Source organism: Miniopterus schreibersii (assembly GCF_964146895.1).
Source record: "Miniopterus schreibersii genome assembly, chromosome: 1".
Taxonomy (NCBI): domain Eukaryota; kingdom Metazoa; phylum Chordata; class Mammalia; order Chiroptera; family Miniopteridae; genus Miniopterus; species Miniopterus schreibersii.
The window spans coordinates 200,097,056-200,337,515 of NC_138101.1; the positions used below are offsets into that span (position 1 = coordinate 200,097,056).

The window sequence follows — 240,460 nt, forward strand, 5'->3', positions numbered from 1 at the left end:
ACTGGGGACTTTGGGGGACAATGTCGGGTCAGTGCGGTTCGTCACTAGCTGATGGGGCGGCTGGGCCGCGGGCAGGTGGTGTGTGGGGAATCTCTGTACTTTCCCCTCAGCTTTGCTGTGAACCTAAAACTGCTCTGAAAAATAAAGTCGTCTTTTTAAAGAAGGGTGGTGGTGGTGGAACCTGTCATCTATAAACGGAAGAAAGGCGCCCGGAGAGGAGGCTCTTAGCCATCCCCAGCCCTTCGCCTCAAACATGCTCAGAACAGGGCGGGGGGCGGGGGACAGTGGCCGGATCCTCGCGGGCCTGCACAGGGCAAGGTGCCGAAAGGCTGTTGTGAGGCCAGTGCCGTGGAGCCTGGGCAGAGGGGCCTGTGGGCTGCGAGGGCAGCAGTCTCCCTAGACCTCAGTGTGCCCACTGGCGCCGCCCGGCCTGGCCGGCAGGGCGCCGGAAGCTCGGGAGCAGAGCGCTCAGGCAGGGTCCCGTGGGCGGGTGGGCGCGCCCCCCGGTGCCTTCCTCCCCCCTCCACTGTCCTTCCTGTCTCCGTCCGCACCCCCGCCAGGCTGCCCTGCAGGGCGAGCGTCCACCCCTGCTGGCCGAGCCTGGCGGCTGCCTCCTGCGGGCCTCTGCGGAGCCAGGAGCCTCTGGTGGGCCCGGCCGAGCCCGACGCTCGCGCCTCCCCCCCACGCAGTGGTGCTCGCGCTCGCTTCGCACGGAGAACCCACAGCAGCCTTGGGGGCAGGCTGGGCTGTGGTCATGCTGTCAAACCTCACAGCAGCCTTTTGAGTCATCGGCTTCTGCAGGGGGCACGTGGAGGGGTCCACCCCCAAATCTGCATCTCCCGCGACTGGCACGGCTCAGCCACAGCCCCACCACCCACCTGCGCCCAGCCCCAGGTGCCCGCGCTGGGGACCCCGCGCCCGGGAGCCAGCTGCTCCCACGGCTAATAAAAGGGAGCGAACGCAGAGCCGGGTGCCCTCTGGCCCCGCCGTGAGTCATCACGAGGTGTGATATTTCCAACGCATGAGCTCGATGTCCAAGGGCGCGGCCGGCCCTCCGCCCCAGACGGCTGGCGCCCCGGCGGCTGTATTTTGGTGACCAAACCGTTTTAGCCTGTGGACCATGTCACTTCCAAGTGCTCGCTCCACACTGGCCCACTCCTGTGGCCTGGCTCACGTCCACCTTCTCCCGCTCCCGTCCCTGCCTGCGAGCTGTCGACCCCTGGAGACCGGACCTCTGTGGACCCCCCTGAGCCGGGTGCCAGGCCCAGCAGCAGTCCCATTCCCGTCGCCCTGGGAGGCCGGACTCACGGTGCCCAGAGGACAGCAAGGGGGCCGCACCCCGAGAGGTCCCACAGCCGGTGCAAAGACCAGGACCCCGCTCCAGCTCGGTAGCCCCGGGCACGGCGGGGACTGCGGTGCTCTCAAGACCGTGGGGCTGTCGCTTGTTAGACTGGGCCTGCTTGCCAGCCCCGAGTGGGACAGGGCCCCGGGGTGGCCAGATCCCACCCTTCCTCATCGCCGCTGCAGCTCAGCTCCAGGATGTCGGTCCGCTGTTGCGTCACTGTGTGGCTCGTCCCGCGCGCGGGGGAGCCCCCTGCGCTGAGTTGCGGGCCTATTCCTGTCTCAACACCTGCCGGGGGCCAGGTGGAGTGGGCTGGGGGGCAAGGCCCCAGCTATTCTTAGCACCTTCAGCTCCAAGGCTGCTGCACACAGGCGTGCCAGCCTCGGCCCCAGAGCCCCCCCCCCACTGTGTCAGGACACGCACGGCCGTCGGCGTCCGGCGGGGCCCGGAGGACAGGCTGTGGAGTCCCCTCGGGCTCCGCGCCTCCTGTGGCAGAAACGGGCCCTGCCCTCCCGGCTCCCCGCGCTAGCTGGCCACCGGGCCCTGCCTCGGCCTGCGCCGGGCCACTCTGAGGGGCTGCCCTGGCGACAAGTCCTAACCCCGGAGTCAGCGCGATGGAAAGGGGGGCCCTGCGCGCGAGCCACGTGTCCCACGCCACCACCATTGCCACCAGCAGCGCCCCACGTGGTGCCCAGCTGCAAGAGACACGAGGAGCCTGTGTGGGGACAACAGCTCATGTCACCTGTTTTGCATTTGTTCCTTAATGCATTAGTGCCTGAGCATGTCACCATTTGTGGAGACAACCCAGCAGCATCTTGCAGGCGCGAATCCCAGGGGAGGGGAGCACCTGGGTGTGTGGCCGCCCGTCAGTGCCTGTCCCCAAAGCCTCAGGCGGGGCCTGCGAGGACAGGGTCCCCCCATCTCTGTGCTCAGTTTTCTGAATGTCCGGCCTGGCGGGAGCCGCCATCTCTGCGCTCCACTCACCTGCCTGCCCATGGATCTTCCTGGCTAACGGCTCTGTTTTCCCAGAGCAGGTGGGGCAGGGCCGTCCCCCTGTCCTTCATTCCACGACAGCCAGGCCCTGGCAGAACGTTCTGGGCTTTGCTTGAATTAGCCAGAAAACCGCAGGGAGCGAGGTTGGAGCTGTGTGAGTATTTGTGGCTGTGCAAGCCCAGGATCAACAAATAATAACCAGCAAATCAACAAAAATTACACCAACAACCCACAAGTAGTATCACACCGGGAATCGCGAGCAATAGGAGCACGATTCTGCATTTGGGCGCGTCTCAGCCCCTTCGTGTCCCGCCCCCCGAGTTTGCTGGGCGCCTCCCTGTGCAGGGCCTGTGCCTGGCCCCTGGGGCCCAGCCCCGGCTCTGCGGGGTCAGTCCTCAAACCTCCTGAGGACACTGTGCGGTCTGTTTTTTATTCCACTTTCCAGATGAAGTTGGAGCTCAGGGAGGTCGCGGCCCCATCCAAGCACCACGAAAGCAGAGGGTGAGAAAGAGGCTGGGTGTAGGCCCCGGCCGGTGTGGTTCAGTGGTTGGAGTTTCAGCCTGCCGACCAAAGGGTTGTGGGTTCAATTCCTGGGCCTGGTCGGGGCACTTGGAGGAGGCAACCGACTGATGTGTCCCTGTCACATTTTTGTTTTTCTCTCTCTCTCTCCCTCTTCCTCTCCCTGCTCTTTTCCACTCTCAAAAATTAATGGAAAAAATACCCCTGGGTGGGGATTAGCAAAAAAAAAAAAAAACAGCAGCTGGTGGGGGCAGTTCACCTGTTGCTGGCAGAGTGAGGGCTCCGGTCACCTCTGTGGGCACCGGGAGTACAGTCCTGGGTGGGGGGGCCTGGAAATCGTCCAGCCTGCACCTCAGGACAGCCGATCAGGCGGAGGGAGGCTGGGTGTTATCCACAGACTCAGCTCCAACTGGCTGAGGGCTGCCTCCGAGGGTGACGACACCCCACTCTCCCTGCCGGGTGCAGGCCGGGGGCCTTTCTGCTTCAGAGGAACCCGTGACCCCTGGGGCTGGGACGACTCCTCGGCTGGGGTGTGCCTGACACAGGGCCTGGCCTTGTCCATGGCTGTGCAGAAATTGGGGAGCAGGACAAGGACACCCAGAGAGCAGTTCAGGCCACATGGCCTTGGGAAAGGTGATGATGGTGATGAGAAGGTTTGTCCCTACAAAATGCCCCCCAGACTTAAGGTCAACAAAACCCTTCATTTTCAGCCGCAGCAAATGTGCTGCAGGAGCCCGGACGGGCTGCAAGGGGCCACCCTGAGACCAAGTGTCCAACCGTCGGAACGAGGAAGGGTCACAGAGCCGCGGGAAAGGGGCCCGACACCCCAGTGCACCTCTCGGGGCCTGGATGGAGGGAGAGTTGAGGCCGTGGGATCAGGGCTTGGGTGGGACTCTGAGCAAGTTCCAGGGTCGTCAGAGCCACGCCTGCAGCCGGGTCCGTCCAAGCGTCGGCGTTTTCTCTGATCTTAAGTTGTGTGTGTCCCAGACCTGGCTCTGCCCCTTCCCCACAGCCCTCCCTCAGGACCTCCTGGGCCCTCCCAGAGCCCACCCTGCCTACCCCCCTGGAGGTTCTGGCCCCCACACTCTAGAAAAACGGTTTTTCAAGGGCTCTGGACCCCCCATTGGCAGGTCCCTTCCTGCATCCAGAAGAGTGGTGGTAACACACTCACTAGTGAGACCTGCCCTTTCCTGAGCGCAGGCCTGAGATGTCCGCGTGGAGACCGACGCCTTCCTCCATGTCTGCCTTGTGGGGAGCGCAGCGGTGCACCCCGGGCCGCCCTGCAGGGACACTGGCTCTCGTCCCACCGTCTCAGAAGCCTCTGATGCAGCTGCTCTTCTAACAGTGCAGTTTGGGTCATGTCAGCACCCTGATGGGTCCCTCCGTCCCCCTCAGAAGATACTCCAGGTCCCCTCTGCAGCCTCAGGCCCTGCCTCCTTGGGCCTCCTCTGGGACTCCCCTCCTCACGGCTCACCTCGAAACGCCTCCCGGCCCTGGGCTTTCCTGTCCCATGTGTGTGTTTTAATCCTTACCTGAGGATATTTTTTTTCTATTTCTTTTTCAGACAGAGTGGAAGGGGGGGGAGAGGGAGAGGGGGAGAGAGAGAGAGAGACATTGATTCGTTGCCTCCTGCATGCGCCCCAACCAGGGCCAGGGATCAAGCCTGCAATCTGCCCCTGGCCGGACTCGAACTGGGGACCCTTCAGTCCACAGGCAGACGCTCTAACCACTGAGCGACCGGCTGGGGCCCGTGTGTGGTTTGTATTTGCTCGTGAGACAGTTTAGTTAGGCCTCCTGCCTGCTGTGCTGCAGGGGCCGCATATGCGGATTGCTGGTCTGGTCCCACCTGCTCCGGGCCTGTCCCCTGGAGGCCCTGGGAGGAAAATGATTGAAAAGCTGCTCTCCTCCTGGAGACTCGATTCTCTGCTGTTTCCTGTCACCTGCTTGTGCCTGGCCCTTCTCCCACAGCCCTCAGCTTCTCCTTCTGGGTCCCCGTCTCAGTGGGTGGCACCACCACCCACCCGGCCACCCAAACCCCAACCCTGGGCATCACCGGTTCACTGTCCTCTCTTCTCAGCTCCCAGCCCCCCAGCCCAGTCTGTTCTGCTTCCATCGCCCACCTGTACCCACCACACCGAGTGGATGTTGGCTGTGTCTCCGCTACAGTGAAGCCGCTTGACGGGAGGGGCCACGTCTCACTCCCCCCCACAGCCCTCTCTCCCCCCCACCCCCCGGTGGCTGGGGCAGCCCTGGCCCACAGCTGGCCCTCTGTTCATGGCTCAGCTCCACTCAGGCGTTTGGCCTGCTGTGGTTGCCCACGGGAGCCACTCTGTGTTCTGCAGCAGAGTGACACCAGTGCTGGTTTCTCAAGGGCTGAGTGTGGCTGTGGAGGTGCTGGGAGGTCAGGCCGGCAGCCCTTGATTTGCTAGAATGATTCCCGGCCCAGCACCACTGGGTCAGTGAGATTCACAAAAAGTCCAACACTGGGCCCACCTGGTGTCCTGGCTGGCACCCAGTAGGACATCAATGCATGCAGCCGAGCAGCACCCGGGCTGAGCACCTCCCCGTGCAGAGTGCACGAGGCTCTTGTAAGGAAATGAGAGAGAGAGATGTGGATGTGAGAGACACGTCGATTCGTTGCCTCCTGCACGCGCCCCGACCTGCATGTGGTGGACCCGGACCTCGGGTGAATGGGAGGGATACACACCGGGCCCAGAACGTCAGTGGACGGACACTGAATTGGTCCAGCTTGCCCAGCTCACCCTCCCTCTGCTTCCTGCCATGGCAGCCTCACCCCACAGGACACCTTCACTTTTTTCTTTTACCCTCATTGGGGAGTGAGGATATTTTTTCCATTGATTTTTAGAGAAAGGAAGGGGGGGAGAAACACCGAGAAACATCGATGCGAGAGACATGTCGATTGGCCGCCTCCCACACTCACCCCGACCGGGGGTGGGGATCAAACCTGCAACCCAGGTACGTGCCCCTGGCCAGGAATTGAACCAGCGATCCTCTGGCACGCAGGGTGATGCTCTCACCACTGAGCCACGCCGGCCAGGGCAGGGCACCTCCACTCTTGTCACGAGAGAGCAACGGCCATGAAGGGACCCACTCAGAGGGCCCAGTGCCCAGAGAGGCCAGCGGGACGTCCCGCAGACACAAGCTGGCCGAGCCCTGCTCCAAGTTCTGGCTTTTGGAGGTGATGAGCTCACTGTGGTCCGGCGCGGCTGAACTCCACGTCCTAAGTATAGATAAGATCGTGTTCTTGGAATACACATAAACCCTTATTTTGGGATTGGCCAATTGGTGTCAACATCTGATGCTGCGTTTCTTTTTTTTCCTGTGTGTCTTCAGGACAGTGGTATATTGGGAAGGTCCGTAACCTGGCCAGTGTCACCGAACAGCAGTGGCCTGAGAGGAGAAAACGGACTTTGAAGGCTCAGCACTTGTAGGCCGATTCCTCCGGTGACAGCACAGAAAGGAGGGGGTGGCCCCGAGAAGTCGCTCGAGGACACACAGAGCCAAGCGCGCCTTTCCGTTTATTTTGATAGGTGGAATTTCGTTTTAATTATTTAAGAGAAAACTTCATGAGATATTTTCAGAGAAATGAGAGCTTAATAAACCGAGCTCTCGCTCCAGCCCTCAGCTATTGAGTCCTTATAAACCCCGCCGGAAGCTTGGCGAGGAGGCTGGGTTTGGAGGGTCACGGACTTGGGGGTTAGTGAGCAGAAGGTGGTGGCTTGACCGTGGTCGTGCCTCATTTTCCCATCTGGGGCCTCAAGGTCAAGGGCCAGGGCTGCTCCCCGGGGTGAGGCTGTGGGAGGAGGCAATTCTGATCGTGACGACTGGTAACGGGGAGTCCGAGGCAGAGGTGGAACCAGCGGCCGGCATCAGTGAGGAGACCTGGAAACTGTCTTCCTCGAGCTTGCTGACCCTCGTCCTTGCTCAGGTTAATTCTGCTGGAAAACTGGGGAATTTCAGCCCCTCAGGGGAGAGGCTGAGTTTATTTTCATTACCCCAAAGTAAGCGATGCGTGTCCTGGCTGCACACGTCACCAGGGCCTTTTTTCCGCTCCCCTGATTCTCTCCTTCCTCCTCTGAGGTGCTCAGGCTCCTGGACACTGAGGGGAGCCCCGGGTCCGAGGACTCAGCAGGCCTCGGGCCGCGACGCTGCTTCGTGCTGGGAAGGAGCGCCCGGTGAGGGCCTTGTGGGTCCTTCTCTGCGGTTCCCTGTCCTCACCTCAGTGCCTCCCATCCCCGAGCTCCGCCGCCCCTGCACCCCCACATCGCTCTTGGGTCTCCCCAGGACGTTACAGGAGCCCCAAACTGCACAGGCCCAAGCGCATCGCGGTCCTTTCTCCCCAGGCCCACTCTCCTGGTGCCTCCCGCCCCGCCCGAGCCAGGGCCCTGGCAGCCCAGCCTCCGCTCTGCCTTCTCCCTCCCGCATGTCTAGTTGGTCACGAAAGCCTGCGGGTGACAGAGCCCAAGCCCGCCGCCCGTCAGTCCCAACCTCCCACCTGCAGCTCTGACCCCTGCTTGGACCCTCGGCACCTCTGTCCTGCGGTCGGTCGCAGCCGCTGCCCACTCTGCCCACGGCTGCCTCGGTCCTCACTCTGCCTGCGGTTCCCCCTAAACAGGAGCCCAGCGTCCTGTCACCCCTCCCCGCCCCCAGCAGCCCACGCCTGGGGCCCACGGAGAGGATTCAGACCTGCTCCCGCCACAGCTAGGGGTGGCCGCTGAGGGTCCCTGTTGCCCTCCCGGGTCCTGAGTGCGGGACACCCTGGTGTCTCTTTGCTCCTGCCCGTCTCGGGTTCGCTGCCTAAAGACTGCTCCGGTCCCCCTGCCCAGTCGTCTCCTACAGCAGCTTGACCGCTGCCTCCTTTGTGGAGCCTTAGGGACTCAGTGAATGAATGATCCAGGAGAGGGAGAAGTGGCCCTGTGTTCCACCGGCCATCGCCCAGGAATCCTGGCACATCTGAGATAAGGGGGACGCGGGAATCCTGTGGACCTGTCCCCTGACAGTGGAGAAACTGAGGGACCGGTGGAACCAGCCCCCCGCCTCCTGACTTCCAGGCCAGGCCAGTCTGCAAGACTGCAGGCCTTATCAGAGCCTTCACCGGCAGCTCCTCCCGGAGGGGCCGGGGGCGGGGCCGGGCTGTGGCCCTGGCTCCCACCTCCTGGGGGGACCTCTGAGCACGGCGTCGGCGGGTCCTGACCCCCTCTCCTGCTGAAGAAGGTTCCCCAAGGGCGCATTCGGAGGGGGGGGGCAGGTCCCGCCCCAGCCGGGCACCTTTCTTCTCGCGCAGGCCGCTCCCGGGGGAGAGGACACCGAGGGGCCGCGGGGACAGGCGTGTTCCCCGGGGAGGGCCCGGGCCGCGCTAGCGACCTGCTTGGAGCCGCGCCCGCCGTCCCCGCGCAGCCCTGAGCCCTCGCCCGCGGTCGCCGGACGCCGGCAGGCGCCAGCCGGGGCGCCCGAGCCACTGGCTCAAAGGGAAGAAAAGCAACGGTCTTCCCGAGACGGGCAGGGCCGGGCCGGACAGCTGTCCGTCAGCGGATGGCCGTCCCGTCGGCGAGTCCTGCACGGCTGCGGGGGGCTGACACGAGCCGGGGCGTCGCGGCCCCGCCGGCGCGGGAGTCCGCAGGCCTGCTCGGCCTCTCTCCACGTGACCCTCCGAGGAGCCTTCCCAGCATGCCTAGCCAGCCTCTCACACGTCATTGGCCAGGCGTGGTCACATGCCCGTGCTCAGCCAATCATGGGCTAGGAGAGCCATTGGCCTAGCCAACCAGAGCCTCTCCTTGAGGCTTATGGGGCGGGGCCTGGGCGAAGGCGCGAAGCTGGGTTCTCTCCGCGAGGGAGCTCGGGCGGCCGTGGGCCGCGGGACCCTCCGGCTGTCACCGGGTCCCCAGGCTGTCGCCAAGGCCGCTTCTAACTCGTGGCCAGACCCTCAGGGGTCGCCGTGCTCAGCCAGGGCCTGGGCCCATCTGAGGTCCCTGTGAGAGGAGAAGGCTACTTTCTAGAACTTTCTAGGAACTGGGAGGCGGTGTCTCCGCCCTGGACGTCCACCGAGTGCTGCCCAGGGCCGCCCCTTGCCGCTCGTGTCCATGTCCCTGTCCGTGTCCGAGGTGCTGGTCGAGCGAGGGCGGAGCGCGAGCGAGGCGGCGGGCGGGCCTGTCCACCCGTCACGCCTCCGAGGGGGCCTGCATGGCGGGCGGGCGCCGCCTCCAGGAAGGCCTCGGGGCCTCGGCCCTCACGCAGGGACCGAGACGGCGCTCTCACCAGGGGCGGCCCCCCAAGGACCTCCTTTAGCCCTCGCACCTGCTCTGGAGTCGCGGCGGGTCCGGAGGCCGAGGTGAGTGAGCCCCACAGCCGGGAAGGGGGGGCTGGGGTTCCCACCAGAGCTGGGGCGCCGCCTGCACCGCCCAGCGACAGCCCCTTTGAAAACTGAGCGTAACCCGCGTGCGCCCAGCTCCGCTGTCCCGAAGGCTACCGACCACCCGGTGGTGGGTACACTCGCGAAGTTGCACAACCGCCACCACAGCCACTTTTAGAAGCAGCTCATTACCCCAGAGAGAAACCGCACGCCCTTCGTGGTCACCGATTTCCCGCCCTCCAGCCCCAGCGACCACGGACCCGCGGCCTGCCCCGGGCCGGCCTGTTCTCAGCATTTTTCATAGCGGGGCCCAGCAGCCTGGTCCCTCGGTGGGCCGCTCCCCCGGGGGGCGCTCTCGGGGCTCCCCCGCGTCCTAGGGTCCGCCCTGGGCTCGCCTCCTGCCCAGGGGTGGTCGCTGCCCCGACGGACCTGGTCGTGTGTCTCCGTCCATCAGGGGGAAGGGGAGCTGGCTAGTTTCCACCCTGCAGCTGTTAGTGACCACGCGTGGCCGTGGTATGTGTCCGTGTGCTCAGGTGTTTTCCTTCCTCTGGGGTCGATTCCCAGGAGCAGAGTCTCCGGCCCAGGGTGCTCGGCACAAGGCGAAAACATACGCCTGTGTAAGGGGTGGGCGTGCGGGGCTCGTGTTCCCAGCCCCGGAGCAGGAGTGGGGAGGTTGTGGGCCCCGCGGTGCTGTGTGGTGACTGTAGGGCCCTGGCTGCAGGTCTGGTGGCTGTAGGGCCCTGGCCGCAGGTCAGCCGCTGGCGCTGGCATTGGCGGGCAGCCCTGAGAGGCACCTGCATGCCCACTTGCTCCCTGGGGAAGGAGCCCATGGTTTCTCTGACATTGTGCTGGGGAGAGAGGATGGTGCCCACACGCAGAGGGCCTGGAAGGCTTTGCCCCGGCTTCGGCTCCCTGACCAGGTCCTTTGCTCCTCACAGGCGGGAGGACGCTGGCCGCCGGCGGTAGTCGCTGATTCTTCATTTGACTCCATGGTATCCACTTAGACTGGAAAGTAGGCCTTAGCTAATTCTAATAAAATAGCCACGCAAAGCTCAGCCAGGAATTTAATTGTATTTACTAAATAGCTAATAAATATTTACGACGCGCCCAGTGCTCCATAAAATTGAAGACTTCACCTCTGCATGCTTTCTTGGCCGAGAGGCAGGGCTCGGGGAGGGAGGGACAGAGACAGGCTAGGAAGGAAAGGAGGACGGTCCCGCCTGTCTCCTCCTTGGAGCGTCACCGTGGGCCTTCATCTGGGTTTCCTGTAATGAAATCCGATCCCTCACCAGTACCTTTGATCTGAGCTTGATCATTTTATTCAGAAAGCAGGCTCTTACAAGGGTTCGTTTTAATTGTAATTCCAAACCAGATCTCATTGATTATGCATGGGAAGCTTACAAAATTTTCCACTGAGATGATTTTTTAACCAGTTGAAAACTTAGCGGTTTTGTAATTTTTGAATTGTAGATTTTCACCTCGCTGTCTTGGTCTCAGAGGTCCATTGCTGGGCTGGGTCTTTTTAAATCTGAAACCTGCCATAGGCTGAGTCCTCGAACAAAGATACGTACCCTGACATTTTAAAAAAATTTAATGGAAAATCACTAAATCCCTTCAAATGCTACACTGAAATGTAGTTACAGCTCTTTCCTCATGCCCAGCGAGAGTTTACTCATAGCAAAGTCTTAACGTTTAATATTGAAATCTTTATCCAAGAGACCCCAAAAGCACTGTGCAAGGGACAGCTTGGCATTTCCAAACCTGCTGACATAGCTCCTTGGCACTAATTTGAGGATGTGGCAACTGGAAAGATGACCCTGTGACCCTGACTTTTACCCCAACCCAAAGTTGGGGGCCTTAGAGGTCAGAGCCCCAACGGCAAAAAGTATGAACTTAGGAGTGGAGCACTGCTCTGGGAATTCCTCAGGGCTGGTTCCCTTTTGCCTCCAGGATCCTCAGGAGCCCCAGAGCTTCTAATGGAGCCAAAGTTCTCATTTATGGGTTGGGGAACTCTGGCTGTTCAGGGAATAGTCTTGGTGGATGGCTCTGCAGGTCTGTGAGGAGCATGCCAGAGGGGCAGAGGGCCAAGGGCCAGACCCATGAAAAAGTCCCTCTTTTTCTCTATTGATACAATTATAGAGGGTTAGCAGGCCTTTAGGGCCACTAGATTTCCATAGTGGACACTGTTGGTGCCTGTATGAGTTAGCTTTGCTGTGTAACAAACAAACCAGAAACTTAGTGACTTAAAATAACCATCATTTATTGGCCTGTGGTTCTGTGAGTTGGCAGTTTGGGCCGGGCTCATTGGCTGGTTCTGCTGGTCTCATGGGGCTCGCTCATGTGGCTCAGCGAGGGCTGGGTGAATTAGGACGGCCCAATACATGTTTCTGGCAGGTGAAGGCTCTTGGCTGAAATGCCTTGGCTCTCTTCCATGTGGCCCCTTTGGAGGGTAACTTGAGCTTGTTCCTGTGGTCTCAGGCACCAAGTACTGCAAGAGAGTGTCACCGCCAATGCAGGAGCCTCTGCAGCTTCCTGTTTGCCAATGTCCCATTGGCCAAAGCAAGTCACATGACCAAGTCCAGACTCAAGGAATAGGGAATAGACTCTTTTAAAAGAATTTTTATTAAAATGCAGTTGTCATATACTATTATATTGGTTTCAGGTGTACAACATAGTGATTAGACATAACTTATGAAGTGATCACCCCAATAAATCTAGTACCTCCCTGACACTGTACCTAGTTATCACAATATTATTGACTGTATTCCCTATGATGTACTTTCCATTCCCATGACTGATTTTATAACTGACAATTTATACTTCTTAATCCCTTCACCTTGTACACACAGTCCCCCAACCCTCCCACCCCTCTGGCAACCATCAGTCTGTTCTCTGCATCTGTAAGTCTGTTTTGTTTGTTCATTTATTTTGTTTTTTAGATTCCACATGAGCGAAATCCCCTAGACTGCCCTCAATGTAGGACAAAGGGCATGGGTGCAGGGGTGGAGGACTTGTGGTCATTCTGCATCTACACCAGCCCCCGCCCAGGCCACCTCTACAGGGCTGGTAGACCCATTCCCCAGCCGCTGTGAGTGTTGGCTGTGAACAGCTCCCAGCTGCCTTCTCCGGAGATTGGTCTCCGCTGATGGGAGCCATGCACCCCAGCCTATGTTCTTCCTCTCTGCTGGTCGCAGGTCAGGTGGTGGGGGCTCGGAGCCAATGGCTGACTGATTTGAGGGTACAAAAGGCTGGCCCCTTTATACAAGGTAAGGGCAACTCTGGTGTGATCTGTGCTCCGGAGCCCACTGGGCACCAGTCTGGGGCTAGACTTGACTTGAGCCCACACCCTTGCTCGGTTCTTTCCTCCCTCAGACTGCTTCCCTCCCACCCTCATAGGTTTTTATGGAAATTGTACCCTTAAAAGACCACATGCCTCCAAGTCCCTCTCAGGCTCTGCTTCTGAGAAACTCAACAGTGGAGATTGTATTTTCCCAGGGTGGCCCAATGACGCTTTCATGTGCCACATGCTTCTCTCCAGTGTGCCCTGGACACTCCTCCTATTGAGGGGTGGGGTCTGGGCCCCCTCCCCTTGAATCTGGGAAGGCTGGTGACTTAGTTGTAGAGAATGGCAAAAGTGACCCTCTGTGACATCCAGTGGAAGGCTACCAGAGGCAGTACAGCTCCTGCCGTGTTGATGGGACACCTGCTCTTGAAAGCCCCAGCCCGCCTGGGAGCCGAGGCTGCCATGCTGTGAGGAAGCCCAAACCTGCCATCTGGAGAGATGCCCGGCCAGCCCCATGCTGTTCCCATCTCACCATTGTCTGACTGCACCTTGGGGGGAGACCCTACCCAGCTAACCCTCTCCTGGATTCCCGATCCGCGGAAACCTTAAGCAATGAGAAGATGCTTGCTGCTGTCTAAGCCAGCCCCTCAGTTTGGTCTGATTTGTTGTGCAGTGATAGAGATTGTATACTGATTTTAGACAATGTCTGTCTCCCTGTTATCATGAGGAATACAGATGAGGAGGGGCTTCCTGAGTTCATGGGACACTGTCCAAACTGCTGGTCCTCAGTTGTCACTGTGCACAGGTTAATTCTGTGCATGTGTGTGTGTGCGCGCGTGTGTGTGTGCATGTGTGTGTGTGCGTGTCTGCCCACCCTATTAGTCTCATTTCTCTTTCTGCCCCTGGAGCCTCTCAACGTGCCTGGCTCACAGCTGTGTCAATGAAAGTGAAAGTTCCTACACATCAGGAGCTCATGCCATCAGCCAGACATATGATCCTGGTTGTCCAGCAAGTCCTTCTGCCCCTTAAACCCCCCCTTCTAGTGGAGAATCCAGAAGAGAAACTTCCAGGACTGGGGTGCCTCTGTGGTTCCCCACTGGTGAGGACAGTTGGGTTGGTCACAGGTCTTTCTTCTCCGTTGGAAACTCTGAAAACATGCCCATTTCCAAAGGAACCAAAATTCGTGTGGGCTCCCTCTGAGACTACTGTCTGCTGGAGTAGGTCCCCCTTCCTGGGAGTGGGACTGTGCAAGAAGAGCCAGAGTCCTCAAGGACCAGGAGGATGAGGAAGGGCCAGGAAGGAGCCAGTTCCTGGGTCAGAGCTCCGGGGTTAAGATGCAGCTCAGAGGTGCTGGCACCCATTCCCAGTCCACAGAGGCTGCCTACTCCTCAGCCTTGGCTGAACAGCTGGGCCTGGGGGACAAGCAGGAGTGAGAGAGTTACATACTTTGTCACCCAGGAGCTAAGGATGATGGTGGGGAAGAACGGTGGGGGGAGAATGGTTGTCAGAGGAAAGATGTGGGAGGAATGGTGAGTGGTAGAGAATGGCAGGCATGTGGGGAACGGGGGGATTGTTGGGAGAACGGGGTGGTGGGGGGTGGTGAGGGCATGACGGGGAGAGAATGGTTCCCAGGAAGGATGGGGGTTGCTGGGCAGCATGGTGAGGAGCAGTGTGGGTGGTGATAAGGGCTGGAGGATAGTGGGTAGCAAGGAATGGCTTAGGGAAAATACCAGCATTTTGAAAGGATCTTGACTTTGATGCATGTAGCTAAATGATGTTCCTGGGTTTTGCCTAACTAAAAAAGGTATTAGGAAGTGTGTGTATAGTCTGTCTTGTTTTTCTGGGCAAACGTCAGAGCTTCTATTGCATTATTAGGGTTTAAGGTCTTTTGATAACCCAGCGGCAGCTGGACCCTTGTCGGGGGGCAAAAGCCCCATAACACACAGTTCTGGAAATGACTTCAGTGAATGCGTGGCTGCCTGTCCTCAAAGTCTGTCCAGGGAGTCACAAAGCTTAGGCAGAGCGCAGTTGAAGAGGAAGGAGTGGGGGAGTCACCTTCAAGGGCCCACAGGAGGGGCAGGGGCAACCCCTACCCCCAGGCCAGAGCAGCTTTTGGGATTTACAGGCAGAACAGGCTCAGAGTAGAGCTGACTCCTCAGCTGTGGAGTGGACATTGTGGGTATGTGAACAAATGGAGGAATGAAAGAATGAATGAGTGACTTTTAAAGATCTATAAGTGGATGCTAATTTTGACTGATCCTGAGGCAAAATCAATCTTATTTATCCTTAAAAAATGGAGGGGAAAAATGGAATCAAGGCTCTAGATGAAATGGGGAACTTTTCCTTCATCCTTTCCTACATTTTGTTTTCTTTTGGGAAACGAGAGATGTCACATATACCTGAGTTGAAGCCGGAAGGAACATTGCAGTCTCATTCCCCAGTTCCCCAGGCAGCTTCAGACAGGCCCTGGCCTATTCAGACCGTTTCCCCAAAGGGCCCCCCCATGTCCTTTCTGAGGAGTGACCTGGAAGTGGCTGCTCAGAGGGGCCTTTGTTCTGCCTGGGGAGCAGTTTCTGCATTTGGAGTTACAGAATGAAGCACCCTGCCAGAAGAGCAAAATCCCCAAACCAAAGTTAGAGTGTCCGATTTTGGTTCCTTAACCATCTGTGGGGAAATTTTTTAATTTGCCTCACAGTCAAAAAGAAACAGCAAGAGAGGAAAGGCCATTTCCTGTGACAGAGCCATCGGGGGTGCCCCGTGCTTCAGGTGCCCAAGTGCCCGAGCGCCCACCCTGGCAAGGCCTTGCCTCCATGGGACCTCCCATGAGCCCTGCCCCACTGACTTAACCAGGCTCCTGCCTATTATTATTGCCCAGAATAGGGGAAGCTTGTCACCTCAGAGGTACAGTAACGTGCCCAAGACACGTGGGCCCTGGGCCACAGGATCAGCAGAGAGCCCAGGTGGATATCCACTCGGGTCCTCAGTCCCTTTAATCATGTCCTCAAGGCTCCTTCATCTCAGCTTTAGGAAGGAAGTACAATACAGCTGGTGTTTAGCAAATTTGTGTTAGACCAACAGAGGGTTATTTAGGTACCCTGCTAATCATTTACCTAAGGAATCCCTAAGACTGTCATGTCAGATATCAGCACATAGCATTGCTGGAGCCCCTGTGACATGAGCTCACTATTTGCATCCATGTTGAGGGAAGTTCAAACTTGGTTAGTTGTAGAAAATCACCTACATTGCAAATCGCTCAGAGAGATGACCTCTTAGAACAATGGATTAGTGGGGTGGGGGTGGGGACGGTAAGGACAACCCAAATTGGTGAATCTGCTCATTTCTTATCCCAGCTACCTAAGCCAGAGAACGAAGGAGGTCTGGCAATTACAGGCCCAGTCAGACCCCTTTCGGCCTCCAGTTTGGGAACTCCCATCCCAACTGCTGTCCCTGGGGAACTGCTTCATAGACCCAGCTCCTCAACAGAGGGGCTGGACTGAGACCTTCACACAGCTCACCCAGCACCAGCCTCAGCTTTCTCTAAAGGCCTTAATATGCCTGAGTTTGACTTTCTTAGTCATAGTTCATTTCACAGGCTTCAAGTGAGACGCAAGTACAGTGGGCCACCCCAAACGCAACCTGGGCAGAGCAAACGAAGGCAGAGCGGCTATCACAGCCACTCCCTGGATGCAAAGTTTGGAATCCACTTGTCTGAACAGTTAGTGTAACTCTTTGGCCATGTGTCCAGGTCCCTCCTGATGCAATACTGAATATGTTTTAGTGGGATACGTTGCCAGTACCTTTCAGCCCAATTTAGACCTCTGGGGTGATGGTCTTTGTGTGAGGAGGTGACACTTGAGGGCCTGATCATCATACTCAGGGAGAGGCCTGATGAGGCCCCTTCCCCAGCCTGAAGCCCCCTAACACCAATGCTGCTGCTTTCTGAGCCGCTGCACTTACGTGAGTACCTCAAATATCCATGTGCACTTCCCCAGAAATGCAGCAAACAGAACATGCCATGCTGCATAAGTTCCTGTGAGACATTTCTTTTCTTTGTCCAGAGATGGTGTCAGCCTGTTCCACGTTGCCATAGGGAACAGAGAGCTCTGCGTTTGAAATGCATCGAGGGGAGAGCTGCGATTGGTTCTCCTTGCTGCCCATCACTGCTGCTTCGCAGCCATAGCTGCAGAGGGCAGGATGCTGGCCCCAAAGTGGTTGCCCTGTTAGGAGCAAACTTCTCTGGCTGCCAGCCTCCAACCCCCCATAGCAGGGGGTCCCTAACTGCTCACAGTTGGGGAAGAAAGGGGGAGGAGGAAGGTGAGTGAGGGGCAGGTCTCACCAGCAGAGGGCTTGACCATGGTTTGTATCCGAATCTATTCATTCTGAATGTTGCTTAATAATTGCTTTGGTAGAGAATAGAAGTCGCAGAAACCATCTGTCAGGGCTTTGAAATGTCTACCTAGATGCTTATTTTACAAGAACCAAAAATAATTCAGCCTAGGGAATTTTTGGCAAAGTCTTAAATAGATCCCTTGTGATATAGTGTGAGGCTGTAGGTAGGAGTGGGCACCTGGCAGACAGTGTCCCAGGCAAGGGGACCTGGGAGGAGGTGGGCAAACACACAGAGGCCTCGGAGTATAAGGCCTGGGGTAAGGGATGTGGTTGGCCCAGAAACCTTTAAGGTCAGTGTCATACAACATCTCGACAGGCAGGAAGGGACACCCAAGGCTCTAGAGGGGACCCCCACCCTGAGGGAAGGGGGAGCCAGTCTGGTGACTCAGGTTCAACTCAGAGCCCAAGGGCCTGTGTGCGAGGGCTGGCCTGTCACCCTGACACGGCTGCTTTGTGAATGGCAGCCACCTCTGGTTCTCTGATTTGAATTCAAAGAGCTGTGCCCTTTCAGTGGCCCAAGTGGGGGTGCCACTGGGGCCTGGCAGAGTCTGGGTAGAAGCCCCCACTACTGTGGCTGGAGGAGGAGCACTTGTTGGGCTGAAGGAGTTCCATCAGCCTGCTCAGACTGTCCAGGATTCTGGAACATTGTGTGGGGAAGCTGCGGGAGGAGATGCGGGACTTCCTGCCTCTAGTCACATGACTCATTGGAGAAATCCAAGGAGGACTGGCTTATGCTGGTCACCCTCCAGGAACCTTTTCATTTCATTTTATTGAATTTATTGGGGTGATGTTGGTTAATAAAGTTATACAGGTTTCAGGTGCGCAATACTGTAACGCGTTATCAGTATGTTGTATTGTGTTTGGTCAAGGAATCTTTATAAAAAGTCTTGTTGAGAAGAGAAAAGTGAAAAGCCTGTTCTGTCTCCTCGGTGTTGACTCGTGAACTCACTGGAGATGCCTCGCTCCCGGGTTGGCCTGTAGCCTCGGGAGACAGGCCCTCCAGGCTGGGTGTCCCAGAGGACGCTGAGGGACCACTGATGGCCGAGGCCTCTGGAGAAATAGGGGCCCAGGGGGCCTGGGGTCAAGTAGGAGGGGGCGGCCAGGCCAGCTGAGAACTTTGGGAGCTTATGGCACACTGGCTGCCCTGCTCACACTTGACCAAGACCCAACTTCCTGGGTGCGGGAGGAGCCCAGGGGGAAGGAGAGGAAACTCCAGCAAGTCGGGCTCAGAGGACCCCCTCTGGTTAGAAACCAGCAGAGGCCTGATGGCTGGAGTCACCTCTGGCCCCACCCTCCTGCTCGTGTGCCCGGGCAGGTGTGTGTGTGCAGGAGTGTGCGCGTGCTGGCGAACGTGGGAACGTGTGTCTGAATGTGAGTGTGTGAGCGTGTCTAACCAAGGGTCAGATGGTGTGACTGAACACGTGTGTCTGAGTGTGTAAGAATGTTTGTTGGATACGGGTCTGTGAGCGTTTACGAGTGCATGTGTGTGTGTGTGTGAGTGTGACGCTGAGAATGCACGTTGAACGCTCGTGTCTGCCTGTGGGTGTCCGAGTCTGTGTGAGGGAGGGTGGGCGTGAGGGAGGGTGGGTGGCTGCCCCGGGGAAGCGGGTGACGCCATCGCTCCCCACCGCGAGGAGACCTGCACCTTTCGGGCCCCACGCGGCCTGCGTGGCTTTTTGACCCGGAAAGGGGGACGCCTGGCGCGCGGCGGGGGGCGGGGACGGCGAGGGGCGGGGCGCGGCGGGGGAGGGGCGCCGGGGGCGGCCTCCGCGGCGGCGCCGTTGCTAGGGCCGGGCGGCGGGCGCGGCGCGGGAGGGCCTTAGCAACCTGCCGCGGGGGCGCGCGGCGCGCGGGCGCGTGGGGCCGGCCGCGCCGACCGTGCTGCGGCTCCCACGCGCGCGGGCGCGGCGGGGGCGGGGCGGGCGCGCTCCGGGCGCGCGCCGGCCGGCGGGGATTTCCAGCGCGCGAGAGGAAGTGCCGGCGCGGGAGCGCGAGGGCGCGAGGGAGCGCGGGGCGGCGCGGCCGCCGCGTGCGCGAGCCGGGTTGCAGCCCAGCAGGGACTTTCCAGCCGGCGGCGGCGGCGGCCGCCGGCCCTTCCCCGCCCCCCGACATGGGGCTGCCCGGGGAGCAGGACGCTGCGGACCGCGGCGGAGGACGCGCCCGGCGCCCCTGAGCGGTGAGCGGCGGCGGACCGCGGGGTAAGGGGCGGCGGCGGGGGGCGGGCGGCGGCGGGCGGCCCGGCGGCTCCATCCCAGGGCTCCATCCCGCGCCCTCCGCGGCGGCGCGGGGCCGGAGCGGCGCAGGCCCGGCGCCCGGCGGCGAGTGCCCCGTGTGGCGCCGCCTCGCCGGGTCCCCGCCGGCCCGCTCGCCCCACGGACGCCTTAACTTCGGGAAACTTTGTGCCCGAGGCCGGGACCGGGGCCGCGAGGCCGTGGCGCCGCAGCTTTTCAGGAAACGGGGCGCCCGGGCCTCCCGCGAACGTGACCCCCCGCGGGCCGGCGAGGAACCAGCATCTGCCGCGCGGCGGGCGGAGGTGCCGGGCGCAGCCGGCGGAGCGGAGTCCACGGAGGCGGGCGTGCTTGCCGCGGGCCGGCTGCGTTTCTGTTTTTGAGCCATTATTTAAAAGTTTATACTGAGTCATTCCTCTGCAGAGCAGCCGCCGGCTGATTCACGGCCGGAGCCGCAGTGGCGGGCGGCGGGCGGCAGCGGCTCGGGCTCGGGGCAGAGCCGCGCACGTTGCGCCCCCGGTGCGGAAGGTCAGAGGGGCGCCCGGCCCGAGCCCCGGCCGGCGCTGCGTCCCCGCTGCGGGCGCCGGGCGCGGACGCGCTGCCACGTTTCCACTGTCACCCGAGTGGGGACCTCGTAATACCGAGACCTTTAGAGGGGTTCTTTGTGGAAAGCCCTGTACCTTTCATTGGAAAACAGCAGCAGCATGGAAATGAAACGTGTGGACGTGCCTTGAAATTTAAGAAGCCTTCAGATCGTGATGGTCCGTTGAAGGAGACAATTTTACTTCGCGTTTTTCGTCTGAACTGTGAATCAGTTTTCCCAGTGGCACAGGTGTGTGTGTGTGTGTGTGTGTGTGTGTGATTTATTTATTTTTGTGGAGTCATAAAGGCTGCGTTGAGTAGCGTCGTTGCCGCTTCTTAATTTACATTCACAGCATACAACTGAGGAGGAGCCATAATTTTTTTTCTCTAGCATTTGCTGCTGTGAACACACACTGGTGAAGCTTTGGGAAATGTTGTTTTCTGCCCCTTCGTAGGGCTGTAAAACCCTCCTCTAAAGGAACGACCTGGTGGGCCATCGGTGGGTGCCAAGGTCTCCCATCTTTCACGTCTTTGAAAATGGCCTGTGGGAAAAACACTGCATCCTGTGCAGGACAGTGGACAGCCAGATGTTCGTTCTTGCAAGGAGAAGAAATATCTGCCTTCCCACCACCTTGTGACAAGGCGCACGTTAGGAATTAGTCGGAAGACGAAAAATTCTTTGGCCAAAACAAAATAAGCCTGACCAGGGTGAAAACCGGGCAGTATCACGCAAAATTGGGAGCCCTCCTGTGGGTAGGTGCTGGTGACCGAGGCCCTGGCCTGGGGTCCAGTGTCACCGGCGCCCATCAGACCTTGCACAGAGGAGGTTTAAGACGTGCAGTGTCTCACCCAGACGCCATCTGTTCCAGCTGTCACAATGCAGGAGCCGGGAAGCGGAGGGAGCTGGCAGGGAGAATTCCAGACTTTATTTTTCTTTTTTTAAGACATTCATGGGAATTTTTCTGTGGGGGAAAGGAGACCCATCGTTTTCCTTGGACGCTGCCCATTCATTTTGCAGTTAATAAGATGGCCTCACTTAGTGAGAAGGGTGTAAAGACAGGAGCCAGGCAATAGCAGGGCCAGTGTTTCTGTTAAAAAATATTCCAACTCTTGCTCATGCCTTGAAGAAGGCCCTTCGTCTAACTGAAATGTCTCAGTTGCTTCTCGCCGTTTTCCCCCGTTTGGGATTTTGGTTCTGTAAACACCCCTGGCTCGAATCCCTTCAGTTTTTCACTGTGGGTACAGACAGGGACCTTTCTGGGGTGTTGTCAGGATAGATATGCTAATGAGCTGAAGAGTGAGGATGACTTACTCCCTTAAAGTCCGTTTTTAAATGATGTTAAAGCTGTACTTTGAGAAAGCTAAAACTGTCACTGCGGTGTTGCAAGCCGGGGCTGGCTCAAGCAAACAAAGGAAATTGCGTTAAATTTGCCCATCTCTGTGTTCCCATCTTATGGCGAGACTCTCCAAGCAGCCGGTGATCTAACCTATCGAGTATTACGCAATAGTTTCCTCGCAGTGGTCAGCTTAAGACCTACTAACTTAGCAGAGGAGACATCTTACAACCAAGGCCCTCAGCATCAATTCCGTGGAATCACGACTCCTTGGATGCTTCTTTACAAGTGTTCTTAGAGGAAGAAAGATTATTGGGGTGGGGGGGTAGGAGAGACGTAATGTTGACTTAAGACAGAAACTGGGGAGAGAGCTACAGAGTGGGAAGGAAAGAGGGAGTGAGGCAGGTGGATTGGGAAGGCGACCAGAGAGAGGCAGCCGAGGCCTAAATGTGGAGATGTTGCTTAGATTTGTGCTGAGCGGGGAGGAATGAAGCCTGTGAGAGAGGTCCAGGAGCCTGCATGCAGGAGGGCAGTAGAGAGGAGAAGGGATGGTGCAGCTTGCAGGTTAGCAAGATTTGGGCCCACGGGAGCTTATGGAAATAGAAGAAAGTGCAATTTTAAAACAGTTTAAGAAAACATGATGTGTGCTTGTGTGATATCTGTTATGTATAATTAACTAAAAAATGCAAAATGGCCTTTTTATTTTAGAGGTGGGGTTCTGCACAACCATTGTGGACATGGTGGGTGGTGGGGAACTGACCAGCCACGGAAGGAGGGGGTGAGGTTTTCATCAGTCGGCAGTAGAACCTTTTTTGGACAAAATTTTGTCTCCCTGTGCAGATACCTTGGGGTAAGACTGGCAGGTAGTGAGAAGTTATAAGTGCAGGTGACTCCTGGTTTCTGTCGACTCCAGAAATGAGGTTGAAATCTTGTACTGAATTCCATATTCCTTGAGATAAGTGGGTCATTAGCTGGGACTAGGGAGTCTTTTTCCCATTTAATTTAATGTTCAATTAATGTGCCTCGAGTTCCCATAATGTTCTAGTTACAGTTCCAGGATGAGCGAGAGATGGCACCTGCCTTTAAAGGCACAGTCTGCAGAAGTCTGGGGCATCTGGGCTCCTGTGCTCGGTGAGGGGGAGGAGCCAGAAACCAGAGGGGGTTTGACTGAGATGCACCTGGACTGAAGCTGGTGGCAGGAAGGGTGAGGAAAAGTGAAAATTCACCACCCTGCCCTCAGGGAGTTGGCCGTTCAGCAAGAGCGTAGACCCCAGGAAGAAGGTAGAGAGCCCTAGGACGTGGGTTACAGTGAATTCTTGGATTCTGCAGATGACAGGAGGTCTGGAGGAAGTTCAGAAAAAGGAAAGCTCTTGCTGGCTGGGGCTGATGGGGAGGCTCCCGGGAAGTGAGCGGTGAGCCCCAGTGTCAGGGAGGCAGGCCCAGTGGGGCTTTGAGAATGACAGTCCTTACCAGGTCCCCATCGTGTTTTTGTAAGATGGGATCTGACCACTGGCTGCCCAGCTGCTACCTGCCAGTGGTTGCAATGCTGGCGATGCCTCTGGTCAGTGGGTGTCCAGTTGTCACAGTCCCTGTGTGGTACTCTGGCTCTTACCCGGCCCTTTGTGGCCAGGAGCTCAAGTGAGTCAGGCAGTCTGCCCCTGTGATGGGCATAGTCTGGTTGGGGAACAGAGCAGCAGCCCCACCCTGGGTGGAGCACATTGCTGTCCCTACTGTTTCTCATTGTAGTGGTGAGGGAGGAGTGTAAATGTTAAGAAGGCCCTTCCCCAGGGACTCCCCCACACCTGCTGCTCTTTCATCTATGCTGAGATGACCCAAGTCTCTTTAGTTCTCAAGAAATAAAAAATTGGGGCCTATAATTGGGCCCTGAAAAAGTCAGGATTGACTTTTTTTAAGGGTTTGCTCCATGCTGATTTCGATGCCATATATTTTTTTTAAGTGGAGGTTATTCGGTAACTTCTCACAATGCCGTTCTACCGGGAAAATGCCACGTTTGCTGTTTTGATACCCTGATTTCGTTTCCAATTTAAACACTTGATTCCATGGCAGAACTCGGACGCATATGTATTGGAAACTTGGTTTCTGTAAGTGGAGAGAAAAGCAAAATTATTAACCAAGTGGCATAAAATCTCTAGGGCAATAGTAGCATCACAGTGGTAAATCTTAAGTGTCTCAGTGTCATGATGACTGATGACCTTGTTGAAGGTTTTCAGAGACTTTGTTCTCTGGAAGGTTAGGGCCCAGTAGGAGGCCTGCTTACTCTGGCCTGAAGGACCTGTTAGGCTTTGCTCCTACCCCCAGGGCCAGGCACGGGGTAGACCCTCTAGTGTTTGTGTATAGAATCTGCAGGTTTAGAGAGAGGAGGGATGGGACAGGTGCCACACCATAGTTTCATGTAGTTTGGCATATGCAGTTGGGTGAACCACGAGCCTTATAGCTGCCCCCCTTGACTGAACGCCCACCAGCCGCCCCCTTCTGATAGTGGTCAGCTCCCTGGTTAGTTATGTTAGGGGCTTGTGTGATGGGAGACTTCATTTGACATCATAACTTTCTTGGGTGCCTGTGTGTGTGAATCCTCCCCCGAGGGTATTTTTCCATTGGTTTTCAGAGAGAGTGGGAGGGAGGGAGAGAGAGAAACATCTGTGTGAGAGTCTCACATCATTTGGTTGCCTCTCACACACGGGCTCCAATCTGCAATCCAGGTGTGTGCCCTCAACCGGGAATTGAACCCGAGGCCCTTTGGTCCACGGGCCGACGCTCTAACCACTTAGCTACACCGGCCAGGGCTCTTGGGTGCTTTTAATGACTTCAAAAGGAAGAACAGGGAAACTAATTCTCTTCAGCCCTTCCTTGCCCAGCAATGCCCAGAAGTCACAGCTTTATTGTAGAATTAAATTCTGTCCTTTTTGGATTAATAACAGCCTGCTGTTTGAAATGTTATTATGGGGTAAATGAAGTGTTCTGGTTTCAGAGGGCTTCCTGTGTGAGAACGGGCTCGGCTGGATGTTCCCGCAGGATATTTCAGACCCTTTACATTTTAACATTTAATACGAGTTCTATGTTGTACTCAGGAATATGTCTGATTTTCCTAACATAAACATACTTTGTCCCCCCAATTTTTGAGTATAGTGGATTCTCCATAAGATGCATTGTGTTCATCCTTGGCTGCTCTAGGATCCCCAAGGGGCCGGCCCTCTTGCATCCTGCTGTGCGTCCCTGGGCTGTCCACCCCCAGCTTGAGCAGCGGGCATGATGGGAGGCACCAGCCGTGGCACCTGGACCGCAGTCCTGCCCTCTGTTCTCAGCAGCAGAAGCACTGGGGCCAGGGCTCTGGGCCTCTGAGTTGGCTTCCCCGCCTGTGAATGGGGCTGATAGCACCACGCACAGCACGCATGGCACACACAGCACACACGGCACACAGCACCTGCTTGTTACGAGTGAAATGGACAGTGAAGCACCGACTGACGTTCATTTCCATAGTCTGGAGGATTGAGGTGGTAGAGTTAGAATGTGGAGATCATGGAGTGTAAGCATAAGGTGTCAGATATTAGGGACCCTTGAGGATTTTTAGTTGAGTCCCCTCATTTTATATGGGAGGCAGCTGAGGCTCAGTGTTTGGGTATCTCTCCCAAGTCGGATAATAGCAGAACAGGGACTAGTCACCCAGAAGAGAGATTCCCCCCGTATTCTTCATTTTCCCAAGATCTGTCCCAGGGAAGCTGCTTGGCCTCTAATTCCAACTTGGGAGAGCTGAGAACTATTTAATCAACCCAGTTTTTGAGAACTTGCTCAGGAGGAGTGTGCTAGTTGCCGAAGCTAAAAAGTCGGGAAAGATGCTCTGTGACCTGTCTCTGAGGCGCTTCTGTACGAAGGTGTGCCAGAAGGGTCATGTGGTCATGGCACCAGTGGCAGGTGCCACGGCGGTGGAGCAGAGGTGCCGTGGGAGAGGCAGGTGCCCCGTAACCTGGACTGGAGCTTGAGAGGTGGTTTCTGGGAGGCGGAACATGAACAAGCTCGTGGTGGGGCTGGCGGGCTCACGGTGAGGCCCGGGGGTCTGCAGAGGTTCCCTGTGCTTGTCATTTGAAGAGAGGGAGCTGGCTGCTCTGGTGCCTCCTCTGTACAGCCTAACTTTGGAGGTAGGATGATCCCTTTTTATTTGTGACAAAAATGAAGAGCTGCAGGCCCGTGGGACACAGTTAACGCTGTCATCGCTGCTCAGTGGGCAGTGGAAGCTAAATCACAACCTCTTTTGGATTTTGTTCATCCTCTAGACCTTTAAGTGTTGCTTTCCGATTCTAGCCGTTTTAGCTTCTCTGCTATAGGGTGCTCTTTAAAGAAATTGTGTATTTTTCCAGCATGTGTTTTTCGTGCAGGCTTTGCTTTCCTCTAGAATCTGTTTTGCCTGCGTTGGGTTATTTTTCCAGCTGGTACTCCATCCCTTCTCTCCGTTCTGAGTTATTTTCCTGTGGCAGCAGCATTTCACTCAGTATCTTTTAAAATTCAGTTCAAACGTTCTTCAGATGTTGCTTGCATCTTGGGGAGTCACAGTCCCAAACCTTATTTACTGATGTGCTTTTTCCCTTTCTCTCTTCCAATTTACATTTAAGCTGGTGGTATGGTAGTAATGATAGTATTTAGTCATTGTGTCTGTACAGGGTTTTATAAACATTAGCTTGGTGGTGAGCAAGTCCCTGAGGCCTCGCCACTCTGTACAGAGCATACTGGTTACAGCCCAGCTCAGTCAGATGTCCACCAATTCATCTCGAATTTAATTGTAACTACACATGGCTTATGGGGACATAAGTTAAAAGCAAAGAAGCTTTCTCTACATTTAGCAAGGACATGATGTTGGCTGTTTTGGGAGAGGACTTGGCTGTTTTGGGAGGGCTGAGAATGATGGGACACAGCTGACACTGAGGCTGCAGGGTCAGGTTCCTGGAGTGACAGGGTGCATTTTGTTGTTCTTATACAAGTTGGCCCTTGTGGGTGGAGGCAGTGACATGGGATAGCAGGGGCCTCCTCTGTCTGGAGCCTGCCTGCCCTCCCCAGCGTGAGGGATCTTCCAGGGCATCTCGGATGGTGTTAAGGTGACAAGTGTCTTAAGGACAGGGTCACTTCGTTGTATTTTCACAGTTTGGCCCAAGATGTGCTTCTTTCTGAACCTCAGTGTTCTCAGCTACTAAAAGGTAATTGTGGGGATTCAAAGTGAGGACGTGAAAACCTAACGTATCACACATGGTAATTCCTCTCCCTCTGTCCTTTCCTGAGTGATTTCCCAAAGGGAAGACAAGCAGGATGAATGGCAGGCACGCTTAGGGGTGTGGCCTGGCCTGGAAGACTGTCCCGTAGGCAGGAGTAGAAGAGGCACATTATTGGACTGTAAAGAAGTGATTTGTTACAAAGAGTAAAATAGATCTAGACACTAACAGTCACTGGGTATTTGCACAAACAGGAATGTCTGTCCTTAGCCCCCATTTTTTTAGAAAAGCAGTTTTTGTATATGGTGGTTTGTGATAAATTTAAATTTATATTTTAGCACTTTACTTTCTTTCATTACTTAGCAGAACAGTATTCTTCTATTCATTCTGCTGCCTGTTCAGATGTCACTTCTTCTAGGAGGTCTTCCCTGAACACCCTCATTACAGTAGTCCCTGTTGTCTCCTACCTTGCTTTTTAAATTTGTAGCAGAAAATTTTTGTCCATCACCTTAACTCATGTACCAGGAGAGTGCCTGGCATATGGTAGGAACTTAAGCGTTTGTAGGAAGAAATCAATAAACTATAGTCTAACCACGTTTTCTTTTATTGAGGTACAATCCACATCACCTACCATTAATTGTTTTAAAGTGTGCAGTTCAGTGGTATTTAGTGCGTTCACAATATTGTGCAAGCACCAGTTCTTTCTAGTTTCAAAACTTTTTCATCACCCCATAAAAACCCCCTGCACTCATTACGTAATCATTCCCTATTCTCTCTTCTCTAATCTGCTTTCTGTCTCTGTGGATTTGCCTATTCTGGACATCTCGTATAAAAGGAGTCACCTGACATGACTAGCTTTTTGCCTAGCTTCTTTCACTTAGCACAGTGTTGTTGAGGTGCATCCAAGCTGTAGCCTGTATCAGTATTTTGTTGTTTTTAAATATATATATATATTGATTTCAGAGAGGAAGGGAAAGAGAGAGAAATAGAAACATCAGCGATGAGAGAGTCATCATTGATCGGCTGCCTCCTGCACGCTCCCAACTGGGGATCGAGCCCGCAACCCCAGCATGTGCCCTGACCAGGAATCGAACCTCGATCTCCTGGATCCTAGGTTGATACTCAACCACTGAGCCACGCCCGGCCGGGCAGTATTTTGTTCTTTTTTATGGCTGAGTAAGTTTTGTTTATCCATTCCTCCACTAATGGACGTTTGGATTGTTTTCACCTTTTGTCTGTGATGAATGATGTGTACACGTTTCTGTGGAGACGTGTTTTCATTTCCCTTGGGAATTCCTGGGTCATATGGTAATTCTGTGTTTAACTTACTCCACCAGCACATCTTTGCCAACATTTATCTTTGTCTTTCTGATTAAACCTATCCTAGTGGATGTAAGGTGATATCTCATTGTGGTTTTATATTTCCTTAATGACCAGTGATACTGAACATCTTTTATCTTTTCATTGTATACCTTTTGTGGAACAATGTCTGTTCAAGCAAGCCCTTTGCCCATGTTTTGATTGGCTTGTTTGTCATTTGGTTATTGAGTTGTAAGAGTTCCTTGTATATTTTGGATATTAAACCCTTATTGGATATATGATTTACAACTGTTTTCTCCCATTCTCTAGGTTGTGTGGTTTTTTTTTTACAATCCTAATAATGTCCTTTGATATTTAAAATTTTTTAATTTTGATGACGTCCAGTTTATTTTTTTTTCTTTTGTTGCTATTGCTTTTGGTATCAAATCTGAGGTCATGAAGACTTACTCATGTGTTATAGTTTTAGCTTTTACATTTAGGCCTTTGACCCCTTGAGTTAGTTTTTGTGTGTGGAGTGAGAACCACTTGGTTCTGTTTCATGCGCTTACCCAGCTGTCCCAGCACCATGTGTTGAAGAGACCGCTCCTTCCCCATTGGACGGCCCTGGCACCCGTGCTGGACATCATTGGCCATAGATGTTTGAATTTATTTCTGGACTCTCTATTTCATCAGTCTATAGTCCTGTCTTTATGCCAGTAGCGCACTGTGTTTTGATTACTATAGCTTTGTAAAGAGTTTTGAAGGAAGTTTGAGAAGCGTGAGTCTTCTAGTTTTTCCCCCCAACATGCTTTGGTCATTTGGGACCCCTTGAGCTCCACAGTAATTTGAGATTCAGTTTCTCCCTTTCTGCAAAAACAATTGGAATTTTGATAGGAATTGCATTGATTCTGCTTTGGGGAGTTGCCTTCTTAGCGATACTCAGTTTTCCAGTCCTTAACCACGAAATGCCTTTCCATGTATTCACATCTTTTGTTTCTTTCAGCAAGACTTTGTTGTTTCAGTGAACAAATCTTACCTCCTAGGTTAAATTTATTACTAGATATTGATTCTTTAGATGCTATCGTAAATAAAATTATTTCCTTAATTTTTTTGCCCCAGATTGTTCATTGCTTGTGTATAAAACCAATACTGATTTTTGTGTGATGATCTCGTACCCTGCAACTTTGCTGAATTTTCTTGTTACCTCTAGTAGTTTTTCATGGATTTTGTGGGATTTTCTGTATGTAGAATTGTGTCAAATGCAAATAGAGACAGTTTATCTCTTTCTCTCCTATTTGTATGCCCCGTGCTGCTTTTTCTTGCCGGATTGCTCTGGCTAGGACCTCTGCAGTACTGAATATCAGCAGTGAAAGCAGACAACCTTGACTCGTTTCTAATCTTAGGGGAAAGCTTCCAGACTTTCACCACTGATTATGAAGTTAGGTGTAGGTTTTTAAGAATAAGTGCCCTTTATCATGTTAAGGAAGTTTCCTTCAATTACTACTTTGCTGAGTGTTTTATTATGAAAGGTGTTGAATTTTGTCATATGCTTTCAGTGTGTATGTCAGTATGATTGTGTTTACCCCCCCCTTCTATTAATGTGATGTGTTACATTAATTGATTTTCAAATGTTGAACCACCCTTGCTTTCCTGGAGTAAATCTCACTTTGTTGTGGTATTTATTCCTTCTAAGGTGGTGTTGGATTTGGTTTGCTTTTATTTTGTTGAGAATTTTTACATCCATGTTCATAAGGGATATTGGTCCTTCGTTTTCTTGTGGTATCTTTGTCTGGCTTTGGTATTAGGGTACCAACCACGTTTTGACTGTACCTCATGTTTCTTTAGAATTTTGAATCCTGACCTCCCTTAACTCTGTGGTGTAGAGCAGATTCTAAGAGGATTTCAAAGCAGACAGAACTCCGGTGGTTGTCATACCGTTTACTCCCTACCCCACTTCGCAACGTAAGGCTGCTTCTAAAGTGGGAGAGTCCTGGCTGACACTACCACCATAACTGTGTCCACCAGGGGAGAATGGAGGAGGGGATTCTGTTCTTGATGCCAGGACAGGAGAGAGAGGCGCTTCGGTCATTTCCTGAAAGAACCACAGATTGTTCCAGGTAATGAGAGTTGTGTAACAAACCACCCTGAGCATCAGTGACCTCAAACAGTAATCTATTACTTGATCTCGTGGTTCTGTGGGTTGACCAGGCAGGGCTCAGCTGGGTGATTCTTCTGCTCTATGTGGCATTAACTGAGGTCACTCACTGGTGTTTATCTGGCCTCTGGTGGTCTGGTCTGGAGGGTCCAGGAGAGCTGCACTCACGTGCCTGAATGGTTGGAAGGCCAGGCTTGGTGGTTCCTCCCTTTCTGTGTAGTGTCAGAGCCCCTGTAGATGACCTGTCTGCTGGGATGGTTGGATTTCTTATGTGGTAGCTCGGGACTGTTGGAGTGATTGTTACAGGAGGGGAAGTGGAAGCTGACAAATCTCTGTGTTGTTACTCTTGCTGTTGGATGAAGACCCCACAGAGTGCTCCCAGATTTAGGAGAGGAGTGTTGAGGAATGTACCTGGCTCTGGTCTGCTGCCTGTATGGTGGTTAGAGTCCATAGTGCTCTCAGGAGTATGTGCTGTATACACTTGTTAAGACAGGCTGCTGTGGGCTAAAATGGAAATCCCAACTGTGGTGTGCGATCCACTTTCCATGAGAAAATGCATTCCGTGCCTGTACCAGGAATTTACGAATAAGCTTATGGAATACAACCGTTCATGAAACGATCATTGTCTGTACAAAAGCTATGTTTCATTCACCTATCAGCAGACGTCCTCGGTCATCTGTTTGTCAGGAGTGTCTCAGGTATGACTTTGGGCCCACACGTTTTCTTTCCCTATTAGTTTATTTTAAATGTTATTTGAAATCTCCACTTTTATTTTGAAGCGTGTGAAGTTTAAGCTTATATTTCTGTTCTTCACTGAAGCTTCTTTGAGAAAATATTAGTAAGGCTATATATCCTAAATTTCCTTTCCTTCTCTGTATTCTCGTAAGTCCTTAGGGACTTATTAGAATAAAGTCGGGGCTGTTTTGTGTAGAAGTGTGGGATAACTTGGCAGCATGTGCAGCGTGGTGCATTAGCTCTACCGCAGAAGCCTCATTTCTGTAAACGCGCCTTTTGTGCCTCTCTCAGCTGGTTGCTGCAGCACTATTTGAGCCCAAGCAAATGTGATGAGGTCACAGGGAGTGGGGGAGTGGATTTAAAAGAGGAAACAAGAAATCTGCATCTTTAGCTTTAGGGGAGCCACAAGGTGTGGGGATTGGTGTGGGTGGAGAGGGGAGCTGTGGCTGTGTGGTAAATGCGTCCTCTGTTTGCACCTGCCCGTGAGCCCTGTACAGTGCAGTGCCCACCACAGCGCCAGCTGCCCCATACCCGGTGTCCCAAGCATACCCTGCCTTTGTTCCCAAATACCCACCACTCCTGGGCAGCTAACTTTCTGTCCAGAAAGAGTCGCCCCTTTAAGTGGTTGATGTGTCAGAGTAACACACAAATGATGTGACAAATGTGTGGAATTTCAGGGGGTCCTGGGAGCTCCTGAGCCCCCTCCCGTCATGCCTGAGGCCAGAAACCTCTGGCCAGATGGTCTGAGGTCTCTTACAGCAGTAAAGTTATATGTATATGTATATATATGTATATGTATATATATTACACATATATTTGGCGTAGGGGAGGGGTGGCCGTGTCTCATTCTGTCTTTGTTAGGAATTCCAAGTTTGCTGGCCTTGGATATATCATCAGGGAGAAAGTAATCGCTTTCTGAAGGTCTCTGGGGGTGCTTCTTTTGATACTGCTCACCTTTCCCATCACTATTACCTTCAGGAGTCTCTATTCCAGAATGTGGTGACTGTGGCCTGGGGTGAGCGGCATTGAGGACGGGGCGAGGGCAGGAGGGCAACACGTTGCGCACAGTTGACGATGTTTGCCCATCTCCTCTTTGTGTTCTGGTTCATAGGAAAAGGGTATTTCCTTTTGTTAAGAAGAATTAAGATGGTTGCCCTTGCTTTTTAATTTTGTCTTGGGTTCTTGGGAACTGTATCAGATTTTACTTGCTTATGCTTACAGCAAAGTAAATAAGGTATAGTGTACCTGAAAGAAATTGTCTGCAAGCCGTCTTCACAGAGGCCCCAATTCTGCATACAACAGATAAGGGCTCTTCAAACTTTGACGTTCTCTTCCTCAAGTACAAGCCTACAAGGTAAAGTCTCTGAGTTACACCGAGCTGTGGAGAGCATGGAGAGTAATTGTTGGCAAGCGGGGCTGGAAAGGTGAGGGCTGGTGGCCTCGCGGTGGAAGGCCTGCAGTGGAGGGTGTGGGCCTGGAAAGGCCTTTCTCTCTTCATGTTCGATGAGGATAATACTATCACAGTTGTGAAAATAAAATAATGAGCTTTAAAATAATGAATTCATGAGAAAAATGAAAAATAGTATTTCAGGTTAAAGGAACTTGCATTTTTAGCCTAAAAGAAAGAAGATAAGGTATATCTGCTAAATATCTACCATTTCAGCATGTTTAAAAATATATATTTTTTTATTGATGTTTAGAGAGAGGAAGGGAGAGGGGGAGAGAGAGAAACATCCATGTGAGAGTGAAACATCGATCAGCTGCCTCCTGCACGCCCCTCCTGGGGATCCAACCCACAACCTGGGCATGTTCCCTGACCAGAAATCAAACCAGCAACCTTTTGGTGCATGGGACGATGCCCAACCAACTGAGCCACGCAAGCCAGGGTCAGCAGGTATTGATCTGCTGTGTGCCTGGCTAAGTTTAGGTGCTCGCTCTTCTCTATGTGTGTTGTATATAAAGAAAAACAACATTTAAATGAACACCGACTACATTCAGTTTAGCCCAGCCAACTTTTACAGAGCACTGTCTGGATGCCGGACATGCTGTTCACTCATGTATGTTTATGTGTGTTTATGTCACTAAGGGAGACGCTCTGTTCTCACCAAGTTCAGATGCTCATTTCAGTCTGGATGTTACACTTTATGAAGGAGGCACGTGTCAGCCCACTCAGGCTGTCATAACAAAATATCACAGACTGCATGACTTAAACAACAGGTTTATTTCTCACAGTTCTGGCGGCGGAAAGCCTAAGATTAAGGTGCCAGCCAACTCAGTTTCCCAGGCAGGGTTCTCTTCCTGGCTTGAAGGTGGTCACCTTCCCACTGTGTCTTCACCTCGCAGGAAGAGAGACAGGAAGCTCTATGCTCTCTTCTTATTAGGGCCCCCTAATCACCTCCCAAAGGCCCACCTCTAAATACCATCACATTGGGAGTTAGAATTTTAATGTGAATTTTGAGGGGGCACAGTTCAGTTCATAACATTCTACCCTGGACCCCCAAAATTCATGCCCTTCTCATAGGCAGAATACATTAATTCCATCCAAACAGCCCCAAAGTCTTAAATCTAGCACCGCCTCTGAAGCCTAAAGTCCCAAGTCTCATCTAAATGTCATTTAAGTCAGACAAGACTCAAGGTATGATTCATCTTGACACAGAATTCCTCCCCAGCTGTGAACTGTGAAGCAAGTAAGTTATATGCTTCCTGAGTACACTGGTGGGGCAGGTACAGGGCTAACATTCCCGTCTAGAGAGAGGAAGGGGTGATGGGTCCCATTCATGTCCACAGCTCAGCAAGGTGGATCCCGGCAGATCTCAAGGCTGGAGAGGAATCTTCCTGCACCCACGGGCATGGAGGTTGTGCCCTGAGGCTCTGGGCAGCTGCCGTGTGGCCTGCTGAAACTTAGGTGATGGCCACCCTTCTTTGAAACCGGGGGTCAGCCCGGTGATCTCTGCATGGCCTGAGAAGAAATAAGACAAAAATAAAAGGAGGCAAATTACAGGACACTTAAATACGTGAGCTAACCAGTGCTCCATCAGAACAGGACTCGTCGGTCTCCACCGGGAATTTCACCAGATGAGCCTCTGCAGAGCTGACATCGTGGAGGTGACTGGGCTGGAACATACCTGTTGTGTCAGAAATGACCTGAGACTGGGTGTGGAAGACGATAGCTACTTTGGAATTTTGGAAGCAGGATTAGAGTTGAGGGGGCAGATTGGCGTGTGGAAGACCAGGCCTGCACAGGGACCTTCTGGTGATGGGTATGTTCAGTGGACGCTGGCAGACTTCTCTTGGGGAGGGGAGAGCTTGCATGGTGCGGGAGCCGGCTGCGTGACCACTAACATCCCTTTCAGGCTTAGGATTCGTGAGTATAGTTTAAAGTTGCAATTTGAGTGCTGTGCGCAGCTTCCATCCAGTTCGTGGATTCACACCCATCGTGTCGCAACAGCCTGCGTATCAGGACCTCTTTCCCATGGTCACCCACTCGGTGTTTGTCCTGTCAGCGGGCAGCCGCAGTACTTGATTTCGTGTTTGTGGGCGGTTGTCCCATGGGACTTGGCCTTTTTTGTGGTATGTCTAGGATTTCATTGGTTTCGAGGGAGGGAAAAGACTTACGATCCACAGAGCCTGGAAGGCCGGAGCCACCAATCCCCAAGGAGTTTCGTTGCGTTCCCTGGTCATTGGAAGCCTCCCAGCGTCCTGCATGGGATGTAGGGGCTCCACGTAGAGTCCTTACCGGCCTGCAGGCTGCCTTCTCAGTATTTTGCTTTATTGGTGATTTACTTCGTTTCGTTTCTTTTTGTTAATGCTCACCCGAGGATGTTTTTTCCATTGATTTTCAGGGCATAGAAGGGGGTGGGGGAGAAGCGTCAGTGTGAGAGGGACATCAATGGGTTGCCTCCTGCACTCGCCCCAGCCGGCGCCAGGGATTGAGCCTGCAGCCCAGGTATGTGCCCTTCACTGGGAATTGAATCTGAGACCCTTCAGTGTGCAGGCTGCGCCCTAACCACAGAGCAGACTGGCCAGGGCCTGTTTCTTTCAAGGGCTCCATGTCAGATTCTGAATCCTGGCTGCACATTAGGATTAGGCTGTTCCAGTCAGAAGCCCAGCACTCAGAGGTATTGAGTATCTGCAATACAGAGTCCTCGAGGGGTGCTGCTGCCCAGCTGGCGTGGAGACCTGTAGTTTAGCAGAAGGAGCAACTTCTCTCCCAGCCCCACCTTTCCAGGTGCCTTCGCAGGGCGGATCCAGGCCTCCCTCACACCTGCAGTTCCCAGGGCTCGTCTCAGCAGGGCTTTCAGGGGAGGAACGTGCTCAAGGGGAGGAGCCCCATGCCAGCCATGGGCCTCTCTTCCTTCTTGGCTTGCGTGAACTGACCTTGCTGGGCCTCCTCGGGCTCCTGCACAGAAAATGGGGCACCCAGGGCCTCAGTCACAGCTCTGAAGCCCCAGCACCTCTGGTTTTGTCATAGATTTGGTGCCAAGACCTGACCTGAACTGAGGTGGTGCTATTTATAATCCATTTCATTTAGTGTGAAATTCCTGTTTCACTGCTGACTGTTCATCAGTATGTTTCTTACAGGTGCTACCGGAGACTTCACTGGGCGTGTTATGTAATGTGTAATATACACGATGTTTCCTTCCTAAAATCCAAAACATTCTGAGCTCTGGAAACACATCGGCTTTGGTTTGGGGTGAGGGGTTGTGGAGCTGTGGAGATTCAGCTCAGGTGGTTCTAGGGGTCGGTATGTCTGATACTCCTGGTGGCTCCCAGCACCCAGCCTGGCAGCTGGTGATGCCTCATGACTCCTCATTGTGTCACACTTTCCCCATGGGGTGTCTTTGTTATCCCAGCACCTTTGCATTTGGTGTGGCAGACTTTACACTTCAGACAATTCAGTGTGTTCTATAACTCAGAAGTCACTGCGTCTGCGACTGGGTATCCATCATCACTGCAGATGTCTGGGCTGAATGTCACTGGGGAGGGACTGTGTGCACTGCCTCGTCCCTGACGGTGGAGAGCTTAGAAATCAGCCCTCGAAAGAGAAAATGTGGGAAGTTTGTTTTTGAAGAACCTATTTAGTAACATTTCAAGCCAAGAGGAGAAGGTGTGTTAGGAGGCAGCTCAAGCTGCTGGCCTGGCCTCCTGCAGGCTTCACGGAGGAGGCAGGATGCTTGTTGGGTGTGGAGGACCTGTGCGCTCTGGTGTGATGGCGTCGAGGAACCGCAGTGCTCAGCCTCCTGTTTCCTTCTCCCCCGAGGGTGCAGGCCTGCAGAGGCCCCGGGCAGTGCCATGTGTGGGGTAGGGGTGAGCACCCTAAGGCCGGCTCTGGGCGATCTCCTGTCATTGCTAAGTGTCTGACAAGTCCTGTCTGTGCCCTAGAAATGTGCACGCATACCATTCTTCCTTGGAGGAGGTGGCCTGTAAAGTTGGCTAAAAAAAATTGGCTAAAAATCCAGAGAAATAGCATGTTTACTTACAAGCAGCTCCCCTTCCCTGTTTTACTGATGTTTCTCTGTGAAGACTTTGAATCCTGTCTTCTCTGGAGTGTTCTTTAGGGTTCTTTCGATCCATGACTGTTGGCTGGGAAACTAATTGGGCTGTTTTCGGTATGTGGTAGTGGGTGAGGATTATCATTGTGCCCCAGACTTTCCACTATGAGCCCCCCGCAGCAACAGAGGAGTGGATGAGGGACTGGGATGCTCTCAGACGGCCAGGGGCAGCCTGCTCTTGACACGGGTTCTGTGGTCTGTTTTACCTGGAATTCACGACTTTTGCATTTTGCTATGTAATATGTGTTCTAATGCTACAAACTCTTAAGAAACTCCTTGTGGGTCAGAACTGACCCTCAGGACAGTGTGGGTTATTTCCTGGCTCCCTTACATCCCACTGCACTGTAAGAGGCGTGGGCGAGGTTTCGATTATCCTCAGGCAGAGCGGAATCTGTATTGAGGTGGACATGTATTTAAGCCCTTCATTACTGGTCCTCAGTTTTCTTTCCTTCTGGCCCTTAAGGGAGTGTTTGCTCTCCGTGTATATTTGATGCCCTTTGGTATTGATAATTTCGGGAGATGGTGACTAGTTTTGATCTGATCACCAGCATCACCCGCCAGTCCCATTGGGGCACATGGAGGGCTGAGTCGCACTGGACACTCGCTCTGCATGTGACTGGGGACAGAGGGCTCAGACCTCAGAACTCTGGTAGACCGATGTGGGAATCTGATATGCAGACGTCTCAAGTGATTTAAAGCGTGAAGATTATTAACTTCACTTTAGAGAGCAATGCGCACAGAACCATCACAGGTAGGAGAGAATGCCCAAAGGAGACTGTCACTGCTCCTGGTGCATGGTCCCTGGGCCAGAAGCCCCCTGGAGTGGGCTCCCCGCTGGACCGCAGACAGCCCTCCTCTGGAGGCCGAGGGGCTGGTGGCTTCTCCTGGCTGCTGAGCAGGGAGGGCGAGGAGGAGGCAAGGCGCCACCTACCCGCACGCAACCACCATCGTGACTCCTTCAGCCGCACACGTGCAAGAATGGCTCTACTGCCATGTTCCATGTGTGTCCTGAGGGTCTTGGTCAGCAGTGCCTCTTACTCTGGATCCTTCCTATAGAAACGGAGAGGCCTGGGGACAAGTTCCCTCCCTGGGAGAAGCAGGCCTCCCAGAGTCTTGCGTTCAGACTCAGACCCTGTCCAGAGGAAGTGTCGGTGCCCTGCTGTCACGGCTCAGAGCCTTGCCAGGGTGGCATGTAGGTACCTGTGCTGCTTTCGGTTTCAGCGGGGGGTGTAATTTGGGCCAGTGGTTTTAAGTGAGCATTTCAAACTCAACAGTTTCACCCTAGTTTCCTTGGTTATAGTAACAATAAAAAAAGACCACTTGGTCTGGGATCATTGTCCTGGAGAGGGCGCAGTTTTGTCCCCCCAGGGGACATTTGGCAGTGTCTGGAAACTCCCTAGGGGTGGGGTGGGGTGGGGCATGCTGCTGGTGTCTAGTGGGTATAGGCCAAAGCTGTGTAAATACCCTGTGATGCCCAGGGCAGCCCCACAACAAAGAATTACCGGGCCCAGAATGTCAGCAGTGCTGAGGTTGGCAATCCTGGTGTCGGAGGTGTTCCGGGATGTTCTTTTCTTGATTTCCAGTTAATGTATGACTGTAAGGTTTAATATTTTTGTGAGGTGAGGTGCTTTCTACAAAATTCAGTCTTTAACTATTAAATGAGACCTTAAAGATCAAAAAATGTTTTCCAATATCATGAGGGTCTGCTACGTGTGTGTGTTAAGATGCACAGAGGGAGCCGAGAGATCAGGAGCCTGGGACAGAAGCCCAGATGTCCATCAGGCTGGTTGGATAAATCCTTCCTAAGAAACCATAATCTAAATGAAACTTTGGTTGGCAGAATGGGAATTTTTGAGTAGATACCATCAGAAATAAAATAATTTTCCAGCTGTGGTTCCCAAGTTCCCCAGGTTTAGTAACCCATAACTCTCTGAGCTTTGGCATTAGCCCTGCGTGTTTATTTAACTGTTGATTGAATCCTTGGTGTGTGCTGAGAACCAGTCTGAGTGCCAGGGACACAGCAGGAAAATGCAGGCAGTTCCCAGTGTTGGGAAGCCTGATTTGTGGGGACAGGCAGTGGAGTCCCTGTGTGGACTGCAGAAGAGTGGGATTGGTGGGGCTGGGGCTGGGGGACTGCACGTAGCTGGCCCAGGGGGAGCTCATGGACCAGGACCTGCGGGAGAAAGAGGCGTGTTGTCCATGAGCCCTGAGGGAGTGACCAGACACACTGAGACTACCTGGGCTTCTGTCCTAGGCTCCTGATTTCACTTAGATGCCACCTAACCTGCCTCAGTGGAACCTTTGTTTCCTCCCTGCCCCCATCAAGGTGCTTAAGCCAGAACACTGAGGAGCACCCCATGATCCCTCTCCTGCCCTCCCTCTTGGTCTGTGGCTATCAGTTTTGCCTCCTGATCCAGGCTTACCCACCTCCCTGGTCTGCCACCTGATCCTGGTCTCTTGCCCACCAGTGGCTTCACCCTGGGTCAGGCCAGGCCCTTCCATTGCACTCAGGAGATACGGCCTCCTGTGGGCCTCCTCCCAAACCCACCTGCCCAGAGGTGTGTCCCCTCTCCCCAGAACCCCGCCTACCCTGCCTGTGTCTTTGTCCCTCTGCCCCTGTGGGTCCCATCTCCTGCCCCTCCACCCTCCCGTTGCCCTGCTTCCCACAGCGCCCTTGGTTCCCCCACAGTGCTGTGCCCCCACGTCATTGTCGTTAGATGAGAAGCCTCTCACCTGGCTGCAGTGCTCTGGGAGGAGCATGAATCACGGGCACGGCCTCCTCCCTGCGGGGCTGGGGTTTTTGCATAGGGGATTTTTCTGTCAGTTATTTTTTTCCTCACCTTTTGGAGCCGAGGCAGTGGTGTGTGTGTGTGGGGGGGGGGGCAGGGGACAGACAGTGGCTGTACCTCTGGGAGTCCTCTGATCCCTGCAGATGGCTCCCATTCCACCGTATCCACAGAGCTCGATGACAGCCACGTACTGACTGTCCTAGTGAGGTTTTGAGTGAAGCCCACAGTTAGCAGGCCTCTCTGATGACATAAAGGAAACAGGAGACGGTTACTCCAGTGTGTGGGTTGGGGCTGGAGGGGTCGGGGCATTGGGCTTGCCTGCTTTTCCTGGTCCTTCAGCTAGGTCGAGGTACATGCTCGTGAGACACGAAAGAAGGCTCACTCCAGGTGTCCCTACCTGAGCTACCGGTAATGTACGTGTTTCATGGGTGAGCAGGGCATGGGAAGTGAGCATTGAGGGCCTGTGTCGCTTTGTCCCTTATTTGCCAGCTGCCGGTGGTGAATCTGAAGTTTCCAAATGGAAAATGAATGTAAAAGAAGGCTAGGTTGCCAGGTGGCCTCAGAGGAGGGAGTGTCTGAGGAGTTATTTAAGGTGACTTGTTGGTGACAGAGAAACTTCTGAATCCGTCCAGCAAGTGGATCCAGACATTTTATGAGAAGTAACAAGCTGGAGACGTGGAAGGTACATTTCCTAACGAGGGAAAACACACCCTTTAGCGGCCGATGGGTTTCTCAGAAAAACTGGAGTCCTGCTCTCAGGTTTGTTCTGAGCTTGTTGATGAGATTGAGTGTTTTACGCTTCCATGTCTCCTGGAAACGGAAGGTATACCATGTGAGGGTTGTTTTTAGGTTTTATAGTAAAACCTTTACAGCACAGAATTTTAAAGGCCTGTGTAGACGGGCGCAGGTCTTTGAAGGGAAACCTCAATTGCGCTTGGAAGTTCATCTAATGGAAATTAAACTGAGGGGTTCACCCCATCCAACTCCAGACAGTCTTCGTGGTCTGAGAAGCTCATTAGAAATCTGCTTTACCCAAATCAAGTTCTTTAGCTGCTTGTGATGGCAGATGCTTCAATAGGCCATTTAAAATTCAGCGCAGTCTCCTCACAAGTGGCCAATCCAAAAGACTCATGGACAGAGCACTCGGTGTGTATAGTATTATATAGTAGGTGGTGGGGGGATAGGAAAGGTCGTTCTTGCCTGTGAGGAACAGGCTGTGTGCGGAGGGCAGACATGCTGGTGTAAACTGTCCGACAAGCAGTAGATGTGCAGAATCAGCGTGGTGGTCACAATGTAGTGCAGTAGAGGCAGGAGTGGCGCAGGCCCATGCCCAGCCAGTGGTGTGAGCTCAGTTCTGGAGCGAGTCCTGACCATCAGAAGCCTTGATGTGTTTTGTTTTGGTTTTGGTTTTTCTTTTTATGGTGCAGCACATTCCTTTTTTCCCCTTGCATTTATTTTTTTATTAAAATTTTTTTTAGCCCAGCCAGCCATGGCTCAGCGGTTGAGCATCGACCTAGGATCCAGGAGGTTGGGGTTCGATTCCTGGTCAGGGCACATGCCCGGGTTGTGGGCTTGATCCCCAGTGGGGGGCGTGCAGGAGGCAGCTGATCAATGACTCTGTCATCATTGATGTTTCTCTCTCTTTCTCTCTTCCTCTCCCTTCCTTCTCTCTCTGAAATCAATAAAGATATATTTTTTAAAATTTTTTTTAAATTAAATTTATTGGGATGACATTGGTTAATTGGATCATGTAGATTTCAGGTATACATTTCTATGATCCATGATCTGTATGTTGCATTGTGTGCCCACCAGAAGCTCTTGAGCAGGAGACTATCAGTGCTATAATGAGAGTTAATTGTGAGAAATTGAAATAAGTACTCATTTTTTCTGAGGCGTGCTCTTTGGGAGGGATTGTGTTCCTTCACGGGCCGCTGACTGGTGTCTGGTGAGCAGGTGGGTCCAGAATCCCTGGTGTCAGGCCGGAGCTTGGCTGGTATGCTTTTCATGCTTGTTTACATTTTCTGACCAGTGCAGATGCCTGTAAAGTCCCAGCGATCCCCACTTGTGAAGTCCTGGCCGTCCCCACTTGTGAAGTCCCCGTGATGCTATACATTGAGGGATTTGAGAGAACCTCTAGAAAGGCAGAAAAATTCCTGCTGAAGTCAGTAATTGTATTTCAGCGGTTGAACGTCTGTGTGGAGGATTTCAGTCTGTGTGTGACGTCCACATCAGCTGCCCGGGTGTGGACGTATCTTTGAGAAAGGACATGGAGCAGGGGCCCCGGTGCTGGGAGACATTCCCAGTTCCCAGGGATGGGACAGCTCTGAGGGTGGAACCTCTAGTCTTTTCTCTCTAAAATGAGTAGAAAGCTGGGCAAAGGTGTCCTGGTTGTAAGTGTGTACACCCAGAAAATAACACAAATAGGACAGTAAAGAAAATACGTTTTCCCTTTATCCCCACTGTTCACAGTCAGGTGTGTCATCGTTGAGTCTGTTTTCAGTGTGGATGGACGTTTCTGAGGTTGGAGTCCTGCCCATGGAGCGGAGTACAGCCCGGTAGTCAGGGCAGGCGGGACCGCTGTTCCCAGGGTCCTCCCTGGGCCTCCTGCTGCTTGCTGTCTGTGTGGCTCCTCCTGAGGGTCACTCTCCCAAAGCCTCGCCAGCAGGGGTGTGGACTGAAGTCAGAACCTTGGTCTCAGAGCACTAAGGCAATGAGGCCTTCATTCAGACCTCTTGATGTGAGTCTCTGCTGCATCCAGAATTGCTTGGATGGACTAATATGAGGAGGATGCTACTTCAGCCAAATAGAATGAAGCCCTTCAGAGAGGCCTTGTTTGCACAGGGTCATCCCTGAGGCATCTTCACCAGTCCTGGGAGGTCAGGGCCCTGCCCCCACCCCCCTGGACTTGTCCATCCAGAGCCTCCCTCCCCACCTGGCCCAAGAGTTGCCTCAGTCTTGGGATGCAGCCACCACCCTCCATGTGGCTGTGTGACTCAGTCTCCCCTTCCCCAGGACACTGTGTCTGGGAGTTTGGTCCCTGGGTATTAGCAAGAAGCACATTGTCGTGTGGCCTTCACTCCAGGGTGTCGCTCACAGGATCGGCCTCTGCGTACACTCACCCTCTCACTGTGTGCCCCAGGAGCCACGCTGCCTTCATACCAGAGTCTAGTGTTCCAGAAAGAGGCACGTGGGCGCTCGTGTGTATGTGTGAATGCCTTGTTTGTTTAAAGAAAAAAGGTCACTGGGTTCATGGTAGAATATTTAGAAAATGCGAATATTTCCCATTGTGTCATCACTGTTAAAATGTTTTGGTATATGTCATTCATCTCTTTTGAGGGCATAATCTTATGCATTTTTATAAAATACAAACATATCTAAATAATTTTTAGTTTTAAAATTATTTTAAAATGAAACCGTTTTAAAATGAAAACAAAACAACAAATTTTTTATTCAAAAAAGGAATTCCCGTCCAGGGAAATTGTTTTAATAGGCAAATCAAAAGATAAAAAATATAAATATAATCCTGCCCTCTCAGATCACTAATGAGCCATATTTAGAGCATACAGATACTTTTTTAAATAAAAATAGAATTCTGTATAAAACCATTTTATAATTTGTTTTTCTATATAATAGCTTTATTGAGATGTATTTACATATACTGTTCACCATTTTAAAGTGTGCAATTAAGTCCTTTTTACCATGTTCAAGAATTTTACAGTGATTACCACTTCTCTTTTTCTTTTCAATATGACTTTATTGATTTCAGAGAGAGGAAGGGAGAGGGAGAGAGAGACAGAAACATCAATGATGAGAGAGTCATTGATCGGCTGCCGCCTGCATGCCCCCTGCTGGGGATTGAGCCCGCAACCTGGGCATGTGCCCTGACCAGGAATCGATCCGTGATCTCCTGGATCCTAGGTCGATGCTCCACCACTGAGCCTCGCCGGCCGGGGCCCTCTGTAATTTTAGAACATTTTATCACCCCTAAAAGAGACCTGGTACCGGTTGGCTGTCACTTCCCACTCCCCTCCTTCCCAGCCCTTGGCAACCATGAACCTGTTTTCTGTCCCTGTTGATTTGCCATTTCATACAAATGAAATCATACAGTATGTGGCCTTTTGCCACTGATTTTGTCTCTGTAGCCTGATATTTTCAGGGTTCATCCATGTTGTAGCATGTCTCAGTAATTCCTTTTTATATGCAAATAATAGTCCATTGTGTGGATATACCACCTTTTGTTTAACCGTTCATTAGTTGGTGGACATTGGGTTGTTTCCCTTTTTGGGTATTATAAATAATGCTGCTATGAACAGTCCTGTACAAGTTTCTGTGAAAACCTAAGTTTTTATATCTGTTTTATATATAGCTGGGTCATTGGCTACTCCGTTTAACACTATGAGGGACTGCCAGGCTTTTTCAGAGCAGCTAGGACATTTTACATTCCCATCAACAATGCGCGCAATTTCCATTTCCGGTTTCTCCACATCTTCACCGTTATTTGTTACTGTTCGTCCACTTTCCTTGAGACATCCTAGTGGGAAAATGTCTGCTCATATCCTTTGCCCATTTTAAAGTTGGGCAATTTTTCTTTTTGTTGCTGAGTTATAAGAGTGCTCTACATATTTTGGATATAATTTCTTTATCAGATACATAATTTATAAATCTTTTCTCCCATTCTGTGGGGTTCTTTTCACTTTCTTGGTGGTGTCCTCTGATGCACAAAAGTTTTTAACTTTGGTGAAATCAGTTTATTTTTTCTTTGGTTGCTTTTGCTTTTGATATCGTATCTAAGAAACCGTCACCTAACCTGAGAGCATGAAGATTTAAACCTGTTTTCTTCTAAAAATTATGTAGTTTTAGCTCTTACCTTTAGTCTGTGACCCATTTCGAGTTGAAATTTGTTTATGGTGTGAGATAGAGTCCAGTTTCAGTCTCAAGCCTGTGGATGTCCTGATGTCTCTTACTTGAGAAGACTACTCTTTTCCCCATTGAACTGTCTTGGTACCCTCGTCAAAAATTAATCGGCCACAAATGTAAGGGTTTATTTCTGAACTCTAAATTCTATTCTGTTCTATTATATGTCTATCCTCATGCCAGTACTCTCTTGATTACTTACTTGGCTTTGTAGTAAGTTTTGAAAACGGGACTTGTGAATCTTCCAAATTGGTTCTTTTTAAAGATTGTTTTATCTGTTCTGAGTCCCTTGAATTCTCGTGTGCGTTTTAGGGTCAGTTAGTCAATTTCTGCAAAATATAACTTTCTTTTTCAGTTACAGACTAAGAAAAAGGAAAATGTTGATGTATGATACCTTGCTGTCCGACACAGTAGCCATGTGGCTAGTGAGCAGGTGGAATGTGGCCAGTCCGCGCTGCAATGTGTGGTGTGAGTTTATGCCAGATTTCAAAGAGTTAGTGTGGAAAAAAAGAGCAGAAAATATCTCAGATAATTGTTCGTATTGATTACACATTGAATGATACAATTACATATTGGGTTAAAAGATGCATATTATAGCCCGGCTGGGTGTGGCTCAGCTGTTGAGCATCCACCTAGGATCCAGGTGATCGGGGTTCGATTCCTGGTCGGGGCACATGCCCAGGTTGTGGGCTTGATCCCCAGTCAGGGGCATGCAGGAGGCAACCGATCAATGACTCTCTCATCACTGATGTTTCTATTTCTCTCTCTCCCTCTCCTTTCCTCTCTCTGAAGTCAATAAAGATATATTTTTTTAAAGAAAATGCATATACATAAGTTTACCTATTTGTTTTTACCTTTTTATTGTGGTTACTAGAAGACTTAAAATTATTGATGTGATTTTCATATTTATGTTGGACAGTACTTTTAAAATATATATATATCTTTATTGATTTCAGAGAGAGGAAGGGAGAGGGGGAGAGAGAGAGAAACATCAATGATGAGAGAGAGTCATTGATCGGCTGCCTCCTGCACACCTCCTGCTGGGGATCAAGCCCACAACCTGGACATGTGTCCTGACTGGGAATTGAACCTTGATCTCCAGGATCCTAGGTCGATGCTCAACCCCTGAGCTATGCTGGCCGGATGACAAGTATTTTTTAATAGCGTGGCATTCTGTTATTTGGTTGGTATGTGAGGATTATATAATTGTGTCAAAGTTTCTTCTTATTTGCTGAAGTATAATTGACATACAGCATTATATTAGTTTCAGGTGTGCAGCATAGTGGTTAGATATGTGTATATATTGCAAAGTGATCACCAGAGTAAGTCTGGTTAACATCCATCGTCATGGTTACAGATTTTTTTCTTGCGATGAGAACTTTTAAGATCTGCTCTCTTAGCAACTTTCAAATGCACAATACAGAATTACTAACTATAGTCAGCATGCTGTGCATTACACCCCCAGGACTGACAGACTTTATACCTGGAAGTTTGTTTTGACTCCCTTCATCTATCTGTCCACTCCCTACCCTCCGCCTCTGGCAACCACCAGTCTGTTCTCTATTCTCTGTATCTGTGAGCTTGTCTCTTTGTTTTTGTTTTTTAGATTCCACTTATGAGTGAGATCATATGGTACTTGTCTCTCTCTGTCTGACTTACGTCACTTCGTGTAATGCCCTCAAGGCCCATCCGTGTTGTTGCAAATGGTAACATTTCATTCTTTTTCATGGCCAGGTCAGAGTTTCTGGATTCAGTTCTCTGCGTTGGACATTTAGGTTGTTTCCAGTTTTCTACACTTTACACAGTGTTGTGATGAGTGACCGTGCAGCCAGGTCCTCGGCACTGCTGTGGTCTGTCACTCCTGGGATGCTGCCAGGACACAGTTCACATGGAGGCCGTGGGAAACGTGCGTGCTGTACTTCTAGTTTGGGGCATGCAGACTCTGTGTTACAGTGTCGAGGATGTGGGTGAAGGTTTCACATTAATGCAAAATAATGTTTCTAAATAAGGCTGTAAAAAGAGTGAACAAATATTGACCAACCCCCTCCCCCATGAGTCAGGTTCTGTTCCAAGCATTAGCAACGCAGCGAATGATCCCAACCCCTAGCCCTCTCGAAGTTTACATTCTAAGGGGGAGGGGCTAGTCGAGAAACCAATAACAGTATTGGTTAGTGCTAAAGAGCAGTGTTAGGAAGGATGGGGAAGCAGGTTTCTGGGCCAGTGGGATGGGAGTGCTCCCCAGCGGAGTGGTCGGGGAAGGCCTTTTCAAGCAGTCGGCCTTTGAGTAGGGACTGAAAGCAAGGGAGGGAGCCGTGTGAAGATCTGGGGAGAAGGGTGTTTTTAGGAAGATGGGACAGGAAGCACAAAGACCTCAAAGTGGAAATATGCTTGCCGTGCTTTAGGAACTGCAGGGAGGCCAGCGTGGCTGGAGCTGGGTGAGAAGTGGATGGATTTGGGACACGTTTTGAAGATGGAGCAGACAGTCCTTGCTGATGGGTTGGGTGTGGGTGTGTGAGCAATGGGTGTGGTGCCATTTGCTGAGCCTGGGAACAAGAGGCCCGTCAGAGGGGCTGGGACACCCCGAGTTCTGTTGAGCTGGCAATTAGATGCCAGTCTGGAAATCACGGGGAGGTGGGGCTGGGTGCGTATTTGGAATTAGGAAAAGCCACATGGGCATCAGGCAAGTTGAGTGAGATGAGAATTGACCATTGGATTTGGGAACATGGAGGTCTTGGGGGGCCTGGGCAAGGGTGGTGGTGTAGGTGGTGGTGGGTGGTAGTAGAGTTTCCAGGAGAGAATGGGATGTGTGTATTGACAACTCCTTGAAAGTGTTTGCTCTCAAGTGGGCAGGATGATGGGGGTGGGAGAGCTGGGGACAGACTGCAGCTTCCCTGTGCACTGGTGGGAGTGGGCTGGAGAGAGGCTGAGAGGGGAGCAGAGGATGGGCTGGCTCAGGGGGCCAGGGGAGAAGGCAGGGTAGGTGGGCAGGCCTTCCGTGAGAAAACTGTCTGGTCGCTTGTTTCCAGAAGCTAAGAGTGACTCGGAGGGAAGGGTGTTATAGGCTGTGTTATGGAGTTAAATGTACAATTTACATGAATTTTTAATAGGAAACACACGATTTTACATAAATTGAGTTACTTTGAAGTGCTTACCCTCGGGGTTCTCTCCTGTGCCTTTGGGGGTGTTTGGTGGGAAAGTTTGAGAACCACTTCATTATTGTATTCTGTGGGTATGTTGCTAAATCTCACCCAAGTGAGCGTTTAACCTTAAAGAGTCGGAGACTCACTCATCAGTTTGTTATCCTTAATAGAGCTTTTGCAGCTGCTCCAAATATCCCTCCATTTGTGCATCTTAATAGCCGCCTGGCGAGCCTTCGTTCTGCACTGAGGAGGCCGCATGAGCCATGGGGCGTAGGGGCCAGACGGACAGAGTGCCCTTGGCTCCCACCCCTTTCCACCCTTTCTGGGGTGAGAAGGTGGAGGAAGGCGGGGCCGAGGTGCAGCAGCCTCCAGGACATACTTCACAGATACACTGCGCATCTTTTAATTCTGGGAGGTGGTGTGGGGGAGCCGACCCTTTGCAGCACTTAACAATCAACGATGATCGGGTTAGGGGCTTCTTTCTGTTTATTGCATGGCCTGCTTTCTTTCTTTCTCACAGTTCTATTATGATTAAGCCCCCTCCTCCGATTAGGTTCTTCAGCCTCCCGGTAGGAAGTGCTATGAGCAGTTAGATTTGCTGCACAAAGTTACTACGGAACAGGAGTGTGTGAGGGGTCAGGGCCCTGTCCTGCCTGTGCACAGGTGTGATGGCCAGAGCTACGGGAGCTGGATTTGTAACTGGCCATTTAGTTGCATGACCAGGTCACAGGGCTTCCCAATTCTCCACAGTCTCACGGACCAGCTTTATCGTGTGGGCCCTGCTCCTGCCTGCTGGGCCCCTGGCACTCCCCATTCCTGAGGGCTAGCTTCACTGACCCCCCACTGCACAGCGCCTCTCCAAGTATCTGCCCTCAACCCCGGGCACTGCCGTGTTTGCTCATTTATTGCCCCTTGGCCTTCTCCTCCTGCCAGAGGGTTCATGGAGGCAGGGACTGGAGTCTTGTTTCCAGCCTGGTATACCCAGCACCTGGTAAGGCTATGGTACACTTGTGCCCAGAAATTTTGTGGAACAAACAGCTGTGTAAATCTGGACTTTAACTCCAGATTGCGGTTGTCTCCCGGCCATTAAAGGGGCTCGTGGGTCACTCCTTCAGCCAGTGCCTGCCCTGGTGTCATTTGGCAACCTGCACAGCTCTTGGGGCCAGAGGTGTTTGGAGTTTCTGAGATTTTAGAGTGAAAGTACTGTAGTGTGTATATGGGCATTATGGAACAGGCTGGGCAGCACCTGGTGACCGGACACTAAGATGTTTGCAGCAGCCGGTGTGACTGTTGGCAACGGGTGGTGCAGCGACGGTGGATGGCCTCGCATGGGTCAGGGCCTGCCGCCCAGTGAGTTAGGGACGTGTGTTCAGAGCTTTGGGGATTTCAGAACTGCAGACACAGGGTCGTGGACCTGTTTCTGTCCATGTCTACCTGTCAGTCATTACACCCCTGCTAGAAGGAAAAGGGTGTCGGCAGCGAGTGAGTGCTGGCAGGTGCTGTCACCCTCCTGAGCACACTTCTGACTGTCTCAGGTGTGCCACACAGGGCCTGGTGTGCGGCACTGTCCTCCTGCACAGGAAGTGGCCGCCCTGGACCGTCCTGCGCTTCCTGTGGGTCTGCCTCGGGTCTGGGGCAGAGAGCAGCATGCAGTCTGGCATACCTGATCCTCGGGCAGGACTCCCGTCCGCAGTCACGCTCTGCCTGGGGCTGGGCCAAGAGCTTCAACGTTAGATGAACTTCATGTACATTTCCTGACTTTTAAAATATGAGTATAGTTTTATTTTAATGTTTTTAAAGATTCATTTCTGATGTAGGTAAATATCTTTTTTAAAAGTTCCTTGCTTGCGCTATCTGGTTTGGCTCAGTGGTTAGAGTGTCAGCCTGTGGAGTGAAGGGTCCTGGGTTCGATTCCGGCCAAGGGTGTGTACCTCGGTTGCAGGCTCGATCCATGGCCCTGGTTGGGTGCAGGAGACAACCAGTCGATGTGTCTTTCACATCCATGTTTCTCTCTCCCTTCTACCCTCTCTGTAAAGCAACGGAAGAGATACCCTTGGGTGAGGTTAAAAAAATAAAAATCTGTGAGGATTGAGGAGAAAAAAAAGTTCCCTGCTTTCTGAAGTAGTGCTTGCAGTTCAAAAACATGTTTAATTGCCAGGCCGCAGGAAGGCCTGCCCGTTTTTATTAGAAAACGAAGAGCCAGGGCTGAAACATGCTTACATCTGCATATCTGAACCTTTGAGGAGGACGTGGGCACAGTAGTTTGTTCCTGCAGCTGATGTATTATTTCCAAAGTTCCTCTGTGGACCTTAATAAATTAGTAGAATGTATGAACTCACATCTGAACATGTATAGTAAAGATGGTTCTTTCCATTTAGAATTATTTCTGTCCAAGGTACTTGACCTAAGAATTAATGATGTGACCCTGAATCAGAGGCACACGTTCTGTGTTTCAGATTGTACAAGAGATGTTACAGTTTCAAAGGCTCACAGTGGCCATTTGTGATACATTTAAGATACTTAAGAGTTTCTGTTGTTAAAAACTTTCTTCGAGAGACACTCTGGTGAGCAGTGGTGGCAGGACAAGGGGGTCACCCAGAGTTTCGTGGTAGATATTTGCAAATAGTTTATTTAACAGGGTTTAAAGGAGACCCCTTGTATTTTATAATTACCCATTTTGGGGAACCAGCCTACAATGTAACAAATATCTGGTGTCATTATCTTTGCTTCACATGTATTATGTTTGTGGAATTGGAAATGTTTGATTCCTTAGAGTGCATGTATAAACATGTCAGTTTCCAAGAGTGGCGTTTGCAGTGTTATAGTATATGATAGGAGGCTTTTCAAAAGGTCCAGAAACGTGTTATGTGTTTAGTTGCTTAAATATTTTCTTCTACTGGGATTTTTTGTTTTTTTAAAAAATGTTTTCTTTTTTTAATGTCTTTATTGATTTCAGAGAGAGGAAGGGAGAGGGAGAGAGAGATAAAAACATTAGTGAAGAGAGAGTCATTGATCGGCTGCCTCCTGCACGGCCCTGGACTGGGGATTGAGCCTGCAACCCGGCCATGTGTCCTGACCGGGAATCGAACCTTGATCGCCTGGATCCTAGGTCGATGCTCAACTGCTGAGCCACGCCCGGCCAGGCTGGGATTTTTTTAAAAAAACACTGGATATAACATGTAAAATGTTAAATGAATGCAACACTGTGAGGGTTTTTTTTTTTACCCTTTACCCAAGGGTATTTTTTCCATTGATTTTTAGAAAGTGTGAAAAGGAGGGAGGGGGAGGGAGAGAAAGAGAAACATGGATGTGAGAAAGACACATCGATTGGTTGCCTCCTTCACGTGCCCCATCCGGGAATGGAACCTGCAACCCAGGTATGTACCTTGACTGGGAATCAAACCTGCCACCCTTTGGTGTGTGGGCCAAATGCTCTAACCACTGAGCACACTGGCCAGGGCTGACAGAGGTTTTTGATGCCCAGTGAGGCACAATAGGAAGGCTCCATTAACATCTCAGATGGTATCACAAGTTTGGAAAAACCATTTCACCCTAGGGGTGTTGACAAAAACTGAAGCCATCTCTGCCCGGGTTTGACGTTGTTTAGCTATCTAGGGAGCAAGCGGTGAGTGCCAAACCAGTTTAAAATCACCTGCCTTGCCAGTATGCAGATTTCCTTTACTCAGTATTTAAACTACACAGCTTACCAGCTTGAGTAATTCGAAATACAGTAGCATAAAAAGAATTAGACCTGCTGAACCGAAAACGCATGCATATCTAAAGCAGTTTCTTTTCTTGATTTTGGTTAAGTTAACAGAAGTATCTTCACATCTGTAATTTCTGGTAACTTAATGAGAACACTCTGAACTTTTGGGTCACAATGAATTTCCCATTATGTAAAATATCTTACACGCTGGCTGACTCATTGTGAATGATGAGTAGACACGATTCTCTTCCTGCGGAAAATAGAAACACATTGTCGTAGTGACGACTCCAGCGCTTAGCTGGCCGCACTGCCGCCCATGAGCTGGTGAAGACTCCGAGGTGGACACACGGCAGTGGGAGCCTGCTGGCCGCTGCTGCCTCAGGTGCAGAGAATGGAGCCTTTCCGTCGGCCGTGAGCTCGTGCTGGTGCAGAGTCTCACTTTTGTATTTGAGTTTTATGTTCAGCTAGTGAATGTGTTTTCTTTGACTTACTGATTTCAAGTCTTGTAGGTATTTCTGGGTCTTAAAAGCCCCAGTGCTTTTATTTCATAGTAGGAAGAACCAAGTAAATGAATGCTTTTTGGTGGTGATGGTGGGCTTGATGGTTTTCCTAGTGGTGTTCTTTCATGTTTAAAAGCGCTACATTTGTATACGTGTGTAATTGATATTTTACATTACAGTTACAATCAATGTTTTTCTTGAAAATTTGTTACACTCTGAGATTCGGGGGAGAAGAGGTTACCCAAAACAGTTATGGGTTGTTTTGAACAGTGAGAAGCTTATTTAAAATTATGTGGAAGGGGCACCCCCCAAATAATGCAGTTGGGGGGCATAATTTCCCCTTTTTGTTTGTTTCTTTGAGATAGTAAGCTGCACTCATTAAGTGATGTTAACTCAGATGTTTGGTTTTTGGCTGGATTGTGTCAGCTTTTGAAGAAGTAACTATTGATCTAGTCACATACCATATAATTCATTGATTTTATGTGCCCAGTTCAGTGGTTTTCATATATTCACAGGGTTGTGCCTACTTTGGGCGCTTCGTGCAGATGGAATCACGTGCTCCGTGGTCTTTCATGTGTGGCGTCTTCACTCGGCGTCAGGTTGTCAAGGTTCCTTGGGGAGTAGCTGTGTCAGCTGCTGTTCCTCTTCATTCCCAGCCATACTCCATTGTGTGGATGTACCACATTCTGTGTATTTGTTGGTCCATTGATAGATATTTGGATTGTTTCTGCTTTTTGGCTGTTATGAATAGTGCTGCTAGGAACAGTCGTGTACAGGTTTTTGTGTGTACTTGTGTTTTCATTTCTTTTGGGTGTGTACCTAGGAGTTTGCATCTGCTTTTTTTTTTTTAAATTCTCACCCAAGGATATTTTTTTTATTGATTTTAAAGAGCGAGGAAGGAGGAGGGGGTGGGGGGAGAGAAAGAGAAAGACAGACAGACATTGATGTGAGAGAGAAACATCGATCGGTTGCCTCCCACACACACCCCGACTGGGGATCAGACTCATAACCTAGGTATGTGCCCTGATTGGGGATCAAACCCACAACCGTTTGGTGTAGTGACAATGCTCATCCACCTGAGCCACCCAGCTGGGGCTGCATCTGCTTTTGATGCTTCTTTGAGCTACTGTTTGGTTTAGGTTGATTTAGTTTGTGAAGAGGCTCTGCTACTTGTAACTGGGCTTCTCTGACCTTCAGTGGTGACTTAGTGACTCTTGTTCATGCTTGAAGCCCCTGGATCCCCTGCCCCCCCCACCTGCAGAATTTAATCTTTCTTTCCTGAGACCAGACCACATCTGATGGTCATCACAGGGTCTTATCAAGTAAGTATCCTGTTAGTGTTGGCACATAATCGAGTCTGTTCTGTGTCTAAGCCAAGTACATCTTGCCTGCATCTTATATTTCTATGTTCTCCCCTCTCCTTTTTGGTGACACCCATTGTTCTTTGGGCCCAGCACTGGGGGGCTGTGACTGAATGATTTTTCTTTTCCCTTCAGGCAGTACACCACTCACTCCTTTGGCTTTTTTTGTGGGAATTTTGGTAACTGGATTGCCTATTTTTGAAGTAATAAACATCTTTACATAGTAGTGATACTCTTGAGCATTTTGTTAAGTGTCCAAATGGAACCTACAGGGATGTTTCCATAATTTGTATCAAATTCATGTAAATGTACATTAACACTATTAGCTAATTGCCTGAGTTAGGTTATGAATTTCATTACTGCTGTTCAGTTGAGGAGCAGATTATGCCGTGGCCATTCCAGTTAATGGTGAGCACCTTGTAGGTCTCTTTCCATATATTTAAACCGAGTGAAGCTTGGAAAAATTATTGAGCGCTTTGTGGGTCTGGCTATATTTTGTAACAGGTGTGCCTTACATTTTGAGAAGCGTATACTTTTGGGAACCTTCACGCATCGCATCAGTTAAAAATCAAATGACCTCTGTAAGGTTATAGGATTGGTCTTACCCCTTCCCTGTAGACTGGAACCCCAGGTCAGAAAGGGCGAGCAGCCCTGCATCTCCCCTGCACTGGAGGTCACCAGTTCGATCCCCAGTCAGGACACATGCCCTGGTTTCAGGCTCGATCCCCAGTAGGGGACGTGCAGGAGGCAGCCGATCGATGATTCTCTCATCAATGCTTCTGTCTGTCTCTCCCTCTCCCTTCCCCTCTCTGACATCAATAAAACATACTTAAAAAGAAGAAAAGAAAACAAAGGGTGAGCAGCTGTTGGGAGACATCAGTGCCAGAGGGAGGCAGTGTGTGGAGGGCCCAGGGGAGCTGGCGGAGTCCTGAGCACCAGCCAGCCCACCAGCCAGCCGGCAGTGCGGCAGTGCTGGCCTGAGCCTCCTCCCCCCTCCCCTCCTTCTCCCCTCCCCCCCTCCTATCTCCTCCCCCTCCCCTCATCTCTAAACGTGGAGGTGATGGGAAGCCACTCCCCAGGCACTGAACCTGCTCACTGCCCTTGGTCTTCAGAGGCTGACCCGGCAGCGGTTTGAGTGGTCCTGGAGCGGGCTATTCTTGTTATCCCCTCCCTGACCTTCCACCACTGGCCCTAGAGTCCTCCACTCCCCGCTGGTTTCTCTCCACCAGTGTGCACTGCCTCCCACGTAGTTCTCATAGCTGGGGTGGGGGTCTCGGCCCCTGGCAGCTGTGGACTCCACCCCTCCAGCACTGCCTGTTCCAGGAGGCAGGAGAGTCTTGATGGAAGACCCCTGCTGGCTCCTCCAGACCCTCCTGGGAAAGCCCCCTCCACTGGAACCTAGGATCTGGCTCCCGGGCCTGAGGTCTCTGACCCATCAGTGGGAGGGTGGGTCACCAGGCTGGGCTGTCAGGCGAGACTGCCTCAGAGAACCACCTTGATCCCTGACTTGAAAGGCAGAGCTGTGGGGAGTGCCCAGGCCTAACCGTGCCTGAGGTGTTACAACTCTCTCTGAGGCTGCCGAACACTGTACTGAGTCGACAGAGCACAGAGATGGCAGAGAAACTCCATTCGCCGCCACTCTGTCCTGCCTCTAGTCACCCACCTGGTGCTGAGACTGTCCAGTCAGTCGGCATTCACCCGAGGTCTGAATACTCATTTATTCATGTCTCGTCTTTCGGAGAAATCAGGGTCAGAAAGCTACAGTGTTTCCCCAGATCTGGTCTATCCAGAAGTCAGGCCCCAGGGAAGCACCATCCTGCCTGCTGGGGTTCATGAACTTTAGTTGGGTGCCTAGAAAAGCGTGTGGCCACTGGTTAGTGTGTGGCCCTTGGAGCCGGGGCCTGGGCTGAATCCTGCTCTCCCACTTGGGCCTCGGTCTCCTCAGCTGTCAGGTGAGAGGATGCTGGTAGCTACCTCACAGGGGGATGGGCAGGTGGAGTAGTGTTGGCTGACCCGTGGGGGACCAGCTCCTACCGTGATGCGCCATCACTGCAGATGCTAAAGTGCGTGCCCTGCAGGAGGGGCTGTGGGGCTGGACGCTGGACGGTCACTTCCCGGTGGTGTTTAACTACTGGGGGTGACAGAGCCCAGAGGAAGGGCCTTTCAGCTGCAGTGGGCGAGATTCTTGACTCGCTGGAGAAGATATGGAGCCTGTGCTGGAGGGTTTGGTAGGGAGGGTTCATAGGGACAGCAGGATGTTCCCAGGGTACCTCCCGTCATCTCCTGGGACTAGCCCGCGGGGTGACCAGTGCACCTGCAGCTTGTTATTCACTCACTGTCCTTTACCCAGCATCTGCTCAGTGTCATGCTGAGCACCAAGCGTGGGGTCAAACACGCGGCTGAATGGAGGCTACTTGCTACTTAGCAACAGTCCCTACCAGGAGGTGGTCAGTGGAATCTCCGGAAGACAGCTGTCACCCACTGAGAGGTGTGTGGTAGTGTCTCCAGCCAGGTTCAGTCTGCCCCCTCTGTGCGGGCAATACGTGCCTGGGGCGAGCGTGCTTCTCAGCTACCAGGCCATCATGGTGGTAGTGGTGACTGCTCAGGCTTGGAGCAGAGCCCACACGGACCGGTGCCGAGGGACGTGGGCACTGTGTGGAGGGCATCCTCCCCCATCTCCCTTTTCCTGCTGAGTCTGTGCTCAGCCCGTTAGCTGTCCCATCCGCACAGAGCCTTTTCTGGACCTCCCCGGGCTCCAGTTCTGCCCCCCGGGGTGCCGGCCCTCCTCACACTTGGAATGATTTGCCCCCATTCGTCTTCCCCTGGAGTGCTCCCCCATCAGCACAGTGAGGTCTGCCTGGTACAGCACATGGTCCATTCTCACCAGGTGTGTTGAATGAATAGATGAACATTAAGGGTCACTTAGCGAGCAGGCTGCTTGTTTAAGTCCCTTTTCTGAATTTGGTTTGAGTCCCTCTTTCTGAATTGGTCAGTGGTTTAATAATTCTAGTGCTCCGACCACACAGTGGTTTTCACTGTGGCGTGAAGGTAGCTGAGTGTTCAGGTGATTGCTGCCCTCAGAGGAGCTGGGAGTGCTCCCCGATCTGCCGTGTCTGGAATGAAATTCACAGTCTCACAGTCTCTGTTCACTGGTCCTCGTAGGGACTTTGAATCTGGTGCTGAGCAGCAGGTGTGCAGATCCTCACAGGCAGCCCTTGAGCACTGAAGAAGACGTGTGTCCTCATGCACACTTCCTTGAGGTCAGTGCTTTTACCCAGGCCGCCCTCCAGTGAAACCACAAACCGGCAGGCCTCCCACAAACAGGCTGGAAATGTAGACACGCACACCCCTACCCCCACAGGTGTTTGCAGCATTTTTTAGAGGCTCATACAAATCTTTGTGCTTCAAAGGCAGCTTCCTGTGCCAAGGAGCCTCTCCTGCGCTCTTGCTTGCAAGGTTGGTGGCTTACAGAAAGACTGCAATGCAGCGGTTACTGAGTCCCTGTTAATATGGAAACAGCCAGAGGCGAGGTCTGCTGCGCCCCTCCCCAGTCGCTGACTGGGGCTGCGGGGTGAAGCAGGAGATAAGGAAGGCGATGCTCCCCTGGCCACAGCCTGCTGGCGGTGGGAAGGGACCGGTGTTGGCGGAGGCTGTGGCCGGCGCAGCGGGGCCTGCTGCAGCTCCCGCGAGTGGCCGGGCAGTGGCTTCCCGGGAGCGAGGAGCTGGAGATGCCTTTGCAGTCGGTGCAGGGAGAGCGTGTTCTCATCGCCGTGCACATGGTGGATAATGAGAAGGTAAGGGACCTTAAAATCATGCACGCTGTGTGCATAGTGTGTATTTTAAATGTTTATATTGAATATCCCTAGTAATTAAGAGCAAATAGATCTCTTCTGAACCTGAGAAATGAAACTTTGTTTCTCATGCAGGACAGTTTGAACCCTGGCACGGATATCTTATTTAGTGTCGGCAAATGCCCTCTAAATAAATGATCAAAGGTGCTCTGTAAAGAGACCTGCTTTTCCTTTGACTTGCTAAAAACATGGTCGCGTTCCAGAGATGCAGATGTGTGGGTAATATGTTTGTTTCTCTACCTGAAGCAATATGACACTTCCATGAATCTGTTTCACGAAACCTCAGCCATATGGTGGTGGGCGATGAAGTCTGATTCCCTTGGTTCTTATTTGCCTTCAGACGAGCGTTTTCGGGGGTGTGGAGCTCGGTGCTCATCCTGGGTGAGTCCGATTCTACCTCCAGCTGCTCCTCTGTGTTTGCCTACGAGGGAGACTGAGAGTCAGGGCTCAGATTTGTTCTGCTATGAATTGGTGGCTCCAAACTGTATTAAATGCATTATGAGTGGTAATTTATATGTCCCAATGCCAAGTAATATAACGCCAGGGTTACCATGGCAACTGCATGCATCCTGGAAAGCTTATGAATGGGTTCTGAGCCTTCTGGTGTTTTAAGTGAGAGGGTCCAGCTGCGAGTCTGCAGTGCTGATGAGTGTAAATAAATTCAGCTGCCTGTGCCCAGCGCGTCCTTTCTCTGTTTACCAGTTGTCCATTCAACTCAGTTCTTTCTCTGGTGACATTTGCCATGGTCTCCTGGGTCCTGGCAGCAGACTGGTTGAGAGATGGTGTTCAGCGTCAGGTTAGGGGTCTAGCCTGTGTGTACCTCTGTCTGTGGGGTATGGAGTGGGCTGGCGGTCCTCGCTGTCCCCGGGTGTAGCTGCGGCGTGTGCTGTGTGGTCTTGCAGAGCTTCCAGTGCCTGTGGACAGCTTCTCTCCAGTGACACCCTGCAGCTCTAGGAGCCTGACGTGCCTGCTTCTCCCGGGTATCCTGATGGTGGTTTGGAGAGAGAGACCCAAGTCGGAAAGAACCCTGTCCAGCCCTAGCCAGTGTTGCTCAGTGGTTAGAGCGTCAGCCCTGGCACCGAAGGATTGTGGGTTCAGTTCCCAATCAAGGGCACGTACCTGGGTTGTAGGTTTGATCCACGGCCCTGGTCAGGAGTCAGCCAATCGATGTGTCTCTCTCATATCGATGTTTTTTTTCTCTCTCTCCCCCCTCCCTCCCTTCTCTCTCTAAAAAGCAATGAAAAAAATATCCTTGGGTGCGGATTAACAATCAATCAATAAATAAGAAAGACCCCTGTCCAAATGCCAGCTTGTGAGAATAACAGAGGTTGACTTCTTCATTCCCAGGGGATTGTCTGCTGTTTGTTGGAAATATATGTGGCAGAGTTTCCTGTGTATTTAAACTAAATGGCTATCTTTTTAAAAAAATTTATCTTTATTGTTGGAAGTATTACAGATATCCCCCTTTTTCCCATTAATCCCCTCCCCCCCCCCACCTCCCCCGTCCACCAGACCTTGGGTTAAGCATATAAGTTCTTTGGTTAAAATCTCTCCCACCCCCTCCCCCACCCTGCCTTCCCTCTGAGATCCCTGAGTCTGTTCCATGCTTCTATGTCTCTGGATCCATTTTCTTCATCGGTTTATTTTGTTCATTAGTTTCCACATATGAGTGAGATCGTGTGATATTTGTCTTTCTCCTCCTGGCTTATTTCACTCAGCATAGTACTCTCCAGGTCCCTCCATGCTGTCTCAAAGGTTACAAGATCCTTCTTTACAGCTGCATAGTATCCATGGTGTGAATGTCCCACAGCTTTTTTATCCACTCACCTACTGATGGGAACTTGGGCTGTTTCTAGATCTTAGCCGTTGTAAACTGCGCTGTTATGAACATAGGGCTGCATAAGTTCTTTCTGATTGGTGTTTCAGGATTCTTAGGATATATTCCCAGAAGTGGGATCACTGGGTCAAATGGCAGCTCCATTTGTAATTTTTTGAGGAAACTACACATTGTTTTCCATAGCGGCGGCACCAGTCTGACTCCCACCAGCAGTGCTCCAGGAGTCCCGTTTCTCCACACCCTTGCCAGCACTTGTCGTTTGTTGATTTGTTGATGGAGCCATTCTGACAGGTGTGAGGTGATACCTCATTGTGGTTTTAATTTGCATCTCTGATTAGTGACTTCGGGCATTTTCTCATGTGTCTCTTGGCATCTGCATGTCCTCTTTGGAGAAGCGTCTGTTTAGGTCCTTTGCCCCCAAATCACTATCTTGACTGTGAGGGACTGAAGTATGTTTGTCAGTATTTTGTAGAAGGCCTCTAGACAGCCTGGCTGCCTGTGCACCGAGATCTGAGGAGCCCAGGGGATGGTGGTGGCTACTGAGGCAGTAGCTCCCAAGAGAGGGATGGCCAGGTCTCGGGAGGACATGTCACACGTGCGTAGAGCCCGTTCTCTTCATTAATAAACACCCATGATACAGTTTAAAGTTGAGACTCGAAAGGCGGATTGACTCTCAGGCTCACATCAGTGGGCACATCGCCATGACTCACCTACAGGCCTCAGTGAAGTGTCTTCATCTAATTCACTCCCTTGATCTTACATATGAGGAAACTGAGGCCCAAAGAAGTTATGCCACTGGGTTAAGTCCCAGAGCAGGTCAGAACCAGGTCTAGGCTCAGAACGGCTCCTGGCTCTGTTCTGAGGATCATGTTCCTGACAGAGAGGTTTGCTCCCAGCTGCTCGCTCCTGTTCCCTGTGGGCACAGGGGCCCTTTTGCATAACAGGAATAGAGCCCTCCTGTTGATAATTGTAAAATTCCCTCCATTTCTCCCTTCTCCCTTCTGTCATTTATTGAACCTCTGCTCGGTGTGCTGGAGACTCAAGCGAGTGGTGGCAAGAGCACCAGCCCAAGCGTCCTGGTAAATTCTGCCTGTCCACGATGTTTGCAGAGAAGCTGAGCACCCAGTGGTCACAGGTGGGCACGGCGATGTGTGTGCGGACCCGTTAAATCAGGGTCATGATACTGTATTTCCTGAGACAGAACAACAAAGTACTATTAGGTGCAGCGTACAGGTCACAGCCTGTTGAAGTAATAAGAGATTCTGCATGCAGGGCTTGAAATACAAATTGGGTTTTAGCCAGATGCCAGTTACCCCCGAATTTTAACTTACCAGTCTTCAGGAAGGTTGAGGTTTTACCGTAGGACTGACTTAGAGTAACACTGTATTTTCCTAAATGGCATCTGTGCTGCCTCCCATCCTGCGTGTTCTCACAGCGGCACCCTGACCAGGAGGCAGGGTCCCAGGGAGCCTGGGTCAGGTGTGGGACCCGCCACACACGGGTGAGGCAGCAGTGACGCTGTGTGACTTCCATGCGAAGTCTTCAAGAGGGTACAGCTTTGCCTGGTTTCTCTTTCTGGGAAGCGTGCTCTGGGGACCCTCTGCTGTGCTGAGAAGAAGCCTCTGAGCTCCTGCAGGCCCTTAGCAGGGAGTGTGTGGCCACAGGGTGATTCTACTCCACTTTCTGCACCTTCTAGCTGAGGCCCCAGATTCTGGAGCAGAGATGGGCTGTCGGCACCATCCTGTGGGTCACAACCCCCACAGTACCTGCAGACATGACAAATGGTGACTCTTACCACTCCACTTCGGGCAGTTTAGTATGGAGCTGGTTATGGGGATCCTTAGTGTTTCCATTCACTGATATTAGATAAGGCATTTTATTACATGCTAAAGATAAAAAGCATAAGAAATTAGGGGCTCTTTGGATAATTTGCCTCAGATATTTTAATAACAGCTTTTTAAAGATAATTTGTATACCCTAACCTGCACCCCGCCTTAGTATACAGTTCAGCAGTTCTTAGTGTATTCTCGGTGTGCATCCAGAATATTCCATCTCCCCAACATGATCACAGACCCTGACACTGACTGACTTCCCAACGAGTGGGCGTGGGAGATCGGGATTGCTGTGCATCGTGGGAAGCGTGGTGCCACGTTTCTGGGACCTGGGATGCACCTGGGCCAGGCTCATGAGAGTGTGAGTTCACATCGAAGAGTGGAGGTGGTAGTGGGCAGGTGGGGCTGGGTGTGGCCGCAGTGCCCCTGAGGCATCTGTGTGTGCAAGGGGTTCCTGCTGAGTCTTTGATGAGCAGTGAGTTCTAACTGGGTTTTCATGGAGGGGCAACACACAGGGTTTCAGGGAAGGAGACTGTACTGCAAACAGGGAGGGCACCTTTGGGTGCTTGGTGAGCTGCGGGCACATTCAGGGCATGGCGTGCTTGTGTATTCTCCCCTGCCGTACATACACATCTGCACGCTCCTGTCTGCCTTCCCTGGGGCATGCGCGGTTTCCTTTCCACACCCGCACATGGAGACGTTGACATCGTGTGCAGAAGCAAAAGGCACTGCCCAAAGAGGAAGGGGCTGTGAACAGCCCAGACCAGGGGCAGCACACTTTCTCTGTAAAGGGCCAGATAGTAAGTGTGTCAAGCTCTCCACTGTGGTAGCCAGTGTGTAAACCAGTGAGTGTGCCTGTGTCCCAGTAAAACTGGTTACAGAATGGCCGGCCTCCCTTGCCGGGCCCTGGCCTGGATGAGTCTGTGCCACCTGCGGTCTTTGGTCCTGCCTGTCTCCTGCCCAGGGTACGAGGCAGTGAGGGCATCCCCACAGCACTAGCCCGTGGCCACCGTCCTACCCCGAAGGCTGCACGAGGGCAGGAGCACATTCCTCATTGTTGGATCTTGGCATAGTAGTAACAGGAGCCCAGTAAGTGGCCAAGTAACTTTGGAGTCCTGGAAAAGTGATAGGGCCATTACAGTTGTGGGGGTCAGCAAAGGTGACGGAAGGAGTAAGGCCAGTGGGCAGGTCCAGGACCTTCTGGACCCCATTGCTCAGCAGGCAGGTGGTAAAACGGAACCCCGGACTGGCGAGGAAAGACAGGACTGCTGTCCTTAGATGCTCCCCTATGGCCCAGGACCTGTGTGCTGTTCCACTTAGGTGAGATAAATAAGTTAGCTTCCTCAGGAGAGGACTGCATCCAGAGAGGCTTGGAAGTAACCTTCCAGTTGGAGAAACATTTCTGCTTTCAAGTCTTGGAGACACTGGTTTTTCTGGATCTGAGGGATCAGGTGACCTAGAAGCCCTACCTGAGAGGCCTCTAAAGCAAGTGCCTCCGCACCTGGCCTTGCGTTCCCCGCCTGGGGAGTCCAGATGAGATAAACCCCAAGGAGAACCAACACATCCTTTGTGCACCATTCATGTCCAGGTGGTGGGGAACTCACCAGTTTATTACAACCTGCGATAAACTCAAACAAAATTCAACAGTATAGTCTCATTAAACTTCCTCTTTGGTTTAGATCAGCGATTCCCAATGGTACCCCCCAAGAATTGTTAAAACATGCAGCACCTGACTGTTTAGTCAGGGGCACTGGCCTCTCTTCCCTCAGATTGTCAAATACAGAATGACAGCAGCCAGAACAACAGCCGTCCAGTGTGGATGAGCCAAAATTAAACCTTTTTTTCTTTATCAGGTCGGCAGAAAATATATTTTTGGTGTGCTGCAGAATTTTAGTAATTAGTTTATGTGCCATAAATGAAAAAGGTTGAAAGTCGCTGGCTTAGAAGAGTAAAAATTACGTGAACGGAAGGGGAACAGTATCTCGAATTGTCAAAAAACGATGTTCAATTAAAAATGACAAGTTTTCACAGACGGGCCCTGCATCTGTTGTGGACTGTGTCCCATGGGCACACTCATTAAGTGCAAGCGCTATTTTGCAGGGTCTTCAGACCCAGATTGGAACACGCTCCCATTTCTGTGCTTCCTCAGCATCTCGTGCTCAGCCGTTGGCATCTCTGTCACGAGGTGACTCCTGTTTCCTGAGGCACCGCACCATGGCGTTGAAACCGTGTGTCCGAGTCCAGCAGGTGGATTGAAATGTCTTATGAGGAAAGGGTTCGGATGGGGCTTGTGTTTGCTGCACCTTGGGGAGGTGCTTCTGCAGTACCCTAGACTGTCAAAGACAGACTGTGAAATAGTAAAACCTCAAGAAACAGCCTTGCTCAGTCCCCCCCCCCCCCATTTCACCGAGACCCAGCCCTCGAGGTGAGAGCCCAGGCCGCGGCTCTTGTCCTGCGTGTCCGAGTGAGGCCTGGCCTGTGTCTCTCGCTGGCCCGGGGCGGTGGGGCGCCTGCTGGCCTTCCTCGGGGTGATCCTCTTCTGACCCCCGCCATGGGGCTCATTGCCCAGGGTGTAAGAGTCTTTCTCAGCTTAGTGCCTTAACTCAGAACCCACAGTTTCTAGAGCATTGTTTCCCTCTTTATACTGTTGGGAGTTTGAAGATGGGTAATGGTGCTGGGCGGTTGATCATTCCTCCTGTGAGGGGTGTGAGCGGCATGGTTCATTACAACCTGCAACTGCAAATCTTGTAAAACAAACTCTTCCTGTGTTCAGATTTGCTCCTCTAAAAATTCTGATTATAGTATTAACTTAGAACAAGGCATCTATTATGAGTTGCTGAAATACAGCTCTTGTATCACCTTTAATACAGGTTTTTTTGAAGTATAATTTATGCCTGGAAGTGAATTGCTACAGAGGTTTAGTTGCTTGGAAAATAAGTATGAGAAGAAAAGTGCCTTTTTAAAATATGTCTTTATTGATTTTAGAGAGAGAGAGGGAGGTGGGGAGAGAGAGAGAAACATCAGTGTGAGAGAGAAACACTGACTCCCACAGACACCCAGACCCCGGGTCGAGCCTGCAGCCCGGGTGTGTGCCTGCCTGGGAATCGAACCAATGACCTTCCAGTGCAGATGACGCTCAGCTAACCGAGCCAGCCCAGCCGGGGCTGTTGTGTGTCTTCTTGGGAGAAGTGTCTGCTCAGGTCCTCTGCCCATTTTTTAATTGGATTGTTTTTTTGTTGTTAAGTTGTACAAGTTCTTTATATATTTTGGATGTTAACTGCTTACTGGAGGTGTCATTTGCAAATGTCTTCTCCCATTCTGTTGTTGCCTTTGTTTTGTTGATGGTTTCTTTTGCTGTGCAGAAGCTTTTTAGTTTACTATAGTTCCATTCACTCATTTTTGCTTTTTCTTCCCTTGCCTTTGAGGTCAAGTTCATAAAACCTAAGACAAGGTCCACAAGTTTAGTACCTATGTTTTCTTCTATGTATTCTATTGTTTCACATCTTACATATTTAGGCCATTGATCTATTTTGAGTTAGCTTTTGCGTATGGTGACAAGGAGCAGGCTGGTTTCATCCTCTTGCATAACACTTGGTGTTTCTTACTGCATTTACCTATGTTTATAATTTTAAAATCTGAAGATTACAGAAATAGTTAATATCTACTGATTCTTCAGATTATGGCTTAGACATCCTCTCCTCAGGGTGGCCTTTGTAAACGGGCGTCCCTGGCAGGTTCTCCGTGTGCTGTCCTTCAGTAGTTTCCTGTCACATATGAGCACGCACTGCACACGCACACGCGTGCACGCACACACACACACAGTTACTGTGCTGTGGCCCCTTCCCCGTCCACAGCTGACGTCTAAGCCAGGACCCCTTCTTGCCCCTGTCTCCGTGCACCATGCCTGCCCAGCCTGGGCTCCCAATGACACCGAACAAGTAAATGAGCCCAGAGCCCGGAGCCGCCTCAGAGGCGGCCACCGGCTTCCCTCACAGAACTGCCTTGGAAGTTTTCAGGTGCTTCCTGACGCAACCAAGACATCCCTTTCCCATTACTCACTTGCTCTTTTCTCAAATTATTGACTATGTCTACTTCCTCCCCCTGGGAGGAGCAGGACACACTGAGAAGAGGTGACTCTTATGTTGCATGGGTCCTCCCTTCTTTGCTCTTCCCTCAAGTTCATTTTCATGTAAGTGAACAAATGTATTGTGAGGGGTGACACATTTAAATGGATCCTTCTAGTCCGGCTGGCATGGTTCAGCGATTGAGCGTCGACCTAGAATCCAGGCGATCGGGGTTCGATTCCCAGTCAGGGCACATGCCTGGGTTGCGGGCTCGATCCCCAGTCGGGGGCGTGCAGGAGGCAGCTGATCAGTGACTCTCATCATTGATGTTTCTCTCTCTCTCTCTCTCCCTCTCCTTTCCTCTCTCTGAAATCAATAAAGACTTTTTTTTTAATGTTAAAAAAATCAATGGATCCTTCTGATTCTGGTGCAGAGATATTTGAGGAGAATGAGGGGCTTAGAGACACTGATAAAACCCACCTGTTACTTTTGATATTTTAATTTATAGAAAATTCTCCATTTTCCTCATGACTGGTATGAGGTTGGGAGAAGGCTGTGTCATTTGAGAGTATTTATTGGGCACCTGTGAGAGTGGACAGAGGTGGACCCTGAGTGGACAAGCCTAGCTTGGTCTCAGATGCCTGGACCACCTGGGACGAGCTGGGTGCTGGGTGCGTGCTGTGGTGCTGAGCACTGCAGGGACCATGCTGTGCCCTGCCCCCCGGGCTCTCCTGCCTCCCTCAGTCTGTCCTCGAGTCATTGGCAGTGCTGCTCTAATCTACAACTAAAGATTCATTTTCATACTTTTCCAGTGGAAAATGTTACTGGTGTCGCCGTTTTATTTGTATAAGAAGCGTTGACAGTAGAATTTTATTTATTTTTTAAATCCTCACCTGAGGATATTTTTTCCATTGCTTTTCAGAGAAGAGTGGAAGGGAGAGAGAGAGAGAGAAACATCGATGTGAGAGACACATCGATTGGTTGCCTCCTGCACGAGCCCTGACCTGGGCCGGGGATGGAGCCTGCAACTGAGGTATGTGCCCTTGACCGGAATTGAACCCGGGACCCTTCCGTCCTCAGGCCAACGCTCTAACCACTGAGCCATACCAGCTAGGGCGACAGTAGAATATTTTATGTTAAAAATATTGATTAACTCGGGAGAACCCTAAGAGATTTGATGCTGCATAACAAACCTCTACTTAAGCTCACCAAGTAAACTGCAGTGAGTTGTAACTGAATTAAGCAAAACCAGCGTTGCCGAGTAGAGTTTATTGAAGGGCCAGCTAGGGGGACGTTGCAGGGTGGCCTGGACAGGTCTCACGCCGTGTACACATCTAACTAGACTAACATGATCAGTAGGACACCATGTGGGACCCTGTACTGGTGGTGAGGCAGGATAGTAAGAAGCTAGGAAAAGGCAAACGGAATGGGGAAACCGAGACAGAGCTGAACAAGCTGGCTGAGCAATTTACAGCCAGGTACAGAAGGTCACCAGGGTGGAAAGCCCAGGTGCCTAGCATCCAGCAAAACTGGTGCCGGACCTCATCCCCAGGGTGGCCTTTCCTCCCCCAGCATATCACTAGTCATGGGGTTTTTGGACCCCCTGACCTTCCTCCCTGCAGATGACATCTCGGCCTCAGTTGTATTTCAGCTCCAGGCCCAGAAAAGCAGCAAAACCAGACAAATGACCCCACAACTGAACTCAGGAGGAGCTACAATGACTAATGACCCCCTGCCCTGGTGCTGACCAATCAGTAGAGATCACGATGCTGGAAAAGCTGATGAATATTCTATTTAGATCCTTCCTTAAGCCCTTTACTAAACTCCCAGCCTTTAAAAACCCTCAGAACAAAGGACCCAGGGCTCTCCCTCCTGGGAGCATAACCCCGCCTTTCCCTCTCCCTTCTTCCCCCACAGGCAGGCATCTCCTAAACTCTAAGGGTCCCCACAAGACTTGCAACCGGGGGAGCAATGCACCGCGGCAGCTCATCCCAGGCTAACCTCCCGAACCTGTCTCCAAGGCCCCCTTTTCTCTGGCTCTCCAGGGAGCTGACAGCAGCCCCGCCCTGACTCACTTCTTTCCCATGACGTTTCTAGACCCAAAGCCGCCCCACCTGGGCTCTCCTGTTGCCTCTTCTGTCCCAAGCCCTTCCCTGTTTCCCTGTCCCCAGCTTTAATAAACGCACTCTCACAATCACCTGGACCTGTGTTGTGAAATCTTCCCTGCACAAAGTTAAGAACCCATACACTTCCGTCATCCCGAAGCTGACCTGCTCTGGACCAGGTCCTCTTCTTGGTGGCAGTGGGTCTAGCAGCTTTAAAAATGGGTCACATTTGACTAGGAAGTAGATTTATTCTGGAGGGTTCATGTAGCATGAAGAATATTAAGTTCAAAGAGATCCTAGAAATGTGCCCTAAATTTTCAACATGACTCTACCTAACTAGCAATATAGCTGACACTTTATAGTTTAGGACTGACAGATATGCCAAGGTAGTGGGTGTTTGGTCACAATTCAGGTGAATGAGACCCCAGAGAGACCTGTCCCAGTGCCAGAAACAAAACTAAACTCAGCATTGCGTTGTCGTCTAAAACACGGCTTCTTTCTCCCTCGAGTAGTTTTAACTGCCAGTAGCACGGGTGGTCATGGTACTCTTAGCCAGCTGCTCCCATTCAGGTCCATGTCGATGATGCTTTCCAAACACAAGCGAAGTAACTCCAGTCAATTTTCATATAAAGTAGCTAGAAACTAAGCAGTTCATTATTTAGATGCTGTGAGAAAATTCATTTCAACCTCACCAGCATCTCAGTGTCGCCTATGAGGTTAGAAGTGGTACTTGGTTCAGCTGAAGGTGCCCCCTCTGGGGCACCTGTGGTGAATGTCATGTTCATCCAAAGGGAGTAAACGGGGGCGTCGGTGATGAAACTCAAAACAACGAAAAAAGGTGCTTTGTTTTTAAAACGAATGCATCTGCTAGGCGTTGTCATTTCGGGAATTGTGGGGTATGTGTTTGGCCTCTTGATAAAGAATCAGGTGACTGCCGGGGATTTGGGTGTACAGGTGTGAGAGCCACCGAGCGTCCTGTGGCAGGTCTCCACGGAAGGAGTGCCAGCCTGGAGTCCCGATTTCCGTCCTGCTGACTCGCTTCAGGCAGGTTGTGGAACGTCATTGTCTTGGTTCCTCACAGTCCCGGGAAAGATGTGGACCATGGGGAGTGCAGATGGTAAATCTGGTCATACAGCGTAAATCTTTATTGGTTCTCCTGACCCGTAAGTCATGAGCGCGCCCTTGCTGACGTGGCCACTGCCTGGTGACAGACATAGTTGGTGAGAACTGCGGACTCGAGAGCGGACCACTCTGCTGCTTGCTCGCCTGTCGTGGTGAGAAGCTGCTGGATCTTTGTGTTCCCATCTCCTCATCGCTATCATGCAGCGGGAGGGAGAAAGGTGTGGTGTTTATAGGGTTGCGAGGAGCAAACCGCCACGGGAGTGTTATCACGACTACGGCTGGTATGTACCGAGTGCTTCCCGTGGTGTGGGCGCTTTCCACGTGCTGAGGATACAGCCTGAAGGAACACATTCCTGTCCTCAGAAGGCTCACAGCCATGTGGGACAGAGGAAGCAGCAAGGCCAGTCCAGGCTTGTTAAGTGTGACGATAGGTGACACAGGAGTGGGGGGGCACTTTCACTGGGAAGGGAAGGTTTGTGGGAAGATGCTTAAAGGAGTTTAGCTCCCCAGAAAGCAAGTGCCTGTCAAGTGTGCCGGCACCTTGTTGGGTGCTGGGGGAGATAAACCTGGCATGATCCCGGCCCTGCGGTTAGTGAGAGACCAAGTTTGGTGTAAATAGTTGATGTGAGAAATGAAGTCTTGAGGCTGGAGTGTTTGATGAACAGTGGAGGGAGTGGAGAGAAGGAGCACAGGGGAGAGGGGGCGGGAGCAGAGTTTGCAGGCTCCCCTCCTCACGAGGGAGCAGGGTCTTGGCCTGCTGAGCCAAGGCTGAGCCAAGGCGGGGGGGCACTCAGGCCCAAGCCAGGTCAGAACAGACGGGGGAGGGGAAGGGGTGCTTCACGACTTCGAATGGTGTCTGATTGTTAAATTAATTTGAGTTTCATGAATTCTAGACTATTCATAAAAATTATAACTTAACTTCATAGTCTTTGTTTCTTCACTAAACTTAACACCGTAAAATTTTTAATTAAGAAAAAGCCTTTTTTTGGTCATTACTTTGGAAAGCATGTTCCTGCACCTGTGGCTTAGGAAATGAAATGACCCACATAGCAGACACGTAGACATCAGCTTCTGCGTATGAGTTTCTTTATTTCCCGTAGAGGAGATAGGCCTTTGCTTGCCGGGTGCTTTCCTACCGCATTTATCAGAGAGGAGTGGAGGCTGGGAAAACTCAGGAAATGCGCTGGCTGACTTCAGAAGGATGGGAATCCCACAAGATCAGGAAAGGAAACTTGTTGATTTCCTTTTCATTGAACCATTATGTCCAGAGACTGGGCATGTCCGCTCATCAGTCAGTGAGTGGCCTTGGTGGCAGGTGCTGCGTGTCTGTTTTGGCATAACCTCATGATGTGACTGCCGCACCCGTTCCCACCATTACTGCACAGTGTGGTCTTACACAGCATCTTCGAGGCGTGCACTTACTGATTATAAGAACAGTTTTGTTCTCATAGTACTTTTCTACCGACAGAATGGGTGTGTGGGAACAGGTGCACGTAGACCTGTTAGTTGCAGATAGAATTAGAGCATAATGTTTCACGTCAAGGCCTTTTCTGTTTCTAAGATGTCTCTGAGAAAGAAAACATTTAGTTTGCTAGTTCTGATAAAAGGTAGTTACAGTCTATTAGTGTGACTCTGCCTACTAAGAAAGTTGTTCTGAAGTCTCCTGTCTCCCTGATGATGGAATCACAGGCACTGGATTCACTCTCCACCAGGACTAAGGGCAGGCGACTCAGGTGCAGGATTTAAGGGAGTCCCAGAAAGCTCAGTAATTAATAACATTCTAATGAACTACTTAAAAAAAAAAAAATCAAATGTGATACCAAAAAAAAAAATCCGTGATAAAAAAATCAGATTTTAAATACAGAATCAGTATTAATGATTTTTCCTTAGCTTCAGTATAGCTCCACTCAGCACTGTTACTGATAACTGTATTTCAAATTTTAACATTTTGTCATGGATTTTTTGCATTAATTTTGGTTTTATCTGTTACTGAGTTTTTTGGCACTCCTTTGAAATTTGTACCTGAGGTACCTCCCTCGTTCACCTCATTGTAGTTCCAAACCTGACTCCCACCTTAAACAACTTGAAAACCAGACGGAATATGTGAAACAATAGCTTTCAGACATTGGTCGTGGTTACCAGGCAGGTTAGGACTGTGTTGCCTGAAATACAGGAACAGATGAAATACACCCTATGATTTTATTCTGTTGAGCAGGGATCCACACACTTTCTCTCTCATGGGCCAGAGAGTGAGTATCTCAGGCCTTGCAGACCATGTGGTCCCTGTGACACTCAACTCTGCCTTTGTCTGTGGCTGCTTTCCTGCTGATTGTGCAGATGAATGGGTGTAGGTGTGTGCCAGTAAAACTTTATTTATAAAAAAAGGCAGCAGGTTGGATTTGACCCTCAGGCCATAGTTTGCCAATCCCAGCCTAGAGAAAGTTTCCACATTATGGGGGCCAGGGGGTGGGGTCGGGGGGAGGAGGGGCACTAAACAGAAACCACAGGCCTTACTGACGTGACAAAACAGAGATCAGAGTTTGGGGAGGACAAGGCAGCTAGAGTTTGAGGGTCAAAGTATAGGAGAGGAGGGAGCTACTTAGAGAATTAGACTTTGGCTGAGTACTGATCGGCACATGCACAAGAGGAAATAGCTCAAAGCCAGGAAAGGAACATTCAGAAAGGAGTAAATTGAACATTTGTGTCTGTCACTCAGGATGGTGTCAGGTCCTTTCACGGCTTTTTACGTTTTTGTTAAGGCTTAGAGCAGCTTTTTCACTTAGGGCATCCAGTAGATTCAGATAGTGGGATTGAATTACCCCTCAGATCAAAGGCTGCTGCAGACCTGCCCTGACTAATCCAAGTAACTTAATTGCAGTCCCAGAAAGAAAAGCTCCAAGTATATTTAAAAGGGTACAATAAATTCCAGCAATCAACAATGTAAAAAAATTTCAGTGTCTAGCATCTAATAAAAATTACCAGACATGCAAAGAAGCAAGAAAATATGATATAACCCAGGAGGAATGTCAGTCAGTAGAAAGACATTAAAATAACTTATAAATAAGTTGCACATATTCAAGAATGTAGAAGAAAACAAGCATAGTGAGTGAAATGAAAGGCATAAAAAAGACTGAAATAGAACTGCTAGAGATAAAAAATGTAATATCTGAAATGAGCAATGCAGTAGAGAGATTAACAGCAAATTAGCACCACAGAAGAAAAGATCAGTGAACTTCAAGACATAGCATAGCAATTGTCCGAATTACAGCACAAAGAATAAAGAAAAGTGAACAAGTGATAAAGCACTAGTGACTTTGAGTCAAAATGAACTGCTCTAAGATACGTGTAAGCCCCAGAAGAAGAGGGCATGGAAACAGTATTTGAAGAAATAATGGCTAAAATGTCCAAATTTAATGAATACTATAAACCATGAAGCTCAAAAGCCTCAAATAATCAAAGAAAAACATACCAAGGTACCACTTAATGCAACTGCTAAAAAACCAGTGGTAACAAGAAAAAAAATCTTGATAAGCAGCGAGAAGTCACATTACAGAGGAAAAGAGATACAAATGACAACGACTTCTGGTCAGAAGGTGTGACAGCCAGAAGATTACAGCATGACATTGCAATAAAGTTTAGAATTCTGTACCCAGTGAAATATTTTTCACAAATGAAAGTGAAATTAAAATTTCTAGGTTGATAAAAGCTGACAGAATTTATTGCCAGCAGACCTGCACTACAGGAAATTTTAAAGGGACTTGATGCAGAAGGAAAATGGTACTAGAGGGGAATTTTTCTCAGTAATTGATAGAAAAAGCAGACGGAAAAAACACACACCTGTAAGCACAGATGTTTTAAACAGGATCAGTACTCTTGGTCTGATGTACATATAAATAACATTCCATTCAGAAACTGGTCTCAAGCACACATAAGACGTTTGTAAAACTTGACCAGTACTGGGCCATAGTGCAAATCTCGTACATTTCAAAGCATTGTAACAATAATACCAGTGAGAATCTCTGACCTAGGTAGATTTGAGCTATAAATCAGAAACCAGCCCTGACTGGTGTGGCTGTTGGTTGGGTGTTGTCCCGTGCACCAAATTGTCCCGTTCGATTCCCAGTCAGGGCACATGCCTGGGTTGTGGGCTTAATCCCAGGTCAGAGTCATGTTTCACCCTCACATCAGTGTTTCTCTCTCTCTCCAAAACTCAATAAAAGACCTTTAAAAAAACAAACACTGGTAACAGATAATTATAAAATCCCTAAGAGTTTTAAAAAAAATAGCTTTTAAATATCATGGGTCTAAGAAGGTGATATAATGGAAGTCATAAAATAGTTGTAACTGGATGATAATGAAAATACTAAGTATCAAAAGTTGTAGAATGCAGCCAAAGTTGTACTTAGATGGAGATTTATAGCCTTAGAAAAGTAGAAAAGCTGAAAATTAGTAGGGTAAGCATCATTCTAATTAGAAAAAGAAAGCAGAGGCAGGAGGAAGATGTTCCACAGCAGGCCCAGACCATGGAGTAGCTGCGCAGCGAGCAGCTCCCCAAGAAGGACTATGTCAAGTTTCTGCACGACCATGGTTCAGGTTCGTTTGCTGCAGAACATAAATTATTAGGAAACATTAAAAATGTGGCTAAGATAGTTAACAAGGACCATTTGGTTACAAACTATAACCATCTTTTTAAAAGTAAGCGTTTCAAGGATCCTGCAAGTATAAGTGTCGGAGCAGGTGAAAAATGTGAAGCTTAATAAAGAGAAACCCAAAGAAACCAAATCTGAAGAGACTCTGAATGAGGGTCCACCAAAATATACAAAATCTGTTCTTAAAAAAGGGTATAAAACCAGCTTCCCCCAAAAGGGAGATGTGTGCTGCTGGTACACAGGGACACTACAGGACGGAACTGTTGATACCAGTATTCAGACGAGTTCAAAGAGGGGAAGCACCAGGCCTTTGGGTTTCAAGGTCGGAAGAGGCAAAGCCGTCAGACGCCGGGAGGAAGCGCTCGCCTGGGAGTACAGGGGAAGAGGTTGCTTGGAACCAGAATGGGCGTATGGAGAGAAAGGACGGCCTGATGCCAAAGTCCCACCAAATGCAAACTCACTTTGAAGTGGAATCAGTGGATATTGATTGAAATAGCAGTGCTTCCGATCTAAAGACATCAGCAATGGCCTTGAAGAAAGCTGCGCGACTAATTACAGCCGGTTACTGCTATAATGGAAGAGTCAGCTGGAAAACTGAAGGAACTGTGTTAGAACGCGCTTACTCTCTCCCCACATTTTAAGGAGTGTGATCCGTTATAAACCCCTGAAGTTTAAAATGTTTTACTGTAGCTGTTAAAGTCCTGGTTAAGGAGAACTTTTTACCTCATGTTGTAAACTAAAAGGCTGGATAAAAATTTACCCAATGCCAAAAATAAATAAAAATAAAAATTAGAAAAATAATAGGGGGAAGTGCAAAAGAAGGAAATAATAAGAATAAGAGCAGAATTAATGAAATGGAAAATTTACAGTAGAAAAAATGAAAGCCAAAGATCGGTTTCTTAAGTGGTCTAGTAAAATGGACAGACCTCTGGTGAGACTGGTAACAGAAAAGAGCATGCACGGTCGGTAGAGTGAAAGGGAGAAAGAGAAACCGCTGTGGATTTAGTGGGCTGTAAAAATACAAAACATTAAATAGAGTGTCATGCCAGTAAATTTGAAAAATTAGGTGAAACAAATTTCTTGAAAAATGTAGCTTATTAAAAGTAACTACAGAAGAAACAGAAAACCTTAACTAAGCCTATAACTATTTAAAAAATCGAAGCAGTAATTAAAAATTTTTGGACACAGATGGCTTCGTTGTTAAATCCCACCGATTTTACCCAGATACTTCCTCGGAATAAAACAGGGAACACGCGCTAATTCATTTCTGAGGCTATCACAACATTGTTACTAAAACCCAACAGGTAGTGTAATCAGAAGTGTTTCTCGCCCATGAGGACAAATAAGTTACAACCTTTGACTTGCTACTGTCAGGAACTGTAGTTCAAGCTTAGGTGATAAACTGTTGTTGTTTTAAAAATTTGTATTTATTGATTTGGGGGGTGGGGGGACACTGACTTGTTCCACCTGTCCACGCATTCATTGGTTGACCCTTGCATGTGCCCCGACTGGGGATCAAACCCTCAACCTTGGCATATTGGGAGGGTGCTCTAACCAACGGAGCTACCCAGCCAGGGCCGATTAACGGTTTTTTTACTTACGGAATTATTTGGAGTGACATTGGTTAGTAAACTTACGTTGGATTCAGGTGTACAGTCCTATATAACACGTCCCCTGTGCACTGTATTGTATGTTCGCCACCCAAAGTCAAGTCTCCTTCCATCACCACTTGTCTCCCCTTTACCCTATTCTACCCCCCACCCCCTTCTATGAGGTGGGTTTAACCTGGCATAATCCCTTCGACTTTTTCACCAAACCTCCAACCCCCCTCCTCTCTTAACAGCTGTCAGTCTGTTCTCTGTATCTATGAGTCTGTTTCTATTCTGTTTTAGTTTACTTTGTTCTTTAGATTCCACATGTAAGTGAAATCACGTGGTACTTGTCTTTCCCTGACTGCCCTTTTTCAGTTGGCGTGATAAACTCTTTTGACTCACAAAATGTGAGTGAAGAATATTGAGTGTGTGTGTTATTGTGTATTAACTTTATTGACCTATACAGTTTCTTGAGTGGATTAAAATTCGTGTTTTTGAAGGTGTGATTGTATCAATGAGGGCTCTTTCTGATGTAACTGAACCTTCACTGTTACAAGTAAAAAGGGGATTTGTTGATTCCCTAATTGAAGAATCTAAGGTGGGTCTGGCCGCAGGAGGCCAGTTTCTTCCCCAGGAGCCTCCATGCTGCAATATTCTCACAGAGGCTCCTCAGTCCTGGTTGCTGGATCTACGTGCTCATGTTCAGGTTCTCTGGGAGAGGAGGAAGGAAAGACTTTACTAATTTTGAGTTGGGTGTGTGTTCATGGAGATGAGCTAACTGTGGCCAGGGATCAGGATGCTCTTATTGGCCTGGGGGTTGGAGTCCATGTCTGCAGCTGGTGAACTGAGAGTGGGCGTTACAGCTGGCGAGAAACCGGGCTGCAGTGACCACTGGGAAAGTGAAAGAAGATTTGGTTGCAAAATTAGATCTCCGTTGCAGCAGTGGTCAGATGTAAAATTTCATGAATTCTTTATTCAAAATAATTATAGAATTCTACATAAGAAAGAATCCTTAGCCCAGCTGGCGAGATTCAGTGGTTGAGCATCGACCCATGAACCAGGAGGTCACGGTTCAATTCCAGGTCAGGGCACTTAACGAGGTTTCCGGCTCAATCCCCAGTAGGGGGCGTGCAGGAGGCAGCCCATCAATGACTCTCTCATCATTGTTTCTATCTCTTTCTTCCTCTCTCTTAAATCAACAAAAACATATTTTTTTTAAAAATTTGATCTTTAATGAAAGAAAGAATCCTTAGGCTACCACTACACAGTCATTCAGTTAGCAAGAATGAAAAAGCCTGACAAGCCTGTTGAAAAAGTAAAACACCAGAAACTCATCCCTTCTGCTGGGAGTGTGAATTGTTGCAGCTGCTTTGGGAAACAGTTTGGCTCTAAGCAGCGAAGCTGAGACTCACCCAGTAATCCAGCACTCACAGGTGCAGCTGTGCACGCCAGAGAACTGCAAGCTTCAGACACTGCACCAGGAGGGTCTTACGGTGCTTGTATTTCTCCACGGCAGGGGGCAGGGGAGTGGACAAGGGAATTACGGTTTATTTACACAGTGGAATATTACACAGCAGTGAAAATAAACGATAGGCACAGCAACAAGAGTGGAAGGGGAAAGCAAGACAAAGAAATGCAGACAGTGCAGTTTGTTCATATGTAATTCAGAAGCTGGCAAAAATAAACTGTCAGTTAGGGCTGCACACCTGGGTGATGGATCTGAAGAAAGGCAAGGAAATGATATCCATCAAGGTCAGGGCAGTTGTTACTTACGGGAGGAGAGAGTTCAGGGTCAAAGAGAAGTGCCCGTCCTTTTGGGGTTTCAGCTGTGCTCCATTACTTGGCCTGGGTGGCAGATGGACTAGTGTGTGTGTGATAACCTTATGGAAATGTACATATTTCCTATGCTTTTCTATGTTTCTGTAATACTTCATTACAAACGTGATTTTAAAATAAAAATAATCTGAAGATAGTCAGACTTGGTTATTTGCATCCAACTTAAAAAATGTGGAAAACCCAAAGCACATGTTTCTATAGAGTGGTTAACACATTTTCTTTTGTTTTTTAATTTATTGATTTTTAGAGAGAGAGGAAGGAGGGCGGGAAGAGAGAGAAACATCAATCTGTTGTTCCACTTATTTATGCATTTATTGGTTGAATCTTGTATGTGCCCTGACTGGGGATTGAGCCCACAACCTTGGTGTATCTAGATGACGCTCTAACCAACTGAGCTACCCAGCCAGGGCAAATTCAGCTTTTTTTTTTTTTTTTTAATCATATTTTTATTGATTTCAGAGAGGAAGGGAGAGGGAGAGAGAGAGAGAAATATCAATGATAAGAATCATTGATTGGATGCCTCCTGCATGGCCCCTACTAGAGTTCGAGCCCGAAACCTCGGCATGTGCCCTGACAGGCAATCGAACCATGATCTCCTGGTTCACAGGTCACCGCTCAACCACTGAGGCACGCCGGCTGGGCTAAAAACGTTTTATCTTAAACTTCTCACTGGGTCATTCTTTAGCAGTTTTACATTTTTGAAATTCTGTTTTTTACAGCTTTTACATTTTCCGTCTATGAGCTGACTGTTCTTCTTGCTTCCTAGGTCGGGGACTCCACAGCGTTATTTGAAGAAGGGTAAGGGTGACACAGCTTCACTCCTTCCTTTACCGGAGCCTCTTCCTCCTTGACCGAATCTTCCTACAGCACAGGACATACAGGTATGTCACCAGGAAGTTTTAATTGAATCAAATAGATCTTTATTTTGCTGTTACTTGTTCACTTTGCATAAAAATAATTAAATTCAAAAGCACCAAGACCTTGCTCATTTTTGGCTCGAGCAGTTTCATCTGTAACAGATGTATCTGAGTATCTTCTCTGTGCGTGGCAGGGTATTTTGGCCTGTCTCTCACCTCATTTTTATTTTTTAAAACCAGCATTAAACTTTGGGGATAATAGACCTTACTATTCTGTGTAGTTGCCCAGTAATGATTGATGAGTTTGAAACCAAGGACAGGGGCAGGCACCTCTGCCTCATTAGGCCCACCCTTCCCTAGAAGGACGCTGGTTGCAGTAGGGTGCCTGCCAGTGGCTGGGGACAGAAACCCTCCTTCGCTGAGCACTGCGTCTTTTCATGGCGTAAACTGCGCGCCCCAACCCTCTTCCTCTAGGAGTTTGAAAAGAAACAAAGTACCCTGTGTTCTAATCTCTAATTTGTGATTGAGTGGCATTTTATATTTGAAATTAAGAACTCTTTAATATGTTAAAACATTAAAATGAATATAAAATGGGTTTGAAATGTTTGCATCCAAAGTGATATTTCACGCATAGCTATTTTTGATAAATTCATAAATATCCAGAGAACTGCTATTTAAAATTTTATTCGTAATCACAGTGCCATTCAATTTTCCCCAATAGTCTCAATTTTTTTTAGTTTGTTTGAAGCAGGGTCCAAACAATTTCAGTTAGCTGATAGGTCGCCATCTCAATCAGTTGATTGCTCCTCCCTGCACTATTTCTCCTTGCAGTTTCTTTGTTGGAAAATCTAGGCTGATCATTCTGTATGTAGTCAGAGGTTTCTCTGTTTTGACTTTTGCCATTTCCATAGAACACGTCCTTCTGTCCCCTGGATTTCCTGTGAAATGGCAGGTCGGTCTAGAGGCCCCGTCCCATTCCAGGCCAGGTGTTGCACAAGGGTGCCCCAGAGGTGGTGGTACAGGCTGGCTGCTACACACCTGCAGGCACATCTGCTTGTGGCAGCAGGGCCAGTTGGGGCCTGGACTCAGAGTGATCAGGGCTGCAGCATGACATTATAAATGTAGACTCTGCCCTGATTAACTGAGATACTTCTGTAGAGAGAAATTCCCCTCATTAACTCCTTGGTTATCGTAAGGGACAGGCCCAATAGGGAAGGCATTCTTTCTCTTTATTGGCTCTCAGTGTAATGGGGTGGCTCCATAGCCATCGCACAAGTGGCCAGAGATTAGTTTATGCGTCTTTGTAAACATAAGACTGTAAACGTGTGATGTGTTCTAATTCATTGTGGTAATAATAATTTTTGTGCTTGCTAAAATGGTGCTGCTTCTGGCCAGCAGAGCCTCTCTGAGCTGACTCCTCCGTCCTTGAAGGCGACCCCTAGTCTCCCTCCCCTGCTTTCTGGGAAGATGTTTCAGATTCATTTTGTACATTTTTGCCCCAGACCTGGAATTGGCTGTTTCTCTAAGCAGCTCGGGTTTCCTTTTGTAGAAAATGATATGTTGAGACCACAGTCTGGGTGCCACGGTGCTCGTTGGCCGGGTGCTGGTTATTGTTTCTATGCCTTCCTGTTGGACAGCCAGGAAATACATTTAAGTAAAAATACATTATGAGTTCATATTGTTTTTATTTCAAATTTAGGATCATATGGCTTTCACTTCTTTGATTTCGTATGGATATCTCTTTTCTCTTGTGCTGAAAATCTTGGTTCTTAACATTAGCATCATTACTTATTTGGTTTTGTTTGTTTGTTAATTCTCACCTGAGGATATTTTTTCCATTGCTTTTCGGGGGGGGGGGGGAGATCAATGTGAGAGAGACGCATGGATTGGCTGCCTCCCGCATGCACATCAGCCCCGGCCAGGGGATCCAACCTGCAACCCAGGTAACCTGTGACCCTTTGGTGCGAGGGCAGATGCTCTGACTGTGGAGCCACACCCGCCTGAGCAAGGTACTCCATTTTTGCTTTCATGTAAAACAGATATCGGAACTTCCTCAAGAGAAGGAATTGACCGAGCTAATACATATAAAATGCCTAGCATAGTGCCTCGCACATAGTGAGTGCTAAGTAAACACTTTCTGTTATTCTTATTATTCATGTAACTTAAGCTGCCAAGTAGTGACCACTTCCACGCTGGCTGCGTGAACACAGGCACCTGTGCAGTATGACAGGCTGAGTGAGCATGTCTAGGCCCACAGGGCTGGAAGCCCACTGTGTGGATGAGGCCCGGGAAGGGGACGAGCTGGCCTTCGTGAGTGTGTGGAGGAGGGAGAGGCTCTGGAGCAGCACCTGAGCGGCTCCTGCCCTGAGACCACAGGTGGAAATTGGAGAGTCTGAAACAGATCGGTATATAGCCATGTCCTTTTTAATCTCATGCTTTATCCCAAACATTGATTTAAATATTGTAATCCACTCCTTCATATGGCTGGCGTTTGTGCTTCTTGCTCATATTTTCCAGTAAACTTGATGCTCCAGGAGCAGGAACCTTATTACCTGCAGCTCTGGCCCCAGCACGGCCTCAGGGCAGCAGCCACCTGGACCACCTGCCTGCTCTGTGTTGTTGTCAATGGACTGAACCCTCTGAGCCCTTCCTGTCCAGATGGCTGGACTTTGGCCCTGGGCCAACACAGGCCCAGCATCTTTGCATATAGTCCCGGTTGAATGAATGCTTTTAAAAAGTCCTAAATCATATGAACCAAGGGATATTGGCCATGCTGGGCCTCAGATAGCTATTGTTTCCTAAAGGATTTCCGCCTAAGTTTTACACTATGGTTTAATCAGTATACCACGGTTTTCCTAGCTGTGTGCCTGCATCAGTCTGTCTGTCTGCTCCTGTCTCTTTGTCTCTCCTGAGCAGGGCTTTTGACATGTGATTATGATCTGCCTGTTTGTCTGGATAAGAATCTGGTCTCCTCTTGTCTTATTGTCCCCATGGACAGTTAGCCATCTGCCCTCCCTGGGCAGAGCGTTTAGGTCGGGGTCAGGACGGGAGTCAGTGTGCCGGGATGCCTGCGTAAACGCGGATGGCCGGAGACTCATCCCAGGCACACCTGTCTGCTGCCGTTGTCCTCCTTCTCCCTTTGGGGCATCACTGGATGAGCCTTTTTACTCCCCTGCGGGGCTGGATGCTTTCCACATCCGTGTGTGTTTAGTGCTTTCTTGCTGGCAGGAGCCATTTTCTTTGTTTATCTGACGCTTCCCTTTTTTGGTTTTCCCCGGGCTTTCCCATCTTGGAACACCCTTTGTCAGCACAAGTGCTTTTGTTTCCAGTTTCTAATCTCCAAGTAAAATGTGGCTTAAGTGAAACCACAGAATCTGGGAACATACAAGTCATTAGAGGAGAGCGGAGGCCCCCAGTCCAGCTCTGTGCTTGTCATGAGTGCAGCTCTGCCTCCGCTGTGGGAGAGGGGCCTCCTGAGCAGCTGGCTGGAAACCAACGTTTCATGGAGCCATTCCTCAAATAGGGTTCTTTTCCCATTTCAGTGAAAATACCGCCTCAAAATATAATAAATTCATGCCTACACGTGTAGCAAACTGTACATAATGTAACAACAGTAATAATTCTGCTCAAAGGAAACTGCAGAATCAGAGTTTCAAGCACTGAGAATGCCAGATGCAGGGCAGGCAGGCCTGGTCCTCAGGGCCCAGGACACCAACTTCAGGGCGGCTGCTGCTCTCTGGTGGCTCTGGTCCTGGCTGCTCTTCAGCCCCTGTGCCCTGACTCGGTTCCCTGACTCAGTACCCTGACTTGGGTGCCCTGACTCGGATGCCTTGACTCAGTGCCCTGACTCGGTGCCCTAACTCAGGGTGCCCGGACTCGGATGCATTGACTCAGTGCCCTGACTTGGGTGCCCTGACTCAGTGCCCTGACTTGGGTGCCCTGACTTGGGTGCCTTGACTCAGGTGCCATTTTCGGTCATATGCTTCTCCTCCGTTGTTTCCTTGCACTCTTGTTGCTCAGTGTGTGTGCTGTTACTGCTCAGCAGGACCTTTTTCTTTGTGTGTGTGGGAGCAAACGCCCTCTTCCCAAGCCCGGTGCTAAGGTGAGAGTGAAAGGTGAGGCGTCACCGCAGCCCCGGTTCCACTGCTCACAGGGCCCACTGTCCTAACCAGAGGCACATGTGTCAGTCTCTGGGCCTCATAACCTCCAAGCTGCTTCCCCAGATCAGGCTGCTAAACACGAGCCTGTGAGTCCCTGAAAGTCGCTCCCCGCACTGCCTCTTTAGTGCATCTGACTGAGCTCGCGTAGTTTCTCTCCCAACACAGTCATTACAAATATTACAGAATTTCAGTAGCCTGCAGTTGTCACATCTAAACTTTAGGGGTAAGGTAAAATTTAACTATTTTTATGCCCATGTATAAGCAAGTGAAATAAGGTATTCATACTTAAATCAAGAAATCTAGTCCAAGGTTTCCACAGTCCTCCAATTTGGAAGGTTCCAGAGATGCAATTTCACTGATTCACTGCCACTGCCCACACACGGGCCACACGTGGGACTCCTGGCCCAGCTACCTACTGCTTGGCGTGAATGACCAGACTTAGCTGCAGATTAGAAATTACCATCGCAGATATTTTAGAAAAACTTAGCATTTTAATTTATGTTTATTTTAGAGAATTATAATAAGAACCAAGGAACTTCCGTTTTAATAGTGGTTTTTAGTATGAGGTTATGACCCGGTACTAGCTTTTGTAAGTGTACTCACAGTAGGTGCCATTGTTCCAGCCCAGGATCAAGGTGGACTTCAGGGGCGTCCATTATCACCCACACAGGCACTCACTGTGGTCCACGTCTGGTGTCACTTCTCTTTATTTCTTTGCATTTAATTTAAAACATTATTTCCTCATTGCCTTCTGATATCTTTACTCCCCTCCAATTTTTCCATTAAAATACATACAATGATGAAATTCTTTGGCTCTAAATATGGACAGAACTGTATTTATTATATAAGGTTCCAATGTGTCAAATGTTTGGGTTTTTAAAAAAATATATGTCTTTATTGATTTCAGAGAGAGGACGGGAAAGGGAGAGAGAGACAGACACATCAATGATGAGAGTCATTGATTGGCTGCCTCCTTCACACCCCCTACTGGGGATCGAGCCTGGAACCCAGGCATGTGTCCTGACCAGGAATCGAACCTTAATCTCCTGGATCATAGGTCGATGCTCAACCGCTGAGCCACGCCGGCCGGACCCAGGGTGCCAGATGTTTTAATGCTATTGTTACTGATATTACTTTCCTGCTAGGGTTGGTTGGGGAGGAGGGTTATCAGACTGTGTGATGGAGAGAGATTGGGGTGTCCAGGCTCCTTAGACTTTTTATTTTTTATTTAAAATGTTTTTTATATTTTTATTAAGAAAAAAATCATCATTTAAACCACTTAAACTGCACAATTCAGTGGTTTTTAGTATATTCACAACGTTACACAACCTTTCCAGAACGTTTTCATCATCCCCACCAAGAAGCCACACCCACCAAGAAGCCATGTGGTCATTCTCCCGTGGACCACCCGGCAACCAGTATGCACTTTCTGTTTCTGTGGATTTGCCTTTCTGGGCATTTTATATAAACAGAGTCATACAATAGGTGACCTTTTCTTTCTGACTTCTATCACGTGGCAATGTTCATTCATGATGTAGCATTAGTATTTCATTCCTTTTTATGGCTAAATAATAGTACATTGTATGTATATACCACATTTTGTTATCCAGTCGTTTCTGGATGGACATTTGGGCCGTTGATACTTTTTATTTATTGACTATTGTTAATGAACATTTGTTAGTGAATACTGCTGCTATGAATGTTCATGTACAAGTCTTTGTATAAACATGTGTTTTCAGTTCTCTTGGGTATATATGTAGGAGTGGAATTGTGGTAAATCTGTGCTTAACTTTTTGAGGACCTGCCAAACTGTTTCCACAGTGGCTGAACCAATTTACACTTCCCCCAGCAATGTTTTAGAGTAACTATTTCTTCACATCCTCACCAATGCTTGTTATTTTACCTTAAAAAAATTATAGCCATCCTGGTGGGTATGAAGTGGTAACTCACTGAGGTTTTGATTGGTATTTGCCTGGTGACTAATGATGTTGAACGTCTTTTCATTCGCTTGTCAGCGATTTCTGTATCTTCTTTGGAGAAATGTATACTCAGATCTTTTGCCCGTTACTTAATTGTGTTATTTGTCTTTTTGTTGTTGAGTTGTAAGAGTTTTTTATGTATTCTGAATACTAGACCCTTATCAATAGGTGATTTGGAGATATTTTTTCCCATTTGGTTGTTGTCTTTTCACATTCTTGATAATGTCCTTTTATGTACAAAAGTTTTCAAATTTGGTGAGGTTCAATTTATCTATTTATTTTGTTGATTGTGCTTTTGATGTCATATCTAAGAATCCTTTGCCATATTCAAGATCATGAATATTTACCCCTATGTTTTTTTCTGTGAGTTTTATGGTATTAGCTCTTTATAGTTTAGTTGTGGATCCATTTTGAGTTAGTTTGTTCATATGGAGTAAGGTAGGGGTCCAAGTTCATTCTTCTGCCTGTGGTTACCCAGATTTCCCAGAGACTATTTTTCCCCCACTAAATGATCTTGGCATCATTGTCAAAAATCATTTGGCCATAGATGTATGGGCTTATATCTGGACACTCACTTCTATTCCATTGGTCTATATGTCTGTCCTTATTGTCAGTATTATACTGTTCTGATTATTGTAGTAAGTTTCTGATGAGATATCAATTGTTAATTTCATTGAGGAAATTTTTGTATGTGAGGAGTTGCTTTTCTCTTTTGTTGCCTTCAAAGTTCTCTTTCATCAGTTCGATTAGAATGTGTACTAGTGTGGATCTCTTGGAGTTTATCCTAACTGGAATTTGTTGAGCGTCCTGGATATGCAGATTAATATTTTTTATAAAATATGGAAAGTTTTTGTCCATTATTTTTTCAAATGCTCTTTTCACCCCTTTCTGTCCTTCCTCTGCTTCCTGGGACTCCCATAACATATATGTTGGTATGATTGATGGTGCCCCACAGGTTTTTGAGGCCCTATTCATTTTTCTTTTTTCTTTCATTACTTAAACTGGATAAACTCAATTGACTTATCTTTAAATCTCAATTGACTTGTCTTCAAGTTCTCTAATTCCTTCTTCTGCCTGCTCAGTTCTGCTGTTGATTCCCTGTAGTGAGTTTTTCATTTCAGTTATTGTGCTTTTTAACTCCAGAATATGTGTTTGATTCCTTTTAAAATGTTATCTTTATTGATACCCTCTATTTTGTAAGACATTGTTCTGGTGTTTTTTTCTGGTTCTTTGGACATGGTTTTCTTGATCTTTTTGGAAATATGCAAACTAGCTGATTTAAAATCTTCGTAAGTCAAATGTCTAGGTTTTCTTCTGGACATTTTCTATTACTTGCATTTTTTCCCTGTGTATGAGCTATACTTCCTTGTTTCTTTCCATGCCTTATAATTGGAAATTGGACATTTTTAATATTATAATGTGGCCCATCTGGAAATGAAACTCTCCCGTTACGGTTGTTGTCTATGTGATGGCTTTTTTGAGCTAATTTTGTAAAGTTTATATTCTTTATCATGTGTGGTCATTGAGGGCTCTGTTCCATTAGTGTAGCGGTCAGCTAGTGATTATACAGAGATTTCCTTAAGTGCCTGGAACCAGAGCTATCTCCCAATCTTTTGGTTGACAACTCTGCCTAAGTATTCACTTCCTGCTTGTACAGAACCTGAAGGTCAGCCAGAGGTGAGAGCTTTGGGCTTTCTCAGGTCTTTCCTGAGCAAGCACACAGACTGGGGCATTTGCGTGGCTTTCCAGATTCCCAGGGATATGTTGGAGCTTTTCAAAGCCCTTATTTCCCAGCTCTTCCTCTCAGCCTATTTGTTAGTCATTGTTTGCCTCAGCTCTTACTGATTGCCCCAGGCAGCAGCAGCTGATGCTTTGGCCTGTACATGATTTCAGTACACCCTTCCCACCACCAGTGGCCATCTCAGCACTGGGAGAGTTCTAAGTGTGGTGAGGTAAACGCAAGTCCTTGAGCCAGTCTTCTAGGGAGCCACCAGCAAGCCAGCAAGATTCTGTGCAAATGAGGTCTTTCCCGCTCTCCACATTCCCCCGCCAAGCACCTGTGCGGGACTGTGGGCCGTTTCCTTCCAGGCTACTACCTCTTGGGAGACTGGGCCAGGGTAAGGTCAGGTGCCACTGAGCCCACTGTTCTTACCAAGATTAGATCATTTCTCTTGATTAACTGTTCCTCTGACTCCTGCAAACTTTGGGTTAGTTTTCAGAGTTCCAAAGAAGTTTCTGACAGGTTTTGTCAGTTTTTTTCTTGCTTTTATTGAAGGGTGGACTTTGGGAGTTCCTGATGTCACTCACTAGTCTGTTCGTAACATTGGGACCAATTTCGAGTTTTCCTAATTTACACACCCCACCTGGTTTCAGAATAGTTCAAGATGGCTCACAAAGGTAAATAATACAAAAATGCAGTAAATTATCATTGTTAATATTCTTTGTACGCCTGCTGGTTGGAGCACTCTCTGGTAAGAACCTTGCCCTCCCTTGTTGCTGTTGGAAACTGGGTCTTACAAATAGAAACTTTGTTTCCTTTGGTGAACTTGAGGTTTTTAACCTCCCTGTTACGTAGGTGGGAGGGAACCTGGAGCAGATTCGCCTCAGTGGTTTCTCCATGTGGTCTTCATACCACGTTACTGTCCAGTTTAGGAGCTCGCTGTTGACGCCTGAGATGATTGTGAGACATTCGCCTCCAGTGGTGATTTTCCTGATTCCAAAGCTCCCTGCCCTCAGCACACGATAGACTTACTTCCTATTGTCCCAATGGTTTTTGCAGGTGATTAGGCGATTCTTACACCTCAAATGGAACTGACTTCTCGGTTGACCGTTGGTGGCTGGGTAACCGTTGGTGGCTGGTGGATATTGGGATCGTCAGGAAACCCGAGAGCGTTCACCCGCCCACCAGTTCTGGCACTTGCTGAGGTGTCTCACTCCTGCTGTCCTTGGGACAACTGAGGTTACCCACACGGCCATCTCGCTGATACAGAAGGTCATGGGCCTGCCCACGGGACCAGCGCAGGGTTCATGTCATCTGTCTCTAGTAGGCTTTTGTTTAGGAAGAGAATTTCTCCTTGGCAGTTTGAGTCTATCAGACATAGCGGCTCCTTTGCTAGTTTTATTTGAGAAAAATATCCTCCTTTTGAAAATGATTCTGTGATAGAATTAGAATTGCTTTCTTTTTAAGCTGCATAAATTTATTAAAACTGAAGACATTTAACAATTCATTAGTGTCAGAAATACAGATTCTTAATATTAACTCTAGAGACGTGAGAAGTCCCAGGAATTCAGTTTCAAAGGCCTTAGAAATAATTCCTTGTAAAGGTGTTAGTGTAAATACGTTGTTAGACCAGTACTTGGAGCAGTTTTGATATCATGTCACCATTTCCCCTTGACCCATCGCCTTGGTAAATTAGTCAGCAATAGCACGAGAAATTGTGGGTAGAGGAGAGTCTCACATTTGTGTTTATCTAAATGTAGCAAGTAGCACCAGATTTCCCATGTAATGCAGTGCAGCTTCTTTTACAATCCTTGGAGCCATAGCCTTTAGATTCCTGTTTCCCAGTCTGAGAAGAGCCACTCGAGTGCCCATGTCCAGACACCTTTACGTGTTTGTCAGGAGTTCGAGCACTGGCCTATCATCAGGACTGCTTTTTGTCTGGTTCCATATGTGCCGGGCTGGCCCTTTCCCATCAACATCACCCATAGGCTAATCTGAATATTTTTTAAAAGGCCAAGATTCATGTAATTTTCCCCCCCATTGATTTCTAGAGAGAGTAGAAGAAAGGGAGGGTTAGAAAGAAAGAAACATTGATAAGAGAGACACATCAGTTGGTTGCCTCCTGAACGCTCCTTTGGGCCCAGGGATCGAACCTACAACCCAGGTACGTGCCCTTAACTGGGAATCAAACCCACGACCCTTCAGTGCACAGGCCGAAGCTCTAACCACGGAGCAACACCAGCAAGGGCTGAATTTGACTACATTAAAATTAGGAACCATTCATTAAAAGACATAAAGTCAGGGCATAAACTTTGGTGAAGACATATATATATAACTAATAAGGGATTAGTCAGAATATGTTAATAATCCCTACAATCAATATTGTAAAAGACAGTAACCCAATTAAAAGTGGCAGGAAGGTAGAGTCAGGCATTTCACAGAAGGAAAGACAAGTGGTCCATGAACATGTAAAAAGATGCTAAACCTATTTAATTATCAGAATAAGAAAAAAAGAGACTGTCCATCATACCTGTTGGTTGGTGAGGATGCTGCTTTGCTTTGGAGAGCGAGCAGTTTGGCCCTAGCTGGTTCATCAGCCATGCACACGCTCCCCGGCACTCCAATGTCGAGGCCAGGGCAGGGGTTGGCAGATACTTCCTGGGAAGGGCAAGATGGTCAATATTCTAGGCTCGCGGATCACATACAGCCTTGTCACGTAGTCATCGTTGTTTCCTTTGTTTGTTAGTTATACCCCTTAAACATCTAAAAGGTAGTCTTAGCTCAAGGGCCTAACAGAAATAGGCTGATGGCTAGATGTGACCCACAGGCTGTTTGCTAGACCCTGCGCCCCTGATCTTGAGAATATATTGTAGAGAAAAACTGCATGAGGGCCCCAAAACAGACATGCCAGGTGTTCATAGCAGACTGTTCATAGTAGCAAACACTGGAAACTGTGATTAGAAAATGGGTAAGTACCTCATGGAGTATTACACGTCAGGGAAAATGAACAAGGTGTCTGCTGCACACAAGCAGCATAGACAGGTGGTTATTTATGATACTGATGGCAGAGGACTACATATGGTATATACCATTTTTATAAGTTAAAAATGGGCAAAAGTATATTGTTTAAGAAAAATGTGATAGCAAGAGAATTATAAATGCAGAGTTTAGGCTGACATGTCCTGGAAAGGGGCAGGAGGGTGGCTGAGGAAGGATCGCACAGGGAGATGGTGACTGTTACGTGGGGGTGTGCTCTGGGTTCATTTTCTTGATTGTGCTCTTACCTTGCATGTATATTGCACATAGTCTTGTGCAATATACATTAGCATGTCAGCTAATACATTTTTTTGAAAGGGAGGCCTTAGAACTCCCCTGTTCTCCCTGAAGCAGTGTTCCTGTACGAGAGCTGTGTCCCATTGATTACCTGGGAGGGAAGGAGGAGGTGTCTGAGCAGCTGCTGTGTGGTGACCCCCAGCCTCGCCCTCACAGCTGTGATGAGACGCCCAGGAGTGGAGCCTTTGTTCTGAGCGGCAGCGAGGTCACCAACACAGAGGGCACACTGTTCCTTTCACTGTGTGGCCGTGGCCCTCTTGTCAGGAACCACGTGAACCCAGGTGTCAGGGTTTATCTCTGGACTCTGAGTTCTGTTCCTTGGTCTGTGTGTCTGTCCTCACGCCAGCAGCACCCTGTCCTGATTGAGTTGTAGTAAGTTTTGAAGTCAGGAGGTGCAAGTCCTCCAACTTCATTCTTTTTCAGGGTTGTTTTGTCCATTCTGGGTCCCTCTCATTTTCCATGGGAATTTTAGGTTCAGCTTACCAGTTTCTGCAAAAAAAGGAAGTAGGCTTTTAATAGAGGTTGAGATGAATCTGTGGATGGTTTGCGTAGTGTCCATCCTGGCTGTGTTCCTGTCTCCCGGTCCACGTGCACTGTCTTTCAGCCGTGGTTGGTAACTTCCGGTACACACCTCTGTCAGGCCTCCCTGAGCTGCCCTGTGCAGAACCCCCTGCTGACCGTAGCGCTGGACTCTCACGAGCCACGTCCTCTGGCCACCGGGGCTGCTGCTCATCTCGCCACTGAGAGCCTTTCTTCAGAATGCCCCTTCTCGGCAGCTGGGCAAGAAAAAGAAAGAAAAGGCACCCAGGTTGGAAAGGAAGAAGGAAAACAGTTCCAGTCTTCAGAGGACATTAAATAACATGGAGAAGAGTAAACTATCTAGGCTGTTATTGTAAGCAGACTGTTTTGTTAATTCCATTTCTGGACTGTTCATAGACTGTGTGTAGAAATACAGTTGATTTTTACATGTTGATCTCGTGTCCTGCACCTTTGCTGAGCAAGTCTGTCAGTTCAGCTAGCGATCGGCTCATTCCTTAGTATGCTCTACGCTGTGTCCTTGGAAATAGAAACCGTTTTCCTTCTTCCTTTCCAACCTGGGTGCCTTTTCTTTCTTTTTCTTGCCTAATTGCTGAGAAGGGGCATTCTGAAGAAAGGCTCTGAGCCGTGGAGATGAGGAAGCAGCCCGACCCCTGGTGGCCGGAGGACATGGCTCGTGTGAGTCCAGTGCCGCAGTTGGCAGGAGGTCTCTGCACAGGACGGCTCAGGGAGGCCTGGTGATGCTCTGGGGATTAGGGGCAGCGCCTGCTATTCACGTGGGAAGAAGATGCTGTGCCCGGGGCTCGGCCTCAGGGAAGGAGCTCAGATCCCCCTTTACCTCTCTCATCTTAGTGGTTTGTTGTCCTTTTGTCCCAGCGCAGGTACTGTGATGATATAAACGAACGTCTTATACCCCTCATGTGTCAGGCACATACAGGTTCAGTTTTAGAGTCTTCATTTTAAAGTATGTGATGCTCTTTATAAATATCACAAATTAACCAGTTTAAGGAGCACATTTCTGTGGTTTTTTGTAGATTTGCAGAGTTGTGCAACCATCCCACTGTCCAGTTGCAGAACACAGACATCACCCCAACAAGAAGCCCCGTGCCCATCAGCAGACACCCTCCACACACACACAGCCCCTGGCCACCAGGAACCTGCTTCCTGTCTCCACGGCCCCGCCTGTCTGGGCATCTCACGTGTAGACAACTTTCTTGTGGCTCTTTTCCTCACTGTGAACTGTAGGTAGAGGAGCCTACTGTTTTCTTGTTGCTGCTGCCCAACCCCTTAGGGTATCCTCCCCTCCTTCCTTGCAGGCTTAGCTCATGAATGGACCGTGAAGGGGAGAGGGTGCGGGGTGCAGGAACACTGGGAAGGGCTGTGAGAGGCTCCTTGGCCCTGGGCAGAGATGCCTTGTAGGTGCCCCACACTGCCAGCGAGTCCTGACACACCCGGCTGCGGGCTGTCCTCCCCTCAGGACAGGGCAGCAGGAGGTCCCATCTGGATGCCCAGGCGCCTTCTGCATCTGCTCTCTTACCTTAAGGAGCTTGTAAAACAAAGGCTCCCAAGCTGTGCTCTTTACTTACATACACAGAGCATGGCAGGTGGCAGGGAAATGGACACTTACTAGTCATTAGCTGGGTGAGTTAGTTGTCTTTCATACTTGAAACGAGAATTCACCCCTGAAGAAGCTAACATTGCTAATTAAGAACTTTCTACTGAATACACAGCCTGCTAAGCACCATGGGACAAATACCACACTGAAGGGGTGAGTAGCTTCGATCTAAGGGAGGGTTTCAAGGCCTGAAGCTGTCAGATCAGATCAGATCAGATCCAAAAGCTGAAGTTTTCTTTTCCTGAAGAGTCAGGCATCACAGAGATGGAGTTTGGTAGAGTGGCTCAGGCCTCACTTTCTCTTAGTTGATGTGTATGGAGTACCTCCCACTCATCAGGCACTATCCTAGGGCCCTGGGGTTTGTCAGTCAACTAGACAGATCAAAACCTGTGTGGTCAGGGAGCTTATGTTCTACCAGAGAGAGACAGAGACAATGAATGCTAAGCCTGTGGTCCTAGACGGTGGGGAGCGCCACAGAAAAGCCCAGGCAGGGCAGAGTGGATCCGGGAAGGGGGGTTCGCCAGGCTGGGCTCCTTGGGAAGGCAGGGGGGCATCCCAGGAGGGGCAGCACCTGGAGCATCTGCTGAGCAGGTGCCCAGCATGGAGAGGGCGGAGGGCAGGTAGGCTCCTGGTCCCCCCTTTCCTCTGATAGGCAGATGAGCACTGGTATCTTCATCTTAGCATCTTAGGGAATGGGTTTGTGGTCAACGTCTTGCTGGCCTTTGAGGTCATTTTGAAAACTTTTTTTTTTTCTTTCGCAAATAGACTTGACAGGAGGCTCCACACTTTGCATGGTAGTGTTTTATTTTACTAAAATTAACCCAGGTGCGGCTGGAACACAGCGTGTTTACCTGTCAGATGTTGTGCAGCTGGCCGGCTCCAGTTCCTTTACATCCCACGGCGTGAAGCGTTCGTTCTGTCAGCCTCAGAGAGGCAGCGTGAGGACTGAGGCTGGGCGAGAGTGGGCTTTGCCTGGCCCAGCCTGAGCACCCTTGCTTGGTAGACCTCAGGTTCCAGCAGAGCCCAAGTACACCGCCACACCCAGCACTGGCTTCCAGTGAGGAAGGCGGGGATGGGGCGGACCCCCGGGACCTGTCGAACTGGAAGAATGTATAAGCAGCAGCCGTAGATGGATGGAACAAGAACATGGTGTAGTTTCGAGAGTCCCTGTGAGTTTGGAAGCAACTTCCTCTGAAGGCTCACCAGATGGGCACCAGGCATCTCAGCTGGTGGGCCGCTCAGGCTGGTACCTTGTGTTGTGTCTGGGAACGACTTACTTTGGCTCATGGTGGCAACTTGCAGGTGGGAACCAGCCCTCTGCACAGTTGTCACCAGCTGTAGTAGGAGAGCCTGTTACATGGGCACAGGAGACCCATCCAGTCCTGTGTCCCCTCCGCCAGCTCTGTCCCAAATGCAAAAGTGCCTGTAAATCCATGATGGGCCCACCCAGCAGCTCTGTGGGCACAGTGCAGGGACCGTCATTGCAGGGTTGGTGAAGTGAGGGGGACCTGCAGGGGGGCCAGGCCTGTTGCGCCCAGGCTGGGGCACTGTGGGCAGGCGCACCCGCATGAGCTCGCACCGTGAACACAGTAGCAGCAGGAGTCTGTGGACGACAGCAGACAGTAAGTGCTATTGTCAGAATGAGAGACACCTGCTCCGACCACAGGCTTGACTGCAGTGCCATTCAGATGGCCTCGGGCAGCAAGGCTCACTAGGGAGTAAAACTGGTGGAGCATGGCTGCTGCTTCAGCTGAAACATCAATTGAGGCATAGAACTGGAAGCTACAGCCTGGCAAAGTGTTATTTGTAGTTTAAAGAACCTTAAAAATACAGTTGCCACCATCGGTGTTTGGAGTAGTGGCGTGAGCCATAGTGCTTGGGCAGAGCGGGAAGTAGGAGCACATGCTCCCTCCTGCTCCCACCGTGGGCCCAAAGTCTCGCTTACACTGAAGGGAGGCTTGTCAGGGCACTGGGCTGCTCCCGGGCCGCATTTGTCCCCTCCCGGGACATGGGAGAGCACTTCACTTATTTACTGTTGTTTTTCCAGCAGAATCTCTTTCTTACGATGGAGCCAAGTAAAAAGATGGACCCCTCCAGCTCGCTGCAGACCAACCCGCCACTCAAGCTGCACCCTGACCGCAGCACTGGGGCGCCGGTGCTCGTCCCGGAGCAAGGAGGGTACAAGGAGAGGTTCGTGAAGGCCGTGGAGGACAAGTACAAGTGCGAGAAGTGCCGCCTGGTGCTGTGCAACCCGAAGCAGACTGAATGTGGACACCGCTTCTGTGACAGCTGCATGGCTGCCGTGCTGAGGTGGGGCCCAGGCCTCACCGGGAGGGGGTGTCTCCTCTCAGTCCCCCGGGCCTCACCTCGAGGGGGCGTCTCTGTCCCAGGGCCTCACCATTAGGCAGCTCTCTCCCCTCGATGTTTCTCTCTCTCCCCCTTCCACTCTCTCTGAAATGCAGTGGGAAATATATCCTCAGGTGAGGATTGAAAGAAAAAAAAAAAAAGCTTAGGCTCCATGTTAATTTGGGTCATCTGAATGAATGAGCTTATATTTTACAACGCAGTCCTTTCCTCCCCCACAAGCCCTCGGCTCTCCTGCCCCCTCTGCCCTCAGGCCAGCACAGGGGCCCCTCTGCGCCACCACCTGAAGCCTCGCCTGCACTGGAAGCAGGGAACGCCCAGACTTAGTTTCCTTTTCACTCTCTGGGAGGTGGTTTCCAGGTGCAGGAAGCCCAGAAAAGGTAGCTTTGGCTCCTGTCCTGGGTTTAGGGCCAGGACACAGGAGCCCCGTTCCTTTAAGCTCCTGCCGTTGGGGTGTGTGCAGTAGCACTGCTGGCACTGCTCGGTGGGGACCAGCGCCTGGAGAAAACGCTGGCTGCTGGGACCTGGGACGCTTCCGCTGAGGAGCCCCCACACATGGCTGGTTTTGGTTTTGAAATAAAATTTCACTTTTCACTGCAAGGGGCTTTCCAGTGGGACTGACCTAGCTGTTCTGCTCAACTTCCTTGTGAAAAATCACCATCCAGCACAGTTTGCCCTCTTTTCCTGTGGCTGCACATTTCAACCAGACTGGCCCGCATCCCAAAGCTCTGGCGGCCGCCAGCTCCCCACGGCCCTGGAGCATCGAGCCAGAGGGTCTCGCTGGGTCCAGACGGGACTCCACTCTAACGTGTCTGTGTTCCCCCTCAGCTCCCCAAGCCCAAAATGTACTGCGTGTCAAGAGAGCATCGTCAAAGATAAGGTATTGTTGGGGTTTTTAGTAAATCATTCTGTCACATGTTTGAAGCCGGGCGGTTTGCCTGCGGTGCAGCATGGCTGAGTCGGGACTGGTTGTGTAGGTGCCTGGACACGCCAGGCAGGTCTGCCCTCAGCGAGGCACTTCACGCTCTGAGCCTCTGCTCACCCGTCGCAGGAGTGGCGGCCTCCTAAGCCTGAGAGGAGCGTGGAGGCGGTGAGAATGAGGAGCACCGACTGCCATCACAAACATTGGCTCACCTGTCTCTCTGCCCCCCAGGTAGCATCCTGAAGTCACCACATGTGAGATTACAGCCCCTTCCCTCCCCACGTGGCTGTGTGTGCCAGGGAAAGCTCATGGGTGTCATGGGGCCACCTGTGTACTGTCAGCACAGTAGGTCGCCCACCAGCTTCCCTCCAGGGGCCCTGATCCCCTCTCACAGCATCTATGTGGCCATCCACGGGCTGCCAAACCTGCCAGGCACACTTGTAGTTATAAATGACTCATTGAAGTACTTAAAATATCAATAAAAATCTGTGGTTCCGGTGTTTTGATTAATGAACCTAACAGGTTTTTAAATGCAGGTCATTCAATTATACAGTGAAATTCTCGCTCTGGGGCTCTTCTGTCTGGAGCACTTAGGTTGAGTTTGCTGTCAGGGCCGCCCATGGGGTGCAGTGGTCTGCGGGTCACCAAGATAGGTACCCAGCTGCAGGACAGGGGTGGCTAGGAAAACCTGCTCGACACAGTTAAGAGATGGAATTGGCCAAATGTCCACCTACATTTTTTTTAAATTTGTTTTTATTGATTTTTGGCGGGGGGGCGGGGGGGGGAGATAGAAACATCAATGATGAGAGTCACTGATTGGCTGCCTCCTTCACGCCCCCTGCTGGGGATCGAGCCCAAAACTCAGGCATGTGCCGTGAGCTGGAATTGAACCATGACCTTCTGGTTCATAGGTCAATGCTCAACCACTGAGCCACTTTATGTGTAAAGTTAAATTCAAATGACTTAAGAAACTTTGACACAGAAAGGAAGCTTATTTCTTACCCATTAAAAATACCTGTTTTGTTAACTCTCGTATGTTAAATTATGACGTTTTAAAAAGTCATGTTTATAAAGGATTAGATTTGATTCCAAATTAATTTATTTTTAACTCTTAACAGCTGTCAGTTCTACTTCTCTGCCCATGGAGGTGAGAACAGCACCCTGTGTTGTCATTGTTGTCACCTTACCCCCCCATGAGCTCATGGGAGTTTCTTAGAAATAAATGCCTGAGGGCTGAGTCGGGGAGATTGTATTGTTAGAAGGAGTGAGCTTACCTGTTTTCTAAAGGGGAAGTAAAATTAAACAAAGGAGGGCTTTCATTTGGAAGGGAAACATTTTCATTGGATCAAACTCAGTCTTTGCAATTTACATTTAAAAGAGTTGGGTTTTTTTTCAATAGCAGGCTAGTCCCACCTTTTTGCTGAAAAATGAGTTGTGAGTGACTTAATTTTTGGAGAAGGAACCAAAATAAATGTTTCACAAACCGTTTTTGAGATGTGGTTTCTTATAGTAGTTTCTCTAGCCAGTACTCTAGTAAGGCGAAGAGTTCTCAGAGGCCCTGCCCTGCCCCTTGACGGAGGTGTAGCCCGCGGCTGCCTTCACGGTGCTGGCTCCTACAGCATCCGCAGTCCAGACAAGCTGGTGCACCAGCCCTGAGGTTGTGTCAGAGTGAATCCAAAGTGTCTGGGGCTCCGTCACCACCTCTTCGTGTTCAGTGTGGCATGTTTCTTCAGCTTCCCTAGTAAACGACTGTAGTTGGAGCTGATTAAATTGTGGTACTTAAATGGTCTCTTACTAGGGGCAGACATTAGAAATTAAGACGGCCCTTCGTGCTTTCTGAGGCCCACTGAAGAGCCGCTTTCATGATTTTTTAAAAGTGGTTTTGCGTTGTTCAAAGTAGCAGCACGTGGAGATTAAGAAACACTAATCCTCTGAAATGACTGTCTCTCCGTCTCAGGTGTTTAAGGACAATTGCTGCAAGAGGGAGATCCTGGCTCTTCAGATCTACTGTAGGAACGAAAGTCGAGGGTGTGTGGAGCAGCTACCCCTGGGACAACTGCTGGTCAGTACCCAGGTGGCACGGTGGGTGTGCACATGGGACACGAGCGTCCCTGGTCAGTGGGATGTGTACCCGAGGGCCGTGTTTGCATTAAGCTCTCAAAACACAGCCAGACGGGAGAGCAGTCAAAGCCCTTGGGTATGAATGTTCTTTCTGTGACATCATTAGCAGAATTCTCAGCTGGGTTTAAACACCCTCCATTCAGAATGGAAGGAAATCTGTACTGAATTTTAATTTTGGGAGGCCCATTAAAATCTCTTTTCTTATTACCATGAAATTCCACATAACTTCTTGTGTGTGTGTGTGTTTTATTAGTATCATTTTATCCTCAAAGGATATTTGAATTAGAATAAAACAAAGTCTTGAGCAGATAACCATTTACTTACCCAGGAAGAGGAGCTGACTTAATTCTTCAGAGCACTGTAGTTTGAGTAACTACTGAACAGTGTGGGATTCAGTGCCTGTCACTCTTCTGTGTGAAAACTGGCCTGATGGCAGATGGAAACGTTTCTATAGGGTTTGATTGCACGGAGGCTGAACTCTCGTGTTTCTGGTGGAGTTTCCTGCAGATTAAGAGCTTTGAATTGTCTGTCTCCAGGTGCACTTGAAGAATGACTGCCAGTTCGAAGAACTTCCGTGTGTCCGTGCTGACTGCAAAGAAAGGGTCTTGAGAAAAGACCTGCGCGACCATGTCGAAAAAGCCTGTAAATACCGCGAGGCCACGTGCAGCCACTGCAAAAGCCAAGTCCCGATGATCACGTTACAGGTGCAGTATTGCGGCGTTTCACCTACCGTCTGCTTGGTCCAGATGTGCTCTGTCCACAGAATAGCTTTCAGATGACTATTCTGCAGGAATAAAGAGAAACGTGGGAGTAAACAGCCGTTTTCATCTGACTTCATTTCAGAGTTAAGCTTCGTTTTACCCACTTTCATTTACGTAATTACCATTTTCATTGCCTTGGCTGTCATTTGGGGGCGCCAAAAAAATGAAGACTGATTATTTAGAAGAGGTAAAATTTTTCACTTGTCCCAGGAAATGGCCTCAGAATCTTGCTTGTACGGCTCTGTGATAACCATCACGTCAGCAGGGTAGTTTATCCTGCAGCCTTGAAGTGCAGCTGTCTGTCTTACAGAGAGGTGAGAAGTCAGCGCTTTTTGGTACCTTGGTTATCTTGGCACTGCTCAGCCTCATGCATGTTGGAATCAGCTCCCTTACCTGTGAATTAAACAGGTGTTGGGGGCAGACGACAAACTTTAAAAACAGCCAGTGGTGTGGCGACCCTCAGAGTGGGTCCATTTGTTGAACAAAGATTTATTAAGTCCTGGCTGCGTGCCAGGCGCTGTCCTAGGATCTGAGGGTTTCGTGGTGAAGCCCACCTATGGGAAGAGAGCAGTGCCAGGAGAACACAGTGTGTGGTAGTGAGTGATGCTGTGGAGAGCAGTGAACTGCATCCGGGGAGCAGGGTGGACAGGGCTGGCCTCTGACACAGCAACACTGTGCAAAAGCCTCAGCAGAGGAAGCAGTGAGGGAGCCCCACTCCAAGCTGGAGCTAACTGGGCAGGTGGATTGTAGGAACCACAGGAGGCTGACCAGAGGGTAGCCGTGAACTGGGGGTGACATTTCCGAGTTCCCCATGTCCTGCACTGCTCTGGCAGGTGACAGGTGGACAGGGTGGGGGTGGGGAGGCACGGCATTGGCCTGGATAAGGAGAGCAGGGAGAGGGAGGGGTTCTGGGGTAGTTTCAAAGGTAGAGCCAATGGGATTAGCTGATGGCACAAATATTCCCGGGAAATGAGCTCAGAGTGATGCCCAGCATTTGTCACTAGATCAACTGGATCAGCTGGCGCGTCCCACAGAGGCCAGGCTTGTGGAGGGTAACAGGCTTGGGGGGAAGAGGGGATTGGTCCGGGCTACAGAGAGGTATTAGCAGATGGTCCTTGTAGCTATGGGACGGAACGAGTGGAGAGCCAGGGTCAGGGCAGAAGCCTGGGGTACCGGGGTGCTTGCAGACTGCTGAGGGGAGGTGGAGGAGGGGCTGTTGTCAGGATCAGGAGAGTGTGTCTGGGCCTCGCCTCGTGAGTTGGGTGAGAAGCAGGTGGGCAGATGCTGCTGGGAGGCCAAGCAGGGTGGGGCTGGGAATTGACTTCTGGACTCAGCAGGGTGATGACTGATGGGGTCACGGATGGGAGGGCACACGGAAGTGCAGCCAGGGGGGCAAAGGCCACAGCCGAATTCCTGGTGGACGTTCTGAAGCACTGACTGACCAGAATTCAGGAAGTTTTTGTTTTTCAGTATAAAATTGGGTGTACTCTATATAATCTCCATGTTTGCCGTACTTTACCTGTTTTATGCCTGTGCCTTTCTCCCATTGTGAAACCTGTTTCCTGTGTGATTCTGTAGATGTTTCCAGTTATTAAGAATTTGTAGAAACTGTGTCTTGCCCTTTGGAGAGTAGCAGTCATCTTTGTCATAGCTGAATAATTCCTTTGGTAATTAAACTCAAGTGAATGAGACCTGTACCTAATGAGCAACACTCCCGGCCTTACACACCTTGGTATGTTGCTGTCTGACTCCTACTTTGCTTCTTGAGAGAATCAATTACCTCTATTTGCAGAACAGAATCAGTAATTAATTTTCATTTGAGAAGGAATTGTGGAGTGTGTCAATTAAACACCATGTCAGGAACCGACTCTGAACTCCAGACGAGGCCGTGCAGAGGCCGGTTTTAGAATGACATAGCATACAGATTCACGAGACGTTCGAGTGCCTGATGGGCTCCAGATCCCAAGCTGGTTGCTCAGGACACACGGACTGCAGCCTGTCCCCCTCACGTCACTGTCACTGTGGCAGGAATCAGGCAGCAGGAGGAAGGTCTGGCTTTCTCAGCCTGATGGGGCCGCGAGGGCTTCAGTGCCCAGGTAGCATTTGATTTGATCCAGATCTTAAATTTGTCGACTGCAAAAAGGTGAGAGTCACAACAGGTGTAGAAGCACAAAATGGTCATCAGCAAGTTTAGGGCCTGGGTTGTGCACATAAAGGCTCCATGAAGTCTTATTGCACTCCTGTGACAGGCTGCCTTAGTGGTGCTGGCCCTGGAGGGTGTGAATGCCTGTGCCGCGAGCTGTCGGGGCCTGTCATTGCATGAGGAACACCTGTGCTCGGTCCCCTTCAGGCCCGGGGAGCTTGAAACTAGCAGGCCAGTTGCAAGCTCACCTCTTCACACACCTGCCCACCATGGTCCGGTATGATTCCCAGTCTTGTTCTTTCCACCCTAATGACGCTGCTTCCTCTTCCCAGGCCTTCACTGTTTATACAGAGGGCAGGGTCTGACTTCTGCATACTCAAGCCCAGCTCTTCCAACCTTCCTGAGGTTCCCATGTCTGTGTTAGGTCTGCATGTCAGTGCCAGTAGTATAGGTGGTAAAGCCCAACACTGTGGACCATGCACCTTATTGGGAATTGCTCTTGTGTTTAGACTGGTGTTGACGCTGTGTGCGCTGATCTGCAGGTCAACATAATCTTACGTTTAGTTCAGAAACGATTGGACATCGGTCCCTATAAGCAGCTGTGTTCACTTGCGAGAAGTCAGAATAACAAAGATTTCATTGTACGTAGAATGTACATCGTAATGGGAGGTACAGGCACTTTGGAAAACGATTAGGCAGAACATTCCTGTGCTGGCTAATTAGCATCTCCTCCGCTAGCTGGGCAGGAGACACTGTCACGCACTCACAGCCAGAGCAGCAGGAGCCTGGGAACAGCCCAAGTGTCCGTTCTGTGGAAGTGGACACGTCAGTTGTGGGAGCCCCAGTGGACCATGTGACACAGTGGGGACACTTGTGTGACCGCATTGTTATGCACCTGTGAACGGTGAGGACCTGCAACCCTGTGCAGCACACGATTAGCCCGAGACACCTAACGCCAAGCAGGTCATAGATGACTCCCAGGGTAGAATTCTGTTTTCATAAAATCCAAAAGTGATCAGAACAAAACAATATCTTGTCTGGCACAAACACATGTGTAATGAAACTGTTTTTAAGCAAAGGGACTAGAAACAGTTCAGGTCTGTGGTTTTGGTGGAGGGATGAGATGGGACAGGAGCACACGGGTCAGTGGAGGTCCTCGCCACGTGGTCCTGCTTACAGCTTACCATGCGTCACATCTGCTCTGTGCACATCAAGGATGCGTTTAATTTACAGACGGGCTGACCTCGATGTGCAGGGTTCTGGCACCTGTAGGTGAGCAGCTCTTTAAGGGTGTGCCGCTGTTACAAGGGACCACGTAGTTGGCTTTTAAAGCAACAGGAGTTTATTCTCCAGCAGCTCTGGAGACTGGAAATCCAAAGCCAAGCTGTGGTCAGGCCGTGCTTTCTCTGAAGACTCCTGAGAAGAGCATTCCTCACCCCCAGCCTTGGGTGGGTGGGGTGCCCCTGAGTGCTCGCTGGCTGGCAGCCACATCGCAGGTCTGCCTCACATTCTCATGGCCGTCCTCCCACCACGTCTTCTCCTTGTGTCAGGACCCTCCCTGATCCTGTGTGCCCTCATCTTAACCTTACATTTGCGTAGACCCTACTTCTAACTAAGGCCACGTCCAGAGGTTCTGGATGTACACAACTTGGGGGGAGGGGTCACTGTCCAACTCACTGAAATGGGCAAAAGCCAAGAAAAGGCAAGTCACAGGAAATATAAATGATTAATATCAAAAACATGCTTAACCACACACTGTGAAAGAATCTCAAATCACGTCGCTGCCAGTCTGGCTTGTCACTGCCAGAGACTGGGCAGGCTGATGGAATTGACAGGGCAGGAGCTTGCCCTCTCGGTAATGAGCATGTGGGGGTCACAGGAGGGCAGTTGGCAGTATCTGTCAAAATCCCATTTAACGTACCTTTACCTTCGATATCCAGCAAAACCTAGTTTAGAAATCTGTCATCAGGTACTTGTGCACAGGTCTGCAAAGATGCACAACAGAGATGTGATTGTTTGGCCCCTCTGGCCCCTGGCCTCCTCTCCCCCACCCCCTCTCCTGCCCTCCCCAGAACACTGCCCCCGCCCCTCACTTCTTCCTCGGAGCTCTCCTCCTGTCCCCCCTCACTCTCCCCAGAGTGAGAAGGTGGGATCAGGGCAGGTTCAGGGAAGAGATGGAGCATTTGCCCTGTGAGCTCTGCAGGCCCAAGACTGGTTCATCCCTCACGGCTCTGGCCCACTCCTCCCTTTTACAGATAAGGCAGAGGTAGAGTCGTTGGTTCCAGGTTTCTCACTGAAAGACTTGTCCCTGGGCACTCAGGATCCTGAGCAGAGGGAGGCAGGATGGAAATCCAGAGCCAGTACCTGCAGGAGGCCTGTGAGTCAGTCACCTTCCAGGGCCTCTGAGGACCTGGCCCATGAGCAGGGCAGCATGTGCCATAGGCCACCTCCATGCTGCAGACCTGCAGTGCACCCATGGAGACAAGGGTCCCAAAACCATGCCAAAGAAAGCAGAGTGTGGGGCTTGGCTCCAGGCCTCCTCAGAGGAGAGGAGTGCCCTCGCTCACATGGGCCACCCTTGGCCTTGGCCTCCATACCTGCCCAGACTGAGGCGCTTGGCCAGACTCCCCGTAAGTCAGCATAACAGCAGCCTGATGGTGGAGGCCCAGAGAGACCCTGAGCCCTGATGAGGAGGATAGGAAGGCCCCGGAGCCTGTCCTTCCACTGGACGTCCCGCCTGCATGCTTAGCCCTGTCGCCTGTCCACTGGGGCTCTTGCCCTCACTTCACTATGGAGCATGAGACAGGTGCCCGTGGCATTGAGTTGAACAGTCACCATCACTCTGGCCCCATCAATTGAGATCTGTGCCATCCAAGGAAGAGCAGGATTTATCCATATTTTCCACGCACCGAAGATAATCTCACTGAGATTTCAGGGCAGTAATTTAAACACCCAGGAGGTCTCACTGTTCCCGGTATTTGAGAAGCATCATTTCCAGACCCCACACTGAGAGGCCACACGAAACCGTCCTCTCTGACCAGCAGAGGCAGGGCGGGGCTGGTCTCAGCGCCCTCACTGTGTGTGGGCCCCGGGTGCCGCTGAGAAGACGCTGCTCCCACAACACTGTAACTCATCGGCGAGCTGGTCTTCTCTGATACCTCATTTTTCAGCACTCTTTCCGTGTAAGGGCTTATCCTGATGTCTTGTGCATGTCGAGACTCCAGAGCAGTGACCGTGAGCAGAGAGCTTCCTTCGGGGCCACGTCGGGATACTGCGGGATCTGAGCGTTTCAAAGTTGGTGACACTTTCTTCTCCTGCAGAAACACGAAGATACCGACTGCCCCTGTGTGGTGGTGTCCTGCCCCCACAAGTGCAGAGTCCAGACCCTCCTGCGGAGCGAGGTAAGAGTGTGGCCAGCCCAGCGCAGGGTTTGTGCCCACATCGGGGCTCACGAGCCATCGGCACACCTCTTCCCTTAACAGCTGGACCCTGAGGTTTTCGCAGATCACAGTGGTGGTGATGTGGATACTAGAAAACCCGGGGGAAACCTTGCTATTGTTGGGAGTCAGATTTTAGAAACAAGTAATTAAAAGCTACAGAGTAGCTTTTCAGAGCAGAATATTGTTAAGAATTGAGAAAATGGGATTATTTTACAATGCCAGCAAAGGAGACACTTTTAAAAAGAAGCTATTTTTAACTCTGTAAAACAGGAATTACTGTAAGATTATCCCAAGAAAATGAATTGATTCAGAGATGCTGCAGAGCCGTTTTGGCCGCACACACTATGTGGGCTGACGCTGGAAGCAAGCAGCTGTGTTTCAGGGGCCCGCTGGGGAGGCCCCTTCCCCAGGGCCCATGGCTCACGCCTCCCTCAGCCATACCTTCTGCAAGGCAGGTAGATTTTGCAGGAGCTTCACTTGATCAGTATATATCCAGATGGAAAAATTTCAAGAGTGCTTAATATTTCTGCATCTAATCTTGACCTGGAGCCCTTTTGGTTGCCGTTTGGGGCGCCATCTAGGGCTCCATGGGTGTCTGTGTCCTCTCAGCCTTTGCTGGGATTTTACCACTGGATACAGGGTAGGGAGGGTCACTTCATGTCCCCACTGAGCGACAGATGCGGGTGCAGGGAGGACCCCGAGAGCCGCTCCCACCTGAGGTGCATCCTTGCAGAGGTCGACTGCTGGGGGCAGGCACGGTCTCACATGGCAACTCGCCCCTGGGCCCTCCGTGGCTCTAGGGTAGCGGGAAGCTCTCGTTGATGGTTTCCACGACTAGAAAGCCCCTCCCTTAGAGTGAACATGCAAAGAGTCTGTGTTGTTAGAACAATTTCTAGGGTTTTATACAATTTGCTAAGTTTTTACTCCCCAGGGCTGTCTGAATTAGGGACAAAAGCTGCTCCATTTGGCCTCGAAGTTATTTTTATTTCAAAAAAATCTTTAAACCTGCGTTTATCTTGGGTTTCTGGTGAAAGGTGTTGTAGATTATTATTGCCTCTATTCCAGAGCGCCTGTAAATTCTATAAGGCTTTGAAAGTAATGATAATAAGGCCAATTTAGGGAAAAGCGTGACCCTGAATTCATAGTGGCCCCTGAAAATCACATGAAACTCGCTGTGTCCCTGATTTTAGCAGCCGTGCCGGCTGCTCGGGTCCCGGTGGTGGTGAGGGCAACAGGAAAGCACGTTTCACAGGTTCAAACCGCCGTCACCCCGCACATCCCTCGCGGTGTCTGTGCGGCCACCTGTGATGGCCCTCTAGGCACTCTGCTCCAGGCGCAAGCCTGAGCCTCCAGGCCGGGTTCACAGGAATACCAGGTGCGCTAGGTGGTTACGCTGGCAACCACGGCTGCCCTGGCTCGGAGGCCTCCCACACAGGTGGCCTTGGCTGTGGTCAGGCAGGTCCCTCTGGCCACCCCCTTGGCACTGGCTCTCCTCCGTAGCAGTTGCAGCAGGGAGAGAGCCGTCCTGTGGTCCACTCTCCTCCCTGCCCTAAGTGCTGACCTAGGGGGAAAGCCTGTGTGTCCTGTAGACCAAGGAGAAGTTGAACCAGCTGCCCACCAGTGACCCGGAGTGACCTAGAGTGACACACCGTGGGCCCCTGGGGTGCAGGAGCCCTGGCCCACGGGAAGACACACCCCATGCCCACTTGCCTAGTTTAGGGTCTGATTGTTCCTAGAATGGTCTGTCCCCAGAGTTTCCTCATGAGAATTTATTTCCTCGGTGAAAGGAGAGAAACTGTCCTTAAATTGCATCATCCCAGTGCCCAGCACTGTGTCCACAGCACAGGCATCTGGACCCCTATTCCCCTGAGGGGGCATCAGAAGTGCAAATGGATTGGATTCCATGAGTGTAAACTGCACAAATACACAAAAGTGGTTTCCTTGCAAGATGAGTCACCTCTCCCGGTCCTCCTAATTGTCTCCCACCAGTTAGAGGTGGCAGTTAGGATCCATGTGTTAGGATGACCTCAGGGTCTTTGGAGGTTATAGGAGTATACGGCTGCAGAGGGCAAGTCCTAGAAGAAGGAAACCTCTCCAGTCCCCTCGCGTGTTGAGCCCAGCCGCCGTCCTGTGAGCTTGCTGTGGAAGCATCTTTATTTTGTGTGCTGTATACGAGGTGTGTGGCCCAGTGCATCCCAAATGCTTCCTTTTTTGTGTTTCATGCAATTTTCGTTTGCAGTCTTTAAATGTGCATTTCAGTTCACGTTTTTTACTTTTTTAATTCTGGCACTGCGGACGGCATGTCACAATTGGAACAATCCTAAAGAAATGCAAGTTTAAGCAACGTTTCAGTGAGCGTATTTCTGTATATGTGTATACACGTGACAATACTGTGAATTTACTGCTGAGGAGTCGGGGGCCGATGGGGGCACACATCTGTGGCTGTGCACGCCGCTCATGACGGTGCAGCCCAGGTGCCTCCGTGCCTCTAACCTGTTTGAACATTTCCATGCGAACGTTCGTGCCACAACTCACGTCTCTTTCCTGTTGCAGTTGAGTGCGCACTTGTCCGAGTGTGTCAATGCCCCCAGCACCTGTAGTTTTAAGCGCTATGGCTGCATTTTTCAGGTCAGTATCCGACACCTGTCCTTCCAGTCGCTGAAATTCTGCCATGAGAGAAAGTTATTACATTCACATTTTAACCCAGTGCCAGCTCTGGACTCCGAGTCTGTGTCATGGAACTGAATCACCCCCTGCATGGGCGGAGGAGGTTCTCGCTCCCCATGCCGGTGGTGGTTTGAGACTTCAGGTACACAGACACCTGTGCTGTGAACAGCTGTGTCTGAAACCAGCTAGCGAGTGGGACGCACAGGCCTGACGGTGGGTGGGCTTTCTAGAGAGACTGTTGGAAAGGTCGGCTCTAACTGAATATGAGTAAGTACCCAGCCGGCGTGGTTTTAGCCGAATGCACATTAGTGCAGTCGTAAGGGTCACACACGTGTGTGTCCATACATGCATTTTGCACACAAGCCACACCTCCCCGGAGAATGACGTGCAGAGGACATCTCTGTTACTACCTCACCTGTGCTGTGAGAAAACTGTTCTGGCTTTCTGTTTATTTTTTTAACACATCTGCCATTGCTAGTGAATTCGAACTGAGCTTTTATTTAAATGTGTATCTTAATCTTAAAACTGTGAAAAGACTATATCTATTACTATTAAAGTATATTTTCATTGTTGTTAATTCTCACCCGAGGATATTTTGTTCATTGATTTTTTTTTAGAGAGAGTGAGAGGGGATGGGGGAAGAGAGAGAGAAAAACAGTGATGTGAGAGAGACACATTGATGGGTTGCCTCCTGCAAACACCCCAGCCAGGCCCAGGGATCAAACCTGCCACCCTTTGGTCTGTGGGCCAACGCTGTAACCACTGAGTCACATTTGCCAGGGCTAAAGTATTTTATATTTAATTTTACGTATCAGCAATACATCGTTATGAGGTCAGTACAGAGGTATTGTCTTAGAGAGTAAAAGCCTGAGGATGAGAAGGACTTCAGCTTCCCTTTGCCTCAGTCTCTGAAGGAGACGGAGCCCCACCACTGTTATGTCGTATGTAGTACCATTCCTTCTGTGTCTGAATATGCATATGTTGACATATGGCAATACTTATATCAACATATACATATGAATATTCTCTGTACAGAGTATACGTTTTGGAGATCATTAAAATGCTTCCTCTGGCTTCTTAATTTTCCAGTATCAAAACAAATTATATTTTCATACAATTATTTCCCTAAATATGTAAAGAACTATTTCCTGCATCTGTTACTGAGATGGTCTACATCTCATGTACTCTGTAGATTGTGTATGTTTGTATGTAACTTTCTAAGTATATTTAGAGCAGTGAGGAGCGGCACATTTCCTGATGCAGTGTACTTCACTACTAAGTTAATATTTTGATGAATTCTTCAGAATCCTGGTCTGATGACATGCTCACTAGATTATTGCATCAGTGTCCAGCTGTAACTGAAGCTGTCTAAGCAATTCCAAGATGCTGTCTATGTTTTTAATGAAAAAACGTATAAAGGAACGAAAATGATACATCTGAAATTTATTTTCTCGGTATTACAAGTACAAAACTTAGCCGAGAAGGCCCTTGATGAGTTTGAGGAGTGAAGCACATGAACTTGAGGCCTCTGTATAGCTGCAGAGCCCTTTCTCCGAGCCGCTGGCTGCCAGCCTCCTGCCCGCTCGCAGTGCAGTATGCGCTGGGCACTGCCCATGAGGCTCGGGAGTCCCGGTCAGGTCCCCCAAACCAGGCTCTGCTCTCGTTCAGTGCTGCTTCAGGTCGTCTGCTAGGCTTTCTGCTCACTGGGGTGGCACTGGCTTAATGCTCTCACCTTTGTCCTGCAGGGGACAAACCAGCAGATCAAGGCCCACGAGGCCAGCTCCGCGGTGCAGCATGTCAACCTGCTGAAGGAGTGGAGCAACTCCCTAGAGAAAAAGGTATCACGCCGCATCCCACTCTGTTCGCTCTTCATAGCTGCCTCCGGCTGTTTAAAGGAGAAACACTTTTTTATAGTTATTAACGGTTTAGGGGTAAGAGAAACAGCATTGAGAGATGGTCGTAAAAGTAAATTCTCCTTGGCGTTCTCCACGCATAAATGACGATGTTTGTGTTTGTTCTATTTTTCTTTCTTCTCTTTAATCCTCATGCAAGGATGTTTTTCCACCCAAGGTGCTTTTATAGAAGGAGGGAGGGAGGGGACACATCAACTGGTTGCTTCCACAGCCACCCTGACCCGGGCTGGAAACAAACCTGCAGCCCAGGTACGTGCCCTTGGCTGGGAATCAAACCCTTGACCCTTGGTGTGCGGGCCGACGCGCCAGCCACCGAGCCACACCAGCCAGGGCTGCTCCGTCTTTCAGTTGTAAGCAAGTATGTGTGCTTTTTAGAAATCACATGTGGTTATCTGAGCTTTGCTCTGGGATGGGGATGGTCGCACTGCAGACCTCCCCCCTCCTGTAAGTGAAGCCGTACTGGACGCCAGGCCCATTCCTTTCTGCATTGGTCACAGCTGCAGCCAATTGGAGCAGTCAGGACAAAGGACCACACAGCCCAAATCCTTACCCTCTGGCCCTTCCAGAAAATGTGCCAGCCCCCAACCCAGGAGGGATTCTCCATGTCAACTCTGCTCCACTGACTTCTCAGCTGGCACGTGGGAGGTGGGCACTGAGCAGGTCCCCTCCCCAGGCACTCATTCACCCCGGCTGCCCTTCAGGGGCTGGTTGGGGGCTCAACTGTCAGCAGCCCTTTCTGGGGAGCTGGTTCGTGGGGTGCTGTTGGGCCGGGCCTTCTCTTCAGAGGGGAAGGTGAGAACCTCTGAGAGTTGATGGAGGAGTTGTCGTAGGATCTCTCCATACAGCTTATTTATAAAAGTAAAAACCAGACGCCCGGCTCACTCGCATTGAGAATGGCAGGGGGAAGCCCTGCACGGGCGGAGCAGCTGGGTCGGCCTCGTTTCAAGTGTAGTTAAATCCAGGTGATTTAAAATATTCATGTTCTTGAAAGAGTCTGAGATTTTAAATCAGAATATTTTATTAAATCTTAAAGCAGTATTTCAATATAAACACTTAAGGTGAAGATACATGAAGCAGAAGGAGGAGCCGTTTATCGTGTGGTAAACGCTGTCAGGAGTCACGTGTGATGTCCCGTCAGCTTCGGGGTTTGTGCTGTGTTCACAGCAGTTTCCTAGAAGTCTTTTCTTTGAAGACTGTTCTGTTTCTGCCTTTTCATAAATTATAGGCAGAGGCCTCAGGGCGTTAGTCTCTCATAGATGTTGCTTCTCATTCATTTAAAAGGTTCTTCCTTTCATGAAAATGAAATTGGTTTACTCCAGCTACACTGGCTACATCCGAGGTGGTGGCTGTCCAGCGCCACCATCACAGGAGGTGCAGTCCCCCAGGTGGCTCCGGGCCGAGACCTGCAGGGCGCCTAGAGGTCCCTCCCATCAGTGCCTTCTCCCTCACCTGGGCAGAGTCCCCTTACAGAGAAGAGTCTCATCACTGGGGACCCGGGACGTGCCAGAGTGGCCTGCACCCAGCCCACGGCAGCCTCACTGCAGATGCCTCACTTGTTGTCACTGGCCGGCCACGCCCAGTGTCTGCAGTGCAACGGGTGCCACTCGGGCACACTAGAGGCACCAGTCTCCTTGGGTGCTGCTCAGGGATCCATCCCCCAACTCGGTCCGTCTGAGTGGGCCCTGTCCAGCCCCCCATTCTCCCCCCTCCTCCCCACCCCAGCTGTCAGGCTCTGGCCGGCTGACCTCAGCCCCATGCAGTCTTGTCTGTGCTCTTTCTCTTCACTGGGCCCAAAGTAGAGGCTGGACCCAAATGGAGATGCTTGTAATTTCTTTTTTTTCTTTTTTTTTTTTTAAATATATCTTTATTGATTTCCAAGAGAGGAAGGGAGAGGGTGAGAGAGAGACAGAAACATCAATGATGAGAGTCACTGATCAAGCCCACATCTGGGGCATGTGCCCTGACCGGGAATCGAACCCTGATTGCCTGGATCCCAGGGTCGACGCTCAACCGCTGAGCCACTCCCGGCTGGGTGATACTTATAATTTCTTACAGAGGATTTTCTCCTCAGTGTAGATGATTCAGCAGGAATCTTTATCTCTAAGAACTGACCCAAATGTGAAGACCCAAATGTTTGAAGACCCAAACATTTGGGTCAGTTCAGAAAGACTGGTCTTCACATTTGTGGTCAAACTATAGAAAATGTTTTGTAAAATCTGAACTTGAAAGCACCATCCACATCTTCTGCTGCAGGAGGCTCAGGCACAGGGAAGTGTAGCTGCTTCCAGCACAGGCTGGGGTGGGGACGATCTCCAGGGGGGACAACCTCGAGAGGGAGGGGATGTGCTCGGAAGAATGAGGGCCTGTTCACCTGTTGTGTGGGTTATTACCTGTCAGGTCGACCTTCTTGTGCGTGACGTCTACCTGATGGACGAGTGGAAGTGGGTCTGCAGGCACAAGGCTGGGTTCTTCTAATAAAATATGTAAATAAATAGCAATAGGTTTGAATCAGGGAAGCCCCTCAGTAAAGGAATCAGAGTTTGACTCACACAGGGCCATTCTCTGACGTGAGACTGAGCATCCCCAGGTAGCGATTTGCTGCAGAAAAAGTCGCCGCAATTCTTAGAGATACAAGATTTTTATGAGAAGGGTTGGTGTGTGCTCGGGATCTGTTTTGGTGAGAGAGTAAAGAGCGAGCCTGGGACTTGTTTCCACCTGTGCTCGCCGGAGAGGAGTGCCCTGTAACCTCAAGAAAGGACGTCTGTGTTGGTTATTTGTTAAGGGGACACTTTCGGGAATCAGTTCTCATCACCCGATTTTGCTCTGAGATGCTCTCGGGCCGTCACCCCTGTGACGTCACCACGGTCCTCCGGCATGGCTAGCATTCCAGCCGTGGGAGTGCGCAGCGGCTTCCACCTGGCAGCCCCGCCCGCTCCAGCGGAGACACCTGGGGGAAGGCGGCCTTTCGGGGCCAGCTGCCCCATGTAGAAATCTCACGGCGGAGCCCTGAAGGAGTTGCCCTCTGATCCTCACCCCGGGTGCCTTAGGCTCATCTAAGTTGGCTCTTGGGAGCTAATTGTTTCTCAGAAAGAGATTTTGAAAAAGTCGAAGGTGGGCTTGGGCCTGCCTTGGACTGACAAGGCCTTGCAGGTGAGTGCGCCGAGCTCGGAGGCCGCGGCCCGTGTCTCTGTCTTTTTCTGTTCTCATCGGGCTTCCTCCTTGTGTTGGGAGAGTTTCAGAGTGTGGAGTATAGCCCAGTGGTAGATGTGAAATAGTTTAGTGGGCTGCAACTAGCATTTTTTTTAAGCAAAACAGAATAAAATATAAAATATCAAGATGCGTTGTGAGTGATGAGCACAAGGGTGGTTTGTGACACCTGCTTTTTAGGTGCACTCACGCATGCACACACGTGTGACAGATGGGTGACATGTGAGAGTGTGTGTCCTGGTCAGAGTTTAAAAGCCTGTCTGGTAAAAGATTTATTCGTTTTCAGCAAAGCCTGGGAAACGCCCCGTTCACTGGAAGTTCAGCGGCTGCAGTTCACCTCATCTCGTTTAATTACCCGGAGAGATGCCAAGAGGAACAGTGTGTGGGGTTCCCTGTTTAGTTACCAGAGCTTCCGTTTCCTGTGTGAAGGGATTTTTTTATTTCTGGGACTCCTTCCAGTGACCTAAGAAGCGGCCTATATTGTGGAAATTTAATTATCGTAACTGTTATTAATTAAATTAAAACCACATTTTGTTTGCTTAATTGAAGAATTTCTTTCCCAGGTGTCCTTGCTGCAGAATGAAAGTGTGGAAAAAAACAAGAGTATACAGAGTCTGCACAATCAGATATGCAGCTTTGAAATCGAAATTGAGAGACAAAAGGAGATGCTGCGAAATAACGAATCCAAAATACTTCATTTACAGGTAGGAGGCTTAGGACTGTGGCTGGATCAGAGGGTGGAGGAGCACATCCCAGGACGGTGTGAGCAAGAGCCCCGACCCTTGTCAGAGGGAGGCGCTGGGTCTCCCTTGCTGCCTGGACCAGCGCGGGCCCAGCCAGGGCTCTTGCCCTCCTTTCCCCTCTCTCTGTGCCTTTGATCCGCTGTTGGTGCAACAAGCCTTAAAGCCCGTGATTTTAAAAATTAGCTGTTTTTATTATTATTTAAGATTTCATATTGTTCATGAGTAGTTATGTATAAAGTTCCACTTCCTAAAGTGAAGTGAAGCCAGACTCTTGTCCCCAATTTTCCAGTGGCCCACATACTCCCTTGGATCCAGCCCTTTGCTGCTCTGGAGGCGGTCATGCGATGGGCCTGGCCTGTTACAGACGCAGGTCTCCCCCGTCCTGTCAGCGTGTTGCCTTTGTGGCTGCTGTCTGCGCAGCCGTTTGCTCCCGCTCTGCGTTAGTCATAGTAACTCCAGGACACTGCCAAGTGGTTTTTAGTGCTTGTACTTAGGGTGTTTCCCTAAATTACCTGGAAAAGAGAATCTTCCTCGTAGCTCAGTCACAGCACCTTTAGGAATGCCTTTCCCCCCATTTTAACATTGGAGACTAGTCATAGTGCCTCAGGGTTACACAGGGATTTATTACGTTAACTTCGTTTGTACTGAACTTTGAGAGATGAGGAAGAACACAGTGAAATATTAGGTTGTGTTAGGGAAGATACAAGTCCTTAGTGTTGAATCCGCCAGAAAGTACAGCGTCTCGTAAAACACCAACAAGCCTCTTGGAGAAAGTCCTGACGTTTTGCTGAGGCCCCGGAGACGGTGGTCAGGGCGTCCCCACGGGCCTGTCCCCACCAGCCCTCACCTACCTGGGGAGCAGGGGAGCCGTTTGCTGCAGATGGAGCTGCTGTGTTTGACCTGGGGCTCAGGGCGCATGGGAAGGCCGAGGAAATTACCACTTGTTAAAAATATCAACCGCTGAAGAAAGAACGGATGAGTAGTGGGATCGTGTATAACAAAAGCGTGGGAGCCTAATAACAAGGTCACAGACACCCTCATCTGCAACCTCCAGACTCCCTCTGCACTCACTTCCTCTAATCCCACTGAGGAAAGTTGGGATTTTGTTACTTTTCTGTAGAGCTAATAGTTCTACTGTGTGTGGTTTATAGTTTAAAACTTTGTGATTGAATAGACCCGTGAGATCTAAGAAGGGGGAAGCCAGGTTGCAGGGCTGCGAGGTGAGAGGGTTAAGGTTAGGGTTAGGGTTAGGGTGGGGTTAGGGTTAGGGTAGGGTTACGATTAGGGTGATAGTTAGGATTGCGGTTAGGGTTAGGGGTAGAGTTAGGGTTGGAGCTTGTTCGTGTCCTCCAGAGAGGACCATGGGGGAGACAGGCTGTATTTGCACAGGACTCCAACCCAACTGGAGGTTCAGCTCATGATCTCCTGGGCTTCAGGCCCTAAAATCTGCTGAGGCTGAGGCAGAACCCAGTCCCTGGAGGTTCAGGTAGAATCCAGCCGGGAGAGACAGTCAGTGGAACTCTGACCCCACCGGGAGGTGGCTGGTGGTTGGCCAGGAGGAGAGAGGCTCTGGCTGTCCTTTCTTTAGAAACCCCCGAGGCCACAGGCCTGCAGTCGAGCTCTGAGGGAGGCGCTTCCTCCCTGTCCCTGCAGGCCCCCCACCCGCAGCCCAGCCTGGCACAGACATGCACCTGTGTTATTTCCTTCCTCAGCGCAGAACCCTTCCAGCTGCCCAGAGAAGAGTTTGTCTTAAACGTTATACTGTGGCCAGAAACCCTTATAGAACTGGCCACTGTGTCACCTGACTCCTCAGCACAGAGGAATAGGTCTCCCCCACCTGCCGTTCCTGACTGGCTCCCCTCAGAGAGGGTGTCAGTGCCACCTTCTCCAGGGAGCCTTGCCCAGCCCCACCCTTCTCGGTGCTCCCAGCCCTGTGCATCAGAACCCCCACCCCCCGGCGATGACAGGCATGTCACACTCTGTACGGTCTCCTTCCTGGTCTGATTCTCCCGTGGACCCTAAAATCTTGAAGGCACCAGCAGCGCATCTGAGCACAGGGCTCCCACTGGCCCTGGACACACGGATGGCGTGCAGTCAGACAGTCAAGACAGGTCAGGGAGTGGAAGTTGAGAGTGTCAGCTTTGTTGGCCCAGGAAGGGTAGTTTCTTAATATTTGACTTTTTAAACCTCTTTCCTGATTGGAAAGGCAGCCTGGGTGTGCACTTAGGGCCAACGTCCCGTTATCAGGAGGGCCTAGGGAGGACCCATGGCTCTGGTGGCCTCAGGTCTGCGGGAAGGACGTGGAGCATGCTCCAGGCCATGAGCACTACCTGCACTGTCTCGTGGATCCCCTGGGGCAATGGTGCGGGGAGACAGATGAGGCAGGTGCATTAGCTCTAGAGTGTGCTGTGCCGGCCAGAAGCCGGTGCTCTGAGAGCAGGACCTGCCCTGGCTTATTACGTGGTGTGTGGTCTGCGCCGGTGTCTCAGCTCCTGAACTAGTTTCTCCTGATAAAGTCCCACACCTGCTTTTAAGGTTTATTCTTATGAGAACACTGCATGGCTGAGGGGAGACTGTTCCTCAGGATGACATCACCATTGCTGTGTCTGCAGAGAAAGCTTGGATTAGGCCTGCGCTCTGCTTCGAAACAGTGCCGTTGCACAGATGAAAGGTCACTTAAAAATAGCAGTTCCCTCGCTGTGTGGAGCTCCTTATACCTGATTTGGTTGAGCCCCATCTGTGTGAGTATGTGTCTGAGTGGATGTGTGTGCCCGTGCACGTGTGTGCGTGTGTGTGCTGGTGTGCATGTGTGTGTGTGCTGGTGTGCATGTGTGTGTGCTGGTGTGCATGTGTGCGTGTGCGTGTGTGCTGGTGTGCGTGTGCGTGTGTGCTGGTGTGCGTGTGTGTGCTGGTGTGCGTGTGTGTGTGTGCGTGTGTGCTGGTGTGCGGGTGTGCATGTGTGTGTGCATGTGTGTGTGCCCGTGCACGTGTGTGCGGGTGTGTGCTGGTGTGCACATGTGTGTGCGTGTGTGCTGGTGTGCACGTGTGTGTGCGTGTGTGCTGGTGTGCACGTGTGTGTGCGTGTGTGCTGGTGTGCGTGTGTGCTGGTGTGCGTGTGTGCTGGTGTGCGTGTGTGTGCGCGTGTGTGCTGGTGTGCGTGTGTGCTGGTGTGCGTGTGTGCTGGTGTGCGTGTGTGCTGGTGTGCATGTGTGTGTGCGTGTGTGCTGGTGTGTGTGTGTGCTGGTGTGCGTGTGTGTGTGCATGGCTGCCTGCCCCTGCGCCCACGTGCTGGCTCCGTGGTCCTGGGAGGGAGCCAGGGCCTTGTTGTCAGTACCTTAGCTCATTGTTCAGACTCCACTGTTCTGTCCCTGAGGTGACCACATGCCTGCAGGCCGCTGCCCCAGGCACCCGCCAGTCAGGGAGGGGGCAGCTCAGTGTCACCCTTTTTTCACCTGGGCTGGAGGGGGTGGGCGCAGGAGGCTCCAAGTGACTGGGGCTTGTCCTGGGCCTCGCGGCAGCTCCTGGCTCCCTCCGGGCCTCACTCAGGACTGTCACGGTTGCCACGGGTCTCGTTCACTCCCCTTTGTAACCCTCGTGTCCCTGTTGAGTCAGGTGCCGCTTCAGTAGGGAGAGCCCATGGGAACAGTTAGTTTACCAGAAGCACCTCTGGGTCTGATGCTCGTCTGTGGAGGGTGCTGGGCCCAGAAGGCAGACTTGGGAACTGGTGAGATGTGCCTCCAGCCGAGTGCATTGAGAAGTAAATCACAGGGCCCCCCTCAGCGCAGCTGCCCCCCAGCAGGGCCGCCTTCACTGCTTCATTGTCAGCTGAGGCCAGGCCTTGGAAGAGAAGGAGGAGCACCGTGCTTCTACCCAGAACGTGATCCAGACCGGCCACACCTGCTCCTCACAGTGGGCGACAGCCCCCAAGGTTTAAAAATAGTCTCTCGAAAGGAGAAGTGAGCTTGGCCCCGCCCCACCCCCTAGTTTAACGGGGTGCACTGCCCAGCCTCCGCAGGCTTCGTTTCACAAATGCAAATTCTTTTCAGAGTGAAAATCTTTAGGTCCCAGCTTCGTCTCGTCTAGGCAGTGGGCAGGCTGGCCCTTCAGAACAGGCGGGCACCACAGTTGGACTGTTGTCTCCTCCCTCCAGTCCCTGTTAGAGATGTAAATGGTCTGTGTGTTTCTGGGAGAAAGATTTTCTGAATTATCTAAATTAAAATAGCACCAAGTCCACCTCGCTGTGGACAGCACGTGGGGACCAGCAGTTCCTGTGGCCTGACAGGCACGCGGCACTGAGCACAGAGCAGTGGCGGAAGCAACCCCTGCCCACCCACCTGCCTAGGCTTTGGCCCCCTGGCTTCACCCAGGGTCTGAGGAACCCACCCCAGGGCCCTTCCCTGCTGCTGGCCCTGTGCAGACGCTTGGGTCTCTGGAGCAGGTGGCACGGTGGTGGCGGTTCTCCCGGAGCCCAGGCAGGATTCTGGGTGCTCTCTGCAGCTATAGAGACAGGGCGGCTCCCAGCCCTGGGCCTGGCAGCCAGTTCAGAGGCCTACGTTGTTTGGCCCCTGCAGATGGCGTGAGCTTTTAGGGACACCGCCCCGATGGGTGTCCCTCCAGCATCCTGAACCTGAGACTCTAGGACAGAGTGATTTGGGGCTGCCTGCCCTGCCTCTTGTGCCTTGGGTTCCTCCTCTGGGAAGTAGGGATCCTCGTTACCTACGTGCCTGAGATACACGGGGTGTCAGATGAGATGCCTGTGTGGCAGGTGTGGGGCTGTGGGCTGGGCCTGCTGCCTGCCCCGCCCTGACGCAGTTTCCGATGGCACTGGCCCAGCATTTCCAAGGTTCTCACTGTGTTTTGCTTTTTCGATGCCTTTGATTTGGAAGCGAGTGATTGACAGCCAAGCAGAGAAGCTGAAAGAGCTGGACAAAGAGATCCGCCCCTTCCGGCAGAGCTGGGAGGAAGCAGATAGCATGAAGAGCAGCGTGGAGTCTCTGCAGAACCGTGTGACTGAGCTGGAGAGTGTGGACAAAAGCTCAGGGCAGGCAGCCCGGAACACAGGTGCGGGTGGGTGGGTGGGTAGGGCTGGGGCCGGTCTGGGGGGACCTGGGACAGGTGACATGCCTCCTGGACGACTCCTGCGACCCCAGGTATGTGCTGTTGCTCGGACTCGTGGGGTAGGCAGCCCACTCAGCCCATGGTGCCCCAGAGCAGGACTTCCCAGATACAAGTGTGGCATGTGCCCAGGGGGCAGGCTTCAGGCTGAGGTGCCCTTGGCAGAAAGAAATGGGTCCCGAGGACTTGTTCCCTCCCTGCGAGGCCTGTGGGGTGGGTGCCAGGTGGAGGGCAGGGCCTGCTGGTTGGGTGCTCATGAAGGCCCAGGGAGCAGAGGGTGACAAGCAGGTGAGGTGAGACACCAACGGCTCAGCCCAGGTGTCTGATACCTGGCAGTGTTCTGGGCCTGACCGTGGGGGCTGAAGAAATACTCTGAATGTTTATGTGAAAGGATTCATGATGAGAGGAACGTGGGGTTGGGTTAAGCAGCTGACACTCAGGGCACAGCCGACCCCAAGCCTCAGGCTGGAAGGCACGAGTGCTCCGTCCAGCCCCCAGCAGGGCTCCCTGTCGTGGATGCCGCCGTGAGGTGCTCAGGACCCCACGCTGGTGGTCTCAGCAGCGGTCGCTGTGGGTGCCCAGGGGTCCAAGGCCCACATCGGGATGTCTGTGTGGTGGTTGTCCCTTGCCAGCCGGGAGCCCTGGTGATTTCTTGTGCTCAGTGCAGATGCTGGTGAGGGCCGGCTCCCCGCTTTCTGGTCCCCACTGACTCCGCCCCCTCTCCTCGCCCGCCAGGCCTGCTGGAGTCCCAGCTGAGCCGGCACGACCAGATGCTGAGTGTGCACGACATCCGCCTGGCAGACATGGACCTGCGCTTCCAGGTGCTGGAGACAGCCAGCTACAACGGGGTGCTCATCTGGAAGATCCGGGACTACAAGCGGCGGAAGCAGGAGGCCGTCATGGGGAAGACGCTGTCCTTGTACAGCCAGCCCTTCTACACGGGCTACTTTGGCTACAAGATGTGCGCCCGCGTCTACCTGAATGGGGACGGCATGGGGAAGGGGACGCACCTGTCGCTCTTCTTCGTGATCATGCGCGGAGAGTATGACGCTCTGCTTCCCTGGCCCTTCAAGCAGAAAGTGACGCTCATGCTCATGGACCAGGGCTCCTCTCGGCGGCACTTGGGCGACGCGTTCAAGCCCGACCCCAACAGCAGCAGCTTCAAGAAGCCCACCGGGGAGATGAACATCGCCTCTGGCTGCCCGGTCTTCGTGGCCCAGACTGTGCTTGAAAACGGGACGTATATCAAAGATGACACCATTTTTATTAAAGTCATAGTGGATACGTCGGACCTGCCTGATCCCTGACGAGTCTCCGGGGAGATGGATTGAGCAGAAGGCAACTCCTCTGGGGGGCTTTGAACCGCTGTCTCCACCAAGGTCCTCGCTCAGAAAAGGACCTTGTGGGACGGAGGAAGTGGCAGGAGGCGGCCGCGGGCCGGCAGGAGGAGCCAGTGAGGGGACGTTTCCTAATAGACTAGCACATTTCACCGAAGAATTATTTATCCTTCGACGAGATAAATACTGCTTTCAGAGAAGGTCTTCATGTTCATTTTTAAAGATCTCATTAAGGAGGAAAACATATGCTAAAAACAGAACCGTGACTCTTCCTGAAACTTGAACACACAGAAAACACCCCCCCATGCACACCCCGGGGCTAGCTGGACACGTCAGCATGTTAAGTAAAAGAGGAGTTTATGAAATAATCATGCAGTTCTGATATATTCGTTCTAAAACCCAAGAGTGCAATCTTGTTTCAAATACAGCATATTGTCTATTTTGAAGGCCTCACCTGGTCTCTGTTTTAATAATTTGTTTGTCAGAAGACCCCGGATGCATCTCTGTCTTTTCTGGAAGTCGCTAAATTCAGAATCACTTTTTAATTTAAAGTTCTAAGATAATTGTTACTGCAGACATTTTATTTTAAAACAATAGACTTATATTTCTTGGAAGAAAATGTAAAATATCAAACACTGGTTATCACTTGTGATAGGAAAGCAAACCTTCAACCTGTCATTTCTCGTTAGAAATGTAAACCTTCGATTCCTGTTGTAGTGAGTGACACTACTTCAGATTATTACGAGAGGAACCGCTCATGGATGCTGTGCATCATCTCAGGTTTATACTTGTTTTCACCCTAAAATAGGGCATTCGTTGAACTTTGGAGTTCTGAACAAACCCTGCAGGTTTTTAAATTGTGTCCCACGAGTCCCAACAAGGTCTCGGCCACTGACGGCTCCGGCGCTCGGCGCCCGGTGTGCGGGTGGGGGGGACTGTGCCGAGGCGGCCACAGCAGGCGTCCCTTCATTCTGTCATTGCTGCATCTGTCACGACCTCCGAAAGCAACATCCTTGTGTAGAGATGGTGGCATCTGTACCTGTGCCTTAGCCGCGCACGCTGCTTCCCGACCCGGCCCGAGCCCTGTGTTCTCTGTGACTCTAGGCGGCGACCGTGTGACCAGGCTTCTCTCACGACCACTCGCTCTGTCTCTCCCCGCCCCCGGGCAGCTCCGTCTTTGGCTTCTGGGGCCCCCCTGGTTAGTTACCACTAATTATCGCAGATCCCAAATCTCTTGGCCCCGAGGGTGAGCGGCCTGGCCCAGGCACGGGCGTGGCCCCCTCCAGCGGCACCCGCGAGCATTCCAGAGACCGCTGCCCTGGGGGCTGCGCAGGCTGACCCGCGGCCTCTGGTGCCACCCCCGCCCTCGGGAAGGGTGGCCTCAGGGCCCGTGGGCCCAGTCTGCTCCACCTCGCCGGCATTTTCTCAACTCACTGTTTACCTTCTCTCAATGGTCCAACTGTGATTAGAAGCCGGAGCCCTGCCTCCCGTGCCCCTCTGCTATGCACCATGCTTCATGGGTGCTCTAACCACCGACGGGTGCTACACGTGACGGGTGCTTTGTAGGCACGACCAGTGCGTGACCCACCGCATCCGTGCCCTCATCCAAAAGCCGCGCCCACCCCCGGCCAGCTGGGCCGCGCACTCAGACTGCCGCCTGCCCCTGGGCTCCACGGTCGCGCGGGGACAGCGGGGTGGGTGCCGGGGCCCCCCGTGTCTCTGGTGCTGCTGTCCGCCCTGGGCGTGCCTTCGCCCCAGTGCCTGCGGGAAGCGCCCTCTTTGCACACGGCCCCGGGCTTCCGTGGTGACCTCTGGGGTTACGATGCTCAGCTGTCTTCATCCTCTCTCCTGTCTCCACTCCCGGGACGGCTCTGAGGGCCGGTGTCACCCGTCGGGAGTTGGTGTCCCCACTCACAGAAGAGGGACCTCGAGCAGGTGCCGCTCCCTCAGAGGCGTCCCCGCCCCCAGGCCTCGCCTGGTCCTACCCTGCAGTCCCTACCTGGCCTCAGGCAGCTTCCCGAGGTCAGGGTTACCAACAGGGACATCCCTGCGACGTCCAGTTCTCTAACAGATTTAGGATAAGCAGCATCTTGGTCTGGCCAAAAAGAAAACAAAAGCTAATCTTTTTCCCTCTCTCCCTGGGTTGAAGTGCTGTTGGGGGTGGGTCGGGGAAGCATCTGTCCTGGTGGGGGGCTTGCCCCTGGCGGGGAACAAAGGGCCGCCCCTCCTCCTCCCGTGGAGCCCATAGGACATGGCTTTGGTAGCTGGGAAGTGGCTGTGATGTGGCTGTGATGTGTGGGAGCGTCATCCTGGTTGCAGTTGGTGGCACCGGGGGTTGTGGCCTCGTGCCCACTGTTGCGCGCACACCTGTTGGGTGCTTGGGCCGTCGGAAAGCCGCCCCCTGGCTCCCTGCTCCTCCTGGCCTCTGGTGCTGGCCCTGCGGCCGAGGCCTGACCACTGGTCCTGGAGCATCCCTTCCCCTCACGGTCCGGCAGCAAGTACAGGTGTCCGATGTGGGGTGATTGGGTGCACTTTCGCGTTTACTAAGAGTGACAAAGTTCCGCACAGGACAAAAGTTCTGATACTTTAGAGAAACCAACTCTCTCGACTTCCCCGCGGCCTCGTGCTGCAGCGAAGGTGCGTGGGTGCAGGGGCTGGCAGTGGGGTCCACGTGCCCCTGAGGGCTGTGACCTGGCTGAGGCCCACTGCCCAGGCCTTTTTTACAAGCGGGTCTTACATTCCCTGGGCTTCACAGGTAATAGGGTAGCGTAGGAATGTGTGCGAGTCCGCAGACCTGCTGGAGGAGAGGGTGGCACTAACCCCTGGGCGAGGCTTTGTTTGCGCTCACTGCCGAGGACAGGAGGGGCATGGTGACAGCTGCTGTCAGGACCCCAGTTCCCAGCCACCTGGTGCCCCTGGCACCCCTGATGCAGCGGCTCCTTCCTGCCCTGTGACCCCAGAGGGCTGTGGCGGGAAAGCCTGCCCTCCCTGCTGGCCGCCTCCACCAGGCCTTCAGCTGCCAGCGGGTTCCAGTGGTCTCAGGCAGATCTGACGCCTCCAAGGCTTCTCCTGGACCACAGGGGACAGCCAGCCTGTCTCCTCCAGGGTCCTCAGCTGCCCGGGGTCGAGCCCCATGCCCCAGTTGACACCTACGGTCGTCACCAGCCACACCCCTTCACTCTTGGTGGCGGTCCCCCGTGGCTGGCCCAGCACCCTGCAGCAGGGGGACAACATCGGCAGATGAAAGGGTGTCTGGATGGACCCTTAAACACAGCCGGTCCTGAGGTGGGTCATCCCTCATCCGGCTAAGGGGAGCGGGGAGATAGGCAGGACCCCAACTCACACCCTGGGGCCCAGTGCCTGCAGCAGCCAGGCCCCCAGCCCCTGTCCCCCAACACTGAAGGAGTGATGCCTGTGCTGTCATCCTGGGCCTCACAGACGTGTCCAGCCCCAGCACCTCGCTGTCTTCCCGGGGCAGGGCCGAGGCTCAAAGCGTGTCCCCCTGCCCAGGGTGACTCGTGCTGGACAGGGCTGGGCAGGGCTGTGAGTCCTGGTTTTTACTTCTAGGCCAGATCTTTATTGGGCTGCAGAGGTGAGCTGGGGGTTCCAGCGGCCCCTTTGCGCTTGTGAGTGTTGGTGATGAGGGAGAGGTCCGCCACCAGATTGACTTCCAGCCGAGACCATGGTTCTGTCTTCCGTTGGCCAGTCTCAGTAGTTGCGGTTTCTCCAAAGTGAACCATGTCCACCAGGCCCGGGTCAGGGGAGGCCAGCGTGAGGCTCCAGTTACGGCAGGTGACCCGGTCGTCACTCCTGCGTGTTGGGGCCGTGCTGGCTGTCACCAGGGAGCCAGGCTCAGTGGGGAAGGGGGCGAGGCCGAGGCCTCCGGGGGCATGTGCCCCTGCCCCGGGGGTGAGGGCTCCGTGCATTTCATCCTCGCTGCTCCCCTGTCCGCAGCCTGTGTTGTGAGCTTGCCGAGGCGGCGGACGCCCGGGACGGCTGCAGCCGCGGCTGCGGGGGTTGGCTCCGTAACTCAGTCCCCTTAGACAAGTAAGGTGACCTTCAACAGCAAACTCAGTGACCTAATTGGCAACCACAAACTCGTCGTATTCCCAAGGGTTCCTACAAGAGTCCTCTGTAGGAACCCCTGTGACCAGGAAGTGTGTAAATCCAGGCACACGACTGCGAAACGTTTCAGAATCGCACTCTTTCCCGGCACACCTCTCCGTCCAGTTCTTACCCAAAACAAAGACCAAAGAAGGCCGATCTCTCATTTGACTCTATTTAATCTGCCTGTTTCACAAACCGCCGTCCGCGGTGACCGCTCGCTGTGAGGACCCATCTTGACGGTGCAAGTGAGTGTGACGACCAGTGATTCACGTCTGTTTTTCTGCTCTTCTAAGAAAACAACAACAACAAGACCGTGTGAGTTATTGCTCAGCAATAATCATGTTGTTCATCCGCGTTAATAACATGTCTGATTTTCTGATAGCATTATTATGTTTTATATTTTTGTTTACTGTACATTGTGTGTGGTTTTATTTGGTATTTATTTGTGTTTTGAGGTCTTGCAATGTGTTTGTGTTCCTGATGCTAATAACTAAAGTTTGTAAGAGTATAGAATGCAAAACTGAAATGCTGAACTGTCTTATTAGAGGAAAATAAACCTGACTAAGGACTCTCGGTTTCTTCACACTGTCTTGCAGGCGTGGGCAGCGGCCGCCTGGGCGTGGCCCTGGGCGTGGGCGTGGGCGTGGTCTCACTGCTGCGGGGTCTGGGCAGCAACCTCAGAAGGGCCCACACTGGGTTCAATGCTCTGTTTTCACCACCCTGAAATTAAGTTTTTAAAAAGGGGTCCTGCGTGCTCAGCTTGCCCCGCATCCTGCGGGCTATGTAGCCAGTCCTGCCCCTGGCCACCTGGCTGGCCTTTCAAGTGGTGGCTCTGACCTTGAGTCCTGGGGCCAGTGACCAGCAGCCACACTGTGGCCTGGTCCATAGCAAGCAAGGTGACCCTCACCCTCCCAGAGGCCAAGCAGGGCCTCAGATCTGGGATCCTGTCCCACTTCCCACTCTTGCTGTGGGACTTCGGGCTCTCTGAGCCTCAGTTTCCTCATATCAGGTGGAAGGACAGCACCAGCCCCCTTTCTGAAATGGGGTGGTTATTAAAAAGCCATCCGCTGCTGACATCAGGTGGTGTAGGGGCTGGGCTGCTGGAGATGTCACCTAAGCAGCCGCTCATGGAAGGGGTGCTAGAGGGTCTGCGGCCATGGTGGCCTCTCCCCAGCTCAGCACCAGCGTGGCCGGCCTCGCGTTTCTCTAGGTGATCCTGTGAGTCCTGCCCAGCAGGAGAAAGCTTGCATCTCCCTTGAGCTCCCCCGAAATTATTGGGGGTGGGGGCTGCTTTCCAGCCTAGTACAAAGACCCTGGGAGCTGCCCAGCCCCCCCACTGCCCCTGCTCCTCCAGGTGTCACCACCGCAGCCCCACTCGGCACTGGAGTGCCATGTTCACCCCCCTTCTCCAAGTCACAGCATCCGCCTCCACCCACAGTAGGAAGGGGCACCCAGGAATGAACCCCCAGAAGCCACTCCGGCCCGGAGTCCAGGGCCTGGCATGGACCTCTCAGGGCTCACCTCTGTCCAGCAGCCACACTGCTCCTGCCACCCCTATGCTCGCAGGCCCACTCGAGAGTCTTCCCCACCCCAGCCCTGCAGCCCTGCAGCCCTGCAGAGGATCCCACCACAGGGCAGGGGACCCCAGCCTCGCCTGACACAGGAGCTGCTCAGAGAAGGGGGCACAGCCCCATTGTTCCCTCTTTCTGGGGGTCCCAAGTCCACTCACCCCTCACACTCCACCTTCCTGGGCAGGCGTTCCGACCTCAGCCTTAACCACACCAGGGATGGACACGGAGTGGCACCCTTGGTGGCCCAGAGCCTGCCTGGTGCAGATGCCCAGTGTCCATGGGATTTCCAGCTCCACTGGTGGAAACTGGACCCTTTTCTTTTCAGAGTTGGTTTTTCTGAGTCCCACGGGAAAGAAAATCAGCCAATGGCCCAGGAAGCGGAGCACATGAGCAGAAGGCGCCCACAGGGACCAGCAGAAGGCTGCAGCCTGGCTCTGTCCAGCAGAGAGCGAGCGGCCATGGGAGCCGGGGGTGTCCAGCAGCTCCCCCCAGGCTCAGCATCCTGCCCTCGCCAAGGACAGGCCTCCAGGGGGCCGGGCACAGCAGCGCAGCTGACCAGCTCGTGCCTCGGCCTTGGCCAGTGAGTCGGCACAGGGACGGACGGCGACTCCCCAGGCAGGCCGTGGCCCAGGCCTGTGGAGGCCGGGTGGCCTGTGGTGACCCTCACTGCTCAGGGGCATGGATGTGCTGCTCTGTCAGGGACAGCAGTGGGAGAAGGAGCTGGGGAACTGACCTGGGGGCGGATCTGTCCCCACAGAGTTGAGAAGAACAAAGGGGAGGGGTAGGGAAGGGGATGATCCTCCTGGGCCCTGGGGGTCTGACGGGACCACAGCCAAGAGCAGGTCTGCCCACCCCCCACGCCCAGGGCTGCAGGGCTGTCACTCACGGTGCCCTTACATCAGCTGTAACAGCCAGTCAGAGGGCAGCAACCCAGGACCATGTGACTGGTGCAGAGGTGACCCAAGCCCAGGCCTCACTGAGCCCCCCAACCAGGGCAGTGGGGTCCAGCTCTCCAGACCACCTTCCCCTCCCCTTGGAGAAGGCTGAGCACATAGAAACCAACGCAGCAACACAGCGAGGGCGGTCAAGCCCAGACAGAGCAAGACAGACGCAAAGAAAAGAGACAGCCCAAGCCCCTGGATCCCACCGTGCCTGAAGCAGCTGCTCTGTGGGGTTTCCTGGTTAGGGGAAGACACTCCCTGGGATGCTGCATTCCTCCCACTCCCCTCTGAGGAAGCCTCTGCTCGTGTGGACCTGAGTGTCCAGGACACTAAGGGTGGCTGGTGTGGCGGCCTGGGCCAGGGCTGGTGCCTGCCTCCTGCCTGGCATGGGCTCCTCTCTGGGTCACCTTCTGATAACTGGACCTATCTCCAGCCTCCACTCGAGGTATGGAGATGGCTGCCAATACCCCACAGCCGCCAGCCCTGACGCCACCCTCATCTGACCCCCACACTGTGCCTACAGCTGTGATCTCAGCCCTCATGTCATGGCTTTCATGCTGCCTCTTCCAGGAAGCCTTCCTTGACTTCTCTGGGAATGGCCTGCCCAGGTGGGGCAGGAGTGGTCAGCATTTCAGTTTCCCAGGCCCCAACCGTCCCAGCCCCTGGGGCTCCCCTGGGGCCCTGCCCTCCACACAGTCCTCTTTCTGTCCCGAGAGGAAGGCGCCCCAGCCTCGAGCAGGCCTCTCTGGCCCCAGGGTGAAGCTCGCTGAGCCTCCAAACTGCACTGAGCACTGGAAGTGGGGGCGGGGGAGGAAGTGGGGGGACAGCACTGGGAAGTTGCTCCTTCCCAGTGAGAAGCAAGAGAAGGGGTAACACAGATGTGACCCCAAACAGCCCCTTTGTTCCTAGTCGAGGCCACAGAGGATGGAGCTGCCTGTGAGCCAGCGGGTAGGCAGGGCCAGACTCCAGGACCGGCCCTCCCCGCCCTCTGGGCAGGGCTGGCACCTCTGAGCCACTGAGGGCGGGTGCCCTGTCCCAGCAGGACAAAGTGCAGGGGTGGGAGGGGGGCTGGTGTGCTCACTCCCTCCTTCAGGGGAGGCCACCCCCCCTCCCCGGGCACAGAGGCGAGAGCCCCCCGCCGGGCTCCACCCTGTGTGCCAGGGAGGGCGCTGAGGCTGGGAGGCTGCAGGTGAGGGGTGTGGAGGCAGGACAGGGCAGGTCACCTGGGGGTTCCCAAGGCTAGTAGCTCCCCCTTACCCACGGTCTCCCATCTATACATCCACCCAGCCAGCCTTCCACTCCCCCTTCCATACACCCTTCGGTATCCACTCAGCCTCACCAGGGCACCCAGCACCCAGCGACCCATCCAGCCCCCCTTCCATCCACCGTAAGCAGCAAGGCCTCCCCCACCCATCTCTGATTCACAGCCCACCCCCTATAGTCCATTCGCCCACCACCCACAAACCCGCTGTCCGTCTCCCAGTTTACTATGTGAAATCTGTGCACCCCCCTCACCCTCCCATCCCACCGCCCACAGGTCACCCTCCGGGAGGCAGAGGTGGCGCAGCAGGCAGAGCGCCCAGCACCCACCCAGAGCATCCCTCCCACGCCCGTCAGCCGGTACCCGCGTGTCCACGCTCACGGCCAGCCCCCCGCCGCCGCCCACCCGAGTCCCGTCCTCACCTCTGCTCTCACCCACCATCTCTCGCTAGCCGTCCACTCACAGGCCATGGAAACCCCTCCGTCCATTCACCCACCACTCGGTCCCATCCACCCTCCCAAACCCACAGCCATTCCTCACCCCACCCATCTCAACAAGCCACCCGTCCCCGCGCCTGGCCACGCGCAGCCACCCCCGCGCCTGTCCACGCAGCCACCCCCGCGCCTGTCCACGCGCCCACCCCCGCGCCTGTCCGCACAGCCATCCCCGCGCCTGTCCACGCACAGCCATCCCCGCGCCTGTCCACGCGCCCACCCCCGCGCCTGTCCACGCAGCCACCCCCGCGCCTGTCCACGCACAGCCACCCCCGCGCCTGTCCACGCACAGCCACCCCCGCGCCTGTCCACGCAGCCATCCCCGCACATCCCACATGTACTCTTGTCTTTCACTCGTCAACTGTCCGTCCATCCGATCACCCTTCTTCACTCCGCCGTCCCCCTGGACACTCCTCCATCCCACCGTCCCCACAGGTCCACTCGCGGCACGGGCCCCGCCAGGCCCCGAGGGGGGCCCTGTGGAGTGGACACGTAGCCCCAGCAGGCGGGCAGGTCAGGCGCCGACGCAGCCGCACCCGGGGCAGAGAAGGGCCCCGAGGCGGCCGGTGGCCCCGCGCACCCGCGTCCTGGGGCAGGTGCGTCCCGAGGAGCCGGCCCCCTGGCACCGCGTCCTCAGGCCCTGGAGGGCGGGGTGTGCGCGGGACCGACGCCCAGCCGGCGCCCCGAGGAGCCTGAAGACCCGGCGGGCGGGTCCGGAGGTCAACGCGTAACCGTCGGGGGGGCCCCCACCTCCCGGTCACGCGGGCTCCGGGGGCAAAGTCCTGGGCGGCGGCCGCAGAGCCCGAGGCGATGGGCGCGCTGGGCCCCCTGCTGCTGTGGCTGCACCTGAGCGGTAGGCGCGGGGGGGGGCGCGGGGCGCGGGGCGCGGGGCGCGGGGCGAGCAGAGGACCCTCCGGACGCGGCGGGCCAAGGTCCCCGAGGGGCGGGCGGCCCGGGTCCCACCAGCGCAGCCCCGGCCGCGGCGCGGAGGGCGAGGTGCGGGCCAGACCCGCCCCGGCCGCGCTCCTGCCCCGGGGCGCCCCCTGGGGGCGGGAAGCTGCGGCTGCGCCCCGGAGTCTCCGCGGCCGGCCTCAGTTTCCCCGCCCCAGGGCGCCGCGGGCCCTCCCACATCGCACCGGGCGGCGCGTGTCTCCGGTACCCGCCCAGCGCCGGGAGCGTTAAAAACTGCAGCCCCGTCCCTGTCCCCTCCGAAGTCCCGGCTCCGGCTCAGAGCCCTCCTGGCCGCTGGCCGCTGGCCGCTGGCCGCTGGCCGCTGGCCGCTGGCCGGGCCCTGCCAGCCCCAGGCCTTCCTGTGCTCCGTTCTCCTGGGCCCTCGGTGGTCGCGGCGCAGAGCAAAGCTGGGGGGCGGGGCGTCCTGGAGGAGGGCACGTCTGAGCGGGCTCTGCAGATCCAATAGGAGTTCGTCAGAGCGCGCCCGGGTCTGATCCGATGCGGGGAGGGGCGAGCGCCTGGTCAGGGAGGTCGCCCTCCCCCCGGACGTCCAGGCAGGAACCCGGCTGCCAGCCGGCCGGCGAGCACTGTCCCCCCTCCCCAGTGCTGACCCAGGCCGCCTACAAAATCTGGGTCCCCAACACCGACTTCGATACGGCGGAGAACTGGAGCCAGAACCGGACCCCGTGCGCGGGCGCCGCCGTCGAGTTCCCCGCTGACAAGGTGCCCGGAGCCCCAACCGGGGCTGGGGGCGGGGCCTCGGACCTCGGGCCCGCGTGGTCCGGGGCTGGGGGCCGGTGGGGTCGGCCGCTGACGCCGCTTCTCCCGGCAGATGGCGTCCGTCCTGGTGCGAGGCGCTCACAGCGTCGCGAGCGTGGTGAGGGCAGCGGCGCCCCGCGCGGGGAGGGGGAGCGGGAGGGGGAGCGGGAGGGGGAGCGGGAGCGGGAGCGGGAGCGGGGAGGGGGAGCGGGAGCGGGAGCGGGAGGGGGAGCGGGGAGGGGGAGGGGGAGCGGGAGCGGGAGCGGGAGCGGGGAGGGGGAGCGGGGAGGGGGAGCGGGAGCGGGAGCGGGGAGGGGGAGCGGGAGCGGGAGCGGGAGCGGGGGAGCGGGAGCGGGAGGGGGAGCGGGAGCGGGAGCGGGAGCGGGAGCGGGGAGGGGGAGCGGGGAGGGGGAGCGGGAGCGGGAGCGGGAGCGGGGAGCGGGAGCGGGGAGGGGGAGCGGGAGCGGGAGCGGGAGCGGGAGCGGGAGCGGGAGCGGGGAGGGGGAGCGGGAGGGGGAGCGGGAGCGGGAGCGGGAGCGGGAGCGGGAGCGGGGAGGGGGAGCGGGAGCGGGAGCGGGGAGCGGGAGCGGGAGCGGGAGCGGGGAGGGGGAGCGGGGAGGGGGAGCGGGAGCGGGAGCGGGAGCGGGAGCGGGGAGGGGGAGCGGGGAGGGGGAGCGGGAGCGGGAGCGGGGAGGGGGAGCGGGAGCGGGAGCGGGAGCGGGGGAGCGGGAGCGGGAGGGGGAGCGGGAGCGGGAGCGGGAGCGGGAGCGGGGAGGGGGAGCGGGAGGGGGAGCGGGGGAGCGGGAGCGGGAGGGGGAGCGGGAGCGGGAGCGGGAGCGGGGAGCGGGAGGGGGAGCGGGGAGCGGGAGCGGGGGAGCGGGAGCGGGAGGGGGAGCGGGAGCGGGAGCGGGGAGCGGGAGGGGGAGCGGGAGCGGGAGCGGGAGCGGGGAGGGGGAGCGGGAGCGGGGAGCGGGAGCGGGAGCGGGAGCGGGAGCGGGGAGCGGGAGGGGGAGCGGGAGCGGGAGCGGGAGCGGGGAGGGGGAGCGGGAGCGGGGAGCGGGAGCGGGAGCGGGAAGGGGGAGCGGGAGGGGGAGCGGGAGCGGGAGCGGGGAGGGGGAGCGGGAGCGGGAGGGGGAGCGGGAGCGGGAGCGGGGAGCGGGGAGGGGGGAGCGGGAGCGGGAGCGGGAGCGGGAGCGGGAGCGGGGCGGCGGCCTCGGCCCCAAGGGAAAGACCCCTCCACCGGGGCACCCGGGTGGGCACAGTCCAGGGCCCCAGGGGAGTCCCCACCGGCGGGGGGCGCACGGACCCCCCGCCTCGGCCGCCCTGGGGGGCCCCCTCGGGACCCCAGCGCTCGGCGCGGTCCTGCAGCCAGAGTCGCCCTGGCGCGGCCACGCCCGCCTTGTAGTTTGTGTTTCCCGGGTTTGGGGCGTCTCTCCCTGGGGTTTCCCTCCTCCTGAGCCCCCTTCGCCCAGGTTTCCTTTGGGGGGGAAACTCCCCCTTTGTACCCGCCGCGCACTGTCGCCTCCCGCCGTGAACTCTGCGCCCCGCGCCGCCCCCTCCGGGCAGAAGCCGCGTTATGACCACGCGCAGCCGCGGCCTCGGGACAGTTCCTGGGCCTGGGAGTCTCCCGCCCGGCCCGTCACCGCCGGGACGTCCCGCGTCCGGTCCCCGTCCTGCCCTCGGGCCGCTGGAGTCGGCGCCGGCGTCCCACCGGCTCTGTTCTCCTGGGACCCGGCCCAGCTCGGGCGCCCCCTCCAGGCCTCGCTCCCGGCTGTGCGGCTGCCCGCCTGCCGCCCCCAGAGCCCGGGGCCGCGGGGCTCCCAGGCCCCCGCAGCCTCCGCCAGGCCCCCGCAGCCTCCGCCAGGCCCCCCGCAACCGCGCTGCCCGCGCTCTGTGGGCTCTTCATTTCCATCTCTCCAAATATTTCGGATCGCTCATCAGTGAAACTGTTCACTAGAATTTTAAAGTGGCGCCCATGGAGGTGTTTTTGTTATTTTTATGTTTTTATTGATCTCAGAGAGAGGAAGGGAGAGGGGGAGAGAGAAACATCAACGAGGAGAGAGGGTCACTGATCCGCTGCCTCCTGCGCGCCCCTTGCTGGGGGTGGAGCCCGAAAGCCGGGCATGTGCCCTGACTGGGGATCTCCTGGATCCTAGGTCGATGCTCAACCACTGAGCCCTGCAGGCCCGGCGAGTTCTTTTTTTAAAGTATGTTTTTATTGATGAGAGAGAGAGAAAGAGAGAGGCAGACAGACAGACAGACAGACCTGGTGTTCCGCTGGCTTTTGCACCCGGTGGTTGATTCTTGTATGTGCCCTGACCAAGGATCAAACCCGCAACCTCCTATCGGGATGGGGTTCGATGTTCTAACCTACGGAGCTACCCGGCCAGGGCGAGTTTGCTAGTAGTTTTTAAAAAATCATGTATAGGTTGTTGGACTTTTCCAGTTTCGTGTGTGTGTGTGTGTGTGTTCCTGCATAGGTGGAGATGTGATCTTCTCCCCTCCTTTGTTTAGCGGGTTAATGAGGTTTTCCGAGGTTGAACAATCCTTGCAACACTGTCCTCCTGGCACCATCCTGCAGGTGCAGGTCAGAGCGGCCTCTTCACGCTGACTTCCCTCTGGCATAACATCCCCATTGACCCTCCACTGCCATCTGCTGGGGCACCGGGGCTCTTGTTTGTTTGTTTTTTAAAGTAGGTCTTTATTGATGTCAGAGAGAGGAAGGGGGAGAGGGGGGGGGGAGAGAGAGAGGTAAGGAGAGAGGGAGAAACATCCATGATGAGAGTCATTGATCGGCTGCCTCCTGCACACCCCCCGACTGGGGATCAAGCCCGCAACCCGGGCATGTGCCCTGACCAGGAATTGAACCCCAACCTTCTGGATCCTAGGTCGATGCTCAACCACTGAGCCATGCCTGGCTGGGCACCACCATGTATTTTTAAAATACACTGTTGCCTCCAGTCAGCTAATACTTTATTTGGGATTTTGGCATTTGCAGTTATAAGTACATGAGCATATAAGTTTTCCTATCTTGGAGTGTCCATCCGGTTTTGGAATCAAGATCGCCCTGGCCTCATAAAATGGGCTGGCCAATTTCCAGTCCTTTTTTCTGTTTTCCAGAACCCCTTCTGTAAGAAGAAATTAATTGAGAGCGTGGTATACTTTGCCTGTAAAAACATTTGGACTGGGGAGTTTGAAAATAAGAGGTCTTTTGACTAACATTTTAATTTCTTTAATGTTTGCCAGCCTATTGAAATTCTCTATTGCTTCTTGTGTCAATTTTGACATTTTAAATTTTTCTAAAAATTGGTAGATTTCATGTAAGTTCTCAAGTTTGGTGGTCCTTTTGATTTCTCCAGCTTTTCAATATCTGTTTCTTCCCTTGACAGGCAAGTTCTGTAGTGTAGCCCTGTCCTTTGGGTCTCTCCCTTCCCCATCACATTTTAGTCCTGACTTAAAATTTTTAAGAATATGTTTTTATTGATTTTAGAGAGAGAGAACAAGAAACATCAATCGGCTGCCTCCCACTGGGGATGGAGGCTGCAACCTGGGCATGTGCCCTGACCCGGAATCAAACCTGTGACCTCTTGGTGCATGGGAACGGGTTCAACCAACTGAGCCACACCAGCCAGGCTAGTCCTAGCTTTAAAATATATATATATATAATAAACTTTACCAAAGCATCTCATCACCCTTATTTCTCGCATCTCTTCATGGCCTCTGGATTCCTTCCTTCTTACCTTCTCCAGGCCTGTTGTCAGGATGGGTCTCTGTGTTGCAATCCTTGTAATGTCTCTTAGGCTGAGGGCATTTTTATTATGCTCTTGCATTTGAATGGAAGTTTGTCTGGATATAAAGTTCTAGATGAAAAGTTCTTTTCCTATAATATATAAAATATTCTTCTATTGTCTTTGAGCCCATTGTTGTTGCTGAGAAACTGATTTCGGAAACGGATTTTCTTTCCTGGGTGACCTGTTCTTTCTCTCTGAAGCTCTTAGAGCGTTCTCTGTGTCTTTGGTGCTCAGCAGCTCGCTGCCTGATGCATGCCCAGATGTGACTCCTCATGCCCCCAGGCACTCAGTGAGGCCTTTCCACCTGAAGTTTCCCGGCTTTCTTCAAGTCTGGAAAATCCGCCTTTGCTGTTTCTTCAAAGACCCTCCCTTTGCCCCAGTCAGTTGGGCTCATTGGTTAGGGCATCGGCCACGGACTGAAGGGTCCCGGTTTGATTCCGGTCAAGGGCTAGTACCTGGGTTGCAGGCTCGATCCCTGGCCCTGGTCAGGGCGTGTGTGGGAGGCAACCCATCCATGTGTCTCTCCCACATTGATGTTCCTCCCTCCCTCCCTCCCTCCCTCCCTCCCTCCCTCCCTCCCTCCCTCCCTCCCTCCCTCTCTAAAAATCAATGGAAAAAATATTCTCAGGTGAGAATTTTTAAAAAATAATTCCTCTCCCCCACCCCTTGTATCTGAATTTTGACCCTTCGATCGTGATCCCGCCTCTCTCCTGGTTTTTCTCCCAGTCCTTTCCTGCTCCTTCTGGAAAGTTCCTTAAGAGCAGCGCCCACCTCGCTGGATCCATACTCGTGTTTACCTCGCCTCTTGTGCTCTTCCTTTCAAGTGTCACGTTTTTCTTCATTTATTTATACTTTTCTCTTTGGTTCTTTACAAAAATGAGTTGATGGGTCACACTGCTAACACCGCCCCTGTCCTGAGGCACACCAGGCCCCTGTGCCCCAAGGCTCGCCCTGGCTCCTGCGGGTGGGGCCGGCCTGCTGTCCCAGGGTCGCACCCTCCGGTGGGAGGCAGTTGGCCTGTGGCCTCACATCCCACAGGGGTCAGCTTCGCGGTCAGTGCTTGGGGACAGCTGAAGAGCAGGCCCTGCCCACAAGTTGGGTCAGGAGGCTGAGCCCTCATGGTCCCTGCGCTGAGACGTCCCCTGCTCAGCCCTCACCTCCAGCCCCAGGAGGATCAACGGGAGGAGGGGCGACTCTTGGGGCCCGGAGGGGAGGGGAGGGGAGGGGAGGGGAGGGGAGGGGAGGGGAGGGGGGAGGGGGGAGGGGAGGGGGGAGGGGAGGGGGGAGGGGAGGGGGGAGGGGAGGGGGGAGGGGAGGGGGGAGGGGAGGGGGGAGGGGAGGGGGGAGGGGAGGGGAGGGGGGAGGGGAGGGGAGGGGGGAGGGGGGAGGGGAGGGGAGGGGGGAGGGGAGGGGAGGGGAGGGGAGGGGAGGGGAGGGGAGGGGAGGGGAGGGGAGGGGAGGGGAGGGGGGCGGGTCAGTCCCGCTCCGGCCTCGCTGCTGCTGTATCTCCTGACACCTGAGGCCTTGGGTTGTGTCCTGAATGGGCTGCCACCACCGAGCCCAGGCTGGACGGGAGACGGGGGACTCCAAGCGCCCCCCCCCCGCGATCTCGGCGACCCTTCCCCCCTCGCGGCTCAGAGCCGCTGCCCAGCGGCTGGGGTCCCGGAACCCGCGAGCCCTGGGCTCCTACCGTTTCTCAGGGGTGCGGGGGGGGGCAGTGGCCCCGGCAGTCGTCCTGCCCCAGACTCTCCGCCATCCCAGGCCCTGGCCCTGCCCCTCCGGCCGCCGTGACCCTCGGCCGGGCTCGGGCCGCACCCCCGGCCCCCCGCCGCGCCCCCGGCCCCTCAGTCCGCGCTTCTTGCAGCTCCTGCCGCGGGACGGGGAGCTCGTCCTGGCCCCGGGCGCGGGATTCAGCGCCGCGGACGCCGGCGGGGACCCCGACTGCAGCGCGGGTGAGACGGCGGCGCCGGGCGGGGGGGGGGGCCTGCGCGAAGGGCTCTGGGGGCGGCGGGCGGGGCCGGTCCGCGCGGGGCCGGGGTGGACGCGTGTCCGCCGGTCCAGGCGGCCCCGCGCTCTTCCTGGACCCCGACCGCTTCTCCTGGCTCGACCCGCGCTGGTGGCGCTCCGGGGACGCGGCGCGCGGCCTCTTCTCCGTGGACGCCGAGCGGGTGCCCTGTCGCCACGACGACGTCGTCTTCCCCCCCGACGTGTCCTTCAGGGTGGGGCTGGGCCTGGGCGCCCGCACCCTGCGCGTGGGCAGCGTCTGGGCTCTGGGCCAGGTGAGCGGGGCGCGGGGGGCGCGGCGGGGACTCGGGGGGACTCGGGGGACTCGGGCGCCTCCCGCCCCTGCGCCCTGGACGCGTGCGCTCTGCGCGCTCCGACGATGTCCCCCCGCCCTGGGTCCGCTGGTGACGCGGCCCCCGCAGAAGTTCACGCGGAACGAGGACCTGGCCGCTTTCCTGGCGTCCCGCGCGGGCCGCCTGCGCTTCCACGGGCCGGGCGCGCTCAGCGTGGGCCCCGAGCCCTGCGCCGACCCGTCGGGCTGCGTCTGCGGCAACGCGGAGGTGAGCGCGGCGGGCGGCGGGGCTCCGGCCGCGGGCCCGCCCCCCCCGCGCTGACCCGCCTCCCGCCGCAGGTGCAGCCCTGGGTCTGCGCGGCCCTGCTCCGGCCCCTGGGCGGCCGCTGTCCCCCGGCCGCCTGCCGCGATGCCCTGCGGCCCGAGGGGCAGTGCTGCGGGCTCTGCGGTAAGCGTCCCGGCCGCGCCCTGCTTGCGGGGGGCCCCGGCCCCGGGCCCGGGCGCTGACCCCACTCCCCTCGCAGGAGCCATCGTGTCGCTGGCCCACGGCCCCGCCTTTGACCTGGAGAAGTACCGAGCGCGGCTGCTGCGCGACTTCCTGACCTTGGTAACCGGCCGCGCCCCCCGGCCCCCGCCCCCGAGCCCCGCGCGGAGCCTCCCCCGCCGGGGCCCCCGCTCCACCCGCTCGTGGGCGCGTCCACTCTCCGCCCACTGTCCACCGCCCGTCACCACCCCCGACGTCCCGCAGCCCCGGGCCCGAGCTCCGGCCAACCCGTCCCCCTCCCCAGCCCCAGTACCGGCGGCTGCAGGTGGCCGTGTCCAAGGTGCCGCGCCCGCCGCTGACCCGCGAGGCCCCCGGCGCGGAGCCCGACACGGAGATCCAGGTGGTGCTGCGGGAGGCGGCGCCCGAGGCGGGCGGCGCGGGGCGTCTGGCCCGGGCCCTCCTGGAGGACGTGGCCGAGCACGGTAACCGCGCCCCCGCCCCGCCCCGCCCCGCCCCCCCCGCCCCGCCCGGGGGAGACTGAGCCCCGTCTCCGTGCAGGGGAGGCCCTCGGGGTCCTGTCGGCCACCCTCCGGGAGTCGGGCGCGCCCGTCGGGGGCGGTTCGGCGGCGGGTCTGCACCAACCTTCGCGCGCGGGGCTGGTGGGCGGCGTGGCGGCCGCGCTGCTCCTGTTGCTGCTCGTGCTGCCGGCGGGGGCGCTGTTGCTGCACCGCGCGGGGAGGCTCAGGTGTGCGGGGCGGGGGCTCAGGGGTGCGGGGCGGGGAGACTCAGGGGTGCGGGGCGGGGCTCAGGGGTGCGGGGCGGGGAGACTCAGGGGTGCGGGGCGGGGCTCAGGGGTGCGGGGCGGGGCTCAGGGGTGCGGGGCGGGGAGACTCAGGTGTGCGGGGCGGGGCTCAGGGGTGCGGGGCGGGGAGACTCAGGGGTGCGGGGCGGGGCTCAGGTGTGCGGGGCCCGGGCTCAGGGGTGCGGGGCGGACTTAGGTGTGCGGGGCGGGGAGACTTGTGTGCTGGGCCGAGGCTCAGGTGTGCGGGGCGGGGGCGGGGCTCACGGGAGTTCCCACCCCCAGGTGGAGGCGGCGCGACGAGGCGGCCGGGGCGTCCCTGGGCTTCCACAACCCGGTGTTCGACGGGGCGGGCTCCGAGGAGCAGGTGAGCGGCCGCGGGGGGGGGGGGCTCCCCGCAGCGGGGCTTGGCGCCCGACGCGCCCTGACGCCGAGACCCCGCAGCCCCCGCAGCCCCCGGCCCCGCAGGCGGACGCCAGGAGCACCAGCCAGAGCTGCTTCGTGAACCCGCTGTTTTCCGAGGCCGAGGCCTGAGCGTCCCTCCCCGCCCCTGCCCGGGGCACCCGGCCGCGTGTGCCGGTCACAGCACGCGGGACCCCGCACCCCTCTGCCCACTGCCAGCCAAGCACAGGGTGGCCTCCCCAATAAAGGGGTTTCCTGCACCTGCCCTCCGTGGATACGCTGCCGGCTGCGCCCCGCCGGCGGGAGCGCCCGTGGTGAAGGGTGGTCCTCAGAGCCCGCCGCGCCCGGGCCCAGCACCGCCTGTGGGTGGCCAGAGGCTCCCTGTCGAAGCCGCACCCAGAACTCGGCAGGGGCTGCCCCTGCTGCTGGAGCGTCCAGTGAAGGCACCAGCGACCCCCAAGCGAAAGCGGGGGCACTGGAGCGGGGAGGTTGAGGCCCCAGTGAGGGTGAAGGGGGCGGGCAGCCCGCCCCCCGTCCTGTCATGACAAGCGCCGGGCAGCGCCCGGACAGTCAGGCGGATGTGCTGACCAGAGGGGGGTCCCAGGGACGCTGTCCTGCAGGGAGGTAGCCCGATTCCTTCTCGGGGTCAGGTGGCCGCCTGCCGGGTGGGGAGTTTGGTGTCTGTCTCTGCGAGGCCAGGCCTTGCCCTCCCACCCTGGGGGTGACTCAGGACACCCACCCGGCCCCCGGAGCAGCAGGGGCTCGGCGGTGTGTGAAACTGTGCCAGGTGACCTTCCTGTGAAACCAGCACCTGGGCTGGGAACCCCCAGCCCTGAGAACTGCAGGCGTCTGGCCCTGGATTAGAGGCTGTGGCTGCCCCACGCGCGGTTGGTGGCCCTGTGCTGTGCTGCGCTCCCGTGTCTGCGCCCACTCTCTGCTGTAGTGGCTAACGATCCATTTTTTGTAAATGGCTGACACTTGGCACCCGTTTCAGACCCTGACAGGTGCCCGGGCCTCGTGTGGCAGATGTCACACCAGGGGCCAGGAGCTAACCTGACCGAAGCCTGGCTGCCCACTGCCCCTCCGGCCACTTGCCAGCGCTTGGCCCCGCTCATTTCTCCGTTGCCCTGGCTGCTCTGATGCCCGGCTAGGAAGACTGCAGCCTGGCCCTGGGAGGTCAGGGGTGGGTGACTCGTCAAGACAGTGGGAGCAGTTGGGGTGTAAACCCCTTTGGGAAGAACTCTGCAGCCAGCGCTCCCACAGTGTGTCCCACTTCTTCCCCACTGTGAGCAAGGAGACCCCAGAGTGAGACGGGCCTGGGTCCTAAGGGACGGCCTGGGAGGCTGCCATTGCTGTAGGATGACAGAGCCCTATGCTGGCCACCCTCTCGTAGGGCCTGTCGCTGCCCTTGTGTCCCCAAGCACTCCCTGGGGCCTCACAGGGCATACAACCCACCTCCCCACGGGCCGCTCCCTGCCCTCGGGGAAACAGACCCTCCAGGGCCAGAGCCCCAGTGTGGTTGTGCCCAGCACCCTGGCTCAGGCACCCCGTAACTCTGGCCTGCCCCCACCTGTCCCCGTGCTGCTGAGGGGCCAGCGTGCCTGCGCGTGGACAGGGTTCTCTGCTGTTCTGGGCTGGGAGGTGCGCCCCTGCAGCTTCCCCCAGAAGGCCCCTAAAGCCGCCTTGCAGGGGAGAGGTCCCAGTTCAGGAGGCAGTCCTGCCCCCTGGGCACAGGTGCCTTTGTGCCACCCGGAAGAACGACCAGAACGGCTCTCACTGCCTGTGGCCCTGCTGGGGGGCCCAGACACACTCAGGGTGACAGGTTGCACATTCAGACAAACACCAAGAACTTTAAACTGCTGTCTTCTGCTTTATTGACAGGTAATTGTTCAAAAATGTTCTCACGGTGATTCAATAATTACAAAGACTCAGACTTACATTAAAAAAGTAAAAACCAGAACCCCCAGCAGGTGCCAGCCCCAGCAGAAGGCCCGGGGGGCGGGGGGGCAGGCGCTGGGTGTGGTACCCACGTCACTCAGTGCCGACTCAAGGTAAGTGCACGTATCCAACAGCTCTCCCCGGACGCTGCCAGGGGCCAGCAGAGAACAGCCGTCCTGGGCAGAGCACGAGCTGCGTGCTGGCCAGGGAATCACACACAGCCTCTCGGGACAGGCCACCACCCCATCACTCTCACGGGACACAGGGAGGGTGAGCATTAAATACAGGCGCTGCAGGAGGGGCAGTACAGGAGTGTCCGCGAGTTTACACGATCCACACGGGTACCAGCCAGGGGCTCCAGGTGGGTTCCGGGCGGGGCGGGGGTCTGGGGCCTGGGGCCTGGCTGCACCCTGACACCCGCTTCTATGGAGGAGACAGAGCTGCGAGGGGACAAGCAGCAGCACAGCCGACTTCACAGTAGATACTGGTGACACTTGGTGGTTGTGACCGGAAGGGGCTCACACACACGGGGACCCAGGGCAGGGCAGGCGTCCCTCAGGAGGGGCCTGTGTCCGTGGCTACGAGGTCGGCAGGACCTCTGCAGCGGACCACGCGACGGCTAAGAGAGCCACAGACAAACCTCCACTTTCCTGTCCTCCAAGCGAGTGACACTGGAAGACACAACTTCCTACTCGTCTCCTATGGTCCTATGAAAGCTCTAGGGAGAGGGAACAGGCTGGTCGCCGGCCGTCCTCGCTGTGTGTTCCCCAAAGGTCTCTGAGCAGCGACCTTGGTGGCCTGGCACCTCCTCCGCTGGCTCTGGGCGGGGTGGCTGGGTGGGGGCCTTCGTGTGCAAAGGGAGCAGTGTCGCCTCAGCAGTGCGGGCGAAGGGTCTGGTTCAGGGCCCTGAACAACTCAGCATAAACGGATCACATCACAATAAAGATTTTCTTCGTCTCCGTTATCTACAAGTCGACTCTACATGTCCTTCGGCAACACTGGAGGGTCAGCTCTGTCTTGGCACTGGCGTTGGAGCTGCCCGGCTCCCTGGACCCGGGTGGGCCTCAGGCGTCGTAGGCCGGCTGCTCCAGGCCCTCGAGGGGAAGCTGGCTCCTGTGGGGGGAATTGGGGCTCGGCGGGCCGCTGGGGTTGGAGCTGTTGGATGGAGTTGAGTGTTTGGTAGAATCTGAATCTGGCTGTGAACACAAAGGGGGGAGAGCATGAGAACCCACTGCCCTGGGCCCAGGTACTGGGGGGACGTACCCCCAGCTTGACGTGCTGTTTGTGGGGGACAGAGGCAGCAACTGCTCTCTCCTTTGTCATGAGCACACATTGGACCTTAAGCTCGCTAGTGAGAGCATAGACCAAGCCCAGCCCACCAAGGACTTAGTAATAATTACACTGCGGAGGGGAATGAGCTACGGTGCAGTGAGACACAGGCAGCACGGCAGCCAGGCCTCAGGACACCCGTGAAAAGTGCACCAGGAGGAGAGAGACCTTCCCACAGGATGAATGGTCCATGAAAGTCCACAGCCACCTTCCCACCCACAGGGAGAGATGAGCTTCCCCTAAGAGATTACTAACGAGCCCGCTGCCTGTCTCCCTGCCGCTGGCCAGCCAGAGCAATGTGCCGAGAAAACACAAGACACTGAAGTTGGAAGAAGTGAAACCGTGTCTGTTCACAGATGACATGATGCTGTACATGAAAATCCCACTATCTCACACAAAACTGAACAAATTCAGCAAAGTCGCAGGTTACAGATCGACACCCAAAAACCACTATTTCTATACACCTGCAATGGACAATCTGAAAAGGAAATTACTTCCACTTACAGCAGCATCCAAAAGAACAAAACACAGCTAGGAGTAAACCTAACCCAGGAGGTGAGAGGTTTGTTCCTGAAACCAGAAAATGTGGCTGAAAGGCAGAGATGTGAGGGAAGCAGCCCAGGGCCATGGATGGAAGGCTACGTGTTAAGACGGCAACTCCCCCAAACGATCTACAGATTCAATGCTGTCCTTTCTGAGAGTCCACTAGCTTTTCTTTTTTTTCCAGAAATGGAAAAGCCAATCCTCAAAGCAGGGCCACTTGGGTTCTCCTCCAAGTGGGCTGCACCCCAGTTATCAGCAGGCCTCACCTCCTTGTCAAAGTCCTGATCGGGATCGGACATGCTTCTCAGAGGCACTGCCATGCCGGGCTCGGGTCCCCCTAGGGCACAAGGACACCGTCACCTCAGGGAAAGGAGCCCCAGCCTCCCAGACCCTGCGCCCCTGAAGCCTCGGTACCTGACGTTGGCCAGGAGATGTAGGGCTTGCTCTTGGGCGGGGGATGCCTGGCCAGGCTGGTGGGAGTCGGGCCGGGCCTCTCCTCCTGGGATGGGGGCACAGCGCTCTGAGCAGAGAGAACAGCAGGTGAGCAAGGGGGTGTCCCAGCTGACACGCAGGTGGGACCACCACCAGGGACAGGACCTCGATGAGGGAGCTGGGCCGGGAAGGCTCTGTACAGTAACCTCAGCTAGGCTTTGAGCTAAGAGTCGGCAATAGTAATTTTAGACCAAGGTGAATCCCATATAAAAACCCATTTTTTAAAGTGAAAAGAAAAAGAATGTTGCCTGCTCATGTTATTTAGAAATCACTTTTGACCGCTAATTTTATCATAAAACATTAACAGTCACCAAACAAATATAAGTGCCCCTGGTGGGCACTGCCAGCAGAAAGGGGGACTCGGACACGCCCTGTGGGGGAAACGCCCAGGGAACTCCGCCTGCGGCCCGTGGGTCAGGCTCTCCAGGTCTGCTCAGATCGCCAGATGGCCAAGGAAAGGCCCTCAGGGGTGGGGGAGCCCCACCCTGCGGCAGGTGTGATGGCAGGTGTGCTGAGGGGAGAGGGAGGGGGGTGGGCGGCCGGTGAGCTCACCAGAGGCAGGTCCATGAGCACCTGCATTCCGTCGCCCGGGCCCATGTGGGCTACGTGGTTGAAGTTGGTCGGGTTGGATATCATTTTGGATCTCAATTCTGGGTCTCTAAGCATCTCCCTGGAAAAGAAGATATTTTGGATTCCCAAACACAGAAAGTCTTGGCTCTGACACTGTGCCGCCCGGCAAGGCCGCTCCTGCTCTCACCGCCGCTGCTGCAGCCTCTCCTCCTCTGGCACCTTGAAGACAAACCGCCTCTTGCTCCGGGTCCGCAGCATCTGCTTCTTGCTATTGTCAGAGGTGTCGGGCATATTGAGAACTGTGCCTGCGGGTGCGGAGCAGGACCCAGTTACATGGGGCCCTCACGCTGTGCTGCGAGGACAGGGACCGAGGGGCGCAGTCGGCAGGAAGGCCTCCCCGCATGCAGGTAAAGGCTCACCTGAGGACTGGCTCTTGAAGTAGATCAAGCGGGGAGGCTCACAGTTGAGCAGGTTGAGGGTGCCTTCCGAGTTCAGGGGTCTTATCTGTTGAAGACCAGAGAGGGACGGTAGCCACGCAGCCGGCACACAGCGGGAGGAAGTCACCCACCCCGGACCTTACCCTCCGCAGGCCGATGGTCTGGACCCACTCCATGGTGTGCACGTCGAAGACGTCAACTCCATACTCACTGTACACCGTGACGTGCGAGGGGCTGCAACCTGGTGCAGACGGAGCAAAGCAGGTGAGGAGGCAGTGTGGCCTGGGCCTGGCACTTTCCACCAGAGGGCAGTGGCCAGGCGCCCCCGTCCCCGGCCTCCGGAAGGTGCACTGGGCAGCACAGGCCGGGCCTAGCTGATGAAGGAGCTGGCGGCAGACACACCCACGCCCACTCAAGTGAGCCTGCCGGGGTCGACCAGCACAGCCCGAGGTTGGCCCCTCACTGTCACCCTCTGACTAAGGAGCATTTAAAGGCTGCAGCACCAATCTGAAGGTGGCCTTAGGTCAGCTTTGCATTCAGCTTTCTCATACTATGCAGAACCTTACTACTCTAGGCTCAACACATCTGAGATTCAGGGAGGGGCCCAACGTCCTGTTTTGTGAAGCAAATTCCTTCTATAGGATATGCTAAGTCGTCAGGTTCCTGGGTAAATATTTAAACACACAAAACCACTGCTTAGCTCAGGGGGACAATCCTGCCCATCTGCACCCCAGCAAACACTGGGGTCTGTACAAAGCTAGTCCTCCAGGGGGTTGGGCGGGAGCTGTTTTCCCGCAAGGGCTCTTCCCCTGCTCATTCTAAGTAACGAGCACCGTCAGGTGGTGACAGAAAAGCTACCCTGCACCAGAGATAGGAGCCCAAAGATGCCGACCCATTTGGCATTTGAAGTTTAGGGGGCTTCCTCCATGTTTCAAACAGCGGTGGCTGTCCGTGCTCCTCATGGTCCAAAGCTCACCGACTGGTCACACTGGTCACACCCACTGTCACCCATGTCCCAGCCTCACCTGCAGAAACAGAGCCGTGCAGGTGGCTCCAGCTCACCCTGGTTCCTGTCCCTCTACCTCCCACGGCTAAAAGTTAATCTTCATCGGGTCTGAGTCTACTAACAGAAGATGAATTTTTAAAAGCTTCTGTTCTGTTGCTATTACATTCCAAGCAGACCACACAACCAGCTCTTTCTTTTGAGTAAGAGAGAAAGTACAACAGGGTTCGGCAGCCGACAGGATGCTGGAGCTGGTCCCAGACCGTCTCAGAGTGGCAGCTCAGAAACACCACGCGGCCGTCCTTCTAAGGGCCCCACACAAAGAGGTAGAGGACCAGGCCCCACACTAACGCTCAGAGGCCTCGTCCTGACTGGGCTCCCAGGCAGCCTCTTTCCTGTGACCATGTGGGGCTCACCTGCAAGGAGCCAGGAGGAGGTGGATCTGTGGGGGAAGGTGCTAGACTGGGCTTTCAGGCCAAACAGAAATTTAAACTGACAGTTAGTACCAACAGAAAGAACATGGCTGTGGAGTCTGGCAGCTCCGAGTCTGACCGACCTGCCGGGCCTGACTTGAGTCACCTCTGTGGCCTCCATGTCCCTCTCTGCGAGGTGGGACTGACTGCAGCTCCACACGGGACAGGAGGCTGAGCGCACACGGTACCCAGCTCAGGCCTGGACAGCAGGGTCAGTCTACCAGCTCCAAGACTGACTAGCGTCTGTGTCTTGCACAAGGGAGGAAATGAGCCCACCAGGTGGAGGCAGAGCCGAGAGCACCAGGGTCCGTCTGCAGGGCTCAGCATGGACACCTGGAGCCTGGGTGCCCTGGGTCTTCTTTTCTAACAGAAAAGACCCCGCAGAGCACGGACCGTGTGGTTGAGGCTGTCCTTCCACCGCTGTCCAAGAAGACAACGGGGTACACAGGAAGGGACAGGGTCACAGCAGGAGGCTCTGCACTGCCTGCACTACCCCAGCCCTGGCCAAGGCCAACGAGTCAGGACATGCCCATCGAGCCCCAAGAGCCAAGGCCTCTGGCGCCAACACCCTGAGTTCTCCACCAGCCTGGAAAAGCCAGTGACGAGGCAAACAAAAGTTGTGCTTTTAGGTAATTAAGGAAAAATACGACACCACCACCCACCCCCAGTGCCCCACTTCTCTGTCCCTGTGACCAGTCTAATCACTCCCTGGTTCCCATCTGGCCTGCTGGTTCAACAGGCAGACTCCAGTGGTGGGCGCTGAGGCTCAGGGTCTTTTACAAGTGACCAGATGGCGGCGGGGTGGGAAGTGACCCATGGAGCCCAGACTCCAGGGGCTGCCGTGACTTCCTCCAGCACCACCACTCACACAGCCACTTACACTCCGTGGACTAACTCAGCTCCTTCTCCAGAACAGCCCTGCCCCAGGAGATGTGTCCCAGCCCGGACACGAGCGAGGAATTTCTTCTGGCCGCTCTAAAGACCTTCCGCTTGCTCTGGTTGCTGTGTCAGTTTATAAACGATCGCTGGTGGGCGAGCAGGAGGCGGCCCGGGGCCCCTGCCAGCCCACCCACAGCCAGCCCGAGACCAGTGTCAGGACCACCTCCTACGGCAGAACCATGGAGCCCGCCCCCCCGCGCCTCCCTAGCTGCCTGGCTGAGGGAGCCGGAGACGCACTGAAGCAAAACCGATCACATGCTGACGGCGTGAAGAGCAGCGACAGGGAAATGGCAACAGAAAACATATACATACTACAGGCAACAGGCACCGCAGGCCACATGAGCTCCTGCGTGCGCGACCTCCGGCCTTGCGGGTCCACGTACAGTCCCATGTGGCTGAAGCAGAGCAGGTACTCCTCGCTCTCGAGTGCCACAGCGCAAAGGGCGTCAAAAGGCTGCTGTGAGAGGAACGCGAGCGAGGGGTCACTGGGGTTTACCAGGGTGAGAGCCTGCCCATCTCCCTGGGGGCTCAACAGAGAGAACCCCGAGGGGTAGCCAACACAGAGCTTGTCCTTGAGCACGGCCATCCACTGCACACTGCCGGGGGCCACGAGCTCCGCGACCTTTCTGTGGAAGGGCTTAGTTCTCTGGACCTCATAGCACAGGACCAGCCGCTTCACGGCCACAAACAGGCAGGTGGCCGTGCTCTTCCTCAGCGTGGCCGTGGCGATGAGCTGGCAGCCCTTTGTTTCCGGAAGCTTGATGTCCACATTGCTTTCCACGCTGTCAAAGGCAGACCACGGGCAGAGGTGAACGTGGTGGTTCCGGCCGCAGAGGAGCACGGCGACCTTCTCTCTGGGGGCGAGCTGGATCTGGTAAACCTTCTTGTAGTCAGCAACACGCACGATCACTGCAGGCGGGAGGTGGGGTGAGGCGAGCGCAGACAGACCACATGTCCCCACCCTGCCACGGGCACCTGCTGACGAACCCTCCACCCTTCCCAGACACTCAGAGAACACTGCATGTGCTGAAACCAGTCTTGTGGCAAATCATTTTTCTTGGCTGTGGCCTTTCCCTCGTTACAAAGTTCTCTGATGGGTGACAATGATGGGCCCAGTGAGGTCGTCTCAACCCTAACGAGTTCCCACGACTGACGCTGTGTCTGCACTGACCAGGCGGGACCTGAGACAGCACGCAGACACGCCCGGCCCCTCACTCACCATCACGGGTCAGCTCGATGACATAGAGCCCTTCCTCCAGGCCGATCGCGATCCTATCTCCATCTGTCCAGGCAGAGGGCACAACACAAAGCAGGTCAGCTGTCAGCACAGACTGGCCGAGTCCTGGACAGGGAGGAGCTCTAGATCCAAATGGACAGCTCAACTGGCCGAGGTCACATCTGGACACACTGGGACACTTAGCTCTGCGTTGGGGGAGACGGGGCCCAGGGACCATGCACGCACCCAGGACGGCGGCGGCCAGGATGGCCTTGATGAGGGGCAGCGAGCTGTCGTAGGCCTCCTGCGGCAGGTGCACCACCTGGTTCCGCAGGCGGTTCTTGTGCAGGATGGACTGCAGCCCCTCCAGGATCCCGACCCACTTGCGCTTCTCATTCTCGTTCTCGGTGAGAACGAGCAGTGAGCTGGTCTTAGCGGGCGCTCCTAAGAGGGAAGCTGTCACCTTCACGACAGAACAAACAGAGCAGCCGTGAGACAACCCAACCACAGCACAGACGCCCCAGCCTGGCCACCACTGCACCAGAGGGACGGGCAGGAAGGATGCGGCTCAAGGGCCACCGCCAGGGTTCAGGCCCCGAGTGGCCCATTTGGAGTGGCCCTCTGTGGGTACACAGGATGGTTATGGACAGGCCTCTGCTTCCCCCGTCAGCTTTCGGTCCTGCTCTTGACAAAACTGTGGGGTCATGTCCACTTTAAAGCTGCTTTTCTGAGTGATCATATCATTTAAAAAGACTCTCAGGACAAGCTCCATGCACCCCACACACAGGGGAACCGCCCGGCCTTAGCTGCTATGAGAGGACCACCTTCTAAGTGCAGCGACGGCTATTCTCTGTATTACTTTCTGAAAAGAGAGGCAGCTGGATAAAACTCTCAGTGGAGGGCTGGGTGACTCCTTCCCTGGCCTACAGTCTCCTAGAAGCATCCTCGCGCCCTCACATGACTCCGCTGGAGGCTCCACCTTGGCTAGCGAGTGCTCATAAGCAGCGGCTGCTGGCTGTTCCTGTGTAGCCCCCGTTCGTGACCAGCCAGCCCAGGAAGGAAGGGAAGCTCCCAGCCTCGAGTGCACAGTGACTGAAGTGGCTGAGGTGCAGGATAGGAGGGAGGCTCGGGACCTGGGCGACAGACCCTGCGAGGCAGGGCAGAGCCGGGTGTGGAAGGGCGAGCCAGGTATGGGCCTGGGTGGGGTGCAGGGGACTCGCCCTGCGAAGCGGGCAGAGCCACGTGCATAATGCGGAGGACACGCATGTGCGTGAAGGAATGTGGAGCGCGAGGGGAGGCTGGGGAAACGGGGGCCTTTCTGACATGTGCTGGCCCCTCCAAGGGGGGGGCACAGTGACACACTCAGGACAGTTTCATTTTAACCACATGAGTTTTTTTATGACTAATGAAACATCTCTGAAAAACAGAAGAACTGTACCCTGAATATGCAGGGAATGTCTCGACGTGAGGCGTGGATGACGTCAGAGGCCAGGACTGAGCTCACCGAGAACTCTTCATCTCTGTAAGAAACAGAACATTCAGGACCCTGGGAAGGAAACGCCCACACAAAGCCCTGTCCTGCACCCTCTATCACGAATCTTACGAGAAGGAACACTTTCCTGCTTCCTTGAATATGAGGGAGGCCCTGGACTCCACTGGGTTAGAAAATGCTCCACAGCAAAGCCGACAAAGGCGCATGGATACTGCACACGTGTAGATACCCGGGGACGTCTGAGATGAGAGGCCCCTCCCTGAGCCACACGGCTGTGGTGGTAGCTGCTCCAGTGACAGGCAAACCCCACCTCACCACTGGGCTCGGACAGTCACCTGGCCATCACTTTAGAGGAGCTAAAACATGCTGATGACCGTGGCAGCCCCATTTCCAATACATTCTACACCCTGGGCCGACGTCCAGCACCGCCCCAGGGCGTCCACACAGCCTCGTCGCTGGGCCAAGGCACACCGATGCAGGGAGGGACAAGCAGGATCCCCAAGGGACTTTCCAAAACACAGGTCCCCAGCTGTCCACCCTCCCCATGCACTGGAGACACAGAAAGTGGGAACTGCTGCGGAGGTGACTGACGCATTGCTATCCACGTGGCACTTGCCACAACTCCCCTGTGTCCCCAGAACCATGCTGGGGACTGAGGCTGGAGGCTGGGCCCTGGCCCCAGGCAGATGCAGCACATTTACGTCTGTGTTTGCCATCCTGTGTGCACCGGGGGTGGGTGACAGGGACAGGAGGTGACATGCCAGGCCCTGTGCCTAGCGTGTCCGGCTATGAACTTGTTTAATCTTCACAACCACCCTCTGACCTCTGTGGTGTTATTACGGCCACTGTACCAACAGGAAGAGAAGAGTCAGCAGTAACTACGAGAGAAGCCACGAAGCAGGGAGGGTGCTCAGCTGCCCTGTGTGTCAGGTGCCAGGAAGGCACGTGATGGGAACAGAGGTGGCCAGAGGAGCTGTCACACAACAAATGTTAGGGCCCCGGGACCTGGGCCTGAGGCTGCTATCACAAGAGGGTACTTGTCAGGTACCAGAGAGACAGACCCCCTAGAACATGCAACACGCCTCTGGGCATTTTTCACCTGTTCTTGGGGCGTGTGGTTTTCTTATGTTAAATGCTTGTTGGGCAAATATTTCAGTGCAAATGTATCTAAAACAGGAAGTTTCTGGCACACACTTTAAAGTACCTGTTTCTGGAATGGCACAATAACTAAAGGTATGGAGGTAAAAATGAAGTTAAAGGTGATCAAGCCACAAATTCTCATTTTGGTGAAAAAGAAATAAGTGAAGATCAGGGAAGAATTCAGACCTGAGGTCCAGGACCTGGCTGGCAACGACGCCAGGCTGCGTGGACTTCCCCTCAGGCAGGTCATACAGGAAGAGCTTGCAGTCACAGACCACAGCATAGGCCCGCTGCCACCCCTTCTTCACTCCGGTGGGCTTTGGGACCTGCAGATAAACAGGGACCGTGTTTCACTGTGCCAGCAAGGCCACTCACAAACTGACCAGGAAGCGCCCCCTAGAGGCCTCGGGCCCTGGGGGACATCCTGGAGATGCCACTGGGCCACCACCTCCCTCCTACTGTGCACAGCTGGCCCGCTCTTCACAGGCAGCCCCCTCTCGCCCACACAGGCTGGGGCCAGAGAGGTCAGGGCAGCACCCGACAGAAGGTTACAAAAGGACATGGTGGACACTGAGCCAACAGGGATGTTCACACCACCGGGAGCACCTCGGCCGTTCAGGCATCCGGCACAGAGGTCTTCAGACTGCACTTGGCTTCGGAACCCTGTCTGTAAGCACCTGGCCAGGAGGCAGAACAGCAGCCCTGACTCTGAGTGTGTTTCTGTGGGTCCTCAGGACCTGGGCCCCCCAGGATTGGCACTAGGGTCCTCACACCGAGTTGATCCTACCTTCACGTAGCCCTTGTAGGCGGTCCCTATGCCCCTCTGCACATCCACGCCCAGGGGCCGCTTGGCCTGCTCGGGAGGAATGGGGCACACCTGGGGAGCGCTGTCTCTGCAGGACACGTGGCAAGCAAAGGAGCACACTGCAACAGCAAGGAGCAGCGTCAGCAATGCGCCCAGAGGCCACAGGGACCCCAGGCAGTTTCTGGACACTTCCCACCACAGCTGGGGACCCGTGCGAGTGACTTCACTGGGCCACAGCCCAAGCAAGGCCACCAGGATGCCATGACGGTAAAGGGCTGTCTCAGAGCTGGATCTCCTATTCCCCCACAGCATTGGGTTTTGACATCACCAACAGGGAGAGAGACGGTTTTGGGGACGTGCGGGGGCCTGGCAGCCAATCACAAGGCTGCTGCATTTAAGTAACAGTGGGAAAGGCATCTACTGTTACATATCAAAGTGTGAGGCTTTGGCCAGCGTGGGGGTGCTCGGGATTGACTCCAGCCCCAGAGGTGTCACTGGGCACCCAGGACCTCAGCCAATGGCACTGTATGGGCAGGTGCACCCGAAGGGCAGTGCAGGGCTGGCATGGGGCAAGGGCACAGCTCAGCCTTTGAATATCAACAGTGGCTGTAATGAGAAGACACACAGGGGTGCTTTACTCTAGAGGCCTCGACAGTGCATGGCCTAAGGCCCCTTCCCCTCTGCTTTCGCTCATCTTCCGGGATGACTGTGTTGGACACACTCTGTGATCAACAGTTATCAACAGGTGACCTGTGTAACTGCCCCTGGGACAGTGACCTCGGCAGCCAGCAGCAGACACTCACCCTCGCACGCGTAGCCCTGGCGGATGAGCCCCACCATCAGGGAGGTGCAGTGGCTGCACTGCGTGGGGCTGGAGAAGGACTTGATGCTGAACTGGTGGGCTTTGGGCTGCAGGAAGACACCAACAAGGTGACGCACACACTGAGAAGAGGTGGGTCGGGTTTATAAACAGCTTGGGCACGATCTTGAGAAGCAAAAATGTGTGATCACACCGAGGCCCCGGGCAGTGCTAACCAACGTCTAGTGCTTAACACCCACTGAAGAGTGTGAGCCAAAAATATGTCACCACACGCCCGCCTCCTTCAGAGAGAAGTCTGGCAAAAAGCAAGGCCGGCTGGTGGGCGGGCACAGCGGAAGCCTGGCTGCCATGTGCTCTGGCACGAGCCACTCACCTCCAAGAGGCTCTTGGGGGCCGCCCGGGGCCATGCTTGGGCTGGGCTCCCACCCAGAGCAGCCCTCCCACATGACCCCAGAAGACACACGAGAAGTGAGCAGCAGCCCTGCTCTTCATGGCGAGCGGAAGGACTGCTGCCCTTGCCGGGAGAAGGGCCACGTCGTGACATGGTGGACAGTGGAAGGAAACAGGCAATGGAGAAGCAGACTGTGCGAGACACAGGACAGGGTAACCACAAGGCTAAACTGCAAAGTCCAAGCATTTCCTACTCGGGGATGTAAACATGGGGGGGCTTTGTAAGGAGTGGTCCACGGAACCCAGGGTATAGGCCACCTGCCCTGACTCCGTGAACATCGAAGTTCAGTAGCACACCACTCATCCGCCTCTCACAGATCAAGTTTCCTATCTCTAGTCAGCATGGCCATCGACGGCTGGAACCCCAGAAGACGCCATGTCTACATTACAGAAAAAAGCACCCAAGTGCATGAGGCCGAGTGCCAGCTAAGCTTGAGGCGTGGGCCTGTCACACCTGGGAGGCTGTGATCTGTGCGGACCTGTGCACACCGGCATGCACGGCTCCCCAAGACACGTTTACAAGGAAACAAACAAAACTGTGCACTTGGCACAGCTCTATTGACACTGCAGTAAATCCTCGCCCACAGCCGCGTTCCCCAAGGTCCTATGCGCAGACGGACAAATGGGAATAGATTTGGAGAAGGAACTGAATGGGTACATCACAGAGCAGTTACACTGGAGAAGGGAACGAAGGGGGACTGGGAGATTAACTCAGACATGCTTCAATGGAAACGCGTTCATGCGTCACTGGTTTATAGTTAAGAAAATGCACATCCTGACACTTCCTGGATCACACACTAATCAGAACAAACTGTTAACAGGATACAAGTTTACTGTTTACAAAAGTGCCTGTGTTTCTTACTCACATGACAGTTCCCCTCTAAAACTGAGAAGGTGCCATGGTGAAAAGCAGGGCCTACCTTTGGTCCAGCCAGAGCGAGGGCCTGGGAGGTGGGCAGCGGCCCAGTGGGTGGCCTCTGCAGGGCTCGAGCCATGTCCTAGGAGACAAGCAGGGACAGGTGAGCGCGTCCTAGCTCAGCAATGCTCTACCTGTCAGACCTTGCGTGGGATCACATCTCCTAGGACTGATCAATAATGAACAGTTCTGCATTTTTAATCCGCAACATTGTTGGGACACCTGTCAGCACTCCCCCCTCATCTGGCTGACACACCGACAGCAACTCCGAAATGCAAGTCGGGCTCAGAGCCAGGACGTTGCAAGGCAGGACCGAGAGAGCCTCAGAGAGGCACACGGACACAGTGGGGGGGCCACTGAGGGGAGCAGACCCGAGGGTCACAGTTTCACAGGGCAACAGCCTTACTTCCTGCTGTTCGGTGCTTGTGGTAATGGACGTCGATGGGGACACTTCTGGCTTTGGAGCTTGTGTTTCCTGCTCACTAGCTGAGCTGGTCTGTGGGAAAAAAGGCAAAGAAATAGTGGGAATGAAAGGACTGAATCTGCAAAAGTCAGGCGCTAACTACATGTTCTTTATTTAAAGAGTGCACCCATGGGGACCCGAGGCCCAGCATAGGTTCTATTTCCTGGGGCACCGTGTGGTCCCCCCATCACTCACAGCTGCCCAGCCTGCGCTGCTTCCTGAGGCTGGAGGGTGACCACTGGCCGGGACTCTGACAGGCATAGTCATTAGCCCAGGCAGAAGCCCCCCCCCCCCCCCAAAGAGCAGGAATGGAAAATGCAGCCCTCTGATGTCCTTCCAAAGCGAATCTCTGCACCTTGTAGCCGTAGCCCGATGCTTCCTAACCTCATTTCAGGGACCAGGAAAAATTCTAACATCAACAGAGGTCTATGGGCCTATGGCCAAAAGTAAGAATTCCCCTGAAAGGTTTATACACAGGGAAGCAACGTTTTGTTCTAACAACTCAAGATTCCCAAATGAATTCTGTAATTTGAAATTGAAGCTAAAACTTTGAAGCTAATTTGAAGTTAAAGCTGCATTCTAAAACCATTAAGACCTCATTTTAGTGAGTGTCCTGAAAGTAGTATTTCCCCACCAAAGGCTATACTGTAACTCTGTCCACAGATGCGCACACCATTCACGTGCACGGAAACGTCGTAAGCGCTAGCACAAGGAAGCAGCACGCCAGGACACAGACAAGCCGAGCCAGGAGGCCCCTACAGGAGCAGCTGCACCTGGTCTTTCACACGGGAACCCAGAGCCCGGTCAGAAAAACACTTTGCAGCAGCTGCAGCCACCAGGCTGCTGTGGGAGGAGCCCTCCCGACCGGATGGGCAGGAGCACTCAGCACACACAGCCGTGCCGCCATCTCCGCATTCGCAGAAAACTCACAAGGGAAAGAAAGGCTGGGTTGGTGAGCTAGTGACCACGGCCACAAAGGTAAGCGCGGCTCTCCAGAAACGGGATGTTAATTAAGTCAGAGCTCCATCTTTAGACAAATGAAGAGCAAAAGAACAGTAACTTAACTGTCACCACGTAACAGCCCCACTGGTTTCCCTTAGTTGTTACTGATCAGAAGGATGTGAACTGAGGGAGGAGGTCCCCACCGAGCGGCTGCCTGGCACCAGTGAGAGGCAGGGAGGAGACAGACAGGAGAACAGAACAATCACCCCACCCAGCGAAAACCTGCCTGGAAACTTGACGAAACAGCATGTGAAACGTGGGGAGAGGGAGTCAGGCTCTACAAGACGACTCTGGGGTCTGGGACCACCTAACAGACCCAGACTCGGACCAGGATTTTCCCCGTAAGTAAAAGTCCTTTCTACGCCCACCAGAGGAATTGAGGACGGTGGAAATTAACCACTAAACGTAGGTGTGCCGGCCACAGAGGACAAGGCACAAAGGCCACGGCCTCCACGTCCAGGCTGAAGTGATCTAGCGCCGACCAGCGAGGGAGGGTCCGAGCCGGGAACCACATGCCAGGTACAGCTGCTCTGTCCACCAATTTCATGGAGAGGCTGCCACTTTCCAGGCCACCTCCACCCCATTAACAATCAGCTTTAGATCCTCTGGGATCTGCTCTCCTGACACCACACAGTGTCTGGTGCTGCAGTGATGGAAAAGGAGGGCAACTGCAACAGGTCATGACGACACATGATGACCAAGGCTACAGACGTGCCTCTTAAAAACTGAGGACACGTCAGGCCCTGGCCAGTGTGGCCCAGTGGATAGAGCATTGGCTCATGTGCCGAAGGGTCCCAGGTTTGATTCCAGTGAAGGGCACATACCCAGCTTGCAGGTTCGATTCCCAGCCTGTCCTTGCAGTTATGTGGGGGCACGGCCTAACCACAGGACATGAACTCTGAAGTATTCTGGGGTCACTGATGCCTACAACTCACTTTCAAACAGTTTGGGGAAAAGTGTGGGTATAAAGGGTGAGAGAGAAGATGCACATGGGGCAAAATGCCAGGTGAGATTCGTGTGCTCATCATGCTGATCTTCCAACCCTGCTGCAGGTTTAAAGGTTTCTAAATAAAAGGTTGGGAAACCAACAAAAACAACCAATACCTCACAGAGTCCCATTAAAGAGACGTGCTTTCAGATGTTAACTGACTGGTGTGTCCAGGCCCCAAAGGCAGTCAAATCACATTACACTATTTCTAACTTACCATCAATTAACTTTTCACTTTTTAAAAATAGTTACTTACTCTAAATGTCAGGTCGTGTGCAAGAGGTGCAGTGTTGAAATACTCAAAAATAGAATCCTGAAAATCTGGAAGTTTGAGTCCTGTAAGAAAGAAACAAGGCATAAGACTGTATCTTATGCTTAGACAGGAAGACTCCGTGTCATCGAGATGCCAACTCTCCCTCAGTTAATGGATAAGCTTTGTGTGGGGCCACTAAAAATACCATGAGACTTTCCCCAGAGCGGAACAGTAAATAAAAAGTTCACCTTGGGTAGTACACAGGGAAGACCATCTCAGAAGTCTCTGAAGAAAAAGGGTGGGGAAAGTGACCCAGCAGCTATTAAAACAGACCCATGAGAGGTTCTGGCCCATGAACAACAAGCAGGGTAGAAAATCCAGATGCAGATCAGGTGCCCAGGGCAATCTCACACATAGAGTAATAGGAAATCAGTAGGAACAGGAACTTAACAACTGGTACAGAATTACTAAGGAGCCCCGGAAAAAAGGTAAAACTGGGTCCACTCCTCAGACTGCACCTCACCACAAACTCTGAACAGATCAGTAACTAAACTTTAAACAATGGAACATACGTGTGTTAGAGGAAAACACGGGTGAATTACTGAACCGGGGATGTGGGACTATCTCCCCATGACTCAAAAAGGGGTAAAACTGCCCAGCCGGTGGCTTAGTGGTTGAGCGTCGACCCACGAACCAGGATGTCAGGGTTCGACTCCCGGTCAGGGCAGATGGCCAGGCGTCGGGCTCGACCCCAGCAGGGGCCTGCAGGAGGCAGCCTACCGATGTTTCTCTCATTGATGTTTCTCTCTCTCCCCTCTCCTCTCTGAAAAAAGAGAAAAAACCACCAACAAAAAAACAACCAATAACAGGGGAAACTGACAAATTTGACACACACAAAATTTTAAAACCCTTATGCCTGGCAAAAGAGTCAAGTAAAAGGGAAAATATCTGCAACTCTGTCACAAACTAAAGTCTCTAATCCTCCATATATAAAAAGCTTCACAATTTATGTTTTTTAAAATGGGCAAAAGATATAACAAATATATAAATCACAGAATAAGAACTACAAACAGCCCTTAAGCATATGAACAGATGCTCAATCTTGCTCATAAGAAGAAAAACGCAAACCCAGTCTAGGCCGTGCTGCTGCTTCTCGCTGACCCAGAGTGTGAGACCACATGTTGTGGGGAGACTGTGGTCAGGGCCCCGGCCTGCGCTGTGCGCGGACACAAACGTGCCAGTGTCTGCAGCAGAGGCCAGAAACACCTAGCAGAAGGTGTGCACACTGACTCTCGGATGGCAGTCACTCTGGGCATCCATCCCCAAAACACACGGATGGGAAGATGAAATGCGGTGCACACGCAGCTGTGCAGGGCAGCGGGTTCTGTGACAGTGAGGATGGAACAGGATGCCCAGCTGCCGGGGCAGACGGAGCGGCCTGTGTCATGGGGGAGGATGTCGAACGACACTCCCACTCACCTGCTCTGTATTTTCAGGATGAGACAAAGGGGGGACCAACCAAGAGCTGTGGTAACTTTGGGGAACAGGCCACTTGGCTCTGGAATGATTGTTTTCTTTATATAATTAAAAGCTACTAAACCTAAAAAATATTAAATCTAAAATAAAATCTTTTAAATCTTCATTAAAAAAGGCTTATATTTTAAAAATGTGAAAACTTATCATTTTAACTTACCAGTATCTGCTTTAAATTTTTCTTCCATCTTCTTCTTCAAAATTTCAATTTCTTCTAATAATTCTCTGTTTTTGGCTTCTGAATCCTTTAGTTTACTAAAAGAAGAAATAAATGGCTTTAGTGCACAGGGAACAGGTCGTCTACGGGCCGGTTCAGAGCATGAGGGTGTGGGGCAGGGGCTGATCTCCAGGGAAAGTGCCGGAACAGGGCAGTGCTCCGCCAACACTGTGGGACAGACCCAGGGCCCGCTCTTGCAGGGTCAGCCCCTCCATGCACGGTATGGACAGCACAGTATTTCAGCATTACAAACGTGGATGTTAAAAACCACGGCTGAGAGAGTGTGTCTCATAAAACCCTAATGGCATCGTGGACATTCCTGAGCTCTTTGCCGATGAGTCCTCTGTCCTCTAAGGACACACAGCCCAGGTGACACAGACCTCAGACCCGTCAGTGTGGTGGGCTACCAGCTGCCTGAGCATGGCGGGGACAGAGCAAAGCCAGGCTGCTGCAGGTAACACCTGGCCAGGAGGTGAGCAGGTAGCCCAGCGCTGGGGGGATCTGCCGTCAGCCCTGGCTCTGCACTTATTTAGTGAGTGACCCCTGCCCGCACCTCAGTCCCATCATCTGTAAAGGGGACAGTAAGAGTGCTGGCCGCAGGAACAGCTTGGGCATGCCCGAGGACACATGGATGCCCAGCTCCAAAAAGAGCCAGACGCACGACAAGCACCTTTCAAAGGAGAGGTTTGTGTCCTTGACTTTCCGCAGCTCCTCCTGAACGAGCTGCTTGGCCCGGATCTCGGCCTCGAGAGCAGACTGCAGCTCCAGCCGTGCAGACATGTCCAGCTTCTGGCTACGGCGAACTTTCCACAGGGGGTCCTGTATACCATGGTTCAAATATTAAAAACACATTTTAAGCTACTAACTTAACAAACTCAATGCTAATAAATAAGCAATTCACCTTTTTCTAACCTTAAACTTGTATCACTTTTAAAGGTTACCTCTCAGATGTTACCACAGTCCATTACACCCAATTTTATGGCCTTTATTCTTTCTTAAGGGTTCTAAAGAATTCACTTTTTAATTTTTAAAAAGAATAAAATGGGCCCTACACTGTAATTTCTCTGCAGACCCACTGGACTCTTACACACCTAAGGTGCACTGCGGGATCAGTTATCTTATTTTCTTACATCTGACTCAGTGTGTCTGCAGAATCCATACGTGAACAATATACCTCTCAGGGGGAAAAACCCTAACATCTATCTCATCCCATTTGTCCTAATATGAACCATTTACACAGTTCTCTGCAACAAGCATCTCAAAGCCCCACTTGGCTGAAAGGCCTGTGGCAGGATTCTCCCGCCCTCCACTGGGTCTGTGCAGATTCGAGCAGCACAGCTCCGCAGGCTGTGTGCACAACACAGACTGAGAGAGGACAGGCGAAGTGAAATTTACTGATCATCCTAATCGGTGTTCACAATCTAGAATCTAAAAGTGACGTTTTCCAGTTACGGGGCCAATGCTGATTTCTTCACAGAGCTGGCACTCAATAATCACGGCTAACCTAGTGAACGGTACGAAAGAGCCTGGTCTCCTGGAATGGACACAATGCTGGTGCTCCTCAGGTGGGGCTGCCTTTTCTGCAGGAGTGACCCGAGCAATACTTAACTGCTAAGCCATCGATGAATCCCGTGACAAAAATGTGGGCTTTAGGGTAAAACCTACCAGTGTTCTTGACCCCAGACTGGAGCTCCTCAAAGTCTCAAGCTCTTCGGTCATCTTAGAAGCGAGAGCTTGAAGATAACCCCGCGCATCTTTCTCATCGCTGACCCTGCAGGAGGGAGCATGGCCCGTGAGTGCCAGGAGCCAGAGAGCACAAATGTGTCCTGCCTCCCTCAGGACACGGGACCCAGCACCCTATCACTCGACACCGGTCACCCATGACAAAAGAATGCCCATTGGGCAGAGGCTGGTCCCCACCACCTGCTCCTTTGGTCTCCTGTCTGTCCCTGCGTTTTGTGGAAGCTGTGCCTCCACTTCACGGAGAGCATGTGTCCCTGCTCAGCTTGACCCACACCTTTAGTGACCTGGTGGCGCTGTTTCTCCACCTTTAGTTCAGTGTGATGGCCACTAGAGAGAACTACTGCCCCCAGACATGAGCAACTTGGGGGACACAGTGGGGAGAGCTGCAACTAGACATCAGAGAAACAGCACGAGGTGTAAGTGACAGTCACAGGAGCAGTGACAGGAGCTAGAAAAACCACCCTGGGCCTGGCTGCGCCTCTGAGCTGGGCCACACCTCTGGGCCGGGCTACACCTGGGCTGAGCAGCACCTCCGGGCCGGGCCACACGTACCACTGGATGATCTCTGCAATCTGAGCTTCCCAGTGGGCCACGGACTCCTTCTTGGCGGCCAGGTCCTGCAGCTCGTCCTCCAGCTGCCTATTTTGAGCTGTGAGTTTATCCACAAAGGAGCAAAGCTGAAATTAAACAATTGTACCACACACGTTATTTGGTGCCTATTATTAGCATTATTAAAATTACAAGTTCTTTTGAAGACTTTGAAAGTTCTCTTTAATCGTTATAAGGTTTTTTCAAACTAAGTTCAGGATGTGGACTCTTGACTGCATCTAACTCAAGTCACATTTCAGTGCAAATCTGAACATATAAGTAATCAAGAGCCAGTGATTTTAGTAATTAGCAACTTTTAACCAAATACAAACATCCCATTTAAGAGATCAAACATATCACTTCATTTAAAAATAAAAATACTTAAAATACCAAACTTGCAACACCCGTGGGTGAAAATCACAGCTTCCTGGAAGTGATCCGAGGTCTGACTTACCCTTTCCTTCTCAGCAGCCAGCTTCTTGTTGTCCTCAAACAGCACTGCTCTTTCTCGCTCATATTTGTCTTTCACGGTGCCCACTGCCTCCTCCACCTCACTGTGCCTGAGGGAGCGGAGGAGAGGGAGGGTCAGACCCTGCCTTTGCCCATCCTCTGGCCTACGGCCCAGGCACAAGCCTGCGTCTTCTACATGGAGGAGCTCGGGATAACTTACCGTTCTCGCTTTGACTTCTCCAATTTATCTTTCAACATTAAGATTTCCTTCTGCAGGGCCAGCTGATGGCTCTCGGAGTCCTGTACCTCCTTTTTCACAGTCTTCACTTCGAGCACGTGGGAGGCCTCACGCCGCACCAGTTCCTCTTCATAAAACAAGACTTTCTTCTCAAGCTCAGATTTTATTTTGGAAATCTCCTGCTGATGCTCTAAGGAGGCACCTGGTCCCCGGCCTCCTTGCTTTGTCTGAAGATGAAGGTTGAAGTGGGTTACACACCCCAGTGCCCTCCCTCAGGGTCACCCTGTCTGCCACCCTCCCACGTGCAGGCACTTGGAACGCTGCTTCCTTTGCCCTCCCAACGACAGGCACGGTCCCAAGGGACACAGCTGATCTTGGTCACATGGTCCTAAGGCAAGGCAGACTTTGAGGGTGACAGTATCTGCCCTGCAGGAGGGATGTGCCCAGATCTCCTATCTGGGACCCAGGGGCTGTGTCACACTGTGACATGACTGGTCTTCCAGGTCTCCTCCCTTTACCATTATTCCCGCTCCGTGTTCCGAAGGCCGACCCTGTGCCAGGCCCCTGTGGTGACAGGGCCACATGGCATCTCTGCTCTCATGGAGCAGGGTGGGGAAGACGGACGACACACCAGCAAGCAAGCAATAAGACCTACTGCAAGGTAACACGACAAACGCAGGGGCAGAGGGGTGCAGCGTGACACCTGGCCCACCAGGTGGCAGCAAGGATGGAAAGAACAGACACCGTGAGGATGCGTGCTGCGGAAGAGGTGGCAGATTCACAGAGGCCAGGTGGGCTGTGAGGGGGAGAAGCTCCACTGTCTCCATTCACAGACAAGGACACCACGGCTCAGCAGGTGGATGACCTGGGGTCGCACGAGGTTACCCAGGAGCCCGGCCTCCTCACCACCCTCTTTCCGCTACAGTCCTCTCCCCTGGCCCCCATCGCCGCCTCTGGCCGTGGACAACCACCAGCTTGTTTCCTCCATGTCAGCAGCAGGGCATGGGCTTTAAGGAATTTTCCAGAAGTGGGCTCCGTGAATTTAGAAACGCAGGGTACAGAGGCACAGCTGCTAGTGCACTGGGCTACTACAAACTGCCCGAGGCTGCCCTCTAAGAAGAGGAAGGAGTGGGCGCATCGGTACACGCAGAAGCTGTCACAGAGGCAGGCTGCTCTGTGTGACCTTCTGCCTGACAAGCACGTTGCTCAGAAGGAGCCCCCACAATAGTTAGTAAGAACCAGGACCCCAAGCAGGCTCTACCTTGAGGGCCTCAAGCTCACTTTCTATTTGCTTGGAGAAGTTCTCGCTGTGCTCGCGAAGCTTGCGCTCCTTGGAGGCCTCAGCCATGGCGTCCTCGAGCTGAGCTTCCAGCTAGGAAAAGGGGAACAGTGCTGTTCAGTGACACTCAGCGAGCTCCACGCGCCACTGCAATCCTTCCCCATGAGGACTCTCAGCGCACAAAACCCTGAGAGGCCTAATTCTCCGCTCTTCCTCAGGCTCCATCACAAGGTAAAGACTGAGAACACACTTCACGGCTGACTAGAACAGTTGGTTAATAAAACAAATTTAAAATATAATTTAAATCAATAATTTGACGAAATTTCAGGAAAGGACACTGACTTATGAAAACAAGTACTCTGAGGCCTGTAGGACATGAACGCCTTTCTTAAATAAAAAGTTTCAAACACGCACAAAAGGAGAGGGAACAGTCTGAGGTGCAGTGAGGACACAGCACTGCCCCATGCTGCTCCCAGTGGGTACTGTGGGTCCCAGAGGACACACCCTTTCACCCAGGTCTGGAATGTGGTGCTCGTGGGAGATCCTCTCACCTGAGTTACAGTGGCTATAACTACAGACGCATCTGGGCTGCAAAACAGCAAATAGGGGGATGCAGACTGGGGAGCCACTGTGGAAAACAGTGGGGAGGTTCCTCAAAAAATTAAAAATGGAAATGCCATTTGACCCAGTGATCCTACTTCTAAAAATATATCCTAAGAAACCCGAAACACCAATCAGAAAGAATACATGCACCCCTATGTTCATAGCAATGCAGTTTACAATAGCTAAGATCTGGAAACAGCCCAAGTGCCCATCAGTAGACGAGTGGATAAAAAGCTATGGGACATTTACACCATGGAGTACTACGCAGCTGTGAAGAAGGATCTCATATCCTTTGGGATAGCACGGAGGGAACTGGAGAGTATTATGCTAAACGAAATAAGCCAGGCAGAGAAAAAAGTCCCATTTTTCATTTCTAACTTGGTAAATATTAAGAGCTACAACCCACATGGACAAAAGCTCTTTAGGGCCCCAATAACCTGTAAGAGTGAAGACCACGGGCCTAAGAGCTGACGTGAGGTATGCTGGGCCGAGACCTGCCCTCTGTGCCGTCTGCCTGCATGGATGCAGGTGCTCATGTTCACATAAACCAAGCTGCATCCCATCACAGCATATCTGTTACATTTGTTGGGCACAGATACCCTCTCATTTACTTTAAAAGGGAATTTTTAAAAAGTCAGCACTACCAGAACCTCTTTTAATAACTTAACAGGTGCACGGAGAGGGCTGAGAACTACAGAACAATTGCTTTCCAGGTCAGCCTACTCGGCCTCACATGAAGTTCAGGATCCTCCTAAAGTAACTGATGCAAGGCAGCCAGTGTTTAAAGAAGTCTGTTAAGCTCATACAAAGTCCAGCCAGTGCAGCCCCGGGAGGTCCCGGCTACCTCTTTCCTGAGCTTCTCGGACTTGCGGGCCTCCTGCCGCATGGCGTCGATCTTCTGCATGGCCCCCTCCACCTCCTCCTCCCTGTCACGGAGCTGCCGCGACACCTTCTGCTTCTGGGAGCGGAGCTCCGCCATGCGTTCGTTGAGCTCCGAGAACTCCTGCAGGGCCAACTTCCGCTGCTGGTGGGCCTCTTTGAGCTCCCTGGCCTGGGACTTCAAGCGCTCTGAAGCTTCCACCAGTTGCTGAACACAAAGAATGACAGGTGTTTGATGGTGGTGTAACAGATGTGGAAGGCTGGGAGCTCCAACAAGTAGGGCTTACAGACTACAGCACAGTCCGAGCTCACCATGGACCGAGCACTGTGTCCTGGCTCGGCCACATGGGACTTGGGGGTGCACCTGTCTGTCCCCGCTCGGCCACGTGCGGCACTCCACTCCAGAAAGACCCTCCCAGCACATGCAGTGCAGCTTCACACCCCTGCTCACGGCAGCCACCTCTCTATGCCACCCGCACACCCACAAAGAGGGACCAGTAGTGACTTCAGTCACTCATCCCATTACCTAGACACAGTAGAATCGGAAAGAACACATTACACAGGAAAATGCTCAAAATTCTGATCAAAGTAAAGAGCTATGAACACAAGTGCTGGGTAGCTGACCCTTTCTTGGAGTCTAAGGTGCGAAGGCTGCTGTCCCTCTGGCTACACGGACCTTACCTCCCTGCAGCGGGTCCCTCAACAATCAGAATGCTCATCCCTGTGGCACCTTTGGGACCTGAACAGGTGGGGGTGGCTCCCGCGCAGGGCAGCAGTGCCCGCACCAGGCTCGGTATGGCTCCACGGGCTTTCTGCCGCGTGGGAGCAGTGGGGCTCCTCCCCGTGTACGGCCAGACCAAGCACGCAGGTGCTGTGAGCCACAATGAGCCCATCAGTCAACCTGGGTTTGAAATCCCCATGTTTTGGAGAACAGATCACAAACATGGGTTCAATGACCTGAGTGTTTAAATGAACATTTTTATAGAAAACTCAACCCTGAGCGCACATGCAATCCTCTGCGTGTAGTTTGACATCTACTGAAAAATCAAACTGATAAAGGAATTTGGGGTAAGTACCCAAATTTTAACATGGTCTCTTCTGCAGGGCCTTGCTGTAGCTAAGTGTCACCTCTGGAAGGGGAGTGGCTGCCAGGGGGCGGCTGCCAAGGGGCGGCCTGGACCAGCGGGAAGGCGCACAGCAGCGAGGTCAGTACCCATGGACCCCGAGATGCGGGGAAACCCTCACATCCTGAGCTGCCACGTCCCCGCTGCCACACGAGGCCGCGGGGTGGTGGTGGGGTGGGGGGCACTGAGGATGAAGACTGAAGCATGCTGGCCGCTGGGGGCTGACGTCACAGGTGCAGCAGGACCCTGCAAACAGGGCTGCTCCTGGGAGCTGCGGCCACACAGCCAGCACACAGACCAGGCCTCTGCACAAACCCAACCTCCCCTCTGCTGGGAGGCCACACCCCACCTTGTGGAAGTCCTCCTTCTCCTGCCGCACCACGCGGAACTGCTTCTCCAGGCCTCGCAGCCGAAGCGCAGAGCCCTCCTGCTCCGAGCGGGGTGTTACAGCGTCCTCCAGGTGTCGCTCTAGTCGGTTTAAATCTGAGCAAAGGAGAAAACAAACTGTGTTCCCTCACAGGCAACACTTTGTTCCCTGACTTCCGATCTGAACACAAATGACTCTTACCACTCTCTCTCGCAGAGGCTTCTGACTTTCCCACACACACAGCAGTGTCCGGAGGCCACATGCCTCCAGGACAGACTCATAAGACTCAGTCTGACCGTGTGACTGTGCCCTCGGGCAGCGCACACCTCCTGCCTTATCCTTGCTGACCTGGCAGCTGGCACAGTGAAACCAAAGAGGCAACAGGTTTTATTGAAAACAGACTCCACAGAGCCTTTTCTGGGTCAGGACTGCAGGTTCCAGGTAGAAATGGGGAGAAGCTGATGGCCTCGGGGCTGCCTGGAGACCAGTCAGTGGCAGTGCCAACCCGTGTCAGGTCAGGGGTTAAGACATAAAAGTGACTTGAGTCTTCAGAAAACTGATAACCTAGGCACTACAAAGACAGTTGGGGAAGTAGATCCAGCACCTAAACCACGGAAAAGCTGGCGTCACTGCTGAAGCTTGAGAAAGGAGTCACAGCGCAGTTCTGTCTCAGCTACAGAGAGCAGAGCCAGGACCGAGAGGCAACATGTTACAAGTCTATGGATGAAACATTCGGCGCTGATTCTGGTGAGAACTATAAAATTATATTAGCACTAAGCATCTGGGGAAAGGGTTTCAAATACACTGACAAAGCACCGGAGCTCCACCAGGTTTGCTGGAACTGGAGCTTTCTCCTGCTTCTGCACCTCATGGAAAGGACTGACATTTTCTCTGCAGAGACGGATGCCCTCTGCGAGCAGAGACTGTGCAGTGGCCTCGAGCATGTACCTGCTATCTTACTCTTCAGGCGCTCGATCTCCTCGTTCAGCCTTTTGATCTCTTTATCTCTGACGGAGCTGCCCAGGGCCCGTGCTGAGCCGTGCAGGGACTGGACGGTCTGGGTGGACTCTGGGGGTGGGAGACGGACATGAGTGCATGCCCTGGCGGCGCAAGCACCCCGAGGCTGTAGGGGTCATGCCACTCACCCTGCAGCTTCCTGCTGAGCTCCAGCTTCTCCTGCTCCAGCCTCCGGATCCTCCTCTCATAGGCTTCGGCCTGCAGGCTGCTCTCCAGGTCCCGCCGCACACCCTCGTCCTTGGTCAGTGTGCTGGGCTGCATGATGCTCTTCAGAGAGCCCCGGTCGGAAAAACAGCTGCGAACGAGAGCAGGGTTTCTCATCTACCGAGCAGTTACACTGACTTCATTAGCATTTAAAGACTTCCTGGGGTGAAAGAGAAGTCTCCTTAAATTGGCAAACAAAAATACCTGTGAAAAGACTTTATTGTTTATGGGGCCAGAATTAGACAAGAGTCTTCCTTTCTGCAGTAACTGGGTGACAACAAGGACACACCTCAGAGCTAGTCACAGAGACCTCTCTGCAAATCAGGGGAAATGCAATTTCTACATCACAGCTCACACCAAACGAGACCAAAGAGAAGGTGCCCTGTGTGCGGAGCCCGGCCTGCAAGGCCTCGCCGGACTGTGCAGAGGAGTCGCTGGACGGGGCTGGAGGACAGCGACGCAGCCAGAGCAGCACGAGCTGCTTCCTGGTTCTGTCACTAACTAGGGACATCCCTTCAGCCCCCTGGGGCTCTTCTTCTCTGTGACCTGAGAGTTCCTTCCACTCCAGAGTCTCACCAGCATCCCAAAGCCAGTCACCGTCATCCAGCCAAAACAGGCCTGCTGGACCTGTAGCAGGACCACGGCACAGATGGAGGCAGGAGGCGCTCTCACCCAGGGCTCCCTTCCTGGGCTGTTTCACACTGTTTAGCTCCTGCTTTTAGTGTGACAGTAAGGCAGGTAAAGATTTGGGTCCCCCATTGAGTGCAGGACACTGGCACACGGGTGTGTTGACAGAAGGCCCTTGGCAGGGTTTCTCAAAGGCGGCCCAGGGCTCACACTCTCAGGTCTGCAGGGAGTGCGCTCCAGCCCTAACAGAAGCTGGAGCTGCAGCTACAATCCCTGAAAGGCCACGGAGCACTGTAACAACAGACAGCTCTCAGTTGAGCGTGAGGCTGTGGCCACGAGGCACCATCAGAACAAACAGTGCCAGTGCGGTGCCCTCCAGGTTAGGGTCACAATCAATGGCCCCCACGAGCGGATGGTTTTACATTGCTAAAGGGGTGTTGAAAAGACAAAGAACAACATGCAGCAGAGACCACAAAGCCTACGTTATCTCCCATCAGGCTCTTTGGGAAAGTCTGTGACCTGCCCTGTTACCTTGTGCATTTTTAAAGGACAGAGTCACCCATAGCTCCCCTAAGTGCAGCCACCCAGAGCTCTGATGCCCACTGCAGAAAGGTGCCCACACTCCAGTTCCTCCCAGGAAGCCTCTGCCTGGGGAACGGCAGAGCCAACATACCTTTCCGTGGTGAACGTGAACCCGATGAAGGGCAAGTGCAGCCCAGAGAAGCCCGTGTGAGAACCAGGAGGTGACATCTCCTGCACAAGAGCACACATGACACAGTGAGACCTGTGCTGACACAGGAGAGGAGAGAAGAAGGCAACGGTAAAGTGAGGGTGCATGGGGAGGACCGTGGGGCTGCTACAGTATTGACTCCTGGTGTCCCCCCCAAGGAGCTGGGCACTGGCAGGGACACTCATTCCTGGATCTGTGTGATGTCCAACCCAGCTAAGAGGGTAAACACACTGCTTGTGATGGTGATAATGCCACAAGCCAAACTCGGAGCAGGCCAGTAACTTGCCCTTTTTATTTTTATATATTTATTTATTAAATACATCTTTATTGATTTCAGAGAAAGGAAGGGAGAGGGGGAGAGAGAGAGAGAGAAACATCCATGATGAGAGTCATTGATCGGCCGCTTCCTGCACGCCCCTGACTGGGGATGGAGCCCGCAACCCGGGCATGTGCCCTGATCAGGAAATCAAACTCCGATCGCCTGGATCCTAGGTCGACGCTCAACCGCTGAGCCACGCCCGGCCGGGCTAACTTTCACTTTTTAAAGCCATGGCATCCATGTGGCCTGAAACTGAGGCCGGAGGCAAAGCGGAGTCTGGGGCCCAAAGGCAGACTACTATAGACGAGTACTAGTTACAACTCAACTTTTCAGCCTGATAATCCTAATAAAACCGAAGTGGTGATTTATCTGGGAAACTGAAGTGTGGAGACAGTTTCTCTGGAACCCAGGGAAACCCTCTCAGCCATGGGGTGCTTTTCTCTGTCTTCTCTCCATGTGGCCTGAAGTTTTGTTCTTACTCTAGTAAGTTAAGGAGCAACTTCTCCCTTTCCTTGGTTAAACTTCAGCTACTCTGTCCCCAAACCAGGACACACATATGGACCAAAGAGTAAAGAGGCTGCATTTAACAAGACCAAAATAGCTGTACAACATGTGAGCAGAAGTCAGGCCTGTCAGACCTGCTCAGACTCCAGGTGGGTCCCAGGGCCAGGACCCAACTTGGAGAACCTGCTCGTCGCCCTGAACTCCTGCTACGTGAAGACAGATGCTCGCATGCACAGGGACAGTGGAGGAACAGGAACCGAGAGGCCTTAAGCCTAGAAGAGGTGCCAGCCTGCGGGGATGCTCTAATACGGTAAACTAGGTGACATTGCTTTGAAAAGGTACAAAGCACCATAAAAACAAAAGCAAAAGTATTTCTGATAAATTCTAAGGCAAAACAGCTATTTAACTCACCATCACTCAAATCGTAATCCATTATTTTAAAAAGGGACATTAATGCCCAGCCCAGGCGTGGCTCAGTGGTTGAGCATTGACCTAAGGTCCAGGAGATCACGGTTCGATTTCCGGTCAGGACACATGGCCAGTTTGGGGCTTGATCCCCAGTAGGGGGCGTGCAGGAGGCAGCCCATCAACGACTCTCATCATTGATGTTTCTCTCTCTCTTCCTCTCCTTTCCTCTGTGTGAAATCAATAAAGACATATTTTAAAAATAAATAAGAGACATTAAGGCCCAAGCTAAAAGGAGATTCTCTTGAGACAACTGCTTAACTTTTCACAAACCAGTGCAGCTGCAAGATTCCCATGTGGACATGCAGCACCGTGAGCCCCTGCCCTGCACGCCCCGGCGCCGTGCAAAGGCCACACTTACGATGTTCCTCAGAACATCGTCGTCCACGTCGAAGTTGGATGTGTCCGAAGGGCTGCTAACGTCGGGAATATAAGGTGCCTCCAGGTTCCGTATATTTTCCCAATTTAATCCTTGAAAAAACGGGTGCTTTTTGAAGTCCTCAATGCCGTTCTGGCCGAGCCGGCGCTCCCTGCTGCAGATCAGCCTCTGCATGAGGTCCTTCGCCTCTTCAGACACATCTGTGACATGGGACGGGAACTGAAACCGCTCCTGGGGAGGGGCAATCGTGGACATGTGATGAAGGTGTTCAGGGAAGTGCGTACAGACACTGCAGGAGGCGGAGCAGGACCAGCCGCAGGGCAGCAGGCAGTCTATGCTAGGAACTCACGAACCAACACTAACAAAGATGAGCTCCAGAGGCACACGGGAGCTCATCAGCCTTGCTGGTTTTATGTGGCAGATGGTCAGCACCCTGCCTGTAACTAAGACAATGTAAATGTAAATATTCACCTATCAAGGGGCAAAGAATGCTGACAACACGTGTGGGTGGGGAGAGAGACCAGCCTGGCTTGTCAGAAGGCACTGTGTCAACCTCTATGGAAATTCCACCTCTCGAGGTGGCCTGAGTGCTGAGCTACCACCACCATCTCAGCTTCACCACTGCGACCCATGAAAACGGACAACAGCACCAGTCCCCAGCTGTTGTAAAGACTAATATACGAAGGACAAAGAGCTGGGACCAGGGACCAAGGACCAGGACCCCAGGTGCCGGCCCCAGTACTGCTGGTACCTACTAACTGCCTTTACTACTGAGAAATGGTACCACCTACTGTGTGCACTCTGCATCGTCTGAAGTTTTTTGTTGGTTTTAAAAATTTTTTTTAAAATATATATACCTTTATTGATTTCAGAGAGAGGAAGGGAGAGGGAGAGAGATAGACACATCAATGATGAGGGTCGTCACTGATCGGCTGCCTCCTGCACGCCGACTGGGGATCGAGCCCACAACCTGGGCATGTGCCCTGACCAGGAACTGAATCACGATCTCCTGGATCCTAGGTCGATGCTCAACCACTGAGTCATGCCCGGCCGGGCTGAAGTTGTTATAGTAAGTATACAATAATTTATAAATAAAAAGATGTATTTCTACTTTGGAAAAAGTGTTTGTTAAAAGTACAACTTGCTTTATGTCATTAGAAAACCACTCCCCACGTTAGTGTTAATCTGCTCCTTTCAGGGGCAGGGCTGGAACACAGCAGCACATGGAACCATTTCTGGAGCGTGTCTACGTGAGCGAGAGTGTATGTGTATGTGAGAGAGTGTGAGCATGGGAGCACAAGAGCAGGTAGGGTAGAGGGTGAAATTGGCATTAGAAAGAAATGTTTGAAAAAGTATGAAGGGAAAAACGACGTCAGGAGGAAAAGGGAATGATGCAGAACATGCGAAGGAAGGCAAGCGAGGTCACAGCTGGGAAAGGCCAGGGAACATAAGAGGGAGAGAATGGGATCAAGAAGGGACTAAAGACACCCCTACGGCCTGGCCAGTGTGGCTCAGTGGTTAAGCATCGACCCATGAACCAGGAGGTCAGTTTGATTCCAGGTCACCGGCTCGATCCCCAGCAGGGGGCGTGCAGGAGGCAGCCGATCCATGACTCTCTCATCATGGATGGTTCTTTCTCCCTCTCCCTTCCTCTCCCTGAAATAAAAACATATTTTTTAAAATACCCCTACAATGAGACGTGTGATGGTTTATGACCACTGATTTCTGGGAAAACAGGCTCAGAATCAGATTGACTGATCTAAGTGATAAATCCAGACCCACAGGTCAAACTACCCCACGGTACTTCCCACCCACCGTCCCAAGGAGAAACAGACCCACACAGCCGCCTGGGTCCCGCATGGCACCGAGGCCCAATCCTCCTGCAGGGATGCTGACTCGGTATCATCACCCTCCTCCCTCCTCCCGCAAACGGGATCGTCCTTGAAGCCCCACCCACACCCAGTCAGGAGCCCAGGCCAAGTTCTCCCAGCCTCTCCGCTCCCCCACCGCCACCCCTGCTCTCCCCATGCTCTCTGCCCCAATGACCCACCCAACTTCCAGACTGAGCTCCCTCCCCGAGGCTGCCCCGGCTTGGAACTGGGACAAGGGAAAGTGGAAGCACAGCCTTACTTCATGGTTCATGATCTTCCCATAGGTCTCCACAAGCGACTCCGCATAGAACGGAGTTTCTCCATACAGCATCTCGTACATGCAGACGCCCAGCGACCACCAGTCGCACTCAGGGCCGTACTTGCCCATGCCATCCTCCATGGCCTGCAGAATCTCCGGCGAGATGTAGTCGGGTGTGCCCACAGCCACTGACGACTGGACCTGGAGGGGGAGGGCATGCTGAGGGAAACCTAGGACATCCCCAATGCCAAGTTCCTCACTCAGTCATGACTGAAAAGCCTCGTAATTCAAAATCCAAGCAAATGAATACTCCCTCGCCACTCAGTCCTGGGGTGCGAGCGTTAGAATGCATGGGACTCCTGCTTGCCAGTCTCTCAATGCCCAAACCACTGCAGACCCAGTGGCAGAGAAGTCCCAAGGGGGCGCCATATCCCACGTGCTCCACCCTACTGGGTGTGGTCCGGACCAGGTGTGTCCAGGCCACCCCTTCTCAGGCTTCCATGTGCAGAGACCCCTGGCACTTGTGAAACAGAGGCTCTAGGTTGCAGCATCTCTAACGCTGCAGGGGGGTGTGTGGGAGGGCGCTAAGGCTGCCCACCCACAGCCTACCCTTCAGTCTCTCAACAGGAACGTGTCGAAGGAGGTCCAGCGTTCTCTGGGTGGTTAGACTTTCCCATCAGGGGACTGGCAGCTAAGGCCCCTGAACAGCAAGAACAGGTCCCGGCCACAAGCAGGGAGGGCCTGGGCATGGAGATGCCTCTGCGGGCAGCGAGAGCAACTGTCACCACAGGAAAGCAGGGCCTGCATGTCTCAGGAGGCCTGTCCGGGGAGGGAAGGGCCAAGCTGTCCCTTGGGTCACGTCTGAGAGCCCAGGGACAAAACAGTATCCGGAGCCAGTCAGCATGAACCAGTAGGGAGCTCTGGCTCTGTCACGTGCCAGGGCCACCCCTCCACCTGGTGGCTGCAGGAGCTCCAGTGGGCAGCGGGAAGACTGAGTGCTGGAAAGACTGGGTGCCAGGTGGTATTTGGGTGCACGTCCACACCTTCCAGGAGCACAGTGTAGGGAGGAGAGGTAATCCCCACTCCCATGGACTACTGCCCTCTGGAGAAGTAGGCACCATGCCCATGCTAGGTGTAGACTCCCAGACATCTAAGAGCAACACTATGACAGTGGCCACAGGAAGGAGTGCAGACAGTCCTCAGGGCCCTGAGGCAGCTCACTGTGAGGGAGTCAGGGCATCTCCGACACTGGTCTGACCCAGCCCAAGCCCAGGGTCTGGCGATGGCCAGTCAGGGCACCTCCTGATCTGCAGTGGGGGTTAGCTGGCCCTTGGACCACTGGCATGAGGACCCTGTTTCTAGATCTACAACACCCACAGAGAGAACATCTGATTGGCAGGAAGTTCTCTCTCCCAAGAGAGAATGAGGCTGTCCCACTACCATCCTGTCCACCCCACCAGCCCAGACAGCATGTTAAGAGTGACGCAAGAGCTGCCTGTTGGTGCAGGAGGGCTGGCCTGCTCTCCACTGCCTGGGACCCAAGTAAACCCCACAACCCCTACTTCAAAAAGTACACGTGTAAGTTTGGTAAATATAAAGCACCATGAAGATGTTTTAAATGTAAAACGAAAATTTCAACTGTCTCCTAAACGGATTTGTCTTAATTCACATTAATAAACTTGGTTCCTTAATTGTACCTCAAACTGAAATTTTAAGACCTTTCTAATTGCAAGTAAAACCCAAAACCAAATAGAAAATCTCCATTAAAAATACCTTAAGTTCCACCCTGGCCGGGTGGCTCAGTTATTGGAGCATTGTCCGGTACACCAAAAGGTTGCAGGCTCCATCCCTGGGTGGGGCGCATGGAGGCAACTGATCAATGTTTCTCTCTCACATCGTCTCTCTCTCTTCTCCTTCCTCTCTCTCTAAAAAGTCAATGAACATATCATCAGATGAAGATTAAAAAAAAAAAAAAATACCTACAGTCCCATCGTCATTCATCTTCAAACATGATCCAAAGTCGGCCAGACGAATGTGACCATTCACATCCAAAAGGACATTGTCGGGTTTGATGTCTCTGTTAGTAAGACAAATACATAAATTAACCATTTGCATGCAACACACTCGGTAGGTCAGAGCCTCGCTAGTGGGTGAGCTGGAGCAGCAGACAGCTCTCTCCCGCCTCAACTGGGTAAGTGCCACGAAGAAATAGGAAAGACAGAAACGAGGTGAGGGGTAGTGTGTGGCACATGGAGGGGGTCAGGTGGAGACGCGGGCAACACAAGTGCAGGTTAACAAACCCCCAAGAACCGCAAATGTACTTTACAGATACAGGTGGGGAGAAGTGAGCTATCTGCCCAGGTACAGAGGAGCCCGTGTGCCTCCCTAACCAGCACTCACTCTCACCTGCTGTTCATGTACCTGTGAACACAGCAGGAGGGGGTGGCGGGGCAGACTCTGAGCACCTGCCCCCCCTTCTTGGCAGAATAAGCTGTTATGACCAGCGTGAGCAGGGAGCACAAGCTTTAAAACCAAAGGAGGGTGTGCACCACAAGGAGCACAATTATGTCCCAGCAGCACAACTCCTAAGAGCTAGATGTGGGCTGAGTGCCGTCATGCAGCAGAATGGACAGTGTGCTGGGCTGTCCTCATGTGATGGGGACAAAAAGAGCCAACTACTCCATCCCAAACAAGCGGGAGCCAAAGAACATTCCACCAAAAAAGATCCACAAAGCACAAAAGCCTCTAACTCGGCACTCCAAACCTCTCAACTCCTGCATCCTTTTGTGAGTTTTGTGGGGTGCTCAAGGCCATGACCCTATGGGGTCGGCGTGAAACAGAAAAGCGGAGCTGAGGAGGAGACACAGCGGGGGGGGGGGGGATATGAGCTGGCGTCAGCTGAGTATCAGGTTCGGTGGCCTCCTGAAAGCTCTCAGCTCTCAGTGGGGCTGGAACCTCCCGGGGCCAGGTGCTGTGAAGCAAAGACCGCCCCGGGGTAAGGGGCCCTGCACTGGTGAGATCAACGAGGGCACCATGCGCGTGACTTCTCTGGACAGCCTGGAACGGAGTCGAGGCCTCAGGGACTCCGGAGGGGGTATGTGGTTCCATGGAGTACGGAAGCTGGTTACCTGTGCACGTAGTGAAGCTGATGGATGGAATCAATGGCCAGCACCATCTCGCCGATGTAGAATCTCGCCATGTCCTCTGGAAGCTTGTCTTCAAACTTGCTGAGCAGGGTCAGTAAGTCACCACCCACGTAGTAATCCATGACCAAGTACTGCAGATCCGGAGGAGAAGAACAGAGCACAGCGTTTACTCAGCACTACATCTGACAAGCAAGGGCCAAACTTCAGCCTCAGAAGCCCCAGGATCCTTGAGTCTGGATAGATGGAATCCAGGATATGCCCTCAGCAGACGCACCCACGTGTCACAATCCTGCTGTAGCCATTAAGCCATGCACCTGGCAGAGAACAAGCTCCCACAAACGACACATTTAGCCAATGGGAGATGACTGGAGGGTGTGATGAGGAAGCGGCACTCTAAATGCTAGTGACCCAACATGGAAGCACCACGAACGGCCCATCTAGTTCTACAGGGCTTAGAAACAACCCCCAGGCCCTCCTGGCAAGGAGGAAGACATGAAGCCAGAGCAGAAATGAGGAAATGAGGCCATTACCCAGCTGGGAGCACAGAGGGAGGGCCCACACAGCGACTCTAGACACACCACCCAACCATGACACTGCAGTGCCAAGGGAGAGCCACATGAGGGCACGTCTCAGCAGGAAGAACGCCTGCGCTTAGGTCCCTGCCCTCGCACAGGTGTTCTACCGACAACCCCCTGTCCGGCCTCCGAGCTCAGCCCCAATGCAGTTTAAGGGCTGAAGCCTATCAGTCGTCTTGTCCCCCCAACCTCCCAGCACAACTCCTGCTACAAAGATAACTCGGGAAGGACCTTCACTCGCCGGTTCTCTCAGTAATGAACCTGTTGGCACCTCTCCCGACGATGGGCCCCTCCCCGTGGAACTGACATCGAGCAGAGGGACACAGACCATAGCAAGCACGGAGATCAATCAGCAACTTCAGAGGTACAGGTGCCAGGAAGAAACGAAGCCCACGCGTGGCAGAGCATGGTGGGCAACGCTGCACACAGACATCGGGCAGACTGGAGGTCTGAGTGACAGGCAGAAGCCAGTGTGTTCCAGACAAGGGGACGTGTGCACAGAGGCTGAGCAGAGGACGAATGTGGCTGCTGGAGAAATGGGGAATAGTGACTGTGGCTGGAGCACGATGAAGGAGGGAGGGTGAGGCCAGACCCCACAGCTATGGCGGGAACTGCAGTCTGATTTATGCTGAAACTTCCTCTGACTGCCCTGGGAAGAATGACCAGAGGAGGAGGGACAGAGCAGGGCTGGAGAGGAGATGGGAAGCCATGATGTGGCCCAGGCAGGAGGCGAGGGTGACGGCCCTGGGCACAGGTGGACAGAATGAAGACATGGGCAGACGCCTGGAGGAAGACCACAGCGCCTGCTGGTGGACACACATGGGGTGAGCGGCAAGCAAGTGCACGAACAGGCAGGGCCTCTGGCCCGTAAAGAAAACAGCAGGAAGGGGTCAGGCACATGTCCAGCCAGGCCTCACGGTTTCCACGTCCACTGAGAAATCTAAAAGGAAGCCAGCAAACGCAGTACAGCCGTGCTCAATGTGGCCGATGGGCATCTGGAGTATAGGTTTCTAAGAAAAGTGAACGGCAAGGGAGCACAGGAGGACATGCAGACACATTTTTTTAATAAGAACTAGACCAGTTATCTCCTCTGTCACGTAACGCAGGGTTCCAAGTGAAGTAGCATCCTTCCAGTTACTGGTGCAGTGCAGAGCTAGAAATCCATGATAGAAACCACAGGAACTAGCTGTGCAGGGTGGCCTGCGGGAGCCTAATGGCACAAGCCCTCCAGGGCGGCGTTCCCCTCAACTATCCTGCAGGGAGGCACCTGCTGCTTCTTAGAGGGGCAGGAACCAGCCTAAACACGCCGCTGGTGGGCAGCAGGCGGAGCAGTCTAGCCTGGGCTGCCGATCGCTGTAGCAGCCCCTGTTCACATACTAGAAAAGTGCCAGAGCCCTCGCCTTCCTGCTCCATAATTTTCACTGTACTTCTAACTGGGCAACTCCAAAACCAAGAAGATGGCTTCCTGGCTGGAAATCCTGAGCGGCCCAACTAGAGTAAGTGGGTTATGCCTAACGTTTCAGAGGCCTATACACTGTGCTAATTTCAGGAAAACTGTCAGACAAAAAACTGTTGTTTTTCTCTATAAGATCCGTGTTGCCTAGCACGCCTCAGAAACCTCATTCCGTTCATATCAAAACAGGATATGAACTGGAGACAGTGATGGGAGCAGCAATACCAGGCGAGGAAGTGAGGGTCCCGTGGTGATGGCCCTGGGGCATCAGGACTGCGCTGTCGGCGGAGCCAGGGCACGGGTACCACCGCCCATCAGACAGGCCGGGCCGGGTCCCGCACAGTCCCTGTCTCTGTGTAATAACCTCAGGCAGCTGACATGACATCTCTCCTTGCCCCAGACGCCCCACTAAAAAAGGGTGAAAATCGTGAATGCCTAATTCGCTGGGTCACGGAACAGGACCAAGAAAACCCACAGGCCAGTGCTCCACAAACACAAGCTGCCGCTCTGTCAAAACAGGAGAATTTTCAATTCTAAATAAAGAGTAAAATAAACCGTCTTACCTAATTGTGGGTGCTTGAATCTAAAGCGTATCTCTGACGTTTGAAAGATTATTTGACAATGAGTAACAGCCTACATTATGCCCCGTGTTGTCAGCAAACGAACGTATCTCTGAGAACACACAACCAGCTGTCACAGAGAGAACACAGCCCAGGTCTTCACCCTGAGGCTGCCCACAGTGACCAGTGAAGCCCTCGAGGCCACTGACAGCTGCGCACTGGCCAGAGGAGTGAGGCCGAGACCCATCCACTGGAGGGCCTGGTGTGAACTCTAGGCTGAGGCAAACCTGGGGAGCCAGCTCCAGCATTAAAGTGCAACAGAGTCGTGACTCCCTCGGAGCCTGAGCCAAAGGACTGCTTTCCCTTTCGTCGCTTTACTAGGATCCATGCTCAGCTCTGCGCACTTGTGCGAGTCAATGCTGATTAGTCAACAGTGAAAGGGAGCCCCAGATCTAGTCAGCAGACTAAACAGAGGACAAGAACATGGAAACCAACAGTTGCCCAAAGAGCTGTCAGGAGGTCGCCCAGAGGCCAGGGCGCTCCCTGGGGAGGACGAGACCCAGCTCGGAGGGCAAGCGCCCACTCAGGGCACAGGGCTGCAACATTCCAAGCCCTACAGCAGCTTCCCATCCTTATTCAAAACAGAAATGTTTAAACCCCCATTTATTTAAGTGTAATGAACCCGGAGAACAAAATAATCAGGCTACTTAGGAAAACAAGCGTAGAACATCACAGTGTATTTAAAAAACCCACCTGACGGTCACAACACAAATCAAACTCCAGTTTTATCTAGTTGGATATTTAAACACCTGTGAAGCAACCCACGTACCAGGTAGTTCTCGTCCTGGAAGGCGTAGTGCAACGTGGTGATCCACTGGCAGTCCCCGTTCACCAGCACATCCCGCTCCTCCCGGAAACACGCGGTCTGCAAGGCGTGGGGGAAAGAGGTGAGTCCACCTGAACTACCCTGCAGGGCACAGTCCTGAACAGACGGGTACTCCAGGCTGCAGGCGCCCGGCCTCCCCCGTCACCTGGAACCAGACCCAGGCAGCTATGCCCACTCCTCAGTCACACCTGCGCCAGCTGAAAGGTAGAGCATACCTGTCCCTCCTGCTCCTGCACCCACCCTCCACACCTGCTGTCTCTATGGCCCACACTAGATTCAACCTGCTCATGGGGTGGGGTAAGCAACAGCCTCCCGGCTGGGCCCCTGCCACCCAGCATCGGCTGATCTCTTTACCAGGTCAGCCTCCTGGGGTAGATGGGTGTCTGCCCCTCTGTCACAGGCCTGCAGTTTGGCAGCCTTGTGGTGGGCAGGATGGGCGCACACCTAGCACTGATCTGATGGGTTATCTTTAAGGAATGTGGCTCATTTGCAGGACATTGATGCCCACATCATAACAGGATTCTACTATGACGACCCATGGCTTGAAGCACGTGGGCAGAAGGCTATTTTTTGGCCTCTATGGGTGTTTTTTTAAAAAAAACTTTAATACACGGGTGGCATCTGTATTTAGAAATAACCACAGGCAAGGATGTGGAGAAAAGGGAACCCTCATACACAGTTGTTGGGATTGCAAACTGGTGCAGCCACTATGGAAAACAATACAGAGATTCCTCAGAAAATTAAAAATAGAGCTGCCATATGACTCTGTGATTCCACTTCTTAGTATTTATCCAAAAACCCCCAAAATCATTAATTTGAAACAATATATGCACCCCTATGTTCACCACAGCATTACTTAAAATAGCAAAGACATGGAAGCAACTCAAGTGCCCATCAATAGACACGTGAGCAAAGAAGATGTGGTAGGTATGTGCGATGGAATACTACCCAGCCATGAAAAAGAATGAAAGCTTGCCATTTGCAACAGCATGGATGGGCCTAGAGAGTGTTATGCTCAGTGAAATAAGTCAGAAAGGACAAATGCTACATAATTTCATAAGTGAGTAAACAGGAATGTCCTGTGGACACAGAGAAGGAGCTGCCAGCTGCCAGGGGGAGTGGAGAACGAGAGATGGGAGGAGAAGGAAAGAAGCCAGGAGCAGTTACTGCAGTGAACGGGGTACCTCAGGAGAGCAGAGGGGGAGGTTTAAAAAATGTAAGTAACCAGGTCTTTCGCATAATTATAACAAAACTTCCTTTTTATTGCCTATTTAACGTAAGATTTTCATTCTTTATTTGAAACTTGCACAAATACTAGTGCCCTGATGGAGGCCTGGTGTGGGGGGCACTAGAGTGTGTGCTCCCTGCTCTCTCACCCGAGTCTCATCAGGACCTCTAGAACTTTCTCTCTCGACACGTTTTTCTATCCTGAACTTCTTTAAAAAGCTTTTCTTTCTAAAAGAAATCCTGAGGTAGATGTGTCCTGATCCTACTCATCAGGAACAGACAAGGACTCACATGACCCACTGTCAGCTCACCGCGTGCAGGTGCTCTGGAGCCTCATGCCCCCAGGCCAGTGCCACCCAGACCCGGGGCCCAGGGAGGGGCAGCGGCCAGCTCGGCCCAGGACACTGTTTCCAACGCAGCCACTCCACCCCAGCAACCAACATTCACAACAAAGCCCACTCTTAAACTGGGTGCCAGCACGGCGACCCACACAGGGAAGAGATGTATTATTCAGCAGTTCTGTTTCAACAGTTTTTACTATTTTTTTTATGACCAAGAAAGCTGAGCGAATGGCCAGCCTGGTCTACGAGTTAATCTTACACTGCTCTGCAACTGTTCTGCTGTCACCTCTTACTGACGTCTTGCTTTGTGCCACCAGGTTTAAATTAAACAAGCAATACCCACTCTACATACTCACCATGACATCTGCATAAACAGTACCTAGCATGATAGAGAGAATCACCTCTCCTAACCTTGGGACTCTTATAACTTTTAAAATTTAAACACACACACGCACTCTCCAGAGGTTAACAGGACAAGTGCTATTAAACAGGCTCAGTTGTCTTCCCTCATAAACCAGTCACTCCCATGACAATATACACTTGAATGGAATGTCCTCCCACTGTTTCTTTCCCCCAAACACCTCCCCCAAACTTTCACGGAACAGCAGCTGCATCTTCACATGGAAGAACTGCGCCCCCACAGTGGCAGTGGTCACATGAGGAAGGGCTGCTGGGCTGAGGGGGCGGGAGGTGAGGGGGGAGGGCACAGAGAAGAGACCAGCGGAGCGAGGATGGGCAGAGGCTGTGGGCAGTTCGAGGCTGCGGGAAGACACGGGCTGAAGCAGAGTCCTGGGCCACCCACCCTTGAGCCCAGGTGACTGCAAAATCGATCATTACACAGTCAATCGACATGCACTTATTGAGCAACAAGTGGGCACGAGACCTTGTGCAGGGCACCACAGGAGGGGAGGGAGTGGTGAGGAGGGAGGACAGCCCTTGTGGTTTAGATATGAAAATGGGATGACAGGCATGAGACCCAGGTGGATGAGACCCTGGTGGATGCTGGGGTGAGAATGCCCACCCACAAAGCCCTGACAACCCCAAGCTCAGGAGGGCGATCCCACAGGAACAGTGGCTTGTACTGTTACCTGCCCAAGGCGGCAGCGACCATGGGGAGATGAGAATTTGAGAACAAAAGAGAAAAGGGACACCTAAAGTTACAAAGAGGGTTTAGAAGGATAGGATGTGAGGCTAAAAACCAGAGGAATTTCCAAAAGCAGGGGCAGTTGATTCCAAAGGGAGGGCCCCAGGGCCTGCCCCCAAAGGGCTTGCCTAGCAGCTGTGGCATGAACAGCAGCCCACAAGCCACACAGACAGCGGGCCAGGTGGGACCAGGCACTCAAGGCACTCAGGCCAGAGGAGTCACACAAGAGGATGAGGGCAGATGCTGGCGCAGGTCGGAGAGGTCAAAGCCTGGCAGTGATCGGGAAGCACATCCTTGGAAAGGAAGGCCTCTTGGCTCTGAGGTGGTGGAGGAATGGAGGGTGGTGGTGAATGGAGACAGAAGCAGGGGTGCTGGAGAAAAAGCCTGGGCTCTGGGTGGCCTCACCTGTCTCAGCAGGGGCTGGGTGTGGGGCTGGGGGGAGGGTGCCAGGCATGAGCAGTTGCCACAGGGATGCACACAGAGGTAAGGAAACAGTCATCTACTTTTAATTACAATCTTCATTCCCCCTCTAAGAGGGAACATAAAAACACTTCTGGACCGGCTGGCATGACTCAGAGGTTGAGCATTGACCTAGGATCCAGGAGACTGTGGTTCGATTCCCGGTCAGGGCACAGGCCAGGGTTGTGGGCTCAATCCCCAGTGCAGGGCGTGCAGGAGGCAGCCGATCAATGACTCTCTCATCATTGATGTTTCAACTCTCTTTCTCTCCCTTTCCCTTCCTCTCTCTGAAATTAATAAAGATATATTTTAAAAAACACAACCAAATATTTCTGTACTTAAGTAGGTTCCAAATTCAATCATTCCTTTTGCTTACGGAGCAGAACTGAGGGAAATGCCTGAAATTTCCATGCAGCCTTGCTTCACCCTTACAGTCAACACTTTGGCCCAGACTAGAGCGAGAAACTCAGGCAGGCTGTGGGGGACATGCATGAGCACAATGCAGAGGAGCAGGTACCAGGAGGAGGCTGGCACCTCCATGGCAAGGAGCAGCTCACTCCTGTCAAGGAAGGCAGGCTGGGCTGGGGAGGCCTGTGTTCTCATGCACAACTCTCTGCGTCACACTTGCCTCTGCTCTTTTAAGCATCTCCCACTTGTTGAGGATCTTCATGGCGTAGATTCGTTCAGTGCTCTTCATTTTGACAACAGCAACCTGAAATACAAACGGGGAGTTTCACAAAAGTGCATTTTCATAAAACTACAGTAAAATCTTAGTTGCCTGGAAATGAGCTGTTAAGGAAAAAACAATTTTCTACGTAAATGAGGATTTGTCCTTGTAGGCATCAAAACTTTATTTTAGCACACAGCAACTTGAATGACAGATCACGCCTGCTGGAGTTAAAAACTCCAGTGCTGCCCAGCCGGGCGTGGCTCAGCGGTTGAGCGTCGACCTAAGATCCAGGCGATCGGGGTTCGACTCCCAGTCAGGGCACATGCCCTGGTTGCAGGCTCAATCCCCGGTCGGGGGTGTGCAGGAGGCGGCCGATCAATGACTCTCTCATCATTGATGTTTCTATCTCTCCCTCTCCTTTCCTCTCTCTGAAATCAATAAAGATATAATTAAAACAAAAAAACAAAAACAAAACTCCAGTGCTGAGCACTAGGTGCCATAGGGGGGTTCACTGTCCTCTACTTTGGGATGTGTCTGGAGAATTTCATAATAAAACTTTAAAAATTCATCGATGGCTCCCAGGCTCCATTCCCTGCACTCACGGGCACCATCCGCATGCTCATGCTGACGCTCAGGTACCTTCCTCTCCCTTACCTCTCATTAACATGCTCAGAATGGCGCTAGACACATAGACTCAGCATATTGGCTGCCAGCCATATTCTTCAAAGTACAACTCACATGCACCTCTTCCAGGAAGTCCCCTTGGACCAGGAAGTCAAGGACTCAGACTGCCAGGTGGCCGGAGCAGGTGAGGAGCGCCGTGTGCAGAGCCCAGGCCGAGGACCCAGGGAGGGCTGACTAGGGTGCTGAAGGGGGGGGGGGCATACAGAGAAGGCGGCAAAGCCTGAGAGGGAGCAAAGGAAAGGAGAGAACCCGAGGGCTCTGCACAGCCTGGGCGAGGACATGTTTCTCCTAATCTGGAGGAATGTGGAGGGTAATCACTGTTGCCTTCTTTGAAATTCAGAAAACTGAGTTTTGTATCAAGTTCTTTGGCAAAAAAAAAAAAAAAAAAAAAAGCACTTAAATAACTAACTATAAATGATCTGGGCACAACGGCACAACGGTGTTCTCTCCCTCTTTCCTTCTCCCTCCTAAAGGGGCTGCTCGCTGGCACCAGTGTCTCCCCCACCCCTCTGGATACTCGTCCCTCACTGCGCAGCCCCCAAGGTGGGCACAGCTCCCGGGCAAGGACAACAATCAGAGTAAGTACAGGCTGAACTGAGTCAGGTCTGATTTCAACAGGCTTTCTCTTTCGTTTCACTAAACAACAAAAACCACACCTTACATAACTACCTGTAGCTCAGAGATCTGTTGTGTCCATCCATGTAGAACTCTACTTTTCCTGTGGTTCCTTTACACTAAGCTCCCTGCTGGTGACATCAGGAGAGCAGCTGCCGGGGGACCAGCGGGGCTCACAGGAGGAGGGGGTCTGGAAAGCAACAGCAGGGAACCTTCTAGTGTAGGAGTGGGAAACCTTTTTTCTGCCAACGGCCATTTGGATATTTATAACATCATCTGAAGGCCATACAAAATTATCAACTTAAAATTTTGCTATGAAAAAAGCTCCTAGATTTATTGAATTTCAATTCCCACCTGTGGCTGCCTTGGCAGGGCCAGACCAAATGATTTCACTGGATGTTCCCCATACCTGATGTAGGGGATTAGAAATGCTCTATATCAATCAGGTTACACAGGTGTAGACTTCTGCCATAACTCAGAATGTCCACTTAGAGCTGGGCATTTTTTGTGATTATACTTTAGTATTAAAATACCAAACACAGAGAAACCTCCATGTCCCATCCTAGCCCACAGTAAGCTGCACTTGGCTGAGGAATATTGGACCCAGGGTAGTTCCGAGGTGAACCTGGAGATCGGTCAGCCTGGGGTGGGCATGGGAAAAGCTGCCAACCCAGAGGACAAGACTGCCTGCCACCAAACAGCCACCAGTGGTGCTGTTTCCCCTCCCACCACCCCTGGATGAGACTAACTCTTAGGGTTGGGGGATAGAGAAGAGGAGCTGGAAGGTAGGGGTGGGGTGGGGGGAGCAAGGTATGAGGTCAAGAGATGGGGGGATGTCAGAGGACTGGGGGCCAGGGTCTGGTCAGAGACCAGGGCAGTTTCCAGGGGAGAAATGAGGCACAGCACATGCTGTCCCACCCCCCAGGCAGGCTGTCTCAGAGGAGTATTATTCTGTGTTCTGCAGAAGCCTGCAGGTACAGCAGGGCCATTGTGTGTCTGTGGCAGGAGAATCAGCAGTGGTGAGATGTTTTCTAAGACAGATGACAAGCCTGTTTCAACTCAGAAGTCATGAAATGCTCCACAGCAAAGACCTGCTCTCATGAAACTGCTGTTCACTTTCTTCCCATGTGCACAACACAAAACACCTGCACAGCCAGTGCCACCTCACGTCTGCTCACACCAAGGGCTCCCTTGAGCAGGGCACGTGCGTGGCTGCCACGGGACACGGGGCCTCAGTCCTGGGCCTTGAGAACAGAAGCCGAAACCTGAGTACAGGAGTTAATACGCTCAGAGTGTGAGAGGCGAGCTCTGAGGTGGCTACCTGTAAACCTGTTCTCATCTGCCGAGGGCACCTGCACCCCTGCCAGAGAGGCTATGGGCAGAGCCGGGGAGGAGAGCGCCACCTGCAGAGGCCACAACTCCATCACAGCCACACACCCAGGGCAGGACGGACATTCGCCCATCATGAGGGGAGGCGGCCAGCGCTGGACAAGCTGCCCTCTCCCTAATGCCAGGCAGTGGGACACATGGCCGGCACAGACTGATGGCAGCGGCCACATATAATGAGAATGACCATATATTACCCTCTGTGCATGTTCAAGAAAATTCTCAATTAACAAATGGATTTTTAAAAACTTACTAGTCTGTAAGAAACTGTTTTGGCCAGAACGTTATTCAAGGTAATTAATTCATCAGTCACAAGCTTTCCTTTTCACTTTTCTCTCCTCATTTCCACTGTTCAGGTTTTGTCCAAGCATTCTCCCAATGCTACCAACAATCACCTCACCCCAAAATCCATAGGAGGTCCCTGAGATGTGAGATGTGGTTTTGGCAATCTATGCAAAGTTAGCAGAATGGGGTGTATCTTACCTCACCGAAAGCACCCCTTCCGATCACTTTAATTATTTCAAAGTCTTCTCGATGAAGCTGCATTTCCTTCACCAGCTGCGTAAAAGGTTTAGCTGTAAATTTAAAAAGGCAAAATTAACAACTTACTCTAGTAAGTTATATTATATGAAAATTTAATTGATTGGGGGTATTTCAGTAAGTTATACTTGTTATAGAAAAAATGTTTACTTTTTAAATAAATATTTTTTAAAACATTTAACATCTGTAAAGTGAGCATTTATGCTAAATTAATGTGGGTGGGTCCGGCCAGGCGTGGCTCAGCGGTTGAGCGTCGACCTAGGATCCAGGCGATCGGGGTTCGATTCCCAGTCAGGGCACATGCCCGGGTTGCGGGCTGCAGCCCATCAATGACTCTCTCATCATTGATGTTTCTATCTCTCTCTCTCTCCCTCCTCCCTTCCTCTCTCTGAAATCAATAAAGATACATTTTAAAAAATAATAATAATAAAATAAATTAATGTGGGTGGTTTATCATTAGCACCTACACGTCAACACCTATTATAACAAATACTGTCATAGCAGAGACCCTGGTAAAAGTCATGAGAGGTAAGCGCCACCTGTCAACTGCTACCTGAGAAGCTGACAGATGCTCCTGCCTGTTCTGTAGCAGCTACGACTGATGTGCTCACCAGGTGAGTGAGCTCTAAGCTCACCTGTTGGCCCCAGGCAGCTGGGGGAGCACAGGAGGCTCCCCTGGAAAACATAAGGGACTGGGCTTGACAGTCATGTGGTGCCTCCCATGGGAACCCCACTTCACACTGTGCTCATGTGCTCCCCACAGCCCCCCAAGATTAATTCCATTATTACCCTTATTTAGGGAGGAGAGGAACGGAGCGAGGTTTCTTAGAGGACGCACTAGGCTAAACAGCGTCCCCCCCCACCCCCTCCTGCCACACCCTGCCCCCCCCCCCCCCGAGAGCTGTGAGTGCCTTATCTGGAGTGGGGCCAGGCAGGTGTACTCGAGTTTCGAGAGGAGGACACACGGGGATGGAGAGAGCCCTAAATCCAACTTGAATGCTGTCCCTATAAAAAGAGAGGACTTGGACACAGATGGAAAGGCGACGGGAAGATGGAGGCCTACATCAGAGCGGCTCAGGTACCAGCCAGGAACACCAAGGCTGGCTGCTGGGGGGACCAAAGTTTTGCCATCCCAAAACATGCCTTTTAGGGTATTGACTTTAAACTGATTATTAAGAAACACAAGACTCAGAAAGATCCCTTGGCCCTTTCCCGTTACCTGCCTAAAGGAACTCAGATAGAAGAACCTGCTTACAGGAAGGGGCATCACCTGAACAGTGGTCTGAACTGAGCATGGCCGCAGGGAGAAGTCCGGCACAGCCTGGCTGCTAACTCCCATGTCCCACTGTTTCTGGCGGCCCAGCTAGAATCTGGTTATCAGTCTGCTCTTTCTCCTCTACCTGTGAATTACCTGCTTTCCCTCTGACATCCCAGACCCCTGCCTCCCTCTCCTTAGTCCAGAAAGGCTCGTAAACCTCATGCCCAGTGCAGCTTCGGGTCTCAGTTTCCCGGCACCCACACATGGGCATCCGGGATAAATGCTGGACATTTTCTCCTGTGAATCATCTCCTGTGAATTTGGTTATCAGCCCAGCAGAGTAACTTAGAATATGGCAAGAACATTATTTTTGTGCCCCACACTGCTACCCCAGAAACTGGAAGAGACAGGGAAGACTCCTTCCCTGGAGCCTTCAGAGGGAAGCAGGCCCTGTGCACATCTTGACTTTGGACTTCTGGCCTCTAGAACTGTGAGGAAAAAAGCTCTGTCCTTGTAAGCCCCTGGCTTGTGCTAATTTGTCACAGTAGCCCCAGGAAACTACCGCAGAGAGTCTGTGTAACTTCCTTCCAGGAGCCTGGAGCAAGTGTCAGAGCTGGGACCATAAGCCACACACTTGGACTCCAGGCCACAGTCCACCCTCCCTCAGCCCAGCACCCATTCAGTTAACTGCCTCTCCTACACCTGTTCCTACTTTCACCTTCGGGCCTAGATCCATGTGTTTTACGCTCACTTCTACTTTTTCTATACAGTTCTTTTTCAAATCCTCCACTACTACTGTTTTGCAAAACGTTCCCATTGGGGGAAACTGGGCAAAGTGTACAGGGGCTCTTTCTGTGTTGCTTTCTTACATCAACATCTGCATTTTCTCCAAAAAACATGCCTGCCATCTGACACTTTCTGGGATTCTAATTGAGCCCCATATTTATTATTAACCTAACTCTATATTGTTTCCCCTTAAATAGTTGCCTAAGACCACAAGGTCTGATCCCCACGGCTCACTGATCACTCCAACACCTGCCAGAGCCCAAAAGGTTCTCAGTGCCCATCGACGATGAATTACTGCCAATCGCTATAAATGCCCATCAGCACAGAGATCAGAAAACAGAACACAAAGGCCCTGAATTATTTTTAAAGGCGATGGTGAAAAAAAAAAAAGACAACAAAAACCACCTTGAGCTAGAACTTAAATGTCATCTATGATTCATTTTTCTTTCTTTCAAATGTCACCAAAAATAACCATTCCCAAAATTCCTACCGGAAATGTGTTAACGGCCACTGAGGACCACAACCTCCCTTGGTATCTTCTGGGAGAGCCAAGTGGTACCTTTCACTTTACCGTGAAAAAAAACAATCCCAACTAATCTGACGTGTCCTATTTCTCCACCAGAGAGTGTGTCTGGGAAGGAAAGAGCCCAACCAGCAATGAGTGCTCTCGCTGTAGACACACTCACTCTTGCAGGGTCCAACACAATACTCCGGACACTCCCACAAAACCCTAAAGATTCAGGGCAGATGCAGGAAGCCAGAGTCAGGATGGACCAAGGGAAGGGTTGGAATTTCTGACACTCTGCAAAGGGCTTCGTGCTGCTGGAACTCCAACCTCTGAGGGTTGGGTGCTACAGCGGGTTGGGCCCATGGAGCTGAGAGGTTGTGCCAGCCAGCTGAGGCCAGGGCCCCTGCAAGTGAGGGAAACTGTCAAACTGGGATCAGCCACCCACCACTAGAAAGTACCTTGCTGTCACTCAAAGGGAGGGGGAGCAGGCAGGAAGCCCCAAGTCCCTTCTCCCTCCTCCAGGCCCCTCCGGTCTTTCCTCAACACCACCTTTAGGGGAAGTCCAAAGGGGGTGATGCAGGGGTGGGGAGGACATCCATGCTGGGGCACAGGGTGAGAGTGGGGTGGGAGGCCTGTCACCTACAGGAGGATTAATCCAGAAAGTAAACAGATTCCAGGAGCTGGAAGCCAGGTTCCTGGCTGTCAGAGGCAGGAGTAACGGAGGAGGGAGCAGAAACCCCAGGCACTAGATCAGAACTGGAGGCAGCGGTGTAAGCTCAGGGTGTTCAATATATGTGACACACAACACCAGACATAAATGGTGCATCCATGCAGAGTGCAGCTCTGCCCACGGAGAGGGCCGGAGGCAGCAACACCCCAGCAACAAGTGTATCTAGTGTTAGATCTCAGTTTCGAAATACCAGCTGCAGCAAAGAAACCAGGACTCCTAGCAGCTCCAGAGCTGGGTCAGGAGCACAAGGTGAGCCTTGTGCGGAAACTAAGAAAGTGCTCAAAGACAACGGTGAGTCCACGTAAGTACTAACAGACACAGGCTATAACCCACTAGGTACACTGGGAAACCAGGAGTCCACAGCGACGTTAGTAAGTTAATACATTTAAAAACTGGTGAGAAATGGGATAGTTCTATAGTTTCAAAGTACACCCCAACAAAACCCTTCCAGATCATACAGGGAAGTGACTACAGTGCAGCATGGCAGACACAACCCAAAATCAAGTGGTCAGAGCAAAGGTCATCCGTTATGTGACAGAGAGAAGGCGTACGTCACCTGCCGCAGTTACATAACCTGGAGTTAGTCATGAGGAAACAGAAGGCACACCTAACTTGAGGGAACATTCTACAAAATGACCAGCCTGCAACATTCATCTGTTCACGTTCACAAGTCAGGGGAAGACTAAGGACCTGTTCACAGAGAAAGGACCTGGAGAGGAAGGAAGGGGGTTAGAGTACTGGGCAGTTTGAAGAGTATAAGGTGGCAACATATCAGTGTTAAACTCCTGATTCTGGAGGTTACAGAGAGCCTGGTCTTCAGGAAATGCACCAAATTATTCAAGGGTGAGGGGTGTGGTATAAGCAACTCACTCTCAAATAGCTGGGGGAGGAGATCTTTGTATTGGTATTTCCAACTTTTCTATGCTTGTAACTGTTTCAAACATTTTAAACATCTTTTAAGATCATCTATTGCACCCTGGCTGGTGTAGCTCAGCGTCCTGGGCTGCAGGTTCTATCCCCGGTCCCAGGGCGCATGCAGGAGGCAACCAATTGATGTTTCTCTCTCTCCCCCTCCCTCCCACTCTCTCTAAAAATTAATGAAAAGATATCCCCAGGTGAGGATTAAAAAACAACAACAACAAGATGACCTGATGCCACTTGGGGACAGGCAGTGGAGGGCAAGTGTGGGACCAGCTGCCTCCCCGGGGGGCTCAGGAAATGGCTGCAGTGGGGCCTGGAGTGAGGAAGGGCCGCACCCAGGCCAGGCTGAAGTCTGGTCGCCTGCAAAACGGGGTGAAGCAAAGCAAAGGCCCGAGGACAGGCTGGTGCCTAGCCTGGGTGCCTTTACTCAAGTGGGAAAGACCCAGGGAGGAGTGATGGAGAAACGGAAGCAAAACGCATCTCAGCGGCTGCTACAGAGCCTCGGGGAAGGGGCCAAACTGTTTTTTCTCATTAGACTCTACTGCTCCTTCGCATTTCAAACAAGTAACACCACAGAGGCAGCCCGGCGGCGGGAGAGGTGAGGGTGTGGCGGGGCTGACTGGGGGGAAGCAGAGCCCCGCCTTTTCAACCATTCGGTCTCGATGGTCCCTCACGGATGTCAACCAGCGTCCGGACGCCTGAGAATACGATGGCCCAGGCAACAGTGTGAACTACAGCCACTGGGAGCAGCATCACTGCCACACATCCGGAGCATGCAGGATGGACACAAAACCACGACAACCGCAGCACCGGCAGGCTTCATTTTTTTTTTTAAATATGTCTTTATTGACTTCAGAGAGAGAGGAAGGGAGAGGGAGAGAGAGAGATAGAAACATCAATGACGAGAGAGTCACTGATCGGCTGCCTCCTGCACGCCACCCAACTGAGGATCGAGCCCGCAGCCCGGGCATGCGCCCCGACCGGGAATTGAACCGCGGTCTCCTGGGTCCTAGGCTGATGCTCACCCACTGAGCCACGCCCGGCTGGGCGAGGCTTCACTTTAAATACCATCTGCACCAAGGTCTCCTGGCAGACAGACTGCAGGCAGCTTGAAGAAAGAGACCAGCTGAACTGACTGAGATTAAGTCTGATTCTCATAGTGATCATGAACTTGTGGGCTGTGAAGTAATTTAGAAAGTTCCTTCTTCTTCCTTTAGCCATTAGACAGCTAAACTTTTATTAGGAGAAATTTGTCCTAATCTCTTCCTTCCTCCACAACCCAAGCCTGTCCCCTACAGAACATCTCCTGACGCCCTAAAAGTCATGAATCGATCACCCAGGGCAGCCCTGGCAAAGGAGACCCACCATGAGGAGAAGCAGGGAAGACCTCTGCCGGGAGAGCCGGGCAGGAGTAGGGTCTCTGGCTGAAAGACAGAAAACCACTGTGGAATGAGAACCTGATGCCTCCTTTGGTTTATCAGGAGAGGAAATAAGACCAGCCAGCTGGAGTGCCCAGGGAGGGGCAGTCAGAGGAAAGAGGACTGTGTCCCAGGGCAGCAGCACTGGAAGGCAGCCGGGGAATCCCTCTGGGCCCTTCCCCAGTGCATGCCAGCAGCCCCTCTGGGCTGACCTACACTGCTCACCCCTGTCACCCAGTCTTCACTGTGTTGGGCTCAGCCACTCTGTGGTCATAAACTGAAGACCGTCTTACAGATGATCCAGATCAAACAACACACTTACCAAGGAAGAAACAGGCTCTAAAGGCCAAGTGCCATGCAGAGGAGACAGGGACAGATCTCCCTCCTCTGTGAACAGCCAGCTCCACCCCACAGCGTGGGTCTCCACTCCTAGGAAGTCCTCCTCTGGCCCCATCACAAGACAACAATACAGAGACCTGCTGCTGCCCAGAGCACTAGCCCCACGGTGAGTAAGGTGCAGTCACAGGGCATCTGGGAGGCACCCATAGGTGGTGCAAGAAGTCCTGAGGCTGGCGGCTGGGAGGCCAGGAGTATGCCCAGGTGCTGCATACCTGATCTCTTGTACAGGGAGGAGGGAGCCAGGGCAGCACCCCAAGGACCCGAGACAGAACAACCAAACAGACAGGGCACAAGCTCAATGCCCACTGGGCACCGTAGCTTAACCCCCATGAGAACTGGACAACAGGGCAGAGCCGAGAGCCGGGCTGGTCTAGTGTGGGCTGGAAAAGCAGCCACTTTTCTGCAGGTACCAGCTTGGAACAAGATTCTAGTTCCAAAACCTCTTCGCCACTCAAACTGCTGATGCCCCCACAGAAGGTTAGCCGATCACCCAGGTTTTGGAAAATGTGTTTAAATTACACTGAATGGGTTTGGTTTGTTTATAACTAAGATCCTTTGTTAAATGACAGAACACGGCCCTTCCAGGGTGTCAGCCACAAACCCTCCTTGTTAGGAATCACTGTCTGAGAAAGTGGAATCTCCCAAGAAGCCCTGTGAACTACCAAACAAGGCTCTCCAGATGTGAGCTCTTCCACACAGCTGGCAATGAGGACCACGCCACGTGCCAGGTGAGCAAACGCCCCATTTCCCAGACGTAACATAGGATTCTGGAGGCTGGAAGGGCAGCCCTCTGATCATGCTCTGACTCACCGGACTCACAGGAAAGTTCAAACCGAGTCGTGAGAAGCCTTCTAAGAGGGCGGGTGGGGAAGTCACACAGGAAAGACCTCATTCCAGCAGGCTACTGTCACAGGAGTGCACTGCCCGCCCGCCCTGCTCCCCGGGCTCTGTCCAAAGCAGTTTCGGGCCTGACTCTGGGCAGCCACACATCCTTCATCTCTGCTTTCTCTCTCCAGTTCATCCCTGACCCTCACCTCCTTCCCATTGGTCCATCTCGCTTTGTCATTGCTGAAATGACATCCCATGGCCACCTAGAAACGTGTCTCCTGCCTGAAGCGGTACCCCAGGTCTCGGGTCCCTACAGGGCACCCTCCTTTGGGATTCCTGCTGAAGCAGAGCCTACGCAAAGTGAGTGACCTTCACAACATAGGCCTCTTTTCTAAAGCTGGCTCCCTGCTGCTGAGAATACCAACATGTGCAAGTTAAAAACACACAACAAAGTGCACGCTGGAGCGATGTGCGGGGCAGAGCCAGCAGTCATGTGTGCAAGTCACAGGGATGCACAAAGGCACAGAGTGGGAGCCTGCACCATGAGACAGCCAGCTTCCAGGCCACTTCTCCGTGAGTCCAGAAGCATCCCACCCACGTACATACTAAATTTAAAAAACAGGACAGCAAAGGTACAGAATGAGCATGGGTTATGAAATGGGGGGAGGGTAAAGCTCCCCAAGACCACTGTGCATTACTAAGTAGAAGGCACATCCTTGTGGTCAGGCAAACTGTGGGACCAGTGTTCAATCCACACACCACGGGGCCACTGCACCACCCAGCAGGTGTACCCGCCTCTCTAGGCTGGCTCTTCAACTGCTCACTGGGGTAACAGGGCTTATCCAAGAAGACACTCGGAGTGTTAAATCAGAGGATCCCACAATACATACAGCACTGTGCCCAGCACGTAGTAAGTTCTCACTAAACAGAGCTATTGCCATTATTACTAGGTGACATTCTGCTTTCTAACTGCTTATTTTAGCATTATTTATATGTCACAGTTAACAATGAGTAAACAAACTGTATCACCAAAATTACCCTAGAGTCCAGCTAAATCAGCAACCAGGAAGGTACACGTGCTCCACACAAGTCCTACCAGGCAGGTTACACAGGGATATAAGCACCCAAAGTCCCACATAGCCCTGGAAGGGGGCAAAACACAGCCCACGAGCAAGCCTCACACAGCAAGGCTCCTGCACCTGCAGGTGAGGGGAGGCAGGGAAATTTACCTGCAGACCCCAAACCACCATGTCGGTCTCCAGCCCGTACCCCCTTCCCCCCAAAGCGAGCATCACTGCCCAACTTAAACCAGCATTTCCACGACACCCGCCACACATCAGAGAGCGGCCACGACTGTGGAGGGGATGGAAGGAAGCGTCCTCTGGTCCTTCTGATGACCTTGCATTTCGACACACATGGCTACTTTCTTCCGTGGCATCCAGTCTAGAATTTCCGTATTAATGTGAAACAGGAAGGTCAATTGAAACGAAACTCCTGCCTCAGGCAGACTGACGGGCACTGTGGCCAGGCCTTGGAGCTGCTGTCTGCATCCCCAGCGTGCAAGCTGGAGACACACAGGAAAGGGCCCAAAAGATATGTCACCCTACTGCTTCTGGGAAAATGGGACAGAAACCTTTTGAAAGATTCGTATTTTTTTCTGTAGTTAAGTAGAGTTTTCGATAGAAAAGTTTTAGATCTCTATTTTGTTCGTTGGACCTCATTTTAATAAGACAGGTCCAAGGCAAGGCCTACTCGGAGCACAAAGCCCTAAACCACTAACTTAGAGCATTTCCTAGCACAAATGCTCCTGAAACCAGCATAGCACTGAGTGGCCACCAGTGGCAGCCACGAGTCTGCATAGACATATGGTGCTGCTGGCCGCCACCCAGACATCCTACTGGGGTGGCTCTAGCATTGCTTTGTAAGAAAACCATGGATCTGCGTCCTGGTCACACAGCTTCTTGACCCCAGGTCTGTGTCTTTTCAGGGCACTGGAGTCGGGTTTCCGGGGACAGGCTGGGTATGCTGTCTCACCTTTCTGCGGCCTTAGATAATACATCGAGGAAAAACAAGGCATCAGCTACCAGCTTAGAAAGCTCGAGGGCCTTATTGGCAGGGTCACTTCTAGTAACCTTCCCCTACAAGGTCATTCAAGGTACCTCTTGCTCTTGGGGTTACACTTGCCAAGACAGAGACAAGAATAGAACTATTACATGGGCCAGGTACAGAAACTCACCAGGGCAGGAAGCCCTGGGTGCCTAGAAGGGGCAAAACTGGGAAAACAAGAACTTTGTCCCAAGGTAACCTGTTCTCCCCCAGCATACAGTTGGTCATGTGGTGTAGACCCCCTGAGCCTTCCTCCCTAAAGATATCATCTAGGCCTCAGTTGTATTTCAGCTCCAGGCAAAACCAGAGAAGTGGCTGCAGACCCCCTACATTGACTAATGACCCCCTGCCCTGGCACTGACCAATCCGTGGAGACCACGACCCTGAAAAAGCACACCTGGAAAGCTGATGAATGTTCTATTGAGACCCTCCCCTGAGACCTCACCTAACATTTTCAACTGCAAGAAAGAGAGAAACTCAGGACAAAGGACCCAGCAAGTGATCCCCACCAGGGAAGCATACCAGTGCCATTTCCTTCCCCCTTGTTCCCTGCGAGGGGACCCCGCAAGACTTACAACCAGGGGAGCAATGGGCAGTGGCAGCTGATCCCGGGCTTACCCCTAGAGCAGCCTAGCCTGGGCTCTCCTGTTGCTGCTTCTGTGCACCTTCCTTGTTTCCCTGTCCCAAGTATGTTTTCCCTGCCATCATGGACCCAATATCCCTTGTCTCCATGCTGTGTAGCCCTCCCCTTTGGATTTCCCCATCCCCAAGCCTCTTTTTCTTAAATAAATTCAATTTTTCTTTATCTACCATCTGCGATGGCTATTTTGCTGCCTGCACACCATCACAGACCTTAACCTTTCAAAAACGTTTTAGGTTTCTGCCACCCTCTAATGTACCCCATTCCAAAATTTAACTCAGAAAAGTGGTAATTTAATATGTGTACGTCTCTCACTTAGGTTTTCACCTAGAAGCAGCAGCCACTGTGCAGTGAAAGGCTGGGCCAACTACTTCCCCTTCTCACCTGGAGCCACCACAGCGTCCTGTTCCTTCCACACTGCTCCGCTTCCTAGGCCTTTCGACCCTCTGTACCTTTCCTTCCAGCTGTGTCTCCTGCGCCCTCCTTCACCTACACCGCTCTTCAACCATGGGGCTGGCCGCCAATCCTGTGCTACCCACATGTGGCCCACCACTGGCCCACTGCTGGCCACAGGCAGTAGCTGGCAGGCGCCTTCTGCTGTAAGCAGTGTCCTCCCATGGGCACCCTCTGCTCTGTCCCAGTTACTTCTCAGGCTTGTGGGAGGGGCCCTGCCTTCTGATTCATCCATTCAGAACACCCTGCAGGATCGGAGAAATGAGGCCAGCAGTCCAAACCCAACTCGATCCCTCTTTCCTGAGGAGAGGCCACATGAAGGACCCACCACAGGCTGCTCCCTGCCCCTCAGGGTCCTCCTGCTGTGACAGAGGGCAGGGACAGAAACACACTTAGTACTGCACACGGATGAGCAAGGTAAGAGCTATAAAGAATCTAAAGAAACAGCTGTTTGGGTGGGATTTTATCCCAATACAGCTATTAAGAGAGAGAGAAAAGAAACCAACTATGAGGGTACAAGGAAGGGAACATCACTTTTGTTTTATTTTTAAGGGGGATGTGGAGGAGAGACAGAGGCAAAAACCAGTAAGAGCCCAATCAGCCCTGCAACTCTGCTGTGTGTGAGGTAAGATGGTGTGCATGTGAGAGTGTGTGTGTGTGCGTGCATGCCCAAACATTTCCAGCCAGGGTGCTTTAGAAAGCAGCAGCTTGCACAGAAGCATGGCGAAGGGAATCGCAGAACGTCCAGAAGACAGAAGGTCTGGCCTGGCTGCAAGGTAAGTTACACACAGGGACACAGAGAAAGGTCGGGCTGAGGAAGCAGGACAGCGGACACGGACACAGGCACAGCCCCTGTGCCTCCCCTCGGAGGGCGGCCACCGCGAACAGCTCAAGGATCTGTGCCGGGGGTGACATGCTGGCTGAAGTCTGAGCTGCTGAATAAACGATTAAGTGAGGTGGTGTGAAAGCTCTTCATGAACTGCAACACTGTAACACTGTGAAAATGCTCCTGTCACTCCCGCAGTGACTACCACCTAATCTGTAAGTGTCTAAGAGGCTTTATTTACAGGCTCTAAAGCAGGTCGGAATCAATGAAATGCTTATTAAGCATCTATTTTTTGCCAGGAACTGTTCTAAGGCAGTAGGGATAGGTTTGTGAACAAACAAAAATCCATGCCTTCATGGAGCTCACATGCTAGTGGAGGTAAGACAGAAAAGAAACAAAATGTATATGGAACAAGTACATTCTACAGAAAATAATAAACCCTTTGGATTAAAAAAAAAATCAGGGAAACTGCAACTGTGGTGGGGCAGGAGGACAGCTACTTTCCTGGGCACTAGTGGTCTGGACAGAAGCCGTGGAGGTGGTGGGAACGGTGAGATTCTGACTCTATTTTGAAGGTGGAGCCAACAGGACTTCCTGCAGGACTGGACATGCAGGGTGAGATGACCCATGCCGCGGCGGCGCTGGCCCAAGCAACCCCCAAGCAACCAGAGGATGAAGCTGCCCACAAGTGAGACGGGAAGCAGGATGGAGCCGACCTCAGGGGGCAGCCGGATATTAGGGTGTGGACTCCACAGAGGAGCCTGGCTCAAGCTGTGGATTTGGGGCACTAGGCATACAGCTGGTATCAGAATCACAAGCCTGGATGTGATCCACAGGAAGTTAGCAGGGCTAGAGGAGGGACCAAGGACTGAACCTGGGAGCTCCGCTACGGAGGCTGGGAGAACACGAGGACACAGTGGAGCCTCGACGGGCATCCACCTTGGACGCAGGCAGCCAGGGTTCATCCTGAAGGCAGTGAGGACCGAGAACTGACTACTGGTTTTGCCCCGTGGATACTACAGTGGCTTGGCAAGAGCAGCAGTTTTCAGGGTGTGGTGGGGGACAAAAGTCCAATCAGCTGAGCTTGAGAAAGGGAGAGTGGAGACAGCAAGAACAGACAACTCTGAAGAGTTTTGCAGCTAAAAAAAAAAAAAAAGTTTTGTTAAAAAACATCATCATCTTGGAATGACGGTAAAATCAATCCCTCCAAACCTGTGCTCACATCTCACGGGTTGACTAACCAAGCCAAAGATGGGAAAGACAGGTATGAGTGCTACTCACATCACAGGTTACAAGCAAAAAGTTCATTTTCACTGGCCTAGATGCTAACAACAAACCAATTCTAAGGTTACAAAATAAACGCCCCAAGGTTCAATGAGCCGTCCACAGAACACAGCCCTTTCCCTAAATGAACGGCGACAGCACTCGCCGTGTGCATGGCTACGTCCTGTAACTCAGAGCTGTCTCCTGGGACGGCCACCCACCTGCACCGGGCTCCTTCCACATGTACCCAAGCTGGCTCTTATGGCTCTATTTGGGGGGGAGTAGAAATTAATGATTTTTACTCACTGGTTTTTCTTTAGTTTTTCCTGATCTTTCTCTACTGAATTTTGAGTAAAAACTTTCATTTTAATAAAGAAAATACATTTATAAACACAGAGGCTACTTCTATATACATGTTTTGATGGTACACAGACTGCACAGATTGCACTCTCACAGCCACTCTAGCGATGGTTTTCTAATTCCGAATCTGACTTGTTAACTAGATACGCATCTAAGTAGCTTAGTAACTGACCACATTTACACTCCACGTTCTGTTTAGTTACTTTTAAGACAAAAAGCAGTACACTGTGCTGGGCACTCTAAGGTTCCAGATGACACCGCGGGTCAGCTGGGCAGGACCCCGTGACCACTGAGAGTGGGACACCCCAGCCCGTCACCAAAAAGAGGGCAAGGAGATGAGCCCAGCAGTGGGCCTGCAGCAGGGCGGGACTCAGGGAAGGAGCCCTCACCCCAGCCCTCGCAAAGCCAGGGACATCCTGAACACCCGGGAGGATGCTGCTCACACTTCCCGCCAGGGCAGGAAGGACGTGAGCAACAAGGAAGGGAGCACAGACGCCCCTTCCTCCCAGGATGCCTGTAGTTAGCTGGTTTGAGACTGAAGGGCAGAAAGGAGCTCCTGTTAGAACAAGTCCTCCCTTACTCTCCCTGGGTCTGGACTGAGTCTGAGCCCGGCTGGCCTGCTTCTAGAAGACACTAATCACAGGCTTGCAGCAGAGGGTACTGACACAACGGTAGGAGAAAGGGGCCTACGATCAAGCAGGGTGGGGAGAGCAACGCAGGACAGTAAGAAGCTCGCAAAGCATCTGCAAATTAATACACTCAAGGAAGGCAGCTTAACTTCAGGGATCAGTAACTTGGGGGAATTTTTAGCAACCAAATACTATCCACCAGCTTTCTGTTATTAGTTCAGATGTATGACATGGCCCCACTGAAGAGACATGAGAAGGTAGGTCTGGACTTAGTACAGCAGGTCCTTGAATAACAGTTTCAGCGCTGATGAGATGCCTTGAGAACTTAACACTTGTTATGTACACTAGCCTATGGCAAACTGGTTTCCTTATATGTTGTTTTGCTTAAAGTCAAAGAACTGACATTAAGTTAGGACTTACTGTACTTTAAATTTCTTTCCCTCTCTTCTACCCAATATTTGATGAGATATTAAATCCACCCTCATCGCTATTTTCTGAACATGTACATGTGTGTCAGGGATGTCACATAACAATCTCTAAAACCTGTAGGATAGACAGTCTGCTTTTGATAAACAAACTGAGAACACACAAAGCCCAAGTTCACATAAATGCTTGGTATTTTTGTTTCCTTGTTGTTTTTCAATTGATTTCAGAGAGGAAGGGAGGGACAGAAGGAGGGAGGGAGAGGGAGAGAAACATAGATGATGAGAGAATGTCACTGATCAGCTGCCTCCTACACGCTCCCTACTGGGGATCAAGCGAGAAACACAGGCATGTGCCCTGACTAGGAATCGAACCGTGACCTCCTGGTTAACAAGTTGACGCTTAACCACTGAGCCATGCCAGCCAGGCTATTCCCTTGTTATCTTTATTTCTCACATATGTGATTCTTCCTATTTCTTATAACATTAAAAATTTTCCATTTTACATTTAAAACATATATAATTTTATTAACCAATGTTACCCCAATAAATTCAAGAACTTTTTTTAAATTTCAATTTCAAAATCCAGAGGAAAAATTAACTCCACTTATTTTTCTCATTGTCTTGACTTAATCATAGAGTAGGCAGTATGTCATCAGATTTGTGTTGTTTTCTTTCTGCAGCAAAACAGCAACTGCTTCTGACTTCATGGCAAGTACACCTGAAGAAATGGCGCCAGTATCATTTTAGTTACATGTGAGCTGTATCACTCAAATCCTTGGAAAACTGGTAATCAAGTAAACAATCTTTCCACTCTCCTCTAAAAAGAATATTTATAATACTTCTGCCCCTTCCATTTGTTTGTAGCTCTTAAGGTAACATGTTATCTATGACCCAGTTATGTCTACCAAAAAGACATAAGAATGTTCAGAGCAGCATTATTCATAACCGTAAAAAAACAAAAACCTATTACAGCCCTGCCGGGCGTGGCTCAGCGGCTGAGCATCGACCTAGGATCCAGGAGATGATGGTTCGATTCCCAGTGAGGGCACATGCCCAGGTCACAGGCTCAATCCCCAGTCAGGGAAGTGCAGGCAGCAGCCGATCAATGACTCTCATCGTTGATGTTTCTATCTCTCTCTCCCTCTCCCTTCCTCTCTCTGAAATCAGTAACAACATATTTTTTAAAAAAAGATTACTACCCAAATTGTTCACTAACAGGAGAAGGATGAGCCATCTGCCGAACTCGTGCCAACAGGAAACCACCCAGCAACAAAATGAACAGATTCCTGCTGCAGGCGTCACCAATGAATCTCAGGACACAGTGCAAAGCTAAGGAAAACAGACAGAAAATAGGGCCCAACTCCACTGCATGAAGCTCACAGACAGCATGCCACAACAATTCAGTGGGGAAAGAGCAGTCTCTTCAACAAATGCTGCTGGGACAACTGAACATCCACCTGCAAAGAATAAATATGGAACCCCTACCTCACATCATATACAAAAATTAACTCAAAATGAATCAAAGACGTAAAAGTAAGAGCTAAAACTATAAAACTCTTAGAAGAAAACACAGGGATAAATCTTTGTGACCTTGCATTAGGCAAGGGACTCTTAAATATGAAACCAAAAGCACAGGCAAGAACAATTTTTTAAAATTGGACTTCATCTGCCCTGCTGGTGTGGCTCAGTTGGTTGGGCAATGTCCCGTACACTGAAGGGTTGCTGGCTCAGTTCCAAGTCAGGACACATACCCAGGTTGTAGGCTCGATCCCAGGTCGGGGTGCATACTGGAGGCAACTGATCGATGTTTCTCTCTCACACATCGATGTTTCTCTCTCTCCTTCTCCTTTCCTCTCTCTCTAAATATCAATTAAAAAAATATTTTCTTAAAAATACTGGACTTCATCGAAACTAAAATGTTTGTGTTTCAAAGGACACCACTAAGAAAACGAAATGACAAGCCACAGAACAAGAAAAAAAATGCGCTAATTCATGTATCTGATAATGGACCTATATCCAAAATATATCAAAAACTCTTACAACTCACTAATAGAAAAACATGTCTGACCAGACATTTCTCCAAAGAAGATATACAAATAGCTAATAAACACATGAAAAGATGGTCAATATCCTTAGCCATCACAGAAATGCAAATCAAAACCACCACGAGATGCCACTTCACACCCAGGATAATGACTGGAATAAAGACAGGTGACAAGTACTGGCAAGGAGGTGGGCAAACAGGAGCCTTCGCAGCTCCTAGCAGGACCAGAACTGAGGAGGCACTGTAGGAAGCAGTCTAGCAGGGCCTCAAATGCTCATTAGGAATCACCGTATGACTCAGCAATCCACGCCTTGTACAGCCCAGCAGAAGTGGAAACACACATCTACACGAATTTGTGCACACCAATGTTCACAGCAGCATTATTCATAGCAGCCGAAACCAGAAGCAGCCCAAATGCCTATCAACTGCTGAATGTATAAACAAAATGTGGTCTAGCCATACAATGGATTATTAAACCACAAAAAGAAAAGAAAATACTGATACATGCTACAAACACGGATCTTACAAACATTATGTCAAGTGAAAGAAGCCAATCACAAAAGACCACGTTTTGTGATTCCATTTCTACGGAACGTCCAAACAAGCAAATCCATAGAGAGAAAATAGATGAGTGGTTGCCAGGGGCTGGGGATATGGACGTATGGGGAGTGACTGCTAATGGGCACAAGGTATCTTTTAGGGGTGATAATATGTCCTGCAATTAGACAGTAGTAATGGTTGCACAACTCTGAATGTACTAAAAATAAATGAACTGTCACTTAAAAATAACAATAAACTTAAAACAACTGATCTGTGATATGTGTCACAACAGCACTTGCTACTCAAGGAAGGGGTTATACATGGGGGGCAGGGATCACAACAGAGCCTGCTCAGTACCGGATTCATTCATGCGTTTATTGAAAAGGTATTAAGGATACTTAAAGAATTTACTGAAATGAAGCAATGGACACACTGGCTGAGAGCAGACACTGGGGCCAGATGGGACCACCCTGTTTATGTGGTAAAATACTAGATCTGAGCTCTTTTCCTCACCAGTGAATTAGGGATAATCCCGGGATTTCGGGTCACTGAGAGAATCAAATGAGAGACAGTGGACGTAACCATGAGCACAGCATGCACTGTGTCCACATGCAGAGCCATTAGTCATGCTGAGATCATACACTGGTCACAGGAAGACTGCTCCCCACCCCGACCTTTCCCAAGAAACAATGCCACAGGATACACACCTGTCTGCAGGGCGGGTGGCCCCTGGTGTCAGCAAGGGCCCCTCATCCCACACCCCCGGCGCTCTCCTGGGCGACCACCTTCCCTCCCTGCCTGTAGCTCTGGTCCTTCCAGCCACTTTTCTCATTACTTTCTCCCATGGGCACTTAGCGAGGTGCACTCCCTGCCCAGCCCTATAGCCCCTGACTTCACAGGCCTGCCCTCCAGAGCGCTGACACTGACAAGGTTTGAATAAGACAAATCCCACTGCTCCCAAGAAGGCTTTTCCAATCCCCTCCCCACGTCATTATATTCCGTGCTCGTGACCTGTTCCACGCACGGGGAATTCTTGTTCAACAGGATTGTTATTTATTTCTGAACACACAGAACTGGAAAACACTAGAAAAGTAAATTTATGCCAGGGAATAAATAAAAGATTATAGCATACATTCTGTATATAAACCATTTTCACCAACATTCATAATAACCACACTGAGCCAAACAGTGCATGAGCCAGGTCAGACCACTGGAAAACTTTTTTATGGGTAATCCTCTCTTATCTAAAACTTCTTCAAGCTTTTACTGTATTTAGTGACGAGCTCTGTATTTTTACACAGGGAATAAATATCTCCAGAAGAAAAAGAAAAAAACTGTTTCTACCAAAATTATATGAATCTTCTAGAACCTAATCCATATGCCAGACACCTGAGGCTGCAGGGCTGCTGAACAGCAGCCCCCAGGGGCCAGGCATGACCGAGAGAATGAAAGAGTGTTCACAACGGCAACAGCAAACCGCTCAGCAATTCCAGCCTTAACAAATGGCTTTGGTCAAGACTACGGCTTCTGAACCGAGAGAACAGGCAAGCCGTCCTCAGTGACACACTCGCTCTCCTCCAAAAAGAAGAAACAGGTATTTTCAACAATAAAGTAAAAAAAAAGAAACAGGAGCAGCCCGGGTGGCGGCAGCCCTGCCCGACAGGAGGGCAGCTGCTCCCTGTGATCAGCTGGCGCCCACTTCAGCCCACAGCCTGGGTGCTCGAGGCACATTCAGCCACCGACAGTAAGTACCCTATGAAATTGCTTATGAATGTATCGAAGACTCTAGTTTTGCTTTTATTGTTGCTGTGTTGTTGTTGTTTTTCAACCCTCACCTAAGGATATTTTTCCCATTGCTTTCCAGAGAGTGGGAGAGAGAAAGAAACACTGATGTGAGAGACACGTTAACTGGGTGCCTCCCGCACACCCCAGACTGGGGCGGGAACCCAAAACTGAAGTATGTGCCCTTGACCAGGAATCAAACCCGCGACCCTTTGGTATGCAGGCCAGTGCTCTAACCACTAAACCACACCAGCCAAGGCTGCCTTTTATTTTTTAAAAAGGCTTATAAAGTTGTTTGAGGAGCAGAAATAGTTTGGATGTGGTAAAGGGCTCCACTCATGTTAAGTGTTATTGATTTGAACATCAACAATGAAATGTCCAGACTGGAGGCCACACTGTCTGCATTAAACAGCATGTGTCACATTACCCAACTGAACCAACCTATGCACTTCTAAGGTACATGTTTAAAATAAGAAGACACGCGGTCTGTGCTCGGTGTTTTCTCAGTGTGTAAAATATCAGTATGAAGGAAATGAAACAGGAAAATAATGCAGACATGAAGACCAGAAGAGGGGTGAGTGCTTTCCTGGGTCCTTTTCTTTTTAATATGTTTTTATTGATTTTTAGAGAGAGGAAGGGAGAGAGAAACATCCATCGGCTGCCTCCTGCATGCCCCTACTAGGGATCGAGCCCGCAACCTGGGCATGTGCCCTGGCGGGGAATCAAACCGTGACCTTTTGGTGCACGGGCTGGTGTGACTCCAGGGACTTCCTGGATCTTTTATCTTTTGTCCACACAATAAGTTAATCAACAAACAGGAGGGAAGCTGACGTTAAGTAAGGCTGTAGGTGCCACTCTGGTTTTGTGTGGCTGTAAGCGGGTCCTCTTCCCACTATTTGGCTGGAGATGAGACCCACTAACCAGGCGAATGACAAGAGCTCCATAAATCAATGAAACTTCATTGACCTGCTGGCAAATGTTTAACACTTCAAAACAGGACGGCAGCTTTGTGGAGTCTACGTGTGCATGCCCAAACTCGGTCAGAACTGCATTCTCCTTGACCCAGTCCTCCACTGAAAACGAAAGACTTGCACTACCATTATTATTCCATCACAAAACCCACACCGCTCTGGGACGTCTTTGCACACACCCACACTCAGTTCTGGGTCTGATGCCTTTAGCAGGGAGCCACTCACCCTCCGTAGCCTGCTCACAGTGGCCTCTGCAGAGCTGGATCTGAGGGAAGGTGGCCACTCGGGAGAGCCCAGCATCCCCCTGATGCAGACAAGCATGCCCTCATTTTTCTTAAGTTCAACAGAAAAACCAAAAAGATCCCATTTTAGAGTCCTCACTAATGTGAACCCCAAAGTGTTTCCAGTGAACAACCAGGAGGTCACAGATAAGATCAGCCTCACATTATGTGTTTTCCAAGAGAAACATGACAAAAGCCTGATGTCCCCTCTTAGCCACAGGTTAGCTGTGCAGACCGGTGAGGGCTTCCAGGTCGAGGCCACCAAGGATGCTCCCTGGGCACTCAGAGCAGCTGGGGTGGTTCTTACACGCAGGACTGGTGAGGCAACACTCAATCTTTCACTTCTCCTTGCCCCTCTGCTGTCGCAGGCTGCCTGGCCCCCCTCAGAGCCAGCCCCCACTTCCTCCAGCACAGACAACACTCACAGCCTCGTCTGCCCGACACACCAGTCCCAGTTTGAGAACACAGAAAGTGACCGCGACTTCCCTATTAGAGACTCTGCAGGCTTTGCAGCAATGGGTCAGTGAGGTGACGAGTGGCTAGGGAAAGCTGAGTGGCCAGTCATCCAGTGACAACCCAGAGAGGATGCTGAGGGTGCTAGGTGCAGAGTAGGCACAGCAGCCAGTCCAGTCTGACCTGAACCCCCATCACAAACCCCAGAGCCCTGTCCACTGTCATCTCTCTAGGATGCTCCTCATGTCACCTGTCACCCAGGGCTTTTCCAGCCCTCCGCCCACACAGACAGCCCCCAGGACTTGAGGACTGCTCTCAGAGGACACCTGCAGAGCAGGAGACCTGAGCACCTGTCCCAGGTGTCCTCAGGGGAACACCCACTGTGGAAGGCCCAAGCTGGGTAGGTGGCCTTGAGGAAGGGTGGAACAGCAGTGACTTTCAAACCGCACAGCCATCCATACCTCCGTCCATTTCCTGGATGGCTTCGATCCCCAAGGATGGCTCTCACCCTAATCTGGCCCTGACCCCTACCCTCCAGTAAACATCTCACCACTGTTCCATCACTCCCAGCTCCCCTTCTCCAGGCCTTTGGGCCGTCTGGCAACTTGTCCCACTCTGTTCCAGACCATATGTGACCCGGTCACCTCAGAGAGGCCTTTCTGTTCTCCCGCAGAGGGCCACACAGCACTGTGTCTACCTCCACGGCGGGCCCCACACACTGGCAGTCTAAGTGGCTTGTGAGAGACTAGCCCAGCCACCATTCAGCTCAGGATGGGCCATCCAGTGAGAAAGCAGACAGCACTTGAGACTCAGGACCCAGTCAGTCACTTCAACTTGCAGTAATAAACTCAGAACAAGACACGAGCAAATGCTGACAAAAGGCAAACTAAGAAAAACTACATAGAAAAGGGGTTAATTTCCCCTATATAAAGGGTTCTATGAAATTAATAGGGCCTGGCCAGTGTGGCTCAGTTGGTTGAGTGCTGCCCCATGCACCAAGAGGTCGCTGGCTCGATTCTTGGTCAGGGCACATGCCCGAGTTTCGGGCATGATCCCCAGTAGGGGCTGTGCAGGAGGCAGCCAATCGATGTTTCTATCTCTTTCTCCCTCTCCCTTCTTCGCTCTCTAAAACCAATAAAGGCATATTTAAAAAAAAAAAAAAAAGAACAGGAAAAAGCCGAACAAGTCAATGTGAAGTATGGGGAAAAGGGAAGGATTTTAGCTAAACATTAATCAACTCTTTAAACGTTCGGTGTTCATTAATATGCCCCACAGGGAAAACACAGGGAGGTGAATCAGCCGAGTACTGGACTCCAGGAGGAAGGGTGGGTCCCCACTGCTGTGCTCAAGCTAGGAAAGGAAGGGAGGTGATGACTGGCCCCCACCTGCCAACCCCTGTACCACTACCTGGGACATTAAGCCCCGACCTCAGTCACGGCCAATAGGCACCCAGCCCACACTCAGGACCTTAAGCAAGTTGTGTACTAACGGAGAACATACCTCATAACAGTATATAAAAATTACACTTCAAATGAAATAATACCTAATTTTTATAACAATTAAACCCCCAAATAGCTCTATTTCCCACAAAAGTATCCAGGGCCAATAGTATAGGAATGATCTGCCAAAAGCCAAATTTGTCCCCATTAAGGAAACACTAGTAATACAGTAAAATGGTACAAGCAGGACAGGAATACAGCCTGGTTCCTTCAACAAATAAACTGCAGAAGGGGGAAAGGAGGGAGGAGGAGCCCATGGGTTAAAAGAGAATGTGGCAGCCTAATCCCAATGCCACGTGCAGACTTTGTCTTGGTTCCCAAAGAACAAATCAACTAAAAACAACAACAAAAGAGGGAAATTTAAGCTATGACTACTTGATTGTACTGAGAAATTACTGTTATTTTTTTTAATGTCACAATGTTATTACGGCTCTGTTTTTAAAGAAAATCCTCATTTCCTTGCGGTATACATGGAAACACTCACAAATGAGATGACATGTCCAGGAGCTGCCTCTGAAGAGTCCTTCTTGGGGAAAGGGGAATAAAATAATGAACCGACTGACCATGATGTGACACTGGTGAAGAAGGTGACAGAAACGGGGCTCAGTATTCTACTCTCTCTACTTTTCATGTTTGAAATTCCCTGTAATGAAAAAATTTAAAAACTGTAGTAAGAAATGTTGCCAATTGTTATCACTTTATAGGGGACTGATTACGAAAATAAGTAATATCAACATATGAAAAATTCAAGCCACTCCAAAAAAAGGACAGTGATGTTTTCATACCTGGGGTCACCGACGACTTCACGATATCTAAATGGAAGGCAGCTGAGGGCAGAGAAAGGGTACTAGGCCAAGCACTTTTGAAAAATGAGTTTCCATTTACAAATACTCAAACCAGGGAGACTGACTCCAAATTGCTACAAGCTCTTGTCCCAAACCACACAGTAGTTTTCCTCTCTGGAAGCATATCTGGGCATGAAAATCTGCTGCATGCCCAGTGCATTTGTTATGAGTGCGTTTGTTTTACTGCTGGCATTCCTTCTGGGTCATAAAACAGTTTTACAAGCTAGTAAAATTTTGTACAAACTCTGCAGGCTGACATGACTAATGATTTCAGCATTCGGCATAACAGATACATATCCTGAATCTGATAAAACCGCTCCAGCAGTACTTTGGACTCTGCTTGTAGAAGGTTTATCTCCACACTCTTATTGCTAAATGTTTACCTAAAGGCTCCCTTTCAAACGTGATGCTGGAGCATACTGGGCAAATGAAAAACGAGTTACAGTTCCCCACACCAGACTTTATTTTAAAAACATTTAAAGTTCATTTTACTGGAGGATATTTTTTTCAGATAATAAATGTAATATTTTAAGCACCATTAAACTAGCAATACAATCAACAAGAATTACATGGTAGGGAAAGAAAAATCCTAAGAAGGGGGATGTGGGTGGGGCTGTGAAAGGGACAATAACTGAGAATGGCAAGGATTTTTAAAGTGTTTTTCTTAATATGAAATGAAGTTTTACTTATATTACAAACCAACTGTTATGAAAATGCTACTGAAAAGAAAAGCTGTAAAATCTTATCAACTGAGGACCTCGAAGTCCTCAAAATATCACCCCTCAGGAGGGACAACGGTTAATTCAGAGTTCTTTTTAGAGAAGTTTTCTAAATAATCCATGACAAAATGGACACTCAAGGATCACGTCTTTAAAGGAAAATCATTGGCAGGAAAAGTTCCAAGGTAAACAAAGAACTGACTCCAGAGGAAACAGATAAATCAGGAAAACTAAGAATTCTAATTAGCATCCTCAGAAAGAGGAAATGACAAACACCTACCCCCACCAGCCACCTTGCCTTTTTTTTTTTTAATTGATTTGGGGGGGAGGGAAAGAAAAACATCAATTGGTTGCCCTGGCTGGTGTGGCTCAGTGGTTATAGCTTCAGTCCACACACCCAACGGTCCTGGGTTTGATGCCCAGTCAAGGGCACATACCTGGGTTGCAGGTTCCATCCCAGACTGGTCAAGTTGTGGGCAGGAGGCAATCAATCAATGTGTCTCTCTCATTTTGATGTTTCTCTCTCCCCCTACTCTCTTCCAATCTCTTTAAAAATCAATGGAAAAAATATCCTTGGGTGAGGATTGACAACAAAAAAGAAACACAGCTTGGCTGCCTCAGGTAGGAGATCCATCCAGTTACCTGGATTTGTGCCCTGACCACTTAAAAAAACACAAACACAGAGACAGAAAAAAACACCTAAGGAAAATTTTAACAAAATAAGTGCATATCTTTTACTTTGCATTGTAAATGTAATTAATGCAACTGAATGGAACAATTAAAGTTGAAATGGCAAACTTTGTCATACAAACTTTACCACAATAAAAAAGTTTACCACAGTTAAACTCTGAAAACCACAAATCATTTTTGAACAAATATTTAAGACATGTAAATAAATGGAAAGACATATCATACTTATGAACAGAAAAATAATAGTTAGGATGGCAATACTCCCCAAATTAATCTCCATAGTCAATGCAATACTATCAGAACCCCAGCTGGCTTCTTATAGACACTGACAAGCTGATCCTAAAATTTACACGAACATTCAAGGAACCCAGAACAGCCAAAACAACCTTGAGAAAGAACAAAGTTGGAAGACTCACACTTCCTGAAGTCAAAATTTACTACAAAGCAACAGTAATCAAGGCAGTGTGACACTGGCATGAGGACAGACACAGACGTAAATAGAAAATAACTGAGAGTCCAGAAATAACCGTATACGTATGTGGCCAATCGATTTTGATAAGGATGCCAAGACTATGCAACGGGGAAAGAGTCTCTTCAACAAACGGTGCTGGGAAAACAGAATATCCACATGAAAGCATGACTCTGGACTCCCTATCTCACACCATATGCAAAAATGGACTCAACATGGATCACAGACCTAAATGTAAAAGAGAAACTATAAAATCTTAGAAGAAAACACAGGTATAAACCTTTGTGACCTTGGATTTGGCAATGTATTCTTAGATAGGACAATAAAAGCAACAAAAGAAAAATTTAACTGGACTTTATCAAAATTTTAAAAATTTTTGCTTCAAAGGAAACCATCAAGAAAGAGAAATGACAACCCATAAAACAGGAGAAAATATTTGCAAATCATATATCTGACCAAGGACTTTTATCCAGAGCACATAAAGAACTCTTAGACCTCAACAACTAAAAGACAAACAAGACAATTAAAAAATGAACAAAGGAACTGAATAGAATTGAATTTATACAATGATATACGAATGACCCATAAACACTAGTAAACATGCTCAACATCGTTAGCCTTTGAGGAAAAGTAAGCCCCAACCACTGCTACGACTAAACAGACAACAAGTGTTGAGGACGTGCAGAAACTGGGTCCTGAGATGCTGCTGGTGGGACATACACTGGTATGGTGGCTACAGGAAATAATCTGGCAGTTCCTCAAAACACTAAACATGAACCACCTAGCAACTCCCAGGTATATATCAAGAAAAATGAAAATATGTCCATGAAAAAACTTGTACATTACTGTTCATAGCGCATTAGTCATAAATAGCCAAAAGGTAGAAACAACTCCAATGTCCATCAACTGCTGAAGACATGAACAACATGTGGACTATCCATACAACAGGTTATTCAGCAATGACAAGGAATGAGGTACAGACTGAAAACAATATGCTAAGTGAAAAGAATCATGCACGAAAGACCACATACTATATGATTCCATTTACAGGAAATGTCGAAAATAGGCAACTATATAATAAAAGTAATTAGTGGCTGCTTAGGGCTGAGGAGAGGAAAGAGTTGGGGTGACAGCTAAAGGGTACAGGGGTTTTTCTGAGGTGATGAAAACGTTCTGGAATTAAATAGTGGAGATGGTTGCACAACTACATACTGAAACCACTGAATTATACAATTTAAACGGGCAAATTATATATGGGTTATGTCTCAATAAAGCCATTACCAAAAAATAAGTGACAAGAAGAAATCATCACATAATTGAAAATGGCTAAGAAACCTTTCTTTTCCACTAAAATAAACAAACTTAAATCGGTTAGCTGTGTAATTCAACTTATGTTTCTCTCATATTACTGACAGACAAGTGGTTTTTATTCAATAACCCTCTTAATATATTATTTCACAAGGATTATCAAAACTTCATCAACACAATTCTTGCTTTTTGAAAAAATAATTAAATATTTGTAGAAGGAAACCTATCCAGGCTTATCACTTTGGGTCTGTAAAGCCACAACAACGCCGGATGTTTTGAGAACCATTTCTTGGGCTAACACTCTAAAATAAACGCCGTCCCTGAGGCCTGAATCAGCTGCAGGAACGTGGGAACAGCGCTCCCAGTAACTTCCTCGTGTTTCTGAAAGTGGCACTCAGTCCACGTTCTTCCACTCACTGGAAAGGGGGCTTGTTAATATGCTTAAAGACTTTCAACAACCTAATTTCAAATACTTAGGGTTAGAAAAGAAACAAACCCATTTGTGACAGAGCTGCGAAATTATTCTCTAAGCACCCGTCAATTATGAAATCAACGTCTCAACGGTGAAGCAGCAACACAAACACTCTCTCAAATTGAAAATAATGGACAGGCTGAAAAATAAACTCAGCCTGACTTCAAGTTTTTCAACAAAAATAGAGAAGTTCAATTATTTCAATTCAGTTCTCTCACAGGAACAGGGGTGAAGTACAACTGAGCCACAGCCTCCAGTGTAGTCCAGGCGTCACGGTGAGGAGGTCATTTGCCTCTGCGTGTCACTTGCTACATGTTTTCAAAAATTATAAGTGGCAAGAACATTTCCTGCTCTGCTCTTTATGTTAAATGAGTGAGTTCTTCCTACACACCAAATCTAGGAGTTACAGAATCAGCTCCGTCAGGGCAGGGAAGATAAAAGTTCCTACACAGGGTCCCTGAATCACAAACACCCATTACGACATCTCCACATTACGCGTGTCCTTGGGCACACCCGGTCACCCCGCCCCCCAGGAGTACTCCTCCCCAGCCCCATCCCAGTCCCCGAGGAAGCACTTTCCAGACACCCTTTTTTCTGTTTCAGAAGCACACCATGCACTGCCAGTTTTGCTCAGTGGTTCAAGCCCTCGGATTGAAGGGTCCTGGGTTCAATTCTAGCCAAGGGCACGTACCTCAGGTGCAGGCTCGAGCCCTGGCCCTGACTGGGGGGACGTGCGAGAGGCAACCAATTGATGTGTCTCTCTCACATCAATGCCTGTCTCTCTCCCTCCCTCCCTTCCACCCTGAAAAGCAGTGGAAAAAATATCCTGGGGTGAAGGTTAAAAAAAAAAAGCAGCTAATCGTGTCACTCCCCCTCACATCCCGACCCCCTTTCTTCCGTTCAATGTCATGCAGTTACTAGAGAAAAACTTGCCCTCCCTTGTTCCCATCTCTTCCTTCTACCGATGGGGGAATATTTCTAATAAATAAGTGTAAGAATAGAAACAGCAGTACATCCAAATCAAAGCCCATAGTAACTCTACACTCTGACTTCACAGAGATGTACTCATGTACCGTTTTCATCTTGGGTACCTTCCAGTTAAGTATAGTGCATAGAATACCCAGCTCATCTCTGCGCCGTCTGAAACCCCTACTAAGATGTAGCACACGGTTACTGAGATCCAAGAAAGGAGTTCTGTTGGGTCTCTGTCCTCTGTTGAATTCTCTCCTTTCTGGAGTCCATGTTACCACTGCAGTGCCCAACACGTCTTAAGTCCTTAAAAAATACTTGAATGAATGGATGACAGCAGACCAGAAATGTAAACTTAATTTTGCGCAGTGGGAAAAGCAAAGCTAGAAAGCCAAAGTTACCTGTGTGTAAGGCAGGGGTAAGCGGGCTCAGGAATCAGCAGCAGCACCAGGATCTCTGAGGCCTAAACAGTGATGCACAGGGATGGCTCCAAATCTGCAGGAGAAGCAGCTATGCCCCGACCTCCTCCTGCCGTGAACCCCAGCCCATCAGCCCTCCTCCACATCACTCACCCACCTTCCCAGGACGCTGGCAGCTGGGCATGGACCACACTACTCCTCACAGCCCAGGCAGGAGAAAAACCCCTCTCTGGGGAAACTGACAAGCCCAAGACAAAGAATTACTTTGGCAACTTATGGTAGTATCCCCCTCAATTTGGCAAGGTCCCCATCCTATTTTGTCAAGGTGAGACTCAACATTTAAAGCTTGTCCGTGCACAGTTTCCAATCAATCCACTCATGGTTATGAAAAGACAGCCAGTAATCACCAGGTATTTGGACAAAAGCTTCTGACATCAAAGACAAAGACCAAAGCGGGAAACAGGAGGAAAAGGGCTCAGAAGAAATAGACAACACAGGAAGCAAGAGAAAATGTCCATAAAGCATAAACGTGTGCAAACCAATAAAACATAATCAACAAAAGAAATGTTCAAGAAACGTGTGCCTTCCTGAAACAAAGATAGAATGTTACAAAAAGAAATACGAGGACACACACTTAGAAAGGAAACATGATGGCAGAAATAAAAACTCAGTGTAAGAGCTGGATGATCAGGTTGAGTAAAGTCTAAAAAATCAGAAAGACAATGAATGGCAGAACGGAGGAGAAAAGGAATTGCGCAGGACACTCCACAAGGTCCAACATCGGAACAACGGGCGGTCAAGAAGGCCAGGACAGAGGAATCAGAGAGTGATTATCAAGAAATAATACAGAAAAGTTTCCCAGAGCTGAAGCACTCACAGGCACCCACTGAAAAGGACCCACCAGGGAACACTAGGGGTAAACAGAGGGCCTGCGAGCCTCCAGAGATAAAACACGGCACACAAAGGCTCGGGGATCACAACGGTCTCAGGCGTCTCATTACCAAACACGGAGGGTAGGCAGCAGTGGAGTTTGCAAACTCCTGAGGAAAATTCAATACCCAGGCAAACTGTCGCTCAAGTGTGAGGGAAGAAGAGGCATTTTCAGACAGGCTAGGTCTCCAAAAAATCCCTCTGATGAACCCTTCCTCGGGAAGCATTAGAGGACACACTCCACCCAAAGGAGGGAGGCATGAACTCCAGAGAGGGAGACGGGCAGTGGAGAGAGGACACGAATACCCGAAAGGACAGTCCCCTCGGGAGGACGGCCAAGCAGCAGGCCGAGAGAGCAAGTGGAAAGGACCAGGAGAAGGAAAGGCCCTTCAAGGAGTGGAAAGTGAGAGGTCACTCGGGGAGTCTGATGGTACTGGGGAGTTCCATTTAAAGACCTGGGACTAAATTCATGGCTGTGCACTGGCACCCAGGCTAAAGGCTAATTCCCTTGCCTAAGACAGGGCATTAACTCTATCCTATACCACTTGGCTATTAGATATTCACCTAATGATAACACAAACACTGAATATCAGTGTTTAGAATATTTGGAAAAAGGGAGAGGAAGGGATGTGTGTTTGGGGCACAGTTTGGGAGAGGAAGGGAGGAAAAGTGTTCTATAGCCTTTCTTCCATAGAAGTCAACAGATAAAGTCTAAAACGGAAAAATCAGAAATCAACTGTACACGCCTGCTGTACAGAAACATGAACTTGGAGGCAAGGATTAATAAACCACCACCAATATCCAAAATTCTTGCCCCTGCCGTATAGTATGTAACACCTTCACCCTGCGGCCTGGGATGCAAATGGGATGGGTGCCATCAGGGCCCAGGAGATTTCTTTAAGGGAGGGTATTTCACTAAACCTGGAGTGCCGACATCCCAATTTCACAAGAGAAAAATCAACCTTGATTCTGCTTAGTCACTGTTACCTGGTTCTCTGCTACTGGCAGCTGAACATGATCCCGAGACGGAACAGTAAGTAGAACAGGATTAAGAGGAGCTGCTCATGGAAGTCAGAGCCCAGAGTGGGCTGCTGGCAGAGGGCCCGCTGCTTCGCATCACAACTCTGCTGAACTACCTGACTTAAAACTAAACGCACTGCTTTAATAAAGGTAAAGTTCTATTTAAAGACGAGCACCCCAGAGGGTGTGGTCAGAAGTGCTGTTAATTTCAACTTCAAACTAAAATGAGATGTGTCTTTTTAGGTGAATTTTAAATCCTAACACTGGACCATGAATTTCAGACCCGGTTTTTTCAATTCAACAGAATATGAAGTCATTGTGGAGGTTCTTGAAAAGGCAGAGCTGATGAATTAAAAAGCCATGTTTAAGACGGACCTGGCAGAGGTATTTAAAGTTTCGCGTGAGAAAGGCATTCAGTTAGGTCTGGGGGCTTGAGAGCTTCACCTAGGCCAGCGATGATGAAAATGGAAAGAAAAAGCTAAAATAAAATTGAGATGTTTCAAAGCAGGTGCCAGCAAAGATTCCCAGGGTTAACCATGATCCAATGGAGAAAAGAAACCCTGGCCAGAGCACTGCCTGCTTAGAAATGATTCAGGAACATGTCCAGAGTCTGGTTTTACCCAAAGGACAGTGTGGGTGGGGGTAGAAGGCAGATCATGCCATCACTCAAATTCCTAACAGTTTTTCAACCCCTGCCTCTGCAATTTTATATTTATTGATTTATTTATTATTTATTTATTTAAAATATATCTTTATTGATTTCAGAGAGGAAAGGAGAGAGGGAGAGAGAGAAACATCAGTGACGAGAGAGTCATTGATCGGCTGGCTGCCTCCTGCACACCCACAACTGGGGATGGAGCCCGCAACCCGGGCATGTGCCCTGACTGGGAATTGAACCCCGATCGCCTGGATCCTAGGTCGATGCTCAACTGCTGAGCCACACCCGGCTGGGCTGCCTCTGCAATTTTAGAGGCTAGAGGGATCATCACCATCCCAATAGCGTTAAGATCACCTTAGGGCCCAGCCAGCATGGCTCAGCGGTTGAGCATCAACCTAGGACCCAGGAGATCGCAGTTCCATCTTGGGTTGCAGACTTGATCTCCAGTAGGGGGCTTGCAGGAGGCAGTTGATCAATGACTCTCTCATCACTGATGTTTCTGTCTCTCTCTCTCCCTCTCCCTTCCTCTCTCTGAAATCAATAAAGATATATTTTTAAAAAACAACACAAAACTTTAGAATAAGAAGTTCCATATGTCTCCAAAGAAGCTCTAAAACAGGATAAATTCAACTGAAATTTATAAGCCTCGGCCAGGTAGTTCAGCTGGTTAGAGCATCATCCCAACACACCAAGACTCAGAGTTCGATCCCTGGTCAGGGCACATACAAGAATCAACCAACGGTGCATCAGTAAGTGGAACAACAAACCAATATTTCTTTCTCTCTCTTCTCAAATCAATCAATAAACAATTTTTTAAAATTTGTGATTCAATTCAAATTTCTCTTTGAGTTTCTAATTCTTTCCTAAGGATAACAAAATCCAAAGTCCTCTATTATATAAATATCCTTTTTGGCAAAGTTTTAATCTAAAAATAATTTTGTTGCCAGGGCCTACCAGTCAAAACCTAACACACACAACTGTCTAAAATCATCCTGTAGAGTATAACTTTTATTTCATAGGTAGTACCTATTTTGCCTTTTTACAAGCTGTACCTCTGGTAGATTTTAAGTCCATATATATAGTTCATATTGTCAAAACATGTGACTTTTACATCTCAGGAAAATACAGTTCCTCTCAACCCATTTTCATTAGTGAGCTTCTCACACACGTTTAAGATGACTTTAGCATGCTGTCATTGTGGAACATGCTAAGAATCTAAAACCCAACTTAAACTTGGGAGAAGGACTAAGTGGTGTTATGTTAGGGGGTTTGGGTATTGTGGTGACAGGGCTGCTGTTTTTCTTGATCCTTCCAAAATTTCCTTTAATTTTATTTTATCCCCTCGTGATTTAAAAAAAAAAAAAAAAGCTTAAGCATCCATATTTGGTCTCTTCCAGCAAGATCCGTATCAGTCTCAGAAGATACTCTTTGCCTCTTTACCAAGAAAAGCATTCGGAAAATTTGGCCATACCTAATATAGTTTGGAATTAACAGTCTTGTTTGCTCTCCTGTTCGCCATCATCAACGTCAGCAGACAGGAGGGATTTGAGAACATCATGGGCTGCAGCAGGAGGCGGGACACAGGCAAGGGAGCGGACCCTTGCAGGAGGCGAGATTTTACCTACATGCATTCGTGCATTTGAGTATTCTGCTGAAGAGCAATTCCCTGCACATATCAACTTTTTCAGGCTGCTCACACGGTGGTGCCCTAAAGTGAGAACAAATCACTCCAACTCCCATTTTACTTACTGAAGGTCTGGGTTTAACACAGACACAGCTACTTACTTAAAGTCCAACTGTCAACGAAGGAGGTTTTAGGAGAGAAAAGGGAAAGCCTGCTTGTAATGTTAAGTAGTTTCAACAGTTCCATCTCATGTGCTCCGTATCTATGCATTTCAAATAGCTATTAATAAAATCTAAATTATGTTAGCCTAATCTTTTATTATGCAATCCCAGTATTTCCCTACAATTTAGATCTTATTTTAAAAGACCTATTTGTCAAATCTGTTATTTAAAAGAAGCATTCCCACCTTGGCGGGTGTAACTCGGATGGAGTGGGCTCAATCCCTGGTCAGGACGTGCGTGGGAGGCAACCAAGCGATGTTTCTCATACCATGTTTCTCTCTCTCTCCCCCTCTTGCTCTCTCTAAAATCAATAAAAAGCATATCCTCGGGTGAGGATTTAAAAAAGAAAAGTTGTAAAAAGAGTGTTCCCATGTTATGCAAACATCCTAGCTAGAGAAACCATTAAGATTAAAATGTATCTTGAGACATTTAGCACCATCTGTGAAGACTGAACTTACTAATTTGGTAGAGTCATCCCACTCACACCAAGTGCTGAGCATCCATCCCCACACTGACAGATCCAGGAATTCACATCAAGGAAGGAGAACTCTGAGAAGGTACTGCTACAATCGTAACAGGAAAAATCGCAAAGGAGAAAATTAATAATTCCTTACAGAGGAAGTCTGCCAGGGTGAGAGATGATGCCCTGGACTAGGAATCGGGAAGCCCACATGCAGGTCAGCCTCCACGAGGCGTGCTACACCAGCAGCGAGCCCTGGACCTCCCACCCCGTCTGGAGGCCACATGGGGACCAGTGCAGACGGCCGCTGTGGTCCATCCAATGTCAAAGAGCAGCTCCATCCAAATATAACACTAGCCATAATATTTAAGTCGTGTTCCGTATCTAATACATGTAAAAGTATTTTTACATCACAGAGGTGAAAGAACAAATTTGCCTCATTTTAGTTGTCCACGTTTGTTGCTGTTGTCTTGTTGAAATTTCAGTGTTTCATGGGCTCTGCTTCAAACAGTATCAAGCCTGCATTTACAAATAGCTTAAAGAAATATACATGCAAAACAGAATATTTCCAACTTTTAATTAAGGCCCATGATTTAGTAAAGGAAACTAATCAAACAATAAACATAATGGAGGGAAAATTAAAGACAAAAACCTTCAACGAAGCTAGAATGACTATTCTCCCATGCAGTCACTGTGGAAATAAAACAAGAGCCAGAAACAGGCTTCTTCTAAAGGTAAAAACTTTATTACCTATACTTTACAGATTTCCCCAAAGATTTCCCAATAAGTCTCAAAACCCAATCTGAACCAGTTATTTTCTTCATTTAGTTTCAAGAATTCCATGTAAGTGTCCCTGGACAACTAGCAAGATTTGGAAGGTGGGGAGGGATTGGCCCTCTGCATGACAGGACTCAACATAGCCAAGGTTTCAAACACCATACACCGTGTGACTCCAAAAACTCAACAACCCACAGACTGGTAGCCCATATACATGTTTCCTGAGCAGGAGGAATCAGGGTAACTGATAATGCTCCACAATCACCAGGCATTCAAGTAACAATAAATACGACTGCACTCGCGTAACTACTAACACACCACTGCAGTTACAATGGTGCATATGTTAACATACGGGAGGCTAAATGCTATTTCTAAATATATAAGTATTTCATTCAAGTGCCACCTTAAAGTTAAGTCCATTCTTTGTCTCTGTAACTTAGAGTTTACACTTCTGTGGGAATTAAGTTCTTAGGATAATGCAATTTATTTATAATTATAATTTCCAAAGGGCCAGAATACAATTTTGAAAATATCTCTATCTTAACAGCACACAGCTCCTGTTTAGTTCTGGAAAGGTCAAATGTCATAAAATGAGACCTACACACGTGCCGGAAGAGCCTCCTCCAGGGAAGCCCACCAGTTCACAGAGCGACTGAACCATCTGGGAGTGAGGGGGCTGTACCAGGACCACGGGGCCACAGGGTGCCCAGCCTTCTGACTAACCCCGGTCCAGGCACCGCCTGGTCCGCAGGCCAGAGGCCAGCTGGTCCACACCTAACCAGATAAAGCCCTCCTCCTGCTTCCTCCTTTCAATCACACTTTTACTCATACACTGTGCAGAGTTGACCCTAACCATGGAACTCTGGATTCGAAGATCAAACGCTCAGAAAGGAATGGCAAATACAACATCCAGGAGGCTCCGATGTAACAGGCACCAAAGACCTCACTTTCAAATCGACTGTGAAGCCAGTAAATTATTCAGCAGGTCACTGATAAAGGACCCCAGAAAGCGAACACTCCCTTTTACTAACACTGCACGTAACCAAGAAGGGGGGTCCCCACAGAAGTAAAGCCTAACGGGCTGCCCCGAGGTTCTGACCAGCCTCCTGCTGCTGCTCTCACAAGACACCGCGTCCACATTTCACTTAGAGCAAAAAAAAACAGAAGCCCTCTAAAGAATATGGCAACTTAGGTTTTAACTTGTAAACAAAATTCCAATTCCAGTTCCCAAGTTGGCAGAGCGGGAGGCCTTATTACAGAACTTGCTCGTTTGTTTCCTCATGTCAATAGCAGCTTGATCAGCCCCAAAGATTAGAAATGACTGGTTCAAACTGCACAGTCCTAGCCCGATGGCACAAATGACCCAAGGACGGGTTTTCCTAGGTGTGGCCTGAACGTAAGCACCACATCTTCCCACTAGGTCGTCTTAGGCGAGTCTTGAGGGTGTCGACAGGATGCCCACGGGAGGGGAGGGCGAACCAAAGGGTTTCCCTTGACACTGTCCAAATGATCACTAAATGGCTCGATCACACGCAGGCCCTAATCGTCGGCTGGTCCACGACCAGCGCAGCACAGGTGCTTGAGTGAGCCGGGGCGGCATGCAGAGGCCGGGTGACCGCGGTTTCCAAATGACTTCCACCTACTGACGATGCCGACTACCCCCGGCATACTACAAGGATCCGGCGCGACCACGAAGGAAAAAAAACCCACTGGCTCTAGCCTGGGGGATTCAAAACAAGGCTTTTCACTTGAACGCTGCCCTGGAGATGCTACAGCGCAGGGGATGCAGCCGGCTGTCACCTAGGAGATGCGCGCGGGGCGGGGGCCCACGGCCGCGGGGGAGGCGGGCGCGAGGAGCGCACCCGCGGCTGCCCCCGCGAGCCCGCGAGCGCGCGGGGGGCGGCGCTGGCCGCCGCTCCGGGACCCCGAAGCGGGGGGCGGGGGCGGATATCCCAGGCCGCGCTGCAGGAAATGATATCCAGACTCCAAGGGTGGATCTAGGAAGCGGCAGGGGCGATGGCCCGGCCAGGCGGTGGGGGAGGGACGGAGGATGTGGCTCCCGGGGGCAGGAGGAGGGGGCGGCCCGGCCCGAACGCGGACGGACCCGAGCGCCGGGGGGGGGCCCGGGAGGGACGGGGCGGCGGGTGGAACGGAAGCCGGAGGGCGGCGCGGAGGCGGCGGCAGGATGGGCAGGAGGGGGAGCCGGGCGGGGGTCGGAGGGCCGGGGGTCGGGTCCGCGCGCACTTACCCCACTCGAGGAACTCGGCCACATACTTGTCGCGGCGCAGGGCCGAGTGGCTGCACTCGGTGTACAGACAGACGAGCACGTCGAGCAGCGTCTCCACGCTCAGGGCGCTCTCGTTGCGCCGGGGCCCGTCCAGGAGCAGCTGCTCCAGCTTCTTGAGCCGCACCTTGGCCGACATGGTGCCGCGCGGCCCGCTCCCCACGCGCCGGCCTCTCGCCGCCCGCTCGGCCAGTCCGTCAGGGCGAGCCCGCGGGGACCCGGCGGCCGCGAGCCCTGACAGCGCCTCGTCGCCGCCCCGTCCGCGTCGTCGCGCCCCGGCCTAGGCCGACATCTTGGGCTCGGTCCCCGCAGCGAAGCGTCTGGGGCGCCGGGCCCCGCGGGTCCATGGGCCGGTCCCCTCCCCTCAGCGCCGCCGCCGCCCTCTCGGCCCGGCGCGGCCCGCCCCGCCCGCGCCCTCAGCCCCGCCCGCGGCCGCGCCCTCCGCGCTGCCCCCGCCGCGGCCGCCGCCCCGGAGCGACGCGGTCCCGAGCGCTGCGCAAGCCCGGCCGGCGCCCCAGCCCCGACCCCGGCCCGACCCGGCGGCCCAGCCTCGCGGCCCGCAGCCAACCAGGGCGCGGCCAGCGCGGGCGCAGCCAACCACGGCGGGGCCGGCCGCCGCCGCGCTGACCTCAGCGCGCCGCCCCGCCCCTGCGTCCCGCTCCTGCTCCCGGCGGGATGGGACCTCTCCGCTCGCCGTAGGGAGGCCGGGATGCTGGGAAGGCGGGGGCGGGGCCTGGAGAGGGGCGGGGCCTGGAGGAGGGGCGGGGGCGGGGCCAGGGGAGCGCCGCCGAGATTGCGGCGCCTGCGCGTGCGCGAGCGCTCCGCCGCCGGGTCTCCAGTGTGCGCGCCCCTCGCCGGCGCGCGTCCTGGGTCCCCAAGGGCAGCCTGGGGCTCCGGGGCCGCCCCGCAGCCGCATCTGGTGGCCTCGTCCGGACTCAGAAGCCCGGAGCGGCCCTTGGAAACGCGAGCCCAGCTCTGACTTGGCGGACGGACCGGAGACCGAGGCCGGGGCGGGGCTGCGGCGGAGGCGGCGGCCCTGCGCCCCGTGACTTCGCGGTGCCCGCGCCGGGGCCGCTTCCAAACCGCAGCCCTGCTTACCCCTCCCTGCAAACGGACGTCTCCGGGCGGCAGTCTGGTGGACGCGGCCGGCTGTCTCTCCAGCCCGGGTTGACCCGGCGAGTCGCTGCTCGTGCTGAGATCGCCGGCTTATTTGGGAGGCGGGGGAGGAGGTGATGGATCCCCCCCGCCCCCCGAAACAAACCCGTGGCATTGGGAGACGCGGGGCCGCCTGGAGCTCATGGGAGGTCCCCGAGGCCATGGGGGGCCGGAGGGCTGCGAGGGAGGGTGCAGGGCTGTGGGCACCCGGACCGGGAGAGGGAGGGGGCTTCAGTAGGGGCCGGGCAGCAGCGTGGAGCAGGTGAGCGCGCAGACGAAGGGGGCAGGAAACTAAAGAAGCCTTTAGCTAAACCAGCCCACGGAGATAGGAGTCAGAACAGCGGCCACCCCTGTACAGGTAGCGACTGGAAAAGGGCAGGGGGAGCCTTCGGAGCTGCTAGAAATGCGTGGTTTGGGTGGGCGGTGGTTACGCAGGGGGGCATGTAAGTAGCAGTCTTGGAGCTGTCCGCTTGTGAGCGGTGCCCATCACTGTTAGTGTTATTCCTTAATTTTTAAAAAGCTAGCAAAATCAGCCTTTGGTGTTAGAGGTAAGATTAGGAGTTCCTTTGGGGGGGGGGCGGTTATGAACTGGAAGGGGCCTAAGGGAGCCTTCTGGGGAGGCAGGAACATTCTGTGTCTTGATCAGACAGACCCAGCTTGTTGCATGGGTCCGAACACATCTAAAACTTAAAGTGTACTCTAAATAGCTGTGCACTTTATGTGTGTAATACCTCAAAAAGGAAAAAAGAACAGAAAGAAAAAGATTGTGCCAACTGGGCTCAAAGCCACAGGTTTCCCACTGGTTTTAAGATAAAGACCAAATTCTTTACGTTGGTCTTTTAAAAAATTGGGTGATCAGACATCAGAATTTGCCTGGGACAGTCCCTGTTTTTGTCTTTGTCCCAGTGTAAGCATAGCAATGTCCATTCCCACAGTGTCCCCACTTGAGCAGTATATCCTCTTATCTCCAGGCCTAGTGGGCTCAGCCCGGCCCTGCTCAGCCCTCTACCCTGTTCCCCCCTCTTCTTCAGTCTCATGGGCCTCCTTGCTGCTCCTCAACTGTTCCTGCTCCCTCCTGCCTCAGGGCCTTTGCTCTTGTCAAGCCCTCCACCTTGGATGCCCCTCTCCAGCCACCTTCGCTTTGCTTAACCCACGTGTTTCAGTATTGCCCCTTTAGGGCCGCCTTGCATAACACCCTGGGCTAGATCAGAGCCAGTTCACCCTATAGTGTTCCTTAGCTCTCTGCTCAGTGGGTACCTGTGAGTCTGGAAACAAAGTCTGTGCCTCAGTTTCCTCAGGCATTAAAAAAGGTGTAATAGCCCGGCCGGGCGTGGCTCAGCTGTTGAGCATCGACCTAGAATACAGGAAATCACAGTTTGATTCCGGGTCAGGGCAAATGCCCAGGTTGCAGGCTCGATCCCCAGTGAGGGGACATGCAGGAGGCAGCCGATCAATGAATTATTGATATTTCTCTTTCTCCCTCTTCCTTCCTCTCTCTGAAATCAATAAAAATATTTTTTAATTAAATAAAGGTATAATAATAGGACCTACCTCGTCATTTCAGTGAGTTTCTGAAAGGATTAAATGAACTCACACCCATAGAGCACTTTTAATGGTGCCTTACTCATAGTAAGTGCTCACATACCTGTAGCTGGTATCATGCATTAGACTTACGGTTTCAGAAACAAGGGACTCTGATCAGCTCACCGATGGTGCAATCTTGGGTCCCCAGACCTGGGAATCCCAGTGTCCTCGGGCACCTGTGAGATTCCTCTGTATCTGTCTTGGTCACTATAACAAAGAGGCAGAGACTGGGTAGCTTATAAACAACAAATTTATTTCTTACCATTTTGGAGGCTGGAAGTCTGAGATCAGGTTATCAGCATGGTCAGGTTCTGGGTCAGTGCCCTCTTCCTGTCTACAGAGGGCTGTCTTACTGTGACCTCACTGGAGGAAAGAGGGAGCTCTGTCCTCTTATAATCCCATTCACCAGAGCTCCACTCTCATGACCTAATCACCTCCCAAAGGCCTTACCTCCTAGTCACATTGTGGGTTAGGATTTCAGCATGTGGAGTTTCGGGGGCGATAAATATTCGGTCATAACAATATCCTTACAGTGAACTCCCACTTGAGCTGGCTCCAGCGGGTTTCTGGTCTTTGCAACAAGCAAGTGGGACTAAGCCTAACCTTAGCCCCAGCATCCTAAAAGGTGCACATGTAATTTCAAGCTGAAAACAATGTTTCAGTTCAGAAATTAGAATGTCCAGGTCTACAGACTTAAACCTCTGAACTTGATTTAACATTCTCTCTTCCAGTTGGGCCCTTTAGGGCCTGAGGTGAGCACTGGGAAAGGGGCTGTGCTTGGCTTCTGCCTTGTTCCTTCCACAGGCCCCTCTCAGCTAGCTTGGGCCTCCTTCCAACCACCTGGGGCTGCTGCCAGCTGCCAGGGTGGAAGAAGAGGTGTTAGGAAGGGCTATGGTCCCACCTCCGGCCTGGCAGAAAGCAAATTGACCCCTTCTCCTAGGGACATTCTCAGGCCCCTGGAAGTTCCCCGCTGCTCCCTCTCCTGAGCACGTGTTGCCTTTCTGGGTGGGTATTTACCTATTGGCTGCAGGGGACCCTCTGCCCTTCTATGGGGACCACTGGGCAGGACCTAAGATGACCTATTCATGTGGCTCACATCTGTTGTCTACACAGCTCATATCTATCCACAGGAAATACTCTCACACCCTTGACCCTGACAAACATTTGGGAGCTGGCAGGTCCCGACTGGGTGGCACACTCCTGGCTCTGCCCCGTGGCAGCTCAAGGGCTCTTCTTTCCCTGGCTGGAGTCCATTGCAGTCCACTATGCCTCCAAATAAAGGCTACATCTTAAGCTCTCTGAGGAATTCCTTGAAAATCACCCTCACTAGACTTCAGGTGAAGGAAAGCATGCCCGGATACTCGGTGCCCCGGCAGGACCACGTTACTAGATCCCCTCTCCTCCTCTCACCTCTTATCGTGGGTCTGGGACAGGTTTCCATGTATTGCCCTTGACAGCCCACATATGGTGACCTGACACCTCATTTGAGAATCCACATCTTGTCTCTTGAAAGTTCAATTTAGTGTTCTAATACCTTTTACAACATGTACACTGGACAAAGGTCATTGTCCTTTTGTTGGGTAGTCCTTGTGTTTGTCTGCCTGACACCCCCAACCCCCTCTCCCCACACCCTGTGAGTATCCACTTGGGCTCCACTCTGATCATGGGATCCTACAGGGACTGCCATGAGGGGTGGGCATGTCCCCCAGGGCCAGCTGGTCAGCTCTCCATCCCCCTGATCAGGGGTCATCGTGTGACTCAAGCCAGACCAACCAGAGAACTTGCTACACGTCAGCACTGCTCTGGGTGCTGAGGCTACAGCGGCGGCCAAGACAGACGCCTGAGCGTCCACTCTAGTCTAAGGACAGACCACAGACCAGTGCACAGGAGTAAAAAGAGAATTTCGGAGACAAGTGAGCGCTGCGAGGGAAGTGGACACATAAGGTGATGGCAAGGGGGGGTGCCCGCCTCATCGAGGGAGATGCAGGGAGTCCTCTCCACAGCTGTGACACTGCAGCTGAGAAGCAGACAAGAAGGAAGGCAGGTGTGACACTTTCCAGGTAGAAAGCCCTCAAGCACAGACAGGGAACAGAAGGTGGCCAGTGCGGAAGGCGGGCGGGTGCCGGGGCCTTGGCCACTGGGAGTTAATGCAGAGGCTCAGCCTTGCCTGCCAGTCACCTCCGCCTGACCCTGTGGCTGCTGTGACCCTAGCAGTGGTTCCTGAGGTTTCCTGCTGCCTGAGTCTCTGGGCCACAACTCTTCCTGAGGGTGTTTCTCTTCCTCCTCAACCTCCAAGCTGATAACGTGGAGGACTCTGAAGGTCAGTGGCACGAGCCAGTGCCCTGCGGGGATCAGACACAGAAAGTGCCCCCTCCACGTGTGTGTGAGAAGGAAGGAGGTGTGAGGGTGGCGGGGGGAGGGAGGGCAGGGCAGGCAGGCCTCTCTCCTTGCCACCCTGGGGCAGGCCTGGGGCAAGCCCTGCCCTCCTGGTCCCCTTGCAGGGACCACCCCACTGCCACCAGGAATGTCCCCTGTGTCCAAAAGCAGGAACCCAGCAGTGCCCGCCCAGCAGCTGCTTACGAGGAATGTTCTGCAGGTTGGGCGAGAGGACTGGCCTGGAGGAGCCAGACTCTGGGACCCACAGTCCTCGTCTGAAAGGGGGATGGAGACCCTCCATTGCAGTGTCTCTGTGGGGCTTCCACGGAGTCATGGGCACAGCCTGCGCCCACACAGAGTGCGTTACCTGCAGATGGTCATACACTTGTACTAACAGATAGTAGCTGATGCCAGTGGTGATGACAGAGGGAGAGAGATGCGAGGTGGCCAATAACACAGCCTGTACACCCTCCCCCTGCCCTGCTGCACTCCCCTGCCCGCAGTCTCCCCACCCTCCAGTGGCTGCCACAAGCGTCTTCCCGAAGGCTGGCTCTGATCACATCTCTCTCTAGCTCAAAAGCCTCTCATGGCTCCCTGCTGCCTCGGTGACAGAAGGGGTCCTTTGGAGCCTCTGATACAGGATTTGCCTTCCAGAGCCTACAGCACCACTAAAGAGACACACTTGCTGCCTGGAAAGGGGGGGGGGGGCGTGGAGGCTGCCAGGGAAGCCAGGGACGCCAGGGAGGTGGCACCCAGAGTGCAGGGGACTTTGAGGGCGACACTGAGGCTGAACTGCAAACACTCAACGTGCCCTGGACATAGCACTGTGCGGATCAACCCACCCGGACCCGACAAGTAGGGACAGGACCTGCCCCCTTTCCCAGAAGAGCAAACGGAGGCTGGCAGTGGAATAACCGCTGGTCAGTGGCAGAGCAGCATCCGAGCCCCAGGCCCAGGCCCGGCACGCCCCCGGCCTGCACAGCCCCGGCTGCCTTTCCTCAGAGCAGCAGGGCCTCCTTCTGACTGAGGCTGGTGTCCTCTGCCCAGAAATAACCCCGTGAGGGATACTAACCCGCATGGCCTCTATTCCCAGCACTTTCCACACAGCCTCTCCCTTATCTGCACACAGCCTTGGCCCCCGCCCCCCAACCATGCAGTTAAGGAAACCGAAGCTCACAGTGGGCGACAGACCTCCTCAGGGGCACCAGGGGGCCAGTGAAGGAGCCAGGACTTGTCTGAGCCTTTGTGGCCTGCAGAGCCCGAGCATTGCCCCCCCCCCCCCCCCCCAGCACAGAGACGTCCCCAGGCTGCAAGGCTGACAGGTTTTTCCCCAGGGGTATGGACAGAGGAGGCCTGGGAGAGGCAGACAAAGGACACTCCTGTCCCTCTGGCCACCCTTTCTACCGTGAGGGTCTCAGTGTGGGGGCCTCTGCTCCCACTCCCTGGCCCAACCAGCCAGCATCAGCCACTGGGGACTTGTTAGAAATGCACCCCTGACCCTGACCCACTGACCCAGAGCCCCTGGGGCCTGGGCCTGCCTGTGACTCTGCTGTGCTCAAGACAGAACCGTGCTGTGGGCCTCTGCTCTGGGCCTGGTGGGCACTCACCTCCAGCCTACTCGCACCCCTCTATCCCCCAGGGCTGGGTGGCAAGGGAGGGCGGGAAGCCAGGGCAGGGTGACCTTCAGGGCCCATCTCTAGCCCGAGCCCTGTGGTGGACAGAGCAGGGCCTCACCTGACAGCCCAGGGGAAGGTCACGCGCCGGCCCCACCCCCCGTGATGGTCCCCACCTGGGGGCTGCGAGGATTAAGTGAGATGGTGCGCAGGTGGGCGTGGTGGGCGCTCGGTGACGCTCCATCCATCAGTAGAATGGCTATTATCGTTAGGGCCTAACAGCCCCTCGCAGAGCTCGGCGGATAATCTCCCCAAATCGGCCTATTAGACCCGGAGGCGCTCAGGGTCCCCTACAGAGTCGGGGGGGGGGGGGGGGGGAGTCGGGAGCCTGGCCTCTCCCGGGGGCCCGGCCTGGGCGCCCCTCCCACCGGCTCCTCCGGCCTTTCCCGGTCCGCCCACCAACCCCGCGCGCCCCGAGCGCACCCCCGGACCGGGGTTGGGGGCCCTCCGCTCCCACTCCCCAGGCGCGCCTGGTGCGGCGGGTGTCGCGCTGCGGGTTTGGTGGCTGAACAGGGGAGGACACGGTGGCCCTCGCGGCTGAACGACCTGCCCGGAGCGCGGGGCTGGGCAGGGAGACTGGAGCTGCTGGGACTGTGGGGAGGCCGGGAGGTAGGGAGGGGCCGGGCCTGGGCCTGGGCAGGGCGCACCCCGGCGCGCGTTCCGCCCCCCACACCCCACAGGGCGGGACCCTGGGCGCCAGGCCCCCCTCTCGGCGGTGACGCTCGGGGCCACCTCCCGCCTGGCCTCCGGGCCTTGAACCCCGCGCCACGCCCGCGTGCAGGCGGGCTGGGCCCATAACCGCTGCTCTGCCCCCGGGCCTGCAGGGGGTCCCCCTGGGGGCTCCTAGCGGCCAGGTCCCGCTGCCCAAAGGGTCGGCTGAAGCGGGAGTGGGCAGTTTCCGCGTCACCCGCAGGCCTGGCGCGGGGACTCGGCGCCTCTGGGGCAGGGCTCCCCTGTGGGCAGCTGGTCTTGGAACGCAGGAGAGGCCGGGAAGACCCCCCAGTTGTGCGCTGCGCGCCCTGAGACAAGCCGATTTCCTCTCCGAGACTCAGAGTCTGAGCCTGTACCGGGAACAGGGGTTAAGGCTCCTATCCCCAAACCAGCCGATGGGGGGGCCCCACCTGGGGAGCAGCTGAGGTGTGGCTCTTGCCCTCTCGGGCCCCCTACCCAGAGCCCGCCCAGTGCGGTGGGAGCAGGTCTCGGGTGTCCACTCCAGGTCCCAGCCTGCCTTTCAGCCCCCCGGCATCCTCCATGCTCACAGGGTCCCCATGACCGAAGGAGCTAGGCAAAGCCCCCCGACATCTAGGACACAGGAAGTGTGGGCGCGCTCAGCTAGGATCCTTCCAGAACATTTCCGTGCCACACAAACCTACGTGTGCGCAAAGGGACACATCTTATTTTATTTTTTTAAATATATCTTTATTGATTTCAGAGAGAGGAGAGAAGAGGGAGAGAGAGAGATGGAAACATCAGTGATGAGAGTCATTGATCAGCTGCAGCCCACAACCCGGGCATGTGCCCTCACCGGGAATGGAACCCTGATCGCCTGGATCCTAGGTCTAGGCTTAACCGCTGAGCCACGCCCGGCCGGGCAAGGGACGCATTTTAAACTTTATATTTGTTACACAAAGGGGCTCAGGACAGTCACTGCTCACGTACAAACACCTGGAGAAGGACCTGCGGCCACCTCTGTGAGCAGGAGCTGCAGCTCAGTGGAGTGGGGCTGGGTGGTCGCCTGTGGCAGACCCGGGGTGTCTCCAAGGCTGGCCAGGCGGGTCCTGCCCTGCGCCCCGGGCAGTGAGAGTGCTCCCGAGGCTCCAGATTACACCCCACCCCCGGACCCCGAGCCCTGCCAGCCTCAGTCTCTCCTGGCACAGCGTGATGGGCGGGGGGAGGCAGCGGGAAGGACGGGCGACAGCACTGTCCCCAGGGGCGCTGGGCCGGGGTGGGGCGGGCCGAGCTCCCTGCCGGCTCGGGGCGGGTGGGACGACCGGGACCCGGTGGCTTTGGCTGCGCTGCCTGGGCCAGCTCGGCGGAGGGGCAGCCTCGCGTCGCCGCAGCAGCTCCAGCCCACGCCCTGGTCCCACACCTGGGCTGCCCCTGTCCCCACCTGTCCCAGGTCACCTGTCCTTCGAGCCGGAAATCAAGCACTGCCCCTCCCCCCGGCCGCCTGACCACAGTTCTCTGATGGGCCGGTCGGGTCGCCCGCCCCCGCCCGCCCGAGCCCGCCCCCGTCCTTCCCTCTCCGCCGGGGTTGCGCTCCCGGCGCGGGGCGAGCGAGCGCCCGCGGCCTGCGGGGTGGAGAGCGAGCCCCCTCCTGCGCAGCGAGCGGCGTCAGCGGGGCGCGGGGCCCTGGATGCTGTCCAGCTGCGCCCCCGGTTCTCGGACCGACCCGCTCTCTCTGAGCCTCAGTTTCTCCGGCTGTCCGGGGGGGGGAGAGAAGCTGCAGGCGGGGGCGGCTCTGAGTGGGGGGGGAGTGTCACCAGGGCCTCCTTCTCTGGCTCGTGCACCCCGGAATCCCCGCCCCGTGGGGAGAAAGGGGGCGCAGCGACTCGCAGAAACAGGGACGGAGAGACAGGCTCCGAGCCCCCAGGTCCACGGGGAAAGTGGGGCGGGGCGTGGGGCAGGGCTCCGTGCTTCCTTCACCCCCACTCCCACCGTCGGAGGGGGCCAGGCCCCCAAGCCCGCATCCCACAGTCTGCCTTTCCCTCGGGGGCGCGGGACGTAGAGCGGAGGGGTGGGCGCCCCAGGCTCCCCGCCCGCGTGGCGCGCGTCTCTGCCGGGCGGGCGCCCGTCTCAGGGCAGGTGGGCGGGCGGGGGTCGCTCGGCCGGGAGGGGGCGCTCGAGCGAAGCTCCGCGGCCCCGGGGAACGCGAGCGCGTCTGCCCTCCCTCGACGGCCCGCGCGCCCGGCTCGTGCCCAGCCTCGGGCCCGCACTCGGCCCTGCCCCTAGTCGCGCCCGGTCGTGCGGCGGCGCAGGCCCGGGAAGGGCAGTTCAGGCCCGGGGGACGCGCCTGGGTCCCCGCCCCCCCCACCGCAGCCTCGCTGGGAGGACAGACGGCGCCAGCCCCAGGGTCCGTCCCTCCGCTCCTCCTGCGGCTCGGCGGGGGCGCATCGTGCGCGGGCCTCCGGGGGCGCCGCGGTGGTGGCCGGTGGCAACGCCGCAGCTCTTGGGAAGGGCGCCTGCCCCGCGCCCCGCGCCCCCGCTCGCCCTGCTCCCAGGGGCTGCCTCCTACTGTGGCATTTTTACAACTGTGGAATCTGTTTCCATTGGGAAGAAACGTCCAGAAACGGCCAATATTTAGGGGCGGGCATTTCGCGTTGCAGTAAAACAGCTGAAGTTCCTGCCCCAGGGTCGTTCCTTCGCGCGGGCCCAGACGGCAGGGCAGCGGCAGGCCGCTTTCTCCGGCCAGACCCTCCTCTTCCCTCCCGTTCCCTCGGCCGGTTCATCCCTTGGCACCGTCCACTCCTCCCCTGGGGTCATTTACTGGGGACCTTCTGCCCACCGAAGGCAGAGGGGCTCAGTCCTGGACCTGCCTCTCGCAAAGAGTCCAAAGGGTCAGCACCTGAGGACAAAGTGTAGGGCGACCGTGCTCGCACCGCGCCTCAAAATATTAGATGTTTCAAGTGAACACCCCGAAGCTGCTGCGTGGCTTTGCTCGGCGGTGTCCGTGGAGTCTGGGGTGTTTCACCCGAGGGTGGCCGCCAGAGGGCTCCGAGAGCAGACCTTCCCGGCCGGGCCGGAGCGGCGCCCCCCCAGCGCCCCCAGCCGGGGAGTGCCCTCCCCTCCGCTCAGGCTTTGGAGGGTGGCTGTGTGGGTGAGGGGGCTGCGAAGGGGCCAGTTCCAATCGCAGGGATGGCTGGTCCTCCGTCTTCATTAGTCCACTCCCTCCTACTGCATTGGCAGGGACAGGGAGGCCCAGAGAGGGGCGGGGCCCCCTAAGGACACACAGCAAAGGCTGGGCTTGGCCAGGACACAGCTCTTGCCTCCAGGTCTGCCGGTTTCCTGTGGAAAGGTCCCTGGGAGGTCGTGGGCGGGGGCTGGGGGGACAGGAGGGAGGAGAGGAAGCAGAATGGAAGGCTAGAGGCGAAGGTGGGGCTCAGGGCTGGCTCTGCAGGCTCAGGCATGGGCCTCCAGGCCCAGCCATAAGGAGACTTCCCGTCCCCAGCTTTCTGCTCCGTGATCAGAGCTTTAAGCAGCAAGGGCCTTGAGCCCTGTGAGGAGCAATCCCCAGGAGCTGTGACACCCATCAGCTAACACCTTGGATGACATCCAACACCTTAGGTGACAGCTAGCACCCTCATTAACAAGTACCGAGAGCAATTTCTGCCCAAGTGGAAAGGAGTGGGGTGGCCTTTTGGGGGCTGTAGGGGTGGGAGGGGGAGCATGCAAGCACAGACTTTCCTGACATGAGTGTGTCTGGGTGTTCAGCAGTCACAGTGACCGCTCCAGCACCGCTTTGTGACCATAAGGTTCGGGGGATTTCGAGTGGACAAGTGTATGTATATGAGCGTGTGGGGGGTTCTCCTTCTCAGAACTTAGCTGGCTGGGGACGTCCCTGCCTGAAACCTCCCAGAGCTCCCTGTTGTCATCAGGCCCCATGATCAGGGACACAGCCCTGTCAGGTAGTCCCAGCCATGCATGATGTGTGCCTGCCTGATTTTTCAGTCTCACCTCTCTTTACACCCACGTCACCAGGTCTCCCATGCCACAGACACTGTGCCCAGATCAGGCCTCTGCTGATCCTGCTGTGAGCCCCTCCTCCAGTCTCCCCCTAAGGAACTTGTACCTCCATTTTCTGGTCATGGGATGACTGGAGGGAAAGGGATAAATGAAGACTGAGGACCAACCATCTTTGAGATTGGAACTGTCCCCTTCCCAGGCTCCTGACCCACATATTCACCCTCCAAAGCCTGAATGGAAGGGAGGGCAACTCCCTGGGCTGGGGGTGCTTGGGGGGTGGAATTCTGGTGTGGGGGGCAGATAGATGGTATAGATAATGGTGGGTAGGCACTGGGAGCATGACAGATGGAGGCGCTAGATTATGGGAGGTGGAAGGTTGGTGGATGGTGAGTGCACCTATGTAGTGGGTGTTGGTTAAGTGATAAGTAGATTGTAGATTGATAGATGGAGACTAGATGGATGTGGACACCAAATTGATGAATTGATGGATACTGAAAGAACCTATAGTGGATTAAGTGCAGGTGATACGTGGTGGGTGGTGGATGCTTGGTGGGTGGCCGAATCATAGAAGTATGGGTGGATGGTGGATGATTGTGATGGATCTGTCCATAGAGTTTGGATAGATCGGTGATAGATAAATGTGAATGGATATACAATTGATGGCTGGATCATGAATGGTGGACAAGTAAAGGGTGGCTGGACGGGGCATGAATGGGGGACTAGATGGGAGCAGATAAATGGCTGGTTCTAGGTGGATGGATGATGGGTTGAGGTCTGTGGGAGTGTTGATGGAAGGTGAATAGTGAAGACATAACAGATGGTTTCTAGGTTAGTAGATGGCGATTGGGGGAAGCATGGGTGGTGGTTAAATGAGGCGTGGCTATCGCTGGGGAAAGGGGTGCGTGAAAGGTGAATGGTGGATGGGTAGAAGGTGGAGAGACGGATGGGTGGGGGGAAGTGGTGAGTGGTTTGCGGTACACGGATGGTTTAGTGTGTAAATGGAAGACAGACGGCACGTGGATGGTGGATGGATAATGAAAGGATGGGGGGGGCTTGTTATGGTGGGTGGGTCGTGGAGGGTGGATGCTCACTGCGATCTCTGTACTCTGTCCCGAGCACCTGGAATAATGCTTGGCACATAGAAGGCACTCCATAAAATCTTCTAGAATGATGAATGTGGATGGATGGTAGATGACACCTGAATGGGTTTTGGATGAACAGTGAATTATGGCTGGGTGATGGATGGATAGATAGAAAACACTGTGAGATGGACAATGAAGGGATAGGTAGGGATAAGAGATGGGTGGGTGGTAGATGGTTGGTGGGGAGGTGGTGGGTGGATTGTAGTTCATAAAAATAGGAATGGGTGAGGGAGTCATTATGAATGACTGATGGTGACTGAATGTAGATGGATGAACTGTGGCCGACTGGATGGATGGAGGCGAGTGAATGGGTGGTGGATACATCCCAATAAATGAACAGTAGATAGAAGGTAGGTTGACATTGACAACCAGATATATGGTGGGTGGATAAGTGAATAGTAGATGGGTAGATAGTTGTTAAATACTGACGGAAAGCTGTTATATGGTGAACGATGGATGGGTAGGTGGTGGGTGGATGGATGGGTGGGGAATGCATGTTGGGCTGATGGGTATTTTCCCAGTGTATTAATGCTTGGTAGATGGTGGGTGGGATGGTAATGGATGGGTGGTGGTTGGCTAGTGGATGGCGATTGGAATTGGATGGTTAATGGGTGGTGGATGGCGGGTGGTGCCCGGTGGGTAGGGGATGAGTGTGGGACGGTGCATGGTAATGACAGTGGCTGGATAAGTGGATGCTGAACGCTAGCTTGTGGGTGTTGGATGGGAGTTGCCTGTTAGATGCTGCGTGGTGGTTGTTAGCTGCTGCGTGGTGGGGAATTACGCAGGTCCGAGGTCATGCGCCTTGGCCCCGGTGTCAGGTCTGTACCTCCAGCTGAATGAGACTGAATTCCTGGACCTCAGACTTGAGGCTTGGGATCTCAAGTGACCGAGGATCAGGTTCTGCGGGATGTGATCTTGTCAAAAGGAGGGTGACACCGTGGTCCTACCTGGGAGCCGGGCTGGGAGGACTGAAACACAGAGGGGCAGGGGCGTGAGTGTGAGTGAAGGGCCGGGCCAGCCAGGCGTGTGGGCGGGGAGGGAGCCGGAGCGGGGGAGGGCGAGCCCAGAGCCAGGCCGAGCCAGAGGGACTGCCCAGCCGCCCTGAGCATCCAGCCCGCGGGGAGGGTGAGTGAGGCGCAGGGCACCCCCTCCCCACCCGTGCCCTGGCCCACGCCCTGGTGCGCCCTGGCGGCCAGGCGGCGGGAGTGGGAGAGGGGGAAGGAGGCGGATTGGGGGGTTTTGTGTTGGAGCTCCTGGGAAAGAGGAGGGCGTGGGGACCACGGTGAGCCCTTAGATGCTGGACGTCAGGCTTGGGCGAGAGCAGTGCCCCTGGAGGCTGTGCACCTACCCCCATAACTGGCCTTACGCACCTGGCAGCCGGCAGCAGTGTGGGTGGTGAAGCCTTGATGAGCTGGTGCCCCCGCTGGCACTGGCCCCTGGGGGGGGGCAGCCCTTGGGCACTTGCTCTCTGCTGCCTGCCCCAGGGGCTTGGCCCAAGGTGACAGCTTTCTCACCTGTGTCTGTCGCCGCTCTTTCCTCTATCTGTATTCCTTTCTGGGTCTGTCTCTGTCTTCTCTCTGTGTCTCTTTCCCCAGCTGTTTCATCTGCTGTGTCTGTGGCCAGCAGGTTTCCTGTCTCTCCGTCTCTTTCTCACCTCGTCTCGGTCTCTGTCTGGGCTGCCCTGGGCTCCAGCCGAGGTTCTGGGTGCCTGGGATGAGATCCAGAAGGGGCTCATTTGGAGGGACAGACCTGGGAGCAGTGGGCAGGGGTGGGGCTGCCTTTCACGTGCCCTGGCATGGGGAGGGGACACGGTGGGTGTGGCTTGGCTGCCCACTGCCCCAGGATGCCCAGTGCAGCGTGTGCCCCCATCCCACCTCCCCAGGTTCTCAGTGGGGACTGAGCTGGCCTGAGCTGGGTGTTTGGTGAAGGAAACCTCATTTCCCAGAATAGCAGCCCTCCTCTTTTGCTGGGTGCCCACAGGACCCCCTCCCCACAACCAGCAGGCCTCACAGACGGTCACCCTGCTGATCACCGCTCTCCCTCTGCCCAGCCCCCACCCAGCACTCCTGCCCTTGCCCGTGGCCCTGGCTGCCTCCCAAGCAGTGCCAAAGGGAGGTGTCCCCTGCCAGACCCCACCCCCATCTCTGCCTCTGGCCTAATGCAGGTGGAGAGGCTGAGGCTGGTGCGCCCTCTTCCCGGAGCCCCTGCTGTGTGGTCTCTGGCCAGTCCCCTGCCCTGGTGCCCGGCCTGAGTGGGCGAGACCAAGTGCAGGCAGGATGTCGGTTTCCCTTCAGCTCTGGGTTGAGGGCCCAGCTCTGGGGGGGTGTGCCCGGGGGGTCTGTGCTCAGGAGGGGCCTCAGGAACTGGGCGCCTTTGCCTCCAGCTGACTTGAGCCTGGCTCCTGCTACTCCCAGCCTCCAGGGTCAGAGGCCGATTTGGGTCCCTCCACTCTCTGTGTCCCTCCCGCCCTGTTTCCTGACTCAGAACATCTTCTCTCCTCCTACCGGGCTGGCTGCCTCTTGCTCACCCCCCCCCCCCCCCGGGGCCTCAGATCAGCTGACCCTCTTCCAGAAAGCCTCTGTGGGCCTTAAGGCCGGTCAGCCTCACCCACTCCCGCCCCTGCCCTCTGCAGTGCTGGGCACACTGCGTGGTGCCCGTCCAGGGCCCTCCGATGGCGGGCCGGGGCAGGGATTAGCAGTGACAGAGGTCCAGCTGGGCTGTGGGCGCTGGGCCCAGGCCTGGGTGCGCTGGATGTGGCTGGAGCAGTGTGAGGCCTCCAGGAGGAGGGTGGGACCCAGCGTCCGGCCCGCAGCAGACCTGTCCTCACGTCTGTCTGTTCGCCGTCTCCGCGCAGCCCCCCGTGGCAGAAGCATGAGTGGCGCACCCCCCGCCATGCCAGGGCCATGCCCAGCCGAAGAGGCGGGAGGCCGAGCCGGAAAGGTATGTCGTTGGGGCCCTGTCCTTAGTGCCCGTCCTCGGCCTTGAGGGACAGGGGGGAACCAGACTCGTGGCCCAGCTCATGACTTGGGGATGCCTCAGTGCACCCACCTGCGCCGGGGAGGCGGCTGCTCCTGTAGAGAAGCCTGATAGAGAAAGTGACAGAAGGCCGAGCCGCCCCGGCTTGCTCAGCACCCCTTCCGGACCTCAGGGACCCCAGGGCAACCTTCTCCCTGCTGGGTGAGGCGAAGCCAGGGTCCTCTGCCCTCGGCTCTAGTTTTCGCAGGGGGACAGGGTATCGATGAAGCTAAAGAGTGAGCTCCTTACACAAGGACCACGGTCTTTTCTTTTTTAATTTTTATTTTATTTTATTTTAAAATATATCTTTATTGAATTCAGAGAGAGGAAGGGAGAGAGAGGGAGAGAGATAGAAACATCAACAATGAGAGATGAGAGAGTCATTGATCGGCTGCCTCCTGCACGCCCCCGACTGGGGATCGAGCCCGCAAGCAACCCGGGCATGGGCCCTGACCGGGAATCGAACCCTTAATCTCCTGGATCCTAGGCTGATGCTCAACCGCTGAGCCACGCCCGGCCGGCCAAGGAGCACAGTCTTAAGGTTCTGAGTTCTTGTTGCTGACATTGTTGGGGGGAGCAGGGCAGAGAGGCGAAGAGGTAGCCTGCAGCCTGTGGGTGCAGACACGGCTTCCCTTCCTGAGGGCAGAGAGGGAGACCCAGGCCTTGGAGCTCCAAGCTCTGCTGGCGTGGATCTCCCTCACCCGAGTGGCACACTCCGGGTAGAGTGACACCCCTGGTCCCCTTCTCCAGGCACTCGCGCCATTGGGGGGAGGTGGGCAGTGCACCAACCAGCCATCCTGCTAAGTAAAAGAGGAAGGGACCAGCCCGAGCAAGGGCACGGAGGTGGAGGCGGGGCCCGCAGGCCAGTCTGGGCTGCGGGGCGCTGGGGCCAGGCGGGAGGGCCGGGCATTGGCACTGGCAGCTGGAGCCTCTGCCTCAGAAGGCCTTGAATGGAGGCGGAGGCGCTGAGGGCACCAGCAGGGCTTGAGGAGGCGCCCCCGCACTGTGGGCTCTGAACAAAGAGCCCAGGGCAAGCCGCTCAGGTGGCCATGGCAACAGCTTCCCAGCTCCTCTGAGCAGGTAGAAGACCAAGGACACAGCAGGGAAGACCCCAAGAAGGGGCCCTGCAGGGAACCGGTGGGGGGTGCACACTGACTGTGTGACCTCAGCCTCTCCAGCCTCAGGCTCCCGTCTGTGAAATGGGCCTAAAGGGGAAGCCCAAGTGGGTCCTACGGTGCCCCAACCCCAGGGGTGGGGTGGAGGACAGGCTGGGACCCTCTCAAAGACGTGTGTGTGAGGGCCCCAGGACAGGAGCAGGAGGGAGTGGGGAGCCCAGGGCCCGGCATTGCCCTGACCCCTGCCCACCCTTCCGCAGGCTGCAGTGGGTGCCCAGGAGAAGGGCCCTCGGCTGGGCCAGCGGCTGCCCTCTATCGTGGTGGAGCGCAGCGAGGTGGGTGCTGTGGAGAGTGGGGAGCTGCGTTGGCCCCCAGAGGGCACCCAGAGGGGTGCTCCCCAGAGCCAGGCTGCTGCTGGTGAGTGAGGGCTGCCTGTGGGGGTTCCCCCCCAAAGGAAGGAGTCAGAAGCAGGGTCTCCTTCCTGCCCGCCCCTGCAAGCAGGGCCCTGCTCGCCAGCCCCCATCAGTCCACCCTTAAGCCTCTGCTTGGTGCCTAGGCACTGCCTGGCCTTGCCTGCTTCCTGCCACCATCCCTCTCACCTGCACATGAGGTCCCTTTAGTCACTGTCAGCCCGGGTCTGGCACAGGGAGGTGAGCAGCAAGCCTTCGTTGGATGAGTGATTGCACTTCTCACCCCTCACCATCCTGTCCCGCCTCTTCCCTCTTCCCCCCTCCTGCATTGTCCACTAGGGCCTGGAAGGGGTGAGGGCATGGGCGCTGAGCAGGCCCAGCCAGGTGCCCACAGGTGGGGAGATGGGCCAGCCCACAGGTGCCCTGGTTAAAGGCCAAGGGGCTGCTGAGGCCGGGGAGCTTCCTGGAGGAGGTGTGGGTAGGAGGGGTCAGCAGGAGCCAGGGCTGAGGCAGAAGAGACAGCTGGCTGGGGTGTGGGGCTCTGTGGAGGGCACATGAGGGGCATTCTGTCCCCTGGTGAGATGAATTTGGCCTTAGCTGGAGTGGCTTAGCACCCTGCCTGCCCTCTCCCCCTCCTCAGGTGTTACCCCTCCCAGCAGCCCTTGCTGGTCAGCCGCCCCCTGAAGCTTGGGCTCAGAAGGGCCTGTTCATGCCATATCTCACCCATGCCCCCAAAGCCGCCTCGCCCTCTGTCAGGCTTCACTCAGAACAGGGTGGGACTTGGGTTCCAGGGCCTCCCCATGTCTGCCCTGGAGCTCCCCCAGTCTGCCTTGCCCTGGTGGGTATGCCAGGGCAAGGGGTGCTCCTTCTCCCAGAGCTGGGCCTCATCCTTCCTCCCGACCCAGATACGTGCACCCAGCACCCCCCTTTCACCTGTGGGGAACTTGTGGCCAGAGCCCCCAGGCTGCAGTCCCCCACCCCACGCGTGTTCTTGCAAACCTGTCAGAAACGCAGCTCCACCCACAAGGAGGCCTCCGTGTTTCCACAGCCCCCTCCCCGAGTCTGCCAGGAGCACGCGGGGAGGCCCCAGACGACCCTGGGAGCAAGTGTGCGAGCTCCGAGGACCAGGTCCCCGCCGCCCAGTAACAGGACGAGGGCCAGGTTCTGCTGTCCCTGCACCTGCCATTGCCCTCTGCCAGCTGAGCGGCTCGGCCCCGGGGTGGCCGGGCCGGTGCGCGGGGATAGGGCTGGGCCGCCGCGGCCTCACGGGGGCTGGCCAGGCCCATAGCCCCTGCGCTCTCCCGCCCACGGTCAGGGTTGGGAGCACACCCCTGTGTTCCAGGGTTTGAAGCAGAAATAAAGGCTTTTCTTGGTAGTGGGCACGCTTGGTGGGGACTCGAGGGGCTGAGAGCCATACTGGTTCTGCCAGTGCCCTTCCAGACAGCTGGGAGCCCAAGCTGACCAGCCAGGCACTAAGTGAGAGACGGAGGTCAGGGCAGCTGGGGGGCTCCCCAGGGGCGCTAGTGTTTGCCCTTTGGGCCCCCTACTCTGCCTCAGCCAGGGTTGCCCAGGCAGGACCAGCTTCCTGGAGGTCCCCTCGCCACCCCTCCTGCAGCCCTGGCTGGACCTGAGGGCAGGAGTCTTGCTATCATCTCCCTCTCCCCTGGGTACATAGGGCATAGCAATGGTATAGGGGGAGGGTGCCCTGTTCCAAACTGGATCTCATTAATACCTACAAAAGTCCCATTTTACAGGTGAGGTAACTGAGGTGTGAAAGGAAGTGCCCAAGGCTATAACGGGATCCCTGAGGCTGGGAATCCCCCAAACTAGACACAGAGCCCACGTGGGAGATTAGGTGGCACCTTTTCCTGGGCCACGTGAGGGTCCTGTCTCTCCATAGGGCCCGGCGACATTGTCTCTTGGCTCTGCCCCACTGCTGCAGGACAGGGGAGCCCTGCTGCCTGGTCAGGTTGGCATGGGGGCAGAAACCTAATCGCTGGCTCGGCCCACTCCCCAGGTGTGCCATCCTCCCACCCTGGCAAGCCTGACCATGAGGCCTGAGGAACCTGAGGGCCTAGCAGGGGGCAGAGTGGCATAAATGTTAGCTCAGCAAAGCACACAGGCCCAGGCAGGGTGGGACCAGGCCCGGGGAGCACAAACGGGGAGGCAGGAGACAGAGGCCCTCTGTTCCTTCCTGAAGTCCTTGCTAACCTCCTGGATACATAAGGCACCTTCTCCAACCCTCCTTTCTTGTGAAAATAGCTCCCCCTGCTCCCCACATAGGGGAGGTGGGAGGCCGAGGCGCCCAAGTGTGCTGGCAGCCTGGGAGTCGGCTTTAACTTTAGCCTCGTGACCCCTGGGCGCCACACACAGGCCCAGGGCGTCTCCGTGGGCCTTCCCCAGGTCTGCAGCTTGGGGAGGTGTCGGACTGTCCTTCAAGGCCCCTCCTGTCTGGTCCCCAGGCGGTAGGAAAAGGGTGGGCATTTTACAGGAAATGTTGTCAGGACTTGCCCACACATGGAATGAAGGGCAAGGCGCCTGAGTGAGCAGGTGCGACTTCCAGGTGCCCACTGTGGAACGCTGGGTGGGCAACCGAGCCACGCACAGACGTTTCATCTGCACCCCTCCCAGGCAGCGAGTGCGACACCCGCGTAAACACAACTTTCCAAGGTCCCACAGCTGACAAACAGCTGAGCTAGGAATCCCAGGTGTGCCCAAGACCCAAGCGTGGCAGTGCCCACGATGCCACCCTGGAGCTCACCATGTGACAGGGCAGGTGTTGGGTGGAGGCCACTCAATCTGAGGTGCCAGGACCTGGATGTGCCCCTGAGCTGGAAGGAGGTGGGTGAGACCCAGGGAGGGAGCCCCGTGGGGGCGGGCAGAGCATCTCGACCCCGTCCTGGAACAGCTCAGGAACCTGCAGTCACCAACCCCGAGCCTTAAACCCAGCAGGGTCCCAGCCTACCACGGACACTCACCCACATTGACGGTAATGGTCCTCTGGTGCCAGAGACAGACGCCCACCCGGAGTTAAGCCCTGCCCCTTCCCCCTCACTGCCCAATGGGCTTCCGGGATGGGTCACCCCTTCTTGGCAGTACTCACCTTGGAGCGACTGAGGCTCAGACGGGGGCACTGTCTCCTGCCAGGCCCACAGCCGGTTAGGGGCACAGGATGGAGCCCAGGCCCCCTGCCCTCAGACCCCTCTGTCCCGGAGCCAGCCGCAGTATAGGTGGGATTTGCCACCTCTGGCCTCTGCATTCGGGGTGAGAGGGCCTGGCCCCCCAGGAATGTTGAGGACAGGCAAGCATCTAGCGATCAGGGTCCTTGTCCTGCCTTCCCGACCTGGGACCAGGTCCTCCACTGAGGTGAACCCACGGATCCCACAGCAGCCCTATTTGGTAGAGGAGTCAACGGGCTCAGAGTCAGAGGTGTCTCTCTCAAGACTGTGCAGCCAAGCTCCTGGCAGCCACCTCCAGTCCGCCTTCCCCTGGCCCAGGCCAGACCAGCCCTTGCCCCAGGCTCCTCTGAGAGGCTGGGGCTTTTCCAAAGGGATTTACCAGAATGTTGGAGGGAAACAACATGGAGATAGAATAAAGGAAACATTTCAGCCTCTTGCTGAAGGGTGGTCACAGGCTTAGGCAGATGTGGGGTGCTGGGACTCGGGGAGATGTCCAGGAGCAATCCCCAGGCCCTGGGCACCACCAACTTTTCAGGGACCTGCCTCTTGAGTGGAGATGGTTCCAGGATGGGCCCTGTGAGCTGGGGTGCAGGAGAGTCAGACTGAGGGTCCCCCAGGGCCTGCCACCCCAGAATAACTCCATCTTCAGAGGCAGAAAACTGGGCTGGAGGCCTGGTCTCTCTCTCTCCCCAGCTGTGTGGTCATGAGCAGGTTCCTGCTTTTCTCTGAGTCAGTGTCCCAATGCAACCTGAATAGAGGTCATCTACCCCACAGGTCTCCCGGCAGGACAGAGGTGCCCCAGGACCTCCACTCAGTAGCCCTGGGAGGTCATCTTGTGGGGACGGGCCCTCTGTCTCTTGAATTGTGCTTGCCCCTCCCATCTGTCAGTCTCTGACTGTTAGTGACACACGGAATGGGGGCCAGCGAGCAGGCCAGCCTGAGCGAAGAGGAAAGGCCCACCCAACCAGCGGGGTGTCTCATGGGCTTGAACTGGGACTCTCATGACCCCACTTCACAGAGGGGAGCCCAGAGCTCAGGGGGCTAATGGCTCAGGTGGTAAACCAGAGGGCTTCCTGGAGGAGGTGCTGGCATCTCTGAGGTCAACTTGGCCCACCTGCAGATGGCAGTGGGGTGCTACAGCATCTCAGGTGCCTTACAATCTGTTATGGGCTGGATTTTGTTCTCATAAAATTCTTATGTTGAAGTCCTAACTCCCAGTCACTCAGAATGTGACTGTATTTGGAGATAGGGTCTTTAAGCACGGTTAAGATGAGGCCAGGAGGTGGGTCCTAATCCAATATGACCAGTGTCCTTATAAGAAGAAGGCACCAACACACACAGAAGGAATTCCATGTGAAGACACAGGAAGAAGACAGCTACCTACAAGCCGAGGAGAGAGGGCTCAGGAGAAGGCTGCCCTGCACGCCCCTGGATCTCCGACTTCCAGCCTCCAGGACTGTGAGAATAAATGTCTGTTGCTTAAGCCGCCCAGCCTGTGGTTCTGTGCTTGGCAGCCTTCGGGCACCAACCCACAAGTTTGTCTCTGTTCTCCCAGCACCCAGCCCAGGGCACCTCCCCTGCTTCCCCCCCCCCCCCCCCAGTGACATCAGCCCAGGTGGAACAGGCCTGGATCTGCCCTCCTTGGATTTTCCCTAAGTTTTTTTCCTAAGATGCCAGCTGCGGAATCCCCCCCACAACAGTGTGGAGTCTCCCTCTTCTGGGAAGTCTCAGTGACACTCGCCACAAAATTCTCCATCCTGATCCATGGGGGAGGAGCGGGATGTGCTCCCACCCATCCAGCCCAGGTCCCCCCCCAACACCTGTGCTGACAGGCTGACCTTGCCCAGAAGCCCTCCCTCCTCAGCCGTGAGTGGAACCCTGTCGGTCCATTAGGGCCTCCCCGTCTAGCTCCTGAAGCCCTCTGCAGTGGCGCGTGTCTCACAGTGTTTCCTTTGCTGTCACTGTGTCCCCCCCACCGCTGCCAACCAAGGCCCGTGTTTCTGCTCTCCTGGCTCTTGGTACTAGGCAGGGGCTCTCAGAGTGAGCTTGGAGGACAGGCCTGGGGCTGGCACCTCTGTCCTGGAGGGAGGGGTGTCCTTCCAGGCTGCAGAGCAGTGGGCTGGGTGGCCCCCCACAGGCCTGGGTCTGACTACAGGAGGAGCTGGCAGTCAGATCAGTATCCAGCAGGGTCACCACACCGCTTCAGAGTCCACTCTCCTGATCCTTGAACCTCAGCCTGAGCCTTGGGCTGTCAGGCACCAAAGGTTGGAGAGATTGCAGCTGGAATGGAAAGGGTGGGAAAGTTTCCTGAAATCGAAAGTATGGGGTCGGGGGAGGAGGGTGGGGCTGGGGGTGGGGCCGGTGGTCAAGGCAGTTGCTGGTGGCTGCCGGCAGCTGGGAAGTCCCAGCTGTTGGTCACTTGCTTTGGCTCCACCAGAGGCCTCACCGCCTGGGCTGGCTCTGAGGGCCCTCCTTGGGCCTTTCCTGGTGGCCCTGCTCTGTCAGGGCCCCGTGTCTCCCTACTCAGCAGGTATGTTCCATGCAGGTGGAGCAGGAGGGCCACGGGGTGCTGTAGTCAGTGGGCGGTGACTCAAGGGACTGAGGACCATTCCAGTTCTATTAGTGGCCTTCCGGGCCAAGGGCTTCCGCTCGGATCCCAGGCCAGAAGACCAGCTAAATCGCAGTGGACACATACACACACACACACACACATGCAGAAAGTAGACAGACAGACACAGACATAAAGACATGTGTGCAGGGGCAGACAGACACACAGACTCAGAGACAACCACTCGCAGAGCCTCTGAGGCACGTACATTCTAGATCAGACACACACACAAGCAGACACAGGCCAACACACAGAGGTGCAGAGCCCCCACACACAGAAGTGTGGACACGCCCTGAGGCTTGCACTCCTATATTAGGTTGCTTATCCGTTTTCCTTGGGTACCTGCTGTGTACTAGCCCCTGAGGGGGTCCTGGTCAAAGGGGAGATGCCCCAGAGCCTGTAACTGTCCCTTAGTCATGGGAGAAGCTATGCCCAGGGCCAGACTCAGAGCAGGAGGTGCTGACCGTGCTCTGGGGTTCAGCTGGTCAAGGAAGGCTTCTTGGAGGAGGAACCACTTGTGCTGAGCCTTGAAGGAGCTGGCGGCTGGAGAAGGTGGTGCAACTGTTGGCAGAGGCAAGAGCCTGGGCAAATATGTGGGGGAGAGGTGAGTGCTTCTGAGTGGTTAGAGGTGGTGAGTGAGAGGGGCCCTGAACGCCCAGCTAAGGAGGAGTCTGTGCTCCTCTGAGAGTGATGGCAGCCCCGAGGGCTTTATGTTTTTGTTGCTATCGAAGGGGAGTCTTTTATGTGCTTTTGTCTAATAGGCTTTTCTGGGGTATATAAGCAGACAATCATCTCTCCTATGAATAATGACAGTTTTATCATGTCCTTCCCAATATTTCTACCTCTTATTTTTCTTGCCTTATTGCCTTATCAGGAATAATAACCATATTATTATTATTGGTTATAGGAGAACACACCTACCTTGTTCCGTATTTTTAGGAGAAGGCTCTTAGCTTGTAAGGAAGGGTTTCAAGGGAGGTTTATGTTTTGGCAAGACTCCCCCCCCCCCGCCCCCCCAACTGCTTGCTCCGAGGAGACAGGATCCAAAGGGTCCAGGAAGGAGTACAGTTAGGACCTGTGATCAGGTGATGGGGGACGGCAGGTGGCAGGTAAGAGGGAGACACAGGCTACCTGGGGTACGGCCCAGGGTGCAAGTAGTCACCTGCTTGAAGTGGCTAGTGTGGAGCTTTCAAGGATGGGGAGATGGCTCAGGCCCAGGGTAAGTGGGGGGGTTAGGGGTGCAGTGGGCACAGAGAGATGCCTGGGAAGATGAAGAGGATGGGAGGCCAGGTCTAGGAACAGGGAGTGGAAGCTGAGACTGAAGGGAGGAAGGGGAGGAAGCCCAGCCCTGACTTCTTGGTCATAGGTAGGGTGGCACCAGATGGGAGCTCCCAATGACCACGTCTTCTAGGTGGCATTCCCACCCCTCCTGCTGGCTCTGCAGCTGTGTTGGCCTAACTGGGGAGTGTGGGACCCAGGGCTTAGGCAAGGTCTGGGTATTCTGGGCCTTGAAGTTCAGCTAGTGCTGAGCCCCAGAAACAGAAGCCAGGGCCTCTGGACACTCAGGGCAACGGGGCCAGAGAGCCAGAGAGAGACCCTATGGATGTGGGGAGGCAAGTATGGGGCAGGGGCCAAGGTGGAGTCAGCAGAGAGCCCCCCCCCAGCAGACCCAACCATGGAGCCCAGTCAGGCCAGACAGGGACAACTCTGAAAACTGCTAGTTCACTCCTCCAGGCTGGCTCTGGGGTTACGGGGAGGCAGCAGATGATCAGAGGCTCTCCAGCCAGTAGGAGAGCCCCATCACAACGGGGACAGTCCCAGGTGTCCCTGAGCAGGCAGGAGGTGCAGCACAGTCCAGGACTCCTCTGACGGAGGTGGGGGCACCGGCACCTGGGTCCTGAAATCCAGGTCAGATTTGGAGACCGGAGAGAAGGCGGCCAAGAGAGGGGGCAGCCTGGGCAGAAACGGGGACGTGGGACACGCTGGGGGACTGAGAGGCACCGGAGCTGGATGGGTGCAGGTGAGGGAGGCCCCGAGGGAGGCTGGAGAATGTTTGCTCCTGGATGGTGGGCTTGGAATGCCAGGCTGTGGGCTCAGGCG

General features: G+C 52.9%; 4 protein-coding genes and 1 pseudogene across 10 annotated transcripts; 4 read left to right on the forward strand and 1 right to left on the reverse strand.

Moving 5' to 3' along the window:
* Nucleotides 1-18,847: 18,847 nt before the first annotated feature.
* Nucleotides 18,848-116,671, forward strand: TRAF3 (TNF receptor associated factor 3). 3 transcript variants are annotated; one of them, XM_081131631.1, is made up of 12 exons: nucleotides 18,848-19,072; nucleotides 76,062-76,176; nucleotides 91,544-91,806; nucleotides 92,689-92,740; nucleotides 94,740-94,844; nucleotides 95,440-95,607; nucleotides 101,128-101,208; nucleotides 103,801-103,875; nucleotides 105,660-105,752; nucleotides 109,598-109,738; nucleotides 114,664-114,838; nucleotides 115,628-116,671. In XM_081131631.1, exons 3-12 carry the CDS (start codon nucleotides 91,562-91,564, stop codon nucleotides 116,197-116,199), a joined length of 1,707 nt encoding a protein of 568 aa, XP_080987757.1. In that variant the 5' UTR covers nucleotides 18,848-19,072; nucleotides 76,062-76,176; nucleotides 91,544-91,561; the 3' UTR covers nucleotides 116,200-116,671. The 3 variants fall into 3 exon arrangements, with proteins under 3 accessions (XP_080987757.1, XP_080987756.1, XP_080987758.1); XM_081131630.1 differs by having other exon boundaries at nucleotides 18,897-19,072; nucleotides 91,547-91,806; XM_081131632.1 differs by lacking the exon at nucleotides 18,848-19,072 and adding an exon at nucleotides 19,656-19,956.
* Nucleotides 71,625-72,358, forward strand: LOC308552362 (peptidyl-prolyl cis-trans isomerase FKBP3 pseudogene; annotated as a pseudogene). The gene has a single exon. The product of its transcript is annotated as a peptidyl-prolyl cis-trans isomerase FKBP3 pseudogene (transcript).
* An 8,699-nt stretch (nucleotides 116,672-125,370) lies between the features above and the next one.
* Nucleotides 125,371-135,951, forward strand: AMN (amnion associated transmembrane protein). Of its 4 annotated transcripts, none has more exons than XM_081129734.1 (12): nucleotides 125,371-125,456; nucleotides 126,159-126,277; nucleotides 126,387-126,431; nucleotides 131,969-132,056; nucleotides 132,166-132,383; nucleotides 132,531-132,668; nucleotides 132,740-132,848; nucleotides 132,925-133,007; nucleotides 133,189-133,366; nucleotides 133,443-133,629; nucleotides 133,969-134,050; nucleotides 134,119-135,951. In XM_081129734.1, the coding sequence occupies exons 1-12, from the start codon at nucleotides 125,414-125,416 to the stop codon at nucleotides 134,215-134,217; spliced, it is 1,389 nt and encodes a 462-aa protein (XP_080985860.1). In that variant the 5' UTR covers nucleotides 125,371-125,413; the 3' UTR covers nucleotides 134,218-135,951. The 4 variants fall into 4 exon arrangements, with proteins under 4 accessions (XP_080985860.1, XP_080985861.1, XP_080985862.1 ...); XM_081129735.1 differs by having other exon boundaries at nucleotides 134,128-135,951; XM_081129736.1 differs by lacking the exon at nucleotides 133,443-133,629.
* On the reverse strand, nucleotides 135,943-215,653 carry CDC42BPB (CDC42 binding protein kinase beta). Its single transcript, XM_081129623.1, has 37 exons — nucleotides 215,385-215,653; nucleotides 180,380-180,471; nucleotides 177,170-177,253; nucleotides 173,314-173,409; nucleotides 169,879-170,027; nucleotides 168,734-168,827; nucleotides 166,751-166,951; nucleotides 164,603-164,851; nucleotides 162,897-162,976; nucleotides 161,521-161,687; nucleotides 161,324-161,443; nucleotides 160,358-160,491; nucleotides 158,850-159,092; nucleotides 157,385-157,495; nucleotides 156,106-156,350; nucleotides 155,890-155,995; nucleotides 155,400-155,524; nucleotides 154,770-154,875; nucleotides 153,775-153,923; nucleotides 153,048-153,142; nucleotides 151,358-151,437; nucleotides 149,055-149,144; nucleotides 148,653-148,730; nucleotides 147,266-147,371; nucleotides 146,445-146,581; nucleotides 145,844-145,983; nucleotides 144,464-144,545; nucleotides 143,272-143,488; nucleotides 143,029-143,091; nucleotides 142,122-142,718; nucleotides 139,538-139,635; nucleotides 139,377-139,461; nucleotides 139,145-139,262; nucleotides 138,940-139,057; nucleotides 138,310-138,415; nucleotides 138,162-138,232; nucleotides 135,943-137,219 (listed from the first exon to the last, which is right to left on the reverse strand). The coding sequence occupies exons 1-37, from the start codon at nucleotides 215,557-215,559 to the stop codon at nucleotides 137,088-137,090; spliced, it is 5,139 nt and encodes a 1,712-aa protein (XP_080985749.1). The 5' UTR covers nucleotides 215,560-215,653; the 3' UTR covers nucleotides 135,943-137,087.
* Nucleotides 215,654-230,904: 15,251 nt separating this feature from the next.
* On the forward strand, nucleotides 230,905-233,947 carry LBHD2 (LBH domain containing 2; the record flags this gene model as incomplete). Its single annotated transcript, XM_081149751.1, has 3 exons — nucleotides 230,905-230,973; nucleotides 232,424-232,580; nucleotides 233,622-233,947. 3 exons carry the CDS (start codon nucleotides 230,905-230,907, stop codon nucleotides 233,717-233,719), a joined length of 324 nt encoding a protein of 107 aa, XP_081005877.1. The 3' UTR covers nucleotides 233,720-233,947.
* Between the last annotated feature and the right edge of the window lie 6,513 nt (nucleotides 233,948-240,460).

Coding starts and splice junctions, on each gene's coding strand:
- TRAF3 (XM_081131631.1), top strand. CDS start 91,562: ATGGAGCCAAGTAAAAAGATGGACCCCTCCAGCTCGCTGCAGACCAAC. Junction 91,807..92,688: donor TGCATGGCTGCCGTGCTGAG/GTGGGGCCCAGG, acceptor GTTCCCCCTCAG/CTCCCCAAGCCCAAAATGTA. Junction 94,845..95,439: donor TACCCCTGGGACAACTGCTG/GTCAGTACCCAG, acceptor GTCTGTCTCCAG/GTGCACTTGAAGAATGACTG.
- AMN (XM_081129734.1), top strand. CDS start 125,414: ATGGGCGCGCTGGGCCCCCTGCTGCTGTGGCTGCACCTGAGCG. Junction 126,432..131,968: donor CTCACAGCGTCGCGAGCGTG/GTGAGGGCAGCG, acceptor CGCTTCTTGCAG/CTCCTGCCGCGGGACGGGGA. Junction 132,384..132,530: donor GCGTCTGGGCTCTGGGCCAG/GTGAGCGGGGCG, acceptor CGGCCCCCGCAG/AAGTTCACGCGGAACGAGGA.
- CDC42BPB (XM_081129623.1), bottom strand. CDS start 215,559: ATGTCGGCCAAGGTGCGGCTCAAGAAGCTGGAGCAGCTGCTCCTGGAC. Junction 155,996..156,105: donor GAGAAGTCAAAGCGAGAACG/GTAAGTTATCCC, acceptor CCGCTCCCTCAG/GCACAGTGAGGTGGAGGAGG. Junction 144,546..145,843: donor AGCCAGGTCCTGGACCTCAG/GTCTGAATTCTT, acceptor TGTTTCTTACAG/AGATGAAGAGTTCTCGGTGA.